Consider the following 247,636-nt stretch of genomic DNA (forward strand, 5'->3'; position numbering starts at 1 on the left):
CTTGGAACAATCTGCCAGAGAGTGTTTTGATGGCACTGAGTGTGAGCTCTTTCAAGACCACACTGGAGCAGGTTCAGGTATGTTCAAGAGCCAGTGCATGCCCAGTACTTGCCAACAGTGCATAACAGAGATATGACTGATCGCCCAAGTGGCTAACGAGCCAATCAGTGGTGAAGAGGATAAAAGTAAAAAAAAAAGTATACAGGTATTACAAATTACATACAGTATTGTATTTTTCCTTTATTATTGAAGATGTTATATTAATCATGATGAACCATAAACCGTAAGAAGCCAATCATATGAGAATATATAATATTGAATCAATAAATAAACGAAGCTGACGAATCCAGCAACACCCGATAAGCCCCAGCCTGCTTACATACTTAGTGTCTTGGTTCTCAGTAGGTTTATAGTAAATCTGATTAGACCACTGTACAGTACTCAGTGAGTAAGTGTTGTTTTTTTCATAAGATTTTCTTATTAGTCTTCCTTATTTCTTAAAACATGTACACTTAATTTTTTTTAGTGACCAGAGCACCTCAGAGTCCGAAAAAAGCGAATTCCGATATAGTACCTGTATTGAAGTCCGGTTTATTGTAATGAAACCATAAAATTTGTGGAATAATCATTTCAGTGGTCTAATTTGGCTTAGAAATAAAGAAAATATAATACCTGTATAAAACTATAAAATAAGAAAAATGAGTATCCTCACTTCCTGGTAGAGTGCATACTGTGTGTGAAGTGAACATATGTGTGGACTTGGTATGTTGCCAAGTTAGACTGTCACTATACTGTAGTTACATCCCCCTAGCCCTCCCCTTACCAGGCCAAGCTGTTAGCTGTGTTATTGTTACCGGGTATTTTTCACCTTGTAATTTCGGGTAGATGTAAGGACTTACTGTAACCAAATTTTTTTTTATGTTATACACACACACACAATCGTTTGTATAGAAAGTGAAACAAAATATCATATTGTTAAAAACATAAAGGAAATAATTTTTTTTTACATGTGTGGGAGTTAGTACACAGTGGGGGAGGGGGGTGCGGTGTGGGGGCTCTCATGTCCCGTGTGTAGTGAAACGATTGCCAATTGGCAATACAGTTTTTTTATTCCTCACATTTACTGGTACAGTAAGATAGTCACCCATTTGACTTAAGAGATGTGTGTGACTGCTGGCTGTTAATGCTGTGATGTTACATAGGGCGGAGGGGGAGTGCGGCTGGCCTCAGTTACAGCTCACTGCCTCAATACATATGTTCACTTCTGACACATTCACACCCATGGTTTTAAATTTTCTTATTTTTTAGTTTTAAATTATAGTTTCCTTAGTTCTATGCCACATTAGTATTGTTCTGATGCTCACTTGGAGCACAGAATCCTTAGTTTTTCTAAGTTCCCTCTCGAATTTTTCCTAGTGAGTCAAACATCACGAAACCGAATTTTAACCAATCGTTAAATAAGAAAGGCTGTTAAAAATTCTATATCGTAAAGTGAATGAATGTTAAACGAGGGATACCTGTACAAATGTAGACACTTGTGTTGTTGTTTTTTTCATCCACATTTATACTTTTCTTTTCACCCATCTATACACAACATGGTTTTCCTTCATTAACATATCTACATTGTACATACTGGATTGGGTTCTCTTAATAAGCTGCAGGAATGTTCTCACTGTTGTCATAATTTAAGCTGAATGCTTCAGCTTGGGAACCATACCAACCTGCAAAATTATTTTTCACATACAGTATTTTGATCATTGCTGTATTGTCTCTATGAAAGGTTAAGATATGGATAGAAAAAGAATTGACTTTGGCCAGCTAGTGTGAAGTGTAAAATATGTAATTTGTTAATGATTACCTGTGTAAGGGGCATGTAAATAATTATAATAAGCATGTGAATTCCCTGTATGATTATATTTGTCAGATAGTAAACTGTTTACAGAGATCTGAATATCCAAGAAAAATGGATTTGTAAAGGACTAACAAAAATTGGGATTGGTCATCCAAGCTTAACGATGTATATAATTGTATGTAATCATAATTTAATACTTATAATTTTGTACAGTAGCCTTTCCTACAAGTAAAGTCATAAGTTGCTGATGATGAATGTTAAATGTGTTGTAGTAAATCAAAAGTTTCTAGCATGCATCCATAAGCCAGGTACTTCTTGTAATACAGACTGTACTTGGGGATCAGTGTGTGTGAAGACCATAACCTGTAATTCAAGCAACTGTAGCACCTAATTCCCTGTATTTGAAGGTGATGGTGAAGGTAGGTTGAATGGTACTGTATACCTAAATGAGTTAACATAACAACTGTGGTTTATATTATGGTGGACAGTTTGAAAACCTTGATTCCCCAGTAAACATCCTGGATGACCAGATCTGCCTGATTGTCGTCCCCACTAGAACAAAGGATTTCAGAATTAACCCGTTAATTAACAATTATTTTTTATTTTATCATTTTCTTTCTCTTAATTCAGGTAAAAGGCCAGAGTGTTTGATAAAGAGTTATATCATACTCTTATACTTAAACTGATCATCAATATACCATTTAGCATTTTATCACAGCGTGATAGTTTTTTTCTCAGTACTGTACTGAAGAGTGAACTAGTGAATGAATTCACTCTTTGTAACTTCTGAGATATTATATGGCAGGGTACAAAATATCATTGAGTTGAAATGTGTGTACTGTACACTTGAACAGTAATAGAAAAAAAAATATGTTTTTATCTTTTGCAACAGTGTCCCCAAAACGATTTCTTTAATATGAGTGTTGGATGAAATTGTTAGTAAGTACCAAGATGCCCTATTTTTTAAAAGATTATGTATATTAATGTATTTTGGAATTTGAAATTTAATGATGTTCCTTGGTTTATAGCATTACCGGTGTGTAATAATTTATAAGCAAATGTGATAATTATTTTTAAGTTCTAGAAATATTGAGGCATAGATGTTTGAATATATAATAAAAGATAACCTCTTTTTGTTAAGAGATGAGATTTAATCTATGGTATAAATAGAATTATCATTGTCATTAAGTTCCAGAAGTGCATAACAGATATCATTATAATATTTAAGAGAATTGCATTGTCATATCATTAATATTAAGTATAACAGTAACTAGAGTTGACAGTGGTGTGTAATTATCAATAGTATCCTTAAAATTGAGATACAAGTACATACTGTGGAAATTTTTCCAAGTTTCCATAACAGAAATGTAAATACAGTACAGGTAGTTGTTAATGTTAACAAGTACAAGTACAGTATATAAGATTAAAACTATTACGTACTTGTTCTTTGGCAGTGATAGTCATAACATTATTGGACGGTTGTTTAGGCGAAAGGACGAATAAAGTCCTCTTGTGCGGATAAGTGGCATACCATTTTAAGCGGAGTGCTTAGTGTGTCCTAGTTGTTTTAAGAACACAACTTCAGTTCTGAGCATTTTAAGGATTTGGCAGTGTACTGATCCCATATCATCTTGTGAATAAAACAGAGTGTTCTTGATACTTTAATAAAATATGAAAAGAGTGTACAGAGTTGAATGGATGAAAATACAGTATTAAAACAAAAAAGGAGAATAAATACAGTATAAAGTGAAGGATTTAAATCTGAAAAGGATGTAGGAAGAGCAGAGGGGGAGTAGACTAAGGAGGGGGTAATCTGGTAATGGGTAGTTAGTTTGACTGATGTTCTAGGAATTTAATTTTATTTTTTATTTTTTTCTTGTGCTTTGTAGAGGTCATATCAGGTTTAAATAATCACACTCCTGGACTCCAAAACTCTCAAAGGGTTTCTTCCCATTTTGCTATCTAATATGACATGTACTGTATAGTATATCATCCAGTAATCTTTGATGTTCTGAGTACTTGGGGGGGGGGGGGAATCTTGTACTGGGTTGTTATAGATAATTACTGTACTAATGCATGACAGTTACTCTTGGTTATTTAAATTGTATAATTTGTGTTTGCCATTTGTGGAGTAAAAGTTTTATTAATTTTGAAGGATTATCCGTAGTGTATTTTGCATATTTTAAGTATACAGGTATATTGTTTGATCCCATCTGTGTATGTGTGTAATTTTTTTTGTGTGTTTATACAGCATTTACACAAAAATTCGTGAGGCATCTAGCTAGCCTATACAGTACAGTACCTGTACACTATGACACAGAAAATAGTTTATGACAGTATATCTGGAATTGCCATTAGTTCAGTATGTTATTATTGGTCAATGGTCCATTTTCCTGAAACTACTGTATATCCCACAGTACAGTTGGATGTGCATGTCCACCTTGCCTCGGCAGTTTCTCGGAGTAACAAGACAAAATTCTTACTCGTGATATTGTGTTTTTTGTAGATGTACACCTTCATATATATTTTTTTTATTCCTGTATTATCTTTCTGGCCATGCTTTTGGTGTTCCTTGTAAAGCCCAGTCTACCTAATCTTTTAAGATTTATGACAAGTAACTAAATTTATTCTCACACATAACTTACAGAGCAGATAGACATATATACACCATTTATCCAGTGTTTTCCACTATATGCCACTGGGGTCATTCTGGAATTTTCTCTTTAAACCAGTTGGGTTCTTGTGGAATTTTTCTATAATTTCTGTAAGTCTTGTTAAAAAGTAAACATTAGATACCCAATTCCATTTTCTAACTACCTTCTTCTATTTAGGTGATCAATACAGCATCTTGTCTTGCTGATTCTAAAAGGACTTAACAAGTATGAAATTGATACTTTCTAGGTATACCTTTTGGATATTTTTACCTTTAAGTTGAAAACCCACCTCCACTTCTATTAAGTACCAGTAGCTTTGAGCTATGCACTGGGGTGACTCATGAGTGTGTGCATACTTTTTCTTAAAGGCTTTTGGGATTGATACATAATACCTGGTGACAAAAATGTCAACCCCATTGTTTACAATACATTGTTTGTTGTGCCATAGAGAGGCATAAATGCAGGCATTTCTCAGCAACTGTGAGGATAACAGGCTGTAACATGAGAGCATGTGACTTTTTGATGTTTACCAACATACAAATGAACAGTTGACTGGCCCATGTACAACTGTATTGGTTAGAACTACTGTAATATATATGTAATGTGCCACCATTTTTAAAGACATTTTTTCCACCTTTGCGGTGGACTGATCCATCCATCTTTCTGTAATGATAATGTCTCCAGTCCTTAATGATCATTTGAGCTTTTACATGCAATTGCTTGACATTGATAAATGCATCTTCATATTTTTGATATGCTATCTCCAGCTATATGACAGGTTTCCTATGCAGAATTTCATCCAATGAAGCTTTTACACACTTGTAACTTGTGACGGTAGCAGGACAAAACGGCCGCAGTTGAAAACGGCCCAAACCAGAACGGTCCCACTCAGACTGTCAACATGGCTGCTATCATGCTCAGTTTTGGTTAGGTTAGGTTAGAGTTAGGCCGTTTTGGTCACACGATGGGGCCGTTTTGGTCACAGGGTGGGGCTGTTTAGGTTAGAGTGTGGCCGTTCTGGTTTGGGCTGTTTTCGACTGGGGTCATTTTGTCTCGAAACCCTTGTGACATGTTGATGTGCACCTCCAATCCATACCCCCAGTTCATTGTTTCCCCAAATATAGCACGATGGTCCATACTGAATATTGTTTATGTTGATAAAAAAGGACTGCCAAAAGCAAATGGATCTTGTGTCAAATTTTGTAATGTTCGAGATAACAAGTTTCCTTGGTACTGTACAGTGTACAATATACTGTACATGAAAAAGATAAAGTAATGTACAGCATAAAGAAATTTTAATCATCATAGTTATATTACTGTATATCATGTTGCTTATAGATGAACTCAAAAGACTGTTTTGGTTGCATAAAAATAGCTGTTTAACAATGAAATCTATCATAAATACTGAAGTTTTAGAGGCGTTTTAGATTTTTGCCTCAAGTGTTACCGATATCACACAAAATTTTGGTTTTATGATGATACTGATATATAAAGCTCAAATCTCTGTAGAATTATTTTTATTATTATTGTTCATAATATTATTCATCATTTTTATTTACTTGAGTAATTACATCCTATAATTTTATGAGCTTCCATTGCCTTGATAACTTAATTTCATACAATATTATTACTTATGGAAAGATTAAGGTGAAGATAAAACATTACAGGTATCCCCCGATTTACGATCATTCGTTTTATGATAATTTACTTTAATGTAAATAAGGTTTTAACACCATCTCGCAATTTACGTTAGGCAAAATCCACGTTCACTCTAGTTTTCGTTAGGCTAAAATCACTTATGTATAATGTAAACACTGGGAAGTGCATCTTTCCCTTCACTTGTCAAATCCAAGATGGTTGTTATGAGCAGAAACTGCTTCTTCATCTTCTGCGCAGTTCACCTACCTGTGCACCGCCTCATGGCCACCATGTGAATTACAGTCCTGCGCTTTGTTTCAACGTGATCACATTTGCCTTTGCTCATGCAGCAAATGTGATCGTTATTTATCGTTGTGTAACGTTATGATTGTTGTGATTGCCATTATTCATGAAAGGAAAACACCATCATTCAGATTTTGCTCTGTTTTGGTGACTGTGAAGTGACCAGTGTACAGTAATTCTGCAAATTTGAAAATGGCTAGCAAGCATCCTGCTGACGACTCTCCTGCCACTGGGAAAGTCAAGGCATCGAGGAAGACGATGTCACTGTAGACAAAATTAGACATTGTTAAATGGCAGGCTTGTTATTATTAATGTAGTAAGTGCTGTTTATTATTTTTTTATTTATTTAATTAGTATAAGATAGCTTTTTCGGTGACACATGTCTGTGTCGGACAGACGAGGAACGTATCCCATTGAAACCCATGTCAAAAGGCTCGCGATTTACGTTATGGTTTTCAGGAATGCAGCCCTGTCATAAATAGGAGGATACCTGTATGTACTACTGTATAATGTTGTAATATCTTCACTTATGTACATATAAAAAACACTGAGAATATATTAGAGACCAATTTTATTAAGGAACCGGGATGAAGTGTCAAGAGGATAAGGATTTTTTAGGTGAGAAGCAATTTACGGTTGTGCTCTTGTACAGGAGATGTAGAGAAGTATGAGGAAGTTCTTGGAAGGCAAGGATTAACATTGAGATGCTTTAGAAGTGTTGGAGAGAAAGAAGTATGTTTGAAATATTATTGAGAGTACAGTACAGTATTAGAATATAATGAATGTTAGATCATAGTAGAAACTCCAAAGATGAGGTAGAGTGAAAAGGTAGTTCCTTACATGATGCAAGTATATATAGAAGCATAAAAAAACTTGCATTAGTTGTAGGTTTGTACAGGCCAACTTGCGTACAGTATAGGAATTGGCACATTAAGTATGTAGATAAATGCAGTAGTCACTAGAGCAAATGAGAGAGAGATGTGTCACACTTTGCATGCTCTTCCATAAAAAGAGATCCATAACTTATAGATGCCAAGTAATTGATGGAACTTGCATAGTTCTTGCAACCTAAAGAATGCTATTCATGAATTCTTCTTTATTGCTCTTAATTAATTTAAAAAAGTAATTACAGATACAGTATATTGACAATTTCATTCAAAATAATTAATTGAAAATAATGTACAGTTAACCCTCACTTTACGCGGTTAATGTAACCCGGAGGGTCCCGCGTAAAGTGAGAAACGCGTAAAGTGAATAACATAACATATGGGATTAATTGAAATGGAGTCCGGGCCGATCCCCAAACTCCACTTTTTGACGACACACAACTATGTTGTAGTAAAAATATTATCTTAACTTTATGATGGTATGCACACACAATTAATAATTAAGAGAAATATCAATAATATTAGGTTTTTTAACACTTACATTAGTAGAAAAAATGGCTGGGCACACGGGGATGGGCGGTTGGTTCCGAGGCAGAGGGCAGATTATTGGCCCTCACCTGTGTCACTTGTATCAATTGTATCACTATCCACCACAGAGGCTTGCAGGGCCTCTTTGTCAAACTCCCCAAAGTCCATATAAGTCCATATCCTCACCATAATTATCACTATCACTGACTTGGGCCGGCTGTGGTGGGTGAAGAACTGGTAATGTTTTGATGACTGGGCGACCTTTTGCGCACCATGTTTGCGCAGCTTACACAACATGGCGGATGGCGGGAGGTTTGGATCCAAAAATGGCGCGGCTCGCCAGCCGCTCTCCGCGTAAAGGGGTACACGCACCGCGGAATGTGAGCATCCTGGGTTCCGGCAGGGCACCGTGCAAACGTGGAAACGCGGAATGTGGGACCGCGTAAAGTGAGAGTTAACTGTACCTATGTCCACATAGGATTAACAGTTTATTGATTAATTTTTGAAGCTTCAGTTTCCAAGATCATAATTATTATTCATTGTTTTATTGTACAGTATCTCATGGTACACTTTATATACTGGAGAGTAAGTGGTTAGTTTGGTATTTCATAATTAATGGCAAATTTAATCCTCATAATTCTGTGAACAGTCATTGCCCTGCTGGTGTGGTTCAGGTGTGTTTGTGCAAGTTTAGGAAGTATCCAAGTTTTTGTGTTTGTCACAACTTGGACTGCTCAATATATGCCTTTGTACTGAGATAGCTACTTTCTGGACTCGTCTCCTATGTCTGAGAACCAAATCAACCAGGCTTAGAGAAACACTGCTGTTAGCTTGCCATTCATAATATGGCTTGAGTTTTTCTATTGTGAGTCCTGCCAGCTGCCCACTGAACCACCTGTATGTATAAAAATGACTTTGTCCAAGCATGTGATATTTAGCTCTTTCATTTTATGTTACTTTCAGATTTCATTACATGTGTGACTTGATGTTACATATAAGATGTCCTTTGATATTAAACTGAACAATATAGGTGGTAATTTTATTTGGGTGGCATGTAAGAAGCTTGAATATCTAGAGGGTTTTGTTGTTTGAGATATACAGTAGTTGCTTGTAATTATTGAGGTGGATGAACTTCACTTATACAGTACAGTATAATGATTTGACAGACAGACAGACAGACAGAGTTGTATACTGTATTCATCTAAAAGTTTACCTACCAATTTTCTGATGTATAACAAGGTTATCACTAGAAATAAAAGAGTACCAAGTTGAATTGTGGTACACTGAAGGATAAGTCATATGAACATATAAAATCGGTGCATTCTACATGCAGGATGTAGAGGATGTGTGACAGGATCTTTCATGAATAGGGTTGCATATATTGATAATTGAAATAATTTTGTATGATATATATATTTGATTTTTTTTTTTTTTTTTTTTTAAATAACTCTAACGCCTTTTTTCATTTACTGATTCTATTCATCACACCTTTTTCTGACCTACCCATGACAAAAGTACCAAGAACAATGGAGGGATCCTACACTGGCCATTGGCATTCTTCCCTTGGCATGGACACTTCTAGTGTTTGGCTATTACCTAAATAAGATCTCTGTAACATTCCATTTCCTCCATGTTGTCTCCATTTAAGTTAATATTTTTATTCTCCATCTCCCTCTACTTATTTTTATTATTTTACATTTGTTTACATTTGCCATCACCTTTCTGTACAGGAGTACTGTACATACTCTTCCTAACTTATTCACTAACATTTGTAACAAAATCGGTGTCATTGGCATATAGAAGCTGATTCACCTCTCATTTACATCCTGTATCATTATTCACCAAATTTTACCTCGCTTATTTCCTCATCCATAACAGTACACATGCTTTAGTCACCCTATAAATATTCTAGACAGTATTCAGTACAGTATATATTTTTTTGTTAACCTTATACAGTACATTGTCAGAACTGTATTTCTCAAGTGGCTTTCATATTTATCTTTTGCTTTTTCTAAATTCATAAACATAAATGCCTCTAAAGATTTTTTCTCCGAGAAACTTTTAAATGACGTTAATGCAAAAATTTTGCATCCTCTTGTTTTTCTGAACTCACACTGCACTTCCTTTAATTTGTTTTTACTGCAAATTTTTTAATACAGTAATGTTAATGTTAATACAGGTATATTTATCAGTTTATGATAGGATTGCATTCCAGAAAACCTTTTCGTAAACTGAATAATCATAAGTTGAATTGTATTTATCCTCAAAAAAAAAACCTCTCCAACACATAATAAAATGACACTTTTCCTTGTATTTGAGTGTGGTAGAGATGGTCAAGGGTGGCAAGTTCAAGTCTCTACCAATCTTTGCTGGTCCATCACCACTCTTATAACACCTTATCACATCAAGCTTGACAGCACGACTCACAGACTTATGCGACCTCTTACGGGCAGCACAAGAGGAAACATCACTGGGGCATTTAGACGTGATTGTGTAGCACACGAAGTTGGAAACAACAGGGTATATGAAAAACACGAAGTCAGAGACAACATAGCAAGTGTAAACACATGCAGTGAGGCGGGACCGAGTCAGAGGCAGCACGCAGAGCCCTTTTGTGACGAGAATTCGCACCACGCCACCGCCCGCCAAATTCAAAACAGCTCTGCCGCTCCTCCCCCCAATCGTCGGATCAACAGGGTAATCAATGAAACTTGCCGGGTGTTTCTGCAATATGTAATCGCCGTTTAATGGGACATTGTTTTACCGGGTATAGCTGTATCTTCACCTTTTATACAAAACCTCTCACAGTATGCACTTTTTTATGTTTCTCACTCTCGCCGCCATGAACACTACCACTAAATTATCTCTTAGGGGCCCCTGATATCAGTAAAATTTTACAATAAAGAAAAACTTTATGAGCATGCACACCTGGGAGATGTTGACTGAACCAGAGCAAGAGAGAGAGGTACACTTGGGTGATGCATTGTTAAGATGTGGGATGGAGCTCATGAACTAGCAAGTGAGATTGTTATTTAGGCAGCCCCTTCCGGCAATGCCTAACCTGCTGCACCGTCAAAACAGATAATTAAATAGATACAATACGTGTTTAAATTATGAAAAAATATATGAAGTGGTGGGTGGGCAGACACGATTCTCATGCGAAAGACACTGAAGCTAGCGAGAGATGCTGGATGGTTAGACTCTATTCTAATATGAAAGTCACTTAAGCCAATGCCAGATATTGGGTGGGTTGGCTCGCACAAAAGCAAGCCAGACGTAAGGATGGATCAGGAGATCAATTGCGTATAAGCGGGGTCACTTACTCTAGATACACATACTATGAGACCTTAATATACATCTATTTTCTTTTCTAGTTCCAACTGGTCTGGGTACAGGGATGATCATGTAGAACTATAGATAATGAAAATACAAACTAAATGAGTAGCATCACTACAATCCTAACTAACCTATGGTAATATAGGCACCTATGGATGCAAATTTTACCATAAATGAACCAATTTCCAGTAAGTTATAGCTAAAAGTCATTCTCCTTTGGCAAAAATACCAGATATAGTATCTTTTATGGCTTATTCAGGGGGTTATTCCTATTTAGCATAGCATCATTTATATATAGAAAGAATAAACTCTATCAAGGATCATTGAAGTATTTCTTCGAAGGTATAAATATACTGTACATAAAGAAAGATTAATTATATAAAGGTGACAGGCTCAGATGCCCAGTTAAAAATGCACTCACTGCTTTCATCATACAAATGGATGATCCTGCATGAAGTTGACTTTGCTGTAATACAGGTATTGTAAGAGTACATGTCCAGGCAATTTTCTAAATGTAATTTACAGTAACTTTGTTGGTGTAACTCATTCTGGGGCAACCTACCACTTCATTTATTATTGTGTAGTATCTTGTGATGTACAGTAAACCCTCTCAATAGTGGACTTATCAATAGTGGATATTCTCATTAACAGAATCCTCCCAATAATGGACAAAGCTTGCAAGAATTAGTCCAGTATTGGGAGGGTTTACTGTACAGGTATTTGATATTACCCTTATTATTCACAAGAAAAATGCAAATTCAATTTGGTTATGAATAGCTATGTATGTAATCATATTCAGATTGCAAATACCAAGTTGTACATCCGTAAAAGGTTTAGCTGTCAGATAAGTAGCATTTTATTAAGTCGTTACAAATTATAAGTACAGTATACTGTACAATAATACAGTATATCACAGTACAGTATTAACATGCACTGCTGTCTGTCTATCTAAATCCAAAACCTTAGATCTCTTCACAGATGGGTAGCCAAACAGTCATGTAACCTACTCATTAGTAATTGTATGTTGAGGCCTTACTGGTACAATTTTCTAAAGTTTTTAACAATTGTAAAATTTTAAATTTTGATGAAGCTGAACTCGAAGAAATATAACACAATCGCAAGATAAGTTTTCTAGAGTGTTGAGAGGGTAGATTGCATGGTATAGAAAATAATGTGTTTGAGCTTAAAAGTGTTTATGGTGTTACAGTACTGTACAGTATATGATTTGGATCTTACTAAAGACTTTGGCAATTTCGTACATTAAGAAAATTCAAAAGTTGATTAAAGTTGATTCATATTTATGACTACTCCTTGAAGATTTTTTAAGCACAGTATTGAATGGAAGGGATTTCGATTTCATGGCTAATATGATGCAGCAACAATACTAAATCATCCAATTGAATTTATCAAGTTTGTGATAATGATGAACCATGTTAGTATTACAGTACAGATGTGGACATGAGGGAATAGAAAAGACTAAGTTTAATTACTTGACACATTTATTGCATACCTATCTGTTCATGCACTTTGCAGGTATCTTACATGAAAATTTAAATTTAGCAGAAATGAGCACTATGTTTACATTAAAAACTCCTTTCTGATATGTCAAATTGCATAAATATTGGATTGGATGTGATTGAGGGAGCTTTTTTACGATTTATTCGGATATAAAGTACTGTACAGTACAAGACTGCATGTGATGTACTTTTCATTATCAATTACATGTATATTAGAAACTGGGCAATATTTATACAGTATTCTACTGTATGGGCATGAAAATTCATTCTTGGCATTGGAAATTTTAATTTCTTCCAAAATTTTCCAAGTACAGTAGTACCCCGCTTAACGCGGTCAATTGAACCCACAGGGTACAGCGTTAAGTGAAAACCGCGTTAAGTGAACAACAGAACATATGGGATTAATTCCAATAGAGACTGGCCCGACCCCCAAACTCCACTTTTTGACGACACACAACTATGTTGTAGTAAAAATGTTATCTTAACTTTATGATGGTATGCACACACAATTAATAATTAAGAGAAATATCAATAATATTAGGTTTTTTAACACTTACATTAGTAGAAAAGATGGCTGGGCACACGGGGATGGGGGGTTGGTTCCGAGGCAGAGGGCAGATTATTGGCCCTCACCTGTATCACTTGTATCAATTGTAACACTATCCACCACAGAGGCTTGCAGGGCCTCTTTTTCAAACCCCTCAAAGTCCATATAAGTCCATATCCTCACTATAATTATCACTATCACTGACTTGGGCCGGCTGTGGTGGGTGGCGGGTGAAGAACTCGGTAATGTTTTGATGACTGGGCGACCTTGTGCGCATCGTGCCCGCGCCGCTTCCTGCGTATATGAGTAGATGAACCGCGTTAAGTGAAAGTTCGGTTCTGGCGAGGCACCGCGTATATGCGAAATCGCGTTAAGTGAAACCGCGTTAAGCGGGGTAATACTGTATTTTTCTCTATATTGTTTGAAACTGATTTTCTTTTCTTGTATCTTTATGAAATCAAAATACTTTTAGCTTTACTGTACTCTCAACATACTGTTCATACAGTATATACTGTATACAGGTATAGTACCTGTATAAACAAACAGTGTCCCAGGACTTTGTCAGTACTTCAGGATTTTATATATATACAGTAATACCCCGCTTAACGCGGTTTCGCTTAGTGCGATTTACCGTACACGCGGTGCCTCGCCAGAGCCGAACTTTCACTTAATGCTGGTTTTTTCCACGTATACGCGGCGAGTGTCCGGCTCGAGACGCTATTTTTAGATTCGCCCCACCCGCCTGCTCCCGCCTCCCTCCGCTTGGGCAAGCCGCGCTGTAAGGTTGCGCAGTGCATGTCTCTGTTGCGTTATCACTGACGTCATATGCCGTATCGGACTGTGATTGGCCTTGCATCCCTACCCCCCTCTGCTGCTAGCTGTAATTGGCTTAAAGTATTATGACGTGTCCACCCGGGGGAGGGAGGGAGGAAAGACGACGCTTCACCTAGCCGCGGCAGTTTCATCCCTCCAGGCCACTCAGTGTATACGTGAATCCATTGTTCTGTGAAATGGCTTCCGCCGGACCACCACCGCCACCAGAGAGAGACCTTTCCTTACCTGGACCCAGCCGCCCTAAGCCCAAGAAGACACGCCGTGGTCTAAGCTACGAAGTGAAGTACCAGATCATTCAAGATTTGGAGAAAGGAACACGGCAAGTTGATCTCGCGCGCCAGCATGACGTCAACGAATCTACGATTCGCACTATCAAGAAGGATGCAGCCAAGATCAAAGAGCACATGAAAATCACAAAGTCTGCAGGTGCTTCAACGATCAAGTATTGCCAGAACAGGGTGCTGGCAAAAGTGGAAAATTTGCTGGTGAGTTATTTGATTCGTCAGGCGCGACGCAACATGGCGGTGGACACGCGCTCAGTGCAGGAGTACGCACGTGAGCTATACGCAGCAGTGTCACGTAAGCTGGGAATTGCAGAGCCCAAACCCTTCAATGCTTCCTCTGGTTGGCTGCATAGGTTTAAGAAGAGGAACAAGATCACCAACATCAACATTGGTGGTGAGGAAGCGAGTGCTGACCGTGTGGCGGCTAGAGATTTTCCTCCGTTCTTACGTGAGATTATAGAGGAAGGACAGTACACCGACGACCAGGTGTTTAACATGGACGAATCTGGTCTTTTCTGGAAAAAGCTACCTTCCAAAACCTTCGTTGTAAAGAATGCCAGCAAGATTCGGGGCTGGAAGATGCAGAAGGAACGCATCACCGTCCTGTTTACCACCAATGCCTCCGGTACCTGTAAACCAAAGTTATCGGTGATTCACACAGCCCGCAAGCCACGCGCCTACAAGAATATGGACATGAACAAGCTTAATGTCCACTGGCTAACCGCACGTAAGGCGTGGATGTCCTCTTCTCTGTCCCTCTTCTGGTTTGACGACTGTTTTGTTCCCGACGTGAAGAAATTATGCGAGCAACAGAATGTTTCATTCAACATTTTGTTGCTCCTTGACAACGCACCTGGACACTCGCCCCTACTTATGGATCGTCACCCCAACGTAAAAGTGGTCTTCCTTCCTCCCAACACTACGTCATTAATCCAGCCCATGGTCCAGGAGTTGATCTGCAATGTGAAAGCTGCGTACTCTGCAAAGAAGTTCAAGCTCCTGAACGACTCTACCAACACCAAGGATGAGTTGCGTAAGCTGGGTGACACCAACAGCGAGAGTAAAAGCGACAAGGACAAGGAACAAGAGGTGGCGACTCAAGAAGTTCTCGTCAAACAATTTTGGAAGAAGTTTAACGTCAAACAAGCTGTAGACTTCTTGGTGGAGGCATGGGATCAGCTGTCTATTGCTACGATTCGTCACGCATGGAGACATGTGTTGCATGGCATACCAGGTGAGAGGAGGAGTGAACCTGTGACTGGTGAGGTTCAGACTGTTGCAGTAGCAGTGGATCTTGCCAGAGAAGCTGCGCTCAATATTACAGCTGAAGGCTTCTCCGAGACCACCAACAAAGACATCCCGGAGGTGATCAGAGATCCTGAAGTGACTGCCGACGAGATGTTGGAAGAAGATCACGTCAGTGAAGAGGAGGAAGAAGGTGCGTCATTCTCCGAAGAACACAGTTTAAGTCATAGTGATATTAAGGGTGCCATGGAGTGTGCAGAGAAAATGAAGTCCTTCCTTTCCCGCGACAATAACGATGACCGCTATGAAGTCTTCCATACCCGGCTGGTGCAGGCTATGGAGCCGTACATCAAGGTGTATCAAGACAACATAAACACCAGCCGTCAAAAAAGCATAACCGAGTTCTTCGCCCGCAACCCACCACAGCCAGCCCAAGCCAGTGATAGTGACAGAGGTAGAGACAGTGAAGATGACTTTGAGGGATTTGTCAGGGAGGCCATAACAAGTGTGGGTGACAGTGATGGCGACTCACCTGAGGGCCAGTAGCCTGCCCTCTGCCTCGGAACCAGCCTCCATCCCCGTACGCGGACCCATCTCTTCTACTAACGTAAGTGTTCAACATAACTTTTAGTTTTCCTAACTTAACCTTTATTTTTCCTAACCTAACCTCTTCTATATTACTTGTTTTTTCATACCATTATAAAGTTAAGATAAAATTTTTACTACAACATAGTTATGTGTCGTCAAAAAGTGGAGTTTGGGGGTCGGGCCAGTTTCTATTGGAATTAATCCCATATGTTCTGTTGTTCACTTAGCGCAGTTTTCACTTAACACGGTACCCTGTGGGTTTTATTGACCGCGTTAAGCGGACCACTCTGTGTATATATATATATATATATATATATATATATATATATATATATATATATATATATATATATATATATATATATATATATATATATATATATATATATATATATATATATATATCCTGAAAAAAATGAGGTACAGTATTGACAAAGTATATATTTTTTTCTCATTTCTTTTACAATTGGAGATACAGTACCAGTACTGTACAGTACTGTGTAATAGTCCAAGACTTCATGTTCCTAATTGTTGAACCGCAAAAACTGAGATGTTTGTATATTGGCAGCTTGACAGATAAAAAGTTTTGAGATGTTACTGCCAAGTCATGCTGCTGTGTTGTGTAGTCCAACTGTGAAACAAGGTAACTTCCAGAGTTGATGGTGATATTTTAAGACTTCTGACACTCAAGTAATCTGTATTAGTATTAGTTTGTTCTTGCTACTTTTATTTTATGTTGTATAATTGTTTAACAAGCTTTATTATTTTGGTCTTAACATTTAACCTTTTGCACAGTAAACCTTTAACATATCTACCAGACATGTGGCCCTTGGGATTCACGTCTACATATTTGTTTTGAAACTTTAAAATATTAATCCCTTTACTACAGTATTTAAATATTTAATTTTAATTTAGAAATAAAAGGTGTAGCACAATTATTTTCTTACCAGTACAGTACCTGCTGCATTTTTCTTTTTGTCTTGACATGAAATGTTGAAGTTCTATGATTTTCTTGTAATGTGGCCATATAGTGGCTGGTTAGATTTTTTTTTTTTTTTTGGTCGGCTACTTTATCAACTTTGTTAATGTTATAGGTTAACTTGTCTATAACAGTCTGCTAGTTTTGGAAATCTGTAGATACAGTATATAAATGACCATAATATATTGCCTTTGGTGTAAATATGTAACATTGTGTATTCTATATATTGTAAAAAAAAATGTAATATATGTAATTTATTAATAAACTATAAATAGCAGTTGCCTTTCATTTTAGTACTTTCATTTTAGTACTGTGTTTAACATTCATTTCATATATGTGCTCCAAAAATTTTCTTGAAACTGATTCACTGTAATTTTCAAAATTATTTTCTGTCAAATTCATGAGTACAGTACAGTACTGTACAGTACAATAAAACTCCAGCAGTAGGTAAAGAAGCATGTTAAAGCAGAAGATATTGCAGCAGGAAGAAATTAAGGATATTTTTTTTAAAGAAACAGTTAGAATCAAAGAAAACAGAGTGAGGAAATGGCTAAACAAATCAAGGAAGAGCAGAGAGGCCTTCCAGCAACAAAAACAGAAGCGTTTATTCTCCCAGAAAAAACAAGCCATGCAATTAAAACTAAGAATAAAATATTCTGTTTGTATATATCATGGAACATGCTTATTTTTCTAATTTTAGTAGTACATATGCTATTGAAACTCAAGTTGCTGGTGCATTAGAGATAAATACCTTTGGTAAGTATTAAATTTTGAATTCTCACAATGCAGTGCAAAAAAAAAAGCTTACCTTCAAGTGTATCTTCTTTCAATTATGATGTACAATTAAAAATATTACACAAATTCAAGTTTAGTAACAACTTAAATTCGTAAAATAATTATTAAGACTAAAAGCATGAAAAATATTGTTGCAATGAACATACAGTACATGTTTGATTTTGGGTACTGTGTATTTTAACTATTAGGAGCTCACGAAATTAGTAACTGAAAAATTAAGAAAACTATGGTAAAAACTTCCCGGGTATGTGTTTCCCCAGACCCCAGGTCATTTTTTTTCAAGGCTTTATCACATTGTAGTGGATTTCAACCCTACAAACGCTGTTTGTTGTAGCGTAGCCGACCCCACGAATTCCCCAGTGTATGCCTCGTGGTCTGGGTCAACCAGCGCCGCCATACATCACGGAGGTCAACTACTAAGCCACGCCTACCCCCCGCTATTTAAGACCTGACCTCGTGGTGATCTCTCTTTTTTCTACCTACACCAACCAGCCAGCAACACTTCCTCCTCCTCCGCCTGCCTGGCGGTCCTCGCTTCCGCCGGAGAGCATGGCGACCCACAAGCTGGTCCTCCTCTGAGCACCCTCACCAACCAGCTCTCCCTCTTCTTCTAGCTACAGCCGCCGCAAGCTACACCACCTCCTCCGCCGCAGCCTGGCGGCTCTCGCTCCCGCCGGTGAGCATGGCGACCCACAAGCTGGTCCTCCTCTGAGCATCCTCACCAACCAGCTCTCTCTACATCACGCTTGTAACCACGCTGCCACTTCCCAGCACCAAGCTGCATTGTACATCCAATACAACATGTATACAGAGAGCACATTGTGAGTTTCCTTTCTCCAACCCATCCTGAGTGTGAACCCAAACAACCCATACCCCACAAATGGTGACCCCCGGAGATTCGCACTCACACAGGATGGAGGAGAAACAAATCACGCTCCCAGTCTTCAAGCAACATGGAAGACTGGCTTATCCACACAGAGGCAGCTCTCATCGGCTTTACAGCTACTGTCTCTACACCGCAGGTTAGACACCCTAGAGCAGCTCTGCGACTCTAAGCAGACAGCCGTTCCTCTTCCTGCCCCAAGCACCACGTCCTACCGACCCCAGCACACACGTCCTGCCTCAGACGCCGCCCACGGCCCAGCAGTAGCCCCTGCCGCTCCTGATGCAGCCCCTGCTCCCGACGCGGCCCATGCGTCTGAGTGCGGACCCACACACCCCTTTTTTCTCCCTCAGGTACTCCCTGCTACTGTCCTGCACCCTGCTGCTGTCGTGGACCCAGCTGCTGTCACGAGCCCTCATCCGCTTCTGCTGATGCAGCCCCTGCTCCTGACCCAGGCGCATCTGACGACTCTGTACCTGCCGTGAGGGAAGCACAACATTCATCGCCTCCACAACCCTCTTTCTCCCTCTCTTCTCCCACAGATCTTGTGTCTAGACAGTTGCCTCCACTAGCGGCCGGCTCATCCACGCCATCGCCGTTATGTTTCACATGAGGCATGCACCGCCCGTTCTGCCTCACATGTGCTATGCAACCCTGCAGACAACAAGTCTCCTACACCGCCTGGAGGGAAGGAGGGAGTATTGTAGTGGATTTCTCCCCTACAAACGCTGTTTGTCGCTGCGTAGCCGACCCCACGAATTCCCCAGTGTATGCCTCGTTTGTCTGGGTCAACCAGTGCCGCCATATATCACGGAGGTCAACTACTAAGCCACGCCTACCCCCCGCTATTTAAGACCTGACCTCGTGGTGATCTCTCTTTTTTCTACCTACACCAACCAGCCAGCAACACCTCCTCCTCCTCCGCCTGCCTGGCAGTCCTCGCTCCCGCCGGAGAGCATGGCGACCCACAAGCTGGTCCTCCTCTGAGCATCCTCACCAACCACCTCTCTCTTCTTCTAGCTACAGCCGCAGCAAGCTACACCACCTCCTCCGCCGCTGCCTGGCGGCCCTCGCTCCTGCCGGCGAGCATGGCAACCCACAAGCTGGTCTTCCTCTGAGCACCCTCACCAACCAGCTCTCTCTACATCACGCTGCCACTTCCCAGCACCAAGCTGCATTGTATATCCAATACAACATGTATACAGAGAGCACATTGTGAGTTTCCTTTCTCCATCCCATCCTGAATGTGAACCCAAACAACCCATTCCCCACAACATCCCTGGGGCTTGGATCTAAATGTTTTGTGCTCAGTTGATTTCCGCTTTTATAAATAAAAGAAAAAAGTTGATTCCGCTTTTAAATATTATGATTCGCACTTGGGCTGTCATCTCCCTCGAATAAAACAAACATTTAAACATTTTTTCTAGTGCTCCTTAGTTCATTTACAGTAGTATTACCCAGAATATATTTAATTTAACTTGATAATCTTAAGTGCTTCTATTGTTTTGATTGGCGAATCTTAAGAAACCTTTGGAGGAACTCTGCCATAGAGTTCATTGTTCAATAAAAAAAAATTATGGTTGTCCACTTGTAAAAAATTACCGATTTTTCTATTCCTTCTTGGAAACAGTTGTATCTCTTCGAGAAAAATTAGTTAATTCGAAAATAAAATTAATTTCATAACTACGTAAACAAACATTCAATACAAACGTTTGGTAGTTGGATCGTCTGCGGAAATGCCAACGCCTGTTCTCTTGTTGCTATTCAATGATTTCATGAAGTAGCTGGTCCTCCTGTAAACAACATACCCTGCCGGTTACGTTTTGCCAGTGATGCTATGCAGGTAATTGCCCAATTCTGTGCTTGAAGAGAAAACGTATTGTTTGTGACATCAACAGCACCCAGGTTAGTAGCAGCACCCACTGACTCCCTTCTACTTTTGTCACCGACGCGTTTGTGGCGTTCATTTGATGTTGTTGCTTGATGGTAGCCTCTGTTGTGGTCAAGGAATATCCAATTGGATATTCCTTGGTTGTGGTGTTACTTGTGTTGTAATACGTTACTTAACCATATACAGTAGACTCCCACTTGACTGAGACTCGAATCTTGGAATGCAGGATTAGCTCTCAAACCAATCCACTATTGTGCAGGAAGAAGGTGGCACTTTTCATCATAAGTTACTGAGGTGAGAGCGGTGTTATTGTGGGGTTTCGTGATGTTGGTTCACACTCAGGATGGGTTGGAGAAAGAAAACTCACAATGAGCTCTCTGTATACATATTGTATTGGATGTACAGTGCAGCTTGGTGCTGGGAAGTGGCAGCGTGGAGTAGAGGGAGCTGGTTCGGGAGCGTGCTCAGAGGAGGTGTTGCTTGCTGCGTGGCTGTAGGTAGAAGAAGGGCAGGTCACGGCGAGGTGAGGTCTTATATAGCGAAGGTAGGCGTGGCTTGATAGTTGACCTCCGCTTTGTTAGGCGGCGCTAGAGGCCGACCTTAGACCACGAGGCGTTGGCTGGGGAATTCGAAAAGGGGGGCTAGTCAGCGACAAACGGCTAGTCAGCGACAAACGGCAGTTGTAGTTGTGGTTGTAGGGGAAATGTCCACTACAATACTACCCCTTCCCAGGCGGTGCAGGAGACTTGTTGTCGGCAGGGTTGCATCCCACATGTGAGACACAATGGGCGGGGTGTGGATGAGCCGGCAGCTACGGGAGACAACTTTGTCTAGAGACACGAGATCTGTGGGAGAAGCAGAGGGAGAAGGAGGGTTGTGGAGGCAAGGAATGTGGTGCTTCTCTCGCGGCAGGTACACAGTCCTCAGTAGCGCCTGGTGGGGTGTGTGGGTCCGCGTCAGGAGCAGGGGCCACGTCAGGAAGAGGGTCCATGACAGCAGCTGGGTGCAAGACAGGTGCAGTGGGTACCTGAGGAAGAAAAGAGGGTGCCCAGAAATGTTGTGGGCGAGGTGGTGCTGCAAGGGGTAATGGTGGGCAGACTGGCAGAGGAGGTGCGGGATGAATGTGTTCAGGGCGGTTGGAAGGCTGGCGTGGAGCAGTAGCCTTGAATGCAGAAACCTCCTGACGTAGTGTTTGTAGTAGGTCGTGACGGGCAGCAGGAGTGGTGAAGTAAGGCGTGTGATGTGCTGTTTGATGGTGGTGGAGGTTATGGCGCCTACTCGTCTCCATCGATGTCGCTTCGCTGTGTGGTTGCAGGGAGCCTCACAGCGTCCAGCGTTAGCACCAAAACGTTGATGGTACCAACAGGGGGTAGATACACTGTGCTGGGGGCTGGGGGCGGCGTCTGAGGCAGGACGGGTGTGTTGGGGTCGGTAGGACGTGGCGCTTGGGGCAGGAAGAGGAGCAGCTGCATGCTTGGAGGAGCAGAGCTGCTCTAGGGTGTCTAACCTGCGGTGTATGGCTGTAGCTGTAGAGCCGATGAGAGCTGCCTCCGTGTGGATAAGCCAGTCTTCAATGTAGTGATTGAAGACTGGGACAGTGATTAGTTTCTCCTCCATCCTGTGTGAGTGCGATTCTCCAGTGGTCACCATTTGTGGGGTTTCGTGATGTTGGTTCACACTCAGGATGGGTTGGAGAAAGAAAACTCACAATGAGCTCTCTGTATACATATTGTATTGGATGTACAGTGCAGCTTGGTGCTGGGAAGTGGCAGCGTGGAGTAGAGGGAGCTGGTTCGGGAGCGTGCTCAGAGGAGGTGTTGCTTGCTGCGTGGCTGTAGGTAGAAGAAGGGCAGGTCACGGCGAGGTGAGGTCTTATATAGCGAAGGTAGGCGTGGCTTGATAGTTGACCTCCGCTTTGTTAGGCGGCGCTAGAGGCCGACCTTAGACCACGAGGCGTTGGCTGGGGAATTCGAAAAGGGGTCGGCTAGTCAGCGACAAACGGCAGTTGTAGTTGTGGTTGTAGGGGAAATGTCCACTACATTATCCGCCGTGTAGCGTTCCCTTGTGAAAATATTTACTCATAGTAAACTGTGAAATACGTCATATTTCATTCAAACATCCTCCTGGTGACACTTGGCAACTGAAGTGGGAGATTGAATGGTGAAAATGACGTAAACTATACATTTTTTAATTCGCACGCTTTAAATGACAACGTTTCGCGTTTTATCGTTGTTTAGCCCACTGTCTGTCCTTCTAGAGCTCAGTTTTCCCATCTAGTATATAGTTATTATATAACTTTATCATATTTTCTTCATTATTATCTGAATCATCACCCACGTATACATATTATTCATTCCAACTGTAGGGCGAAGTGATTAATATATTTACTCTGGTGCAATGGCCAGCATCCTCGCCTTGCAAGCGAGCAGACCCGAGTTCGAACCTCGGGCAGGGTGAAACTATGGGCAAGTTTCTTTACGCCATTTTCCTCTGTCTACCCAGCAGTAATTGGGAACCTGGATGTTAATCGATTTGCGTATCGTATTCCCGGGTAATGGTTAACCAGTGCAGTTGGCGAGTTGTCCGGTCTTCTCGGACTATTCCTTGACACTGTGTCATGCAGCTCGTTAACTTAGGGTGTGGTTGTTGTGTTAACGACAGCTTCTTACACCTTAAACAAATTCACGCCTAGGAGGCCCTTGGGCCGGCCATCCTCGATTTCGAGGGGCTTCCATTATTTATAAATACAAAATATGTTAGAATTGGTGGCCAGGTAGGCTAAATACTATCTGAGAGAACGACCTTAATGTGTTTTGGCGACAGTAGGTCAAGGTCGCTGTTGAAGGTCAAAGAGCGGTACACAGCGTAACAAGGTCGCATTCAGGTACTGATGAAACAGATAGGCTGAGTGATAAAAAAGCTAATGAATTTTGTGATAGTGAATCAAAACACGATACTAGAACAGGGTCATAACCGCTAGAGAAAATTCATGTTCTTTTGAAGAAATAGGTCAAATGCCCAGTTTCTTATAACGAATACCTTCAATATTACAAAGTCATTGGTCGTTAACAGACTTTCCACTACGGGATATGAATGCAAAAATATTTTTTTAATTGCGTTTTCGTCATAAATAATTTAACAGCAATCACGTGATTACAGCTGTTAAACTGTTACCCACATTATGAGTTATTTAATGCATCAGAATGTATACATGACAGCTGTCTATACAACGAAGCTGAATCAAGCTTCTATTTCCGCGAGGGACAGTGTGACGTAGTGGCTACGTCAGTAGGCGGAGGATAACTGATCCCTGGCACTACGCACCTCTGCTGTTCATGCTTATTTCCACTAATTAATTACTATTTATCATGCAGTAACTAAGTTGTGCAACTGAAAGTGATGTTTATGGTGAAAATTCTTCAAATAGACATAAGATTAGCAGAGGCAGAGGTGTGTGGCACTAGGAGTCGTGCCTGGGAGGTGACGCACGCCACACAGAAATAACGTGAGCGTTGCTGGCAACGCGCCCCGCCTGCTGCCTCCCCTACTGGCTGCTGCTGGAGCACCCACCCACCTCTCCTTCACACTAGTCTCCACCACCACCACCATCCTCAAGAGAGCCGCCTCACGGACCCACGACGACGCCCTGCGAAGCACCCCACACCACCCACCAGCTTCAGTGCACCAGTAGCGTACCTGTGCCCGGGTAGTCCAACAGGAGGTCCCCGCCGACACCACACCTCCCTAACCAACAAAGTGAGTTCACCTTTACAGTATCTATTAACATCAGCTCAGTAACCAAGGTCACGTTCCATTATGAGAAACAACAAATCTGTCCAACTTTGAGACTTGTAAATAATAATATATAAAAAAAGGTCCGAGCAAACGTGATGCGCGGAGTTCCCAGGAAGAGGGTGTGTAAGCAAGTAGTGGTAGAGCGAATGTACATACACAGTGATAGTAAACAAAGTATCACTAAGAAAACGAGGCGACAGCGCCCGCGCGATGACCAAACAGCTGACCGGTGACACATCCATACAATGACGTTCCACCCTTGGTACCTCATACCTGCACTAATAACACGTTTACCTGTACATAACTTATTAATCAATTTAATCTACATATTGATAGCGGGAAATCATAAAAACAAAAGGCAGACATAGTGAAGAAGAAAATTCTATCTCATTAGACGCTTTTTCTTGAAAATTTAGAACTCATGTTTATTCAGTATACTTTCCCCCGAAGTTAACATGCCAGAGGGCAACTGACTAAATTCTAATACAACAAAAATGGGCTTTTAAATGATTCGCAGGGTATTTATTCCCTAAACTATATACTGTAAATCCGAAAATAACTGACTCGCTCAAGTTTCGACACAAAGATGCATTCTAAAAAATACGGAAGGTGACATTTCCCTTTAAACTGAAGATCTTACAACTCACCTGACTAACTCACTTCAACTCTGACAGCGTTTTAGACCACCATAGTTGAAACGGCACTAAGATGTTTTACTTATTATTATTATTATTATTATTATTATTATTATTATTATTATTATTATTATTACAAACTGCTGTGGTAAACATTGTCGAATGAAGCCAGACAAACTTAAATTCGGTTTCACCATAAATTTGACTTAACTTTCATCGTCGCCTTGTTAGGACACTCATGGGTAGCGTTACTGAAGACGTGGGACTGGTCCTGGTGTTACTTCTGTGGGGCCTTGGTAATGTAACGCAACCTTGGTTTGCATTTTGAGTTGTAACGAGAACTTTGACAAGAAGCGGTGACGCATATGGAGGAAGGTGACGTAGAATGGTAATGCAGGGGTAGCGACACAAGGGATGGTGATGCAAGGGTGGTGACAGGGCGATGACACGGGGTGATGATACGGGATGGCGACAGGGAGTGGTGACACAGCGGGTAGTTGCTGTTGCTGGCACCTATGACTGTCTTTGTAACTACTGCCTGTAATCTTACCGTTGTTGACGACCAATAGCAAGAGAGAAACAGGTGTGTAGAAACCTAATTATCAAAGAAGAGAGGTTGCTCGAGGCCATGCCATGTGTTATAAGTAACACCAACAGCTGGGGAAGGAATAGTAGAGGTAGCAGAAAAGTAATTGGCAACATCATGGAAAACCTCATGCAATGCTGTGTACCAGTACCCTGTTGCAGGTGTGGTGTGCATTACTTAGCATCACCACAACATGGTCCGCAAACACTCGTCCGTGACTTGGCTATTCCCTGGACAGCGGTGGGTCGCCAGCGTTTGTTTACCCTCGTGTCTCACCAGGTGCTGGGCGTGGTAGCCCCTCGGACTGTGTTGAGGCCTGGGCCCAAAAGAAAGGGTGGTTCCATTGTATTTTGCAGTACTTGCTAGTTCCTTTCTTGTGTCTTATTTTGCAGGTTATTATACAACGTTTTAATTCAACATTTTTGTCCTGTGATTACAATCATTTTTTTTATCGTCATTAATTACTTGAGTTTTCTTTCTGTGTTTTCCTCAGATGGGCGAAGAGGGTTTTTTTTTTAAGGCTTCTTCCTCTTGCGAATATCTTGATCTAATGTTCTGTCATATCATGATCAATGACTCGTTTAAAAAAAGTGGGATTTATGCATTGTTGGTCATTTTGTAGAGGTCAAAGGTCATGCCATTGTCTAATTTAAAAGGTTTGGGTTTATCCTTGTCGTATTTCAGCTAATATACATGGTAATTAGAAACTTATCTGGCACTGGCGTAGTCTCAGTGCTATTATATCCGGTATTTTTATGTCGTTGATGAAATGCCCTCTCGCTCCTCCAGTGAGGATGAAAATTCGGCGTCCATGCCTTGAAGAATGTGGGCCCCATTGGAAACCACAAACAATGGCAGCTATTTATATTTGGCGCAAATCTTACTCGTGTTTCGTCGATAAACAAATTTTTTTTACCAAAATATATAATGGATACAAGATACTTTCTATCTAATATTTAAGTTTTTATACACGATCTCACGCGACTTCAAATTTTCGACATTCTCGTTGAAGACATGAATGGTTGATGGAAGCCTTTCAAGTCTGGCAAACATTCTTTGGCATGGAGGTAAGCCACATGACAACACAGTGTGCGGATGTTGGTCAGGTTCCTAGAACAATACCGAGAGCTGACTGACATGATATGACAGGACCCCTGGTAGCAGATATGAGCAATATTCAGGAAATAAAGCTAATCTAGATCCTTGTTAACTGAAGGACAGTACGTTTCTAGAGGTGAGGTTTGCTTTCTTTTCCTTCCTTCCCTTTATTTCACTGTCATCTGAACAGAGAGAAATAATGATACTGTACTTCTTGAACATCGCACACTACCAGGAACTGCAGGTGTGCTCAAGCTGATTTATTTGTAAAGCGTATTAGGACAACAGTCGCTATCACCAACACACGTTTTCAAGACCTGGCTCACACACAACATACCACCTATGAATGCGCATCACAGAACGCTTAATACCGGGTTTAAGTAATGTACATCACAAGGCCTGTGTGTGAGCTAATCATGTAAGCATTATACACAAAATTATAATGGAACAAATGTTACATCCTCAGAAATTTGAGTACACATTTTCAATCAGCACTTCATAGTATTCGACAAATACATGAACATAATAAGAATTGACATTTTCAAGACTTCAAGAATTAAATAATTAAGGATTTTTATAACTTGAGTGAGAGTCTGATTAAACGAATTTTTTTAAAGTCGGGAATGAGTAAAGCGCGACCATTTCAGATCAAGGTCAAGCTATAGTGTTGTGTCGACGAGGTTGGTGGTGGCGGCGGCCCACTGCTGAACCTTGGACGGCATCCAACAGTATCAACAGTGCACAACCCTGCACTTACCTCAATATAAACCAGACATCTTTTATGATATCACAACATAATTTTTTGATCATCATGGTTTATATCTAGTGAAGAATTAGGGCTTTTTTCTGGTAACAGAGTCGACAGTCTGTATACTGTGGCTAATGGACAACACTAGGACGAAAGTGACGTTATGAATGCATTTTAGCAAATAAAATAATCTGTTTACATATCATGTTCGTCCAGACACAGAAAATGAGCTCACGAGTAGGATGTTTGTCCAGTCCCTAGCAACTTATACAGGGTGGCCTAATGGCGATCAGGGAGACGGAAGTGACGTCACGAGTGTATTCTGGCGGGAATAGTTTATTTACATTTCGATGATCATATCTGAGACCGGTAATGGCTATGGCTGCAGGGAATTATTCATATTAATTTATGTTGTGCATTATGTTCCACGAATTTAGGAGAATGAAAAATAGACATTCAAAACTGATTTGATCAATGCATGAATATAAAATCCCGACGATACAGAGTACTTTAGTTTAAAATTCGAATAATCTATTCAGTGTTCTATATTAAAAAAAAAATACTTGGCAAACACCTCTCCATCTGTAATAATGTTAGAGGTTACTCGGTCATGTTCATGAATCAATGGTGTGCGTATGTACGAGAGTGAGGGATAGGCAGTAAGTTTATGTGTAAAAGAGCGTTAATGTGTTTAAAGTGCTTGCGTGGGAACAGCGTCAGTGTGTGTCGCGACAGAATGGTGATATGTTGGTTGTTATCCTAAGGTTTATTCATCGTTTAATGTGAATTTTATAAAGCTTTTCTAACCATTTCATCACACTCTCTCACTGATGGAATGCCCGAGTGGCGTTACTGTCGTTCCTTACATACTGTATATACATACGGGAGAAATAAGATATCTCTTTCCTCTGCTTCAGGCAATATTCAATAAATTAACCAAGCTTATTTCACCTGAAGATTAACCACCTTAACGTTAACCGAACCTGTCATTGTCTATCTAGACAATCCTCCCGAGGTAGCATTTTGCGACCTTTTCCTTGTTAAAGTTATTTATGTACGGTACATTAAAGTTTTATAAACGAAAGTTTCACGCCTATACATCCAAATCAACGATAAAAGAGAAAATGAAAACTAACAAACGCATCAACTTTTTATCATATAACTTGAATCATCGTTGCTGTGAAAATAACGAATCAATTAACACTTGGCTGGGGGAGGAATGCAATTATTAAAACAAATCCCCTTCAGTAAGATTATTGTTATTGAACTACCGTAGTAGTCAGTACAAAGATATCCTGAAGTATAGCAAAATCTTATGATATAAGTTAAAAAATATAAACATATATATATATAGACGAATGGACGTATACAAATATCAGATAAGTATTTTTAATAATGCAGAGATACAGTTGAATGTCGTACAAGTTCAGATGATTTAGCAAAGAATCTAAACACTAATTATCAAAAGTTCATAAATCTATTTGTTTGAGTTGTTTTTACACAAAAAGGTAAAAGTTCCGTAGCTGGCAACAGTGAGTAATACGAATGTAAAATTTTATGTAAAAAAATGCCATTTATTGTTTTAAACTAATCTGACTTAAGATAACACAATATCCAATAACTGAGGCTACGTTAGGTTCGTCAGGTTTTGTTTTGTTGGAATGATTAAATGTTATCTATGTATTTTTTCATTGTGTCACAGGCTACGCAGATGTTGACTAGAAACATAGAAATCATATGGAAATCTTATGAAATATAACAAAATCACACCTTTACTCCTCGTAAATATAAGTGCGATTAAATTAATAATTATTACAATTTGAACGGTGAAACAAACAATCGTTAACACATTGTTTCAGACTTCACTTTTATTTTTCTACAAAACTTTTTTTTATTAGAGCGACATGAAGCTGCACTGTTCTTACTGTCTTAAGCCTCAAATAATGAGCAAAATGAGACCAAAATTGTCCACCAAACTAGCAACAGGCAAGTTCCAAATAATTACCATATACTATATATATATATATATATATATATATATATATATATATATATATATATATATATATATATATATATATATATATATATATATATTGTGTGTGTATGTGTAATCTCATTACCCTGGGGTGTGATATAGTTTCGCCAAGAGACTGGCTGATTGGTTCGGTATCCAGTGTCGGGACGTCATAATTGGTTGATCTTTGTCAGTGATTTGAGTAAAAATATTATATCCAAGGCAATAACACGGGATAAAATGCAATACAATGTTATAAAAATAACTTAATTAGCGGCTAGACATTTGAACACACCTGCAAATTGTGTGACTAGGGTAGGGAGAGTCCGAGGCTGTTATTGCGTGTGACAACTGTGACATAACCCACCCTGGCAGGCGGGCCCAAAGGCTTGTGGGTATTTCTGTTGATACCAGATGGAGGAGCTGCCGTGGTTTTACGTTTTTTACCTGTAAAGTTACTATGTTCAGTAGCTTCAGCTCTTGCCATTGCACTTGCTTACATAAGTGCATAGAGGATATGAATAAGTGCATAGAAGATATGAATCGGCAGCCGTACTATACCGCAGGCTCAACGCACCATGACATGCGGTCTCAGGTTTGTTTGCTGACCCGTCTTGTTAGTAGTGAGACTGTAGATGTTGTTTCCTGCCCCATCTTTAATCTCTTGTATTCTGGAGGACTTTATGGGTGACCACTTCTCCAACAATTAAAGTCTGAAGGAAAACCTGAAACGAATATTGAAAAAAAAAATGTTTGGGTTTGGTGTAGTTATAACAGGGGAGGTGGCGCTTCGTGGCAGATTTTATAAACATATATATTTGTTGGTTTAAGCCCTGGTGGAGAAGTTTACATGCCCGGCCTAGATTATATGGAGCCTCTGGGTACGAGACGACAGATGCAGCTCGTACTTTGGTGGATCACGTCATTTTGCTTTTATGCGCTTGGGCGGTCGGTCACATCTCTGTTACGCACTGTTGGCAAGTACTGGGCATGCATTGGCTCCTGAATGTATATGAACCTGCTTCAGTGTTGGTCAAGTCTGTTCTTGAAAGAGCTCACACTCGGTGCCGTCACAACACTAGGAGGTTGTTCCAAGAGTTCACAATTCTCACTCCGAAAAAGTTTGCTCTCACTGTTTTTTGGACTTGTGACTTCTTCAAACTTGAGCTGTGACCTCTTGTAGGGCGAGCGTTGTCACGTGTTACCCATCGTTCACAGTTCTCCCACTCACCAACTTAGAAGACCTACTGTATTATAAAAGTTTTAAACTTGAGGGAGAGTGTCCATACAATACACTGTACACTCGTATACGGTAGGAGGCTGTGTTCGTGAGGGAGAGAGAACATGTATGCGTTTACTGATTATTATCGTTAATTATCATGTGTTATAGTGTGTTAGCGGTTGTATGCCTCTGTGCATTTGTTTGTGTGTACATATTTATACCGCGAAATACTAACCGGGAAATGTATAGTTACGGGTATAACGTTAAACCGTAAAGTATGATAAAGAGGTGGAGAGTATTTGATAAATTTTAGAGCATTTTGCCTAAGGTGGGATGTATGGGTGAGGGATGGATCGTAGGGTTAAGGGGCGAGTATCTTCAAGGTTTAACGGGCAAGAGCTATATAAAATTTACGCTAAATATTCATAATTAATGAAGTCGGCTGGCAGGGCTCCAGAGCGCCACACAGCACCGTAGAAAACCTACTAGTTTTTCCCTTCTCATGCTGTAAATTAGAATATTTTGTAAAGATTCCTTTAATGTGTTAAAAATTATTGTTATTTATAAACAAATATTAGAAATTTCCAGTTTGAACCACGCAGTGGATGGTTGGATGCAACATTAGTTGCGGCATTTTTCCTACATAATGACGTCATAGTTGGCTGGTAATCTTCATTTTGAAATATTGATTACAGTATATAATTGCGCTTCTCTCTTTACAAGGGACCACTAACGTACTGTATGGCGTTCTGGTGATAAATTCAGGGTATGTGTAGGGTACAGTCGTAAATACGGTGGTCTGTCAAGATTAATGTCTCTTGTTGCATTATAAATCGTACGCGTATATGTTACTTAATTTATCATCGATTGAAGGTACTGTACAGTACGTACTGTGAAAACAGCTTGCCAATGCCCAAATACAAAAGGTGCTAAATAACTGCAGAGAATAATACACTGAAATTACTTACTTTATATTCCGCCGTCTTTCTGGGCTTTGGTAAGTACAGGAAGACGTGTACAGTATGTGTTCACCACCTGTCTTGTTCAGTGCCTTGGGTATGATAATCATTAAACAAATGTCTCAACACTGAAGGTCAAGAGAGAGAATTTTTACCACATGACTCACTATGGGAAATATTCTAGCCGAGTCCATGAAAATTGCCGATGACGTGTTTTGAGGTTGTATATATATATATATATATATATATATATATATATATATATATATATATATATATATATATATATATATATATATATATATATATATATATATATATATATATATATATAATTTTTTTTTTACTGTATATCCTGAATAATAACCAAATATTTACAGCAAGGAAATAAAACTTGAAATCCATTATTCTGTGTCATTCTTGAACCAATTTTCCTTTAGTTATTTAAATTTTAATCTCAATCATATTACTCTGTGTTTTTATCATGTTGTATTAATTCCTTTTCCCTTTTTCTACAGACGCTGGGATTGTAAACGATACAGACTCGATAAAGAAGGAACAAGAACATCAATAGTAATAAGGAATAGTGGACAGACGGAAGAGAAATAATGTTCCCTCACATGTACAAAGTCAGGTAAGTTTGTTGTGATGGTGAGGCGCAGTAGTGGTGGTGTTGTGGTCACATACTCACGTTATCTCACAGCTTTGGTTGTTGACATGATCATAGTTAACTGTGTAGGTCATGTTATTAGTAGTTTTGTTCGGGCGCAAGTCATCGTTTTTTTAACTGGTAGAATAATTTGTATTCGAAGTCATTTGTAATATATTTTTTTTTATGTCCACCGTAAATTTTTCAAACATAATTTCATATATATCGCCGGTAGAAATATATTATTCAAAATATTGTGTACTTCCTAAACATGTTTCTGGCGAACAATATTTAAGAGGCCTTGTAGGTGAAGCATCTAAATTTCTAAAATACATAGTTTCTAATAATTTGTGATTACGTGTGGTAGCAAAGGAAACACGAGCAGACGTTGGGAAATTTTTGCTCTTGACATGTGTTTCCACGATACAGTTTTCCTCAGAAACACTTGTCAAGAGTAGCAATTTCCCAGCGTTTGCTTGTTTCCGTTGCTACCACAGTCCCATCTGTCTGAATAAGTCATATTTAGTACAGAGTTGATAAGTTATCTACGAATCTAGGTATATACAAGGTTATCATTACGTAGTTTTAAGATATTCGAGAAGTTATAGAAGGGAACATGTAATTGCCTGTAATCCCACATTTAGTAATTTATAAACCAAGGCTAGAAAATAAATGTAGGCTATGACCATGATCTGCAGCAACCAAAACACTGCGAGTAACGATCTGAATGTTACCATAAGCATCCATTCTTGTATCTTAGACGTGGTTGAGCGCTACCCGCTTCACTGTCACACAACAATGCTTACTCAACTATCCTAGGCATCTCATACTAGCGCTAATAGTAATGCATTTAAATGGCATCTAAACGGTTTCTTTGTTGTGGCGTGTAATTCTCATAACAGCTTCCTGTATGTGTTTTGATTCATAATAACAATGGCTCTCAAATAACAGATACATGTTCGCTTGAGGTAGCCTGAGGGCTCGTTTACACGATCAGTTACCATGTATGGTGGTCGCGCACGCCTCGGGTCAGTGGCGAAGCATGGGGTCGGAGCAGGGTACTGACCACTGTTTAGTGGACGGTGTGTTTACACGGAACTGACACACCGTCGTTACCGGTCAGTGTGTGGTAGACTGCTGGGCAAGAGGTTCATGGCTCCCTACGAGTCGGACGGACGGCCGCACTGTTGTGTGTTTTGGCCGCTGGGATGTTACTGAAGAAAAAAACAAGAAAGCTGACTGTGTGAGTGAAAAACTGGTGAAGGACCAAATCGTGTGGTACTTATAACCAAATCTTTACTGAAATGCAGCGTAAGGACGTGTAACGATACATTCGCATGACCCCTGAAATGTACAACACACTCTTGGATAAAGTACGTCCACATATTTCCAGGACGGATACAAATATGAGGGACTCTTATTAGTTGTAGGGACCCACGTAGGTGGCCCGGCAACTATTAGGCTCCCACACGGAACTGCCCGGGAAAGGTTAGTGGTTCAGTGTTTCCGTCTACACGATCACTCCCCGGGCACGGCTTCGTTACTATGCTTCGAAAACATGCTCCGAGATTGATCGTGTAAACGAGCCCTAGGGGATGTATAGTAAACAAAAGGTAAGTTGATCCGCCAGTGTTAAGAACGAAACTAGGAAGCTCACTGTCACAGAGACTGACGAGATCAACCTTGTGTGTACAGTCTCACCCTAAAGTTCGTTAACTCTCGCAACCAGCTATTGCTGCACTGCCTGCTTCAGATGTATGAACTTGAGTCTGTTACTTCGAACCTTTAGATTCATTCGTATCGGTTTCATGTTCTGGTTGGTACTGAGACAGTTTCAAACATCTGAAGCAGGCAGTGCGGCAATAGCTGGCTTGGAGAGTTAACGAACTTTTGGGTGAGACTGTACAGTATAGCCCAAGATATCAGCTGTACATGCCACAGTAATAGGGTCGCCGAGATCTATCTTGAATGTTTACGTTTATGTGGTGCTGGATTACTGGAATTCCACTCTCCTCATGTGACCTCTTGGAGCGTAACTAGCCGGAATTGTCGCTTTACCGTTTGTTACAAGATATAGTAGAAATGCGGATTCTGCATGTACTGTAGTTTGGCGGTAACGAAATATTATACAATAAACCCAAAGCCTATGTTATTTATTTTTGTTGCAGGTGAAGCAGCTCACCCACTTCTACTTGCTCTGCCATTCATTTAATTATATTAATTTAGGGTCAGAAATAGTTACATATACACATAGAGGACATACTGAAATTATACAACCAGAGAGACAATACAGTATCTCTCTTAATATCTAATTGTTGAGGTACTAGTTTACGTAATAATCTGGAATACGTGCTAAGAAAAATTGTCGACGAAGCGTAGTAATACATTATAACATGAGCAACACCGGACTACGAGGAGTGATATTTGTAAATTTTATGTTAAAGACAACTAATTTAGAATATAATCTTAGACTTCAGTTGTTGAGGCGTTATCATACTTTATAACTTAACATCAGCCTACGTATTTCTTATATTCCTTGGGTATGCAGTTCTTCTCACAGATATGGGCTCGGAATCTCATACGTTTATCTTGAATGTTTGTTTACTTCGTTTCACACACAATAATGTGTCAATACCATCATTACCATAATCTTGAACCAGTATCTCAAGCGAACCAGTTAATCTTAGGATTCTAGTTATGGAAAAATTCTCCTACGAATCTGGAAGATTTTGTCAGCTGAAATACGAATACCATTTTACCACATTGACTGATATTTGTAATTCTTTTCATATCTTGACATAAACAGGAAGATTATCACCAGCGGGTCTGAGGAGTATCATGGGAACATGAGGAAGTCGTCTGTGTAAGGGCTGGGGCAGGTGGTGAGGTACCAGGAGTGTGTTGACGCTTGACAATGCCACACCTGCCAGCTGCTTACCTGGGCTCACTGTAAACCGCGAAGTCTATGTAGGTGAACGACTGTGTGTGTGTGCATGTATAAGTTAGGGATAGAGACATCTTGTCCTGGCCCCTCCCCCACAAACACACACACTGCCAAGCGCCCACTATCAACACACAGAGTAGAGCAGGACTCCCAACCTTCGTGGTCCTCACACTGTGTGTCTGTCTCTCCTGGACTCCTGAGTGATCTAGTTCTGACATATCGTACACACACACACTCAACCCGAGCGATCTACAGATAGTTATGACCTTTCTTCCACACTTTCTTTCCCTCTCTCCTGTACCGTTTGGACGCCCACGTAAATATTTGCCTAAATTTGATTACCACGAAGATAATTATTATGGTGGTAACCTAGTCTGAGAGGAGTGGTGGAGGCGCCGAGGGCATCACCCATACACTTAACACCTTACCCTTCGTTTAGAACTTTAGACCGCCACCGAAAGGTCCTTTTTTTGTGTGTGTGTCGATTGTTTAGAGATTACCCTCATAAGACTCCCTGGGTTATTATAGCAAGGTCGTGGAGTACGCCTTTATTACCTAATGCTCTCTGATATGCGGGGAAAGTCATGGGAAATTGAATGGTAGCATGGAGAGGCTGTGTACGGCTTACCATCCTAAACGAAACAAAAACTACCCTCTCGTCTTCTATTTAAATGTACAGTAGATTTAAAACACCAATTCGTGTACTGGAAATTCCATTGACGACAATCACAAAATATATGAAGTCGAAGACAGATTTAGGAATTAATTACAAATATAGTAATCCCTACATGAGAGAGTACTATACAGGTGGTGTAATAACCTAAATACGTTTAGAAATATCGGCTTGAAAGCTTACTTGAAGAAAAAAAACACACTAAACATATACTTCGTACCATATTACTTATGTTGTATTAGCTGCATTTAGTAGCTTTATAAAAAACTTAGCTGGGTGACTTACTGACCTACTAAGATGACTTTTAAGTTATTATGTCTTCTCTTTCGTTTGGCCCACGAGTTTAAGCAGTGACCATTGTTTTAGTGTCACCGGGATATACTGTATGAAACATTAAACGCAAGAGCAATTATTTCATACACTATACAACAACAATTAAAACAATAAAGAAGTAACATTTTTATGAGGTAAAAAATATTTACACCGTGTTTATTGAGGCAACGTCACTGGGTCGTGTGTAGGAGCGACCACTACTGATGTGTTGACGTTGATATATCTTGAATTTATCGGAAAATGGGGATTATTTACTGGGGTTTTTTTATCTAGCAGGGTGAGACGTATATTGTGAGACGTAGTAGAAGAATGCCCTACTCTCTATCCCTCCCCAGCAGGAAGACCCACAATAACGTGTGTCAGATCACTAAACAGCTGTAGCTATTAGGACACCCAATAGTGATATCTTGTTTAACTTCCTCTGTTTCTAATCTACCTTTTCTCTCCATCTTTCGCTTCTTCCTATCATTTATCATTTTCATTCTCTCCCCTCTTTCGTCTCCTCCCTCGCCTCCACCTTCAAGCACCTGTCTCACTCACTCCAGTAGAAGCATTACAGGTGAGCTCTGTCTCGTTACCTTCAACATCCCTGCCAAGAATATTTCAACACCCGCCCTTAAATACCTTCAAATTCTTTCAGAGATAGAAACATAGATAGATAAATAGTGATTATGTTTGATTAGATTAGGAAAGGTTAGGCTATGTTAGATTAGGTTAGATTAGATTGAGATAGATTAGAATGGGAAGGTTAAGTTAGATTAGAATAGATTAGGGCAGTTAATCACAAGGTGAAATAAGCTCTTGTGTCTAATCTTCAAATGATCTATATCCTGCCACCAGTACATACATCTACACAATTCCCAGTGTCATTGTATTTTTTCCCCACATATTAGTGCTTGACTTAATATGTAACTATCTACTTATTTCCATCACCCCATATATTCACTGCCACCAGTACATACCACTGCACATTTTACTATCGTCACCCCCTCGAGTTTACTGGCCCGGGGCTCGTAGACACCAGGAACTTACTTGCTAAATTTTATCTGGTCTTTAGGAAGTGGTAATTTTATGTCGAGTTATTCAGGTCGCACGTCAGGCGGACTTGTGTTCCTGTGTCTCTGACCGCATCAGCACTTAGGGTGGCCCAGGACAGTGGTGTCTTGTGTGCTACTGGTTATTAAATGTAAATTATGGATTGAGAGAAAGATATCTGTAATTTCTTGGACTTTTCAGATAGCATTGCATTGTTTCTTCTCCTTTGTCTTTAAGTTCACAGAATATAAACTACACGTGTAACTAAAACACATTACTGTTTATGATGTCTAAACTTGTTCAACCTGTTAACAGAGATGACTCACACTTACCCGATGTATAACAGCACTCCTTTAAGTTCATGAGCTCATGTTTAGTATCGTATAGATGGTGATCGAGTACACAGTTACTTAAAGTGTTACTCAGACGAAAAGGAACAAAATAGCTAAGGAGGAATAAATGATTGTTTTATCCTATCTAAGTCACACCTGTTCGCTCACTGTGTTTCTTGTTGCTCTCGGCTGTGTTGTTTACGTACTGGGGACCAACCTGGCACTTCATCAAACAAAAGGCTGATGACGTCTCGCCTCGACTGTTCGTTGCGTGTCGCGAATATATGTCCATAGTGAAGAAAGCAGCCAAGTTGAAATTTATCTGACGTTTTTACCAAGTGTGTGGGTGTGTGAGGTCTATAAATACCCTTGGTGAGTAAGAGGTTTCTGGTACACACGTTTTATTTATTGTGTTTTGTTTCGATGAGTTTTGCTGTTGTAAGTACAGTACTGCTTGTCTCTCTTTAATTTTTATTGTTGGACTTGTTTGTGTGTGAGATTTACAGTTGTATTTACAGTTGTTGATGCTTTGTGTTTTCATTTTTTTTATTAGTGTTAAATTTATTGTATGATTCAGTATTCCTACAACGTTTTCATATCGTATACATAGGTTTAACGGTACGGTATTTTTAGTGCAGTAAATGCATATAGTGGTCCTGTATAGTTCAACATATCCCGCGCTAACTACGTTCTTGTTCAATACAAATTATTTTATTGTCGAGTGGATAGAGTTCACGGCCTCCTATTCCAACAGTTGGTAGTTCGATTCCCGGATGGTGCCAGTCCACTCAGTATTTGAATAGTTTTAGCCTTTTTCATCGATGAGTCAACAATAATTATCCTTTCTTTTTCGGTGTACAGCTGCGTCAGTGTTACCTGCATTCCCACCAAACGTGCATTGTCAGGTGATATATTTAGCGCTCAGGTAACATACCACCATAGATTAATGGCGGGTATTTTTAGCGGAGACTGACTCAAGTTCAGGTTTATAAGACATTAGTTGGCCTATGAAGATATTCGTCTCGACATTCTAGTTAATCTCTAGTATACCGAGGAAACTCTGGATAGACGGTGTACATATCACTACAGTAAGCTTAACACTGATATTGAAAGATGGAGTTTTATTAACAAAAGAGAGAACATTGTTTTTTGTGCTTGTGGCAACATATTGGAAAGAATTGAATAATAAGCCAGAAAATAAATAATATACAATTGAGGAAATATTTAATTGACAAATTTTAAAAGTTGTTTATTGTAGAAACTAAGACCTTGAGTATAATGCCTCAAAACCCTTCTTAAATATTACCAAAGCTTGTTTTATAATCCACTTCTGTACCCTGACATTCGCTCACATGAATACCCAAGAGGGAATGTTATCGTCAGGTCTTTGGTATGTTGGTGTGGTTCCGCTGTGTCTTCTGATACAACATAAGCCTCCATAACTGGGTGAGCGCCAGGGACCGTCACTCTCGTATGACTCCTACATAAACAAGTTCTACTGACGTCATTACCATTCTGAGTACTTGCAAGAACTCTGTATGGCTGATAATTATTTTAGTTTTATGATTTCTTTATCGGAAATAAATCATAATGTTTCATACTGAATTATGTGTGATCATTGGCGTCGCGTTTTCTATGTTGGGTAACTTCGTGGTTACTGCCAGCTTATGGGATCATAGAAAACATCGTCATTAGCCAGGGGTGACTGATTATTTACGAAATAAAATACAGCATTTATATATATTGACTCGATAACAGCCTCCATCACCACCATTAACCTCTTAACTTCATCACCACCAACATTTTACCAACACTTCCACCAACCTCTCAACACCACCTCACCATCAACACCATCAACCTGCCAACACCACCTTACCATCAATACCAACAACCATACACTGTTTCTACCATCGCCCTTTCTCCAGCTTATCATCAGGGCCACCATAATCATCATCTATACTACCACCACCACCACCAGACGTGACCATCTGTGTATGTCATGGCAATTACAAGGCCACGTTCTTAAGTGTCCTGCGTGACGTCATCCCTTTGACAGAACTCTTGTGACATACCACCGGAAGTTGTTTGAGTATCATGATAGTTAGTCCAGCTGTTTCTTTATTATAGTTGTTAGCCCAGTAATTTGTGTCATGGTAGTTCAATCAATAGTTTGTGTCCAGGAATTTTTTACACCATGGTTAGACCAATTGTTTGTACATATATCATGGTAGTTATCTCGGTACTTTATATTGCTAAATGGGTCGTTGGCGTAATGTTGCAGCCCATCAACTCATTAATCTCTTATATTGACCATTAGTTTATAAAAAAAAAATCACAAAGAATTTAGTCATTGGCTATGGAACCCCCCTTAAAAAACATACACAAACACACACATCCCTCACAGTAAGTTGGATATCAAAGCTTTTTTATTTATATTTTTTTTTAGCGAGGTGACTTATGTCGTTTAATAGAGCCTGTTATATATAGCTTGTCTACATATAACGTGTAAAAAAAAAGGTTGTCAGGTATTTATAGCATGTTTACATAACTCGTGTAAATGGTAGCTAGTAGATATTTTTACCCCGTCGACTCAAATCGTTGATCACACCTTTTGCCATTCTTAGCGACGTGCGTAAAGGTGCCTATATTTAATAACACTTCATCACTTGTGCGTCACATGTATACATACCACGCCTTGGGTCTCTCTCTCTCTCTCTCTCTCTCTCTCTCTCTCTCTCTCTCTCTCTCTCTCTCTCTTACTACATATGGTTCTACCTTTTTCGCCTCTTCTTCACTACTTCCTTTAATCCCTTACTTCAATATTTACTCATTCCATCGCCTCCTCAGAGCTATTTCCATTCTTTCTATCTCTCCTTCTCTCTTTTCCACCCTTCTTCCCTAACCTCTTTCCCTCTTCGTCCATACTCTGTCTCTCACCTTCACTATATTTCTCACCCCTTTTTTTCACTTCTTAGTCTCTCCCTTTCCTTTACTATTTTCCTTCTTCCTCCCCACATTCTTTTTCCCATACTTTCTTTTTGTCCATCTTCCCACCCATCCTTTCATTTCCTCACAACATACTTTTCTTCCTCTCTTCCTCCTCGCAACGCCCACACGCCCTCCCCTCTCCCTGCCTATCATTACCTTCTCGACCATTCCGACGTGAAGTGTGTGACGTCGAGTTGGCCTCCCTCCAGCTCCCTCCCATTCACGCATTGTCCCGCTATGGGGGTCCTTCAGTTACCCCTACCCAGCAGTTTTCTTTTACAACATACTGTACTTATTGTTTAATGTATCAGTTATAACTTCACCGTTTTCCTTACAATTACAGTGTTTTCATCTTTAAGAAAGGGGTCATTACTCGAGCTGAGAATTATGAATGGTATATACGTAAATTACTCAGCATGGGTTTTGTTACGATATGAACAATAGTCATAATTCTACTTTTTTTTATTAACAACCGCATTTACAGTTCTCTACTTCAGGCTACAACATGGGTATCAACGAAGTCTTTAGAAAACCATGTCGTCTTTTTCTCTAGATGGTTTTAGGGGTTTACCTGTAATTGACAGAACTGTACATTGTAGTATACGAGTATACCTTAACTTTGTCAAGGCATCTGACTGTGTGTGTATTTTTTCATTGTTGATGTGTCTGATTTCACCTGTTATCAGCTCACTCGCCGTTCAGGTGGTTGTTGGACTAGTGTACTAATAGAATTTTTATGTTCATATAGACCTTTACTTGTTGAAGCGCAGTAATAAGACTAACATCAACGACAGTGTACCTGGTGAAACGCTGCAAATTTAACTGTACGGTTATGGAGTACCTGGCTTTGACTGGTGACTGCACGCTCGTCGACAATGTGTGGTGGTCAGTGATACGAAACTCTCATGTGTACCTGTAAGAATGGCGTTGAGCCCCCACCCACTGAACCTAATACTGTATTCAGTGTTTCTATATATATATATATATATATATATATAAATCGAACTTAAAGTAACGCTGCAGATGACTCCTTGTATAATGATGGACGATATAGGTTATGGGATCCCTTTGAGGGGCCGTGGTCACCTGTGTTTTATTAGGGTCCCCAGGATGATCCATCTCTGTAGGTTCCGTGACCTCCAGTTTCGGAGCTTCTTTACGTGGAGGACTACCAGCGCCGCTGCCGGTGTTTAGCAGTGAATGTGTCTATGGGAGGAGGGGGACAGTGAGATAAGGACAGTCAGCCATTTATTTATTTATTTAGTTATTTGTGAATACACTATTACCTTAATTAACCTTGTGGTACTACTTGACGACGTGGAGGACTATCAAGATCTGCGTAATAAGTTAAAAAAAATGTCGGTTGTGCATTGATTGATTAAATTATCGGAGTTTCCCCGTACCAGTTGCGACGTAGGTCGACTGTGAGAACTTAAAAAGGTGTTACCCACTGTGAGCTCACCAAAGATCACAGGTTTTTTCCGGATTCCATGATGATAAACTTGATGATTAGAATACAGGTACACAGACCTGATGCCTTCATCCAGTATACATAATAAAATAAATTAGGTACATGAACGGAGATAAATACATAATACAAATTATGGAGGAAGTTGTAGTATATAAGCCCGCACACTTCCTGAACGACCCCCGCGCTGCCAGGAAGGTGTGTAACAAGGACCAATAAGAGGGAGGGAGGCAGAGATGCTTGAGTGATGTGCGGGCCATGTATTATTAGCCGCTTGTGGCTATATCAACTCCGTGACCACTTCCTGGCTCCTGCCCTGCCAAGTTGGGTAGGGGGGGGAGGTAGCAGTGGGCGTGGAGGGAAGACAGTGGGTGTGGGGAGGACAGTAGTGGGTGTGGGGAGGACAGTAATGGATGTAGAGGGAAGGCAGTGGGCGTGGAGGGAAGATGGTGGGTGTCGGGAGGACAGTAGTGGGCGTAGAAGTACAGTATTGGGTGTGGGCGGAGAGTAGTGAGTGTGGGCGAAGAGTAGTGAGTGTGGGCGTAGGAGTGAGCGTAGGAGGAAGGTAATAGTCGTGGGCGGACAGTAAGTGACATCTATATACCTGTTATTATGTGCCGACAGTATTAGGGGCAATAAATGTCAGTTGAACATATAGTGTGGGAGGTGAGGTAGGTAGTGCGGGAGGGGATGGAGGTACTGTCTCACGTCCGGCTGCTAGGTTGTGAAAACTGGCCATAGTTGATCTCTGTTAAGTCAAATACGCTATAGGTGGGCTGTGTGTGTGTGTGTGTGTGTGTGTGTGTGTGTGTGTGGGAATTAATGTGAAACGTATCTTGATTAATTAAAGCTATCCACTAACATCCCCCATTGCTTTACACCTGAAGACACTTAACCTCTTACACTTCTCTGGCATCATAACAAGATCAAACACAGAACTACGGCACGTTTTATGTTTGTTTTCCTTGAGAAGATATTGCCGAGGAATTATTGTGCACGTGCCTCTGTGCTCTTATCACCAGTGGCCCACCATCCAAGAGACGAGAGAGAGAGCTATGGATGCAATTTGGCTGGATGTCAACACCCACGTTTATGAAGGCTTGGGGGGTGGGGGGGGTTTAAATCAGGTGTTTGATACGACGACAGGTGACTTGTTGCTGCTGCTGTTATTGGATCACTTTCTGTGTATGGTTCTGGTTGATCACTGGTAACTTATGCAATGTTGAAATTTTGAGATATTGCACGGAGGTACTGTCGAGTCCCGAGGCTGGAAGGACTAGACTAGGAACTATTTTGTTTGTACATTTCAGCTTAATTCTGCATAATGATTAATATGGCTTTTGGATACTACCATTACCATCATTATCCTCACCATCGTAATCATCATCATAATCATAATCTCTACTCCGATAATCTTGTACTTTTTACATATTTGAACTAATGATAAAAATATACGTCGCTCTTGTGTACAGGACTTACCGATGAGCGTAGAAAAGACCTGTCAGAGGCGGTCAGTGTTATGCATCTAAAATATTAAAAATCACTGTACTCAGGGGGTTAAGTTGCCCAGTATTACTACATAGAGCATCTTGATCTGTACCTCCAAAACTTACTTCTCAACTTTGTCATTTTCACGTCTGGCAGATTCATGAAACACATTAGTTATTTGACACGATAATGTGTTCATGATTAGATCTGTATGTTGCCTCATCTTTACCTCTCTGACGTCGACGGAACTGATTATATCACGTCTGTATCTTTACAATGGTACTAAAGATGTTTTCATTGCAGCTACAGTGTTAAAAGTGATACTATTAAGTTATTTCTGGTATATATGCCTTCGCCAGCCCTTTGATTGCTTCCTAAGCCGCCCCCCTCTCCGGGTCCTGACGAGTGTTGCCAGATGGGTCATACAGTATTAAATTATCACTCTTTACTCTAAATGTTGGTTACCCTGATGGCCGTCGCCGCACCGTAAACCGCGGAAGACATTACGGCATTCCAACCTGTTCTTCTGCTCACCTCTTGACGGGGGCACCAACGCCTTCTCCTTGGCACAGACATATGGGGGCGAGGTGCCACGAGCGGGCCAAGTGGCGCTCATTCAATCATCCGTAACACTGAGTGGGAGGAGAGGGAGGAGGAGGAGGGAAGCTTCAAGGCTCCCCCACTCGTCAGCAGGTGTGTGGGTGGTGGTGTGGGCCGTACACTACCACACCACCTGGTTATGGACACATGTCTAGTGATAATAAATTGAATCCAGCTCGTGTAGTCTGGTTAGTAAGATACCTGACCCCGGGGTTAATACACGGCCTTAAGCTTACTCGTACATAGGCTTCTAAAATTTGGTAGACCTCCGGTAATGTTTCACCTAACAGAGAATTACTTACGGTAAATTCTCGGTGCACTTTCGACTCCATATTGACCAGAGTATATTTTTCCTCCTTGGTTTCATTGAGTCAAAAGCATTGTTATATCGCCAGCCACGGTAGGAAAGTAAGATACCACTGTACCAAGACGATCCCTACCCACATGACAACCAGTTAGGATATACTCACTGACAGTCATCACTCCCCAGCACAGTTATGGTTATCGTTTATTTACTCTAATTATTATAACCTTTATTCCACAGGAGGACCAAATAACCTTTAGTAGCTCCTGATCTCATTCTTGGGTTAGAAATCGAACCAATGTTTCTATTTCCCTTGGTTGATCTACCGAACTACCATGACATAATACTTTTGCAGTAACTCGTAAGACTCAGCTCCACCAGTCTACATTACACACTCTACTCTACAACAGTTGCATTATATATAACTCCCTGTGAGTGTGTTCCCCGATGGTAACAATTTGGGCGAAGCTTATACATCATAACCAACAAGCCTCGTGACTGTGGTTATTAGCACTAGAGTGTGTGTGTACTGCCTGTAGTGCTTCACCAGTGTCATCTGTTGTTATGGGTAATTACAACGGACCCACACCGTCACAAACGTAATATTTTAACAGGATTCTCGGTGTTACTCATGAACCAAACTCCTGGACGATATGTTCAGGTGATCTCTAAACCTGAGAGTATTACATTATATAACACACGCCTACAAGTATTACGTAATACAAGTGTAGACGAACCTCCACGGCTGCCATAGTTATCAGCTTTATTGACGGTCAACACCCAGGAGCTGTGTGTACTGACAACCAGGATTATCAGTCCATGTCGGGATGGTGAGAAATAAGTAGAACATTTTAGAAAAACTTCTCCCACATTTATCCCACCATGACGTTATTATAATTGGGATACGTCAGGTATTGTTGTTTGTGTTTACATGCTGTCACGGGCTGTGTACAGCTGTAGTACTGAGGCATTTTTTTTCGGCGCAGGATAAACACACTCAGTGAGAAGAGCAGGACGATCAGGCACCACCTATGGTGATGCTTCTAGTAGTTCTCTCTCTCTCTCTCTCTCTCTCTCTCTCTCATATCTGAAGTGTGTTTGTTATTTGATATCTCAGTTATCCTCCTCAGTCTATTCGTCTACCAGTTCATCAATCGATCAACCGATCAATCTATCGTCTCATCAATCGGTCAATTTATTAATCCATCTGTCTGTCAGCGTATCACGTCCATGGTGGCCCCCGACCCCTCCTCCCACAGTTGATTCATCCACGACCGCCTCCTTCGGGTTCTCTTCGTTAATCTACTGAAGGACATTGATAGCAGGTTCAGCCTCTTTACCCAGGAGGAAAGATCTGTGTGTGTGTGTGTGTGTGTGTGTGTGTGTGTGTGTGTGTGTGTGTGTGTGTAAACAAGGGATTGGCGTGTGTCCTCCCTCACAGGTAAACAAGGTGGCCGTACCATCAAGACACACACACACACACTAGCGACGATCTTGTTAGGCCAAGTGGCGCCCCCTAGTACCGCCACCAACCCGAGGCCGACCTACACACAGACACAGTTCCATATCCCGTAGTTTTTTTTTTATTGTTGTTAGACTGGTGTAATGGTTGTTGTTACACTTACACTCCTAAAGACCCCTTAGTGTGTTGAAGCGCAGTGATAACTGGTGTAATGGTTGTTGTTACACTTACACTCCTAAAGACCCCTTAGTGGGAAGGCAGTGAGAAGCAGGAGGAAGAGGAAAGCAGGAGGAAAAGAGGAGTAAGATGGATGATGAGGAGGAGGAGGAGGAGGAGGAGGAGGAGGAGGGGGGCGCATGAGGAGAAGGAAGAAGAGGAACAGAAAAAGGAGAGGTGTACACGGAGGAGGGGGAGGAGAAAACAGAGGAAACATATGGACAGGGGGAGAAGAGAAGCTAGGAGGAGGAGGAGGTCAGGAGGAAGAAGAGGAAAGGAGAAAGAGGAAGAAGAAGAAGAAGGTCGACATAGACACATCACGGGGCTCACGTTGGCAACGCTGCCGCCAGTCCTCGCCCCCAGAAATACACCAACTGGGGAATCCCGCCACCTCCCAGCGCTGCCAACGTCCATACTCCTCCTCCTCCTTCACCCCTTCTCCTCCTCTCCCCCTACCTCACCCTTTCTCCTCTCCTCTCCCTCTTTCACCCCTTGCCTCTCACAACCCCTTTTCCTCCCTCTCACCTCTTCCCCTCTCCTCCCTCCTACCCCCATTCTCACCGCACCCCCCTGACCTCTCCTGGCAGGATGGGAAGTGGTAGGGGGGGGGGTTGCATTAGAGAATTACAGAGGTGTATTAATCCTCCACGTGTGTGCGTGTGTGTGTGCGTGCGCATCTTATTTGTGCGTTTGTGTGAGTATGTATCTGTGTACGCTTGTGTGTAGGTGTGTATGCATGCGTTTGTATTTGTGAGTGTTTCTGTATTCTAAAGTGTGCGTTTTTTATGCATGTATGTATGTATGTTTGTATGTTTGTATGAATGTATGTATGTATGTATGTATGTATGTATGTATGTATGTATGTATGGGGCGCAACAGTTAAATGGATACAGCATTTGTTTCATATTTTTAAGGATGTCTGGTCGCGCCCGGTCGACCCAGCTGTGGATGCGTACCTGAGTGCAGTTCGGGAAGTGAAGGCTTTAGTGTCTCCTGTACAGTACCGAGGCTTTTAGTAGGCCTATGGAACCCAGGTGTAGTGTGTGTGTGTGTGTGTGTGTGTGTGTGTGTGTGTGTGTGTGTGTGTGTGTGTGTGTGTGTGTGTGTGTGTTAATATATGCATGTGTAATTATGTATATATATTTGTAATCTTATGTACGCTGTAACAAAAACAAATTAACCATAATAAGACCAAATTCCTTTAACTCGATAACATATGCGGGTAGAGAAACACTTGAGGTTTATATGTACTTAAGTGTATGATAAAACCTTTTCATGTGTTTGAGTCACTTCACTGGTCCCCGAGGCTCTGCTATACTTACTTGTCGACCAGATATTATTTTTGTACTCTGTATAAATAGAATGTTACAGTTTGTGTGCCAATTTACCTTTGAAGTGTGAATGTGTGTAATAAGGTGTGGCTATTTTAACTTTGGTGTATGGGTGTATGTTTGGTTTGTTTGTATGTCAGGGTGTATGTATGTCTGTTTGTCAAGCTGTATGTCTGTCTGTTAGGGTGTATGTATGTATGTCAAGCTGTATGTCTGTCTGTTAAGCTGTATGTCTGTCTGTTAGGGTGTATGTCTGTCTGTTAAGCTGTATGTGTGTCTGGTAAGCTGTATGTCTGTCTGTTTATTAAGATGTGTGTCTTTTTGTCAGGGGTGAGGTGGTGAGGGAGGTGAGGGAGGTGAGGTGATGGAGAGGTGAGAGGTGAGGGATGAGGGAGGTGAGAGGTGAGGTGAGAGGTGAGGTGATGAGGGATGATGGAGATGAGGGAGGATGAGGAGGTGAGAGGTGGGGGGTGATGAGGGAGGTGGGGTGACAGAGGAGGCAGGTGAGGAGGAGGTGAGAGGTGAGGTGGATGAGGGAGGAGGAGGTGTGAGGGGCATGAGGCGTGGAGGTGAGGTGATGAGGAGGTGGGAGGTGAGGTGGGATGAGGGAGGTGAGAGGTGAGCTAGTGGCGTGGGAGGTGAGAGGTGAGGTGATGAGGGAGGTGAGAGGTGAGCTAGTAAGGGAGGTGAGAGGTGAGGTGATGATGGAGATGAGAGGTGAGGCAATGAGGGAGGTGAGAGGAGCTAGTAAGGGAGGAGAGGTAAATGAGGGAGGTGAGAGGTGAGCTAGTAAGGAGGTGAGAGGAGGTGGGATGAGGGAGGTGAGAGGTGAGCCAGTAAGGAGGCGAGAGGAGTAACAGAGGAGTGTGAGAGGTGAGCCTAGTAAGGGAGGTGAGAGGTGAGGTGATGAGGAGGTGAGAGGTGAGCTAGTAAGGAGGTGAGAGGTGAGGTGAGCTAGTAAGGGAGGTGAGAGGTGAGCTAGTAAGGGAGTATGAGGTGAGGATATGAGACAGAGGTGGAGGTAATGAGGGGAGGAGAGGTGAGCTAGTAAGGAGGAGGTGTAGAGGTGATGAGGAGGCAGAGGAGGATGAGGAGGTGAGAGGAGGATGAGGGAGTAGATGAGGTGGCTGAGGGGAGGCAGAGAGGTAAAGTGATGGAGGGAGGTGAGAGGAGGTAATGAGGAGGTGAGAGGAGGTAATGAGGGAGGAGAGGTGGGGGTGATGAGGAGATGAGAGGTGAGGTAATGAGGGAGGTGAGAGGTGAGGTGATGAGGGAGGTGAGAGGTGAGGTAATGAGGGAGGTGAGAGGTGAGGTAATGAGGGAGGTGAGAGGTGAGGTGATGAGGGAGGTGAGAGGTGAGGTAATGAGGGAGGTGAGAGGTGAGGAGATGATGGAAGCGAGAGGTGAGGTAATGAGGGAGGTGAGAGGTGAGGGGGAAGGCAGAACCTGTCTATCGTACTAATTATTATATTATTATTATTATCATTATCATCATCATCGTCATTTAAGTCTTAGCTAAATATTTCTTAACTAAACTAGTATAATAACACTTAAGTAAATATGTCTTATCAAAGCCTTTTAGATAAACTTGACAAGAAGTTAAGAACGTATCAGGTGGTTTATCTGGTCCTTTTAAATGAATGTAAAAAAATTGAGTCTTATCTTTGTCCTCTCTCTCTCTCTCTCTCTCTCTCTCTCTCTCTCTCTCTCTCTCTCTCTCTCTCTCTCTCTCTCTCTCTCTCTCTCTCTCTCTCTCTCTCTCTCTCTCTCTCTCTCTCTCTCTCTCTCTCGTTTATCCCGATGATGCTTTAATATCCTGTTTATGTTACCTGCCTCTGTTGGTATCTGTGTGTGTGTGTGTGTGTTTCAGCTCCCATCTGGCTGAATGCAAATATGACCTTTCACACGACCTTTGACCTAGCTTAGAAAGATAATTTGAACTCATCTGACTTTTAACCTTAGCATGGAAGATAATACCATTAACTTACGGCTGTCCAGGTCTTGTGTAAACAAACCGTTGTATTTACGTCATTGAGTGTCTGCTATAATGACTATGATATGTTGAAAATGTTAGCAGGTACTAGGAGAGAGGGGGAAGGATGGGAAGAAGAGAGAGAGGGGGGGAAGGATGGGGAAGAAGAAAGAGAGAGGGAAGGGATGGGGGAAGAAGAGAGAGAGAGGGAAGGATGGGGAAGAAGAGAGAGAGGGGGAAGGATGGGAAGAAGAGAGAGAGAGGAAGGATGGGAAGAAGTAGAGAGGGAAGGATGGGGAAGAAGAGAGAGAGAGGGGGAAGGGATGGGGAAGAAGAGAGAGAGAGGGGGCGACAGAAGAGAGAGGAGGGGAAGGATGTTGGGTGGAAGAACAGAGAGGGGGAAGGGGATTGGGGGGGGAAGAAGAGAGAGGAGAGAGAGAGAGAGAGAGAGAGAGAGAGAGAGAGAGAAGAGCCCTGGGGCTCTGGTATTCAGGACAACATAGATTACACCCTTCAGTAATACAAATTGTCGATATGTATAAAATCTCCCAGAATTTTCTCTTTTTCAACAAACATTTCGAATCCTCCATCTGGGTACCTGGCTGATCCATCACTGTGGATCTGTTGGTTTAAGATCAACAGTACTGCGCAGATTTTTGGTGTGTGTGTGTGTGTGTGTAAACCTTTGTATTCACGTTCTTCGTTCTTCACCCCTTCTGAGGCTCTCTCTCTCTCTCTCTCTCTCTCTCTCTCTCTCTCTCTCTCTAACACTCGGTATTATCCAGCATCATATACCTCTCATTCTTCACTCACTCAACTCTCATTTTCACCCTCTTGCACTCAGCATACTTCAATGTCATTCCTCATATTTATCCACACGCCACTCTCAGTCTTCATTCTCCTGCCCTCAGAACTCCCTGACGTGTCTGTTGTCACTCTCTTCACTCTCCTTCACTAAGCACGCTGGCTTCACGCCACTACTCAAACCCGACACTCGTGCATCAAGACAGTCTGACGTCACGCCTTCATGTTTACTCCCTGGCTGAGTGATTGTGTGTCAAGGTGAAACACGATATAAACTTCAAGAGTGTTCCGGGTGGGGGACTGATGGCGACACACATGGGCGAAGCTCAAGGTCTACCCTAGAGGGGGAAATGTAGAGAGCTAAGGACGACATGGGTAAAGCGAAGAGCTTATAGAGTGAGACAGAATAATTTAGAGGAGGGACTTGGTGTTCATCCAGCCGTTTTATTTAGTACGGTTACATCGTTGTTACATTCGCTGCCTGTGTGACGTGGTGAAAAAGATAAACTGCTATGCATGTCTACTGTAATCATGATGTGTCTGTTCCCATGAGAATTATTCCCCAATTTTGTTACGGGATGTTATGGAATCAAACGCTCCTCCACGTCCATCTTCTCAAAGCTTTCCAGGGACATTTATCTCCACAAGACCTCGAGTGAAGTTGATCATGCGCGTAATCTAACGTTCTGGGGTATTGCTGTATCGACTTTTATGCGAATACATACACGTATTTGCTATTTATAAACTGTTCATGAGGCGTTCATGACTCACACAAGACCACCAGGTGAGAGGTCATTACGATACACTTCCCAGGTAGCTGTTTGTTGTTATGGGATGTGGATAAAACAGTGTTGAAACATGACCATCAGGGCTGTACTGTACACTTTGATTATGTGTAGATTATAAACAAAACCTTGGCCAAACACTCCTGGCACAAGAGAAAATATTTACAGGAGTTACTGTTAGTTTTCTACCTTCGTAAACGTTTGCTCAAGTGTTGCAACCCTCGGATCCACCTTTCTACATATTTCTCTGTTTTTGTCTTGTGGCCGTGTACAGGAGGCGATCATAACAGGTGAATATCATTACAGGTGACAAACTACGCTGCCTTAATATGGGGTACATAGAGGTGGGAGGATGTTGTGGTGGGAGTTGCACATGGTAACACTGTGACTCACTTTCCTCACATTCCTTCTTAACCTGGCACACCTGCTGTCTCCTCCCTCCTACCCCCCCAGGCTCCTCACACCTCCACCCACACACATGTATCTACCTTCATCCTCACACCTGGCCTTTCCCCCTCCACCCTCATACCTGGCCCTCCCTTTCCTCCTCCTCCTACACACACACATACACACACACACACACTCACCCTCAGTGGCTGATGTACTTAGTTCAATTTAGCCTTACATAAATCACGATTGATTTATATACATAGTTAATTTATATAGTGATTACTTAATATTCTCAATTGATTTATATATTCTAAGTTAATTTTTATATTCACTCTCAACTTACATATTTTCTTTAAGAGATAGGTAGATTTTTTTATAGCTAAGATAAACAAACAATCATCCAAGAGTGTTTGAGTACCGTGGAAAAACAGGACTAACTAAGAGACAGGATTTAGGCAGGGTAAGAGAGTCAGGGCCCCTCATCCAGCTCTGGGGTCGAGGTCAGAGATGTGTGTTATCTCTTGTTGTTGCTCTCAATCACTAAGGTTTTGTCAAGCTTTTTTTTTCCGTCTTCTTCGTCAATCTGTGAAGGAAAGTTTATGTTGTGGTTATATCGGGGCCTCATAGGGATCTTTATATTGTTTTTGTACCCTTAATTATGATATTTTATCCTCAGTGTGAGCGAGGGGTGTCAGTGTGAGCGAGGGGTGTCAGTGTGAGTGAGGGAGTCAGTGTGAGTGAGGGAGTCAGTGTGAGCGAGGGGTGTCAGTGTGAGCGAGGCGGTGTCAGTGTGAGCGAGGCGGTGTCAGTGTGAGCGAGGCGGTGTCAGTGTGAGCGAGGTGTCAGTGTGAGCGAGGGGTGTCAGTGTGAGCGAGGGAGTCAGTGTGAGCGAGGAGTTAAAGAACCTCCCCCAAAAATGCATCGACTATAGATAAAATAAACATCTTCGTTAGAGAGCTCTTCACAGCAACAGCCACATCTTACACGATACATTAAGTTTACAGACGTCTTCACAGTTGTTTCTTGGGTGTTGGTTGTAGTTCTGTTCTGTGACATGTTTTAAATTATTGTGTTAATATGGTGTGTTTCACAGTGTACCACCTGAGGCCGTTTGTGTGACATCATGACCAGGTGTAGCGGAGGAAGGAACTGTCGGGAGAGGTGTGATCATACATAAATACGGCTGAACGTCTGTATGTATGTATGTATGTATGTATGTACGGTTGCCTGCACTTTGACCTGGTACAGTGGCTGGCACGTTTTGTCATATGTGGCAACTCTTTTGTTTGTTTACATCGTATTAAAACTCTCGGAATAGCCCTAAGAAACCTCACAATGGTAGCTAGACTAAGATTACTATAGATAAGCATTCCACAGGGTTGTTACATCTTTCTTAACCCACCAGCCACTGTACCAGGTATAAGTGCAGGCGACTGAACGTGTGTAGAGGAGTTATGCAAGAGTCAGGAGGTCTCACGCATCTTGAGGACTGACTCGGGTACAGCAGGTAATAGTGACCAAGAACTGTGTGTGTCATTTTCTCTGTTATGCCATACATTAACCAAAGCAGGATAGGTGTGTATTAGGTTAGGTTAGGTTAGGTTAGGTTAGGTTAAGTTAGAGTCTTGTGCTTTATCTGTCAGGTCCTGTTTCTTAGCTGTCTGGTCCTGTACTTTAGCTGTCATACCCTGACTTCTTACCAAAATATCTTCCATAAATTAGTCAAAATGTTAGTGGTAAGTGATAGCCTCTTACCCCTATCCTCCCCTCCTCTCTCGTCCCTTCCCCTCCCTTTCTTTCCCCCTTCTACTTCCTTCCTCTCTCCTCCCTTCCCCTCCTCTCCCCCCCACAACCCTCCCATCATCTCTCCCCGTTTCATTCGTCCCATCTTCTTCAGTGTTGCTTCGTATCCGAGAAGAGAAAGGAAGGAAAGTCTCTCGATCTGTCTTCCTCTTCTTCTTTATCTGTTGTTTGTCTGCCGCGTTATTCAGGACTCATACACACACACTCGTGATATCCCGAGTGAGTGCTGCCACCTCCTCGTCAGTGTGTACAGTACCCCGTGTGTCACAGCTATAGAAAAACTTTGGGAAGTTACCGGTGCCAAGAATACCTAACACCCCCACCCCCACCACCACCATTACCAACACCACCCCCATCACCATCATCAACTCCACTACCATCACCACCACTATCTCTACTACCATCCCTAGCACCACCACTACCCCTAGCACCACCACTACCCCTAGCACCACCACCACCTCTAGCACCACCACCACCCCTCATAACTGCCTCTCCTTCATCACCGCTACTCGTGCCGTGTCCAACCTTCACTTTACGGCCTGCGGGGTGATCTCTGTGCCTCCTCCCCACCGCCTTCCAGAGTAGATGAAGTTTATTTCGCCTTAAGTTTAAATCATAACAAACAGACGTATTGTTAGTAAGGTTTCACATTATCAAAAAGATTATAAACACTAATATATGTATACATTAATTATCAACAAATTCATTGTGTTTCGTGATATGATGAAACACTTTTGTTTATATTTTTCCCTTTGTGGTGTCGATGTTGTTTTATGAACTCGTTTCACCGTGAACCAGCGACTCGTGTGGTTATTTCCTGTTTATTCAAGAGTCATTACGGAATAATCAGGTCAGAGTTGATAATAACTTCCATGAGGCAAGTTTGATCTTATAATCATTGAGGTCAAGACGACAGATTTGAGGTCAGTGTTTAAGGAGATAATTGAGTCCAGGGATCTAACTCAGTCTTGTCTGTCGCTCACTCATACATTTAATGCGTGAGAGTGTTGCTACAAGACCAAGGTAGTAAGTCTTGCTAGGGCGAGGCGTGGGCCCACACAAACACTGGCAAGAGATCACCTGGCATCCACCTGCACAAGTAAACAAACAACTGTCTTTGTGGCCGTCACTTACACACACTTTCCCTCACACAAAGTAAATGCCATGAGTGTCGTCAAAGCCGTGGCACTCGTCTAATGATTCCTCTTACTGTAGATCAAACATAATCCACACCGCCTCCCCCTTCGTGAATCATTTCTCCGCCAAGTTTACCATGACGAAGAGATGAGGACGTCATGTGGACCTGAGGCAACACACGCTCAGATAATTCCTCGGGTAATAGCTGAAGGTGTCAAGATAATGACCGTAATATGGCAGCAAACAAACCATTACAGAGAGCAAGAGAGACTTGAGGTAGCTACCCCTCCCCCCCCCTTACTACCACCTCTCTATCACCCCTCTTATCACCCTCCATGTGGCTCATCTGACCCACATGTGGGGATGGAGGTCAGTAAGTTACTACTGGTGCCAGATATAGAGGCAAATGTAGGGGAAGCGGCTGTCATCTGGGGCACTTGTAGAGCGGCGCCACCGGGGTGAAGTATCGCAGTGGCACAGCCTCCTCTGGTTGATGTTATGTTGTGCCGACAGTACCAACTGGCCCTGTGTTGGTGATTCGGCAAGAAATTCACCGTGTACACCGGCCCTCTCGAGTATAATAGGCTTAGTTCAGCCTGGCCCAGTGGTAGGCTTGATGCTGTGAGCCGCTAGCAGGGGAGGGACGCCTCATTTACCGTCGCTAAATAACAGCTGGGATGACCCATTCCCCACATACTTACCGTGACAACATACGTCTGCGTCTCACCGTCTGTATGGTGCACCACGACCTGTTCTATATGAAGACTGTGACACACATTTCTAATGTTGATAATGAGCTTATATATATATATATATATATATATATATATATATATATATATATATATATATATATATATATATATATATATATATATATATATATATATATATATATATATATATATCTATGTTTGTCTTTGGTACCCCCAAAATGTTCTACACTACTGAGGGTATACACAAACACTTGTTATCTTGAAAATAGGTTCTTATTCTCGTACGGGAGATATACAGAGGAACTAATGAGACAGAGCACTTCCACACCATAAGGACTGGTGATCTCCACTCTTTGTATCCCTGCGTGCTGGCATGTACAGATGCCAGCATTTACAAGCTGAATACATAAATGTAAATATGATAATTATCATATGAATTATAATTCATATACATAACATGGTGCACAATAAATGGAAAAATTACATAGGATTAATACATGTTCTGTAATACTTTACTATACATAATTAATAGAGTAATATAAGAATACACAGGTTAAGGTACTACTTCGTGTCCATATTATACAATATATATTATACACATTCAGGTAGACAGAAAGATAATGGCACAAGTTATTGTTGGAGAGAATCCAGAAAGTTTAAGTCAAGCTTGAAGTAAACACTTCATATTTCAGCAGACTGGGAGTTAGGAGTCTACAGGATGAGATCGTCGAGTAATAAACTTGACTATCTTGACTCCACCATACTGATAAGAACAAGGTATGGTGTCCGTCTTCATGTACACTATAATTCGTCCCCAAAATTTTAATATCAGGTGACACAAGAAGGTACAAAGACCCAGTCACCTGAGACAACAACAATAAGATAACAACTATATACTATAATGGAGAGTTTTTATGGTCTCTCCCTCTAAACACAAACTTTTACCCCGAAAATATTTTAAAAACAAGTGGATTTTCTTGCGTGTCTGTATACCTCCTAACACGCGCCATCTTTTCCCTTTGATATGAAAGACAAGACAATTTTCTACGAGCCCATGTGTTTTCCCCCAAGCAAGACTGTTGTGATGAAGATGTTTCCCTGATGGTTGTCTCTCTGGCGGTAGTTACACAGTCCAGTACATTAACAATACCTGGTGGATGAGTTTGACTTACTGTGTTACCTAGTGGGCTGGTGACCTGTGGAGTGTAAGTGTGTATCCAGGTGACTCACTTACTTGACCACATTCCTTACGCTCTCCTCTTAATCTTTGTTTCTGAATCTCTTGAGTCAAACTGGTGGTGTTTTTACCGAGGGTGATATTTCTTAGAGTCAAGAGGATGTCGCTGTAGAGTTAACATTCGGTAGGAGGCGAGTGTCTAAACAGCCTCAGATATTTTGTAACCACGATAAGTCTGTGACCAACATCTGAGATAACCCTGCCACTCACCCCTGACCCAACCATATCATGACCGCCTTAATAAACTCTGTCTTTCCTACTACACCAGATCCCATTAAAAATACGGGATTTAGTTTTTTTTTTAAGATTTAACTATAGAAAAATATCAATTTAGTTCACGAATTTCACTTTTAAAGATTAGAGAATTTTAGCTTTCTGAAACAATGACCATTTTAACTCCCTTCACCTGAATCACTCAAAGCTATGAATCATTAGAGAGGATGAATACAACGATACCAGCAGCAGCAGATAAAGAACCAAAATACAATAAATCTAACGTTTATATACTTCCTTACCCCCTACATATAAACCCACTACCATCTCCACCCACTTCCTACATAACCTCTCTGAAATCAATGGTTTATTTTCATATCCTCGTCATTGCTGGTTGCCAAGGAAAGGCCACAGAAAGTATTAACCTTATATGACTTAAAGACGCCTTAACTCTCACTCATTTACTACAATAAGTTAAACATTACTGAGACTACATCTTATGACACCTGGAAATTATTAACTCAGGACAATAACCTAACGTAGTATTGGTCTAGATCAAGGTTATGTTTCCTTAACTCAAAGTGATATTGTTTTGTTTTTTTAATTCAAGGTTATGTATTTGTGAGAATCATGGGGATATATTTGTTTATTGAGTCCAGGTTGAGTTAATATTTTGCTCGAGGTAGGATTACAAGGTAAATATTATTACTTGGCCGAGGAAATCTAACGTGGTTCATTATACACTGTACGATTAATGGATGTATTTCCCAGCACACACACACACACTCAGTTCTCTAGGAAGCTTTTGATAAATTCGTGATATAAATGATAAGAAATTGGTATTTAAATGAAATTATATAAACTATTGAGATATTTTAAAGTATGAGCCCCAAAAATACTAGTTAGATAATATTTGTTGACGTAATGATAACAGGTGTGGTTTGTGTGATCATGGGAGTAGGTGTTGATTGGTTGTGTGATCATGGGAGTAGGTGTTGATTGGTTGTGTGATCATGGGAGTAGGTGTTGATTGGTGGTGTGATCATGGGAGTAGGTGTTGATTGGTTGTGTGATCATGGGAGTAGGTGTTGATTGGTTGTGTGATCATGGGAGTAGGTGTTGATTGGTTGTGTGATCTTGGGAGTAGGTGTTGATTGGTTGTGTGATCAGTGTGTTGATTGGTTGTGTGATCATGGGAGTAGGTGTTGATTGGTTGTGTGATCATGGGAGTAGGTGTTGATCATGGGAGTAGGTGTTGAGTGTGATCATGGGAGATTGGTTGTGTGATCATGGGAGTAGGTGTTGATTGGTTGTGTGATCATGTGTGATCAGTAGGTGTTGATTGGTGGTGTGATCAGGTGTTGATTGGTTGTGTGATCATGGGAGTAGGTGTTGATTGGTTGTGTGATCATGGGAGTAGGTGTTGATTGGTTGTGTGATCATGGGAGTAGGTTTTGATTGGTTGTGTGATCTTGGGAGTAGGTGTTGATTGGTTGTGTGATCATGGGAGTAGGTGTTGATTGGTTGTGTGATCATGGGAGTAGGTGTTGATTGGTTGTGTGATCATGGGAGTAGGTGTTGATTGGTAGTGTGATCTTCAACTCCTCATCTTCCTCTTTACCCTCTCCTCTCCCTTATCCCTTCTACTTTTCCCCCTTTTTCCTTTTACTACTACTACTACTTTTCCCCCATTTCCTCCTATTTCTCCTCCCCCCACCTCCTCTCCCCCATTCCTCCTCCCCCCACCTCCTCTTCCCCATTCCTCCTCTCCCCCATTCCTCCTCTTCCTTATCCTCCCTTTTCTCAACCACCTCTCCTCCCCTCCTCCTTGGCTCAGCACCACTAGGCAAAGTTTGAGGAATAGAGTAATGTGTTGACCTGGGTTCTTGTTTACTTCACCAAGATCGACGTATTAGAGACAGACATGGATGCAGTACGTACAATTACACTTGATATTGATACATTAGACAAACTTGTGGTATGTAATGGATTGTATGAGGGAGATTAATTGGTGCAGATGGATTGTAGTAATTAAAAGTGCATCTAAAATCACGGTAATTAAGGGTGATTGACACGAGTTGGTCATTGTCTTAAGGTTTAAATGATGCTGGTGATTGTTGGTTAGATGCTCCAAGCCAATCACTCTGAAGTTTGAGAAGTTGTGTATTTTTTGCAGTTATGACTTGGTGAAAGGTGCTTGATAACTCTGGCAATTTACTCGCCCAAAACATAAAACAAGCGAGAAAAACATGTTTATATCATCTCTAAACTCTTGATGACCAGTGCTTGAAGGCAGGAGAGAAAATAACTAAACATTGGGCCAGGGGTTCGGCACCAGGAAAGCAGATTGGCACTTAGAATACATTGTGCGGCTTCTTGTAGTCACACGCCCGAGACGACGAATGTTTGTGTCACTTATACTCTTCATCACTAGCCTGGGTGTTCCAAGTTGTGTCTAGAGGAATATTTGACCGATTATTCATCAGAAACTTATACTCGTAAAACTGTTTGTACTTTGCCGCCAAAAACAACATAATGTATATATGACGTCAGCTGGATGCTAGTGGGTGTATTTTGTGAGCGGGTCACCGGCATGAAGAGGAACACAACATAAACAAGATGACTTAGACCAGTTGGTGTTCAGGTGTTGCAACATAACGTGGCTGGATGATTCATTAGTGTGGTACGAACTCTGATACTGTGGGAATTGTAAGAAACATTTGTGTGTTCAGGTGGCTGCGTGGTCTGCCAGCCCCAAGTTAACTTGGCCCCCGTGCATAGTACAGGAACCCTCGTGTGTAATCCTTGGCTGAGGCGCGGAATTCCAAATCCAGCGAGAGATTCATCTACAGTACGGTATTGTAAAATTATCCTCAAAGTTCATATTGAAGATGGACGATGTAGATTGTCCATAAAGTGTGTCCAGCGCCAAGTGGTAGTTCAAACACACCGTGTTGTTGGTCAGCATGGTGGACACAATTAACCTGAGGATCGAGTTCCAAATCTATTTCTGCGTGGCTGTGGAGGGCATCCTGGCGCTGTGTTGTGGGCGGCGGCCGTGCTGGTGCTGGTGTCGACTGGTCACAGTCCCGTGCTGCCTCGCTCCCGGAGCCTCGCGCTGCTCTGCTCAGAGGGTACCTCTAGTCCTAGTGCCGTAACACCATACTTATGTGACAAGTCGTCATATTTTCTCTAATTTATTTGTGATACGGACAGTGTCTCAGCCTGATATTGCCTGATAATATATTGACCGTGAAGTGATGGAGTGGTGAGGAATGAGAACATGAGTTTAGAATAAATATGACCTGTTCTCATTATTGTGTCTCTCTTCAGATATACAGGTGACAGACCATCATCAGACAATAAAGCGTTGCATGGAAGGCAGCAGAAGTAACTCTCGTGTACTTATGTACCGATGTAGATCAAAGCTGTGCGAATATTCATCGTGTACGGATCTGAAATTCCACACAAGCACACGTTTGTCACAACCGAGTGTACCAGTGATAGTGTGAGCAGCGTGGAGGATCACTGCTAGCGTGTACAGTAAGGGTCACGCCGGAGAGAGAGAGAGAGAGAGAGCGAGCTTGGGGATCCGCGAACACAGGAACTTGTAGCCACTCAGCCAGCCAGTGAGACAGGTGACGTAAAGAATTCTCTCACACAGTCAACACGTGTCCATAGTAATGACCATCAGAGTTAAACCAGACCATCTCTTCCCTAAGCACTTCTCTAATATACAAATTATTTACTCGTGTCAGTTTCAGTGTCTTAAACTCTGCCAGGTGGTTTCTGATATTCAACAAGAAATTTGTTCACATGTCACACCTAATTCTCAAGCACCATTTAATCCTCCACACGTATGTTTGTTTTTCTTCGGGTTTAATAAATGTGAGACAACTGTGGCGAGTTTAGCAGATAATACATTATTATATAGACTGTTTATGTTGTGATATTGTTGCCTTCCAGTGATCTTCTCTCCCTGGGGGTGAGTCAGGCTTAGATGTAGGCACTGACCAAGTAGAGATGTAACCTGGCAACGTAGGGGCAGATAAAATCGCCTAGAGCAGGGGTTTTCAACCAGGGGGGAATTTCCCCCCTCAGGTTTTCAGGGGGGAGAGAGATGTAACCTGGCCAAGTAGAGAGATGTAACCTGGCCATTAGAGAGATGTAATGGCCACGTAGATTGGCCACTGTAACCTGTGTAGAGAGATGTAACCTGGTTGAGAACCACTGGCCTAAAGAGAGGGACACACACACACACACACACACACTAAGATGGAGACATTCGAGACAAGTAGAAGTAAACGGTCATACACACGAGGGAAAAAGTGACTGGCAAACTGACTGTCTAGAGAAAAGGAAATAAGGCTGATCAAGTATACCCGAGTTAGACTGTCTGATAAAGAGGTAGTAGACTGACATACTAAAGTAGACGGTAAAAGCAGGCTGTTCAACATGTAGGAGAAAGACTGACTCGGGTAGAGGAAAGTAGACTGGAGAGAGAGAGAGAGAGAGAGAGAGAGAGAGAGAGAGAGAGAGAGAGAGAGAGAGCACATTAAAGAAAGTTAACTAATCAAACAGACTGACCAGGTAAATATATATATCTAGACTGAAACAGGTAGATAATTAGACTGATGGTGGATAGATTATTTAGACTGTGTTAGGTAAAGGAAGATAGGCTAGAAGAGAAGAAAACTATAGGTAAGGAGGATGAACTAGACAAAATAGGATGGATAAAGGATGGCAGTAGAAATAACAGGTACAGGTGATGTTAAATTAGCAGACGTCGATATTTAGGATGACATGAGGAGCTATAGGAATGTAAGGATGAACTAGACAAAGAAAATAGAGTAAAGGAGGATAGTAAAATGAACTCGAAGACAGATGATGATAAACGAGTGTAAGATGAAACACAAGACTAAGAAGAACTTAAGGAAACGGAATAAATTATGAAGATAAGATGAAATTAAGAGAATGTTAGTGAAGTATCAACAGGATGAACTAGGATTATAGAATTAACAGGATAAAAAAAATAGGATGAACTAAGATGAAGGGATGAAGCATGATGGTAGTTGGAACCGGATCAGCAGGATAGATTAGAATCGTAGGATGGAGGATGAGGATAACTCACACTGTACCAAAAATAGAATCGTAGGGTGGAGGATAGAGCTAGCACACATCCTGTCATAGAAGGATACCAGATAGGCAGATTATTTCCCACTCAACAGATGAGTGTTTGTACTCAGATGGTACTGTACAGGAGGTGAGGGGGGTGTGAGTGCCCCAGCTGGCAGATGGCTCGTGGCACCTCAAGGAAGTCATTAAGGGTGCCAACTGTCTGTCTGCCAATTTGTGAGAAAATATGGCACAAGGCAGCACACACACACACACACACACACACACACACACACCCCTCTGTACTACTACCACTTACCACAACACTGCCAATAACAACAATCTTCCATTCTGCTTTATGAGATGCCAGGAGTCTTAAGTCCGAGATACAAGACATTACGAACACTCAGCCACACTCGGCAGAAGACATACGCCTCTATCTCTACAATGATGTTATAAAACTGACATTCATTTGTTTTTGTCTTTTTTTTTCGGCCTTAAATTGATTGTTATACTTCACACTGATGATAGACTGTTGAGTAAGACGCAGTAATTACAGCCTTTAGTACATAGTATATAAGGTTGCTTAGGAGTGAAAGGTCCCTCTGATTTTTACGATATAATCTCGGCTTTGATGACCACTGGAAAGAAAACGTTCGTGTCTATTGCCGGTTTGCACTTCATTATTCTTTACATAAGTCCCTTACAGTTTTAGCAAATGACTTGGATGTTTGTTTAGATTTAACGATGTGGTTGTGTGGGCTGGTATTAGAATATAGTGTTGCTACTTGTTGTAAATCGTCCATATTATAAACAAAAGCATTTTTCTGTATACAACGAGCATATCTTCTCTATACACGGCAGTTGACTCTTATGATAAGTAAAGATGGCAACAACTTAATATTTTCTGACTCAAGTAATAAAAGTGACAAAGAATTATTTACTGAATATTTATGGAGACAATGAACTCGTCCATTATAGGAGTACATGACACACACACACACACACACACACACACACAGTACAACCATCGGCTGCTTACTTCTTGTTTACTGAATGAGAGCATATGGGGCTACACACTACTCCCGCCCCTCCCTCCTTCTCCCCCCCCCCAGCTCAACACCACGGCATACCTCGACCTTCACATGTTGTTTGGTGTTACTATCAGGTCAGGTCCTCACCATACTACCAATATTGCCAGTATAGTGTTGTTACAGTGAGGTGTGTTGTTACAGTGAGATAGGGCCGTGTTGTTCTCCTTCCCCCGCCGTCTCCATCAGCTGTTTCGTGTGGCCCTCTGCCCTACTTACCTCACCACCACACTGTCGGGGTTCTGAATGTGTTAGTGTTGGTTCTTTATAGACGTCGCCCCATATTTCAATCATACACCGTCACCACAGTCACTCACCATCACCGTTACCATAATCAGTCACCATTTTCACACACCACCGCGACTAAAATCTGTTAATAGAGCCTCATAACCTGACAGGTCTCCCCTCTACTACTGGTTGACTGTCTCGTCCTCAGCACATAGTCCCAGACGAACTAAACATCAAAACAAAAGATGTGTTCCTCCCACACTTTTTCCCTCATCGCTCTTTAACGTGGCCGTATGTATCAAAATCGTCATCATTCATTATTATGGTTTATTGGTAGAAGATGGAGAATTCTTTTTAAATATTATATACACAGATTCGAACATAAGACTGCCAGTATATTATGCCAACAATATCAACAGGAATCACGTGTGTCGTTGCCGTCATTGGGTGTCTTGGTCCAGCTCGGTGACCATACTCCCCAACTCATCCAGGAAGTGTCACTAGTACGGGGAGCTCTGTATACCCTCACAACCACACCAGCGCTCTGGCAGAACTGGACCACAAAAGAAAAGGGAAACGTCTCCGGGGAAAATATAAACTCGTAAAACCTAAAGAGTCGTAACTCGTCAGGTAATGATATGGGCCAGCAGGTAGTGAAGGAGGAGAGGCGAGGCGTGCCAGGTAAGCCCGCAGACATCTGGCACTTGTAACCTCTACGTTAGTAGGTCATTTATCCTTCCCGGACGGTGCCAGTCCACGCTTTCCTCTGGGAGAGGATGGTCAGGCAGAGTAAATAGTGACGCTCAGGACTTAGAGTGGTGATTTGATTATCGACACACAACTCTTAAAAAGCTTTTACTGTATATTAAAGTAGAACTTGAATGCGGTATGAAAGCAAAGAGTGAAAACAGAACAATGAGTAAATGCGAACAGTGAAATACATTGAATATTAGTCTGACAATACATCTGTGAACTTAAAATAGTGACTGAACTAACACGAGTAGAGCTTGGCACTTCCTGAGTGAGGATCGTGAGAACAAGAATTTCCTTGAAGGTAAGCTGTCATAAACCTCTCGTGCTGAAATAAACCTTGTAAGTAAGATAACTAAATACTTAAACACATTTTTTAATGTTAAGGCGTAAACACGGTGGAGTTAGTCTGGTATTAGTGGGGAATCCCTTCGTGAAGATAAAAGACCGTGGTGTGTCTGGTCAATGGTGTCTCAAGAGGAAGTCGAACCTAAGATTACCCAGACTGGCAGAGTCACGACACTTGAGAGCCTTTGTGATAACTGTTGCAGGACGCCAGACAAGCCACTATGACGGTGGAAACTGTGTTCATCCCAGATCGTTTTGCCTATTATGTTCAATATAGTTTCTTTTTTCCGTGATTCATGTCAGATGCGCTACTCGTGTGGAACTTTACGCGGCGTCTCTTAAAGGATGGTTTTACACATTCATGCCGTTTTACTTTGAGATAAACACGAAAAAAAAAACCTATCATCTGGTGTAGCCTCACAATGAGTCTTTTATATTATTTTACCTAACAACTTTAGTGTTCGTCCATGGTTACAACACACACCACTAGTACAAGTAACAAATGCTTATCCCAGGTGAACGTGTTGACCAAGTAGTGCAGAACGAGAACACCCACCGATACATTTAACAAACCTAACCTAACCTAACCCCCTCTTCTCATTTCCTCTTCTCTCTTCTACCTCCTCCCCTCTCTTCTTCTCCCCTCGCTGTGTGTGTGTCTTCCCCCCACTCTTCCCCTCTCCCCACTTCCTCTCTCCTCCATTCCCTCCCTTTCACCTCCCTTCCCTTTCTCTCTCCTTCCCCCATCCTCTCTTCTTCCCTCCCACCCTCTATCCTATCTTCCTTTCCTTTCTCTTCCACCTTGGGATTTACATAGAGGAAATATAACTTTATTCCTCGCTTTAAAATCACAGAATAAAATTTTCCAAGCAAAACACTCCTTAAAATAATTGTATTCTCAAGCTGATTCACAGTTAAGCATCTCGGAATAGTTCCTCTCACGTTGGGACGAATATTATAGAGGAATCGAGAAGGTGTGTGGGCGTGGTGGTATTGGTCCCGTTCCACCAGCCAAGTTTGTTTGTCTTGTCAGGAGTCACATCTGTTTGGTATCAAGATCATAAGATACAGTACTGTACTTGTTGTAGGAAAGGAAAGTATTTGTTATTCTCGTTTTTGTGTGATTGGTTATTATTATAATAGATGTAAAAATATCAGATAGATTAAGTCATTTCATATAATAATCCGAAAATAAAATCACCACATTTTATTAAGTTCCCCTTGATGAGTCACATCCGTTCTCTGTGAACTGTGGCCCACTGGTGTTTTGATTTTCTTTTCTAAATATAAGTAAAGAGAACCCCAGTGGCTTTCCTCACCTCAGGTATATTAAAAAGAGAGAGCTTTCTTACTCTGGTGATAATCATTCTTACGGCGAAGCGAAGAATTATTTATGTGGAGAGCGAACGTTCACTCTTATTCCTAGTCCAATGTTTATGGCTAATGGCAAGACTATCTTCGTTTTAGGAAGAGTAATGGAAGAGGGTAATCAATGTTTCCTTCTGACTAATACTTATATTGTCATGTAAGTCATCTATCGTGTAAGAATCATGAGGACGTACACGAGATGTTATACACTCTACAGTCATCAATACCATGACGTTATATATGTATACATCATTGTTCGTCGCTGTAAACACCACAACGACTCTAGTTACAGCAGAATCACAAATACGTTCTTATCCTTGAGCTGGTGACATAACTGGTAAAGATACGAGAAACTAACAGCCGGCCTCTTACATACACATGACCTTACCTTCCTAGATACTGGCAGCTACCCATATAAACAGAACAAGAATTACCTTGAGCATAGTGTATCACTTTCTCAATTTAGTCCAATATTCTGACCATGGCGCTGGCTCTAACTAATGTATCAGATAATTATGTTAGAGAATTTTCCTGTTTTTCTTTATTACATTGACATTGATTTCAACACCGTGGTTTAGGCTTTGTGAGTTTATTTTTTGTAAACACACGGCTGTCTAATGAATAAGTCTCTGGTGTAATAACCCGCCGAGTAATGTTGAGAAAGTCTACGGGAAACACTCGCCGCGTTTTACTTACTAATTGTTCTGGTGTTTTGTTGTTGTTTTTTCTTTTACATTTAATTGTTGGTAAAATGTCTTAAATTTGTTCGAGAATGACTCACAAATATAATATGGTAGCAGAAGGTGTTGTTCTTTATTACTAGGATATAAACTAAATCTTTTCCTCTTTCGCCTTTCTAGTGTTAAGGAACATCACTTGTTAACAAAACACCTCAGGTACATGAGAGTTTCTTAAGTAAAAACATTACAATAACAACAAATACTAAATATAAAACAATAATGACATTGAATTCTTTCCTAAAACACCATCGCATTTTCTTACTCTACAACGATCAACGTGTCCGCCGTACAAGTAACTTTACATTGGACTTGACTCTCGCGTGGGCCACCAAACTGCCAGGAGCGTGGCAAGAGTCGCAGCCAAAAATCTCAGCATCTTAAAATGGTCTTTGGAGTCCCTTCCCCGAGCTGTGATCACCGCCACTGTTTACATGCTTGGCTCCCACAGTACTGAAGATCTCGGCCCCGTCCGTGAGAGACGTGCCGGAGCGCTATCATGTTTTGGCCGTTCTTGATCTTAGAGGAGGCGATGAACCTTACTTACTATCACGTACTTTCCTCATCACCGCATAAATGTTATCTTATAGCTACAATCACATATACGAGGGGACAAGAGTTCCACATTCAGCTGTATCATGTTGGTTAAAATATTAGGCGGCAAGACTAAACTGGTGGCAATTTTCCCTCGTCCTTGTAGAACTATGGTGGGCGGGACACATCTTCTGGGCAGTGTGTGTGGTGGGCGTTGCGTCAGGAGTTATATTCTACCCTTGGTTTAATGACACGTTCCATGAGGCAGGTGGTGTCGTGGGGCCCTCCCAGCCTTGGTAGTCGTCCAATACGCTGCACTGTTCCCTCCCTCCCTCTCTCTCTTCACTCCCAATTAGCAGCCCTTTGGCCCGCCTAGACCGTGTTGTGATTCATTCCCGGGTAATCAATTGTTCTTTTTTGCTACCTTAGTGTTTTTATTCAATTAAAGCTGGTGGTCAACAGAAGTGTGTAGCCTAAATGGTCGAGTTCTGGAATTGTTGAAGTCGACGTCCCATTGCTTTAACTTATATTTCATTAGAGTTTTCAGCCATACAGTAGACACTCGTACTTAATACATATTCACACACATGTCCTGTTACCCTACACACAGTTACAAGTATCACAGCAGTTATCAACGCGCTGGAGTGAGGCTGCCTGTAGAGGGTGACAAATCTCAAACTGTAGAATACTGTACTAAGTTATTATGGTTGGCGTCAGGGGTGGTGTTAATGGGAATGGCACCCGGCCATGTGGTGGCACTTGTGACATCGTAGATTATCGTCACCTCACACCCACATAGGTCAGGTGTGTTTACTCGAGTTGTGTTTGACTATAAACCACTCCATGTTTGATCCAGCAAGCGATTCCCAGCTCATATATGTTGTACAAATTAACGTTAGTCATATACCCATAACTTAGACGTGTGTGTTGTTGTGTTAGCGGCCAGACACACACTGTAACACACAAAGTCATCTCAAGGCTTTCCATCCGAAAAAAGTTAACTCAAATCATTTCCTCGATAGAGAAATTAAATCGTATTTGAAAAAAAAAATATATCAAAATCGTTCTATTTCGATATGTTAAGCCAATGATTTTGTCCCCTATTACATCCTAGCATAGAACATAAATTTAATATAGTTAAGAGGAAGTATGGCCATAAAAAAAACTAGACTGACAAATTAAATGAAATGGGCTGACAGTGAGGCGACAAGTACTGGAGATGTTATAAAATCTGCTGACGACGGTGTAGGGGGGACCAGCGTGTGTACCATGTTTACGATAACAGCTGACAATGGAGGACAGTGTTCATGGCCACTGGTTCCTTTACTGTGTGTGTGTGCGTGTGTGTGTGTGTCAGTCAACAACACTCAAGACTCTCGCTCCACCCACACACACGCCCCCTGTACACACAAGACTCACCTTAACCAACTCTCGTGTTTTCAGGGAGAAACAATGCCGTCGAAAAAGAAGCTGAAGTCCTATTTAAAGAAACTGAAAATGTAAATATGAAAGTGTTAATCTCTTGCATGGGTCCCCAGCCTGAGTCACCCCAGCTCGTTGTTGGACTCGCCAGTCTACTCCTTGATGTCTCTGTTTCTTAAAATCCAGTTTGATACATATATTGCATCCTCTTGTACACACCCAGACCAGAGTAGCCAAGACCCCCGTACGCTATATTTCCCTTCCTTAACTAGAGATATGAGAACGTACCCAACTGTCTTACTTAATCTAAAACATAAACTTAATGACCTCAACTACTCTGTGACTGTACTGTAATTATATCCGTTCTCTTATCCCAAGTTTAGGAAATTTACTTCTATTAGGTTTATTATGTTAAGCCAATATATTTTGTCTCCCTCACAGTGTTATGGTTCGTGTACACCTGTTAGTGTTGTGTTGCTGGCTGTTTATACCCATAATTTGCGTTTCTTGATACACTATTGCCAACACTAGTTTGCCACATACACTATTGCCAACACTAGTTTGCCACATACACTATTGCCAACACTAGTTTGCCACATACACTATTGCCAATGCTAAGTTTGCCACATACACTATTGCCAATGTCAGTTTACCATACATACGACTGACACCACTAGTTTATCACACACACACACACACACACTATTGCCATTACTAGTTTACCACATGAATTGTGTGCCAACATCAGTGTGCCACATACATACAATAATCACTGCCTCGGGAACATATTGTAGACAGAAACTGATCCTCTCGTTCTGTTGAGTCTTGACATGAATGTTCGGTGACGGTGTATTGTCCCCTGTGATGTGTCCAGTACAGTATATGCCATGCCCAGTGTGTCACATCCGTACGTTACGCCAGTACTGTGTGTCATGACCTGTTTGTTGAGATGAGTTGCGTCAGGTGTGCTGCACGGCGTGTCACCCACGTGCCCTGTGAGGCAGGTGCAGCTCACCATCATCGTGACTTGTGTGGTTTATTGTTCCTCAGTAAAGTTTTGTTATCAGGTCGCGGACATGTCGGTCAGGCCCTTCCAGGCAGCCCAGCCCTTAAGGTAATATACATGGATCATAATATACACTTCACGTATATGCTATGTATATATACTTATCCGAAGTAACTAATCCAAATGGTCTAATCCCGTGTAACCCACGACTGTGCATGATGTGTATAATTGTGTCGACTGTTGAGCATTGCAGATAACAATGTGATTTCTTTCCTTTGTTTGTTTACCGCCATGTTGATGACGTCATCTGCAGGTAGTTCACAGGTTTAGTGGCTCAATCCATCCCCTCACTGATTGGCTTTCACAATAAGCAACAACTGCCAGTCAGAGGTTTCACTGGTCTCCTTAGTTTTGTCACACTGTTGCGTCTCTCCCTGAGCGTTTACCCAGTACCCACCTTTGATTTAACTTGCAACTATGCAATTAAATTTTATGCTAAAAATGATCATTAAAATATAAACATAGATGCTACTTGTTATTCTCCATTCATAGCGACCAGCCTTCAGCTTAACACAATACACAGATCTGAGACAACAATGTTCTCATAAATTAGCTCTCTCTCAGTTTATCATTCATAGAAAACGGACGAAAACAAAGCACAATTAATGTAGAAATAAGTTAAGTTGTCACCCTAGGTCAACCAGTTCAGAAGTTGCAGGTTTTGTCCTATTTCCTTTTATGCCTTTCATTTATTTATTTTTTCTTCTTCTTGCAGGAGTTTACGTCCAGTATTCACCTTATAAAATTACCCAACAGCGTTGAATCCAAAACCTCTTAAGTACTCTGTCATTGTATTCCAAGGTTAAGCCAGTTTACCTATGGATTACCGACATCATATAAAAACGTTTAAGATATCTTGCTGTGTTAATTTGTAGTTCTCAAGGGGTTAAGATATCTTCCTCTATAGATTAAGTCATTGTACTCAAGGGGTTAAGTCATTGTACTCAAGGGGTTAAGTCATTGTGCTCAAGGGGTTAATACTGACCTCTAATAACTTGTTAACTGAATTGCATTTGCAGTGTGAAGAAATTTATTTTGTTTTCGTTGGTTTCTTTGGAGTGTCGTGACTTTCTCCCTTAGTTTATAACTATGAATTTACTGTTCTTTATTCACCATGTAATTAAAGGAGGCAGTGAGTGAGTGAGTGAGATGGCTGCTGGCCGTGGGAGTGTGGAAGAGGGTGTATCGAAGTTGAGTATACAGTATACAGTTAGTATGAAAGCTGTAGAGTTGGTTATTTCTCATGGTGTATTGTACACTACTTTAATACTGTGTCAGTTTTCTTGTATGATTGTGTGTATTTGACAGTAATGGGGGTGTTTTGTGTGTGTAACCAGTAGACACTCACCAGTAGGAGCAGGACGCCCTAGTGACCCAGATCTCTCCCTCAGGCCGCCTAAGGGCCAGGCGCGGCGGGAGTCAACAGGCTCAGGGTCAGCCAGCCCAGGGACGATGGCTGCTGACTGCGAGTGGCAGGGGGATGCTTGGAGGCGCCCTAGCCGGTGGTCGGGGCAGTGGGACCAAGGCACACTCTCCACGCCCACCACGCCTCAGTCTGTGCCGTCCACGCCTCCACCTATGCCTGCACCTCCACCGGAGCCACAGACCAACCTCATCAAGGTAAGACAGCAGTGAGCAGTTTAAGGTTGTAGTGATGCATTAGGTTATTGAACGCACGGTGTTAAGGGATGACCCAACACTGTTTATGGATGATAAATGTTTAAGTTTGCTAAAAGAATTGTGTGTACACGTATTTTCCATATTATTGTCGACTTATTGTATGTATACTGGAGTGTGTAGGTGTTTCCCGCATGGTTTGTAAGCTATGTGGTGGGCAGGTGTCTCAGAAGTACCTAAGTATAACTGTTGTGCTGCTAGTATGAGGTCACAGTATAGTGTCATGCATGTAATACGGTTATTTTGTGGAACTGGATGGAGTTAAACAACTGTGACCAAATAAATCAGTTTCATCCTAAGAATGTGATGAATGTGATTCAGGAGTTAAGTGTATACACAGAAACATTATTGTGTTGCATGGTTGTTGTTGATGTTATGTTTAAAGACGTGTTCTCATGGACCCAAGTGTCTGTGAGTGTCTTGCTTGAGTGTGCTGCAGCCGCCACCTGTTGTGGTGCGGCACAGAACAACTCTCATAGATTTGTTGTTTATCTGTTCTGTCACTGTGGGACATGATCCTCCCTTTCTCAGCACCTATCCCTCTCCTGTTCCAGAATCCTTCGGATATAATCAAGAAGGATGGCCCCAAGGTAAGAGAATGACACCCTCCTACATCACTGATCGAGAATAACTTACCGAGTATTTAAAGTTAACTCACGGATGATAGATTTTGTTTGTCCGCCACGTGCTGATGCTTATTTACACGTCGAGAGACTCTTGATGACAGCTTGCGTGGTGCTCCAGGATGGAGTCAACTAACACATGTAAAAACACATGCCTCAGCTAAATGATTTGCTGTGTTTTAATAACGTTAACTCTTACACACCCCAGCTGACACCTTTACCTTCTGAGGTTGGGCGAATATATCCAGACAAAGGCAATTAACACACAGTGCAAGCTGATGTGGCGTGGAGGGAGAATGCACCTCCCTATTGAGACGTCAGAGCTACACACACACACACACACACACATACATACATACATACACACACACACGGTGACTGACAATCAGGATGGGAGAAGAGTGTACGAGTGGAGGGTGACAGCGATACACACAGTCGTCACTACCACTGTCACGTGCTCGTCGCCTCTGTCATGTGCTGCTCTGGGCCACGACAAGTACCGCACACTGTTGTCTTGTCTGGAGGATAACAGTCTAACACAGTTGACATTTTGCAGTTGTTGTTAAATTTTGGGCTTATAACAGGATTTAAGTTGTTGCATTTAATTATTATTTAAAGGTAGAAGTTTATTTGTTGTCATTATGATTCTGCTTTTTATTGCCTTTTTACTCTGTTTATGTAAAGAGAACATCCAGCCAATTATAAATGTAGAGAAACGTTATTTCCAGCAATCATAACTGGTTCCACATTGTTTGCAAGAATTGTAATTGGCTTATGTTCTAAGTATATCATTTCCAGCGCTGACTCGCAGCTAACACCATTGTCAAGGTCTGAATTCTCATAGATTCATAAGTTAAGGTTCTTCTCTTGCCTGGGCCCAAGTAAACAACATCTTGTTTATGCTGTAACATAATAAGATATGCTGTCAAGTCTCCGCCAGGAAGGAAATTTTAACATATGAACCTTTCCGAATTCGAGCTAATCCTATGATTTGACCTTGACCTGCTTCAGCTTAACCTCGCTTGACCTTTTCCCAGGACACATCCAGCCCAGAGCCCTGGTGGGCCGCCGAGCAGCAAGACGGGGAGGAGCCTGCCGGGGTGAGTGACGTCACTGGCATAACATTAACACAACACGAAAGAGAAGCATCACTGTGACACTTTATGAGACTGAGACAGAAATATTGGTCTATAACAGCCAGGAAACACTGACAGTATAGGAGGGTGAGGGAATTCAGTTGTCACGCGAAGAAGTACTGTACTGACATACTGGGGGGCGGAATGAGTGTTAACCAACTGAACTCCACACATTGAACTTTAGAATTGCTAGAATTTTGACCTTTTATATATTACTGACAGTTTTAGGTAGGTAGTGAGACGTGTGTGATTTACTGAGGTACCTGTGTTATGCTAAGAGACAGTCCTCAAGCTGATGACCATAAGATTCAGGACTCATCTGTGTGTACGTCATTGGGCAGAGACGCTTACGTTTGTGTCTCTCATTGTATCTGTTTTGTGTGATAGTGGAAGGCGTTTCATAAGGTGTGTCAGCAGCATATACAACGTGAGGAACTGACATGAGAACCCGTGAGGAACCAGGAAGTAACAGTGGTGAGGGTAGGAGAGTTAACTGGCATCTTAGAATCTTCCATGACTAAGTTCAGTCTTCAAAACGTAACAGTAAGTCTATTATTTAACCTTATTTTTGTGTCTTTCAACTTTGCATATTTTTGGGGGTATGATTTTCCTTCTTTCTCTGCCTTTTTTTTCTTAGGATATATTTATATTTTTTATAATGTTCTTCAGCTCTCATTTATAAAATTCCGATAAGATTCGTTTCATGTTTTAGACTTTCTTCACTTGTTCCGTTATTAAGTGAACAGTACTACCAACGTCTTCCTGGAATTTGTCGTTTTAGTTAATATTTTCTTCGACGATAGTGCTTCTTACACACACACACACACACACACACCAGCGCTGGCTAACTAGCATGCCCTGAGTGGAAGGTCTCTGGTGGGGCCAACTAACACCCTGCAGAACGCTGCAGCCAGCACCCGAGCCCGTGAATGGAGGTGCAAGAGAAGTCACACCAGGAGAAGATGGAGGAGGATAAGAAGGAGAATAAGAAATAGAAAGATGAATAAAAAAAATTCTAAAAAATAAATTAAGATTAAGTGATAACGTATAAAGTGGGTGACTTCATTCTAGTTTTTGCATTACTCTCTCAGACACGTGTTAGTCCCATCCACAACGGTGTTTCAGGTGGTAATCTGAAGCTTAGACACCAATGTGAAAGATCCCATAAAGTGGAACACATTGTCATAGGTCAAGAAAGATCATTCAGAGTTGATTCTTGGTTACCCATACAAGGAAACACATATTTCAACATTATTCAGTAGTTACATCTATTAGTTGACAAAGGGGAATTCAAAACTGTCCACAAATAAATTAACATTGGAACAACAGTAACAGCCGTATTTGTGATGGAATGAGGCAGTTCACAGGTGTATTAGATTTAGCTGTAGCCATAATATAGTGGTTTTAAAGTGTCCAGTTGGAAGACCACACTGTAGAGCATGTGTTTACCTGTTCTTGCTGAGGAGTTAGTCATTGGTGTTAGTTTAGAGTCTACAGTCTCTACACTTACCAGCTTTTCTGATGTTTTGTAGTAATATATTGATTTGGTGAGGTCAGAGGAGCTCCTGAGGTTACTGATGCTGCTTTACAGTTAACAGTTATCAACAGAAAGTGGAAAAGAGGATAGAATATTTTTTAGCAAACACACACACACACACACACACACACACACACACACACACACACACACACACACCACTACAGTACTGCGGTAGATCAGGTGATAATGTATTATGTATACATATATATTTTTAAGAATGGTTTTAATTGATTGACAGTAATGTGTTAATTTTTTTTGGCAGTCAAATATCACGCTGATGATGAACCACAATAGAAACTCCAAAACATGCGTCATTATGTACAGTCTCCTTCACTAGTGCGTTTACAGGGGTTCCCCAAATCATTATCTTTGAGATATTTGTTTTAATTTTATTCCATAGTATGTTTAATAATGCGAGTTTCCTTCTGTCGAATGTAAACAAACACAGTGCTGCCACATTACACAGAACCTGATGAGTCCCTGTAAATGCACTAGTGAAGGAGACTGTTCCCTCCCCGTGGTGAAACTGAGTCAAGGAATGAGTCTCCGAACTGACTTACCCTGACTGTTTCATTTCATTTGGGTTCGATGCTGCTTCATTTGGGGCAGAAGCGAACTCTTAACCCCGGCTGCACATGTAAGACAAGTGGAGTGTGCTAAGTCATCCTAGGATTAATTTTTCTCAATGTAGAATTCTTTTATGATGGTATTGTATCAGCTGCACAGTCCAGGTGTCAATAAACCTCGAGTGAACTCCAAGATCTGACTTTATGATCGGTAAACAAGACCGTTGACAAATCTCACCTCAGTAGTCTTTAAAACTCCAACAAAGTTTATAATCTTAGGTTTATTTATGAACATCAGAAAAGCAACTTCCAACCTGAAATAAAATAATGTATCTTCAGGTTTATGTGTTACATAGCCACATAAGTTACAGACAACCACCTCACATCACTGACCTTAATATTCTTGCTGCACAACCTGGCAAATGTTGTCCCAGAAAACTTAGAGATTAGAACAAATCCAAATTAACATCTCCAGGTCCACGGGGGTGTTTAACAGTACAAAACTGTATTACTGGACAATCATCCAGTAATACAGATTTGTACTGTGTTACACTAATCTTCTCTTGCTGGTACAGTATATCCATCACCAGAGCCTTATCCCTCTAAAAATTTATATCATCATTTGTTTTTAGCGCATCGAATTAAAGCCACACACAAATGTCTGAAAAACACTGTTGTCTTTCAGAAAGAAAGTCCAACTCCGTGGCGGAAAGACGGTCAGTCTAGGGTAAGCACCCACCCCTCACCCTGACTGTTGTGTTGCTGTTACATTTCAGCCTCTCTGATGACTGCAGCCTCTTGTATACTCTCAACCATAGCTTGATCTGCCCTCTGTAACGTGACCAAGCCATGTATATTGGTCTGTCGCATGGTCTGTGGTCATCCTTGCCTTACTGGGTCAACCGCATGCATTTTTGGACAACTATTTCTCGCTTCATATTGATTGGATAACTAAATATTTTTCTATCTGTTTCTATTTTTATCTTGTCATGGTAAAGAATTTTGCATGACAAACACTTCCTTTACAGATCATAATGCCTCTCTCTACATACAGTACTCTTAGCTGATCCACTCGGACCTACCTTTTTCCAGGTTTTTCAATTTGCTCTTGAATGCTTGCGGCTTTCAGTATTATTCTATACATTCAACAAATGTCACTTTATCCTTGATGGACATTAATACACCTCTTGCCATTGTTTTGCAGACTGCTTTTTTTTCTTGTAAACGTCCGCCTCATCAATATATGACAGCTTGGCATGTTTTCCTCGACCCCTCCCCCCCTCCTTGAGAGACGACCAACAGCTGCTTTCACTGTGCACAGTGGTCCGCCACCTACATATCCACAGCTCTCAGGTGTTTCCAGACTAAACCATATTTTTTTTTATGACTTAGAGACTGATACGTAGCACATTGCAATTTTTATTATTATTGTTAGTTCAATGGAAGAGCAAAGCACAATTATTGGGTAATCCTTGCGTAGGAATATTCGATATTGACATCTGGCCTTCCCCTCCACAATAAGCATGCGTCGTGTTGTTACTGTCACTGGCTCATCTCTTTTCCTCAGTAGTCATATGTCTTGTACCCGTCGTTCTTAACCATGACAGGCAATGACAACCTCACGTCTCAACGCTTTGCATGTACTCCCTCATTCAAGTACCCTGTACTGGTCTTATCAAGCAAGTAAGTATCTCAAAACTTGATTATTTTTACAATAATATCTATAAATTAATGAACATGTATGCTAAATAACATATACTTTTCGTGTGGAATATTATAATTTTTTCCAAAATTATTTATCACTTCCGTTTTTCATGTTCCCTGTTATAACATCGTTATTACTAGATTCTGAGACAATCGGCTTCATCAGCCACAAAATTATAATCTGAACTAAAATTACTACAACTTTGTTCTCTCATGTGCCTCAGTATTAACCAGTTGTGTTATCTTTCCCATTTCTTATCATAACCTGTACGACGGCCTGTGATAACTGAGGTTGACAACTGATAATTCAAATTAACCTCACTTTACAGAATGAAAGTCCTGGTCCACCTCAACAACAACGTCACAGGTCAACACTTGTGAGTACCTGCCCTTGTTGTTCTTTAATGAGTATTTGTAGTCGTAGGTCATTACTGGCACTTGAAACATTGTAGAATATGACTTGGTAAGTTGATGAACTTACTGGTGATCAGCATCCTCAAGTAGTTAACAGGTAGAATAGCTGTTGTTACTGATATACAGTAGTAGTAGTGGATGTGCTGTAAAGGCTTGGTGTAGATGCTTCTAACTTATTTGTTATGCCTTTGTATTCTTAAGCTGCTACACTTACTGTAGGTTATGTATCTAAGCTACTGTGCCGAGTAGCAACCTTGTATATAAGCTACTGTGCCGAGTAGCATTTATATATGTAATTACGTGGCAACACTGCACGTGTTATGTGGCAACATTGCCTCGAGGCTGCCATATGGCAAGGCAGTCTCAGTCTGACTCTGTGGGCCGTGCATGGCACACGCTAGTCACCGCTTGTATTTCTCCTATCCGTTAATAAATGGACTTCAGTGTTACCCGGTGTTTCCCTACCCATTAATGCCTTCTTCAGGGAACACTTGAAACCTTCATGGCGCAGTGAGTAGGATCTGTGGACTTACAAGTGTGTGAACAATGGACAGTTAGCCGGCGATGTGCGACTGCCGGCGATGTGCGCGTCGACTCTTAGTGTGTTGTGTTGCGTTGTGTTTCGCCGCGACGTGCAGTGTTGCGCCGTCACAGTGCGTTTTAGTGATGGTGGCAGTTTTAGTGTCAGTGTATTCGTGTGTCTAGAGCTGAGAGTTGAGTATTGGCCTGTCTTTTGTGGTACCCACGGAGCACGCAGGCATACACCCTTCTCGTGTGACATCCGGGGAGACACTGACGTTCTTACCTCCGTGGCGGCCACCAGGATCTGCTCTCTGACACACACACACACTCACGGACAGAACAGTGGACTCTGTGTTATTTCTGCGCTGTTTATGTCATATATATGTGGTTAGAGCTGATGAGGCGCCACTTTATACACTAAACAGCGCAGTTCAAGCATACCAAGATGGACGGTAAGAAGGGACAATGTCAAGATAGGAGACACGACTCCCCACCACCTTCTCCTCTACCAGGCACAGATGGAGCTTCTGCGCCCACTGCCCCTCATCCTTCACCTACAGCGACGGACATTGCCACAATTCTGAGGTGGAGGGACGAGAGACGCAGAGAAATGGAACTTCAGAGGGAGGACATACGAAGAGAGGAGGAAAAGGCGCGCTTTGATGCAATATTGGCGACCCTGGCGCTAACCCACCCTCACTCACTTCGCCATGAAGGTTCCAAGTGTTCCCTGAAGAAGGCAGTGATGGGTAGGGAAACACCGGGTAACACTGAAGTCCATTTATTAACGGATAGGAGAAATACAAGTGGTGACTAGTGTGTGCCATGCACGGCCCACAGAGTCAGACTGAGACTGCCTTGCCATATGGCAGCCTCGAGGCAATGTTGCCACATAACACGTGCAGTGTTGCCACGTAATTACATATATAAATGCTACTCGGCACAGTAGCTTATATACAAGGTTGCTACTCGGCACAGTAGCTTAGATACATAACATACACTTATATTCATCTGTAGTTCTTCACTTAATACTAAAGAATCGTGCCGTAAGATTATCTGGTCGATCAGTTCAATACTGTTTGTAGGAATAGTCTCCCAATGAAGTAAAAATAAAAAAAGGAGCGTATTTTTGTGTTTTATCTTTATTCTTTTGCAATGGGTCGTTGTGCTCATTAAATGCTTTTATTATAATCTTTTTGTTGTTTTTGTAACAAGAACAATCCAAGTCACTTCAAACAGCTTTTTGAAACAATACCAAATTATGTCTTGTCAGCAGTCTTGCGGGCACTGTTCTTTTATTGCAGAATTAAGTACAAATTATCTCTGAAACTGAAAGGAATGTTTAATATCATAACTAAGGTTTCCGAGTTCTCTTTAGTAAAGACAATAACAAACGTAGTACCACATTTAGCAGAGCCCAGGGAATTCCTGGCACAGTGCTTCAAGCTGTATGTATTACCGGAAGGGGATATGACCTGATAGTAAACCTCAGCAGCCAATTTCTGCTGTATTACGTTCTCTTGAAGGATGACTACAACGTGACCCTCCACACGATGGCTAGTGTACATTATTCCAACTCTCAAAATATATATTACTGATTGTTGAATGTTCTAAGCTTGGACTCAGAGATTAAGGGTCACTTTTAAGGAGCTTCTTTGAATTCCCTGAATCTTGGATATAATGTTGGTCATCCATCAAGAACTGGACGATAAGTAATGCTTTTTGTAGCTGCCAGCTGATTTGCTACTAACTCTGACTCCACCGCACAGACGCCAGACCCCGATGACGACGAGGCCGCCTCACACTGCGACCAGGTAAATCGTTTCACCACAGCCCTCCCTTAACACACCTTCCTTCCTTATCATATTCCTTTCGTTGCCATTTTTTTCACTTTTGTACAAATAGATTCATTTATTTGTTAGAATTTCTTTTTATTTGTATATATAAGATCACATCTATGATTCATGCCCCAAATCCAGTTGAAAATTTTGTACATCATTCAGCTGTCACTTTATAAGTTCACAGTTAGCATAAAGCAAGAAATATATGATCCTTTAGAACTGTAAGACTTACATTTTTGGTGGTTTTGGGCCAAAAATTTGATTTTGCTGAAAATCACAGTATGGGTACTCCTGAGCTTGCTGATTATCAATACAGTATGTGGTCCACGATTCGATTGCAAAGTAATTAGTGGCCAAAATGGCCCTTGAAAGATTTCACTGACATTTTTCAGTGCTAATTACTCATCAATTATGGGTTTCCAAGGTGTGATTTAGGGTTTGTGTGTTATTCTGAAAGTACTTAATTAATTAAACCCCTTAAATTTAAATTCTGAGAAAAATGTATATTTTGGTCAAAAATTTTGTAAGGCGTAAGACAGGGGTGTCAAACTCATGGCCCGCTGGCCAAATGTGGCCCTTGGGATGGTCAGGTGTGGCCTGCGGGATGACGGTAAAATTTATCATCCCGTGAAATTATGAACAAAATAGATATAATCATGTTTATTTAGTAAAATGAATTTTACATACTTAAGATCAGACAAACCCAAATGAGGTATTCCTGGTAAGCCAGGTAAAGCAATGTGTGAAGCTGTTGGCCCTGAAGAGGGTAACTAAAATAAGAATTGGCCTTCGAAAAGTTTTGAGTTTGACACCACTGCTTTAGACACACACACACACACACACAGGTTCGGAAGTGGTACCATGTTGACTTTGACCCCAGCATGATCTCCATAAGGTAGAGGCGACACCAGTGAACCACAGAGTGAAGTGTTCCTCCAGGTGTTGGTCCCTTACCTCTGTTTCCTGTGACTCGGGTTGGTATACGTGGGCTTTACGCTATCCATTGGTTATCATGTTTTTACAGTAAAGAAAATAATAAAACTCGTCATTTTAATGTGAAAGGGATAGAGATCAATGGTATAATTAGCCAGAGTCATATTAACTTTTACTTAATGTTACAGACATGGACGCCCGCACCTCCCATGACCCCGGAACAAAGACAACAACAACAACAACTTCAACAACAACAGGTGAGCCATGGTGACAGTAAAATCAATTAGTTTGAAGTTTATTGTCCTATAAGAACTTTAGTATAAGTTACACTACAACTACAGTTATCACAAATATAAATCTTTTATTCAATACTTGTAAATGATATTGTAGAACAAAATGAATGTTAATAATGAATGACTTTCAGCACTGTACGTGTGAATTATCTTAAGGCTGCCACATCAGTCAACGGATCAGCCGTGCAGAAAAATTAATGAAATATAATTTCAGTTTGTACAGTACACCTAAAATGCTTTCACATTCACTCGTTTTAAAAGATCAATTATTTGAATAATGTTTTTTTTATTATCTAAGAATTTAAATAATTTGTTTTATTTCATGCTATATTTAGACCAAAAAATAGACAGTAATTACAGTGGATCAATTTAAAATTAAAATAGCGCAGTAAGAACACCGAAACTAATATGTATGCTGTACTGTATATATGGACCAATTACCTATTACCGCTGAAGGTCAAGGTGAGACAGAGAATGATGTACAGGTACAGGTATTTTCTTTAAGCTCAGATACTGTGTTCATATAACCATAGAGATCATATTGACAGACGGTTTAAAAGGTTGATGTAATTGAGCTTTTAAAATATACGAGTGTCCTTACATCTGTCTTACTATCATGATTACCTTTAAGGGAGACATAGATGAATTATTTATGAAGTATGCTAAATTTACATAAGATAAAACTATAGATATAACACTGTCTTAAATTACAGGGTTCGGGCATCCAGTCTTAGTAATGAAATTCTTTAAACATGCTTTTTTGATGTACAAAAATGGTCACTTTGTAATTACTGTATCAGTTTTTTAGTTCTTCATGGGTATGTGAAATGAAAAGCAACAATTTTAAGTGAAAAAGTAAGTTACTGTATAATATTGAATAATTCTGTGCATGATATAATGAATGATGATTATAAGTGTTTCATATAAAGTCAGTGATCAAAACTGCTGAACACACACACACACACACACACATATGGTCACTCTAAACATATAGTGGTTGGTGGTTTTTGTATTTTAGCAACAATTTCTAAATCTAAATAAGTTCAAAAGTCATTCAACCAAACCTATTCCAATGTACAAGATTTATGTGTTAGGCATTTCAAAATGCCCAGCCCGGATCTGCTAGTAAATCAACACCCACACTCACATACAGCCGCATTTTGAATGAATATAGTGACTGAGTAACATCCACCACACACCTCCGTCCGCTGACCTTCACACTCCGGTTCAGGAACATAAGAATTTTTACCAATAAACATTAAAAATCACCCGATTCCTTTAAACCATCAATAAACCTATAAATATTCCTCTAGGAAATTAATAACTTTACTATAAAAACCCTTTGTGTATATATTTTTCTCATAAGTACATCACCTTCCCACACCCTTAACTTCGCTCACTTTCACTTAGTCTCATTTTATGTAAGTTCAACACTGCTATAATTCACTCTTTTGTTTATTTTTTTACGTGCATTCCAGTGGCATGCTGACATATACTACACACACACACACACACATATATATATATATATATATATATATATATATATATATATATATATATATATATATATATATATATATATATATATATATATATATATATATATATATATGTATATAATAGCTGTATAATATATATTTTTGTCTTCATGAGGCATAACCACTTCACCCACAGTCAAACCAACAGTCACAGCCAACGATCAGAAAACTATCCAGGGAGGAAGGAAATCGTGACATGGAGCCCCCCATCAGGGATGATTCACATGGCAATATCCCCGATGACGCCACGAAGACCAATTTGGTTAAGAGACCTGGTCGAGAGAGGATCATCAAACTGGAGATCCCACAGCCAGGGGATAGAGAGGATCAAACCCCTAACAAGAGAGAAATAAGAGAGCAACCACGCAGGGAGAGAGTGAGGGAGCCGCCCCGGGAGACAGTGAGGGAACCGCCCCGGGAGAGAGTGAGGGAGCCGCCCCTCAAGAAGCAAAGCGTGGAGGAAGACCCGCTGGTGAAACAGGCGAATGAAGACATGCAGGAGAGACTCAGGCAGGTGGAGAAACAGAATCGCCTCGAGAGAGAAAGGAGGGAAGAACTGAGGAGTAAGAGGGATGAGTTGAGGAGGCAGGAACGAGAGAGAGAGAAGGAGAAGGAAGATGAACGGAAGCGACAGCAGGAAAGAGAAAAGGAGGAATTGAGAAGGAGACAGGAAGCGAGAGAAAAGGAGGAGCTGCAAAGGAAACAACAAGAGAAGGAAAGAGAAGAGATACGAAAACAACAACAAGAGAAAGAAAGGGAGGAACAGCGGAAACGACAGCAAGAAAAAGAGAAAGAGGAGTTACGTAAGAGACAGGAGGAGAGAGAAAGGGAATTACGAAAACGACAGCAAGAAAGAGAAAAAGAAGAATTCAAGAGGAAACAAGAAGAGAAAGAAAAGGAGTTAAGAATGAAAAAACAAGAGAGAGAAAAAGAGGAGATGCGAAAGAGACAACTAGAGAAAGAGAAGGAAGAACTGCGAAAGAAACAAGAGAAAGAGAAAGAAGAATTACGAAAACGACAACAAGAGAAGGAACAGGAAGAATTACGAAGACAGCAACAAGAGAGAGAAAAGAGAGAAGAGTTACAAAAGAAAGAACAAGAGAAGGAGAAACAGGATGAACTGCGCCGAAAAAAAGAAAGAGTGGAGCGAGAGGCAGCAGAGAGTAAGCGAGAAAGGGAGAGAAAAGAGGCTGGGGGGGTAGAGTCCAGGAAAACAAGCGTGGAGACAAACGACGCCCCACAAGACCGAGCTAATGTCTTTGGCGTCCAGCTTAGGTCGAGGAAGCAGTCCGACACGGCACCCAAGGCGCCTCCGAACGACAAGGAACCATCTAGCCCGACTGAAAAACTGAAGCTGAATGACTTAAGAAACAAGTGGGAATCCAAGATCCAGAATGAGAATGAACTGAAGGACAGGAGGAAAAGTCTGACGTTAAAACCGAAGCTGGAGAAAGAGGGCGACAAGGAGGACAATAAGCAAAAGGAGGAGCCACAGATTAAACAGAATAAGGATGACAAACCAGTTAAACATGTACGAATTGCCGACGACGAAAAACAAGCGTTACGAGAGAGAGAACCAAGGAAGAACAGCACACAGAAGCAACTGGAGGACCAACTACTGCAGGCCAAGATGATGCTACACCCGACAGAAATGAAAGAAAGAATTGATCTCGCAAAGAAAAAAGAAGAACTGAATAAAACAGAGACGAATAAGAAACAGCTAATAGGCCCCACCGACCAAGAGAAGAAGCTATTGCAGGAAAGGGAAAGATTGGGTAGTAAGGATAAGAAGCAGGAGGCCGCTACTCGAGTATGTATTGCCTGGGTGTGGCGCTACAATGACACGCCTCAACACGCTTTATAATGTTATAACGCCACAATGACGTACACCATAACAGGCTGAATGGCTTGGCTCGGTAGAAAGGGGCAAAAAACTAACGTCTCATTATTATTATTTATTTCATTATTTTACTTTTCGGTCATATGCAAGTTTGGTCTACCAGCTTTCTTTTTTGTTATATAATTACTGTGTACTCTTTATTTTCCTGACACAGATTTAAAACAAAACTTTAAATAATTTTAACAACATTAATAAGGAAATTGGTAATAACAAGCATCATAATGATTCAATAATAAGAATAACAGGCTAACTGAGGATTCTTAACTAGTTAATTTAAGTAATGTTTCAAAAGTTACTAATAGTAATGTGAGGTTTAGATGAAGGAGGGAGCACTGCTAGGCTGTTCTCTCACTCTCTTCGCCATCACCTCACAAGTAACCGCTGTTGAATAAAACACTCACAGGCTGTTGTCTCTTGTAGATGCGTGACTACTTGAGTGATAAAAAAATGAAAAGCCATGTAAGATTATGTAACTAATTGGTATAGTGTTGTGTACTATGTGAGGGCCTCTTTGGCCATTTGTATAATACATTTAATTTATTGTTATACGGTAATTTTACTTCAAGAGTTAATCGGAGGGGACTAGTACAGAGTTACCAACTTTAGGTGTCAGGATTGAAACTCTGCCCAGGCCTCCGTAACAGTATGAGAAGCTTGCAGAGGATGCCGGCCTGATGAAACTCAGTTGGCAATGCACACTAAGGACAGCTTTTTAGAGCACTAAATGTATTACGTACTGTATAGTGATTTTTAAAAATCTGAAATAAAAATAGTGTTGGAATAAAAGACAGGATGTTTCAGAATACATAAATTGTTGATGGCTAAAGTCTCGTTTGTTTTATTTTGCAGTACACCAACAAACCAGCGACTCCCGCCAAAGATGACCAGCGCAAGGTAGGTATTTCTGTTAATATAACAACTTCGCCTCGTAATGTACAAGGCATTGTTATAACATTTTGTATCGCAAATTACATGTCCAAATAAGTTGACTCATTTCTCTTCTTTGTGTTTTCAGTTTTTAATTATTGGTCTAGCCTTTTATTTCTTACATTTCACATCTTCTCTTTGACGTACAAGTATAATATCTGTTTTACTTATCGCTCTAACTACTGACTCGCATTCATGTAAGCAAGACTTTCCTAAATTGCTATTACTTTTGTTTTCTTAATCCTAACTATGATATTAACTAGCATCAGAGAGCCACACTTCGTCTTGGTGCCTGCAGCGTGTGACACTCTGATTCCCTTCTTACTCCACAGGACAACAGTAACACTCCCTCGGAACCCATGAACATGCCCGCTAGTCTAGCTGTTTCTCTCCTGCAGGAGGATAACACCTCCAGGGTCAGTACTAACTTGCAGCTTACCTTAGGCTCTCTTGTATTGAGTGTGGGGAAATAAAATTGCTTGGATATGGATAAAAAAAGAGGCTGGTTCATGCTAGCTTAGTAGAGTTACTCCCTCACATACACCACTTTGTCTCCAGGGTATAACATACAGTTCTACACTATCTTAGATATTCTGTTAAATATTGAGGTAATTTTTTGTAGTTTTCTTTATTCATTATTTCACTTACTATCTACCTTCAAATATTTTTTTAATAACTTGACACACTAATTAAATATTAATTAATGCGGAGGTTGACGGAATCGATGTTTTCCCCCACTAGTCATCATCCCCGATGGTTGAGGAACAGTGGGGGACACCACAGGAGCACTGGGTAAGTCATCCCCTTGGTGACTCCACTCTCCCTCCACCCACATGTTTTACCTCTACCCTGACCTCTACTACGTGTTCCAGTTAACTCTGTATCCATCATCCACATGGTCGAAGTCATTCCTGTAGCAGCCACCTGTAACCTAAGATCCAACCTTGTATTGCAGATGAGTCAGAACAACCTTATAAAGAGCTGTGTGGGGCAGTAGTTCCTGATGACCCTTACCACTTGTTACAGATTCTTCGTCCTTCACTGATCCTCCTCCGTGTACCTTTACCCTTGACAGCTTCACATCTCTCCTCGTGTTCCAGAGTTCATGTTGTTGTGATCATAACTACCTGAGGGATGTATATCTTGTAAACCTCATCATGTCAGTTTAAATCTTATCCTTTTCTTCCAGGGCAATACTGTACCATATGACCCAGTTTGTTTTCCCTCATGTAAAAAGTCGTTTCTTTTTCCAATGTCTGAATCTAAAACCCCCATTCCAGGTCACTCCCGATTATGTAATATTACTGCATGTTGCTCTAACACCCACTACACTTTTTCAGGGTCACTTAAAATATATCTGGCTGATGCATGGAAACTCTGTTGTATCCATGTGTTTCAGTCATCCCTGACACCTTCATTATCTGGCTTCTTATCAATGTTTCTCTTTTACTTTAACGAAAATTATGTCTTTACTTCTAATTCAGTATCTCTAAACCAGAGAACTTAATTTGAAGTACAGCTGTTATACTGCCACTTGTTCACACACTTTCCCTGGGTTAGTTAATAACTGCAATACTTCAGGAAAAACTCAAAATTCTTATGTCACTAGCCAATGACTTGTCTCCTGAAGTCATTCAGCCCAGTTTAAAGTTATTATGTCTCCGGGGATGTCGTGTACTGTATATATAAACAGAACTGAGGCCAGATTTTCATATGAACTCGGAACACTCGGCTGTGTGCGACAGTGTTTGCGCGTCCAATATGAACCAGCATTATTGTGACAACACTCCCTGGACCGTAGTTTACAGCAACCTAGACTATAGAGTATACCGTTTGTGCCATAGTTAGTGTTTGTGATAACACACAAAAGGTGTGGAACTAACACCTTTTATCATGCTCTTACTTATATAAATTAGCAGCTTAAAATCATTATAAGAATAGTTACAATATCGCAATTATTTGTGCAACAATGTAGTAACCTTCGCTTGTAGTGATAATGACCATGTGTAGTAAAGTCTTCCATAGATTTAGATGAACTACGTTATGAAATAATGTTGCTAATCTACTATCTGAAACTCGGGCGCGTGTAACAGTCTTAATACCACGCCAGTCTCTTTGAAATGAACTGATATAAACTATTAAAGCATTTAAGATTCGCTTCCAAGCTCTTGCACACTTGAAGAATTAAAGTTTGAGCTAAAGAGTTATTTTTTTCTTAGATTTAACCAGTCATAGTTCACACCAGTATCTTGTGCTGACAGTCAGCTGACGACGTCAACTGACATCTCTCCGATTCTCTTCTGATGTAACCAGATGCTTTTGAGGGCGAGGAAATATGTCTAGGTGAAGGGGTCCTCCTCCTTTCCTCCTTCACTACTCTTGATGCTGGCTCAGTCACGCTTCTTGTTTTCTATAGATGTACATATTACCAGTAGCATTATGGTACTTGTCACGGGGGGCGTCGTGCTGTGGCAGGGCGTCCAGATAGTGTAGGGAAGTCAACAAACATTCCAAGCATATAGCTACTGTAATTTCTTATAGATATCAAGTGCCCTCAAGCCTGGGCAAAAGATAATTCAGAAGGAGGAGGAGGAGGAAGATTCAGATGAAGACGAGTCTGAAGAAGAAACAGAGGATGAAGAATCAGATGAAGAAGAATCAGAAGAAGAAACCGATGAAGACGATGAAGACGATGAGGAGTCTGTAAGTGATCACCAACAACAATGGCCGATGATGCTGACGTGTGTTTCAGAGACGCTGCCATAGCTTCAGCTTGCCAATTACTCATTATTTATGATTTCATTCATTTTTTTTATAATTTCTCTTAAAAAGTTTTCCTTTGCTCATAATATATTAGAACAATAATGGAGACTTCGAGGCGATATGATATGACCCTCTAGTAACAACTCGTAGTTCTTGTTGCTTTGCGATCTTACTCACAAAACTTGTTCGTAAAATGCTTCTTTGGCGTAATTTTTGGGGCACATTTTATATACTTCTACTTAATTTTCGACTCCTTGCTAATACCTCCGATTATGGAGAGCAGGAGAGAAGGTTCTATAGCTGTATGGTTCAGGTAGACGTTGGTAGTTTCTTGTCGTCTGGTCTGGCGGAGTGACTCACAGGTCATTCTCACCTGTACTGTACATCTTCGTTATTGTGGTACTGTTCGTAACGACGTAATTTACTGCGACAACAATCTTCAGCATCTCTTCGTAGCGTTGTGACTGAAACGCCTTGTTGACTACATTGGCTACAAACTATTACAGTGTTCAGTGAGTGATCTGTTCATACTCTGCAAGTTTTCTTAGGATGCCGAGGGCGCTGTGTGCAGAAATAACAGTATCAGTCTTATATCGTCTGGGCTCTTTTATATACAATTTTGGTAACTGACCTTCCCCTCAAACTACATCCAGAGTACATCCGGAATGCACCCAGAGTACATCCTTAGTGCATCCAGAATACATCCAGTGTACATCAGTCAGAGAAACTTCAATTCTTGCAACAGTTTTATTTTTATACCTTCGATTCAGTTGACTTTTGAACCTTATAGCTGGTGAATTTTAACCTCCCTTTTTGGAGCTAACCCTTGACCCCCTGCTTTGTGGACCTAAACTATGACTCCCCCTGTGGAGCTGATCTTTGACCCCTCTTGTGGAGTTGACCTTTGACCCCCATGTGAAGCTGATCTTTGATCCTCTCTTGTCGAGTTGACCTTTGACCCCCCCTTGTGGAACTGACCTTTGACCCGTGTGAAGTTGGCGTTTGACACCAACTTGTGGAGCTGAACTTTGACCTCTGTAGGTGTAAACTTTGACCCCTGTGGAATTAGATTTTGACCCCTATTGTGGAAGTGACCTTTGACCCCTGTGGAGTTGACATTTGACCCTTGTGACAGTTTATTCCCACATTTGATCTCTGTGGTTTAAAGTTATCTAAATCTCTCTTTTAATATTTCACTTTAAACTCATGTTATACTGATGAATAGGATCTCTCTCTCTTACTCTACTCTACTCTTGTTTGGTCCACCATAATTGACTTAGGCTCAAGACCAACCACTACCTTTCTTACATTCAATCAATATATTATTTCTCTTTATATTATAACTTACAAGTTAACAAATATATAAGTTGGATTATTTTATAATCTATATTTTCAGTATTTAATTTATAACTACAGCTTTAATGCAATAACCTACTGGCACATGATGGTGAACCTGGGACTAAATTTCAATTCATATATAAAAAGAAATGAAAAATATCTTTTTTTTTTTTTTTTTTTTTTTTTTTTTTTTTTTAAAGAGTCCCAGATCCACCAGTCACAACACTTGGTCTTGTGATCGAGTGTAAGTCATGTTATTGAAGCTAACAGTGTTGTCGCTTGTGTACTAGTGTGTTCATCCCGCCAGGTACCTCAGGGAGAGTCGTCTGGAGTATTTACCATGGACGCTGACGACCACCAGGTGAGAAGTGCGTCCTTGTATCTGGCGAAGGATGTGAGAAGCTGCATGTGTGTGTGTGTGTGTGTGTAGTTTTTGGGTCTCAGAAATTTCTAACATATCATTTTCTCCAAACTTTTGGTAACATGAGAGATACATTTTTTTTTTGCTTAATCTTTTTTTAGCTATAATGTAGCTGACTAAATGAGTAAGTTGGATGTATTCTTACATCAACTAAGTACGTGTTGGGGAGGGGATGGGAAGGCTGATTTTGATGATGAACCTTTGAGAATCCGTGTTATAGGTTACTGGCTAGAGGAACGGGATATCTCTCTCACTCTTTCTTTATTGTCCTTCTCACCGTCATTAGTTTCTATCATTAGTTATTCTTCTTTTATTTCTGCATTATCTGAAACACCCAAGTCATCCACTTAGTGCCTATTACAAAGTATATTTTATCTCTACTTGTTATGGTGTTCTCTGCTGGTCAGGCTCCGCTTCCCAACTTTTGTCTCCAGGTTCTTGAATTTTCACTTTATCTATTTCCTCCTTTTTTTCCAGATTTTTTAACTTTGTGTCTTTTCCTCTGTTTTATTTAATTATCTTATCTCCTTCATATTATGCCGCCACAATAATTAACTCATCATAGTTCTCCTGTCGATTAGATCTCGCCTTCTCTGCCTCTTCTTCATTCTCCCCCTCTTCTTCTTCCTTTTCTTCATTCTCCGTCTCCTCATTCTCATATTCTTCCTCCTCCCTCTCTTCTTTCTCTTCTTCATCCTCCACTTCCTCCTCCTTGCCAAAGTCTACATCAGTCGAGAGAGAGAAGAAAGAAAGAAAGATAGTACAGTACAGTATTTACATTTCACCACAAAAAAATCATTTCAATTATCCAGTAATAATTTAGAACCTTAATGGAACTCATCAGTCTCTTAAAGAATATACATGTAAGTATTATACAAAAGGTGAAAAACCATACCTTACTATATGTACAGTTTGTTTATATGATAGAAGTAACTTAAGAATATTCGTGCTTGGCTCAGTAAACGTGACAGAAGTTCCTATTTCAGACATTAGTATATATATCTTTGGTAATGGTGCAGACGGATTACTGTAAAGCCTCTTAATTCACGAGAATACTGTGAAGTTTAGAAGACACACGTTGGACCCAAATGATCAAAGACTGAATACGTAATGTTTTCTCCCTTGGCTGGTGATGAGAAATCGTAAAATACATCACAATGGCGTAATCTCTCGAGGTAGATAAGATGTAAGTTTTGATCATCAAGGTTTTTGGTGATCACTTGAAGATTTGTCATCCCAGGTTATTTTTCTTTGATGTCTAAATACCCTAACACTAAACGAACATAATTTCATTCCTTCAGGTAAGTGCTCGGGTGTTTAATCATCATGTGAATTAAGTTTGGGTGCCTAATCGTCATGAAATCCATCTTTCAAAACAAAGTTAATGTATGATGGTCTTTGAGAATGCAAGGTCCTGAAGGTTAACTTTCTTCACTAAATGTGTTGATGTGTTGCAGGAGGAGGAGCCACCAGTCACGAAGGCCAAGACTCTCACCAAGACCAACACCCCGGTGAGTACAGGAGGGGGCTGCTGGCGGGCGGGTGGGGGGGGAGAAGGGAGGGAGGGAGAACGTGAAGAAAGAAGTAATGGTAGTAAAGGAAGAAAATAAAGGAAAGTTAGTATCGTTGGGAAGAAAATAAGAGGATAGTCAAAAGAAAGGGGGTAATGGAGGAAGAAATGAAAGTGTAAATGGTAAGATATGGAGGATGAGATCATGAGAAGGAAGCAAAAGAGGAACAGCTGGAAGATGAGCAACGGGAAGAGGAGTTTTTGGGGGAAGGATCACCAAGTAACAACGAGTCTTGACACAGTGACTCAAAACAGGATCAAGGAAGAGCAGAAATTCTCCTCTTCTCCCTCTTTCTTGCTTCCTCCTCAGTTTGTTCGCCATGGCTACATTCTGGTTACTGTCTTTTACCTTTTTCCACGTTAACCATTTCCTTCCAGGGGATGATGATGATCTCGTGTGTACCAGTGGATATTGTTGCCACTTCTGATATTCTCACAGTGGCTAGTTTTCTTCCATGCAGTATACTATTACTCTGTTTTCAGTCTATTAATTAACTTATTATTTATTTCATCATTTGATTTTTTCTAATAACGTATCAATGTTGAAAAGCTCACATCTCCTAATTGGCCGTAAGTTATGTTCCGTTTTTCTTTTGTTTATAGTTTAACGGCTACGAGGCAACTAAAGATTAGGTTAATTACATTTTGTAATAATCTCCAGCTTATAGTGGTCAATTATAACATCTTCCTCCGCATCCATTTGTTGTGATGTCTTACTATACTGTACCTGGTAATTATTAAAACTTGGTGAGACAGAAAGATTCTGTAGAAGTATGGAGGATATTGCAACCACAGGATGCCAAGACACTCATTGTAAGGAAAATTTTATTGTTAAAGATAATAATATCTACCATTATAAAGTAGATATACAGTAGAAGTTCCCTCATCAAAAAATAAGAAAAAATAAGATTTCCTACTGATAGAAAAATACAATCTAATATCAAAATCCTGTACAACTTTTGATGTGGTCTACAACACAGTACTGTATACCGTGTTGTAGGTTATAGAACATAAATCCTCTGTAACATGCAAGGGAAAATATAAAAGACACCAACGCAATTAAGTATGTAATTGTACTATGTCGTTAGGTATATGCTTATCAATCATGCACGGCGTGAAGTGTAGAGGTGTGTGGATGAGAGAATACTGCCAGTTGTGACTAAAGTCTAGACTATGTCCCAGGTTCGAAATATTCCCAATTTCCTTAATTTTGTGTGTTCTACACAGTTATCATGCTTCATTTAAACTAATTTAAATATATTTGTAAATTTCAAAATAATTAAATCGGTGTATATGATACAAAAGTATTAGTATTACATAAAAACCTGACCAAAAGTGTCTCGTGCGTCTTTTCTTTTTAACTAATAGATTTGTCCATATAAAGGCTCTTAGTAATGAAAGGGGTTTCTTGCAGCCTCAGAAGTCTAAGCTACAGAGTCTCTTGGGTGCAGACTTCCCCAGCACTGACCCACAGGTCACTGAGGCAGAAAACACTGCCACTCCACCCAAGTCCAAGCTACAGGAGCTTTTGAGCGCTGGTTTTCCTCCCTTTGTGGAAAAACCATCTGATCCTCAGACTTCCACCTCACTTGAGAAAAAGTCTGAAACACAAGAAAACGTCAATGTTGATTCCCCTGATGTGACTGGAAAGTCGGGGGAAACAGAGGAAACTACTTCGTCACCAAAATCATCATTCGTTCAAGAACTATTGAACGCTGGTTTTCCAGGCGCTGAAAAAGAACCAGGAGAGATGGAAAGTTCTGCCATCAACTTTGCGGAGCAGATGAATGATATTGTAAATTCCTTTGAGCCTCAGAATAACGAACAAACCTCAAATACCTTACATCACCTGCCAGAAGACCTACAGTTAGACCTGCATACAGTTGAAGAACAGCTGCCTCAGTCTCTGGAGGAAACAGCAACAGATCCACAAAGTACAGAGACTGTAGAAGTGACGGAGCCGCACCTTCAGGACTCTAACACTCAAGATATTTTATCCTGTGACCCAGAGACCCAAGTGACTAAGACCAACAATTATCCAAACTTCGAGTCCAAAATCATAGGAGAAGAAAAACTAAAAAATGAGTACGACCAGTATACACCGGCGGTAAGATGGCCACTGTGACGAGACCCTAGCAGCGGTGAATCTTAAGTGGAGGCTGTGTGGGTTCGTGACACTCGTATCTCGCGGGGGAAATATACCTTATAAGCTCTCACTTAAGACTTATCAATGCTGTATTTGTTGCTGCCTTAGCATGAAATTTTTCCTCGTCAGTTGAGTTCCAGAGATGGTAGGAAGATGCAGTCACCTGCTTGTTGTGTCACCAATTGCTTTATTCTTCTCTATTTGAGAAACTTGGATCCTTTGCTCTTAAGAGTGACAAAATTTTCATAGATCAAAATACGGGCATGTAAATACCTACATGTGAGTGTTTACCCCCAATAGTGCACCTTGCATGTCTATCCTGCATTTCAAAGGTCAAAATACTTTACATTATTAATTAAGGTGCCAGTTGTCTGTTTCCCAGCATGTTGTAGCTTCAACATGATGAAAGAAGTCCACTGTGTACTTCTCTTCTTCTGAGTGTTATGTCATGTTTAGCAAACTCTGGAGCACATCCTCACGCATGTCATCCACTTGCATGGAACATGTTTATGAAGCTGCCTAAAGAAATGTTTACACATTGACTATAGTGTACAAATATTTCTAAGCTGCCTGGATACAGCAAGGAGGGTATTGAAAGGTAATGTGGTACATGTATTCGTAACTTGCAGGTTTATGAAACAAATGTTGAAGACAAAGCTAACGATAACGACGAGGGTAACGAAGAAGATGACGAAGGAGAGAAGGCAGACCAGATCACGGCATTACCGGTATACATTCTCCCAGCCCTTCTCCCCCTCTCCCAACCCTCCACACCCTCTTCCAGCCCTCCACACCCTCTCCCAACCCTCATCACCCTCTCCCAGCCCTCCTCACCCTCTCCCAACCCTCTTCTTCTTCGAGCCCTTTTCCCACTCTCCTAACCCTCCTCACCCTCTCCCAGCCCTTCCCCCCTCTCACAGTCCGTCTCCCCCTCTCCCAGCCCTTCTACCTCCTCTGCCAGCCCTCCTACCTCCTCTGCCAGGCCTCCTACCTCCAACACCTACCTCAACAACAACAGCAACATTACGGCGCTACACTCTTCCGATGACTTCATACTCTTGAATACCTCTAAGACATTTCTCTAGAGTGTTTTCTCCTTCTCTCAGACCCAGTGAATGACGACTTTTTCCACAATACCCTAAACAAGGCTGCTTAACTTCCCTTGTACTGACAGTCCTATGGCAAAGAATAGAATATTTGGCTCTTAACATGTTAATTTAACAAGTGCATGTTTATCAACCTTTAGTTTCACTTAGCATATAACATAACGTTTCACTTGTTAGTTCCTTTGCATATACATTGCTTACAAAAAGTTTAGTTAAATTGATGTATAATGTATTAATAATTTAGCTTTGCTTTATAGTTTGTTGCTTGTGCTCACATTTAAGCTAATTAGCTGATTCTTTGTATAGTAATTTATTATTTAATTTATTTTCATATAGTTCTTGATTTTGTTTGCTTTATGGCTATTTGATATGGATGATTGTAGTGGATGATAGTGGTAGATACATGTGTTGTTGGTTGTGTTGCAGAGTGACAGTGTCTTGTACTGGTGGGAGCAGCCGGAAGAGGAGCCTGTCAACACCAAGGTGCTGGTTACTCCCACGTGTCTCCCACACACTCTCTCATGCCTTCCTCATACTCTTACACCCCCACCTGCCTTCCCCATATTCTCACACTCTTATTTGCCTCTCTAATGCTCCCACACTTCCACTTGCTTCCCTCATACTCCCACCTGTTTCCTCCACATTCCTTTCTCTTTTATACTCCTACACTCCCACTTGCCCCCCTCACACACACACACACTTTCTCTCTCTCTCTTACCTCCCTCACACTGTCACTCTCTAACAAGCCTCCCTCACACTCACATATACTCACCTTCCCTCATCGTTGCTGCTTCCCACAATATGATATAAAGAACTTCCTCTGTCAACAAGTATAAGTATATTAACATTCATCTGTTGTAGGTATTAGAGGCACAGCTAGAATTTGCCTAAAGGGAGGGGGTAGGGAAGAATTGGCAAAGGGAGCACAGACCAAATTCGTAACAATCCACCCCAATTATGCTGGACAACTTATAAGAAGAAAGTGTGAATAAAGTTTTACATTCCTCCATCCTTGTGACTACAGCAACACCAAGCTGAAATCACAATCTTAGTGCTTCACCTGTAAGAGTCTGATTCCTGAATGAATAATTAATTTGTCCTGTCAGTTTAATCTAAACATCAATATCCAACTTATTACATTGTTATATCATATTATTAATTTATCACATTCAAAATACGATATTTTTTTCCATTTTCAAAAGGAGGCAGAACCTCTGCCCCTTCCCCCACAGCCCACCTGACTGCACCACTGTCATATATCACTTAGATGTACAGTATAGTATTATAAATCTATCATCTAAAGACCAGTTTATTAACTGATTAGAACTACCATTAATAACAGTAATAATAATCCTATATGGAGTCATAATTTGTCTTACTTTAGCTTATTAACAAGGGAGTTATGCAGCATGCAATTTCATACATTAATGCACACACAAAACCAATACAATATCCTTCATCAAAAATGCTACTTAAGTTCGGTTGGGTTGAGTTAGGTTTGAATGGGTATGGTCAGGTTAGGCTGAGACTGGTTACGCATGTCAGGGAGGGCAAACTGTGATGGTCAATGTGACGCAATATATACCTTACTCGATCGAAGCCATACATTTTATGGAATTTTTATTTTACACACTGCGCAATAGGAAAAATACAAAACATGCAGAGCTTGTGAAATTTTCACATTAAGCTGAAGGTACATAATTTACAGGAGACGGAGCTGATGTGGTGGGAGCAGCCAGCAGCGGAGGAGACCACAGACAAGGTGCTGGTTCTCTCTTCTTCCTCACCTTTCCTGCCTCCACCATCTTAAATATAAACAACTTGTCAATATTGACCATATACCTGTACTGTGAATCGTATTCCAATATTTCTCGCTTCCAAACACGTAAAAATTATAATTAACAAAAATATATATAGTATATTGACTTTCAAATAAATGAGTTGACATAGTAGTATGTTTTATATGTTTCTAAAATGGTCATGAATGTACAACAACAAGTTTAACAAATTTATTGACAAAGCTTGGAGTACAGTTTGCCTATTCTGAGTAATTCAGTCAGGTCTTGACACTGAGGGTGGTATCACTCACTGCCATGCATGACAGAGGTTCATACATAAAGGAATAGATCTTATTCATTAGCAGTATATATCGGTCAGAGTAATGTGGGTGTTGTCACTGTTCACTGTCATGCAGGAGAGTGGTTCATATACATTGGACGTCATATTCTAATTGAAGACTAATCAGTGTGGGCTAGCAAATTTTGGATAAACAGCAAGAATGTCCTCAAGCACCCCTGATTCAATGTAGAAATTACAAAGTTCATGATACAATAAGCCAGGTGGCCTGAAGTCTTTGACAGTGTCACATTCAATAATATAGTGTTCAAGTGTATGCTTTAGAGGTTTATCACAAAGTTTACATGCTGAGTGTTCCCGTATGGGTACAGCGTTACTAACTTCCCAGATGTGTCTGTATCCTAGCCTAATTCTGGCCACAACTATATCACATTTTCTAGTTTTGTCCTTATGCTGGCCATACTGGTACTTGGGCACAAAATGTTTCATATTTACGTACAATCCTCGCCACTTATAAGCTACACAGACTGGCAGGATCGAATTCCTAACCGGCAACTTCACTGGGCCTATCCCTCCTCTACCCCCTAAACATACAAACCAGGTGATTAATCGGTGGTCAGCCAAGGTGTAAAGCCTGTGTGGCTTGTAAGTGGCATGGACTGTACAATACTCATATACCGTAGGTGTTTTGAGAGGTTTATGATGGTGTTACTTCCTCACCTTTCAGAAGGACTCGGGGCTTATGTGGTGGGAACAACCTGCAGAGGAGGAGACACAACCTAAGGTCTTTAGTGGATTTCTTTCCTATGTGGTCTCTACTGTAGTTCCATGGTTTCCTATTCACTTCTAGCTACATTCTTTCTCCATGGTCTCTAGATGTGTTCCCCTTCTTTGGTCTCCCCATGGTCTCTAGATGTGTTCCCCTTCTTTGGTCTCCCCATGGTCTCTAGATGTGTTCCCCTTCTTTGGTCTCCCCATGGTCTCTAGATGTGTACCCCTTCTTTGGTCTCTCTATGGTTTCTAGGCGTTTCCTACATCCATGGCCTTGTGCTCCCCATGGTCTCTATCTCTTGATATCTAAATCGTGTTCTTTTATTGACTGGTAGCCCTGTTCTCTACCTTTTGAGTCTTCCTTTGTTCTCTAACCATGTTCTTTCCCCCTTGTTCTCTAACCGTGTTGTTTTCCCTTATCTCTGTTTAATATTATCCAGTTCTTATCTTGCTAATGTCCTTGTTTTCCGGAATATTATCACAGCCAATTTTAACCTCTGCCTTTTTATTTTTTTGCTTCAATTATATTTTGTTTACCAGTTTCTTATGGTAATTATTTTGCTACAGTTTGCATATATTCACCTGTGATATTTTGCTTCATTTCTTAGTTTAAACTTCTTTATGTATGATAATGTTTTTGCTAAACATGTTGCAATAACGCTTTGCAATACACACAAACACTCACTCACTCAAATAGCACACGAAAAATCCAGCCACACTTAGAATGACAATTAAAACTTACAAAACACTATTACGAACACTTGAACCAACTCTGCACACATATTAATAATAATAATAAAATTAACAGCAGGTGTGAGCAGCTTTTTTTTCCTCCTCCTCACTTACAGGCCTCCAACAGTCCCCTGCCATGGTGGGAACAACCTGAACCTGAAGTCAATAGGGTGAGCTTCTGCTTCTACTGGAGTTGTCTTTGTCCTCTTAGGTTTAGCTTGCATCTTTATTTTTTTTTTATCTTCCTCTTAGACTCAGCTTAAATCTTCATTCTTGTCCACCTGTTAATCTCAGCTTTCATCTTTATCTTTTTCTTTCTCATATTTCTTCCTTCCTCTTTGTTACTCTGAATCCTCTTTATCGTTATTCATATTTCACTTATCACATCTTCATTTAGTCCCATTTCCTCTAATTATCCCCAGTGTTACTTTCCTTTACAAAACCATTATTAGTCAAACTGCTTTATTTATTTATATTTATTTTACCTTTTGAGTCTTTTATTTTCTTTAACCTTACCTCAGTGTTATGTTTTGATATACAGTGAATGTATTTCTCTGCACCTACTTAATTCTATATATTTTTGGGGGATTCATTTAGACTATTTCCAAACTTATTTCACTTTAAGATTAGCTACCCTAAAGCTAACAGTCTGAGAACGTTTATTGGAGAACTGTGGTCGCCAACCCTGAGATATGAGGGCGGTATTCTAACATAACCCAACATAATCTTTTTTTTTTTTTTTTACGGTCATTAACCCACTCAGGCACAGGTCATTTTTAATGACCCACATCAAGGCCTTGGGGGGCAAAAGTATAATAAAACAACAATAATAATAATAATGATGATGATGATGATAATAATAATAATAATAATAATAAATAACAATTATAACAATTAATAAAAATTATAAATAATAATAATGAGCCATAAATAAATTTAGAAAAAATGAAAAAATATCAAGTGTGAGAAATACTGTATGTATATTGTGTTGTCAAAGCAAGAGAAACAATTGAGACCCTGCAATTAAGTGTAAATGAGGCAGAAAGTCAGATCAGCAACCTGGGACTTGGTCACAATTTTCGTGATGCCATAAGGCAGCAGGGTCTACCATTAGACAACACATTATGCTTCCAATATCTTCCCAGGCGGTAGTACCTCCCTGTTTGATAGCTGCCTACTACCTATCTAACAGTAACCTAGGCTAGCCTTACGTAAGACAACGTAACCTTACCTTACCTACCCCCTCTCCATGTTGCATTAGGGTTAGTTTAATCATCAGGTGAAATAATCTGGGGATAATCTTCCAGATGACCCCTTTTTTGCTGTGGTGGGAACAACCTGAAGATAATAGGGTGAGAGTCTCCTGCTGGGTTGTGCTCGTCTCCTCCTCGGTCAAAAATAAAAACTTTGTAAACTGCTTTATATCACCGTTTCTTGTCTCTTCATAATCATGGAGTTGCCGCACCTCATAATGTTCTTGGATTTGTTCTTCTTGTTATATTGTTTTTACTGTCAATATAGCTGTTACCAGATGAAACTGATTCCAATTGCAATCCATCTCACAACCATCCTTTTTTGTTCTTTACATTGACTTATTATCGAACTTTTGTTTCAATTGCATCATGAAATACCATTTCTTCTTTTCTCTTTTTTTTTTTTATATATTTAGTTGCAATCCTTGATTAATGCCAGTGTTTCCTTTAACTGATCAGTTTTGTTATTATTATTATTTTTTTTTTATTTTTTTTTTTGCATTTTTAAAGAAATTTTTTTTCCTACCTTCTTCATTTATAGTATTTTAGTTTTTTTTTTCTTCATTTTCACCAGGCATGGAGTCCAGGCTCACCAATTTTCAAGAAAGATGTGATGGACCACATGGTAAGGTCCTCCATTAGTGTGTACTGTACTCTGTCTCACATTAGAATGCATTTTAGTGGAAGAATTCCGTGTTTATAATGCCTTGTCTCTTGCCACACACAACTGGAAGCCATGATATAGTTAAGATAAGATAAATAAATAGTACCAGAGCAACGACTTATTTTCTACAGTTGCCAGTATTGAGGAATGCATTGTAGTCTTAAAATTAGCAGTAGTATGTAGTAGTAGTCCAAGTGATAGATTTTTATAATAGCATTTGTTGAAAGATGAGCAGTTATCAACAGTGTGATGGATTTTGTTTTCAGGAAAAGGACACGGGTAATGAGGAGTGGTGGAAGAAATGGGACACGGTACGAGTGTAACTCAATTTTATTACTATTACCTGTGTATATTACCATTCTTTGTATACAAGAGTGTCTGTGTGGTGTTGTTTATATTGATTTTCTTCCCTATCAGTCTATACTTCTCGTCGTAACAAAGGTGTCTTCCCTGATTTCTTGTTCCTACAGAAGTGTACAGTAGTTCTCCATTATTTACTGACTCTAATGTCACTGTTTACTTTCATTCTTTCTTGTCTCTTGATTATTGTTTTGTATATTGTTTTTATTTGTTTACTTTAATTCATATATTAACAGCCATCTGTCAAGTTATAAATAAATAAATTGGTCTAGTCTATGTTGTTAGTGTTCAATGTCTTGCTCTACTTGGTGCCAATTATGTTTTTGTTTTTTCTATACTGTATTTGCCTTTTTCTTCCCATAATGATTAGTTTTTGAGATACACAACATAGTATCTTTGTATTGCTTTCTGTAGTTAGAAACTATTGGCACTCTAAATACTATGCTCTTTTTAACTTTTTTTTTCTGAAATTTTAGTCAAAATTAGGTTCAGTTCATTTGTAGAAGTAAGTTTGCTAAACCTTTCCATGCTCCATTTTTTGGAGTACACTTTGCTAAAATTTCTATTCTGTAACCACAAAGATCCTCCAACAGTGAAAATTATTTTGTGATGTTCCAGATGCTAATATATGGTTTTTACATTATTGTTTAGCGAGCAGATCCCACGCCCATCACGCTCTCCAGGGTGAGGAAGGTGAGAGAGCCAACACTTCCTCCTTTATATGTCTTCTTATAGTATGTCAATAACCAAGAATTTTATGGAATCCCAGTGTTATTATTTCTCAGATGTGATATACTAATTAAAAAATTACATGACCTGAAATAACTACAAATGACAATACATTGTTTGGAGTCTAATTGGGTAAGGTTATATCATGTGATGCTCCACACAGGCGGCGCACGTCACACCCTGGTGGGAGACGCCCCTTGAACTGGTAGGTGATGCTTGCTTTGGCTGGCACTACCTGGTTTCTCTCTCCATAGCGCGTTGTTCACCATTTTCTCTACCAAGCTCGTGATATGATTTTATCTTTCCCACATTCAACAGTTGTATCGCACGCATAATGGTTGTGAACACTTCCATCCTGTCGATTAAAATCAGCGTACTCTCTCTTCCACACCTGAACACCCATTCTGTTTCTAGCACGAACGTTTTGTGCTCTTGAAAACTATGTTTGAATTTCGATCGATTCCTTGCACGTTACCCCTAGTAATTTTTGTTTCAAAATTTGTAATGTTGCACCTCTCTTGGCCTTATACTTTACCTAGAATATTTGAATCAACATCTCGCCATCAAGTTCTCTAGTCCAGCTTTCCCTCTCTGTCACCTTCAAGTACTTCCCTTGATTATTGAATGATTTACCCATTGATGTACAGACCCCTTAGCATGCATCCCTAGTGGGGCCTGCAGGCAGTTCCTGAGGAGATACAAAATGGTGGTCGTGTGTGTGTGTGTGTGTGTACTGACTGTGTGTGTTAATTACAGAAGGTGAGCGCCCCATCACAGCCCCCACTGCCGCCTCCTCCTCCCCCTCCAAAAGTAAGGAGATGATGAGTGTTCTGGCATGTGTCACACTGCTCATGTTTTTTGCTGATAACCATAACTGCTTCCCACGGGCCATGATGACTCACACCTGCCTGGCTCACTATAACACTCTCCAGATTCGGTGTCCTTGTTAGAAAAAACTTAGTTACTTAGTGGTGTTGAAAATATATTGTATAAATTGTGAATCAACTAACTAAATTCTTTATCAACATTTTTTTTGCTTCAGTTCTCAGTAAATGAATTCCAGGATTCTTCAGTATTTATATTCCATTGATAACTGAATACAAAATAAAATCAGATTTGTAATATTTACATCAAATTGTAACTCTCATTATCAAAATTAGTTTCAAGGTGAAAATATTGGTGCTTTACTGTTCATTTTGAACATTTATAGCATGATTTTTTCTTCTGCTAAATTACTGTTTGTCATCATGAATTTTGAGGAAATCTTACTAACAATTATTAATTTAGTGTTTAAAATTTGCCAGCATTGCTTACTGTAGTGTTAGTTAGCTTGTATGCTGGTGCTCACTGGAATCCACTTGGCTTCATAAGTGTTTCATTAACTCATCTTGTTTTCATATAATATAAATTGAATATAACTTAGATTCCATAAATTAAAACAAAGTGGGTCAGATAATGCTAGAGCTCATCTAGCTGTGTCTTATAGCCCTTGTCTGATCTTAATGTCTTGTGTTCAAAGCATCTGTCATGATTTCTGAATCAAGTTATAACATAACCTCATAGTACTCATATGATCAAGTTCTTCCTCTTTCAATCTAACAATAACTCCTCCAGACTCTAGAGCTGTCTGTCCTTTATGTTAGCTTGAGGCCGATTTACTCTCTGCTGAACTTGTGGCTTGAGTTAAGAGTTAGTCAGCTGGAGGCATTGTGTTTGTTTACTTGCAGGATCCTCCCAGCACGACAGCCTGGTGGGAGGACGCACTCGTTGCCACACAGGTACTGATGCCTCCCTCTCACAGTGTCACACTCATCACCATCACCACGCTAGTGTTTCCCCTCCTTTATTTTTGAAGATGTAGCTTTTCTTTTTAACTTATGTCGCTGAGGCTCTTTGATTCATGAACAAAATATATGAATAGATATGATTTTAATAATTGATTGAATGATCTTTTCTTCAACTACTGTGATAGGATAATTAAAGAGATTATTGTTACATGTGTCTGTGCTTCTGAACAAATTTGGTTCCCATCATCACCTGTATGATTCATTCTCATTACTTCATTACTGTACTCCCTTTACCTTGCTATTTTTAGTTTACATATGTACACATACATACATACATACACACATACAGTATGCATACACATATATTCTAGAGAAAAAAAATTACTCCTCTCTTGCATTCACTCTCAGGGAGATGGCAAAGGACCACCACCACCACCACCTATGCCAGGGATCCCTGCCCCACCACCTATACCAGGAGCCCCTCCCCCACCACCCATGCCAAGGATGGGACCTAAGAAGGACATGTCAAATGCCAGGAAGCACATGTTAGAGCAGATCAAGAAGGCTGCCAGGACGCGACCAGATTGGAACACTCTTCTCAGGAACATTGAGGTGAGATGCTGTTACTTGCATCTTGTGGAGGAGTTTCCTGTACATGCTAAGTGTTGTTACACATGTCTCAGACTGTCAGTGAATTGGCCTTTAAGGAATTACTTAAATTTTATAACTTTTCATTATTCAGACTTTGATCACATTAGTACACAGATATTATTTACAGTCTATGTTGAGTGGCTGTTTTACAATTAGTACAGAAATCCAATACAAGTGTGATGTAGGTGAGCTTTATAATTTACAATGTCTAACATATTACATATTCTAAATGAAAGGTTCTAAATAAGAAATGTAATTCCTGAACTTTCAAAGGTACAGCTTAATTAAGGGGAACACAAGATAAGAGTACAAAGAATGTGCTGAACCTCATCAAAAGTGAACACACCCCCCAGGTTTCACAATGACCATGCTAGGCACCTACGAACAAAGCCATGATTTTCATCCTTATTTACTAATATGACTGCAAATGTCCCTGGTTCATGTGAAGATACGATGACAATAAAGTTGTTTGTTCCTTTAAGAGGCTAAAGAATTATAATAAATTTTCTGTAAAGAATAGCACACAAAATTTCTTCAAATTTCATCTTTTTCATGTCAACTTCCACATTTGTCTTGCACCACTATACTTTATCATTCCCTTCTCTCTCTTTTACACCCACACAATAGTGAGAAAAATAGATATGATAGAAAGAAAGATATAGATTGATATAATTCTCTGTATATTCTACCAGTACTCACCTGCCTCCTCCTTCACAGGGTGGCATCAAGCTCAAGCACTTATCACCCTTCGAGAAGATGGACAGATCCAATCCCATGTTGCCCTCTTCTAGGGGCAAAGGTGGCAAGGTTAGTGTTTCATGTGTTACTTAGACAAGGGTGGCAAGGTTAGTGTTTCTTTTGTTACTAGGACAAAGGTAGCAAGGTTCGTGTTACGAAGAGTAGAGGAGGAAGGTAAGAAAGTTAGGGGTGGCTTAACAAATGTCACACTGACCAGATGAAAACTGAATGAATGTACAGGTATGTTATGTTAATTTTTACCATGATCATCTGATTGCCATTGTCATCATTGAGTCACAAATGAGACTGAAAACATCCCAATCTTGGTCTGTGATACACATACAGTATAGGCTTAGTGTGTGACAAGTTTCAAGAAAATTTTAAGAAGATTTGAAGATCACCAATGTGTCATAGTAGGCATTGAGCACTTCAGATTAACTTTTGTTGACAAGTAATTAATTGAAAACTTTAATGGCTGTTATATTATGTAATTTCTGCCACTTAGTCTATGCTTTTCTTCATATCAAACCTCTAATGTGTGTTGTTGTACTAATTGAGCCTGAAACTCCATTTTGTTGTATACCTGTACATACCAGGTCCCCGTACGAAATGAAACTCTTCCCTCAGTTTGTGTATGAGTCGGAGAAGCCACTTGCACACAATGAGCTGCTGCGGGAGATTCATCGAGGCGTCAGACTCCGCAAGGCAAGAACCAACGACAGGAGCAGACCAGACTTCAAGGCTCTAGGTGAGTCAGTGAGAAAGAAGCAGTGTGAGTGTATGTGAGTGTGTATGACTGTATGTGTATGTGAGGGTGTTAGGTGAGTGTGGGTGTATATGTGTGAGAGATTATGTCAATCTTTCTAAGCAGTTATACAAATAATTTTAGGCCCCTATTTTCGTTTTCCAGTAACACAGGCATACATTAGGCAAAGATTATATTGTAGCCTCATGAAAGCAGTTTGCAAATGATGATCATCAAGATATGTTTGCTATCATTTATCAACAAACAGTATATATTGTGGAATTATGGGTTGAGAACTCACTTTTCTTGGTTATATGATAATCAGCGAATGTTTTAATTTCACCCCGTGTCAGGTATACGTAAGTTGCGCCGTCAAATCACGACAGAGGAGCATAAGAAGCAACAAGACCCCATTGAAAACATGCCATCTTCGTCTGATGAGGAGGAAGACATTGACAAAATGAGAGACGACCTTCAGGCCACTAAAGGACAGTTAGAAGATGAAATCAAGAAGCGGAAAAAGACAGAGAGAGAAACCAAGATATTAAAAATTGACATCGAGGGGCTTCAGGCAGAGGTGAAGAAGCTAAAAAGGCAACTCAAGGAAGCAGGAATAACTGATCCTAAACCAATGATGAACGGCGAAGCGGATGAAATTGTTCCCAAGTTAGAAAAATCAATGAGTAAATTACGTATGCGTGAAGATGACGTGTTAGACTTCACTGAACTTGACACACTGGAGACTGAAATCAATAACTTCAAGACACAAGTAGACTTCCAGAAGAAACAGGCCGATGACTATCTCAATAAATATGATGAAGTTATGCAGAAGCTGATAGTGTCAGAAAATTGTGCCGCAGAATGGGAGTTGCGTGGCAATTATTACGAGAAAAAGTATAAAGCACTGCAGAAAGAACAGGGCATCGAGTTGCCAGATATTGAGACAATGGGAACTCAAACAGACCCCATAGACTTCGTGGAGCCTCCGCCACCATCCCCGGCAGAAGATGAAGAAATGAGACCTTTCCCGATGCCTTCAAAGTCTGGGTCAAGGAGAAGTTTTGCCTCATCAGTCAATAGAATGCAAAGTTTCAAAGAAGAGGAAGAGGAGGAAGACGAGGAAGAAGAATCAGAGGAAGAGGAAGAAGATGAAGATGAATTGGATGATGAAGAGGTAGAAGGTGAGGATGAGGAAGCAGCAGCAGAAAGGAGAGCTGAAAATGCAGCAAAAAAACAAGAAAGAGAGCTGAAGCTGTGGATAAACAAACTTGATCATATAAAAGAAAAAGAAAAGAATGTACAAAACGAAAGACAAAATCAGAGAGAAAGAATAAAACAATATTTCCGAGACATGAAAGTTGAAAGACAAAATTATCTAAAAACAAAAGCAGAAGTTGATGAAATGGTTACAACACTCAAAGATGATGGAAGTGAAGATGAAAATGAAGATAGTGAAGAAGAGGAAGAAGAGGAGGAGGAGGAAGAAGAGGAACTGACAAAAGAAAACGATGAGGATGGTGGATGGTGGTTTGATGAACCAAATCAGAAACCTAAGAAACTGAAGAGGAGAAAGAAGAAGAAGGTCAATGCTGATGGTGAAGAAGAGGAAGATGAAGAAGATCTTGCTGACTTGTCTACTCTAGATGAACCCGTATGGAGTGATTCGGAACAGGAGGAAAGTGAATCGGATGACGAAGAAGGAGAATACGAGGACAGATTAAACAAACTTCAAGAACGAACAAAGGAACACGAACTTCACATGAATGCCATAAAAAAGAACAATTATATATTAAAGACGCAGGCAGAACAGTGTGATGAAATGTTAGCTAAGGAGAAGAGAAGACACAAGAGACTGGATGAACAACTACACATAATAATGTCTGAGATCTCTTAGCTATCCTCACCTGTGTGAATGATGTGTATTAGTGTTAGAAAGAAATGGTAAATAAGATTTCATTACTTTAGATTTATATTTAGGGGTACTGGGGGACATATGCTTAATTAGTCTCTAAAAGAATATTATGTACAAGCTTCTGCGAGAGTATGGCTGGTGAGAAGGATTTGTTTACCAGTATGTCAAGAGTATGCTCAGTAATACTTCATAGGGTGAATGATTATCATTCTGTTGAAATGTGTACATGGCATTTTTTTTCTCAACCTGAAGACTGGTAGCCATTTATTTACACGAGTCTTTGTAATGACCAATCAGATACTTAAGCTCTGCTTAATTCTGCTCTAGTCAATCCATGTGGAAACATTGCCAAGTGTAGACTAGTGCATTTTTTCTCAGCTTAAAAAAGATGCCCCACCCCCTTCTCAAGAATTACAGCTGACTGGCAGTTTCAAACCTGTGATGTATTTCTAAATGAGTTTATTCATAATCGTTGGGATGACCGTTTCTGATGAGAAAGATATTCAGCTAAATTATATAAAGATCATACATTCATTATTTCAAACATAAGTACTTGTACGTAGGAAGTTTATCAGAAGTATATATATGAATTAACTGTTAAACTCTCATAGCAAATTCACATTTTCGGAGGATGCATTATATATATACTAAGACAAATTACATATGAGTAATTCTCCATTATACAAAAACTCTCATTTTAAAAGATTAGAATTACAGTGGTCCCTCGGTTAACGAGCACAATCCATTCCAGCAGGTTGCTCGTTAACCGAAACCATTGTTTCAATGGGTTTTTGGGTAATTGGTTCCAGCTCACCGAAAATTGCCTAAATTCAACAAAAAAGGTAGAAAAGTACACTTACTTTGAGGTGTGTATGTAGAAGGCTCCTGGATGATGATGATGGGAATTATAATGGGAGTGGAGGAGAAGGGAGAAGAGAAGGCATTGGGGTGGAAGAGAAGTCACCCCATGGTGCTATTTCACCCATAAAATTTTAGTTCTCTTGGTGTAATTCAAGATTATTCTCTTTAAATCAACACTTCACTGCATAATATATTAACAATATGTAAAATAAATTTCAAAATGACCAATAATTTGCTTGGAAACACAGAAAAAAAGCTTTTAGTTGAAGAGAGTCTCAAGCAATATGTTACCTCCACTGAAAAGAGAGAGAGACTAACGCCTGTTTGTGTGTTAACAGGTTGGATGGCGCGCCAGAAACTAGTTTCTTTACCTTCAATTATGTTCAATAATTGTTAAAATGACTAAAAAAATTTAATATTAAACTTTTAAAATTATTGAATAGTATAAACTTCTTGATATTTACAGTCTGTTCTGCTATAACGCGATAGTTGTGTTCTTGTAAAACATCGTGTTATAGAAATTCGCGTAATAGAAATAACAAGGCTTATGGAGAAAATAGGGTTAGGTGCAGATTACTACTCGAAATTGAAAAAAAAATTAGTAGTTAGCCTAACACAAAGGTTAGCCAGTCTAAATAATTGTTACATTCATATTATGAAATCATACAGTAAATGTAACACTTTATCTTGAAAAAATATGAATAACTTGATGGGGGAGAAGGGTGATTTTGAGGTAGATCACATCGAGCTTCTCTTCAAGGGTTATAGCCTTTCTTTTACGATCATCACCGGGAATGCGATCACCAGAACGCTTCTTGGAGATATTCTTCTTTACCATATTCACAGTTAATACCACAAAATTGGAGGAATATTAAGTAAAAATTGCGTTACAGCAAACAAGCGTTCGCGTTATACAAATATCGTTCCTCTACTCATAATATCGCGTTAGAGCCAATTCGCGTTGTCAAAACACGCGTTATAGCAGAACTCGCTGTACTAAAATAGTAAGGAATTTAAGCCCTAAAACCAATTACTGTATTGGCGGACTAATACTACAGCTGGTGGACCGCCAAATGCAAGCGAAAACATGTTGAGGTCGGCTTGTAAAAAACTCGTTAATCGAGGGATTGCTCGTTAACCGAAGTTAAGAATCTTATGGAATGTAAATCGTTAACCGAAATCTCCTTAACTTAGGCGCTCGTTAACCGAGGGATCACTGTACATTGAAATATTTACAAGGCCGTCAGCAGAGGCGGGAAATATGACCGCCAATCCGCTGCAATTCTTGAGAAGGGGGCAGGGTATCTTTTCTCAGCTGAGAAAAAATGCACTTGAGTGTTAGAGGATAATGCCTGGCCTGCTGGCTCCAGGACACGCCGCTTCGTATCCTCAATACTTCTTGATAATATGATTATTAGATATTATTTCATATAGGATACTTACTGTTCCCTATTATCTACATTATTCTGCTCAATTCTTGTATCTTGTGAGTGCTTTGGTGGAAAAATATGATGAAAATTGAGTAATTGAAGTATGCAAGATTGTGACTCTTAACATTCTCATTGTAAATTATGTTGCTGCAATGCCATTGCCTGATGGGGAGAGCCTTGCCAGCGCTTCTGGGATGCTTGTGACAAGCCGTGATTTAAATAAGGTTTAATATGCATGAAATGTTAAAACTAAATTAGATTATAAATCTAATAAATATTATGAGAACAAGTAACCATTGGGGTTTCTCTTACACAACCTACAAACAGGTTAAATCACTTTTATCTTCAAAAACCACTTCCATGAGCTTAGGATTTAAAAAAAAAATTAGTTAAGGAAAACTTGCATAATCATGGCATTATATACAGTATATGAAAGTTTCTAGAACACTCCATGATGGAATTACTATAGTTGGCAATATTACAGTGGTAGATTATGTTCACACACTGAAGATAACCAACTGTCAACAAAACTGGATATTCAATCAACACCATAAATCAACCCACAGGTAAAGGTGAACCTTATACTTGAAGATTTCTCATATACAGTTGTACCCCACTTAACGCGGTCAATAAAACCCAGAGGGTACCGTGTTAAGTGAAAACAAAGTTAAGTGAACAACAGAACATATGGGATTAATTCCAATAGAAACCGGCCCGACCCCCAAACTCCACTTTTTGACGACACATAACTATGTTGTAGTAAAAATAACATCTTAATTTTATGATGGTACATGCACACAATTAATACTTAAGAGAAATAGAGAAATACAGTCACCAAGTTAATGTCCATTCAAATAATGGACTCAACTCCCTCCCCCTCTTCTCACACTACACTGGTGGCTCTTCCCTCTCTGAGAAATTTTTGGGGGAAAACCACTAAATTTTAATAAATAATACCTCAAACTAAAGTTAGGATAATATAATTGATATTGCTGGATTCCTTGTAAGACCAGGAATATTTTGAATACAAATGTCAAATATTTTGCACAAAAAATAATATATTTACTCAGAGTGAACATTATATCTAAAATTTGTATGTCTAATGCAAAATCTATGATGTTTATATTCAAAATGATCATCATATTGTAAGAATTCCAGCAATGTAAATTATATTCTGGCCGGGTAATTTGTATGAATTTTATGAGCTAAAACAGGCAGTCAGGCAGGGTGGCGGATGCGGCAAATCTAAAAATAGCTCTCGAGCCGGACACTCACAGCGTATACGTGGAAAAAACCCGCGTTAAGTGAAAGTTCAGCTCTGGCGAGGCACCGCGTATACGGTAAAACGCGCTAAGTGAAACCGCGTTAGGCGGGGTAATACTGTACAATGGCTGTCTGATTTATTATAAGTGTCATATTTATGAAGTACTTTGTCACCTGGTGAGACTCGGGAATAAGCCAAGACACAGTAGTAGCCCGAGATACTCTACTGAGAAGTGCCTGACTATGCCTAAACAGTGTGTAATATCCTACAATGGGAATTTTATTGTTAAAAACAACAGTATTTTGATGAATGACCACAACCTAACCTACCTACTGCATCGGGAAGAACTGGTCATAACGTTGGTTGAATAGACTGCCAAGTCTTACCTTATGCCCACGATGAGTTGTAGGTCCAGCATAAGTGAGATTAAGACCATAGAAGGGAAGGTGTAGGCCAAGATCAATGAGTGCAAGACACAGGTATTCTTAGCATAATTCTCACGAAGACAGAATCCACAGCAAATGTATGCTTCTTATTTCTCTGGTCCACAATATACTTTCCATTTATCAATAATTTCTTCTATATGTAAATTCCACTGCTGTAACAGCAATTGTAAAGTGCTAAATAAATAAAACATAAGTTTACCTTTTTTTTGGTACATTTATTTCAGATCAAGTATAATCTCAGCTCCCATGGTATGACCTGACTACATAAAGTACAATTTGATTCAATACATCAATTCCGAGCACTAAATGCAAATGCATCAAATATTATAAATAGCTGCCTTTTTAACCTAATGGCCCAAAGACCTGTTCTATAATAAACCAGGGAGATGAGAGTGAGAGAGAAGTCACTTAACCTGCTAGTGTGTGAGACATACAGACTCTTAAGCTACAGTGGTTAGAGAACACTAAAGACGCATGCCACAGTATGAAATGAGACTTTAAACAGATTGGACTTTTGTCAGCCATTTAGTTTCAAAAATGTAATTCTAAGGTTGGTGCTCCATGTTATGCAGAGCATATAAGCCTAAAAATTTTGTCTCAAAGTTTTTTAATGATAAAATCTTAAAATGCCAATAACTCCATACATACATGGGATGCGCCTTGACACTCGAAATACCTGGTAGCAGTTGCTACTCTTCGGCTTTTGCACACCTGACTTCCACAAAGAAGAAGCACTTACTTTCATTCACGATAAATGTCAATACTTACTAGTTCTAATTGTGACTCCATTTTACAGCCTAGCAAGTAAGTCCTACTATGATGATTTCTCCTTGGCGATGAGCAAATTAAGCAAACTGGAATATGTTAAGACATGGTCAATGGACTAAAACTGATGACAATTGTTAAAAATGAAACCAAAATCTTCCTTTGATAAAAAATCTGATCCCCTCAAAGGAAATAAAGCAATTAATAAACCCAAGCAAATTACTTTTGGGGTTTATAATGGCACTATAAAACAATTAGATGATAAAATGAACTGCTGTGGGAGATCCTGCGCCATGACGAGAAACTGGAACTACAGAAAAGTCACGTAGTATAAAATGATACAACTCTATGATACGACACAAAACCCTGCACCACTCATATGTACATGCTCAATATATATCTAAGGTATATGCTGTGAGTGGTAGGGTAAGTTAGCTCTTATGTACTGCTCCTATATAATTAAACAACAAACTATAGCATATATACCATAGAACAGAGTCTGGGGGACAAATAAGGAATGATGCAAGAATAATTAGCTCCTGATACATTATAAGTATCACAAAAAGGAATGGCGAATTGAAAACAATTAAGAAATGGCATTAGAGGTATGCAATTTTATGTATAGTTAGACGTCAAGTTGTCTTGTATCTGTGGCAGTCACTCAGAATGGTTTCTCCAATCTACAGTGCTCAGTCTCCTGTGACCTATCATTTCCAGCCTTGTGATCAACAACAACAAGGCTCCATTATTTGACTGTGTCAATGCCAAACTTTCTTACACCCAGTGCCAAGACTCAACTTACACGTAAAGTATGAGCAGAAGATTGTGTTAGGGAAACCTGTCTATATTTCCACAACAGCTTACTGAAGGCAAGCAGCGACACTTATATGTACGTACGGCAACACTTACATGTACGTACAGACATACGGAAAAAAGTACTATAATTGGATATCTGTGACCTCCACTGATAAAGGCTATTACCGTAAGAGGTAACAACCAATTTGAATTTTTTCAAACTTTTTCAAATTCCACGTAATATAGCCTTATACAATTACATTAGTGCACTAGATATTTACCTTCATAAATATGGAGTTGATGAGAGGTATAAAGTACAAGTTCATTCATGTTAAACTAAAAAATTCTTGCTGTACACATAAAACCAACTCTTTGTGACATCTGCAATTCAATAGAGCTTAATTTTTGTAGTGATGATCAATTATAAGACAAATAACCATATTTAAAATTAAATAATGGATCAAAAATATATTTATATATATATATATGTATATGTAAAAAAATCTTACAGATCTATAGATCTACCTTGGGCTTGATAAAACAAAAAGAATGTCTAAACGGCACCTTGACGACAGGGAAATGACAAAAATAAAATTTTGTCCTATCAATTAACGAGAAAAAAAGGTCAGCTGACTGCATAAAAATAATGTGTTGGAGACCACTCAAATCTTGGTGCTAAGTTTAAGAGCCTTCATCTCTCTTACCAAGCAACCAACCCGTTATAAGTAACTACATCAGGAACTCTGGGCTTCAGATGATGCACTGTGTCTGCTTCATTGTCATCTATACAACTCTGGTGCACTAAAGTCATTGGTGAATGTCTTTCTAATATGATTGACAATCCTAATTTACAGAAGCAAAGTTAATCAGCATCAATGGAGAATGTGTGTAAACTTGCACCTCAATATCACACCAGGGTATACACATGATACAATGCAAGTCATACTGAAAGGAACACATCCTATGCCCAGAATCACTAACTACGTTACAATATTTTATGATAATTTACAATTGCAGTGGCCAGTAAATTTTCAGAAGGTTAGTCTATGATAAAAGCATGATAAAACCTATGTAGTTTCCTATCATAACAAATTATTGTTTAATCTATGTATGTTGGACATGATACATTACCTACACTGAAGTATAACACCAATACTTCTCTTATCCATGACACAGCCAACTAGCATCTTTAAATTTTAACGTGTTGTTGTGCTGATCTTATGTCTAGTACCTACGTAAATCATAACACAAGCAAACAAAAATTAACGAGTTTTTGCTTTCCTGAAAGAACGAGATTCAAGTTTACTGATCATGGATAAGTGCAATATTGATGACTAAAAACCAATGACTTAAGGCTTGAGTTTCACATGACTTTCACAATTGTGCATCTCAGAATCAAGATTTGCCTACCCCTTGGAATGTAACAGTAAGATAAATCATAAAAGAACATTGCATTGTACAGTATATCATTTAAAAGTAGTAAAAATCTGGAGCTGAAGCATTTGAACTTCATATACAGATCTGAAATTCACATTAACCTACAATTATGATCTCCCTTTATTTGTTATAAATAAGTGGAAAAGGTCTTGCAAGATTTCGATAGTCTTGATAAAACCTATAATTACACATTGGAAACAATTTTCTTACACATTTTATTATTTGAATTGACAACTGGTGATTCTGAAATGACAATGCATACCATCAGCACCTGTGAGCCTCACTTGTTTGCTATCATTAACCCAATTTCTTCATTTACCATCTCTGAGAAAAGGACCCTTGAAGCAACCTAGTTTAGGGGTCACTTACAAGCTCTTTCTATAATTAATGCTTTCGGTCAACAGGTGTCTGACGTAGGGAAAACGGACGAATGGTTCCCCGCTTATTGATGTGGGATGTATTAAGTCCCCACGTTTGCTTGTTTATTTCTCTTCAAAGTATTTATAGGTGGGGTTTTCATACCCATTGACCTGCATGTTGGCTACGTGCCTTTCTTCTGGGGTGATAGCCTGGTCCACTTCCATGAACCCCTGAAAGATATATCAACAGTTAGATGATGATGACAATAATAATAATACAGTAATATCCCCGTTAGCCGGAACAATTGGTGCAGAGCACTTCCAGGAATGAGAGATTTCCGGTTACGAGACGACTCTCTCAAATCCGGAAAAATTCCCTCATGCCCGGAATTTTCTGGGTAATGGAAATATGTTCTCGGAAGTTCCAGAAATTGCCAATTACATCATCTCTTGAACCCGGAAAAATATCCCTCATTCCCGGAATTTTCCAAGCAATGGAAAAATTTTCACGGAATTTCAATTAAAATGCACCTAATTTACATCTTTCAAACCTAGATAAAAACTCCCCCATCCCCGGAATTTTCCTGAAAATGTGCTCCTCGGAAAATCGGGTCCAAAGCCGTAATTTTCCGGTAAATTCCGGCTTTGGGAACAATTTTCCGAGAAAATTCAACTCCGGCTATCGGAGAGTTCCAGGCTTGAGGGATTCCAGCTAACGGAGATAGTACTGTAATAATAAAAACAGGATGTGAAGAGGATCTGTGACATGCTGGAGAGAGAAATAAGAAATGATTAACTCAAGGATGTATTTCAGCAGATAAAAGGATGATAACATGAGGCTGCAAAATATATAGTATTAGTTGAAAGAATGATGAAGACAAAATAATATAGCTGGTGAAGGTATAAAAAGCACACATGGATACCTTGTCCTTTTGATTAGGTGACTGCAGGTGAGGGGGCAATGGAATGGTACTCATGAATTGTCTAGTAAGTTGTCCAATTAAGGCAAGGTTAATTTGAAGAGACAAACTGAAATTTTATGCCCTATTTTCAAGGGGATGATCTCCTCCCAGCTCAAACTCAAACAGCTCACAGAGACAGCTACAGTAATAGACAGTGATTTAAAATATCAGAGAGAACCTTACTAATAGCCTACTTGGATTGGCTGCCATCCCAGGGGAAGGTACACACACACCAGTCAATAAAGGCACAATAGCCCATCCCACCTAAAACCCAGGTGAAGATGTTTTTATTCCAGTAACTATCACTTCTTGTCTTATTTTTTCTGTAGGAATCAGTTTTCCTTCACCGAGTTCATATTCTAAGTTAGCGTGAAGAGGTTGGACAGTTTAGCATAACAGCTGCATCAGAAAAACAAATGGAGTAAAAAATATCAACTACAGTATGCCATTATATCTAAAAGTTAACGCATATTGCGGCCTATAAGTCTATAAACACACTATGCAGATCCCGTGTACTGATACAGTGTCATAATGTTGTCAGTACTCTCTTAAGCTTCAGACACAGTACTAACATCTGACCTAGTTTTTAATCTGATCCTTGCAAGGAGCACATCAACAGTTATACAGCTTCCACAGTACAGGGCATACACAAGAACTAGACTGTGAAACCAGCTATAGAATACAGCATTGTTTGTTTTAGATAATGGAACTTACTTGATTGTGAGGATTGGTGCTATTCCTGCGTCGGAGTACAACAATGCCCACTACCATGGCCATCATTAATGCAACACCTGCAAACGCCAAGGTGAAGTAGACACCACGGCTCTCACTGCCTGATGACTCGCGAGTCACACTGTAGCTCTAGAGAGGAAAAATGTGTACAAACAAGTCATTACATCTGAGGTACTACAAACAATACATTGTAATGTTTCATATAATACCTAATTTACTTACTCATTGTCAGAAAAGGCTCAAAAGTTAAAGATACAAGTGAAGAAAACTTCAAATTATGAAAAATAAATACAAAATCTAGAGTAATTGCATCACAATTAATTTCTCCTCTTCCCTATGTTACCTAAACACTTTACTTTATGATCTCCACCAAAACATATCCAAACAAACTGTTTTATTATTTCATTTAACCAGGCAGAACCACTAATAACTTTGAGAAAATAATGTGCAACCTGATTCTTTAGCAAAAATCCAAATATCATTGACTTACAGCTTGAGAGTGAGAAATTTGGTGGTGCTGAGCATGTGCAACCTGCACATCTTCAGGATGGTGAACCAGCACTGCTTCTGGCCGAGAGGATGCATTAGGAACTGGAGATGCTACCCTCATGCTTGCATCCACTGTTGGGGTCTCCAACTCAACAGGTTCCTGGCTGACAGATTCACTTTCCATTTCCTGATTCTGGCTTGGCTGTGTCATACTGCTCAACTCTGCCTGCTCTGGGTAGGTCTCTCCAGAGTCAGAGTAGTCCTGCAAATTAATTGTGGTTCCTTTTACTGTACTTTCACATAGTACTAACTTTTTTTGCAGGGATCAGAGTTATGGTAAAATAGATAGTCCACAAAAGACGTCTAAAAATCACAGTATCCTTGCAACATGTGAATATACATACCTCATCATCATCATCTGCATCTGCAGCATCATGAGAGTCATCATTATCATCATCATCAATACTGTCCTTATCTTCCTCCTCATCATCATCGCCATCATCATCAGCCTCATCAACATTGTCATCTGACAGGTGTTCCTCTTCACTCTTTACGTCTGAAGAACCACAACAATATCCAAGTTAGAGTAATGTAACAATTTCTTACTTTAGTATTTTATGGTCATTTTCTTGATGTTAAAGAATGAGTGAGAGAATAATAAGTTCCATTCTAAATTGCCTTATACACTATAATACTGTAATGAAAAAAGTAAATAAACAAATAAAATTTCTAAAGGGGCAGTCAGTCAGATTTTTTTTTTTTTTTATTTCCGTGGAAAAAAAATAAAAATTATGCATAAAATGTCAGTTCTGACAGATATACAATCTAATGGTTGGGAACTGTGGCCAAGAGAGATTCTACTGTTCATAATATTATAAAAATTGGATTTTATTATTGTTGATATCTATTTATTAAACTTGCATCTAAGGAAGTAGTGTGTGAAATATTCATTCATAAAGAGTATATTCTGACAATCCTCCAAAAGAAGATGCAATATATTTGTTGTTGCAGTTTCCTATTTTTATAAAGTTTGCTCTTTAAAATCTCCAAATCTTATTCAAACACACCCTTATAAAAACATACACTAACAATGTCATACAGTAATTCTGACACACTGGTATCCAACCCTAATTATGATATGATCACGACCTTGCCTGGAATGGTTCCATGGCATACAGTACTGTGTCAAGATGATGTTGACACCCCACATAACTGTGTAACCATTTCTTAAGTTACCTAAAGTTTTCTCCTTCTTCCATGTTTCCTTTTATACTTAATTGTTCATTTTCAGACATTTTCTGACCAGGATCATTCCTCCATTTACTGATCAATCTTTGAGTATATAACATCAGCTTCAAACTTATAACAACACTAACTTGCTCAGTATAAGTTCAAGATGTATTACAAAAAGTGTATGCATCTATGTACTTACGGATATACTGTATGTGTATGTAAATGTGTTTAGGAAAACTCCTAGTGCTGCTTTAGACTAAGACTGGTTATAAATTGATCAACTTTAATCAATATACTGTAGAAAAATTCATGTCCCTATTGTGAAACCAATGCCCTATTTCTGACTGCTTTTATCATGACAAATGATCAGTTGTTCATGACAGTGGAATAATAAGTGATAAGGTTCACAAAGAAAACACCTCAGTCCACAAATTCATGTGTTGAATAGTTATAAAACCCTCATACAGTATGGGAAGTTTCTAGGTTATTTTTGTATTATTGAACTTGAATTGAATTGTTGGTGAATGTATTTTTCTAGTTGGGAATGGAATAACACTGATATGACTCATCAAGCCTTTTAGGTTATACGTCCACTATCAAAAGTACACTTCAACTTCAGGGGACCAAACTGACTAAGAAGGAATAGTTACTAAAAACTATTAGCAATTTTATATAAAATCTTGAACAAAATCTCCAGACACTAACCACTTGTTAGAGGCTTTGGAGAACGAGTGGACAGCTCAAGGGGAGTTGAGTATTTGCTTCGAAGAGCTGCTGAGTATTCACGCATCAAATGTCCAATTTTAACATTCAGGTCTGGGTGTCTGAAAATATGTTATGCATGTAATCATCTGACAATCTAAGGTAAAATTTTTCATTATGATTTGACGTTACAAAAGAAAATAGCATAGATTCAGGAAATATAAGAAATATCAAGAACAGAGAATGCCACAACTTGTAATAACAATAGCTGCTTGTCCTTCCATAACCAAAATCTAAATACTATACAGTATATTTACCCCTTCACTACTGAACATCACTTTTAATATTCTATTTGGCTAATACCATACAATTTTATTCAGCGCAGAGATTCCTAGAACCCAAGGCGTTAAAAAAATTGATGTTAAAATAAGAGGGGAAATTAGTGAACGTGAAATTTATTTTCCAACAAAATTTCCCTGTGAATCAAATTTTGGGGGCTGCCACAGTAAGATAAAAGCTTTAACCTCAAATAAGCATAATAACTTGACATGCTGTACTCTGAACACCTGGCACACTGGCTGCTTAACCTAAAGTACTGTATAAGTCAAGTGGGTTTGGTATTACACATCAGACAGGATTATACAGCATCGGTACATCACTGCATTTTTTATCCAATATCATCTAACCTCGTGGGAGTTTTTTCTACAATATGTTGGTGGGTATAGAGTGATTACTGCTGGTTATTACTACAAATAACTAACTAACAAACAATGTCTCATTAATGGTAATCTAACCCTACTGTAGGTCCATTGCATTGTCAACCCATAGCTTAAACCACAATAACCAGCTTCAATTTCAATCTTTGGATTCATATTTCAAAATTCTGGCCTTCAATGTTAGACTTCACTTTGAATATCAAGTTTATTATTCTAGTGTCTTCCTTTTTGTTACACCAAAACCTGGCTTTTAAGTTTGCCATGCAAGCCATACCTACAGTACACAGCCTCACACACACTATTTTATTCAAACTATCTAATCTAATATTCCAAGTTCAACTTTTGTGCAAACTAATTATTTTTAAATAGCTCTAAATAAATTGACAATGAATGATTGATTGTGAGAAAGTAATGGGAATGAATTTTAATCACTTAATCATTCTTTTCCAGTAAGAAAGATAGCAGTTCATTAGTTTGATCCACTGAAGATCTGTCCCAGTTGTTCAAAATTAAATTGATCATTTAATTAAAATTTTATAACTTACATATTCTCAAATGCTCTAATATTCACTTTAATTCTGATAAAATGTTCCTAATTTCTAAAGACAAATTTCCCCCCTGCACATACCTTAAACTACATTTAAAATCTCCACGACTATAACGTTGATTTCTTTACCTCTGCATAACAGTTTCTTTACTCACCTGGCCAGCATGTTGAGAGACTGATTGACCATGCGCTCCAAGTCATTTAGGTGCTGCAGTGTAGAATCACGCTCGCGGTCTGCAGCCTCGTAGTCTGAGTTGAGCAAGTGTTTGTAGTGAGAGACAGTGTGATGGCGGTCCTTGTTAAGGGCGCGGAGCAACTTCTGTAGACACTTTTGTACCCGATGAGTCTAGAATAAGAAATAGCCAAGGACGAAATGAGAGAGTAGTTTTTTTTTTTTCATTATAAAATTACTGTACAGTATTCAGTAAATTACAAGTAAATTACTGTAAATATTCTGTAAGACATAAGTACTGTAAAGCATTTTTTTCACAAAATTACTGTACAGGGAGTCCCTGACTTTCAACGCCTGTCGGTACAAATGGGGTTAAACTTGAAATTTACAGTATTTTATTTACCTGATGACTTTACTTTCATTTACTGTACATGTATTTTGTCATCCTATTTCTTCTTTTGTCTTAAATTAAGTGATTTTAGATGTATGTAAGGACTTTGGCTATGATATACTGGTATTTAAACATTTTTTTTAAGTGTGATATGCATATAGCATGTGTTCCGACTTATATACAAATCCGACTTAAGGACGTCCTCAGGGACGAAACCCATTAGTAACCCAGGGACCCTTGTATTCCATAATTATAGTATAAGTGCTAATATTAGGAGTGCAGCTTGTGGATTTTTACAGTAATTTGGAAGGATGAGCTTTAATACATAATGCAAAAAAGGAGATTTCTGCTTATTTTTTTCTTTTTCTTGTCATCAAGTAGCATTTCTAATTCTTCATAATTCAGGTGGGACTTGTTAAAGTACATACTACAATAATTATGTCCTTACATTTGGCTGTTTTTCAGCAAGGGCACGAGTGTAGCAAGTCATGGCTTCCCGCTTCATCTCATTGATATGAGCTACAATCCTCTGCTGATGGAGTGCAGTAAGCTGGTGTCGCTCAGCTTCATTCTCGGCCTCTACTGCTTCAACAGTCTGCTGGAATCGCTGTGTCATGCGGTGTTTGAACTCCTCGGCACTATGGGGGTCTTTAACCCGGAGATCCTGATAGCGCTCCTCAAGGTCTGACCATTCCTTCATGATCTGTACAGGAGTAAGATACCAAGATAAGGTAAGTAAGATAGTGAACTTTTTTATAATACAGTATTGAAGGTGTGAAGGTGTGGAACAACTTACCCCCACACATCCGAGCAAAGACAACGCTCCCATCCTTTAAATCATCTCTAAAAAAATATCTATTGTCGAAGTATTAACATTTCTTGTAACACTTACTATATTTACGGTATCTGCTTTTATTGTACCATCAAATCCGTTTTATCGGAAATTATCATGTAAATAAATAAGTAATTACCATTGCAATAAATATAATTGCCAACTAGACATAATCCTGAAAGCTCTGTCCTCTTGTTCAACCTTATTACTGTACAACCCAGGTTGTACTGCTCCCCCATTACACTTATGTTTTTAAATTCCACTATAATTTATATATATATATATATATATATATATATATATATATATATATATATATATATATATATATATATATATATATATATATATATATATATATATATATATATATATATATATATATGTATATATGTATATGTATGTGTGTATGTATAAATAAATAAATAAATAAAAAATAAAATAATAAATAATAAAATAAATAAATACTGAAGTGATAACCGTGGTAACATTATGAGATGTACTTATTACTACCATGCTATTGTACTATTCCAGATGATACTAAATGTTACATAATACTTCCTTGAGATAAATGTATAGTATATAATTATCAGGTGCCTCAAAGAGAGCTCAGGTTCTCAACTGGCTCAGCCATGTTAATACTGTTATTATTATCCACTCTGTATCTGTATTTTTCTGGCTAAATAAAATGTTTCAATCGATCAATCTTAAATGTAACCCTAAGTTCTTATAAGAAAATTTTTTACAGCAAAACATTGATCAACATAATTTACAAACGTTCAGCTTCGTTTTCACAACAAACTGCAACATTCTAGCTAGAATACTTTCTGTGTTATCAATTTCTTAATGTTGCAAACTTTGATTGCATTTCCTGACAAAAACTGAGAATGGTGCTTGTGCTAATTTAGGAGTAATGATAAATAGGAATCTTACCACCAAGACAAAAATTTGTATTTTCTCAAAACAAGGCTAACAAAGTACTTGAGTTCATACAAAGGAATATTAGTTACAAGACTAGCGAGGTTATCCTAAAAAATCTTGCACTTATGAGACCTCACATGGATTATGCGGTTCAGTTCAGGTCACCGTACTACAATGGATATAGAATCCCTAGAAAGCATTCAAAGGAGGATGACAAGACTAATCCAAAGCATTAGGAACCTTGAGTACGGAGACACATTAAAGCTTCTTAATTTGCATTCCTTTGAGAGAGGTAGAGTGAGGGGTGATACGTTCAAGTTGTATAAATGGGAGTCAGGGTTAAACAAAGGTGATATAACAAAGGTAATCAAACTATCCAACCAGGAAAGAAACTTGTAACAATGGTTTTAAATTAGACAAATTTAGATTTAGGTGCAAGATAGATAAACACTGATTTGGAAATAGAGTACTGAATGACCAAACATCATCATTAACTCGAGCACATTGGGTAGCTTCAAATATAGGTTGGACGGATATATGAGTGATAATGGGGCTGCCTAGTATGGGCCAAAAGGCCCACTACAGTTTCCTTCATTTTTATGTTCTTATATAATATATATATACAAAAAAATTTAACCCGATGAAAGTGTAGAGTGAAAATTTTGAACTGGGTAACAACATCCAATTAGAAGAAAAAAAATCACCTGGATAACTGGAGTACAAAAAGCCAGGCATATAATACATCTTGTACAGTATTAAGTTTACATACTGGATGAATCTTCAAAACAAGCTCCTTCTTTTTTCTGTAGATTGTACTGTATGCAGTATTGAATTACAGTACTGTATGGTATAACTTTAGTACAGTACAGTATTCTATTTACCTGATTTTCATTCTCTATGTACTCAGTGGCTAGTCCTAACAACCCACAAGATTGATACTTTGGGAGACAAATGTCTTTCTCCTAAAGATGGTGCAGTACAATATCTACCAACTTCACAATTACACTCCAGCCCTGTCTGGTGGCCTTGCAAATGAACACGCCACCTCCACTCTAATTCATGAATCACCACCATTATATACACCAGTGTTTTCCTTATTTCCTCCATTATTTAATCATGCATAACTCTTTGTTATTTGGTGTGGGTAAGACACTAACCTTGGAAACTTTCTCGCGGTGGCGCTCCTCCAGCCTCTGTTCAGCTCGGCGGAAAGCATCGTGTTCCTCGTGAGGATCAAACCGACTGAAGTACTCATCTCGTGTACCAACCTCCTGTAACCAAAACAACTATTATTAAAATACAGTTTATTAAGATATTACAGCAGCCATGCACCTATACTGTACTGTAATCTTAGTACAATATCATAATTATTTTCCCTAATACAGTGACCCCTTTTTTAATTTCCCACTTTTTTTTACGTAGTTACTAAGTTAAAGTTAACCCCTTAACCAACACACACATAAATGTTTTGTTGTCCAAACAACTGGACTGGACTTATGAACTTGTTCCAAATAGAGGAGCACCTGTACCAATTAATCTGTAACATATATCGATGAGGCAAGTTCTAGGTCTAAAGGTACAATTATTTTCTGTTATACAGTAGTATCACTACTCCACTAACACTGCACAGCAAAACAGAATTCGTAATTGGAATTATGTATTTTGAAATATCCATTACAAATATACTAAAGTACTGTACAGTATTGCCAAACAGCAAATTCAAGTTCTTTGACACTCATTATCACTTAACTGTTCACCTCTCTCTCTCTCTCCAAATTTTAATTCTTCACATCTCTTATACAGTATCACCAAAGTACAGTACTGTACAATATATTTTACCCAGTGCCAGATCATATTGTTTAATCCAGTGTTTTCCAAACTGTGGGGCATGTAACGGTTGCTGGGGGCCACAGCCTTTTGGTACTGAAGGCTGTTCTGCAAGATGTCATCAGCATTGTTAACTAGCTATACAAAAATAATTCCATTTAATAAAAGGTACTTTGCAAAGTTGTGTGAAGATATGGGCAGGATACACCGCTCTGCCACATTATTGAGAGCTGTACTGGTTTTCAAATGCAACAGTACTGTACTTCAGGTGTTTGAACTAAGAAACTAAACTGGAATCTTCCTTAATGAAAATAATACTAACAGCAATGCACATATTTTGTTAAATACAATATTTCAATTAGAAATTTGCCTAAGGTATTTGGTGGGCCTTATGTAAAAAATGGAGCCATTTCATTAGATCAACAAATGGTCCTCAAACCAATAATCTGACCCACTAGTACAGCAAAGTTAATGGGTTTGTGAGAAAACTACAATTATGGAAAATAAATCTAGAAAATAATGTTTTAACATGTTTCCTACCATAGAAAAAAAAATCATAGAAAGGAAATGGAAGTCAATAATGAATTATTTACAGCAGTTTTTATTTTGTTATTTTATTTTAAAGATATAAGGGTCTCAAAACTTGAATGGATAAATAATCCATTTGCTGTAAAACAATGTCACACTGTCTATGGATTGACAACATCTGAACAAGAATAACTCATGTACAGTATGTCAGTAAGGATTTTTTAGAAACGGTACAGTACTGTAATGTATTTGATTCGGAAAATCTTTCTAAATATTTGCTGCACATCAAAAAGAATTACTGTACTGTATCCCATCTTATCAGAAAAGACGTGAACGTTCTTCTACATTTGTGACAACATACTTGTACAACACAAGATTTTCTGCTGCTGTTGTCATGAAGACAAAGAACCGCTCTTGTGTGATAATAGAAAACGAAATGCAAGTCATTATTTCATCAGTGACTCAGTGACACAAGCAGCTTTGTGCTGAAAAGCAAGCTCAGACATGGCAAATAAAAGTAGGAAATTAGTTTTACAATAAATTGTTTTATAAATAAAATAACTATATTCAACAATTCAAAGTTTTTGTTGATACTTATAAAATAAATTATAAATGGGTAAAGAATTAGTTTATTTTGCTGTTATCACTTACTAAAATAATTTTATTGTAGATGGGAAGATGGGGGCAATGGAATCTTTGATGAGTTAAGGGGTGCCACTATTTACATTTTGAAAAACAATGGTCTACTCCAGTCACTTTCAAAACTATCCTACACCAAAGTCTTTGTGCCATCCAATTAAGTCAATATTTAGACCACAACTAAACTGACTAATAATGCATATACGTACTATTATGTGCCTGGAACATGATTTACAACCACCAACAGTATTTTGATGATGATAAGCTTGCTGGAATGTGCATTTATCACCATTCTAATTTCTGTGACAACTGATTTGACTACCTTATGAACTCACAATTCAAAATTTCCTCTTAGTAACAAAATTCTTTTAAATTCCCCTAAACACAGTATACATTTGATGTAAGTTTATTATAAGTACAGCACAAAGTAGGTTTTAAAATTAAAGGACACATCATGGTTCAGTTGGTAATGCTTCAAGACTTCCATGGCTAGAAAGGCTTTGAAGGATGTTTTGTAAATGGTGTGCACAAAGCCAGTCAACACTGTCATGTCAAAGGATGAAACAATTAACCCTTTTTGCACATTTAATACTTACAAGTCAGTAAGGGACAGCATAGGGGCAGTGAGCTTTAATATTACCAGTACAGGTACTTAATATCACAAAGATAGTCTGAATAAAGCTAAGGTGGTTGGAATATCTGTAAAGCATACTACAACCCCTGTTCCTATTTCTGTACTGTACCTGAGAAGTTGTTGTGGTGGCCAGCTTTGGTGTGGGAGTGACTGAGATGGGCTGGTGAGCACGGCGGTCCATCTGAGGGAGAGCGACGGGTTCCTCTACTTCCATAGGCCGGGCCTTTCCATGACCCTTGTAGTTCTTTGGGCAGCACACAAATTCAACACCAGAGAAGACATCAATGCCACAAGGTAGGAGCATGGCAAAGGACTTGAGGGTCATTCTGCGAGTACCACATGCTCGGTCAGCAGTGCTATTCCAGCGATCAAACTCCCAACAGCGAGATTGGTTGTGGATGTGATCAAAGAGGCAACCTTCTGGTACCAGCAAAGCATCGGATTGGAAAGACCCTTCTGGAATAAAATGTCTTAAGGTCACTTAAAAAACATAGAAAATGAACCCTGAAGTCATAAAAAATAAAACACATCTGTACTTCTTTATGAAAGCCTTAAGTTGCTGCTAATGATTCTCTCTATAACTCATTTGTATTACACTGTACACTAAATCTTCAGTATGCTAGGAGGCAGCATGAATAAAACTGCACACAGCCTTCGAATGTTGTGATATTTGGCAACAGCTAGCCGTTGTTTACAAATCAAACATGTCGGTTTTCCAATCATTTCAACAAAAAGAGTACGTACAAGATTTTCCACTTTTTCTGTACCACACGACACTCATCATTAATTGTTCTTTTCTTTGATAACATGATTATGGGCTCAAAAGTAAAAACAATGGACACTGCATCCAACATTTGCAACGCTCCAACTGCCTTGAGCTACTAGGCAGGATTAGTACCCATGTGACTGCCCAAGCGAGAGCCCGCTACATCAGAGCTATCACGCCTAATACCAGTATGCAACACGCTTAGAACCACAATTTACCATTAAAACTATCTCTAATTGTACTTTCATTGGTGCTGCTGCACTGAGTATTTTAGTCTAGCAAACACCAGACGATTTTATTCAGCTGAAGGAAACCCCAACTAGTCAAAGGGCTAACAACCCATTTAGCAAGTCGTCACTCTAGCACCAGATACATACTGGACAGAGTTTCACAAAACATCCTACAAGCACTTGCCTTTGAACAGACTCAATAGAATAGATAAGGGGCAATAGACTAAACGAGTATTATCTGATAAAAATAGTCTTTACTTTTTACTTTAAGTGCTACTGTCTTAGGCTCTTAGCTGCCAGCGGGTGCAGCTGGAGCAGCCAGTGGGGAGTGGGCCGCATGTTTGACACCCCTGATCTAAACAGTACAGTACTGTAAATTTATTTATGCATATACAGTACTAATGTTCTCTATGTCCACATATACACAGTACTGTACTGTCTATTATGTAAAAATTTACACACGTTTGGTCAGGTTATATAAACCCATGTTGACATCTTCAATAAAGTTTTTTATAACTTTGTTGGAGAGCATGGCAACAATTTCTTACAATGACACATCTTTTATAATGAAATTTAAATTCCCTGGTCAAGTGAATTAAAAACTACCAAACAATGAGCTCTAAGGGTATAAACAATACTGTACATGCTATTGCCGGTAATTAATACAGAATGTCCGGGTCACGTACGTCTGACTTACGAACTTCTGCCGATACAAACAAGGTCCCATAAAGTTAAACTTTAAATATACAATACAGTATACTGTATGTCACACATCCAAACAAGTTTGCTTAATATATAACAATGATGTGCACTGCATAGAGTGACATCACAATGCAGGAGTCCAGTATCTCTCTTGTATCTACAGGTATTAACTATTTTTTCCTGTAAAAAAATCTAATTACATAGTCTATAAATAAATATTATGTAAATAATGTACTAACTGAACACATTAAGTATATATTGTCATGTAATCCTACTTTTCATGTACATACTGCTTATTGTGTACAGTACAGTATACTGCTCTTGAAGAGATATTCAACTCATTCGAGTCTTTGCACTGTGAGGTGCTCATGGAAACCATATGAATGTAGAAACCTTGGTAAGAATATTGATCTGATATGTGACTTATGCTGAGACACCCAAGACTTGGGCCAGAATACAGTTAAGATGACAAATGACTGCTTGTTTTCTACCTAAAACATTAAGACTTTGCTAACATTTTAATCAAACAATCAGACAAGGTTAAAAAATTACAAAAATAAAAAATTGTAGTTCAAATCTATAAGCTCCAGACACTCATAAGACTAGGGTTTCAACAAGAAGTCACCCATCTAATAATATTAGTTCACAGCCTAACAGTTTCCCCATTCTTTTCCCTCAAAAAATTAAAGGAACGCAAGTTTTTCATGAAGTCTTGGTCTGTTCCATGATGGCCAGACAGTAGTACAGTACTGTAGATGACAAGCATTCATGTAAAGTTTGATAAGGTTGTGGAATGTCCTAAATGCCATACCATCACCTGATGTTCTAGTTCCTAAAGATCTGGAATCACGATACCATATACATAATTACTGCAATGTATGTTAGGAAGTTCAGCTCCTCTAATATACAGTATGTATGTACAGTACAGTATGTATGTGTGTGTGTCTCATATTCCAAATCCATAGACGATGTTATCATCAACAGTGATGTTAATATTGTAAAATTAATAAAGTTAAATTACATCATGAACTTGAAGAAACATAGTTTGAGACCAAAACTAAATACAATTCTACAATATTAGAGGCTGTATCTGGCAGTTTAGATTGGCTGCCCTTTCATCCACCTTGGGAAGTAATTAAATTAAAGAGTAACTGCCACTCTTAACACAACAAACACAAGTTGAGTAACTCATAAGTCCACAGAATAACCCTGGAAGGCCAAACAATGTTGTAACTTAAAAAGCCAACTTGATTGTATTGAAAATGTTATAGGATTTATTTTATTAGACCTACTAAGTACAGTTCTAAAATACTGTACTTGTTTAGCAAGAAAGCTCTTTCAACCAATTGGAAACTCAATGATGCACAGGAACCCCAGTACAGTACGTATACAGTATTAAAATTGTAGAAACTGTTCCAATCATATCAGTCACGTCCACAGGAAACCAAGTGACTGACTTAGAAGGATGAGACAAGTAACTAACTCCATAGGCTAATCATTACTCGTAAAACATGATCCATTATTCAAATTACACCCAAGTTCCCATTCAATGTCAGGTAGACAAGGAGAAGAAGGCACTTGCCAACAAATCTACCCAAGCTAAGAATCAATAAAAGATGTGCGCTGGATCAATACAGTGATGAAACTCAGGAACTATGACTCACCCAGACAACGGTAAGGCTTGACCCAGGCTGCAGCTTTGCACTTAGCATGACCAACACGGCAGAAGTTGGGCACTTTGTAATAGTGCGATGACTCAACGATGTTGGTGATGTCACGATCTGGATAAACCTGCAACAAAAAAATACTAACATTAGAAAATTTTCAAAATAACATCTGGAAAGGTTTATACTATTTGATGAAGACTTGCTTATAAATACAGCATTGGCATCTGTAGCAGTATAACAACAACAATAATCTAACATTTTACTTAAGGGAGAGGAGGAGGAGAGCTGATGCTGATGATAATGGCAATGATAGTCATGTCCCGAGTGGTTCATTAAACTGCATGCGGCCATGTCAAGTAATTGAGACTCTACAGCATTGTGATGAGTTTTGAGTGGAATGAATTAACATGAATGTGTAGACGATCACACTTAGGTGAATAATTTAACATGCAACTACAGTACCTGCTATGTACAAGACAAAAATGACTAAAATTGGGGAAAGACAAAGCATATTTTATGGTAGTCACCTGACATGACAGACAGCCAACGGTAAACTAGTTGATTTTGACAGTAGCTGTTTAGGAGTGGTCATTATCCCAGCTCTACTTATATTAAATTCTATATAACATGAAAACTAATATCGGGGTACTAAATGACATAATAAGAAAGCTGTACTAATAAAACCGAGAATACACACGTTTCTGGTGTAGTAATTAACAGCAAGGCAAAAAAAAAACAGTGGCTTGAAGCCATAACCTACAACCAGTTTTAGACAATGATGGAGCGTCATGGTGCATTATGAGTAAAATAAGTGTCGGGACTTGGCCAGTCATAACGTGTGTGTGTGTGTGTGTGTGTGTGTGTGTGTGTCAAAATTATTGTCAAAGATGAACAGAACTTCCTGGAAAGTATAAAACCATCAATGTCCACCAACTGGCGAAGGAACTGAGGATTTTTCGAATTTAATTTTAACTTGATGTAGTGAATCTGAAAGACAGCTGCTTCAGAATGTTCAGTTTTTTCAGCGTATAGACTCTGGATGATCAAAGGCGACGGGAAAAAACGTCATAATTAATTTCACACCAAGACTCAACATCCACACACCAATTAAGGCTGTATCGTCTTCATGGTTTGATTGTATCACGCAAAAATTTTTGTGTTTAGCGTTAAAAGTCTTAAAATTAGTCTTCTATCGAATAAGAATGGCTGGGCAGCGATACTGTACAAGGAACAAATTGTGAATGGTATACCTGGATACAGTACACAATGAGCTCTCAGACTGCCTCTTGTTCAAATTTCAAGAAAAAACAAAATCTAGCCTAAACAGCTCTAATTTTTTATTGTTTTATGAGTGGATTATTACAAAGACTATTTAGGTTTGTGAAGATGGGAATTTAGGTTCCTGCTCTGAGGTCACATTCGGAGCGCTTGGGGTCGTATTCCCTTGCCTGAATTATGCGTAATGTATTAATAAATTATATTGTGTAAATAGTAGGTGTATAGTAGTCATTTTCAGTTTAACTGGTGAAAGAAATGAATGAAAAGTAAGTGTGTTATAATTATAATCTTCTTTCCATCATTTTATTAATTCACATTATTACCATATCCACGGTGTCCTCACGCACATGCAGCCGAGTTCGCTGACTTACAGTGGTTCTGAATTTTGTACACTAAAAGCACTGGCTGGAAGGGATGACGTTAACTAGAGTGTATGAGGTGTGTGGCTGGGCAGTGGCAATGTAACCAAGGACACCAAGGTCAGCCCACCACGCCTCTCTATCAGTGGTCGTAAAGCTGACATTTTATGGCCTATTCTCGCCTCGCTTATACCACCTACTGTTAACTACTGATAACTTTTACTACAGGTCTTATGATTTATATGACTACAGCTAACCTTTATAGAGATTTGTAGGACTATAAAATCTTAAGCCCTTGTATATGTCCAATGTAAACATGTCAATAACAACTAGTTTACTATTGAGCGGGCAATATCAATTAACATTTCATCAAGTGGGAAAGAAGCAGAAGCCATTATTACCACAAAGGATTTAAGAGACTTTTTTTTTAGATTGCTCCCCCCCCCCGAGGGGGCTAGTTTATTGGGCACCCCCTTACATCCTGTGCAAGGTGAAGCGCAGAAACGTTTACATTGCCCAACAGGGAAGTATGCGGAGTTCATGCTTGCCTTTATGACTCGTGCATTAAGGGAGTAAAAGCCTGAAGGGTAATGGGTTTTGTCAGCAAGTTACATAAGTGACAGAATGGTGAGTGTGTGGGGGGAAAATTCCCGGTACAATTTATCTGTTTATGGCAAAGCATGGCAAGTCCCTAATAATGTCAAGTGCCAGGCCATAGGCATTGACAATATGTCTGTAGAAGGGGACATGGGTCAAAGGTCAAACTGGTCCCAGCCTTTACTTTATGAACGTTACGAGGTTCATTAAACGACACCACGTCAACACCGGTCACCCATTAAACAAATATAGTGATAACCAAGAAATGTTACCCCCCTCAACCTTTACTCAGTGTCCACATATTGGCTACACCAAATTTCTCGGAACAGTTACATGGTTTTGAAATATTTGTGGAAATAATGGAACAGTAAATGTGACGCACTTGATTCGGAGTCATGATTTACCCCCGCCTCCCTCACCCATTTCATTTTCCGGGTGTTGAGCAAGTGAGAGTCCCGGCTGTTACGTCACGGCTCGTCGTCATGACAACCGTTTGTTTGGTCCACTGCGCCTCCCTCCCTCCTTCCTGCCTTCCTTTCCCCTCCCTCCTGGCTCCCACCATTCTGCCTCCGTGTCGCACTCCTCTCTCACTCGCCTCCTCCAGAACGTTAATCGACTTCTACCTCACACAAACCGACTCCCTCCTCATGTCGCTACTGGACTACTCAAATTAGACAAAACTGTACTCTTAATGAAAATATCCCGCCAATAATTACTGATCGGTTGTTTTATGAACATATGTGTCTGCCTCACGCTGTGTTCATCATGTAGACTCGGTCTTTACTCACGTTACAACCTGGGTCGGCCTCAGCAATAGCTCAGCAGTGCTCAGTTTTGGTCAGAACTGGACGGTCAAAATCACAGGTCATAAACCCACGCTAGGAAACACATGGGTTGGTCCCTGGCAGTATGGAGGGGATATTGATCTAATGTGTGACGTTTCATCTTTGTGTGTAATCTTATTCACTGTGTTTCATCTTTACTCAATAACTCGATTCTCTCTTCACTTCCTTCACAACACTCACTATACCGGACTTTCAACACCTCACCATCACTGTTTCCGAGTGCCTCATCGCCCGGGTTGGGTCACTGTTTCACTGACCCAGCCTGGGTGACCATTAGTGGCCCCGGAACAGCCCGAGAAATAAGACACGTGTATGACAGACCCGAAGTTGCCTGTCGCGGACCCAACCAACAAACAAAGATTGACACCATTAGTTTTTTGGGATAATAGTGATCATTATTGTGTGTTTACCTGTACTTGTTCTCGGAGCAAGCTAACTACTGTGTTAGCAACAAGAGATGCCCTAGCGATAAAAAAAAATGTCCTCTACCAATGCCATCCCCCCTCTCCCACCCCCCCTGCCTACTACTACATTACGCTCTCCCATTACCTAAATTTGCCCACAAAAGCCTCAATCAAATGTGATTTACCAGCCAGTGCAACACCCACCATTCACCTCCCCTCTGTCCCCACACACACACACACACATCCTCACCACTCAACCCTTGCAGCTATATCCCATCATAAACACCCACACCACTCACACCCCTCCCATTTACACCCCTCACCACTCAAACACCCTCCCATTTACACCCACACCACTCAAAACACCCTCCCATTTACACCACACCCTCCCATTTACACACCACTCAAAACACCCTCCCATTTACACCCACACCACACACCACACCTCCCCCCCCTCCCCACACACACAGGCTAACAGTTGAAACTTCCTAAATCTCTCCCTAATGTTTGGACACACTGGATGACCCATTCTGAAGGCCCCCCAACTCGTCGTCACTCACACACACCAATTTTCTCCACGGGGCAAAAATTCTGCTTAACAGTTTAATACGGAGAAAAAAAAATAAAAGAGGTTAGGTTAGGGTTTAAGGTATGGTTGAGGCGTCAGGCTGTTAAGTTAGGTCAGGTTAGGTTGTAAAGCATGGTCTAACTCTTAAACTACAGGCGTTAAGTTGGTTGAGCTCATCTTAAGACAGGTTTAGGGGTGAGGTACAGGGGATCAAGTTGGGTCAAATTCAGTACTACTAAACCAGACGAGGTTAGGTTAGGTTTTACTTGAGATGTAGTAAAGTGACTGCGACCATCAACAATCACTTCCTATATAATAAATGCTAAAAGACCCACCGCTGGGCTACCTCTGTCCCGTTCCTTCTCAGTTCACATCAACTCACATTACTTTACCCCCCCCCCCCAAACACGCAGTCTTTGGTGGACACAATATCTCAAGTTACACAAGTTTTCACTGATCTCTCTCTCCCATACACACACACACGCAGTATAATAGCTCTGTGTGTGTGTGTGTGTGTGTGTGTTTTATATTAATAATAATATGATACTTAACTGATTCATTGTTATTTTTATTAGGCCTACTATTACCGTAAATAAATAGCCCCATTAACACCCAGACATTGTCATACGGATTCGGAAAATCCTCCAAGTTTATCCCATTTAAAATTATATACAGCTTATAATACACCCATTCATATCAAGAAAAAAAACTAAACTAATAACAACAACCAATTTCTGGGTCCATTAAGTGTAGTTACTCAGGCGTTATGGGACGGCGCATAATTAGTTTAACGCCGCTAATGCCTTTACGATACCAGGATAAATAATACCAAGTTTCAAAACAATTCCCATCCTATTAAGGTGAATGAACGCCCACACACCAGGTCTGGGGGCGGCGTACACACACACACACACACACACACACACACACACACACACACACACACACACACACACACACACACACACACACACACACACACACACACACACACACGGCTTTTGTTAAACCACCAATGTATGTAATAAGTCATTTATGTCCAATGTATATTTTCAGCCTTCGGGCTGCAGAACTTTTTCAATAAACCGTTAATTATTATTATTATTATTATTATTATTATTATTATACACACACACACGACCGTGAACGTGTAGAAATATAATATAAAGGCGAACAAAATTAATGATTCTGAACGCACGGTACATGCGAACGTAGCTACAGGTTTCTCAAGTGGGACAACAGGCTATAGAAAACGCAAAAGCCTTAACTTAAAACCACCTCACCCAGGCTGGCGGGGGGGGGGGTAGGGAGATGAGAGGGAGGGAGGTGAGAGGGAGGGAGGTGAGAGGGAGGGAGGGTAGAGGAAGAGGAGGGCAGCACAAAAACCAGTGACTTTCTCTTTGGTGCCCAGAGGAGTGAAGACGATGACGTAACCATCTGTTAAATTCGACGATAATTCCCACTAACAGAGACGAATTAGAGATATTTAATGAAGGTGTGAGACGACAATAACAGGACGTAAACCTAACATGATGGTGGTACTTCGTTATCAGGTAAGATGGAACGTGGCGTCATTTTATGGTTAGTGGCGTGGCCGACACATCTGGTTAAGTGAGTATACGAGGCCGCTGCACCACCAGACACAGCTAACCACGCAGTTTTTATTTTTTTCTTCAACAACACGACAATAACAAATATTCGTACGGTATTGGAATGTTGTGTGTGTGTGGGGAAGTGTGTGTGTGGGGGTGTGTGTGTGTGGGGGGAGTGTGTGTGTGGGGGTGTGTGTGTGTGTTTGGGGGAGTGTGTGTTTGTTTAGGGGGGTTGGACCAGACGAGACCTTGGCATAATCCGGGCGAGAACCTGACGAGGACGACTGCCGCAGTAGACTGTGTGATCCCTAACGAGTATCTCCGGTATAACCTGTCACACGCGGCTACACCATCTACCTAACACAACCTCTCTCTCTCTCTCTCAGGAAGGAAGGAAGGAAAGCGATACGAAAACAGTAATCAACTAAAAAGAAAGGACAAAAGATCAAAAATATATATATATGAAGGGAGGGAGAGAGGGAGGAGAGGAAGGAGAGAGAGAGAGAGAGGCGAGGAGGAAAGCTTTCAGTGAACCCTGGTAATCTCGTCTTAACCATTTCATTTCTTGGGAGCTGCTGATGAGAGACAGTTCCCAGAGATTTACTACAACAATTCCACAATAATCCCTTCACCAATGTGTGTATTACAGTAGTGACGCAGTGTGGCTGAGGGAGGAGTGCAGGGTGTGGTGCGGTGTGACTGGAGGGAGGGGGGTGGTGCGGAGGGTGTAGAGGTGGTGTGGTGGTGAAATATATAAAGCGGGTTGGGTGGAGGGTGCGCAAAAACAATAGCAACGACATACACACGCCGAAGTAAATATGGTTGTGTTAAGATCTTTATTGTAGTTACAGACAGGAGGACACTTTGGTATATTACTGATTAATGGATTCGTTCATTTACTACAGCGAGGAAAGTTTTGGGGGATCTGCGGAGGACAATATTATCACGTCCTTAGGCCTAATAAAGGAGGACACCCCCCCCCCTCCCTCCGGCCATCATCCTCCTAACTCCAGGTCTCTCTCTCTCTCTCTCTCTCTCTCTCTCTCTCTCTCGCCATTAGTTACCGCCTTGACGAAAAGATCCACACAATGTATAAATTAAGTTTAGAGAAGATCCACACAAATGTTAATAGGGGGAAAATATCCACAAAGCCTACCGTTCATTTGAGGTTTGAACATCCACACAACGAAGTTAACACACAACACACCGTCACGTAATTATGAAACACACCTGCCCAATCGTTCACTGACTCCATGGTATTAAGAAACTGTTCACCTTTGCTCTACACGTTTTCCTATAGTGAGGGAACTCTTCTTCTTCTTCTGCTCATTATCCAACTAGTCTACAGTAGTATATCAAAGGTCAATACAAATCGGAACGTGTGAAGATTATTGCCCCTATTCCCAAAAAACTTATTGTATCTGACGATTAATATACCCTAAAGCTATCTGAGGGAAGTTAAGGTTAAGTTAGGTCAGGTTAGGTTGTCCAAGTGGGAAGTAATCCATGATCACGTAACCACCACCCCCCCAAAAAAAAAATCAATCAGGCTGTTTCACGGTATTTTTTACCTTAAACGTGACCTATCTTGACCGAAATTGAATGGGTTTCAAATTGCCCGTTATTCTACCAACTGAACTAACCTACTCGGCTAGTTGAAGAGCTTGTAGTGAGGGCTACTAATTCTAACCTTGACATAATTCCTCCTTCGCCCCCTCCCCACCTCTGCAAAAAATACCTCCCCTTGGTCATTTTTTCAACTCCATCTCCCAAGTTTCATAAAAATACAAAAAAAAAATCAACTAAATAAACTAATAAAAAAGGAACTGGAATTAAATATTACCTAAACAGGCTAAAAATTAAATCAATAGCACGATATGAGTTCCCAGCGCCTCATTCTCCCTCCTAATTGAGCTCTAAATATAAACCCAGCACACCCTTCCACGTCGTGATCAATGAAGCGAGGTTAGAAAAATGCACCAATTGCGAGGATGGAAGCGGAAACAAGAGGGCCAAGACAACGAGGAGAACACGAAGGAAGAAGGAGAACACGAAGGAAGGAGGGGACAGGGAGGAAGAGGTTAAGTTAAAGTCCTTTTCCCAGAAACAGGCTCCCTTCCAATACTGAGGTCTCTCTCTCGACCCGTGACATTTGGGTAGGCATATCTCTCTTCCCTCTTCCCCGCCGTCAGCAGCCCACTCCACAATCTATTATTAATATCACCATGATACCAGGTAAATATACTCCCCGTGCATAGGAGCAAATTTACTCTCAGCATATCCGGGAGTGATCAAAGACAACATTACCTGATCAGATGGAGGAAAATGTTGCTAGTGGAGCAGTCTTCTTCCTTCTGCAGGTGTGTGTGCCTTGTTTTTATGTCACACTATTTAATGAAACGTTTGAACGGGAAGTAGGAATGACATACCAGGGAAACATTTGTCCATAAGAATGAGATTAAGACACAAACGTTTGACCATAAGACATAATATATGTAAAACTATTACAAATATAAAATGAGAAGCACAAGCGTCATGATTCGGGTGGTAGAGGAGCTTTCCCTTCCCCAGCGTATGCACTTCCACATTTACTGTAAGAGCCAAATGACCACTGTTCCAAATTATTTCCCGTGATTGTTCCTAATGGTCATCCAGCCAACATGTCTTCATTAAGCTAACGACCTAATCCCCAGGTAAACACTCACCAGCTGATCGATTATGTCGAACAAAAAACAACTTGGATTACGCTGTCGAAACAAAATTTCCTAAACATAAGCACACGCAAGAACATAAGAATGAAGAAACTGCAGTAGGGTTATTGGCCCGCGTGAGGCAGCTCCTGTTTACACCCAACCATTATCACTCTTATCAGCTGCCCAACCTATATTTGAAACTTGCCAACGAGTTTGAGTTAATGATGGTGTCTGGTAACTTGCTCCACCCATCGCCACAGACTCGGAAGATACCAAGATATTACTGTAATGACTGGGGGTCCCCTCGTGTCTCCAGCACAGGGTAGCAAAAATAACCTCACTCTGTTTATTTCGTCTACGATCGAACAAAATACAAACGTGTAAAAAAAATTTTAATATGTAAAGTGAATATTATTAGGTATAAGTGAGTGTGGGAGGAGGCCGCGTGTTATGTAACTAATCAAGTTTTCAATCAGGCTTGTGGTTCTCGACACGGTGACAACATCCTTCAGCCTCCCCCTCCCTCCCCCGGCTTACTTGGGCCATATTACAGAGCCTCCCTAGCGAGATATTGATGTAGCTGCGAGGTTCAGCTTCTGCCAGACACAACTTCTCAATGGGTAATCTGGTCTCTCTCCACGCATCCTCATTCACAAACACGATCTTCCTCTTGAAATTAAAAGATTCCCATCACAACGTGCATCTTTCGACCGTAACCCACGGTCCTCTTCTGCAGAAGGGAGCCTCTGGACGAGTGCCCTAGGCCCCATATAGCCTCCATACAGAAATGGCGACTGGTCCTCCCAGAGCGATTCCCAGAAAACACTCCACAGACATCGTAGGTCTTCATACATTCGAAACTTTCTCTTTACCACCGCACTCTGAGGGCACACACACACCACCTGACACCTCCCCCGAGACACAAATATCCCAGACACACACATGCAGAAACTCTCCAGTAAAAGAATGCCTGCCCACACACATACAAATATCATTCCCAGCGTCTACCTAACACTTCTCTCTCACACCAACTCACTTCCCCTCCCGGCACACATTTAGTACCTCCCCCGAGACACACGACCCTCCAGGCTCACACCTGCCCACTAAGACAGCTCTCCTACTCCTTCCCTCCAGCACCAAACTGCAAACACCAAGATATTGGCTCCAAGGACTCGTACACCTGTACCCACCCCACACACATCCCACTCCTGCATATAAAACCTAGAAGAGTGCGACAATCTTACTAATGGGCCGTTGTTGAAGTGAATATACTGTTGTCATGGGTTGCGTTAGGCTTACCCACGCAACCAACTCCAAAGTTTGTTTTACTAGAGATAAGGCACCCGGCGAGGCATAACTGGGACATATATTTTCCATTAGTGGTATGTTAGCCAGCCTTTAGGGGGGCAGTGAGACAGTGTTGTAATGTTCATCGCTTCACACCCAAAAACCTAATTTTAAGTAGTATCCCATTGGCCATGGGTTAACCAAGAGCGGGACACCACACACAGTCCTCCACCGCCACTCCGTCCTGAGGACCGTCGTCGACACGAGATTAAGTGTGTTAACCTAGGTTTGTTATCCCCGTGGAAATATCACGTGTGGAAGCCTGGTTGCAACAAAAGCAATCCAGGCTGGCAGTAAATGTATCACTTGAAGAATTAAGGCTCTGTTAAGTCATACCCAAAGTAGAGTAATCACATGTGTCCCCAAGTTGAAAATTCTCTTTTAGAAGATTAATTTTATTACAGCGTGAACGTGAGTGACTCATATATCCATGCAAATTGTAAATCATTGTATGGAAGCTTGACAAATAAATGTATAAGTGCAATTTATCTGCCCGTATCTGTGATCCTATTTTATCATTACTAAAGGTAATGACATTGGTTATGACAAAGTATAACCAATAACTTAGATGGATGTTGGAAATTAATGGAATTCATTAAATCATCACTTATCAAGTGTAAATCATGGAATGTCGAGTGGTGGAGTGAACTTCTACGTAGATACACCATAATCTCCTGTAAGTACCAGAGTGAAGGTATCGAACTCTACGTTAAGAAATATAAGAAACACAACATATTATAATCTTTATATAATATAATCCACTCTGACTACCACCGATATACCAAATCCATGACAACTGTAGTGTGTTTAAAGCAGCCCTCAATACACAGGATGAGGAGAGGGAGGCACCTGTTCACTCGGTACACATCAACCTTGGACACCTTAATGGGATCACCTCAAGATTAAGCACCCCACCTTATTTCACCCGATGATTTAACACCCTAACACGGTCAGATCAAGTTAAGTTAGGTTAACTGGGTTAGGTTGGGTTACGCCTGTTCTCATAATCGTGTACTTCGTATTCAAAGTCCTGCAGCTAAAGGTAGGTTGGGCGACTATGGGACCGCCTGAAAAAATATCCACCCCAGCTTATTTCACCTAAAGATTAATCACCCTAACCTAATCTCCCCCCCCCCCCAATAATAATAATGTAAAGGTGGTTAATCTTTACGTGATATAAACTGAGGTGGATATTCTTCAGGAGGTCCCGACTGAGTTTTCCCGGGTATCGAACTGCTATGGTTATATTGGTTGTTGTTGCCACAGAGCCAACATAGCCACCACAGGGAAGGAGGGTAGCAGTTGTGTGTGGGTGTTATAGGCCACCGTTCAGCAGCAGTATGGTCGGTGGTGGTATTTGTGTTTGGTGAGCACGAGAGGTCGGGGGCTTGGACAAGTATAATGTTTGAGGAGCCACTGCAGTAAACACCAGTTGTTGACTGTTTACTTGGTCCCCTCCCCACAGCCTCTCTCTCTCTCTCTCTCTCTCTCTCTCTCTCTCTCTCTCTCTCTCTCTCTCTCACACACACAACTCAGCCACTTTCTACACAAACCGCCCCTCACCTTTCCTTGTCTCGGCATATCAAACTAATAATTTCCCTTGCTCTTAACACCTCACAATTACTCCGCTGTTCACCGTTGCCTCGAGTCTCTTATAACTGGATATTCAGGTGAGCCTACCAGCCTCAAAAGCCTTCCAGGGATATTAATATTCATCACATTTAGGGAATCAAAATATGACCGATATATAAGTAGAAGTCAAGAAATTTCAATTCTTGTAAACCAATCAACGACGCAAACCCAAACCTAACTCCAAGTGACCAATCAGGGAGTGGCTTGGATCTCGGATGGGCTGTGTTGCTCCTCCCACCAGCCGACCCCAAAGAAGACGCCTCCACGACTCTAGTCCTTGATGACAGGTTATATAACGCTCAATATTGAATCACGTCCTTTACCAAGATAGGTTTCACACGCCCACAACTGATTCCCGTGGGGTAGGCAGCCTCGTCCTCCCCGGCACATCACTAAACAAACTTCCACACGTGCGGCAAGACGATACACACTGACATACTTACGACAACTAGCTACACGAGTACATCCACTGAGGTAATTAGTGCACAAACGTAAAGTAAAAATGACTTCCTTGAATTCGTTTTAGTCACACTTTTCTTTTTAATCTGATACTGATGTGAAAATTATTGTACAGTACTACCTTCAATTTGTGCCTAAAACCTGAACTGACATGAATCTTTCTCCATAAACTTTCAGATAATCCGAAATTTGGCAAGTATCATAAATTGATCCCAAAAAGCATTTAAGGCAAACTTACATAATCAACATAACTAGAAAAATGGGGCTTCAAAAACGTTACCTGAGCCAAACGTTATTTACTTGATATTGACCGAAAATACAGGGAAACTAGAGTACTGTATAATACAACTTTAATCTGCTGAAGGGGTCGTGGGTTACAGTCGAAATACAGTGCCCTTTATTATCTCCTCCAGTGTTATTTGTTATCATTTTGCGTCTGTAATTCCAATCCATATAATGACACTGTCCGCACACGCTAACCTAATCTGAACTGACCTAACCTGACCTAACCTAATCCCTCAAGTCGCATAAGTCACCAAAGTGAAATAACCTAACCTTCGGGTCAACCACATCCTCATTATCTGGTGCAGCTGTTCCAAGTAGACACAGGTGACGGCCTCCGTACCTACCTGGGATTATATTTACCAAGTGTGTCACCAGGAGAAAATGTGTGTGTGTGTGTGTGTGTGTTAGGATGATGATCACAACCTTCCTCACTTGTCACGTTCTATGACAGTGCCTTCCCTGCCAGCCTGCCCTTCAGCCACAACGCTCGTGGTGGAGGGAGGGACTCGACCTAGCTCAGCTCAGCCAGTGTGGGCGTGTTTATCTATGACAAGGGTGACAATCTCTCCCCCACCCCAACATGGCTCACTACCCACATATAGAAGCCATCACCGTGCAGCCACACTTTCTTTCTAGTGTGTGTGTGTGTGTGTGTGTGTGTGTGTGTGTGTGTGTGTGTGTGTGTGTGTGTGTGCTCTGAGTCATCCGGGAGTACCACGAGTTATTCAAGGTGACAAGTCATTTAATTCTAATATATACAAATAAAATGAAATATTATTCAGAATAAAAACTAAAAATAAAGTGAGTAACGAAACACACAGAGTACAGTATCAGTATACGAGTAACAAATACAATTGCATGACTAGAATCAAACAATAACATTAAACGAGTCAAATAAATCAAATCTATTGAAATCAAGTAAACAAACAACTGGCCAATTCCCAAAACAACCTCAGCTCTGACACGTTCCTGACACAATTAGGGAGGAGAACGAGAGGGGAGGAGGAGGAAGAGAACACACACACACACACACACACACACACACACACACACACAAAGATCTAAAAAAAATGCATGGTCTGAAAAATGGTAGATGAAATTTAATGTGAAAAAATGTAAAGTACTTAGTCTAAGAGATGTAAACAGAGAAACCAGATATCAAATGAACAACGATGTTATAGAGAAATCCAACTGAGAAAAATTTAGGAGTAATGGTAAGTAGGAATCTTAAACCAAGTCAACAATGCGCATTTGCTCGAAACAGGGCTAACAAAGTACTTGGGCTCATACAAAGGAGTGTTAGTTACAAGACTAGCAAGGTTATCCTAAAACTATATCTTGCGCTTGTAAGACCTCACTTGGATTGAGCAGTTCAGTTCTGGTCACCGTACTACAGAATGGATATAGAATCCCTAGAAAGAATTCAGAGGAGAATGACAAGACTAATCCCAGGCATTAAGAACCTTGAGTACAGAGACAGGTTAAAGCATCTTAATTTGCACTTCCTCGAAAGAAGTAGAATGAGGAGCGATATGATCGAGGTGAATAAATGGAAGTCGGGGCTAAAAAAGTGACATTACAAAGGTACTCAAACTATCCAACGAGGAGCGAACTCGTAGCAATGGTTATAAATTAGACAAATTTAGATCTAGGAGCGAGATACTGTCGGTAAACACTGGTTTGGAAATAGAGTAGTGGATGAGTGGAACAAGTTACCGAACGTCATCATTAACTCGAATATGCTGGATGTTTTTAATTTAGGAGGAGGAGGAAAAGAAGACGAGAGAGGAGGAAGATGAGAAGGAAGGGGGCGGTCACTGCTTCCCTTCTCTAGAGATACTGTAAGATGAGACCATCAGTTCAACTTCTGGTGAGTGCTACTGTGATCACCTAAACCTTAACCTAACCTAACACACCAGTTAGCTTAATCTTCAGGTGTAAATCCGAATAATCAATCCCATGAGCATTTCAGAATGTGGACCCCAAGCCACTACACGTTTACCAGTCGTCTATATTAGTGCCAGAACTAATAAATCTGCATCGAATGTGTGGAACAGAATCAGCGGCGTTCAGCTGTGAATGCCGGAAAGGGGAGAGCGTCACGATATAAACACCACGATATGATGCCACTCGCTACTGAACAAACTCATTACCATCAGAATAATGGACAAACGTATATTAGCGCCCCGACAATGTGAGTAATTAGCCCCCGTGTGTGTGTGTGTGTGTGTGTGTGTGTGTGTGTGTGTGTGTGTGTGTACATAATACTGTACAGGTTTACATTTATATACGTACTACATCCCGACACATACAGGACACTCCAGTTCAACTATTTAGGCTCGGCTGACATTTAAACTGTGTACTTAACCTTTCCTGTCCTCATCATACACACGCTCGACCAAGTGTCCACACACACACACACACACACACACACACACACACACACACACACACGGGGGTAGATGTGAAGGTTTACATTCTACTCATCTGGCACAAGAAATAATGCTCTGATATACATTGGAAAAAAATATACGAGCACACATTTACACGGCAAACGTAATTTCCAACCCACATTGGTAGGGTCAAGCGGCAGTGGAAATAGCTCCTACGATAAGTTGTGTGTGTGGTGGAAATGAGTTTGGTCTGACCTTACTGTGAGGTGGGTGGTGTACTGTGAGTCAATGTGTGTGTGTGTGTGTGTATAAACAATACATTTCACAGAACACCAAAATGACTCGATGTATAATTATGTGCATCGTTGTAGGCATTGTACTGAAAGCGTGGAGGAATGTACAGGGTGTCACACCATAAAACTTATCAACCTCATTTATTAACCTCAAGACATAAACGGTGGACACTGGTGGAAGTCGAGTATTATAAGACAAAAATAAAACAATTCTGACGAAGGATTTTGACAACCTACCGAGACAATAGGAGTCGGTGTTCATTCTGAAATTCACCATCGCCCCCCATTCCCAAGTCAAGATAGCTCATTGAGTGACTGTACATTGTTATAGTATTCTGAATTACTCTTCTTGGCTGTTATGAACCAGTTCCTTGATAAACTTTATTTAGTATTAGAAACATTATAAGGAGATCGAATTCCACAGCCATGAATGAGTATAAAGAAATTAAAAAAGTGAGGCAATTCACAGGAGGCTGACAACAGTGGCGGGTGAAGGCGTTTGCGTCACACCATGTCCAGGAGGGAGGGGAGGCAACCCTTTATAAATACCTTCCCCCCCAAAACCCGCCATGGTAACACACTAAAACCATCTTCACAAGCACTAAAAAGGTTTCCCCATTCCGGTTAAAACGTTCATTTTTACCAGCACCGTGCACCGTGTTCCGCCAGTGTAGCTTCAATAATGAACTGCCATTGGTCGCCAGGGCTTCAATTAAAAAGAAGAAGAAAAAAAAGTCCACTATTGACGCCATCATTCCCACACAACCACCAAACTCCTAAATAATAAGGGACTCGGTGATGTGAGCTCGTCAAACTTTATACCACTGCTTCATCAGTGTTCAATACTCTCTCTCTCTCTCTCGTTAACAACGGTCATCATCAACATGGATGTTTGAAAAGCGTAGTCTTGGTGTTTTGTCGTGGGGGAAGAGACACAAGGGACCGACCAGGTGGTGGGGTGGTGCCAGTGTTCGGTGTTATACTGTATATATGTTTCTGGCGGGACGCACCGGGGAACAATGATCAGTTTGGTTTGGATTTAATATGACGCTTTAGGTTACTTAGGGATAATTGGGAAATATTGCCTTTAACACCGGACCATTGTTACCGAAGAGAACATTCATATTATATTGGGATGCCCTTATGATCCTAAACGTCCCTACCACCGCCACCACAGCCCATCACAATATGGATGAGGGTGGTGGGGGAGTGAGGTGTGTGTCAGGTACTGGCGAGAGGAAGGAGGATGCACTTCTCGGGCTTCACCACACACACAGACTACCCCTCTCATTATTATCCAGTAACAAACCCCTGATGGTTGGCCAACTGTCTGTTGATATTCTCGTTAATTGCCGTCCATCACAACCAACCTGATGTGAAGGAAGAAGAGGAAGAGATTGAGGAGGAGGAGTAACTAAGGAGGGGTGAGCTGGGAGACGTGTGTGTGGATGCAGCTCAGTCGCTTCGTCAACATGAAGCTCATTACAGCCCGGGCAAACACTCATCCCTGATACACAAGGAGACGTCTAAACAAGAGGCAGTACACATGCGTCAACAAGCAGACATCCACGCAAAATTCGGTACACAAACGTCTGAACAAAACCTCGATAAACGTAAGAAAAAAAAATACAAGAGTCAACGAGTAAAGGCAGCTCCCGGCCTGCTGCCATAATTCACTTCACCTTAGTATGGTCTTTCTGCCCTCCGCTCCAAGTGTTATATATGATGACACCGGATCGGTCAGACCAACTCAATATACCACCAGTAGTTTTTAAACAGTTCGAGGCTCTTTAATAAATATCTAGCACCACCCTACAATCTGAGTGAAATAACTAAAGCTCAGAAGAAAAAAATATTTTTTAGTAAAACACAGTTGACCCCATATAATACAAACAGCGTTAAAAACCATTGATATTATTCAAGGAGGTATATAAAGCCACCGATACGATTTACATAACACGTGGCAGGGACGGGCAACGGGCTGGGGAGAACAGTTGCAAATCAATATGGTTCTTTGAATACGCAGTGGAGGAGGCATGGCTAAGTATCATTACTACCAATACAGCAATCACCTTATGTCAGGGTCAGCAACACTAGGATCAAGTTGTCAAACCATCAACAGCATCATAATAACACAATCACAGTGTGCTGAGGAGGTGACCTTTGTCTTGAGGGTGCGAGGACCGGAGGCAGTGTGTGTGTGTCGGGGGGCAGGGGAGCACGAGGTGAGGAGGGGATTGCAGGTAACGGTGGTGCAGAGGTGGGGGGGCCAGCATGTGGTATTGGCCAGGGGGGGGTGAAGAAAGACTGCAGGTAGGGTGGGGCAGGTGGGTGAGGAGTTGGGGAGAAGATTGCAAGCATTGACAACAAGCAGCGAGAGAAAAGGGGGGTAGTTGGAAGGGGGAGACTGGAGGCAAGGGAAAGGGGTAGGGAGTCGAAAGAGGACGTCAGAGAGAGAGAGAGAGAGAGAAACCCTGGGGAACGGAGTCAGGTGAATGACCAGGTAGAGGGTGATGAAGCATTCTACCACACCCACCACCCACAACACAACCTCCTCACTACCACACCCAGCACAACCCTTACCACCTCCCACAACACTCACTGATCATACACACCAAACACATTCAGTAATTCAACCCACACCAAACGACCCCTGACATGAACTTGACCTTCGACCTTTCTGGACTCAACATTATCTTCCTATTACTGTATACATCTCGCGATACCAAAAGCATGCGTGTATTATAGAGGAGATGGACCTTCAGGCACGCCAGGCAGTGTCCAATTACTACACATTAACCTCTCAGTAACGTGTAAGCTCTTATGACCCCACAACAAAGGAGAAGAGTTCCAAACATCACTCTGTCAACAAAACTACCGGCGATGACTTTTCAAAATTATTTTCTGAAACTTTCCATATTTTCAAAACCTCGCGAGAATTTATTTTACTATTCTTATTTCCTGGATAAAAACTTGAAATGCGGTTGCCGGTAAATGCCATCAGCAACGACACTAGGAAATTTATCAACAGAAACAAGACCAAGCCAGAAATACACTGTCTGTTATCAATCGACGCCGTAAGGTCGTAAATCTTACAGTATCGAGTCATAAGTCCCAACAATAGACGAAGTGTTATCAACTGAGACCCAACTCTACCTACTGTATAACTTGTCAATGACTCACGGAGGAAACCACATTCCAATCAACCTTGGGAGCCGAGTCAAACAACAGCCTGGATCAAACACGTCACCCGAAAACATTTAGTCGCACACCCAGCAGCTGGACTAGACAAAGTTCAAGAGTTGACACCGGAGAGACGCTACGTGAACGCTATTTCTCCAAAAGTCAATTCATGGAAAACTCTTAAAAATATACCTGGCCAACTAGCAACGCCACCAGTACCAGACCCATAGAGCATCCCTAGGGTGAGTCCTCTGGCCCTCCCGTAAAACAACCAACCCCACCTCACCCCACCCCACCAACCTCCTCTTACCCGCCACAGCCTCAACTTTAAAGTTAACCAAAACAAACACTGGTGACGACAACACAACTTGGAACACGGGGGTGGGTGGGGGAGGGGGGGGGTGTTCTTTACATGTTTTTCCTTCCACATAACCTTGACAAGAGGATTTTCAAGGTACCAGTGCCTAACACTTTAAACCCTGAGTTGGGGGCTCTCTCTCTCTCTCTCTCTCTCTCTCTCTCTCTCTCTCTCCCCTCCCCCTTCTCTTTACCCACACTTTAAAATTCAGACAAACTCCAATACTGTCTTAAAGAGAACACAACCCGACGCTCGGCTGTGTGCGTGACATTGTCCACGAACACCTACCATCACCCTGCCCAGTTCAGTTACCACACCGCCCCACACCCCAGATAACTAGTTGCTCTTCCTGTTACACCACCCACACCGAGGTAACTGTTCTTCCTCTTACAACAATAACTGTATCACTCAAAAAATATCTATGTAAGCTTCACACACACACACACAGAGAGAGAGACTCGAGGAACTGGTTGGGTTGGAAGGAAGGAAGGGATGAGCTGGGACAATGATGGCGGCCCATCATCAGACCCTTATGAGGGTCGGGTAGTGAAGGGATAGGAGGAGGAGGATGGGGGGGGGGGAGGGAGATGGGAATGAGAAGGTGAGAGGAAGGAGGGGACAGGGTCGAAGGTTAAGAGAGAAACACACCTAAGTGAGCTGCTGCGAGGCTTCACCTAATTGGCACCCCACCTCTCTTCTTTCCATTCCTTTCCACCTCTTTTCTCCACATATCTCTCTCTCTCTCACCGTCAGCAGCACCCACGGGGCCCGAGAAACACGGCACATATTTTAGAGGTTTTTAATTTGCTTTTGTCTCCTCTATAACCCTTGGGCGTTCCTACATTAAACGAAACCAACTAAAGGGGAGACCGACACGGCACGTCCCCTTTAAGCCTCCCCCTTTGGATCCTAAAGAAAAATGTGTGTGTGTGTGTGTGTGTGTGATCCTCGCGTCTCACACACACACACTCCAGGGCAAGTCTCTTACCTTCAGTCCACACCCACTACCGGTACAGGCCTTGTACCAGGTGAATTATACCAGGACTCGCGTGTGGGAGACAGGTGTAACACAAGGGGGTACTCACCAGGTAGGCCAATCTGACAGGTGTACTACTCAGATGCCTTCAGGTGTTTTCATCAGCCCACAATCAACACAACACCTCTACCAACTCCTATATTTGACCCCAATAACCTCTCCCTCCTAGCGTCATTACGGTCAGGCTACCTGGAACTTGGACATAATGAAAGACTTTATCGCTACCTATTTTTCAGGTGATACGAGAACAGGTAATTTGGTATCGATTCCGGGGATCCCCCCCCCCCAAGTCATTCTGTGACCAGACTATGCGGTGGGAAGGGGGGGAGGGGGGGGAGGCAACCTGATCAATGAGACTGTTTCCTGCAGCCTGCACACCAACATGACCACCTCAACCTGGCTAATCAGGACATACCTCTCTCTAGATAACGTTCACTGGCCTCTCAATACAAGGACCAGTGGAGGTATCGAAGACTAGGAAAAGTGCCAAGGATTAGTGAGAGCGTCAAGAACTAGAGGAAAACAAGGGCTAGGATAAATATAAAGGATTAGGGGTAAGAGTCAAGGACCAAGGGAGGTGTCGAGTACCAGGGGGAGGCTTCAAGGAGTTGGGGTAAAGCCGAGGACCACTACAGGAGGCTGGCTGGTCAGTGGGAGAAAGGGTGGTTCGTTGGCTACCGCTCCGGCCAACCAGTCACTCACTGATCTGATTATCTCATCGTCCGCTGGCCCGTTAAAGTGCCAATAATTGGTCACTGGACGCTGTCATTAGTAATTTAACTCGATTTGATGCTTTGCTGACTTGTAATTTGTGCAAGAGGTTGGTTCCGTAAGTGGCAATTCCAAGATATGAAATACACAAATTACAACTGCAATTTCACTCGCGTTCTCGTCGTTAGCGATGTCAAGTTTACAGAGTTCAGTTACGATGGTAGGAGGACCGACCGCTGTTGGCTGTGGTCGGCGGCTCAGTGCAGTGTCCGGGCGTCTGGTTAAACTCGTGGTTCACTGTGGGTTTATCTGTGAAGACTTCCTGCATTATTCACTGAAGGATCTCAAGGACCAGCTACTGTGCTTTCACCCTGCGCTGTGAAAAACACACACACACACACACACACACACGAAGGCACAAAAATATACACACAAACAAGCAAGCAGACGCGCGCACTCAGTGGAGAGGGCCTCAATAAGGAAGGTGGTGGCACGGAGTATATACCCATTAACAAAACAACCCGTGACCTTTCTATTAATCTATATTGTTTTTCATTCTCGCTCACACTATCGCCCCTAGACCAGCATGTTTACACTTCCCATAACGCGTATACCTGTGTGTTGCTTGGATTAAACTGATGGTGACCGGAGCCACGGCCCAAATGACACAACTTTAGACCGTTTCCCCGGCACTTCAGGTATTAACAGGTATTAACACGCGCTTCCCACCACATTCAGAATGCCAACGCCTGGATTAAATGCGGAAGTTATAAAGAGAGAGAGATAAGAAGTAGAAGTACAAAGTTAGTTAGTTTACCTCCCGGCCACTCTCTATAAAGGCAGCAATCATAAAACCACAATGCATACACGACCCCAAGATTGAGGAACAAAGATGAGGGAGACAGTAACGGAGGTTTAAATTGACCCATTTTTTTTAAGTAAATTCGAAAACAAACGGCAAAATATCTTGTCTAGACACTAGTTCTCTCCCTGAATGATCAGTATAATGATGGAGGGTGTGAGGCACAGTACAAACAGTGGCCTCCGAGTCTAGACAAGTGTACACCCTTGATAGCGTGTTGAGGACGCCTCGATCCACACCAGGTGACCCGCTCATTACATATTCCCGTTCCTCCTCACGCCCGCCCGCACTACTACACTGATGAATCTTACACGAACCCCCAACCAACCAACCTAACTAAATAACTAACTAACTAACTAACTAACTAACCAACCAACCAACCTAACCAACTTACTAACTAACCAACCAACCAACCACCAAAATTACTCTCAAGTCTACCAGATCCACTTGTCTCTCCCTCACACTCTACTGAAACACTAGCATATCAAATACTATATAACTCTCTCAGACTCCAATACGAAAAGAGAGATAATGTCACTATCCTGATTAACTATTCTCGAACACAAAAACACACACATAATAAAACCGACAGAGGGGTACAGCTCGGGAGGTAAATAACAACGTGAAATGCGCCGGAATATTAGACCTGCAGTGTTTGCCCAAAGCAACCCAGACCATTGGCAAGCACAGCTGAAAAAGTGTAGCATTAGTGGGCGTGCTTGCCTGTGTGGGAGCAGTTAACCCCTGCAGCCGTGGCCAGGCTTCCCCCCGCAGTCAATACCTGGGCGCCGCCGTCAACCCCCGCCCCGCCGCCGGCTGACCCGCACCCACCTCCTCATCCAGTGTCTGGAGGCGGCGACACTAACACCTAATACTTACTCATGTTTACCTGATAAACTCCGCCGGAGGAAGGGGGAGGGGGGGGGGTTCATGATAAGAGTGATGCACACGGCTCCAGACCCAGCGTGGAGCACACCATAACTGAGACGACTACCCACTCAACTCCATTCCACTTCACCTCACAAAACTCCATTCAACCTCACAACTCCATTTTACCTCCACTGTATCTCGCCTCACCTCACGCCACGTCAAGCACACCTCAGGGTGCAGCAGCCCAACTCTCCACACACACACACGAGAATCGATAAGTTAACCCCAGACACGCTATCCAACCTCAGCACTCCAAACACGGGGTGACCTCGCTCTGGCAAACAATACCCCCCCCCACACACAATGTTTGCATACTACGAGTCTACCAGTCTGCTGCCCCCCCCCCCCGTAAAATGTATTACAACTCGACAAGCTAAACCTCAACTGTTGGGTGCCAAGTGTTAGCGACTCCCTGAAGCAAAACAAGTGTGGCTGGTGCTTGACCACGTAATTATCCTGTCATCCGTAAGTGGCCGTCGACACAAGCCACAGCTGGAGTAACAGGGGAGTGGCTGGCTCTCCGTCTTACGAATACTTATAATAACACTGATGCGATTCCCATCCGTAGTCCAACGTACGCTGCCTAAGACGTAGTGTTGCCAGTCTGGAGTCATAACAAAGCACACCGACTTTGTTGTTGTATGTTTATGAGCGGCCAACAACAATACCCAATGCAGCCGCCGCAACATCCACCACACAGCCGCCATAACCACCCCTCGCCTACCAACTCACCAACTTCAAAATAGCAGTCTTGCTTAACCTGATATTTGTCACATAAAATACATTTGTCTGTCTGGTGTTCTTCCACTAATTTTATATGTGCCAAAAATGTTAAATTAAATGGAGGTAAAGGCCCTTGTGCTGACGTGGACATCATAGTCACTGGATAACTTCAATAGTATCAAGAGGTAAAAAAAACAAAACAACGATTACATTCTTTTGTATCATTTACTAGCTGATGAACTTCACATTTAATACTATAAATATATATACAATCATTATAATCCGAAATCGGAATCGTGTTTACAGAACAAACAGTGGAGCGAGCCGGTGTGGGGGCGCCGTGATTCACGAAATTGTCCTCTAGCGTCGTTAATCATGAGAAAACTACGAGAAAAAAAATATACTTGGCTCAGATGTCACGTCGATGTCGCTGACCTGTATTTCTGCCTTTAATTACATGGAATACACTAGGAATGTGTTCTAGAAAAGCCCACCTTTCTTATCTACGTAGTTTGGTTTGTAGCATAATCTGTGGCCGGGGAAGATAGCGTCACGTTTTGGCTGTTACTGGTGGCAGCCGGCGAGGGTGTCTCTCGAGGGAGGCGCACGACATAACAATCAATGATGAGTGACATTTAATCATGATGGTGACCTCCTTACTGCACGTCGCCTCCTCCAGACGGTGCATTCCACCCCTAGTGTTTTTATCCTGCAGTCCTCCTATGATTCGTTACAATAATCACCAGGAGGCGCGAAAGAAATTTCAGCGTGAGGCGACGTGCCCGGTTGGTAGAGCCCCCCCCCCTCTCTCCCTCTCAAAAAACAAATAAAAACAAACCAACAACAAACATACTATTCTGATTTCAGTCACTTAACCCTTTGATCGTCCTGCTAACTACTTGAATACAAAGATACCGTGACCCCTTCAATAAGATGACCTAACCCCCCTTCAGTACATACAAGTGGGACCCACAGGCCTGACGGTGCGGATACAGTTTTCGGTCATTCATATCTCAAATTGTGCAATCAGGTACCCATTAACAACCGAGTCGACTATGGGTGCCCCAGAATCGAATTAGCTCCCCTCACTATTTTGTCATTATTATTTTTATTATTGACACAAATCTCCACCACAAGTTTCATCATAATGCTTTTTACACGTCCAGAAACTGTTAGTGATCTTATGAAAATGGCACCGGCAGTCAAGCGTTTACAATAGGTGTTTTTATTTCCTCCTCCTCCTCCTCCTCCCCCCACCGTGCACCCAGAGCTCCTCATGGTCCATTGAACAAGACAGACACAAAACGTTCTAGATTATTGAATTTCCGGATCATGTGAAGATTAGACCCCCACGGCTAATGTTCACCTTGAGATTAAACACCCACACGATAATCTAACCAAACACCACCAAACTCAACCTAACACCTAAACGCTAACCAAACACAACCCAACCCCTAACCTAACCAACCGAGGCTAAACCAACACCAAATGCTAATCTAACTAAAACAACCTAACACTAACCAACTTAACCAGACATTATTTAATCCTCAGAAGAAATAGCCGGGGGGAGGGGGGCAGTTAATCTTCACGTGATCCAAATATCGAATAAATTGGGGTCAGAGCAGTGGGTGACGTGACTCCCTAACTGAACACCCTGATGTTGGTGTAACTCAATGCTCCTTCCTAAGCTGGGCGTCTCGTGTTTAAGACATGATTTAACATGCTCTTCCAGCTAATGGGATTACAGGTAGCTTCTTGTGACGTCAACATTCTGTAGCTAGAGTCAGGTACACAATAATACAATTAACTTCAAGGAAAACAACATTACAGGTAACCTCAGGTAAACAGCATTACAGATAACTTCATGTGAACAATTTTAAAAGAGTACGAAGCCAACCCCCAGAACACAATGAATCAACCCCAATGAGTACGATATGCATTACAGGAGGATCTAAATAAACTGCAGGGGTGGTCTGAAAAATGGCAATTGAAATTCAACACCAGCAAGTGCAGCGTACTTATTATTGGAAGAACAAATACTGTCAGTGTATACAGCCTTAACAACATCAACCTAGAGAAGTCGACTTGTGAAAGAGACCTAGGGGTACTTGTAAGCCCGGACCTACGGCCTAGAAAACGGTGCGTTAATGTTCGAAATAAGGCAAACAGAGTATTGGGTTTTATATCTAGAAGTGTAAGTAATAAGAGTGCAGAGGTCTTATTGCAACTATATCTTGCGCTAGTTAGGCCGCACCTCGATTATGCGGTTCAGTTCTGGTGCCCTTATTATAGAATGGATATCAATTCAAGAGTCGGTGCAGCGAAGAATGACGAAAATGATTCCGGGACTTAGAAACCTTCCATATCAAGATAGGTTAAAGACTCTAAACTTGCATTCCCTAGAAAGAAGAAGAGTGCGGGGGAGGTATGATAGAAGTATTGAAGTGGGACTCAGGATAGGACTCAGAACAACGGATTCAAGTTGGATAAGTTTAGGTTTAGGAGGGAGATAGGAAGGAACTGGTTTACAAATAGGGTGGTGGACGAGTGGAACAAGCTTAGCAACTTTGTAGTAAGTGCTGGAACGCTGGAAAGTTTCAAAGGGAGGCTGGATAGATTCATGGATGATAGAGAGTGGTAGTAACTCTCGACAGGAGCTGCCATGCACAGGCCAACTGGCCTATTGCAGACTCCTTATTTTCTTATGTTCTTATATCTTAACCTCTTGAGTACGACATATATTTTTTTTAGTACAAGTGATGTCTTAACCCCTTGACTTATTCCACCCACAAGATGACATTTTATTTAAGAGGCGAGGCTAGGCTAGGTTAGGTTAATCATCAGGCGAGATAAGCTAATCTTCACACGATTCCAATGGTCATTGTGTCACGGCCGCCGGAAATACTTTCGAGTCACACCGGGAAATTGACAATCACCTGAGCTAACACGAATCTCTCTCTCTCAGGTAGGGACCACAATCAAGCCTGCGGTATAATAGTGTCCCATCCTGCAACCAAGCAACGGCAAACTATACACCACGACACGCAAACATACACACATGTGCACATACGGAACACACACACACAAGCCCCCATTTTTATACACATATGCACAAGTTTAATAATAGTTTATGGACAATATGGAACTTCGCTTGAGTGCTATTGGATATTCACTCTCACTCTCTCTTTCCGCCAGAGCAGCTGAAAACGTGTATTCTGGTGAATCTTATTCACAGGAAGAAATTCCCATCTCAGGACTTTTTTGAAGACAGAAAAAATTAAGTTGAAGCTGTGCCGGCGCCCGCTGAGAAATATAAAGCGAAAACTTCCAGAGAAAAATTTCCTTCGAGATCTTTTCCACAAGAAAACTGTCAGTGACGTAAAATTTCTTGTTCATTTCCCTACACCCCACACCACCCCGCCGTCACCTACAACCATACCAGACAATGGGACATGTACAGTGTGTGTGTGTGAGCAAATACCAGACAGGGAGAATAAATCCATATCACGTGGATGTTGGCAGCGTTGACGGACAGTGCAATAATAAACATGTTATGAATAAAGAGCCAACTACCCTTTTTTGGGGGGAGGGCGGGGGGTGCGGCTGGGGTCACACACATAGTCAGGATGCCACAGAAAAACCCACAAAATTGCCTTACAGATAAAAGCGTGAATGCCTGTACAGTATTTACAACAGCAGCGGCGGCGGGTTTTCATTTGTAAAATAACGATGTGGTTTGATATATATATATATATATATATATATATATATATATATATATATATATATATATATATATATATATATATATATATATATATATAATATTGTCTATAATTATGAACAGTACTCTAAGACAGAAAAATAGATTATATAATTAAACCAAAATAAATGTAGTCAAATGCCACGCAGGAAACACATGGGACAAAAGTAAAATAGGACTCTCTCTCTCTCTCTCTCTCTCTGGGTTGAATAAAGTTCCACCTGATTATTCAACTATGTGCTCGGGTAGATTACAGGATATTAAAGCAAATACAAAGGGAGTTGCCGTGTATGTATGCATGCATGCATGTATAGGTATGTACAGTATGTCAACACAACTTATGAGACACATTCATATAAAAGAAAATTTAAATTCCAATGAAACTATAACCCCCACAGACAGACACAACAAAAAACACACATTAGTGGCTGAGTAAGTCTAGCCAGAGTGTACAGGTACAAATAATCCCCCCTCCCCCACACACATGTTCCTCGTGCCTGGAGCCCCTAGGGAATACAATCCTGGTATAATTACTCTCCTCCACTGCAATACTACGCCTGCAATACTGCACCTGCAACACGCTCATGCTGCATACTGCATCCCTTACTCTCTCTAGGGTGGGTGTAACGGAGAGGCAACGTGACACACTAGCTGGTCAGGCAGAGGTTCATGTGCTGGAGTATATGTATCGACCTTCACCCTAGCCACCTCTCACGGCCTGAAACGTCCCATTGCCCTCCTGTCGCCACGCCAGGAAGGCCACCGATCCTAGATATTGAATCAGGGAGATACCTAGCTCTTGAGAAGGGAGAGGGAGGCTGAGGCTGAGGCTGAGGGAGGCAGGCACGCGCGCGCGCACACACACACACACACACACCAGCTGTCAGTGGTAGCGGGTAATCAAGTAGGCAAATACCCGTGCTTCCAGCCGTTCACACGACCCCATGAGTAATTCCTAAGTTAAACACTCCTCTCCGACTGATAACCTCAACCTACTGTGCGGCGGCCTCACCTGTATCGTTAATTATATACCGCACACATGTACGCTACTAGTACTATTACTACTAATAATAAAATGTCGTTGTACTTATAATAATACCGGTAGTAAAGGCTTAAGTTATTCCAGTACCCCCAACGACCCTAAGCCTCCCCCCCCCCTCCCCCGATTTAAGTGTCTCGAGAGGTCGTGTACTCAGGTCGGCCAGAGAGGAAGGCAACATCTGCACAGTGACGTCAACCAGGCCAGACCTGCGCCCTCCCGCCCGCACACTAAAGCTTCACGTTACCCCATTGTTACAACCACCTCCACACTTTTCAGTTTTTTTCGTTTCCTTTTCAGTCTTTTTATCTGGTAATCTAACCCATAATTCTCTTACGCAGAATGAGGTAAAACAGCAAATAAGAATAAACAACTCACCGCCAGTTGGTTAATTATGCCAGGATAATTTTTATATACTTATTTACAGTTAACACACAACCACTAGTATTATTGTGATCATCATGACATCTGGCAACTTACATATCTTTACACACACACACACACACACACACTTGACGTCATCAGGTACATTAACTCCAGATCGTTTCAATTTAGAACCAAGAGTTTTTAAACATTACTTTCCTTCTTTAAGAGATTTATTGTATATTGCATTAGACACTTCTAGCCAGGCTGAGGGCGGGTTACGTGACGTCACCTGTCTACAGACCTTGGTCCGACTGAACTGAAGGCTTGCCCACACACGATTCGGTTCTGCCAGATGGCCGGACCACAATTCTCGTGGGGGCACCGTAGCGAGAGGACACCCGTGACCACTCCGCTCGCTCCCAAAGACATTGAAATAATATAACTGAGTATTACAGATGATGATGCATGGTGTTGGAAAAGGTGAAGTGACGCTACATTGAGAAATGGTCTGAAGACTGGTTACTGAAGAGACAAATGTTATCATACCAGCCTGTTGCCAGACCTAAGATTGGAGAGTGGTGATTGGTCCAACCATCTTCGAATTGACCAAGAAACATACTTGAAGTCGATGTCAGTGGTAGAGCTCCTAATCAACCAATAGTATACCTGCATACAGGAATCAATAGAACCTCATGAAAGACTAACAGCTACTGTACACTAAGATTCCTTGCAAGCATCGAGTAAGATCATACCTAAAACCCGCAGAACAATTTGAACTTCACTACGGAAGGAGTAATTGACGGCCACAACTAAAACAAGACCAGCGCGCCAGCCCTCTCCCCCCCCCCCCTTCACCACACACACACACACTGGACTGTACAACCCAAATTTTGCAGTAAAAATGACAGGCCGAACTGTGCGTGCATAGGGTACTTCAGGGGCATTAGACTGTCTTTCATTTACAAAGGCAGGCCACCAACTTCACTGGCATAAGTCATCACTACTAATAACACATCACCAGTAACATCACTATAATTATTAACATCACTACAAAAGTATCACCTGTAAAACATCTTCCAAGGGGGGGGGGGGCAATAATCCCACCCCACAGCACAGACTAAAACGAAGTAATTGTTTGAATGGTACTGTTAAAATCCTGACTCATCAACTGGTGGTGTCAAGAACTCATCAACAGGGAGGGACATGACTATTAGCTACCGTCAGGGGTAGAGTTAAGAGGTGTGGGGAGGCTGCCCTGCGCCGCACCACTCCAGATGCAACACACAAATGTCTTTATTAATATGCAGATTACCCCTCCTTTCGACGCTCACCGGGTGCTGGTCTAGGCTAACGTCGGGTCATTATTAAATTAAACATATTATTAGTGTGTGTGTGTGAGTTTGTGAGTGTGTGTGTGTGAGTGTGTGTGTGTGTGTGTGAGTGTGAGTGTGTGTGTGTGTGTGTGTGTGGGGCACGGAGTAAGGATAAAAACAAATTCTTTTCGCGTACATGTACAGTATGTCCGAATGAGCATTTATTAAAAAAGAAAGTGGATATATTAAATGTGTAATACTTTGTAAGGTGAGCACTAAACGTTGGGTCTTTTTAAAAATGTGCGAGGCTTGTGAAGTATATCACATATACAGTACATTGTATTTAACAAGTTTACGAAAAATATATCTGCTAATGGTCCCAGAAATGAACAATAACTTTCATGTAACAAAACACGGAGAAATGGTAACATGTGGGTGTAAACTATTAGATCAACACAAACTGTATTTCTTGGTTAGCGAACAACACTTTAATAACAGAGAATTTAACAGTTCGTGATGATGGATATACTAGCTGACCAGCTGGTGATGAAGTGAAGCTCTCCTTACAACCCAGTTAAAATGATTACACAACTCCAGCAGAGAAGAAAATAATAACTTATTCAGAACATCGGAGCTGCTACACCGTCAGGCAATTCTAGGGGGAACCTGACACTACCAGCACAAGGTTCACCTCCTGCCCTGCCCTGCCCTGCCCTGCCCCCTACCTCCTGGTTCTCCCGCCTCACGGCTGACATTTCCTGTGTCAGGATGGTACACCTGTTGCCACCTCTACCACCACACTGATAAGACTGCCGGCACTCGCCCCCCCCCCACCTCTTGCCATCTTTCCCTCCCTTGCTCCTAACCCACCTACCTCTCCCACGTCTTCTCCTACCCTTCCCACCTCTTCTTGTGCCCTTTCTTGCTCCTATCATCTCTACCTCTCCCGCCTTCCTTTACTCCCTATCCACTCCCTACATCCCCTTGTTCCTTCCCTCCCACTCACCTTGTCCTTCCATACTCCCATTCCTGCCCCCCCCTATTCTTTCTTGTTCCCACCCCTTTACTCCTACTACCCTTTGATCTAACTCTTCTCCTGCCCTCCCTCTCTCCCCTTCTGCTGTGCCCTTCGTGAGAGTTAGTCCCAGAAATGTCAAAGTTAAGCAAGTGGAGGAGAGAGATAGAGGGGGAGAAGAGAGATGAAGGGAAGAGAAGATGGGAGAGGAGAGAGATATGGAAGGAGAGAGGAGAAAGATGGCGGGTGAAGATGAGAGATGGTAGAGGGAGGATTGGGGGGGGTGTTGAACTGGGTCAGCAGCGGCCAATCAAGTACACTGGAGAGGAAATTAACCGGGTGCGCCGCCCCTCACTGAGGCTGGATGGCGGGGCCGGCGCGGTGGACAACTGCGACAGGGAGAGAGAGGAGGAGAGGGATGGCGGATCCCACCGAGGTGAGGGAAGGGTGCCGGGGGCGACAGGTGATGCAACACGAGCGAGCACCTCCCGCCAGTGCAACACGGAGGCTGCCACGCTCATGCAACAGGTAGATGAAACGACCGCCTGTCATCATGCACACCCGCGCTCTTTATCACCCCTTTCTGCCACTCTTCCTCCCTCACCTCTCATTCTTTTTCACCTCTTAATTTTTCTCTTCCCTTTCTTCACCTTTCTCCCCTCCACTAAAACTTCCCCTTTCATTTAAAAGTTTGCGTCCTCGTACGTGACCCCGGGGACGACTTATGACTTGATATCAGACGAGTGGGTGGGTGGGTGGGTGGGTGGGGGGGGACGAGCCGTGATACGGGGGGAGGGGTTGCCGGTCGCCGAACCCAACTTAAATTTCCACCCCGCCAGTTGCTGCTTCTCAACTTTTCTCTTTTATATCACAGGATGTGTGTCGCTTCACTCACTCTCTCGTCAAAGATTTGGACACCAGCCGCAGCAGGAAGAAGAGGAGGAGGAGCAGAAGGGGTGACAGCGGTGGAGCCATCGATCCAGGGTAGCGAACATCAACTCAGTCGACCGCCAAACTGTAGTTGACCACTGACGACGGCCACCCCCTAAATCCTAATACAGCTTGACACAGCCAACTGCGACGCCTTTTAACTCTTTCGCCACCTTTATCACACCTAATTTCCATACTCATAAATGTCCCACATGAATTAATTATCAATGCCTCAATGCTAAAACGGGAGACGAATGTTGCCTATCCCTGAGACGCGTTGGACGAGGACGGCCAACACGAACCAGCAGCAGTTTGTGGAGGCGAACACTAGTAGTCATAACACTGGACGCTACAGCTCACCTCAGTCCAATACTCTCCCACCCACTGACTATTCTCTGGTCAACAATAAAATAAAAACTTGCAAAAAGAGTTAAAACAATAGCTGCATTACCATGAAGTGTGTGTGTGTGTGTGTGTGTAAGTTATACTGAGAAGACCAAGAGCAGTGTGGGTACAAATATGACCAGGGAGGAGGTGGTGGTGGGTCATGTAACGAACGAACGAACGAACGAGAGAGAGAGAGAGAGAGAGAGAGAGAGACCCCACAACAACTGGATCACCACGCGCGTCTAACATTACCGGAGTTAAGTTGACTCATTATGTACTGGCCCAACCTCACCCCCCCAATCCGCCTCCTCATCTCTTCCCGTGTCCCGTCCATCACTGCTTACAACCCTGCAGCCCCCAAGTGTTCACATTCACAGCTAATCACAACCAAATCCAAACAAAACAAATCACAACTACGTACAAACAAAAATAATCCCAACCACGAACAATTGGTAACTATCCTGTATGAGTCGGGGGTTTTAAGACGATTTCAATTCTTACCATCAACATCTGCCATTTCCCGCATGTATTGTATTAGTCCAATTTTGAGATGATTTCACCGCTTTATCATCAACATTCGCGCCATTTCCCGACGGCAAATCTACATAATTCACCCCAGAAACGACAGTACAGGCGCCAGTAATGCCCACAATGTAACATTATGGCCACTATGGCACAGTAGTTTCCACAGCGTAACCATATCACAAATGGGGATGCCTCACGCCGTTTGCAACGCTCGGTGGGGGGTACACGGCTAACTCGATTTTAACGAGGTGGGGTGGGGGTGGAGTGGAGGTGGGGTGGGGGTGGAGGGGAGGTGGAGTGGAGGTGGGGTGGTGGAGGGGGTGGGGGGGTGAGGGAGGGGGGGGGGGGGGGGGGGGGGGGGGGGGGGAGTGGAGGTGAAAGGGAGGGGGGGCTCTGTACCTGATGCTGGCCTTCACTACTCTGTCACCCCAACAACAACAAAAACAAAGGAAAAAGACTGTAACCTCCCTCCCTGTAACCTAGTTCCTATTCATGAGAATCGGATCATAACACAAGATTCATAACTCTCTCTCTACCCTCACCCCCCCTTCAAGCACCACACACACCCCTCGCACCACCATCACCACCACGTCCCCCCACACCACCACCACCACGTCCCCTCACACACCACCACGTCCCCCACACCACCACCACGTCCCTCACCACCACCACGTCCCCCACACCACCACCACCACGTCCCCCACACCACCACCACCACGTCCCCTCACACCACCACGTCCCCCCCACACCACCACCACGTCCCCACACACACCACGTCCCCCACACCACCACCACGTCCCCACCACCACCATCCCCCCACCACCACCACCACGTCCCCACACACCACCACCACCACGTCCCTCACACACCACCACGTCCCCCACACCACCACACACACCACCACCACGTCCCCACACCACCACCACGTCCCCCACCACCACGTCCTCACACCACTACCTCCCCATTTTACATGTTAATTCTAATCTCATAACCCCACACGGCCCTGATAACACTACAGCGGGTGAAGGGAGGGGGGGGGAAGTGTATACAAGATGTTGCGAAAAAGACAAAAAACAAAAAAGCAAACAAGGCAAAATTGTGGTGACGAGAGAGAGAGAGAGAGAGAGAGAGAGAGAGAGCAAAAAAACAAAAAACAAAAAAAGATAAAACCGCGAAGAGACAAAAACAGAGGAGAGATAAAATAGTGAAAAGGGTGAGAGAATGAACAGTAGAAAAATAGCAAAACACAGTAGACAGACAGACACTAAACACGGCGAGGGTTAAAAAAAATTAAAAAATGGAACGAGAAAATTACAATAAAATAAAGACGATTCAGATCCGAGAATAAGATACGAGGGAACCAGGTCACACGATCAATGGGAAACTGGGAAGGAGGGAAGGAGGGGGGGATTAATGAAGAGGAAAATAAGATAAATAGCATGGAAAAGAAGGGAGGAAAGAGAGGGACGATAGAAGAGGGTTGTGGAGTGAGGGAGCATGACGGAGGGGGAGGAGGAGGAGAGGAAAGAGGAGGATAAAGGGGGAACAGGAGAGGAAGGAAAGAGAGCAATGAGAGTGAATGAAGTGGAACGAGGGAAAAACGGGAGGGAGGAAGGAGGGAAGGGAAAGGGGAGGAAGGAGGGAGGGGAAGAAAAGCGTGGGACGACAAAAGAGAAATAGGGAGGGATAGGAATAGAGCAAGCAAAGGTTGGAAGAAGGAAGAGGAAGACAAAGGGAGGTGGGGATTGGCAAACCAGTATGGAGCAGAGGAGGTTTAGCGGGCAGCTGCTGATGTGAACAGAGGGAGTTTGGCTAGGCAATAGGGATCTCTCACACACACACACACACACACAACACACACACACACACACACACACACACACGAGGAAGATTGTGATCGGATTTGAACAATGCCGCGAGGAAGCATCTGTAACACTTTGGAAGCGCTTTGTTTGCACCAGCCCACCTGAGAACACGCCCAGCCAGGTGTCTTGGTGCAGGAGGAGGAGGTCAACTAAAGCAACTCGTCCTTACTCTAATGACGAACACGACCTCACACACATTAAACCCAGCTCTCACAGACGAACCTGAACGTATGAGGGAGGGATATTATGCATACGAGGATACTTAATGATTAGCTCTACCAAGGCATGTATAATGAAGGTCACAGGAGAGAGGGAGAGAGAGAGAGATTGATTTGGAAGGCCAGCGTAATGTTTTTTTAGTGACATTTCAACCCCGGGAGGTAAGTAGACGCGACGAGTGACAATATCACCACATACACCAAGACAATAACGATACCACAACACACAAATCATTTTATCAGGCGAAACGGAAGTGTGTGTGTGTGTATGTGTGTGTGTGTGTGTGTTTTTCCCCTTCAGTACGATGCCGACCACATGAGTATAATGACTTTCCCAATGATGATGACTTGAGCTCTAGAATAACTTAACTCATGAAGATACATTTACCCTTTGACTACGATTACTTAATCCATTGAGTATGATGCCTTAACCATTTCAATACGATGACCTCCCTCCTCGAGTATGATAATGATGATATACCCAAGGAGAGTTAATTGATCCTACAAAAAAGTTATCAAAAACACGTTCTACGCTCCGGTAAGAACCTGTAGGACGGACGGACGGACGGACGGACGGACGGACGGACAGACACACACACACACACACCATCCATTTCGTGACCCACCGATACGTCCATCTAACCAGTCACTCAAAAATCCATCCATCCACCCACTCACCCAACAGTCCATCCACTCATCCATCACTGGTAGACAACACTATCGTAGAGGCATGAGACCTGTCAAGTGTTGTAGCCACGCTGACACCTGACACCATCCTACCCACGCACGGCTTTGACCACCGAGGAGTAACCCAGGGAAAGAGAGAAAGAGAGAGAGAGAGAGAGAGAGAGAGAGAGAGAGAGAGAGAGAGACCCCATCACAATAATCACCATAAAATATCGTAAACAACACGAAGAAGCAGGAATACCTTACCGCCACACAATCACCCCCCCCCACACCCACACCAAAACTCCCCAAAATACACAACACAAACCACAATAACACCCACACAATAGCTAGATGCATTCGACACTACACACCTGAACAAGCTTGAAAACACGCCCAGGTAGCTAACTCACCCCTTCCTCTACATTAACCAGCGTGAACTCTCTCTCTCTCTCTCTCTCTCTCTCTCTCTCAGGTAACCAGACAATTACCACCCCACTGGGACAACTATACACACACAGACATCACCATCCATCCCACGGGCCACTGATTCCTTACACACACACACACACACACACACACACACACACACACACACATCAATATGAGAAGAAAAAAAGATATCAAAGTTGGATTTACGTCATACAGGTGATTAGGATAACGAGGAGGATATTCTTTTGACGTTCCAATTTACATACCATTATGCCTTATTAGGGATTATGTAAGGTGAGGAAGAGCTCGTTGAATCAATATCATCACCACAGTATAAAAAAAAATTAAGGCGCCTGGTTAATATATTGTAAAATCTTTGATATAAATAGATGTGGCATCGTGTGAGACTTGTGTAGACACTTTTATATATGAATGTGTGTCAAAGAAGATGTTGTGTACACCTGTATGACTAAATGTAACACCTGTAATACCACATACACAGGTACACTGAACTGCAGGTTAATGACGCCCCAACACCCTGATGTGTCGGTTCCTTCTCTCTTTTTTTTTTACAAAGACTATATGTAGGTTAATCTGGCTTCAAAGAGAGAGAGATATATATATATATATATATCACAGTTTCTCTCACGATTGAGCCTTTATCCTGTGTCAACTATGTATTCGACCCACCACTTCCCCTTGTATTGAAATTTAAATGGTTTATTTAATCTGGGGGAAAAAAAAAGCTCCACAAAGTAAACAACATTGAGGCAGAGTTAGGAAGAACTATATCTGTCCCCGCCACCACACACGAACAATCTTCCCCGTGGACTATACCCTATCCATCCCCCCTCCATCGTAATGTCTATCCATCCGTACCTAACACTAGATTTAACGTTCCTTCACAGTTAACTAACTCCCCCCACTGGACACACACACACACACGCGCGAACCATTTACCCCGGCAACAACAACACTCTATAGCCTCTCTACCCGCGACAGGAACAGCCAGTGAGCATTCCCTGGACCTCACCCCACCCGCGCCGCCGCCGCCCCCACTCCTGCTGCTGCTTCTCCATCTGGTGGGTGAACAGCAGGTGATGGGGGGCGCGGGAGACAGGATAATGATCGTCGGGGCGCTCACATTCCCAACACTGCGGATGACGACAGCAACGGTAACACTGAGAGGAGGGAAAGCGGAAGACGAAGAGGAGGGTCGTACACATCCATATAGACGCGGTGGAATCTGGAGACCCTAGTACCCCTGTCAACACAGACAAGACAACACCTGGGAGGGAATGAGAAGACGAGAAAGGAGGAGAAGTAGGAGGACGAGACAAAGAGGAAGTGGAGAAAAGAAGGAAATACAGTGACAGCTTAAAGACGGGGAATGGTATGGGAAGGAAACAGCCGGCAGGGAGGGAAGGAGGGAGGGACGGGCCCTGGGTATTTGGTCAGGGCCGGGATCCCATTACACAGCCTGTTTTGCGTAATGGTACACCTTCATCCCCCCCCACACACACCCTCGTTCATTATCTGTCTGTTCTACGTCAAGGTGGTCGACTTAATGGGTGCTAAAGTGTCCGCAAACCCCGAGAAAGAGTCGTGTAAGACCCGCTCTGTTTACATTGTGCCTCAGACTCAAAAGGGGTCGTTCAGCAGTGGTTTCAAAGGCAGCCTGGAAGTGGGTCCATCCACCGAAGGGCCAAACACGATTACGGGAACTATTTAATTACCACCAGCAACGCCATCTAGGTATATGAAAAAAGCCATACCTATGAAATATGTCGAGTTTAAAATATTAATTAAAATATTTATGCACACACACACACACACGAGCTTGTATCTAAAATCTCTTAAATCAACGTATGTAAAAATTTGTCCCAAAACACGCTTAAAAGATTCTCTAATTAGCTACAGTGGAGGCATGGAAGTTTTCAAAGATGTTTTTAAAACTTGTAAGACGTAGAAAGTTTACAAAATAGAGCAGAGAAAATGGCAAAACGTTCTATCATGTTAACAAGAAATATACACTATGTTCCCAGGAGCACTCGGGTACGTCAATAATAATAATAATAATAATAATAATAATAATAATAATAATAATAATAACAATAATAATAATATTATTATTATTATTAATATCACTAGTTCATTTTATATCTGAAACATTCTGGTTAAATATATGGTTTCAATTTCAATATGCGGCAACTTGTCACGTGCCATTTCTGTTACTTCCTGGTATGACTAACCTACAGTAATATACAACAACAACAACAACAAGAGAGACGCCCAGAGCGACATGTGATCTTCCACAGTATCTGGCACCCACCGGAGTACTCAAAACACAACCAACCCCAGTATCCTAAAAGGTGGACCCTCACCCTGGTGTTGCAATAGCAGACACAACCAAACAACCCATTCAACTGTCGTTCTACACGCTAAAGTGACCCATCTTGAACAGCAGTGGATAGTTGACTTGGTGAAGATTTCCTCTCCCCTCCCCTCTCACTCCACTTACCCATCAAGGGAAACATAAACCAGCCTTCCTTCTCCCCCACGACCAACCCAAGCGGTAACCCACACCGTGCCTCGCCTATAACCACATCGTCAACACACACCCCTGGGCACACTAGGGGGATACACGCCATTAGTGTGTTTACAGTCACTTGAAGTGTTGACCTGTAAATAAACTCCAGCTGGAAGTCCACCTCATCCACCACGTCAACTTACATCCACTATACCAACAAATTCAACATGCACTTTACTGCCCCCCAACACAGACACACACACAGAGGCGGGCACGCGCACACACTCGTATGGTTTAGGCACTCATAAATAGAGGAAGCAGAGGCCGTGTTCAACAATATACCGCTTCCCATAAATTCCTTAGCTAATACTAGAGGCCGGCACAAATAACTTAATACAGCGCCTCACAGTTCAGAGGATTATGGCCTGAACTAGAGAGAGATGAATACACAGACAGACAAATATTTATTTATTATGACACAGGTTCACACTACTTCAGTCTGTAACGTAAACAGTGTACGGAGGCAACAATGGCAAACAGTAATAATTCGACCCAGTCAACGAACATATTTATATCAGGTAAACATTCACGATGATACACTTGGTCAATATATTATTATTACCAATACAATGATTATATACGGTATTATTAGTGTCACAGCTAAAGGGAATACTGTTAATTACACCCCAGGTTGACACCCAATGAACAAAGAGCTCCAGCCAGGGCACCATGACTGCTATACACCGCCATGCGTTCCTCAGACCGACCAACAACGTTATCATGATTCCCAGGAGACAGGATTACCTACAATGCCGGTGAAAAGGTGAGAGAGGGAGGGAAGGTCGCATGTGAGGACGGACTCTCACTCCGGCGCAAGATGTTATCACGCCCTTACTCTCCCTCTCCCCGGGACAGATGACGCCGCTGGGGGTGACAAGTCTCATATATTGCCGTGGGAGGAAGAATAGGGAGCCGGCAATAACCTCCTCTATTGTGCTCAATTCTGCCTGCTTCACACCCGTCCTCAATCTCGACTCCCTTGGTCTAGATGAGGCGTGAAATTCTCTGATTAAGCCCCCCCCCCCACCCGAACCCGTCCTATACCCTGCCATTCGTCATTCTTTACAGCAGTGGTGGAAACAACAAGCGGTGGTGTGTCTTGCCTGAAATGTAAACACCGGTTCCCAACACACACACACCGCATCACTGACTTAACAAACCCAGTTAAAAATACACTCCCGGGACAGGATACGCCTACACCACTTGCTACACACACTTCCCAACGCTGGAAACATGGACTAGGATTTAGAAACTTGTTTATTCACTCAAAACATGAAAGAAATATATTGACAAAAGGGGAAAATCCTAAATCCTTGAATGGACACAGAAAAAAAAATTACCAGACGAACTTTGCTTTACTAGAAACGGAACTGAGGGGGAAAAATACGCAGAGAAAATATCAAAGAGATTATTCTATATTTTCTACTCTAGTCAACATGTTCCTCTAATATAGGCTAAGTCAGGAAAACGCATCTAAGTGGACCCAATCTAAGCTACACCACGTCAAACCTGCACTGAGATCTGTTAACTTGGGGTCGTGGCGAAGACGACACCACGTATATAGAGCTGGACACTACCATCTGTGACCCCTCAACATCCAGCCTAACATTCCCGCACTCCATCACTTGGCAACCACAACAAACGCACTTCAACTCGAGTATATCCGTGTTATTAGCAAGATTATTTTTACCTTCGCATATCAGAGAAAGAGAGAGATAGAGGGGTAACGATAGTCAACTATAATGACGGATAAACATACAGCAATGGTCCAAAATCTTAACCGTAAAGGGCAGATAAACGGCCCTCGTATCAACACTGAATGATTGCCACACAACCACCAGCACGAGGCACCAAAAATATCTGGCCCTGACCTGAGGTTCTTCCGGGCAGTAACTATACAAACAACTCATCCTTTAACCCGGGAAACTGACTCCGGCTCCCACAACCATATATTTCGCGTGGTGGGTCGACACTGTACACAGGGAGTTGTCGCACACCTGTTTACACATGGCTGGACACTGTTTACACTGTCGGCTCCTGCGTGGGGATAGGTGCTGGTTTTCTCACCCTCGCTCAACACACACACATATATATATCCTGCACGTGGGATTATATCTTTATGCTTCACACTACACACACACACGCGCGCTCACTATCCATGACACATTACACTTGAATCTATTATCAAACATTACCTGGAACTGACGACAAATTATCGGTACTAAAGAACAGATAATAGAAATATATTGATACCAAGACTATTTACAAACCATGTCAATATAAGTAGCAGGAAGTGTGGTGCCAAGGAGACCTCTCAAATGGTCATACAGCTCTCTCTCTCTCTCTCTCTCTCTCTAGCCAAGATCTTTGTACGAGAGCACGTGTTAATATTTTGCTGTGAACAACTGAGGGTGTATAACGGAGATATAAATAAAATATCAAACATGAGATAGAATGAAGGGGAATTATATCAATATAAGAAATCATGAAAAATGACATTTAGTAAAGATTGACTACAGGAGGACCAACACACGTGACTCTCCTTCCAGACCCGCCACCACACGGCCGGACGTACTACGCCTAATTAAGCTAATTACCTAATTAATATGCAAGAGGGGCCACTCAAAAACTAATCAGATCTATTTCTCATCATGAAGACCCTTAATATTAAGTCACACCATAATTGGTCACGATTCAGGACGCCACCGGAACAAAATAAATTGTCCACGCATTTCCACCACCTAGTATTATTGGTAAGATGGTAAGTGTTCTACTAAACACTCCAATAACGATTACATAAAGGACAAGAGAGAGGAGTGGGTGACGTACGGTATACCTGGAAGACAGCCACAAGATATGGTTTATTTCCCAGACGCTAATGACTGGCTAACAAACCCAAAGAAAAAGCTCTCTCTTGTTCTACACTTTCACGTTAAAATAAGATTAAATCCATTAAGTTTATGGAGAGCTAAGGAGCCGCAGCCATGGATGTACGGAAGGACATAATTTGAAAATGTTGGGTGGGAGGCTTGGAGAGCAGCTGCCACCTGGTTGTCACAGAGGCAGAGTTAAGACGACAGATTCCAACGCCTAAGCAAAGCACAGTTGAGGAGCAGCGTGCGCCCCTCCACACAAAGAACCAAGCGACGTCCTCTCACACGACCTTCACAGCCAAGTGTAAGTTTGTCTGGCGGCCAGATTACACCAACCACCGGGTCCGCCCCTCCCTTACGTCATCTGGTCGGCACATGGCCCTCCCCGTAAGACGACCAACCTCACACTCAATATTTACTCGCCAGAAACATGAAGGTAGAGACACCAAACACAAAACAACTTGACTCAATTTACGATCCATTATATCAAAAGAAATAAAAACAGCTTCGCAAAAACTCCTCCGTTTAATGATACACGAATCGAGAAGAAAAAGCCCGGAGAACAATTTTACACATACGTACTTCACACCGAGTGATCTCGTCACAAAATGCAATACAATACCGGTTGTATATTTCACCCAACACCCTCCGTCCTAGGAGTTTAGAATTGTTTATAATTACAATCCTCTCACGTCATAATAATACATAAAACAAAAATCGCGACCTCCGGAAACATAACATAAACGCTGTGGTCATAATTTTTTCTAGTGTATTCTCAGGCCCAGGACGTTCCCCCTCATGGTAGTCATCGTCAAGCAAACACCGCCATCATCGGTCGGTCTCTCTGACGGACGGACACACGTCGTTGACCTTAAGGGGACGCGAATAGCAACAGTCTGGTGGATCAATAGCCATACAAGGAAGTTCTGGCTCCAGTAAAGAAGAACTGCCGCAAGCCACACAACGTACACCACCCCGACCACTCTCACTACACTCTCCCACCACTGCCCCGCCCCGCCCCGCCCCGCCACTCACTCCCTCACCACTGCCCTGCCCCGCCTCTCACTCCTCTCCCACCACTGCCCCGCTCCTGCCCGCCACTCACTCCTCACCACTGCCTGCCCGCCTCTCACCTCTCCACCACTGTCCCGCTCTCCTCCTCTCCCACCACTGCCCTGACCTCTCCCTCACTCTCCCGCCACTGCCCTGCCCTCTCCCTCACTCTCCCACCACTGCCCCACCCCTGCCTCTCTCCTCCTCTCCCCCACTGCCCCCGCCCTCTCCCCCACCCTGCCCCGCCTCTCCACCTCTCCCACCACTGCCCTGACCTCTCCCTCCTCTCCCACCACTGCCCCCTGCCTCTCCATCACTCTCCCACCACTGCCCCGCCCTCTCCACTCCTCCCACCACTCCTGACTCCTCACCACTCACTGACCTCTCTCCTCACTCTCCCACCACTGCCCCTGCCTCACTCCTCTCCCACCCTGCCCTCCCTGACCTCTCCCTCACTCTCCACTGCCCCGCCCCTTCCATCACTCCCCACCACCTCCCTCCCCTCTCCTCCTCTCCCACCACTGCCCTGACCTCTCCCCACCTCCCACCACACTGCCCTGACCTCTCCTCCTCCCACCACTGCCCCACCCCTCTCCTCACTCTCCCCACCCCCTGCCCTCTCCTCTCCCACCACTGCCCCTCTCCTCACCCCCCCCACTGCCTCGCCTTCTCCCACCACCCCATTTAGCTACCGGGGCATGAAACCTTCAACGACTAACAATCCTCCACCGCATGACATTCAAGCTCTACAACCTTCACTCCGTGCCATCTTCCACCCCTTACGACCTCCACGCTGTACGACCTTCCCGCTGTACGACTACCCACTCTACGTGTCCATAAATAATACCAATAATAATAATAATAATAATCATAATTATTATTATTACTATTTTCTTATAAAAATCTGCCATCAACCTGTGACATTTTATGTCGACCCCTCTGGTCTGTGACCACACACGCGTTTGTTATGATCAATTTCGGGGATTCCGTCAATAAAGTCGTCGTCACCATTGTCACCCCCCCCCCAATGACCTCTGTATACAGCCTGGTGACGTTCTGTAAGCCCCCCCTGCCCCCTCTTTCCCCACGTGACCTTCAAGGATGCTGAGTGGAATATTCTGGTCAGGTCATCAGCCGGAAAAACAAGCAGCGAAGAGGGAGGGGAGGAGGAGGAGGAGGAGGAGGAGGAGGAGGAGGAGGAGGAGGAGGAGGAGGAGGAGGAGGAGGAGGAGGAGGAGGAGAGGAGGAGGGAGGAGGAGGAGGAGGAGGGAGGAGGAGGAGGGGAGGAGGGAGGAGGAGGAGGAGGAGGAGGGGAGGAGGAGGAGGGGAGGAGGAGGAGGAGGGAGGAGGAGGAGGAGGAGGAGGAAGGAGGGAGGAGGAGGAGGAGGAGGAGGAGGAGGAGGAGGGAGGAGGAGGAGGGGGAGGGAGGAGGGAGGGGAGGAGGAGGGAGGAGGGGGAGGAGGGGGGGAGGAGGAGGAGGAGGAGGATATATTAAAGTGTGGAGGATTTGCTTATCATTCTTAATCTTCGTTCGTCTTCCGGGGGAAAATTGGCTCGCTGGTCTGGGGAGGAGGGAGGTAGAGGAGGAGGGAGGTGGAGAGGAGAGGGAGGTAGAGGAGGGAGAGGGGGAGGAGGGAGGAGGAGGGGAGGTGGAGGAGGGAGGGAGGTGGGGAGGGGAGGGAGGGGGGAGGAGGGAGGTGGGGGAGGAGGGGTGGGGAGGAGGAGGGAGGAGGAGGAGGGAGGGGGGGAGGAGGGAGGTGAGGAGGAGGGAGGTGGGAGGTGGGGGAAGGAAGGAGGTGAGGGAGGAGGAGGTGGGGAGGAGGAGGAGGGAGGAGGTGGAGGAGGAGGGGAGGTGGAGGAGGAGGGAGGGAGGAGGAGGAGGAGGAGGAGGTGGAGGAGGAGGGAGGTGGAGGGAGGGAGGAGGAGGAGGAGGAGGGAGGTAGAGGAGGAGGGAGGTGAGGAGGTGGGGAGGGAGGGAGGTGGGAGGAGGTGGGGGAGGAGGGAGGTGGGGAGGAGGGAGGTGGGGAGGAGGGGAGGTGGGGGAGGAGGGAGGTGGGGGGGAAAAGGGCAGGCAAATGATAACAGGAGGGGAGGGGAGAGAAGAAGAGAAGGGAGGAAAGGGAGACAGAAAGGGGGGCAAGCAGAGGGAGAAAAGGAGAGCGGAGACTAGCAGGAAGGGAAGGGGAGATCTATCACAAGCCTGAGGTGAGATGATGCTAATTGAAATTCTTCCTCCCCCCCAAACTTTAATATCCTTTTGGCCGTCTTCCCCCCCTTCCCCCTCCTCCTCCCTTCCTCCTCTCATCTCCCTTCTTCATCCTCCCTCTCCCTCCTCCTTCATCCTCTCCCCCTCTCTCCCATCTCCCCCTCCTCTCCCGCTTTCATCCTCCCTCCCCTCTCCTTCATCCTCCTCCCACTCTGTCTACCCTCTTCGTCTTCGTCAATTTTCAGTTATTTTTGTATCCCTCTATTTAATTTCTGCATTTTGTAAATCATATCCACCAGGCTTTAATTACAATCAAAACCGTTTTATCGGAAATTATCATGTAAGTAGATAAGTAATTACCATTGCAATAAACATAATTGCCAACTAGACATAACCCTGATAGCTCTGTCCTCTTGTTCAACCTTATTACTGTACAACCCAGGTTGTACTGCTCCCCCATTATACTTATGTTTTTCAATTCCACTGTGATTTATGTACAGTATATATAAATGAAAAAATAATAATAAACTTAAAAATAAATAAATAAATAAATATTGAAGTGATAACCGTGGTAACATTATGAGATGTTCTTATTACCACCATGCTATTGTACTATTCCAGATTTTACTAAATGTTACATAATACTTCCTTGAGATAAATGTATAGTATATATCAGGTGCCTAAAAGAGAGCTAAGGTTCTCAACTGGCTCACCAATGTTAATATTGTTATTATTATCCACTTTGTATCTGTTTTTCTGGCTAAATAAACTGTTTCAATTCAATTCAATATCCAACTGGCTTTCATTACTTTCTATATCCACCTGGCTCTTGGTAAATACGGTACTTTCCTTAATTCAGAAGTTATTTTTTCTTTTAAGATTTACTTTTTTTTCCAACTAACTAGCTAACTGACTGACTAAAACCATCTGTTATATACCTGTTGATATGAACACCGTAGTAACAAGCTGCTTGCTGTCATTAGTAAGCCATTTGTGACCTGATAAAATACACACCTGGCACCTATACTTGACTCACCTTACCTAGGAATTGGAAGTGTTGTTTCTCCTGATCTCTCTCTCTCTCACTCACTCACTCACTCAAATTTAACAAGTTATTTTTATATTTTTGTTTTGTTTATTTTTTTTTACTACCCCCTTGACATTAATCCCCGCCAGAATTTAAAGACCCGCTGTCTCTATTTTAATCAAGGTTCTCCTCTCCTCTCCTCCCCCCCCACTCGCCATCGACCTCAGAGATAATAGGGTCGTATCTTAAGAGAACGCCATTACAGGGAAAGAAAAAACGGGAAGAAGTTAAGGCCCTTCTGTTCGTCTTGTGTAAGGTTAGGTTAAGTTTCCAATATCGTCGCACTCACCCGTGACTCTGGGGATGGAATGGAACGACAGGTTTTGCCGAGTGCTCGTGTTGGCGTTGTTTTCATAAGCAGTCTGTACACTAACGAGGCTTCTCCTGCTTGTTTACAATTACTCTAATAATAGTTTGCCTCCCCTAAGAACACATGGTTACTATTTAAAGAACAGTATATAATCGTGTAACAAACAATATATGTGTAACTTAATACATACGAATGAAGGAAACTGCAACAAGCCAAGTGACCCATATAAGGCAATCCTGTTTACACCCAACCCTTATCCAACGTATTTGAAGCTTCCTAATGCGTTCGAGTTAAAGATGACGAAAACCAAAACGGCGTCGTGGAAACAGCTCTTTGAACTATAATCTACCTCAGTTTACGGTGAATAAACCAAGGTAAGAATCTCACTGGGCGTCACAGCTGCCACCTCACTGTTGTACGCTGGTCGACGACATACACCTCCCCCCCACCCCACTCACTACCTTCTGGCTAAAAGTTCCAGGGAGGTCCAGTAACATGTCGGAAGTTCAGGAAGTTCCAGGAGCAGTATCAAGGAGGAATAAGGAGCTAGAATGAAGATGCCTTAAGGAGGAAGAGGAGAGCAAGGTTGAGACACTATATCTTGAATGATAACCTAACAGAATGACGAAACCTCCAAGACCAGGAGGAGGAGGAACTTACCTGCTTGCAGTAGCGGAGGATGTCGACCTTGTCCTTCAGACATGTGACCTTGGAGTTGGCGTCGGTAACCCATCGTCCGGTCTTAGTCATGTATTGGGCATGGTACTGGTGGTTGTGGCCCGCGCACACCATGGCGACTTGGGGCTCGAAACGGGGCCCCGTCTCGCCTGCCGAAACGCCACTCTGTAACACAAGACAAAGTATACATTAGTTACTACTAGAGACAACCCACACCTGCACCATGCTGAACACAAGAATAAACACAAAGGTATTCTCAAAACAATCCGATTAGAATACATCAACACGTATAAGACAATAAATAAATGACCAGCCAACACTGAGGTTCCGGCATGTCTTCCTCCTAACACTCACAATATACACAAGTTCTCGATTGAGGAAAAGACGAGAGGGCTAGAGAGGTGCTCCGGGAAACGAAAGGTTGGTACCGTAATCTACGAGTAAACACTATGGAAGCCATATTAGAAAACACGCCGAAAGAGCGGAGGTTTTTCTTTCACCCCGGTGTACTGTACTGTCCTGCAGACTCTTTGAACGACGCACTACACAGAGTCTCTCACACCAACCAACACCACCGCAGCTGTTGCTGCTTACATTACTCACTCATTTGCATGCATCATGTACCTACGTCCCCCAGGTGTGTTCACCGGAGTGTAGGGCCACACGCTATGTGTACCACAACACGTGCGCCCTCTGTCTCTCTCCGATTATTTAACAAGTCTTCTCACATACGCTAACACACACACATACGCTAACTCTCTCTCTTTCCAATTATCTAGTAAGTCCACTCACATACGTTATCTCTCTTTCTCTCTCCCCAAACCAACTCACACACAAAAACACAAACACCTCCCTCCTCCTCCCCCACCACACAGCTTTTGATTAAAACCTCGTGCGTCACCTCGCTATGCAAGTCAAAACACATGCATATTTATTTACGCAAATTGGGTACCACATGAAAGGTGGTGAGAGGGGGTGAACCACACTCGTGGAACACTGGGTAGGGCGAGCCACACCAGCAGCATCTTACTCAGAAGTGATTCACTCACTCACTCTCCCACCCATGTACTCATTCACTCATCACCCATTCAACTCACACACACACACGATCAGTTATTCACTCACCCATTTACTCTCTCCCTCCTTCCCCCGTCTCTTCCCACCCAGACACTTTTCAATGAACTCGACACCGAAAAATACAGCCAGGATTTACCCTCTCGTTGTGCCCTGACTACATGTGCCGCGTGGCGATATTTACAGAAGAGTAAATAAGGAAGAGAACTTGCACAGTATCCCCGGGGAATAATAGCTGTGGGATATACTTGACACTATCTCTCCACACGGCTCCAGATATCTCATAACGCGCGTCGGCAAAATAACCAACTAACTTATTCCGCCTGAATAAACTTTTTTAAGTTCGGTCAAAGTGATTCTCTCAAGTCCTGTTGAAAAATTTACCACTCATCTTCCTCCTCCTCCTCCATCTACCGCCTCACACCCCTTTCCTCCATCATCCAACACTCCCTCCCTTTACCACCCCTGGCCAACATTCCCTCCCTCCCTTTACCACCCCAGGCCAACACTCCCTTTACCACCTAACACCCTGTCACTCCACCATCTCCCAACCAACCAACCCCCCACCATCTCCCCAGGTGTGGCTCACCATCATAACAATCCCCGCAGAGAACATGATAGATCACAATTTGGAGAGTTAGGCTGAGTTATGTGGGGGGGGGGGTAACTTTTTGGCGGCACCGTCCCCTAACTTGTGGCCCACACGCCCAACTTCCCATGCTGCCAAGCCTTCTGAATCTCTCAACTAATCCTCTTTTCCGCTCTTCCACAGCTTCTGCCTCACCCCCTCCTCCCCACCTTCACCACCCCGGGCCTCACTACCCACTCCTTTGTGACACTTCCACCACACCTCCCCCGTGTCCCATTCACAGCTCAGAGTGCCGCGCCACCAAGAGCTCCGCCTAATACGCAGAGCTGTAACACAGAGCCAAGGCAATATACTCCTCTGCCTCACTGCTGTCTTCCCGCCTCTGATCCTTCACTATGGCAGACGTTTGTTGGCTTTAATATACCTACAGTAGGATGATAACAATGTCCGGTGTTGCCTCTGATTATTTAACAATACACCGACATCCACCACTGCTTACTTATTAACGTGGGTTACCGGTAATACAGTCGCCTCAGACAAGCCAGGGGTATATCATCAATCCCGGGGTGAATTAATCACTAGCTGGTAGCGCTCCACACGTGTTTACACGGAAGCTTTATCAAATCGAGTGTTCAGCTCGTTCACCTCACTATCTAATCTCTTACGCCAAAGTTGTTTCAAATATTGTTATAATCATCTAATAAATACACCATATAGCAGTCAGTGACATTCTAAACCAAGCTTAAATATCTTCTCTGAGAGACCCACCTCTACTGTCCCCACACACCAACCATATATACGTCTTGTTCACTTTCCACAAATTCTCTTCTCTCTCGTCTTTTCCCTCCCCTCTCTCTTGCGACACCAGGTATGGCGAGCTAAGACGTCACCAAACACAACTTTCCAGTATTTCTTGCCACTACATTTTTCATAACCTCGCCAGCTGCGGCAATATCTGACCGGCTCCCCATCAAGGCTACTTGCAGGGCAGCTGCGGCCAGGGGATGCCGGAAAGAGGCAGGAGGGGAGAGAGATGGAGTGAAGGAGACGGGGAGAATGAGGTAAATGGCCAATGAGAAGGAGAGGTAGAAGATGGAAAGAGGAAATGTGTGCTGGGGAAAAAGTTTGGAAAATGGTTGTGTGAGTGGTGGAAGATGACTGGGAGGGGGGGGGGGGTGATGAGAGAAGAGAAGGAGGGAGGCAGGATGGAGGGAGGAAAGGAGGCAGGATGAGGAAGGGAAGGATGGAGTAAAAGTAGGGCTGAGCCTTGGTAATGAAGACTCCGGGCACCGCTAAGGCCACCACCTTCCAGCAACATATTGGCCCTCTAGTGTCAATAAGCGTCTCGCACCACCACCACCACCAAAACTTACCCAAAATAGATATGACCTCTACCTATCTACCGCTAAATGTCCTCCCGTCACTACCTGGCCTCTACACCCCACCGTTTAACCTCCCTCTCTCTCTCTCTCTCTTTAAGAATGCATGGTTTATTTAATTAATTCATCATTTTTACTCGTTCAAATAAGAGTGCAATGAAAGAAACACTACATCTGTGGGGGAGGAGCAGAGCCGTGGTACTACTGTGAGTGAAGCAGCTGTAAAGGGCATTGAGCAGAGGAGGCAGGTGTTACACGCGTACACCTGCCGGCAGTAACCATACCCACCGTCACCACCTGTCCAGCAGCTGCCCTCCTCTCAAGGTATCCAAGTGCGTGAAACATGCTCCTGGTTCACTCAGCTCATGTATACATACTGTACAGGTAGTTGTTCCAGCCGAGAATATAATATATATTCATAGTGAGGCTGAGCATCAAGATGTCGCCAACACTCCGGCATCAACTCTCCCACCATCATAAATACTTGATGCTACAGTACACACACACGTCCTTCAAACTTATTCAAAAGAAATATTGTGTGTAGCCACTCTGCGTTATATGCTGGCACACTTTTCAAGATCCTACACTAAATAAAAGTTTATAAAAGAAACTGAGGCTGAATTTTCTAACCAAGCGGTGTGTGAAGGTATTTCCACTGCCCCCAAAAGAGTCCATCAAATTACAGTTTCAAACTGGTCGTAAAGACTTACTTCCACATTTTACGAAAAAGAGGAAGACTTTTTCGTAACCACAAGCTGTCGGCAGGCGGGCAATAAAAGAGGCTACTTCCACAGTCAAGCAAAGTCCAACAAACTGCAGCTTTCACACTAGTATTAAGTTCTTCTTTGCCGGTGTAAGCTCTGACCCAGAGATTGAAGCATTCCCACACAACCGCCACCAGCACAGAGACCCCCCCAAGCTGCTTCTGGAGACCAATATCAAACGCTTTCTGACTTGTGTTCATCCCTTGTTCTCTCTCCCTCTCCTCCCTCTTCTTAAACTGTACAAATTGCATAAAATACGTTATAAAACTACCTAAAAAAATGGGACACAGACAAGCTGTAAATGGTTGAGGAACATGTTTTAAAGTCAGGTAAATTTCGCGTCAGTTACTGCGAGTGGGAAAATTATTACCCATAAAAACGGACCGACTGTGGCAGGGAGTGGGCGGTTGGGCGGAGGAGCGGGCGGGAGTGTGGATGGGGTGGCTGTGAGAGAAGTGGAGACCAAACAGTGAAGGCTGTAGTAAGGGGATTGACCTGGTTAAATTGAGAAGCATTAAAACTCAAGGTCATCATATCCCCCCCCCCTCTCTCTCTCTCTCTCTCTCGTATGTGGGTGAATATGAAGAGGCGACAACGTCAATACACTCAACCTTAGAGTAGAGTGGAGTGAGAGTGTGAGAAGGAGGAGAGGGGGAGGGTGGAGGAGGAGGAGAGGGGGAGGGGTGGAGATGGAGAGAGAGAGAGAGAGAGGAGAGGGTGGAGATGTATGGAGGAGGGAGGAAGGATGGAGATGGAAGGGGAGGAGGGAGGGAAGAGTGAGGAGGGGTATAGGGGAGGGGTGGAGAAGGGGAACATGAAGGGTAAGCGAACAAGGGAGAAGGTGGACAGGGGGAGGGAACAAGGGAGATGAGGTACAGTGGGAGGGAACAAGGGAGAAGAGAAACAGCGAAAGGGAACAAGGGAGAAGAGGTACAGTGGGAGGGAACAAGGGAAGAGAGAGACAGCGGGAGGGAACAAGGGAAGAGAGAGACAGCGGGAGGGAACAAGGGAGATGAGGTACAGTGGGAGGGAACAAGGGAGAGTGGAAGGCGCAGACGGTCACGAACGAGAGACCACACCCCGTCCTGGTCATAAGAACACCTGGGAAAAACCTACAACAGGAAGAACATAAACCAACACGAGATAAAAACAACCAGGACTTAACCGCTTCATCCATCCGCCCTCAACCCCAGTCCAAACCCACTCCAGACGGAAGCAGCAACAACCACACACCAAGATACAGAAGAGAACTGACAGAAAAGACCCCCCAACACACACTAAAACGGACAGAAAAACGAACATCCACGACCTAGTAACCTCAACAACTCTAAAACCAAAGTACTTCTCTCCTTTTCTCTCTCTCTCTTTCTTTCTTTCCTGTTTTCTTAACGAGGGAAGGAGGGAGGGAGGGAAGGTCGGTCGGTCGCCAGTCAGCCAGGTATACCCCGTGTACCCAGGTTTATTAAGATCACGGGGCAAGATAGCTCACCTCTCCATCCCTCACAAACATCCAACTCAGTCGCCACTCCAACCCCACTCACCGCCCTCTCAAACCTTGTGTACTCTCTGCATTACGCACACTACCGCCACACACAAAGACGAAGAGCCAGCATTTTTTTTTCTCTTTTTTTTGAGGGGGGGGCAGGAGTGAGGGGGCAGGAGTGAGGAGTGACGGAGGGGGAGGAAGGAGTGGGGGAGGTTCTTCAATATACAAGATTCATAAACCTACTCTAGGATTCTCAAGAGATTACATCAAATTCTTTCCACCTCCCCCCCCCTCTCTTCTCCTCCCCGAGTGCTGATAGTAATGTGACACCGCCGGCAATAACACAACGAATTTCCTCCACAATTAATGAGAAGGAAAAAAACAAAAACACACGAGGGACAATTAAGAGTCTCAGGTTAGTTCTGAAGACACAAGGGGACGACACCTAAACACCTGCTCACTTCTTTTTGCATACTCCTAACCTAACCTTTACCCACCCACGAGCCGGAAGATTTACCAAGAGACGGCCGTTCTTGTTCTCCAAACTCTACGAGGGGGACAGGACAGGTGTGTTGGTATCATGGGGTAGGTGTTGACGTCACTCCCTGTCCTGTGTTTGATTTTTGTGCCTCTTTCTCTTACTGTGTGTGAAGTCCAGCAGGCCTTCAGAGCGAGTTAGCTGGACCGTAGATGTTTGGGATAGTCGCAGGAAATGTGAACGACCGTGCGTGTGTGTGTGTGAATAAAACAGCACACACACACACACACACACACACACACTCATGTCTCTAGTTTAGTGACTGGCCATCATTAGCAGACCATTTTTCATTAATAATAATGTTTACAGTAATTCGTTTTAACATGATAAAAAAAATGATGTTTGCTGAGTTGACAGTTTAGGAAAATTAGTGCGGCGGGTAAATGTAGATGAGGAATATTAATTACAGCGCCATGGAGTCACAGCCAGCAGCCATCACGTAAAAACTCCCAACACAGTTCGTTAGGGAACTTGACCTAGTTAAATGATTTAGTCCTTCATTATACACATTCAAAAATATTTCAATACTAATAATTAAATATATATATATATTTTTTAACACGCATCGCTAAAGAATAACTAGTACAGTATTCACACTAATACTGGCCACCAACGTTTGTGTGGTTGATATTTGTATTATTACTGAAACAACATAACAAAAATGTACCTCCCACTACAAGCCGATTATAAATGATCTTCCCGATTTTAAACATTATGAAAAAAAATAAATAAAAGCTACATTTTCCCCTGAGGTCACGTAAATTTTGTTTTTTCTCCATCAATGCCAGCAGCAACTTTCGACATTTTGTAGGAGAGAATACCTGAGGCTGCCAGAAAAGTTCAGGATTGATGTTACATAATATATGGAGCTGAACAATATACCGCACTTATGTCTGCCGAGCTTATGTTCAACTTATATAGCGTGACAATAAAAGGTTCTTAGTTTATTTATATATAATAAATATTTCAAACGGAGCAGATCACGTGTGAACATTTGGTATTTAAACCAGACACACCAAGGACTGAAGACCAGCTGCTCGTATCAACAATTTCAACCTGTAAGACAATCACGGCGAACCTTGAGCTGCTTTACGCAATATGGTGGGTCACAACACTCAAGATGATGTGTCCCGGTTGATGGGTTACCCCCGACCGTCCCATCAGTTGACTTCAGGACGCTCATCTCCCCTATTCTCAGAACGACTTTTCCCACCCCGCCTCCTACTCCTCATTCCTTCCTCCATCATCCACTCGTCCCTTTCTTCTCCAATTACCTGCCCCCCTCCATCCCTACCCCCTTCCTCTCCACCATCCCATGAGGACGACCAATACCACCTTTTACAAACCACAATAACAAGATATTACGTCAGGGAAGGTCTCCTGCCACCCGTCACAATAACGAGAACCAGTTTGCCACGGCCACACAATGGCTTATCGAACCACTAGTAACATCGCCTCCTACACGCTCACTTCATCACGGACAACTACCCACCCCCCCCACCCTTCCACTTATACCCACCCACAAACAACTACAAACACACACACACACACAGCCCATCGCCTCCACAACGTCAAACGCCATCCAAAATGAAAATGACAAACGCGGAGTGTTTGTGTTCACCCATTAAAGACCTCGCCTTCAGGAAACACAACACGACTTCTGCTGTACAAGTGAAGCCATTGAGCTGGGATTACAGTATTTGTTATTGAGGAGGGAACGAGTGATGGAAAGTGGGAGAGGAGAAGTGAATGGAAGAAACGCAAGAATAAACAAAATATAGGAGACTAAACCAGGAGAATTGTGTCAAGAGTAGAAGAACACGCAAGAAATGATAGAATCTATTAATTACTTTTTAACATACGAGTAAAAAAAATAAATAAAGAGAGATTAAATAAAATCTAATTACGGAGCTAAAAAGTATAGAAAGCCCAGATAGAGAGAGACGCAGAGCAGCAACATCCAACAGTGATATAAACTTGGTGTGAAAACTCCAACGCCCCCAACAGGAAAGGCCAACACCAAAAATGAAAGAGGTTACAGCACCATTCTGCCAAAAGGTCAACACCGGTAGAGAACAGGTCAACGCACTCGTGAAGGTTAAACAAGAGGTCAAGGCCGCAATGATGGAAAGCACAGCAACCCATAAAAAGGTCAAGTGGTCAATGTTTCGCCATGAAGGTAAATACAGTCATGAGCCTCACGTAAACAAGTTCATCGCTGCAATCGGCCATGAGGACACACACACACACACGTCCCTAAGAGCCACAACAGGAGCCCATATTGAACCTCTATAGCTTGATGATAACACTTTATTCATCTCTTCATTATTTATCAATCTTGTTTTTTTTTCCTATAGCTTTTTTTTCCATAATAAATGTTAAAAATCACTCGGAATATCAACACACAGACCGGGCAAGTTAAGTGATATATATATTATAAATTGTCCTCATCATCATTCATCAAAAACTAAAGAAACTTCTATAAACTACAATATCAATTACCTAAGAACACCTCACCTTTAAACCAGTAATAAAATAAAAAAATAAATAAAAAAAATCCACCTCACGATTAATGGCCATTCTTTAACGAGTAAAAGTTTGGCTGATTAGTCAGTGTACTCGTCCCTCAGAGAAAAGATGAGACCCATTCTGAGAAGTTGAGTTACATGACCACTGAGACAGGGAGGGGAGCATAGGCTGAGACAAGGAGGGGAGCATAGGCTGAGACAAGTAGGGGAGCATAGGCTGAGACAAGTAGGGGAGCATAGGCTGAGACAAGGAGGGGAGCATAGGCTGAGACAAGGAGGGGAGCATAGGCTGAGACAAGGGAGGAGCATAGGCTGAGACAAGGAGGGGAGCATAGGCTGAGACAAGGGAGGAGCATAGGCTGAGACAAGGAGGGGAGCATAGGCTGAGACAAGGAGGGGAGCATAGGCTGAGACAAGGAGGGGCATAGATTGAGACAAGGAACCATCACATACCGAGACATCATGTACGTCGTATGTATAGTAACCTGGACACACACACACACACACACACACATACATACATACACTGTTAAAACATGTCTGGCTGACAGGAGGTGGACACGGGTTAATCTGACGTCCGATGGATATACACTCAACCTGACAGTCAGTGGAGACGGGACAATCTGACGTCTGACTGTTGGTGTAGACAGGACAATCTGCCAGTCTTCCTATCACACCCACACCTTTAATGAGAACAATCTTCCACTACGCTAAAGATGACCTTAAGTCCGTTCTCTGGTTGCTCGATAAAGGTCAAACAAGGTCAATGACTCCCGAGACTCAATGCCACCGCTAACAGTAATAATAATGACCCCTCGCCCACTAACTCCGCCTACTTCCCTCTTGAACGCTGTAATGATTCCGTGCTTCGTCTGACGTAGGATGTAAAGGGGGTGTCCAAGAAACTAACCCCAAAACTGTATGGGACAAATCCAGAAGAAACATTCGTATTACATCTCATTAAAACTGAAGTGAAAACAGCAGATGTCCGCCACAACAGCATCTATGTATCAAAAGCACCAATTCACTATCCGTGGCCGTCACAATCAACACACGACCTCCTACACAGCACTCCAGGTAAGTACCCCTGACGTCAACAACTTCCCATAAAGGGACCAACACCCAATTACGAGGTCCAAGTACCATACGAGAGGTCAGCGCCGCCACATTAAGCGATAATGCAACTCAATTACGAGGTGAAGGCCACGTTAAGGTCAACATCACATTAAGAGGTCAATATTGTATTAATAGATCGATATACAACAAAGTGATAACCCACAATGAGAGTAAACAACCCCATAAAGAAGAGTCGGTGAGGAGGGGAGGGGGGTCATTCGACGATGTTCAGAAGAGGTGAACTCTTCATCAGGAAAAGATCGCCGCCGCCCACCATGAAGAATAAATCAACGACCCCGTGAAAGAGAAATCAAAGCGCCATTCATCGTAGAGATGGAGGGAGGCCGACACCAAACGAAATAAAAAAAAAAAGTCGAGGCTCCACACCAAGAGATGAACTCACCTCACCAGAGAGCTGTACGCCCCCGGGGAGGGTCAAAAGCCAAGCCACGACCCGCGTTGAGAGAGCGAGGGAAGTGTAGTGAGGCGGGCTTATGTAAAAGGGCGATATCCGTAAACCCTGGGCTGGGTCAGTCGGCAGAGATAACAAGAGGCAGGAAAGAGAGTTTGGATGAGTGCCACGCTGAGTATATGACAAGAGAGCAGTGATGCCACCAGCTGTGAGTAGAGGCGGCGGCAGCAGCAGCAGCAGAGGCAGATGCAGTAGTTAACATCAAAGAGACGGAAGGAGGTATGGCGAACAAGAATGTCACACCTAGTTCACGATAAAAAAAGGGAAAGAGCGCTATAACCAGCAGTAGCGGCATCAGCAGAGGCAGTAGGAGCAAGAGGTGTGGGGGAGGGGGTTGACTGGCTCACCAACCACCAGGGAGACACAAAGGGCTACAAAGTGAGAGGGATTCTGGCGGCGCAGTGTAAGAACCTAGAGTGGCTGAGGAAGTCGCGGAGCCTTAAGAGTAGGGAGGGGGAGGTGGAATTGGAAGAGATTAGGAAGTAAGGAAGGGAGGAGGAGGAGGAGGAGGAGGAGGGTGCTTGAAGGAAGAGGATGAGGGATCTCCACTTGACCCTTGGGAGGTGGTGATAGGTGGTGGTTCCTCTTAGCTCCACTCCACGACCTTAGACCATAAAGCCGCTGCCACCGACCCCCTCCCCCTCCCTAAAGTCTATACTACTTGTACCTCACCACGACCAGTAGACCCCCTCACTCGCCCTGTGCACGACACCCACAGAAGGTGACATAACTGACAAAACCCATAAACATCTGACCTACACAATACACCCACACAATCTCTTAACCTACACACTGTATTAACCGGAAAGGCCGCAAAAGGGCACTTGGACAGTAATTCCTCGCTGCTACACACTACACCCACGAGCTGACTAGACCCGATACATCACACCTACACCCCCACCTGACATGTACATACACCCATACCTACGTGACATAATTTGTGCATTACGATCCCAAACAGAATGGTTAGACTTGACATGTTATTTCCAGATGTGTATTTTGGGACGGTCCTACCTAATATAAGTTTAGAAAAGTCGTTGATGTGCCCAGCAACTGCGATTGTGTTTAATATATACATATGTCGGAGCACTTGACATGTTAGCAGACACGTACATATGTAGACACAAGTACGTACACACGTTAGTACACAGACACGTAGACATTTCAAAGACATTTATAATAAAATCAAATGGACCAATTTAAAAGTCACTTTGTTCACGTAATGAATAGGAGCCGGAGATAAATTGATCAAATCATGGTTACAATTGGACTAAATTGGCAGTAAGTGGGCAGCGTCCCCAAAGGTTTGCGAATATTAAAACAAAAAAAAAGAGAGAATATTTCGGCGTGAAGCAACACTCGTAAACACGGCCCGACACGGCAGGGAGGCTGTCAATACACAATAAACTACCCTGACTACAGAAGGTCGTTACGTTGGACAGTTTTAGTTAGATATGGTTAGTTTGTAGAGGAACAACGAGTGTATGTATAGTCAAAGTTAATTCACGATAAAAATACAGGGCGTCCCCCCAAAAGGAAACACACCTAACACGGTCTCCATGAACGCTGCCTTACAGATTTCAGTGGAGATGGCGTGAATTATGTATTACAAAAGCAACAATGTCCTCACCTTTTTTTGGGGGGGGACACACACACACACACACACACACACACACACACACACACACACACACACACACACACCTACAAGTTAAGATAATGTTGCTGTTGTCATACAAATATTCACGGCGATCTTCACTAAAATGTGCAAGACAGGGTGTACTGTATATATTTTCCTGAGACAACCTGTACACCCACCGCCTCACAATAACACAAACCACATTCTACTGACGGTGATCAATTGAAAAAAAAAATAACGTGGCAGTGGGTGATCAGTTCTCACCCGTTTCTCATTAGCATGTTATAAATGTTTTTAACGAACCAATCCTATTAACAGCGAGGATGATGATGATTAAAAGTTAATTAGTATAGACCAACAAACTCCAGCTCCAGGGGCTACACGGCAAGTCTCACACACGTACACAGGTGGAGCCTTACTGTTACCTCCTACTGCTACTTCAATCTGTTTACTAGAAAGGGACTCAGTAAGCACACCCACTTAAAAAAGAGTTTGCTTTAATCTTCCTCACTCTCTCTCTCTCTGGCGTTCATGCTAAAACACATATTACAGTCGGTATTGGTGCGTGGTGGAGGCGGAGGTGGGTGGTGGAGGAGTGTGGTGGGCGGTTGGAAATAGCTAGTGTGTACAATATGAACTAGTGGTGGCGGGGTGTGGTGGAGAGCCATTACCATTTGAAGCCTACACCATTTGACCCATGGTGCTGCTACAACCACTGCCACAGCCTCCCTCACACGGCGGGAACAGCAGACGCGCTTCACACCACCAGCCTCGAATTCTGTGCATGATGCACTCCGCCTATGAAAGATATACGAGCACAACAAGCTAAACGCACACAACGTAACGTATCTGCTGCTCAGATTTGTACACCCAAAATGTCATGAAGTTAACACAGTAAAGTTAGACTTGCCAAAGGCTGTCCAATTTATTCTGGGTAACAAATGTGAACGTGTTCATCACCAGGAGAGATAAGTTATGTCTCTCTCCCCCCCCTACTCCGGCTATGTTGAAAATGTGTTAACAGAATAAAAACAAGAGCCCAAAAATATCTGTTGTACTTTGTTTTAACCATAAATCAATACGCTGGGGGCTCAAACACCTCCCCATACCGATATAATTTACACAGCTCGCTGACACAAACAGGGAATAATACGTTCCACTTACCAAACACAGTCTCGGCCACACCACCTTGACCTTTGACTTAATCTCCCGAATCTGGCCTTGACCAGTATAGTGGTATGGGAACTGAAGGACTCAACACCAGTGAATTAAACGTCTTTATATCAGCAGCGGTTCCATGGATTCCTGGCTAACACCATAGACGTCAAGCAGGTCACGAGGGTAACACAGGTGAAGTAAGAAATGTTGAACAATTAATCCAGCAGCAGACACTAGCATAGTAGAGTGATGGAGGTGAAGCCCACACTAACTGGTGGTGGTTGTAAGCAGACCAGTATTGATGAGAGAGGCTTGAGGGGGATGTACCTCACTGAGGACCTCCATCAGGTACACGCTGGACATTCTCCAACCAATTGTCAAAACTTCCGCCGTCGATTCTTTTTACTAACTCTTGGATATGCAAAAGCAATTTGTCTCGGTTGAATTCGAGTGTAAATTCACTGTATCGCAGCCACAGAGAGTCACTCAAATAACACTCTCTCATCTCCAGCTTTAGGGAGAACATCAACCATAAATCTGTGAGAGGCCAGATCCCAGGGTGACGTAGACAAAGGTGCTCCCCCACGTCCAGGCGGATGAACTGACGTCATCAGGACCGCAGCCACACGTGGGAGGCGCCACCAATGGTTAAATAATGAAGCGCCCCCCACTAACCAGCCCAACCTACTGCTGCTGCTGGTCCTCAAGGCCCACCTACACTTACCTATTGGCGATTCACAGATCCAACAGCCTTGGATAATACAAAGATATTCCCTACTACTGAGGCTGAGATAGTAAGCTGTGCCTACTGCTGCTAAAACCGCCCACCCATCATCCGTTCACACACACACACACACACACACACACACACACAACTAAAGCATCTACGTCGCACGCCCCTAACAAAAGCCAGCGGCGGGAGGTTAAATTAAAATGTTCATCGACTCGACGAATAATGGTGCAGGCGAGTCAATGGACACCAAAAGAAGTAGGAGGGACTTACCTTCCAGTTAACACAATGCTAAACGAGATACACCGGTACAACAGACACCCACATTTGCACCTGTCTTTATGGACAAGTGAACAGACGCAAACGAACGACCTGGATGGATAACCTCGCACAGACACACACACACACACACAGATCAATGACAATACTCTCTCTCTCTCTCTCACCTACACTAAAGGGCCTGGCGAGAAATGTATTGCGTGATGATAGCTTCAACAATCACTGAGGAGGAAAGTATAGGTTGTGTACTACAACTGTTTACACCTTGATTATCATAGACCCCCCCCCCCGATCCCTTTATTTCCACACTACCTCCACAACCCCTGTACCTTCACACTACCCCTGTACCTTCACACTACCCCCAACCTACCACACTACTCCCCAACCCACCACACTACTCCCCAACCTACCACACTACTCCCCAACCTACCACACTACTCCCCAACCTACCACACTACTCCCCAACGTACCACACTACGCTACTCCCCAGCCTACCACTGCTACTTACACTACTCCCCAACCCCACACACTACTCCCCAACCTACCACACTACTCCCCAACCTACCACACCTACCCCCAACCTACCACACTACTCCCCACCTTGTATCTTCACTATAAGATCCTTTCACTTATTATCTTCAGAGTCACACACATACACCCTCCTCCCACTACCCCCAACCTCCTCCTCCATCTAGCACCCTCCCCCCACTACCCCCAACCTCCTCCTCCATCTAGCACCCTCCCCCCACTACCCCCTCCTCTCTGCATCTTAATTACCAAGGAACTGACGTCTCTCTTGCATAACACATTACCCGCGAGGATGACGACCACCAACACCAAGGAAATAAAATATGAGGAGGCGAATTACGACGACGGCGACGACGAAGAAGGAGCAGGAGTACAAGGGGATAGGGGGAGGTGGCAAGAGGAGAGGAAGGATAGGTGACAAGAAGAGGAGGAGTATACATTAATAATACATACTAATAATAACAGTATAATTACATTTTAGGCATTACATCAAAAATAGGTAACCTAAGTTTATTTCACCTGATGATTAACCACCCTTACGCCTCCTAATGGGTTAGGTTGGGGGGTTTTAATCACCAGGTGAAATAGGGGATGCCTAATCTTCAATGTGATTCCATTTTTGATAGATGGTGGTACAGTACAGGATTGTCAATGACAGCTACTCTGTTTCTTTAACCCAGATAGACAGACAGGTAAAGACAGATACCGAGATGGAGAAAAATAAACATAGGAGATAGTCACAATACTATCCCGCTATACTATCCCTGGCACCTGCACGACCCCAGCGAACTTAAAAGTGCGCTGCGCAGTTCAATGGAATGCCAGGAGGTGCGAAGTGAAAACGATCACTGTTCATTTCACACACACACACACACACACACACACACACACACACACACACACTCCCCTGGCGGAGAGTGTGACTGTGTGAGACTCTTGGTAAAGGTGACCAAGTTGTTCGAGAGGCTGGCCAAGGTCGCGAGAGACATCCTGATGAAGGTGCCAAAGTTAGTAATGGAGCGAAAGGTGGAGGAGGTGTTGGTGGTACATGAGTTTGTGATGAAGGAGGGAGAGGAGGGGAAAAGGGTAAAGGAAAAGATATATGAAAGGAGGGTAGGAAAAGGAAAGAAGGAAAAGAAAAAAGGGGGAGGTGAAAAAGAAGGAGGAGGAAGGTATAGTAAAGTAATTTACTCCTGATGAGAAACTAGAAATGGCGAGGTGTGTAACTTTACTAACGAAGGAGGAAGTTGGTGAAGGAGGAGGAGGAAGTCCTTATTATAGAAATCTAATAATAGTGTAAATTGATATACGATGTACAAGGGAGGTGGGGAGAGGGTAACTAGGGTTGGAGGGGGTAACAAGCTCCTGCTGGTGGTTAGGGTGGAAGGAGTTACGTGAGTGGGAGGTAACACACACACACACACACACACACACACACACACACACACACACACACCTTAACGTAACCAATATTTTTGCCTCACAGTTTAATAGCAGGAGGGTTAGTTAGTCCATTGTCCCGCCATATTATTTACCCCCGCCTTAACCTCTCCCTATAACCCTCCTCAACTTGGCACCTGTCTTATCCATCATGATAAAGCTCCTCCTCCATGATCCTCTCCAGTGAACTAGATCTTCCTCTCCACTCCCTCGACTTTATCCTCGATTTCTCCCTTCGTTTTCCTTTCTTTATCACCCCTCCTTCACTCTTCCTCCACTATTACCTCCTCCTGTTCCTCTTCTTCCTCCAGCCCACAAGCAAGTTCGTGAGACGTGGGTGTGTGTGGGTGTGTGTGGGTGGGTACCTCTAGCCAGCCCTATACCTGTCAATAACCACTGGCAGACTGGGGCCATTACTGTCGACTCAACACCACCACTAACAACCAGAGCCTTTACAAACAACCTGCACGGTGCTGCCTTCTCCTCCCTCCCACCTCACCTCACCTCACTAACAAGCCGCCCGGGGAAAACATCATCTATTTTCTATATCTTATTATCCCCGTAACTCCCCCTCCTCATCCCTAAAAATATCAGCCCTCGTGTCCAACAGTCACCCTCCCCACCACCACCTTAAAAGACCCAAAGACCCGTGAAAAGAACCCGTAGACCCCAGGAAGCCTACGACAGGTAAATTGCCAAGATGGGAGAAACTACTACTACTGTCTACTACATCAGTTTATCAAAAGACCGTCCTGCATATAACCTATCAGGGACGGAGGACAGACCAACTGTAAGCTCATCACATTATTATTCCATAGTTATCAATACACCAAGAAATATATGAGAGAGAGAGAGAGAGAGAGACTTCCACCATCTACTAATACCTATCTGGCCGAGAGCGTCATGTATGCCAACGTTTTATCATTACCATATTCTATATTGTTCCTTTCGGGTTCCTGTATAGCGTAAGGCATCTTTTTACCTGGAGCGGGGTACACCTGCACGTTCCCATGATACTCACGCCTGTCCTCTTAAGAAAACACTGCCCATCACACACACACACACACACACACATCTACAACGCCTTTATTCTCCCCAAACTAACGTATGCGTCACCAGCCTGGTCGTCTTCTCTCAACTCCACCCAACAACGTCAGCTAGAGAAGGTACAGAAAAGGGCCTGCAGAATCATGCTCGGCGCAGAATACTCCGGCTACACCAACGCTCTCTCCACCCTGGAAATGCCATCCCTCAGTGACCTCCACCACCAAGCACTGGAAAGGTTTGGCCGTGGACTACTGCACCACCCTCGCCATCGCCTGCCACCTGCAGCCCCCCACCCAACTCGCGCAGTCCGCCACTACAACAAAATTCAGCCCATAAGAGCCCGCACCGATAGATATAAGAACAGCACCATCCCATCTATTGTTAAAATAATAAACAACTCCTGATTTATGTACTGCAGCCCTGTAAATGTATTCAATGCCTGTAAATGTATTCAATGCATATTATATCATTATGTCTAAATCAAATGTAAGTCTGTATATTTTCAGCCACCGGCTGCAACTCTATTAATAAACCGTTTATTATTATTATTATTATTATTATTACACACACACACACACACACACACTACTTCAAGCTAGACAGGAGGAGCTTCTTCCACCACCATCAACTTCAATAAAAAATTATATTTACAAGTTTTCTAAGTAATTGCTTATTTAACAACTTTTACAAAATCACTTTCTCTTTTAACTAGTTTAAAACCAATTTCTCGTTTAACAAAAGTTTCAGGCCCCAAATTCTCGTTTAAAAGTTTAAGACAAATTACTCATTTAGGCCGAGTGTCAACCAACGATACGACCATGAATATTCACCAGCATCTGTACCCTGACTACTGAAACACTGTGGGGAGGGAGAATCTCTTAGATCTAGGCAATGATTAGTGTGTGTGTGTGTGTGTGTGGAAAAACATGATAACGATGCGGAAGAGAATTTAAAAAAAGGGGGGAAAGGTGAACCGAGGAAAGGGAAAAAAAACATTAAATAAAAAAAGTTGATACAGGTAGTAGTATTTTTTTGCAGGGTAAACCCCAACCTGGGAGAGAGATATTTAACCTCGCCTCTCTAAATTTTTCCACTGTAACTAACACACACACTAAAGTCAGAGGTCCATATACAACACACAGTAACTATTACTCACATGGACCCAAAATAAATGACTTCCTATAATAAGCAATTAACAGATTATAACAACAACAATTTCAGAAAGCATCGCCATTGGGCATCGGTACAAATGGTGGCGGTATGGCCTGCAATGCACTCAACAGCTTTCACTTCCTAAATGAGCTTCAAACACGGTGAGCACTAGTGATAGCTGCACGGTGCTCATCAAGGTGTGTGACCTCAACACTACATGGTCAATAATGGTCTTTGTGATTATTGACCGGATCTTATTTGGCTGGCAATACTCCTTCCCTCTGCCTCTGTGTGTGTTTGCCCTAGACACACCAGGAAAACAAACACCCAATAACGCATGTGCTCCAGGACTCATTAATCAACCCCCCCGACAAACAACAGCGACACCGACAAAATTTGAAATATTATCCCCATCACCGTAGACTATACCCGCTCTCCATGAATAACCGACGTCTGTCTGTCAGCTGGGCACTCAAAAATAACCTTGTCTGTCAGCTAGGCACCCAAGTCACCCTATCTGTCAGCTGGGCACCCCAAGTCTCACCTGTCTCCAGCTGGGCACCAGAATCATCCTATCTGTCAGCTGGGCACCAAGTCACCCTATCTGTCAGCTGGGCACCCAGGTCACCCCTATCTGTCAGCTGAACCCAAGTCATGCCCTATCTGTGTTCAGGCACCCAAGTCACCCTATCATCCCAGCTGGGCACCCCTAGAGTCACCCTATCTGTCAGCTGGGCACCCAGGTCACCCTGTCTGTTAGCTGGGCACCCAAGTCTGCCCCTATATCTGTCAGCTGGGCCACCCAGGTCACCCCTATCTGTCTGACTGGGCACCCAAGTCACCCTATCTGTCAGCTGGGCACCCAGGAGTCACCCTGTCTGTCAGCTGGGCACCTAAGTCACCCTGTCCTCAGCTGGGCACCCAAAAAGTAACAGGTGATATACTTCTACAAACACTGACCCCATCTGGCTGTCTTAAAAAAAAACTCCCTCAGCTGATCTCGCTGTCAACACACACAGGTACTCAAAACACCTACTGCACACCTACACAAACCAATGCCAAAATACCTACAGCCTCCCTCCCTACCTCTCTCTCCTCCTGTCGGAAAAAAAAAAATAAACTATATTAAAATTTTACCTGTGGCAGTGGAAGTAAGCCAATTTAGCAGGCAGATTACTCGGCCGGAGACGGGTAAACTTGTGCTGCAGAGAAAACTTTATATATATAACGTTCCCTCCCTCCCTCCCTTCCCCTCCCTTGCCTTATTGACGGTGTATCGCTGCCTCCACACACCCACACCACCAGGTCTCTCGCTCGCGTCGCCACCGCCATGAAGGAGGTGGGATAGGAGGAGAGGAGGAAAAACTGGAGAAGGGAAAACGAATGAGTGGATGAATGAGCAAGAAGGGAGGGAGGGAGGGAGGGAGGGAGGGAGGGAGGAAAAGTGATGATAGAGAGTGAAAAATGGAGGACGAAGGTAAAATTGAGTGGGATAAAAAAAGATGTAGAGGAATGGGAGAAAAACTAGGATGAACAAAAGAGAGAGAGAGAGAGAGAGATCCAAGCTATGCGAGACTAGCATGCTAATCATACTTCAGTTGATCAGCACCGTCGTCAAGGTGAGTCGAGACATTGGTTATCTATTTCCAGAGGTTCACACAATCTGTATAGGCTTCTTCCTCTTCTTCCGCCCACCTCACCACCAACACATCGTCTTCCACCTGACCTACTTTCCGGTACACGACACTAACATCCAGGTAAAAAAAAAATAATAATAATGACTACAAAAATAATAATAATAATAAAATAAATAACTACAAAAGACCGGACATAAAGTACAGTAGAGATTACAATATATCGTAACAAAAGAGCAAGAATAATATTATGACTTTTCCGGGTTTTTTTTTTTTTTTGTGGACGGCCATTTCCAGTTAAGTTACCTTAGCTCTTAACACCTCTTTCTACCTACCTCCTTCCCTCCGTACCCCCCTTCCCCACCTACCTATCCATTTCCTTCCCTCCCTATCTACCTCCCTCCTTCCCTACCTATCCCTCTCTCTCCGGTTTTCATTTTAGTATCTTCACTGTGACCGCTCTCCTCTTCCTCCCTCTTTTCTACTCTCCTTTTAGTTTTATGTTCCTCCTCCTCCTCCTCTTCTATGACCCTTTCTTTTCCTCATTTGTTTTAGCCTGCCTCCTCCTCCATCTCTGTGTTTAGCCTCCTATTCTTCTTCTCCCTCAGTTTTATGCTCCCTTGTCTGTTCTACTATCTCACCTCTTCCTCCTCCTTTGTTCTTTACCCACTCGTCGTCGTCCTCCTCCTCCTACCCCTCCTCCTCTTCCGGGCCTTGTTCCTTCCTTCCTTCCTTCCTTCCTTCTTCATCCAGTTCACTTCTTGAAAATTTAACCTACTTACTATTCTTGAGGAAGTGCGGTGGCCGAGTGGATAACATCGCTCGCTTCCTGTCCTAAGGGTCACTGGTTTGCTCCCAAGGGCTAGTTGAGGAGTGTAGTGCGCCAAAAGATTTCAGTGTGTACAGTGTGATATATCCGCACTGCCCTTTAACACACCTTCAGGACTGTCGGACACATGTTTTCTAATTTTACTACTACGCCCTCATCATCCCCCCCCCCTCCTCTCTTCCTCTTTTCTTATCCACAACTTGACCCACTTCCTCTTGTCTTCCATGACCCCTACTACCTCCTCCTCCTTGGGATAAGTAGAGGGAACAAATCAGCTCTAGTCACAATAGTCAACTAGGAACTTGAACATTCACACCGTCCTCACTACTTATGTAAGAATGAGACCATGGAAGACTTCCTCAAACAATTAGGGAGAGGGAGTGGAGAGAATGGAGGGAAAGAGGGGTGAGGAGTGGAGAGAGGTGGTGAAGAGAACTGGAGAGAGAGAGAGAGAGAGAGAGAGAGAGAGAGAGAGAGAGAGAGAGAGAGAGAGAGAGATAATCGTCAATTAAATTAGTAGCGGTATCTATAGAAGTGAATGAACGAGTGTGAGTGAGTGGTGGGAGGAAAGAGGGAATTTCAACAAATCAATGAGTGGGAGTGAAAGGGATTATATCAATTAATTAATATACGGATGGGGGATGGGGGGGGGATACGCCAATTAATTAACGTAGGAGTGTGAGGGAGGAAATGAGGGAACGAGATGTTTTGTTTATCAATAGGTAGATAATGAGGCGAGGCATTTTGTCTATGAAGGAGAGAAAGAAAGATTTTATCACTGAGAGTAAGGAATTTTGTATGAATGAGAGAGAGAGAGATTTGTATTTGAGTTAGAGTAAGTAAGGGATTTTGTAAATTAGGAAGAGTGAGGGATTTTGTAACTGCGTGAGTGAGTGAGAGGGATTTTGTAACTGCGTGAGTGAGTGAAGGATTTTGTACTTGAATGAGAGCAAGGGATTCTGTCCATCCGTGAGTGAGTGAGATTTTGTGATCCATTAGCTTGAGTACGTGAGAGACGGGCTTTACCAATTAATAATGTTGAGAGAGAGAGAGAGAGAGAGAGAGAGAGAGAGGGGGGAGGGGATGAACAGGACAGGTTAAGGAAAGGGGAATTATGGTGGTGGTAGAAAGCAAAATAAAAAAAAAATAAAAACAATAGTAAAGCCGTGTCCAGAGATAAAACTTGACTGCTAGGTTGGGTTAGGTTAGGTTAGGTTGGGCTAGTGTAAGTTATAGTTTGATTAGATTAGCTTAGGGTAGTTAATTTACAGGTGATAGGGTGTCTAATATTCAGGTGATCCAGTCCTTCTACGGGCCGACGTCAAGATAAACAACAAGGTTATACATTAATCCAGATAAACAGGAGGAGCACACAGACAAGGTAAACAGGCTAAAACTTATCGCATATGATCCACAAGACAGGTTTTACTAGTAACTTGAGATATTATACTGGTAACTTGGGGGGGGTTACTAGTAGCTTGAGAGGTCATACTAGTAACTGGGGAGGTTATACTAGTAACTTGGGAGGTTATACTAGTATCTTGGGATATTGTACTAGTAACTTGGGACGTCATACTAGTAACTTGGGAGGTTATACTAGTAACTTGGCAGGTCACACTAGTAACTTGCTGGGCCGTATATGAAGCCATTTAACATGAATGAAACTTGCCCCCACACACACCCATTAAATAAAGCACCTCGTAAACACCCACAAGAAAGAGTCGGTGCAAGCAATGGCAGACACCACCAGGATGTTCTCGAGGTGGAGGCAAAGAGCGAACGAAACCTTGAGAACTGGGAGGAAGAGGATGGGAGAGGAAAGGTGATAGGAATGAGTGATATAGAAAGAGGGAGAGAGGAACGATAAAAACAAACAAATAGAGGGAATAATAAAAGTAGGGATGGAGGAGGAAGAGAAGGATGAAAAGGAGGAGAGGGAGGAGGAGGAAAAGTAAGAAGAGAAGGAGGATGACATCAATTAAAACGTACAATAATAAAAAAAAAGACTCCACGAAACACTGGCAACTGGCGTCCAAGGTGTGATGCCCACAAGCCTCCCAGGTACACGCCGCCGGCCAGCAGGTGTGTACCTCCACCTCACAAGACGGCAACACCAAAACCTTTAACACGGGTACGACAATAACACAGTGATGATGATGATGGTGACACACACACACACACACACACACACACACACACAGTTTCTCGTTCCTCTGGCGTGGGGTTACCTAGGGGTCTCGTCACTCCTCGTCAAGACCAAGGTTATTTCGCCAGCCCACACTCACACCTGCTAGAAAAGGTTATCCGTCCCTTACAGTTAAGTAATGGAGGTACCGGTAAATAATTAAACAAATGAGTTATTTACCAATACTCTGGAGAAAATTATGAAAAAAATCTCCTTTATTAATCTTCTTCATAACTATATTTACTCTTCTACTCTGAGAACAATATATTACAATTAACCAAGACATCAGCCAATGACATCAAACAACAAAACAATCGTGAAAATAGCGCTCTCTCTCTCTCTCAAAACCAAGACAAAATGCAAACTAGATCCTTGATAAAGCACGAATATATATATATATATATATATATATATATATATATATATATATATATATATATATATATATATATATACACACACACACACACACACACACAGTATATCCTCATCACACCGCTCCACCTGGCAGAGTAACTGAACACTCTCGGAGAATCTTGACTAACGTTAATGTTTTCCCCGGGATGAGAACCAAACACGCCCTCACCACATCCAGCGAGAGTGTGTGCGCGCGTGTGTGTGATCCATCTTTGATCCACAACAGAGGCACCACAAACCCAACCTCAACCCCCCCCCTCCTCCTCAGACCCAATAACCCCCACCTCTTGATTTCTTACAAGTCAAGTGACCCAAGACGAGGCCAAAATCGCCCTCAAGAAATAAGCCCGCCAGCATGTTGACTATTTAGAGATTGTTCTGGTCTATAGGTTGAACAGAGGCGAAATTAAATGCACGTTCCGTAGAGAAAAACATAAAAATGAATAGTAGTAACAAAATAATAATAAAATATAATAACAATAAATAGTAAATAAAGAAACTTTCCTCCTTTGATCGATAGAGAAACAAAAGTCGTCGAGCACCACCAGGTAGTGACCTGAGAGAGAGAGAGAGAGAGAGAGAAATATATATATATATATATATATATATATATATATATATATATATATATATATATATATATATATATATATATATATATATATATATATATATATATATATATATATGTGTGTGTGTGTGTGTGTGTGCACGTCTTAACAGCTAGTCTTCCCTCCTCCCACCTCGTGCACCACCGACCCCTCACTGCGCTGCCACAAGTTTCCAATCTCCTGAATGTAGACTCCAATATCCTTTTATATTGGTGGTGGCGCCCTCTGGGGATGGGTGGAGGGTTGGAGGGGGTGGGTGTGGTGGGAGGGAGGTAATGACAGCAGGGGGTGATGGAGGTTAAGCGTTATAACACCACCAGTCACCCCCACCACTACCGCCAGGCAATGTTGAAAAAAATAATTTTTATCATGTAAACATCCCCACAAATTATTTGTACATATACAAGTATTTCTTATCAAAAAACAAATGTATCTCTTCGGTTGAGTCATTTCGAGCCTGTATTACAGATTTAACATTTGTATCTAAACACAGGACTTGTATACAAATGCTATATGTCCAATATTGTCGTTCTGGGAGTCTCGTTTACAAGTCTAAGAGGTAAACAAAAGGGCCTCACTGTTCATCTTGTAATCAGGAGGTTTTCAGCCTGTTTGTGTGTATATCATCAAAGAGTTTTACTTTTCTTACCGAGACAAGGATGAAATCGAGTCTTTTTTTTTTGTACCTTCCTTCAATAAAACGACTCGGGGTGGAGAAGAAGACGAGCTTTACCGTCATGGAGGAGTCGTAGGTTGTGTGGCAATGTGGCGGAAAAAACACCTACTTCACTCTACAGTCCTCTCGTCCTCCTCCCCCTGGCGTCGACTTCATCATCATTCATCCACCAACTTCTCTTCAACATCCACGAACGAACGCCAGCCAAGAATCATGTCTTGAGGTGGCTGTCTGTCTTACAACTCCCGAGAAATCTGCTCCTGACTATTGCAGCACTTTTACCTGAGGCTTTTCTGAGAAAGTGAAGGCCATAACTTGGTCGGACAGGACACGAGGCGGCCAAGGTTCTCCACTGAAAACAGGCGCTGGCACATCAAACAAAATAGTTCTAGTTCTGAGGACTTGGGTAAATTTTTTTAAAAGCTACTTACTTGCCCAACCGAGCAAATAGTACTGAAATTTAAACCGTCCTGCTAGATAAAGGTAAGTCCTTTCATCCCCATCCTGTAATATTTGAAATAAAAGACAAAAAAAAAAATTTTATGATCTCCCTTTACCACAATCATATATATATATATATATATATATATATATATATAAATATATATATATATATATATATATATATATATATATATATATATATATATATATATATATATTTTTTTTTTTTTTTTTTTTTTTTTTTCTTTCTTCCTAAAAAATTGACTTCCTCAGGCTGACGTATTTATATACATAAGTACCCTATTCTTACAGGTACGTCACTCGTAAATACAAGCAGATGTGTTCGTATTTCAAGACTTGATTTATGAAAGGCAAAATTACGAGTTTTAGCGGTATACTGTAGTGCTAGAAGTCATATACCAGTGAATATATTAAATGAATACACGTGATACATACCCACAGCTATAAATGTATTGACATGTTTTTCTAAGGCAACTGTGGAGGGGGAGGGATGATAATACCAGGAATACGCCCACCAGGTTGTTGTTATGGTCTGTAATACCTGAGAACTTCCTCATATAACAGCATGATCATAAAGCAACAGTTTTCGAAGCTGGTCCTTTTTTTCTTCATCCTGTTATAATTGTTTTCTCTGAATACTTTCTTCCTCTTCTCCTGAGGTACTGTAGTGCCCCGTGTATCACATAGCTCTGGGCACAAAAGGTAGACGTCATTAACTGCTATGTAATAATAATTCTTGTGGGAAAACTTCACTCTCATATACAAGCGGTGGAAAGCTGGGTGCTCTTACAATGTCAGTAAAAACTTTAGCCAAACCGACGATAAAAGAACTCCTCCTTTAAGCGGTGTGCCAACATGGACCCCCTTTACACCACACAATATCTAACTTCAACTTACGCACGCGTGAACAAGAATCAAGTACGTACACTGCATAGAGACGCCCAATTGCACTTACTCAAACTCTCTGGCAAAAATGCTTGGCCAATTCTGCCCCCTACCTACACACACACATTTACGATTTTACAATACAACCGTTACAAAACGGGGAGGCAAGAAAAGGAGAAAGAAAAAAGGAAAGGAAGAGGAGGAGAACGTCGATATTGTAGTCAGAGTCCATCACCAGCAAGGTCTATAGACCATGATCACCAGGCGTGTAGGGAAGGAAGGGAGAGAGGGGTCACCTTGTTGCGACGCTAGTGGGTCTCCCTCACAACACAAACAAATGGGGGTAATATCTCCCACCCGCTACCCACATTGCTAGCAACAGCTGTGGCACTGCAACCAACCTCCAACAACCCCCGCGGCGCCTTTACCTCAAATTCTTACCACGACCACTTCACCACTACCATAGATCTTTTAACTCTATTCTACCATGACCACACGACCACGGCACTCTGGCTAAATTCTTGACACACCCATTTTCCAGTTCGCGCACTACTACCATCTTGTTATCACTGGGGATCGTCCGTAGATGTTGCACGTGTGGATGGAGGATCACTCACACAAACACACCTGAAACTACCTTCGCCATCGTCACAACACGCCCACAACAAGCTGACAAAAGAGGCAATGAAGGTGGAGGAAATGGTGGGTGGTGGCGGTAAAAGAGAGCATGGAAGAAGAGTGTGTGTGTGTGTGTGTGTGTGATGGAGGTGGTAAATGAGGATGGGGAAGGTAATTAGTAATGGCGGGGAGGGGAAAAAAAGCAAATGAGAGAGCGAAGCAAGAGGAAAAATAGTTCAGGACGAGGCACAGAATTATAACTATTGCTCAGCAGTCCATAAACACACACACACACACACACTTAAATATGACTCGCCATACACCTATTACCCCCCTCTTAAATATCCCTCAGCAACTCTTCAATACACACTCCCTAAATAATACAACTTCATTAAACAAGGATGGAGGAGACTCAGCCCTGAATCCGCTCTGTGCATTAATGCCGCCAGCACACCAGCCAAGCCTGATTAAAATCATATAACGGAGGATTTTTTTTTCCTCCATAAATAATTAGTAAAGGCATGACGGACCATGTTTTCTCTCTCTCTCTCTCTCTCTCTCTCTCTCTCATGCCATCGTCGGGGTGGACTGTTAACATTAAAACTCTTATTGTCTTTTGATATCTAGTCAATCTGTGGCCGTAATAACACACCGCATATGATCGAATTGCCAATCTCCTCTAATCAGAATATACATGAACTCTCCCTCCCTCCCTTAATAGCGAATCCATCAGTATTTATAATTTTCGGCGGAATCACACAGGAATGGCTGTCGAGGTTAATGAAAATGTGTAAAAATAAAATCCATCAGGATATTGTGTCAATATTCTCTCTCAGCCAATTAAAATGCAGGAAACATGTTGAATAATGTGGACAATCAAATCATCTTCGAAATTTAAGGTTTGATGATGAATTAAAACCCAAAACATAAATGGAACAAATGCTATATACTCGTATATTGTATCCCGCTCGTAACCTTCACATAAAAACAAAGAAGACTTTACTGCACAATCAATGTTAGTCAACCTGAGTACAGCAGCCCGGACAACACACACACACATGTACCCCCACCTGGCCTTAGGGCTCTCACCCGTGTTTTCATGTCAGCATAACCCAACCTCGTTTGATCCGCACACTGGTATGGACGGGGGAAAAGAGGATCGGAGAACACACACACACACACACACACACACACACACACACTCTGACAGTACCAAAGAGTAACACTAGTAATGGTGCCCAGCTGTCGACTCCCAAGCCTATTATCAGCATTTTTCCCGATACGACCCCAGCGATTTTATGCACCCCACCCCTGGAAACACAAACACTGTCCTGGTATTTTGTTTCGCTTTTATTGGGCATACAGAGGGAGGGTGTAGAGGTGGAGTGCCCGGCTCACTTTGATCTTTAACACATATAATAGAGGACCACGGCTTTGTGTGTGTGTGTGTGTGTGTGTGTGTGTGTGTGTGTGTGTCCGCCCGTCCGCTCACCCTTCCGCCACCCACACACACACACAAATTCCCTGACTGGCTAAGCAACTGCCCTTCTAACACGTCATAGCCCCCTCCTCACCGATTCTAACACGTCATAGCCTCCTCACTGATTATAACACGTCAGCCCCTCCCACACAACACCAACCCCCACAAACCAAGCCTCCCCACTATTCAACACGTCATAGCCCTCCTCACCGATTCTAACACGTCATAGCCCTCCTCACTGATTCTAACACGTCATAGCCCCTCCTCACTGATTCCAACACGTCATCTAACACGTCATAGCCCCCTCCTCACTGATTCTAACACGTCATAGCCCTCCTCACTGATTATAACACGTCATAGCCCTCCTCACTGATTCTAACACGTCATAGCCCTCCCTCACTGACACTAACACGTCATAACCTCCTCACTGATTCTAACACGTCATAACCTCCTCACTGATTATAACACGTCATAGCCCCCTCACTGATTCTAACACGTCATAGCCCCCCCTCACTGATTCTAACACGTCATAGCCCCTCCTCACTGATTATAACACGTCATAGCCCTCCCTCACTGACACTAACACGTCATAGCCCCTCCCTCACTGACACTAACACGTCATAGCCCCTCCCTCACTGATTCTAACACGTCAAAGCTCATCCCCACACCACCTCATCAGCTTCAGTCATACCCTGATTCCTGAGTCTACCACGCCATAGACCAGACAGGCACGTTCCGGGTACACACACCGAGTCCCTATTTCGTCATCACATAAATTCATGCACGAGTCACCCTCCCCCCCCACACACACACCTTGATCTGTTTTACCACGCCATCCCTCCTCTTTTCCCTCCACACCAAGTTCATCCACCCCCCTTCCCTGGCGGATATGCGACAGATTACCACCATTTCACACAGGCGACGTCACTCACCTACCCTACATAACATGCATATTCTGACACGGGGAGGGGGGACTGGGAGAGGCACTGGACGTATTCACGAGGCCAGGTCAGAGCAGGGGAGGGAGGAGGAGATTTAATTAAGGTCGCGTGGCCACAACAACGGTAAATATATCGGATCTTCTGCCCACCACCACACAATATTTTCCCAAGTCAAATTCCTTTACAGTCATACATCAACTACAGTATATACGCCACGGCTTCAAACCCTCCCTTTAGTTTTTGCCAAGACCATTTTAACAGTAAAGACCTCGGGGACCCACCCAAAAAAAAAATCGATTGTCATGTTAAAATCAGACAGGATTATCATAGAACTGTTCACTATCTACGTACAACGCATAGTGATTCATTTAAAAGTTCTTATTAATGAAAAAAAAAAAACCAGCACAGCACAGTCAGTAAGCGCGTCTTGGCTCTATCTATAAACTGCGGATTTTTCCTTAGTACAGTACAGTGAGGAGCAAATTATGGGACTGATTTATTAGGATATTTTATAGTCTTAAATAATACTGTATTACATGTTCATCCCTTCACTAAATTATTGCCCCTGATGATGTATGTTTCCTGACGACACACACACTAGGCTTAAGAGTGCGTGCGTGCGTGTACATGCGTGTGCGTGTGTGTGTGTTCTCCTGACAATAATATGAAGGTTGCATCTGAGCCTCAGTCGTAACACTAATCCAACTCTAACTAACCTAACCTAACGTGATTTTATCTAACTTAACCTAACCTAACTTAATCCTACCCTAACTAATAGAAATGGGAACATATTAGGAGTGGCCCCTGTCATAATGATTAGGTTGGTTAGACACACACAAACACACACACACACACACACACACACACACACACACACACACACACACACACACGAGTCAGGAGATAGAGGACTTGAGTCCTTGGGTCACACAGTCTGCATTATGGGGAGGGTGGGGGAGTGAGGGGATGAGAGGGGTGATTCGAGGAGGAGGAGGAGAAATAGGAAGAACAACAGCACCACGCAGAAGAAAGGATGAAGTTGAGAATGAGAATAAGGAAAACAGAAGAAGCCGAAGGAAGAACATCAGCACGACGTAGATGAGGAGGAGGAGGAGGAGGAAGAGAAGGAAGAAGAGAAGAAAGAGGAGGAGAAGGAGGAATAGGAAGAGGAAGAGAAGAAAGGAGAGGAAGAGGAGGAAGAGATAGCAGCAGCAAGTCCGTATTAACTAACACGCCACAATAGTAACATAAATCCCACCGTAATTACATACCAACTCACCTCTAATCAACGACTAATTGCCAGTCACTCGCCCCCCCCCCCCCCCCCCCCTCTCTCTCTCTGCCAATTACTTACACTCTCAATTACCCGACATCCCACCGCCATCACCACCTGTACACACTACCTCGTCAATTACTTCCCCCCCAAGTCACTGCATTAAGCCAAAATTGTCTCATCTTTTCACCGTTAAAAAATCACAGCTTGGTGGGTTCTAATTACCGCCATCTATACTCTAATCTCTTGTAATTAATGTGTCACTCCAATCACCTTGTTCGTATTCGTCAAATCGTAGTTTAAACCCTTTCATCGCTCTAGTCTACGGCACGATAGTAGTGTGGTACTGTAGAGTAACCCCCAAGACACGATTGTGGGTGGTTATTCGAGGGTAATTTTTTAACCCTTATATGCATGGTTAGATTAGGTTGGGTTAGGTTAAACTAAGGCATGGATAGGTAAGGTAACTGACACAGGCTGCAGCAGTAACTAAGGTAAACCCCACAGGCTACAGCAGTAACTAAGGTAAACCCCACAGGCACAGCAGACCAAGGTAAACCCCACAGGCCACATCAGTAACTAAGGTAAACCCCACAGGCTACAGCAGTAACTAAGGTAAACCACACAGGCTACAGCAGTAAGGTAAACCCCAGGCTACAGCAGTAACTAAGGTAAACCACACAGGCTACAGCAGTAAAGGTAAACCCCACAGGCTACAGCAGTAACTAAGGCAAACCCCACAGGCTACAGCAGTAACTAAGGTAAACCACACAGGCTACAGCAGTAACTAAGGTAAACCACACAGGCTACAGCAGTAACTAAGGTAAACCCCACAGGCCACAGCAGTAACTAAGGTAAACCCCACAGGCTACAGCAGTAACTAAGGTAAATCACACAGGCTACAGCAGTAAGGTAAACCCCACAGGCTACAGCAGTAACTAAGGTAAACCACACAGGCTACAGCAGTAAGGTAACCCCACAGGCTACAGCAGTAACTAAGGTAAACCACACAGGCTACAGCAGTAACTAAAACCACACAGGCTACACCAGTAATGAAGGTAAACCACACAGGCTACAGCAGTAACTAAGGTAAACCACAGCTACAGGCACAAGGTAAACCACACAGGCTACAGCAGTAACTAGGTAAACCAGACAGACACAGCAGTAACTAAAAACCCCACAGGCTACAGCAGTAACAAGGTAAACCCCACAGACTACAGCAGTAACTAGGTAAACCCCACAGGCTACAGCAGTAACTAAGGTAAACCACACAGGCTACAGCAGCAACTAAGGTAAACCACACAGGCCACAGCAGTAACTAAGGTAAACCACAGGCTACAGCAGTAACTAAGGTAAACCAGACAGACTACAGCAGAACCAAGGAAACCCCACAGGCCAGCAGTAACTAAGGTAAACCACACAGGCTACAAGCAGTATCAGGTAAACCACACAGGCCACAGCAGTAACTAAGGTAAACCCCACAGGCTACAGCAGTAACTAAGGTAAACCCCACAGGCTACAGCAGTAACTAAGAACCCCACAGGCTACAGCAGTAACAAGGTAAACCCCACAGGCTACAGCAGACTAAGGTAACCCACAGGCTACAGCAGAACTAAGGTAAACCACATACAGCAGTATTAAGGTAAACCCCACAGGCTACAGCAGTAACTAAGGTAAACCAGACAGACTACAGCAGAACTAAGGTAAACCCCACAGGCTACAGCAATAACTAAGGTGTCATTTCCACTACCCAGTACACAAGAAGTCGCTATAATATCACACACACACACACACGACTAACGAAGGCGGCAGAGCACAGCACGTCCTTTACCCACGACTCTCGAGACCAAACTCAGGTCCACTCGAGGTTCCTGAGATAGGGACGGACGGTGGATATGGTCAGCTGAGAGAAGGAGAAAGAGACGAAGAGGAGGGGAAGGGAGGGGAGGGAAAGGAGGGGGGAGGGAAGGGAGGGGGAGGGAAAGGAGGGGAGGGAAGGGAGGGGGAGGGAAGGGAGGGGGGGAGGGAAGGAGGAAGGGGAGGGGGGAGGAAGGGAGGGGGGAGGGAAGGGGAGGGGGGAGGGAAGGGAGGGGGAGGAAGAGGCGAGAAGGAGAGGAGGGGAGGATAAGGCAAGGACATAAGAAGGAAAGACTAGAAAGGAAGGGGAGAGGGGAAAGGACGGAAGGAAAGTTAGGAGGAGGAAAATGAGGGGAAGGAAGGAAGGAAAGTGAAGGAGGAGGAAAGGTGCGAGAAAGCAAAGGGTAAGAGAAGAAATTATTAAAAAAGTGACGGTGAATAAAGAAGTGGTGAAGCAAGGAGGTGAAGGAGTAAAGAAGAGGAATAAGAGAGGAGGAAGAGTGGAGTAAACGATGAGAAAGAGTGGAGTAAAAGAGGAGTAAGGGGGAAATGAAGACGTGTAGATAAGAGGGAAGAATGGAGGGGGATTATCTTGGCACTCTTCTTGAACAACTCAGAGTTCCTCCCTCCTCCCCTGGTTCCTTTCCAGCCGTTCTCCTCTCTCAACTCCTCCTCCTTCCTCCCCAACCTTCCTTCCCTCTCCTTCCTTCATTTCCAAGGCGTGATAATGAAACTGGACAGAAGGGTAGGCGAGGGTGAGAGAGAAGGAGAACATCATTGAAGGGGAGAGGAAGGAAGGCCGGGGAGAGGAAGGAAGGCCGAGGAGAGGAAGGAAGGCCGGGGGAGAGAGGAGGGAAGGAGGGGAGAGAGGAGGGAAGGAGGAGAGGAGGGAAGGAGGGAGAGAGGAGGGAAGGGGGGAGAGAGAGGGGAGGAGAGGAGAGGTGGAGAGGAGGGGGGAGAGGGGAAATAGGGAAGATGTGGGAGGGAAAGGAATGGAGGAGAGTGAAAGAAGAGGGATAGGGAGGGAGGGATAGGGAGGGAAGGAAGCGAGGAGTTAACGGTGGAGGGAAGGAAGGAGGGGGGTCGCCAATGGAGGCAAAGTAAGTGTAAGGGGTTGAAGAGGGAAGATGAGGAGAGGTCGGCGGTGGATGGTGGAAGAGGAAGGAGGGAGGAGGGAAGGGAGAGATTTACGATGGAGCAGCGGGAGGAGAAGTCGACGGTGGGGAGCTGGCTTAGAGAGGGGGAGAAAGGGTCGCTCGTGGAGGGAGAGAGGGGTTGTCGGTGGGGGGGGGGAGGGAGGGAGGGAGGAGGAGGAGAGGGAGTGGTCTGTGGAGGAGGGAGGGCCCAGGGTCGGGGTATCGACCACTCTGCACCACTCCATACTGACTGAGGAACCTCCGGCTGGGCCAAGCACACGCCCTCCTCTAATCACCAACCACTGGCGGGCGACGAGACCACCGCCTAGGGCTTATGACTCCCAGCTTATACCCACACCATCACAGCCATGCCAGACTACCACACCAATGCCACCACTGCACACCTCCATGCCACAATGCCGCCGCCCACACACCCCACATCAATGCCCTACCACCATCACCCCGCAAACCACACCAATGCCACACCACACCACCACATCCATGCAATGCCGCCACCACCACACACACACACACACACACCCACCAATACCACACCTACACACGCCAAACTACCACATGCCCACTACCACCCACACACACACCCTAATCAGCGCCACACCCTAAATCTCACCTTTCCGCCTCGTCACACTAAATCATCATCACCACTTAACAATTCCATCTTGTTCCTGACCTGCCTCAACATACCACTTGACAACGGACGCATTTCTTTAAGCTGTTCGCGATAATGTTAACCTCTGAGGATGACATTAACGCCCTCGTCATGGGCGGCCGTCCACACAGTGAAAAGGTAAACCTGGTGATTTAATATTATTCCGTCAGCAGATAAAAGGCAGATTTATTTATGCTAATTAATGGAAATCAATCTTTAAAAAAAAATAAATACAAATGCGAATTCAACAATTACAAAGGTTCCCGTTGGAGGTGAGGAGTTGAAATATAATAAAACCATCAGAACCCAGACAAGAGTCAAGGCCAAAATCTACACACGATGAAGAAATAAAACCGAAGCACAAACAGAGCAGGTATGGCGGCCCTATAAACAAACGCAAGAGAGGACGTCCGCCGAGTACCATTTCAAAGGACAGGTTCTCCCCCCCTTCTAGTCTTATTGGTCACACCGGAGGGAGGGAGGGAGGGGAGGGAGGACGAAACACTGCCTCGCCCCTCACAGCTCTCAGCACACCACTACGGACGTTTTTCACTGACGATTTTTTTTTTGTTACCGCACCTTAAGATTAGCCACCCCAGTTTCTTTCACTGACAATTAAACACAAAATTCTACCTGGGGTTGGGTTAGGTTAGGGATATATGCTGGGTGGAGGTTAATCCTCGGTCGATATATTAACATCCTCAACACACAGACACACGCAATTAAAAAGTCTTCCTATTTTACCAAGTTCAGTTCTGATGGAGCGACGAAGCTGTTCCCCATTCGGTCTTGTACAGCTGGGAATTTTCGTTTTCATTATTTGTGTGATGTATTTGGTCTGGAACTGTGTGGTTGGTACTAGGTGGAGGGTGATACAGTGGGGTGATGGTACTAGGTGGTGGAGGGAGTGATGGTACTAGGTGGTGGAGTACTGGTACTGGGTGGTGGAGGTGATGGTACTAGGTGGTGGAGGGTGATGGTACTAGGTGGTGGAGGGTGATGGTACTAGGTGGTGGAGGGGTGATGGTACTAGGTGGTGGAGGGGATGGTACTAGGTAGTGGAGGGTGATGGTACTAGGTGGTGGAGGTGATGGTACTAGGTAGTGGAGGGTGATGGTACTAGGTGGTGGAGGGTGATGGTACTAGGTGGTGAGAGGGTGATGGTACTAGGTGGTGGAGGTTGATGATACTAGGTGGTGGAGGCGGTAATAGGCGCTGCGTCACCTGTTCAACCTGGGCGGTATGAGTGACAGGTAAATACATGACCTCATCTACTTTAGGTTAACGCCGCTACATCCCCGTAGTGCTCTAATGGCGGCGGCGGGGAAACACACACACACACACACACACACACACACACACACACACACACACACACACACGGGTTCTGTTTAAATATCCAGCCGCAGGTGCGTCAATTTTAAAGTCACTCGTCTGATTTGCCGAAGCTTCCAGAGGTTAACATACAGTACTCGTTTCTTTCTTTCCTTTCCGCGGGTTAAAATACCTCTACTCCAGTGTTCAGCCAATCCTCTTCAACCCAAACATCTGGTAGTGAGGATGGATGAACTGTTTCAGGGTTTACACGGTGTATATACGGTCGGGGTTTTGCCGCCCGTCAAATTCTAACAAAACAAGCCATCCACATCCCGTTATGATGATGATGATGATGATGATGATGATGATGACGATGATGATGATGATGATGATGATGATGATGATGATGATAATAATAATAATAATAATAATAATAATAATAATAATAATAACAGTAATAATAATAATATTAGTGAATTCTTATCAAAGGCCCTCAATAATCTCCTAAGTTAATTTGGAGACAAACTCGGATAAAGTTACGTACTTGAGTAACCTGAAACATTTATACACTAGTCTACGCTCCGGGGACAACACTAGGTACACACTTAACGTGGAAGAAGGAACCCGTTTCTAGATCCTACGCCAAGTGAGCGGAGTATAATTAATTAGCCAGCTGCAGGGTAATAGCGCCAATACGTACTGTAGTGTGGTAGTGCATTGGTCCCCTTGTGGGAATGAGCCCAACAATTTGTGGAGGAGTCATAGTCTGTAATGGCTGTCAGACGGGGAGGAGTCATAGTCTGTAATAGCTGTCAGACGGGGAGGAGCCATAGTCTGTAATAGCTGTCAGACGGGGAGGAGCCAAAGTCTATAATAGCTGTCAGACGGGGAGGAGCCATAGTCTGTAATGGCTGTCAGACGGGGAGGAGCCATAGTCTGTAATAGCTGTCAGACGGGGAGGAGCCATAGTCTGTAATAGCTGTCAGACGGGGAGGAGCCAAAGTCTATAATAGCTGTCAGACGGGGAGGAGCCATAGTCTGTAATGGCTGTCAGACGGGGAGGAGCCATAGTCTGTAATAGCTGTCAGACGGGGAGGAGCCATAGTCTGTAATAGCTGTCAGACGGTTAGGAGCCATAGTCTACAGCTGCCAGACGGAGTGGAGCCACAGCCTTCAGCAGTCAGACGGAGAGGAGAAACGAGGAGCAGTTCCAGAAAGTAATGGCCAGAAAAGAGACAACCCCCGTCAGTATGAAAAGTGGTGGCGCAGCATGAGTGAGTGTGAGTGTGTGCGTCCGTGCGTGCGTGAGTGAGTGAGTGAGTGAGTGTGAGTGAGTGAGTGAGAGTGTGTGTGTGTGTGTGTGTGTGTGTGTGTTTAGTCTACCATCCAGGAGGCCGCTAATAAATATGGCTGCTCTCACAGACGATGTAGGATAAGACCAGAGAAAATCATTACGTTACACTCGTATAATACAGTAGTGCTGCCGCCTCAACACGAGCACTAAAGTCGCAGTCTTAAGGTTTACAACTACACGTACGTCCTTGACCTTTAAATGACAACGACCTGACAGATGCTCAAAGGTCACCATCTTAAGCTAACCTAACCTAAGCTAAGCTAACCAAACCAGACCAGACCTACCCTTCCCTTTACTAGCTTAATCTAACCTAACCTCCCTGCCTAACCTAACCTTTCTGTAAATCGTTCTCAAAATCCTTTAATTGGCTCAAAAGTTATGGAACGGACACAATGCATGCATGACAGACAGACAGACAGACAGACAAAGAGACAAGCCCAGACAAAGTGTGGCACCTCAATGCTCCTCTCCCTTCAAGAACCATTAAAAAATCAATCAATCAAAAATTAAAAAAAAAATCACGATCAGATAAAACCTCAGAGAGAGAGAGAGAGAGAGAGAGAGTGTGTGTGTGTGTCTGTGTGTGTGTTTGGGTACCACTAACTCGCACAAATCAAGTCAGAAAATGGACCCAATTGTTGTTATTATTATTCACAAGAGGTAAAGCACACAATCTAATCTGGTTATCTCTCATCTGAATATAAATAAGCATTGTAGTTGTCTTTTTTTTTTGGAGGGGGGAGGGAGAGATTCATATCAGCTGCTACATTAACGAGAGAGGAAAGACAGAAGTATTAACAATGGACAGTAGCATTAACGAAGGACAATAGTATTAACAACGGACAGAAGCATTAACAACGGACAGTAACGGAGTCGAGATACACTCCCCCGTCGATCCACATTACCAATACATAAAAAAAGGTTATTTTTACATGATACACAATACAGAACGGGGGTTCTTCCTCAACTGAAGTCTAATGTACAGCACTGTGGTAGTCCCTCCGATAATGCGGCATCCCTTTAAACACTTACAGGGACGGTGGAGGGACACAGCAACTGCCTATATAGTATATCCATCGGTATAAAACTTGGCATTGCTCCAGGATGTCGTGGCCTGCAGGATATCATATTTTATATATCCTGTTTCAGAGTCCCCAAGCATTGCGATCCTGCGTGGGATTATTATTTACCGCATTGCATTCTCAACCTCGCCTCTCGCCCTGCCTCTGAGGTCCTGCCTGCAGCTGTTCCACACAACCTTTACGATTTTTTAGTTTTGTTTTGTTTTAAGGTGAATGTTCGTAACCTTCAAATCTCACTTTAGAAATATTATTAAACTATGAAGATAAAAGATATGGGTTTTAGTCTCTACAGTACGTTTTCACCTGCGGGGAGCCGATGGTCGTTGAGATAATGACTGAAGCTAATTTAAAAACTGAAAGAATTTTGAAAATTTGTTGGAGTACAAATCTTGATACATAAAAACCCAGATTACCTGAAGATTCGCACCTCTCATTTTATTTCACCTTAAGATTAACTCACCCTAACGCTACCTGGGTGTGGTTGGATCAAGTTAAGTGTTAGGTTGGTTAATCTTCAGATCAAATAAGATAGGGTGGAGAAGGGGGCGAATCTTTAGGTGATCCCCAATATCACGCATCAATTGCCATGGTGCAGTGGGTGACCTCTGTTGCCTGGTACACTACATGGCAACTCCTGACTAATCTATCGCACCATATCAACAGACTACGACAATGGGGTGAGGACTCAATCACCTGAAAATTGTCCTGGGTGGAAAACTAACACGAATACAACCACTACAGGCAGGCTAGGCGACACACACACACATATTAGATGTGTTTACTGCCAAGATCAAAGATGGTATGGAGGTCCAGCCTTCCCAAGCTATTAGGAATAATGGGGAATACGTGCCTGCTCCCTCACTCACTCCCACCGACGGCGGCGTGAGGACCACAAGGGTGGCGGCTACATCTACAAGCTCAGGGGGCGGCTAGGACACTCCCTCACTTGGGTCAACTGGAGAGGTGTCCCCCATCCTTCTCGAGCCCGCCCCACACCTTACCCCTATTCCATCACTCACCGACTCTACCCATCCCATCCTTCCCCGCCCCTCGCTCTCATCCCATCCTTCCCCCCCCTCCCCCCCTATCCAATCCAGCCCCGCCGCACCTCTCCTTCCCGAACCATCCCCCTTCCAGTCCGCTCTGCCCCACCCCTCTCTGTCCGTCCACTCCGCTCCGCCCCTCCGTCCCGCTGTTGGTGAAGACGCCGGCTGCGACACTGGGAGACACCACGTCGCCCACGGCTCTTACTTTCACTAGAAGATGCCCGCAATACTACTGTACTGTCCCGCGTATCCCACCACCATTCATCTGTATGTACATAACTCTCTCTCTCTCTCGTCACTTGTCCAAGAGAGAAATAAAGGTAGTACAAATAAAGGTAGTACAGTCACCTTAAACACACAGGTAAAGCACTTTATGACCCCCACCTTATGTCATCTGCTAGTTAAAACACCCTAAAGTTAGCTGGGGTAGTTAAAGCTGGGGAGAGGGGGGGGGCTAACCTGAAGGTGACCCCTCCTCCCCTTTTCTTCTACAAACAATCATATCTCCACTTGTCCGGGGCAGTCAAGAACACGAGGGAAACTCGCTTGCCTAAACAAGTTATGTCACTCATAAGTATGAGTTGGACGAGTGGATTTTTCCAACTCTTGACTGAAGCTAACTATTGTTCCTCCCACACACACACTGTATCTCTCTCACCCAACTACATCTTCTATCTCTTTAACTCACCTACACGGATACACCCACATTCACCCCCCCCCCTATACATAACATAAATCCACTAGCTCCCTTAACCTACCTACAGTACACCCACCGCCCCTTCAATCCACCATTCCCGCCTACAGAGAGAGAGAGAGTAAAGGTTGAATGCTGGTGTTGGTAGTGGTGGTGAGAGGAACTAGTGCGTCGATAAGGGAGGAAACGGGCAGATCAATAATCCAGACCCAGCACCCCCTCCCTCACCAAGCGGCCAGACCAGTGCCTCCCTGTCTCCTCCCCTCCACACATTTAACTTATCTTCCCCACAACACATCTCATTACCTTGCCACTGCCATCTAACATGTCTTTATGGCTCCCCGACTCGCAAGAGCCTCGTTGTGGTAACGTGTACGTATCTTGCCGGCATCTCGTTATGCCATGACGTCCCCCCCGACACCTCGTTTTATACATGTCTCTCCAGGTTCAATGTGTGACCCTCGTCCTGCTACGACTATCTCGCTTATGACTCTGTCTTGTTCTAGCCCCACGCCACATCTCAACATCTTATCCTTGAACCATAACTCAACACCTTGTTCCAGTGCACATCTCCCCAACATCCAGTTCTGGCGTTACTTCTTGTCAACGTCATTTTCTAGTTCCAGTTCGATATCTCAACAACCTCTCGTGACAGCAGTCATCTCCCCAGCACCTCTTTATGATTCCACTACATCTAATTATGTCACCAAACACCTAATTTTGTATTAAGCCAATCATCTCGCTCTGGCTCGCAGTTCCTCATCAAAATATCACTCGGGTGACACATCTTACCGGCTACTATCACATATCTTCCTACAGGGTCGCAGAACAATGCCTACACACTTGCATTACAGGTGTTCATGGATATCCTGTGAATATTTGTATTTACAACAGCAACATTGTCCTCACTTGCTGGTGTGCGAGGTCTCCCATGAGGAAAACGTTGCTCTTATAATAAAAACATTCACGCGACCTCCACGAAAATTTGTAAGGCAGTGTGTATACAATTTTTGAGACCTTATAGCATCACGGCTGAGCATCTCATCTGGGCTAGACACGTCCCCAGCTCACTAAAGTACCCACCAGTCTCCCTATCATCATCATGTAACGTTTACTGTGAACCTCCGAGTGGGTTATGCTCCCCCACCAGGGTTGGCCGGAGAGAGACCCAAGTATTAAAACCCTCATTCAACCAGAGGCTCAAAAACAACACTCTTAATTGTTTTTCTCTCCAACTGAGGATAACAACAAAAAAACAAAACAAAGTAACGTAGCTCCCGTCATTTTAGAAGCTCTGTTTACTAGTTTCCAGAGTTAAGGGAAAATGGGAACGAATGGATGTTTTAGTAGGCCTACTTGGGAGTTTTGTGCCAGCCCGAAAATCTCCCCGTTTCTTCCTTAACACAAACCATTCCAACTTAAGGCAAGGAGAGTAGAGGGGCGGTGCGGGAAACATATACACACACAGTACAGTATACAGATAAGCTTATACTCGCTCGTAGATCTGCACGTACACTATAAGAGAAAAGATGACCAGCGGTGTGCGGCAACACGTCTAGATAAGCGTATATATAATCCCGGAGAACCAACCAACCAGCATGAAGATTACAATCCCCCGAAACAAATGGGCGAGTGGGAATGGTGGTGTCCAGCACCGAGGGGGGGAAGCCCATTCCTGGGAACGTGTGTGACTCACTGGCGTCTGGGGAGGGAGGAGGAGTGGTGGGGTGACGGGGGGTGACGGCGACAAGTTCTGACGGGTTCTGGCTGGTAAATGTGGCTCTTGGTGTGTGTGTGTGTGTGTGTGTGTGTGTGTGTGTGTGTGTGTGTAGCTGATGGGGCTCTAGTATACTGCTGGTGGGTAATTGTGTTACGTAGAGGTAGTGCTGGGCTGTTGTTAAGGTTCAGGCACTGGTAGTTGACAAAAGATTACACAGGTAACAAAAAGATGAAGAAAGAAAGAAATTAAGAAAGAATGAAAGAAAGAACGAAAGAAAGAACGAACGAACGAAAGAACGAACGAACGAACGAACGAACGAACGAACGAAAGAAAGAAAGAAAGAAAGAAAGAAAGAAAGAAAGAAAGAAAGAAAGAAAAAGAGAGAGAGAAGTCAGGTGTATGATAAGACAGTTAAACGAAACAGGACCATACAAGAAGATTAAAACAAGACAAATGTATGAGAGATATGAGTAACAGGTGTGAGTGCGTAGGAGAAGTCAGTCATACAAGTGAGACGAGGAACAACTGATAATACTCCGAACTCTGTATACGAAAAAAATAAAAATAATAATAATAAATTGTGTTTCCCGTTAAAGATCTATGATTGTATCTGGCTGGTGCACTCAAATCAAGATGGTGTCGATAATAGTGTTCCGAGACTCTACGATCCTCTCATCACCTCTTGAGAATCAGGTTTATTGATCATGAATGAGAGATTCTTATACCAACGTAATCCCCCCCCCCTCCCCTCCAACTCCTCCTCTAGTGACGGTAACTGGCTGTTGTTATCCCCGATGAGTCACGAAATATCCCCCGGTCAGTAACATCGACTTTATCTTGCTGTTACTGTATAATCCCAGGACAATTTCAAACGCTATTTCGGCCGCTATCTCCGAGTCTGTGTGTAAGTGAGGCAGTTAAATGACTCACTCACTTAGGGGGGAACAATTTCAAGTAGAATCTTTTCACTCTGCAGGTAATAAACAAAACAAGCATGAGAGGTCCTTCAGCCAAGACAATCATCTGAGACGCCAATTAAGTCGACCAGTAATCTGCTAGCCCATCACACTACAACTCGAGTATTTAATTAGTGGGACACTTCCAATTACTGGTGACCCTGAAGCCGAGGTGCTGCTGGCTCATGACCTGAAGGGGGGAAGTGGCACTAAGTGACGCTCTAACTGCTCCACAACCTGGCTGACTTACATCCCTCTTACCAGCACACACAGATGCCCTCTTGAGCTATAATACGTATTGCTTGATACCTCAAACTACCATACATACACGACCCGAAAGTAGAACACATAGTGGGTCCCATAGGCATGAAAGCCAGTTAGGGACAGTGTGGATACAACACACTGAAGACTAAACCATCAGTACATATGGAGGCAGCGTGGCCGGTACTGCACTCCACCACATTCACTTCCCCAAATTGTAAACTTAGGTACCCATTTATTGCTAGGTGAACTGAGTGTACCCGCGAATCGAACCATCAACCTCTGAATCCGTAGACGCGCTGCATCCACTCGACCGCTGTACACCAGAACAAGTTAAATGACATTCTAAAATCAGATACAAAACGACCTCTAAAGCTACTCTGATACGTAAACGACCCTATAAACCACGAGAGCCTACGTAAACGACACCTTTTTTATGGTAGCTAGCGTAAACGACCTATGAAACTATGATAAGCAAACGACCTCTGAACCCGATACGGTAAAGACAACCTCCCTAACTAAACGTGAACACGACCTCTCAAACTCTGGTGCGTGAGTCCTCTGATAATATAAATACAGAAACGCTGAAACGCCACCACTGTAAAGGCTGGTCCCGTAGGCCTTAAGACCCATTAAGGGGGGTTACACAGACAGACACAGGGCATACTATACACAGTACCCCTATTTTACGGGACACAATAGGGGATGTGACCGTTAATGAACTCGAGAACCTTCACAACTTTAAAACAAGGTGAATGAACGATCGTGGAATTTACATCCTTGGCGACGCAACAGCTTAGGTCATAATGTCGCCGAATTAAAAAAAAAGGGGGGGGGGGGCTAGCTAAACCAATTCAGAGTTGGGTGATATGGGAACAACCCGAGCCCAAAGCAGAAACTGTTCTTTTAACTGGAGGCGATAATCGTATCCACCACAGCCATTAAAATATCACAAATACTCAAGTTGCTATGAATATATAATGCGTATAATGATGAGTGTTCAAATATTCCGCAAAAAAAAATATTAATTATAAAAATCGGTCCACAGCAGCTGGCACCTGTTGACTGATACACACACACAATATACGTGATTTACAATGGTCCGGGGTCCTTTCCTGAACGTTGATTTGCAGACACCACCATGTTATAGGCTGTTGAAGAAGAGGAGGCGGGGAGGAGAAGAAGAAGTAGAAGAGGGAGAGGAAAAAAGCTCAGAGGAAAAGGCGATGGTGTAATAAAGAGATGGGAGGAGGAAGAATAATAATAATATGAGGAAGTTGGAAGAGGAGGACGAGGTGGGTGGGTGGGTGGGTGGGTGGGTGGTAGGAGTGGTGGTGGTGGTGGGAATCAGTGGCCACCGGTAGTCGTGTTCAACAACTAACCTCAGGTGCTGAACAAACACCAGAGATTATACACGGGTACAGGGTGGCTCGCCTCCCACTGTCTTGGCTATTGCTGTGATGGGCACTACAGGAAGGATGGTTGGTTTGGTGTTGTGATGGAGGAAGGGAGGGAGGGGGGGGATGGGAGAGGCGAGGCAAGACAAGCAGGCACTCAGGAGGCCAGGAGTACGGAATGGGCGAGGCCGTGGGAGGAGTACGAAGATATATCTGGAGAATCGGGAGGACGAGGAGGGAGGGAGAGAGAGAGGAAGGAAAGGAAAGTGGGGGGAGGGAGAGAAGACGGGAAGGAACAGGGGGAAAGAGGACATACGTCGGGAGGTTGGAGGGAGGGAAGGAAGTGGAAGGGAAAAGACAGCGGGTGAAGAGAAAGAAAGAAGATGGGTAAGGAGGGACAAGGAAGACATGAAGCGGGAAGGGAGGGCGGGGGGGGGTAGGTGTGACGGGAGGGAAGATGGCACCCAATCAAGAACTGACACCGAAAAGAAAAGACAAAAGTTACGTTCTTAATTGGGGTTGAAGACTCGGCTTGCAGAGTGGGCGTCACACACCATGGGCTCTAGACATGACTGAACGACACCAGTGGGCTCGTAGGTGGGAGGATGACACTGTGAGCTCGTGGGTGGGAGGATGACACTGTGGGCTCGTGGGTGGGAGGATGACACTGTGGGCTCGTGGGTGGGAGGATGACACTGTGGGCTCGTGGGTGACATTGCGGGAGTAAAAGTGGGGCAGCAGATAATGTAGGTATTATTGAGTGATTTGACATCATTGGCGCGCGCCAGAGAGAGAGAGAGAGAGAGAGAGAGAGAGAGAGAGACAGAGTGTGTGTGTGAGTGTGTGTGGCGAGGCTTAACAGTTGTCGTCCTACTTGCGTACGCTGTAAGGTGCTCCCCACCCAACTGATGAATCATCCACTCTCAATTCACTGTTGATGAGCGACGAGAACCACGTATTAGTGGAGTGGGAGAGAGAGGGGGGTGAAAGGAAGATGAAAGGAGGTATATTGTGAGTAACGAAAGGAAAACAAACGAGAGAGAGAGAGAGAGAGAGGGGGGGGGAGGCGAAGAAAGCAAAGACAGCAACCACGATTAAAAATAAAATCAACATGAAACGATAGAATACAGAACGAGAGGATCTGGATAACGTCTGGAAGAGAGACAAATGTCAGATAGTAAAAAGAGCGTCAGTCAGTAATGGTGGCGATGACATGGTAGTGAGGACAGACAGGTGACGGGGAGAGGGGGGGTGGTGGTGGTGCAGTAGACGATTTCTTAAGACAGAGCTGTTATGTGGGAGGACGACACGATACATACGGTACGTGTTGTAGAGCCAATACTATCAAGGAATATGAAAGGGAATGACAGAGGAAAAGTAACTAAAAATGAATAAATAAATACAAAAAACAAGATAAGGTATAAGTACTACTAGATCACTGAGACTGCAGAAGTAACAACGCCTCTGCTCCAGCCACAACACACTAACAGTATAGTAAAAACACTACTGTACAGTATCATAGTTCAGTTGTAGAACAGCAACGGTACAACAGCAGCAACAATACAGAAACATAAACTAATCAACAGCCGGAGAAAAACCACCACAACTGCAGTGACAACAGTAAACACACTGTGACTCCACCATCCTCACAGCAGCAATAACAATGATGGAGCCACAATAATACTTCAAATTACATGAGTGGAAGCAGGAGAAGTTAGTGTAGTAGCAGCAGAAGCGAAACCACCAGCAACAGCAGCAGCGCCCCAGGCCACCCCTGACGATCAATAACACCAGGCGGTGACTCAGGGCGCGGCGCTGGTATAACAGGACTACACTGCCACCTCCCACAAACACGCCCCACACCCACACACACACATTGTACACACGCACGCACACACATTTATAGGCAAACACATATTACACAAGCAACACTATGGCAGCCAGTCTGAGAGGGTATCTATTGGTCCCTCTCCTACTGTATACACTTGACTCCTTGATAGTGGGATAGTTGTGTACACGTGTCCACACTGAAGACTCAGGGCACGGCCATCCCCCATACCACCCACACACACACCAGGACACGTCCAGGTTCATCCCCCTCCCACACAAACACAAGGACACGGCCAGGTCCACACCCTCACACACACTTGAGCCCACCACTCACTCTTTCCCACTTCATCTTAAACGGCCCTGACTACTGTGACACGCCCAACGTGCCAGTGCTGTACCTGCAGTGACCAGACCACAGCGTCCACCACCACCATTAACTGTGCGGGTCTTACCTCTTATCATGCTTGACTGAAATAACCGTGTGTCTAAGTAGCCCGCCGGCCCACACACTCAACTGTCACGTACGTATCTGACCCACTCAACACAATGGAAGGGGACAGGGGAGGTGGTACACTTAACCATCCCGAGGCCCAGAGAAGGGGAGGGGGTCGAGGAAGAGAGACAAATATAGAGAATGACAGAGAGAGCGTTATCCAGGATAACACCAACATATAACATAAGATAAAATACTACATAAAGTATAAATATCGGAAGCGGATAACTGGCGAGGGAAAAAGAATTAACACCCGCAAAGCTGTTGACGTAGCCAAAGATCTTACTCTGGAGGGTTTGTTTCATGCTGTGTCTCGTTGATATAAACAGGCGGAGCGAGGGGGGGGGGGTTAAAACAAACAACCCTACTGGACCGAATTCCATGTGAGAATGTACAGTATATGACACTCCGATAGATAACACGATCTATCTCAAGTTACCGACCAAAGTAACAGCAACTACTGGGATATTTATATACAGTACTGTTTACCCCTATCAACGACGTTACTGCCCTCAATTACAACTATATCTACTGCCGCCACTGTCACCATTACCGACACATCATCACTGCCACCACCACCTTATCACCAATACCACCATCACCTCATCATCACTACCATCCTCACATCATCACTACCATAGCAGCCGTCAGCGCCATAAATGTTATCACGGGCGCGGGTTGTCCAAGAGAATTACCTGCAGTGGAAATCAATCAATGGTTAATGAGAATCAGCTGGCCAGGGTTACCCGCCGGGAACAAGCAGGCGCAGCGGAGTATACCTGTACAGTACCACCCCTTCCACTAGCGCCTCAAGCTGTGAGAGTCAGTTTACTCAGAGCGAAACTAATGTCGCATCCCCCCCCTCCCCATCATCTGGAGCACATCGTCAATAAATAACTGTTCATCCAGAAATTTGGAACACCCACGACACTGACACTCCTTTTTTTGGCTGAACTATTAGGCCAGTGAGCAAACAATAGCGGCCTTACACACCCACACCAACAGCTACCATTGGCAAGAGAAGCCAGTCGGGCTGGCACCACGAGAATCACATCCCATCGCGGCCAGACATCCGTCCTAATGTACTTGCGCCACTTACTTGGCTACTCAACAATTTTACTTCACTGCACTGTGGTCGGCTGAATGTTTCTGAAGCTCCTCATCCCCCAGCACAGCTCTACACACAGCGCCTCACTATATCACCGTCTACTGCACTCCTGTCGTCTCATAAATCAACCTAACTCTACTCCCACGAAAAACTTAACATTGTTTCCTATTGCCCTTCAACAATTAGAGTAGAGTTGAATAATCCCGAGAAGAAAAGTTTAAAAGGTTTCCATTTCCCCGAGGGTGGTGCGTGGAGTACCGGACGAGGAGCGCGGTGCCTCAATATATCTGGCTCAACTTTGCTCTAAGGGCCAACTCGTGTTTTATGGACATTTATGCGCAAGTGCCAGTTTTCCTGGGGATTGAAACTCTCCTTCGTATTTTCCAGTTTTGGTGCATCATACACAATTTTCTCAGAACACATGAGACATAGGCGAAATCCCTCTATATCGTGGCGAGTTACCCACTAACGAGACCGACCCAACACTGATGCCACCACAGTCTTTACATGGGCAGCTGAAGAGTCTCACGTGCAACGGATATTGGATTTCCATCTACTGCAGAAGCTACATCTTGATCAGGCCGCCTCGTGGACGCCGCTCGCAGGCTCTATGACGCATCTACTGGACGCAGCCGACTACTGCAACAACACATTGTACACACACCCACACCCACCCCGAACCTGCACAAACCTCATTTTCCACAAGTCTGAGGCAATTATTGTAAGGCCAGTCAAGATAACTTTAGAGGAAGTTAAGAAGTACATAACACAGTGGGTGGACAGCAGTGGGTTGGTATATACTGTGCCATACCTCGAGGTCAACCAGGCTTACTTGTGTGGCCGCCCGGCGGAGCTTACACAAAGAGGCGGACTGACCACACACGCCTTTCCTCAACGCTCTATTGTTGCTCTTTTTCTCACACTTTCCTCTTACGGTCGAGGGGGAGGTCAGGGGGGGGTCATGAGGAGGAGTGGCAGGCCGGGCGTGGCAGGAACGTGACCATGGGACTAGGATTGGGGGATGGATGAGAGAGGGTGGGGGGTGGGAGACGAATATCTGCTTGGTGATGTAGCGCCATTATGGTGTGGGCTGTAAGTGACCGTTTAGTGGAGTATTTTTGAGAAGACATGCACGTAATGATCTATATGTACAGCATTAGTTACGGGCGTAGGAATTCCAGACAGCATATAATCTATAAGATCATATGTAAGAAGATGTATACAGTAACTCAGCCAAACATACTAAATGAGTTTTGCCATTTGGTGACAGAAGCTTTGATGACGTCAGACGGCATCGTCTATAAACGTGTCTGCTTGGTATTTACAGTGTACAGTATTCTAACAAACAGGGCTCTGGCAAAATTCCTCATCGAGATCATGCCTTGTAGGAGACACTTCATAGTTGATTCAAGAGACCTAAGAGGGTCGAGTTCCTATGTTTAGTTACAGTGATACATAAGACTTCATCCCCCCTTGAGTCGCCGTCCGCCACATGGTATTACAGCTGTGTGGCGCTGACGACCAGTACTGCCTCGTCTGGCTTGGTAGCGGGTAAGGAAGTAATTATGAAGCCACCTCTTGTGAGCAGAATGTTTACTGCCATGTCGATACGATGATGGCCGGATAATAGTACATAATCTTATTATATAAACTAGTATGCAAGTAAATCACTGTAGGAGTGACTCTTACTTACCCACCGTATACAAAAGCTCCCCCTTATCATCTACAACTACTACACATGTAACTTTCATGCCATATCGTCAATCAACAAATGCGAAAAATTACACAATTTAAACAGAGAGAGAGAGAGAGATATAGTGTGTGTGTGTGTGTGTGTGTGTGTGTGTGTGTGTGTGTGTGTGTGCGTGCGTGCGTGCGCGCGCGCGCTTGCGAGCGACTCCACCACGAACAGTGTGTAACGCCACCAACTAAATAAAAACATCAATGGGTTTCACACGTAAACCATTGTTCTGTCCTCAGAATACATTACAAATACAACAACAGGAGGGAACAAAGATGGTGGCTACTGGTGGTGCAATAAAACACACGCCGCAATATGCACTAGAAGCGTTTAAGAGACAACCAACAGTTAATTTATTCATCCATTTGTCCTGGAAGAAACACGTGGCCACCGATACCGCAAGATGTCTATAAAATGGGAGGAGGGTGGTGTCAGGGGTGAGGGTGAAGAGAGAATATTGTTCCTAAGAGCTATACAAACGCTCTAAAAACTGTGACATTACCACAGTAGATGCTGCAAGTCTCACCTGTGTTGCCCTGTACGGTACATCGTATAGCAGTGGTTTCCTGTTCTAACTTATAATTTTCTCACAGGTAATGCCACCAAAGACCACTTAACGCACAGGATTTCAGGAAGGCATCGTGTACAGTACGTTAGGTAAACAAACTGAACACTGTATTTCAACTTTAGTGTGGCATTGACCGTCCCCTTAGTACTCTGTGTCTTCTTTGAGTTTTTTTTTTAATAAGCCCGAACACTTCTTGACCTCACCACTTCCAGAGCCTTTGCACCCCCCCCCTCTCGTGTTACCCCAAGTACTCTTAGGACGCGTCAGTAGCTGCGTCCTTGAGGCTAGCGGGTGACGCATCTAGCAGTATTCTACACACACTTCCAACAACAGTAAAACGTGAAATATGTTGCGTAAAGTCAGTGTTTGATGGTGTTACGGTACTGTACCTTGTGGTATGTTAAGAGTACAGTTGATGTTATAGACACCCTTTATAATAATGATAATAATAATGTGCCCTCCTCTTTGGTTATACTACAAGGAACTCGTAAAAATCTTTACTGCAGACCTTGAGTGTGGCACTGTTATCCTCCTAACTACGAGGCCACACCATCAGCCAAGGCAGCATGGACAATATTTCACAACTGCAGCGATAAAGAAAGGTCGATGCCAACACACCCACCCTCGCGTCGCATCGGAGCCGTCAACCCTCAACAAAACAAAACCCACACCAGCCATTTTACTTTAATAAAAAAAATAATAATTCCCTAAAAACTTAACACATCGTTTATATCTGTACAAATCCAGAATCATTCCGAGAAAAAAAACACTCTTTAAACCAACGCCTAGGGCACCCCGTACAGGCCTAGGCACCATCATTCCTGCCACCACTCCTACCACCGCCCGGGACCCTTGCTGCTGGTGCCACTTGGCCGCCAACACGCTCCACGAGACGCACGCTAGATCAATACCTGCTTAATGAAGAGTAAATACATGATTTACTACACCGCCACTACCAACCACGTCTTAAGCTATCCCCCCACCCCCTCCCGCCCGCCCCAATAATGGCTTCACCATCAAGCCTTCCCGCCTTCATTTCCTTCCTTCATTTTTCTTGAATGTCTTTCTTCTTTCGACACAGGTGTTTATTTATTACTATATCGTACAGGGAAGTGGTGGGTGAATGAGGTGTTGTAGATCTGCCACGGGGATTTGTTCTAGTCTTAGTCCGACCATCACCCAGCAACCTGTCCAATTCTCCTGCGTCCCTCCCCCCCTCCCCTCCCAAGCCAATCTCGCCATATACTCTCCCAATCCCTTTCAACCCCGTCACATACTCCCCAACCTCACACACACTCCCCCACCCTCACCCTCCCCCATCTCCCCACACTCCCCCACCTCGCCACCACTCCCCCCTCTCCCCCACCTCGCCACACACACACCTCCCCCACTCCCCACCTCACACACTCTCCCCCACCTCGCCACACTCTCCCCACCTCACCACACTCCCCCACCTCACACACTCCCCCATCCACCCCTCAAGAACACGCTTCAACTCTTCCTAAACAGATGCACGAGGCTCTTCAAAAGATGAGGATATACTTGGTAATTCACTTCCCCCCGAGCAGTATTCCTACTAAATGATTTCCATAAAGACCGGAAAATCGATAAAAGCAAACTTAAAAAATAAATAAAAGTGTTTCTCATTAAAGTGGCCAATTCCTCCGCAGAGCCGCAGGAAAGAAAGTCAAGGGTTTTAACTCTGGATAATAATGATGCCAAATACTGACTTTTTACGAACGCGTCCAGGACCACGTAATAAATGTCAACAGACCAGCTGAGCTTAAAAGTCACCGCCGATTGTTCGAGTCAAGGAAGTTGAACACACACAAACGAACGAAAACCGATGCCCGACATGTACAAGTATATAATATATATCTCTCAGAAAATGTACCTAATGGAGTCTGCACATGATGAAAATAATCGTATGCTCACTTTTACCGTTTTTCTGAATATATAAAAATTTTTCGTGTAATTCCGGTAAACCGTTATATACAGAGCACATACAACGAGGGAGTGACATCAATATGTACTCCTCTAAATGACAAGAAGTTAAGTGATCTGGAACATACACACAAACACACGTGTGGGAGATTGTTTTTCATGGGTGTGAGTGAACGTTGGTCAACCAGTCAGTTTAACCAAACCGGAGGAGTAGTGCTTTGAGTCATTAGTCACAGGCTGCGTCACCTGACCAAGATATACATTAAGTAAATTATAGTAATAACAAATCTTATATAATCCACAATGAAGGTCAACTAACACAGATGAGATAATTACATTACCTTACCTAACCTGAACACAAGAAAAAATTAAGTAATTTTATTTAAGGCAGAATATCAGCGTTTCCGTATGGGGTGTGTTAACCACTCAGGTTCAGTTTCACTTCCTCGTTCTCAAACTCCATTTAAAGCGGGGGGGGGGGTGTCCCGTAATGTGGCAGCATTCAACTGTGGCACGCCAGAGAAGAATAAGCTTTCAGGTATAATGCCAGTGCTGGCCGACCCGAGGCCCCCCAAACCCATTGTGACCCGATGCTTTTGTTGCCCAGGTTAAAGTAACATTCCCGGAGGATGCATCAAGCACAGCTACTTAAGGCCACCAGCGATAAAAAAATATATATAAAACGAGCGGGCGGTTCTCATACTAACTGAGCTTATCAACGAGTCAGAGTGGCGCCCCCTGGGTACATCCTCTACTGCACCAATTACGGCCAAGTGGCTACTTTTTCACCGCTGGGTCAACACAGGCAGTAAAAGCTTGACTGCGGGGAGGAAGCTGCCCTCAACCTCTCACCCCGCCCTCCTGGTGCGCCAGTCAGTCGCCCCCCCCCCCGGACCAATAATACCGACTCAAACTATCACACTTACATCATCACACTCTAAATTACCACATTACCCATCCATCACACCTACATCATCACACTCTCCCAATGTACAAGTACAAGTAGATTAAGATCCAGAGACAACCCTTGGGACACACAGGCCAGGCTTCACAAACACAGTATATATATTCTCTTGAGTCTACACGAGTTCAAAAACCAGACACCCACCCAGTCACTTTTGTGAGGTGTGGTGAGGGGAACGCTAGCATGGATTTACTTTAACCTGAGTTAGCTATCGTGGGGATCAGAGCCGAGGGGTGAAGGGTGGGAGGGGGTGCCAGCTACCAAGGCCAGAGGCGTGCCCAGCTTCCCTGATGGACGATAGCCTACCATCTTCACACAAGGGGGCTTCTCCAGTGATTTATAGTGCCTCTTTTTTTATCTTGTCGCTTCTCCTCCTCCTCCAAAATTAAGACCATGACCTGGTTCTTGACAATATTATTCATAAATAAGTGTTGGTATTATCCGTATTATTAAATTTTTGCGTTCAATGTTGAAAACGAAATTAAGAAACACTATATTATAATGTCATGATTATTTGCTACATAAACTGTTCCAAACCACCAACATTGTTTCGCTTAAAGCATTATTTTTCGACCCGTATATTCAAAAGATTATTATTGCTTTGGGGTCTCCTTCCAAGTGTCATAAATCATAGTATATAGATACATCCATGAAGCTCTTCCATTAATCCCCTCTATAATCTCCACAGTATTAAGGGATTAACCACATTAAAGTTCACACCAGACCAACACACACTAATCCCTACCCCTGTTAACCATACACTTTTCTCTGGTATCAAACTGCGTATCACTGTTCTTGCCACAGATCCATGCCCCCAGTTTTCTCAGCCACCTTAAACTATCCAATAATCCACCCGCCAGTAAATAAATCCCCCTATTACCCTCTCGAGGCCAGGACGATCCTCCATTCATTACGGCGGAACCAGCGACCATATCTCAGGCGGGCTGGCTCTAAGCTGGGACCCAGTCCACGCTAATGGGAACTCATGAGCACCAGCACGAGAGCCAGTCTCCTCCCCCAACCCTCACACCAATTCTCCTACTCTGGGAAACTTCGCAAAAACCGAAGCTTTGGACTCTTCTCGGATGTTCTAGTCATTTACTCAAAATATTTGTTTTCCTGATAATTCTCTTCAAAGCAAAATATAACAGGTTGGCGTAGGCCAAGTGTTGGCCCACGTCCAGGGAGTTCTCAGCCTCTGCAGGGCTGCGGGAAACAGCAGCAGTTTTCAGGTATATGGCTGGTTACTCCTTCAACATCTCACGAGCCACTGGGGAGATAACCAGATTATCTGAGGTGATCAATGACCCGTTTACCAGTATCTGGCATAACTGGGGGTAAAATGTGTGAGGCTGCCAGTGTGCACGTATTGAGAAGCTATACCAGTGTCCTGGGAACCATCTATAAAACTCTAACAACCTGCCGATAACTATTGATTCCACACACAAAGTTACGGCACCTCCACCTTCCTCACAAGAAAGAGAAAGGATATGTAGTAGGAAGGATCGGCCTTAGAGTAACAAAGGTTTAAATATACCGCCTCTACTCCAGACCGAGAGGTATGATCCAGCCCAGTCTCAACACTTTCCTCATTCAGTTAACAGTCAAGGGTAGTTATTAACTACATCACATATTCCAGTTTTCTGCTCTGGAGTCATAATCTATCAAATTCAATAAACAAGATTGAGGAATCATTTACCCAAGTTTTATATATATATATATATATATATATATATATATATATATATATATATATATATATATATATATATATATATATATATATATATATATATATATATATACACTGCACGCATGGCCTTTAGACACATAAGTAATTAGCGTAACAGCGTCCACCAAGTAAAAAGTATTGACTTAGCGTCTAGATACCTACATGTGCATGGTCAAGCTCCCTATATTTTCCTCTTGAGACGTGCACATCCGCCCTCGCACCCACTCACCAGATTAAAGTCCTTATCCATTCATCTCCCAAAATTCAATAGAACTCGTCACTGCCTCTCCAAAGCTCAATGTTTAACCTTTTCGGTAACTTTGAGACTCGCTCGACTTTCCGAATAAATTAGACTCCATTAAGCATCTTCCTATTCCCCTGCCAAGTTCTCATTTTCCCGAAAAAACTTTCTTCAGAACCTAATTGACTTTCAGGTAAAAAAAGATCGCGGTTGCCAGACTTCGGCGTAAATTCGCATACCCTGTACAGTACACATTTTAGCTACATGATTGTGCACACCAATAAAGTTAATACTACGAGTACACTGCCCTGTGAATAGGCTGTTGCCGCCTTTACATATGAATTAAGCACAGGTAATGCATTGCCATAACAAATTTCACGCTTTCCAGAACATTTCAACAAATAAAAAAGAATGGTTGGCTAGTCGACGAACAATTTTACTTAAATCGAAGAAAATCGGTTTAATTACCTAAATGATAAAGCAAAAATACACGAAAAACTCCACGAAGTAATTTACCTTTACCCGATAATGTAACGCCTATTGTGGAAATGTTGTGATCTTAATTAAGGAGAAACGCTTAACATTAGCAACATACGTCATTAAAGTGTGAGGCTCCTGACTCATTACACTGAATGTACTTATATCCCATCTCACTAATCCCTACCACTAACCTCCACCATCCCCATTTCTACTTCGTAGTTAACATCACCCTCCCCCAGCTTCCCTCCCAATTCCCATCCCCATATTCCCCACCACCCTTCACCCCCACGAGATATAATGCTTCATTAGCAAGAGTCTTCTGATGCGGTGATTACGCTTATTAAAAACTGCCGCCTTGGCTCAAGAAAGCTAATTACCTGCAGCGCCAACCAAAAAATCCCTCCATAAAATACATCGAGCCAAGGATAGAGAAGACTCGGAACGTCCGTAATCCTTAATTGCAAGTTTTCAACATAAAGTCCGAAGAGAACCAAAGCTACTGGTTAATGCTACTTGATTGCACAAAAGGAAGTGATGTATGGAAATAGTTCGTCCAGCCAACCTAGACAACCCACAATATCTCAAGAGACTAAAATCAACAATCCCAAACAATAAAACGTAAAAGGTCCTCTAAGTAAATTCCCGACGTCTCATACTCTGTGGTTCCCGGGAAAAGAAGGCGTAGTAAGAGTATTGTGGTGACCTGGAGCGCACATCCCTCAAGAGCTACAACTTCACATGTCAGGGGCGCAACATAGCGTGTGTGCAACCCCCAGCAGCCGCACGCCGCCAAAAATACGGACTGCCACAACTCGGCCAGAAGCCACCAGGCGAATAACAAAGGTTTTACTGGCCTTGCTCTGACTAGTGAAATTTTTAACGCCCTGGACAACTCGAGGTTTCATGTTTATAAAGGATAAACAAAGCGAAAATATGCAAATTAAAATATCAGGCTGGGTAAAAACCAAAACTGAGTTAACGCCGTTGCCACTGTTATTTGCTCCAATTTGCATCTTAAGTGTAAACAAAGGGATTTTTCCACGCAGGCGGTGTGGCTGACGCTTGGCCTGGACATCATCAAACGTTCCAACATCAGCAAAGGTTTCGTGATGCGACAGATGCAACGGGATTTAAAAAAATGAAATAAAATATCTCAATAGAGCAACCAAGACGTAACACGGCACCATTTTCCAGGAATAACCCTGGCACCTGCCTTATCTAGGCGAGGAAGCATGAGCCAGACTCTTTAATCGAACAATACATCCTTGCATAAACGGGATTAGCCCCGAGTTTCATTCGCAGCGAAGGCATTACAAAGAAAGCCAGCGAAACATTCACACAGTAACTCTTAAAACATGTAACAAATCTGTGCAGCGTGGATGATCTAAATAATTTACAGCTTACAAGTCTTGTCAGTCCTGGCTTGTCGAAAACCACCGAAGACTAATTCGTGCTAGCAATTTCCTCAGTTAAAGTTCACTTATTGTTAAAAGAAATATCTAGCTTCTTGTTTCTTATAATAAAAACTGCTGCCTCGGAGACAGATACAATACATGGTTCTTTCAAGTTGGGTATTTTTAGCTTCAAGTTTCATTTAGACCGTATCGGATGTACCGGTATCAGAAAACCATTACACAATCACTATGGCTACTGCTCCTTCCAAAGAAAATTATACGGAGAGAATATTTAATTTCCTTGGCCTCACTAATGAGAAATTATAATCTGTTAATCTAGGAGACTCAAATGTTTGTTATTTCATAAATTTCGGTGAAACAACGTATGAGCATTACAATGTCATTAACACTTCATGTGAAATACTGATAATTTGCCACACGTTTAAACATACAATTATGCCTCCTACTTGCGTTATGATGCCCCGACAACAATTTACTTCCAACAATGTACAGCGGTGTAACTAAGGGGGTTGCGAGGGGTGGGTGAGACAACATTAGCAGTTCAAGCCCCTTCAATAACAGTGACACACCCACGGGGACTAGCAAGATGGAAGATTACAAACCTACATACCGTACAATCACGCATAGGACTACATTCTACCTTGAGCTACTGATGACCCCCCACTTCCTTGTTCAGCTACACCTGTTCCCATTCCAATACATGCGTATTTTTTTAGAAAACTCTTTGTGCAGAATCCTAATAACGATGACTACAAAATCATAATAAACTGGATAATACTCTGGGGGTTCCACCCAACGTCGTACCACACGGCTTCTCAACTGAGCTCTTAAAAAGTAAACGCATTAACACCATTTCATTATTCCCTCACTGCTGGTAATTTCTCCTCGGCGATAACGACTTCCTCCTAGTGACGAACTTGTGTTATTAAATAATAATAATAATGTTTTGTAGTAATAAAAATGCACATTTGTAACATTATTGAAATCTAAGTTTTACAGGGTGAGTACTGTACAGGTACATAAAACGTTCCTAAATAATATAGGTAATCAATGCTTGATGTCTCCAGCCAAGATCTGGGAATGTATAAATTAGTCAATATCTTCCAAGTGATAAAAAACACAAAATCTAAAATTTCATAAAACTTGGAAGGAAAGGCGCTGTTAGACTGCTGCTAGAATCTAGATGAAAGTTTCCTGAGTTACCTCTCTAACAGATATTGTTTTCGGTAGTTTTGTTGGCGCCATGGCACCCTGGGATGGTGTTAGATATGTGTCGCTAAATTTTTCTCGGTCCCGTTCACAAAACAAGCTCGCCCTCTTGTCTTTTGTTTGGCTTTCCAAGTGAAGAGGTTATTCGCCGTCACTATTGAGCTGTCACATCCACATTCTAAGTCTCGAAACATTTCTATCAACTTTTATACCCACCAAACCTTGCTTATAACTGATCTCTTAAAATATTATAAAGAATAGGAGGAGTAATCTGGACCTGTGTTGTCCACCAGGAAACAGTAAACATGAGCGACACAGCTACATCTCAAAATAAATTAAAGGTGACACTTCTCTTCATGAGGGCCCCGCTCTCACAGCTTGAAATCCTAAAATACTGTATACTCTTTATTACAAGCATCGCTTGTCCACTTGACTGAGGTGGACAACGTTCAAGCACCAACTATCGTACGCTGGCCCCTAGATAATGCTTATCTTCAAGGCAAATACATAAAGATGTGTGCGCCCGACGTTCCTTTAAATACATTCAGCAATAATATCAGAAAAGGATATATTAAGCGCTGCTCTCAAGAGCTCGTTCCTTGATCTTATCAACTTTCAAATAAGCCTAACTGCATAAAGAAGGATAAAACCACAATTATATTACCCCTGTAGTAATGCAGTGTATATATATATATATATATATATATATAGTTAGTAGTTCTCAAATTGAACTAAAGATGTCTGGTGCGATAGCTATGTCCGTCCTATCCTTGGGCACAATCATATTCTACCCAACCCCAGTATTGACGTCATCATTTTACTTAACATACTGTAGCTACAGTATTAGGTATTCACTTGTCACACCACATCCCACCTCATTGGCCAACTGAAATTGAATCGTGAACGACTGTCTTATCCTGAATACTCACAGGCTGTCTTACACCGGGCAGTAAATGAGTGCCTCCTCCAACACAATCAAGCCAAGTCTTCGTTAACACACCATCTCCTTTCAAATGCTTATTAGCTGTCTCATTCACAATGCTCATTCCAACTCCCACTGATTGCACATACCATACCTTACACGAAACTGTTCAAGATCTGCCCAAACATTAATAAACCCGTTTTCATTAAATACTGGGAAAATAATCCTTCCCAGTGAAACCTACTGCTTTTGAAGCTCCAGAAAGCGAGGAAGTTACTACTTAAATATGCCTTTTGAAACTAGCTACTCGAGCCCGCCTGGCTAACAAACCTAGTTTAAACTTTGATAACCTCACACAACAGGTAACCTACTTGAGACAATGAGCACCTCAAAGATAACCACACAATTCATATATAATATAAAACTGCTGAAGGAAATAAGAAAGGAATACATGTACAGTATTATATAGTGCAGTACAGTACTGCATTACCCCCTTTCAAGCTTTCTCCATAGATACACAATTCTATATATCCTGATCTATGATAATGTATACCTAAACCGGGCTTGGATGAAACTCGACACAACTACAGTACAGTATACTACAATTATTCGTATCGTCAAGTAAACCAGTCCGGTACCACAGTACAACTGTCCAACACAGTAACAGTAATGCTTTACACTATTGTACTGTACATTCTTCTCTGCATTACTAATTATATTATACACAAACCAGATTGGCCTAAGGCAGTGTTACAATTGCTGCAATAAAACCATAAAATACATTTCTGACCTGTCCCCTCCCCCCCCCCCAAAATACGATTTTTATAAAAAAATAAAATGAGCGTTTTTTCCTTTGCATCACTAGTCCGAATTTGCCCAAAATATCACAAACAATATTTCTCTTACTCTTTTCCTGTAACAATTTAACTACATACTCAATACTGTACTTGACCTTTTGAACCTTAAAACAACTACAGTACAGTACAAGTACTATATGAGCTTGTGTGAATAGTTTCTACGGACAAGTGAGACAAACCTCAATACCTGTACTATGGATAACAACTCTTGACTACTAAATATTCTATAAGAATCATCAACCTGGTTATTAGAATGGGTATACAGTACTGGGATATATCCCGAGTCTGATAGCGGGATACACTAAGAATGTGGTGCTGGAAATAGAAAATACAGTACTGTATAATAATCTACAGTGTACTAAAATATCTTCAGAAGCATTCCGTATACTATACAATACTTTGCAAACTTGTTGTGTTCAGTTGTTGCTGAAGAAAGTTGAGTAGACTGTAAAAAAATATATCTTAATACAAGTAATCTACAGTCAACTAAACTATCTTCAGCAACTGCCAAGCATAACAAATTTGCTAAGTACCCCCCCCCCCCGTATATACAGTACAGCATAGGGCAGACAACATCCAAAGCGACCAGCCTTCTGATAATGAGGTTGAGGTTTGTCCCCCAAGGCAACATGAGCATCCGAGTTATTATTCCCTGTAGAGACATGGAAGCGACGACCAGGGCCGACGCATCACCTCCCAACAGGCTATTATGACTCGCATCCCGCCCACCGCAATCACCCATTATCCCATCTTGTTGCGAATACACGCCTCCTAGTCATTATCTTAGCAGTCGCAATAGTGTAGATGGGCTTAGCGAAAACCATATGGGCCTGGCAAATTATAGGTGCATCAAATAGGCAACCAATACACAAACTTTCCAATACAGTACAGTACTGTACATTAAAAGACACCTTCATACATAAATGAAATTTTTATTTGCGATTCAGAGCGACTCTTTTTCCTTTTGCACTTTATGAGTTCATTCCGAGTCTGTTTATAATACCATCACTGACTGACCATTGAGACATACAATGGCTTTAATCCTTACAGCTTGAGAAAATTGTGAGTCATGCCATAAAGTTGGATATAATAAAACGCATTAATGCCATACCCTGGTCTTAATAAATTTTTTAGAAAAATTTATTTAGTTTGTATGAGAGCATCTAATATGAACAGCAGACTGAGGTGGGAGTCCAGTACACATGTAGTACTGTACAGTACAGTACTTTCAAAAAGCATCCAATACCAAAACAGATTCGGGACTACCCAAACCTTCTAATGTGCAAAACTTCAACTTCCATGGCTCACTTGGGAGGTTAAGCGATACTTATAAGACTGACTGAATGACCCTTTAAAAGCTATCAGATTTGGACTAACTGCTAAATAAATCTGTTTTTATTGAAAAGCTGAATGTTTTAAAACCACTTGGTATGCACTGAAAACTCTATTGGATGTCGGTATTTGTGATACTTGCATGATATCGACCAACACTGTAAAGGCAAGTTCTTAGCATGATACAGAACTAAGCCTCACAGTACTGTTTCTCAGCACCAATTAACTAAACATAACTTTTATTGTGCTAAAACAGAACAAGGTATATTTCATGATAACCAGAGGCAATGATAAGATTTCAATTATGGAAAGGATTTCCCAGTGCAAGATCACAATTTAACTGGTGAGGCTTTATGTTCGAACTGGGAATTGAAAGGGATTCATTGCATTCCCGTAAAGGAGATTTTCCAAATTTAGCGAAACATTCCTCCCACTCATTTGAAACAGCGATGCTGTCTATTTTACTGGAACAATTTTCTCTCCCTCCATGACTTTTGTCTCATATATTCACTTTACAGTGCCAAAGTTCAGGACGTAAGGTGCTGATACCATCACAACCATAATTCACTAGTATTACTATAAAACTTCATTTCTCATCAGCGCTGAGCAAGGTTTATAGTTTTATTTCAACTCAAACAACAATACAGAAGCATGCATTTGGAAACAACAGCAGAGGTAAGAGTTCTGGTAAAAATAATGATACAGTAGTTGCCACAAGATAACAATCACCTTTCAACTCGTTACATGTCAATTACAAAAACACAAGTCTATTTCATCACTACAGTAGATACAGTACATAGTAAAATAAAATGCACCTGCAGTTGAAAAGAAGGACAACATTAAACATTATCAAAGTACAGTACTGTAATGAAGAAAACCAGTGACCATGGACTGGTCATGACTACCTGGTACTTCATAACTGACGAGATTGACAGCAGGTAGTCAGAAAGATAGCGTAAATGTGTTACCCAAGTGCGAAATGACATTTCCTGAATTTTTTGCAAATTCACCCGAGTTGAAACCTAGTTTCTCCATCTCTCCTATTTTGCAATATGTACACTATATGACATTGTGTGCACTCACAAAACCCTGTGGACCCATTGTTAACAGAACTCATGTTCCAAACTTTATACGGTACAGTGTTAAATTTTGTGTGTGTAGAGTATGCAGAACATACAGGTATAAGTCAATTCTAATCAGTAAAAAACAAATGGGGAAAAAAGAAATTGTTAGTGGAAAAAAAACATAGCAATTTCTATTTTTCTAGCCTTCAACTTTTCCACACACACTGCTGACTGCCAGCAGGACACAAAATAAGCCAGAGGAAAATGTTCCTCATTTAAAAAATTATGATAAAAATGTGAGTAGCAGTCCTATCTAACTTGCTAAGTGTGCGATTCAGTTCCTGGAACTTTCACACCTCACTGAGGAATGTGTACTACAACAGTTTAATGCTGATTTAAACACCATAAATGTGAATATTGTACAATACAATACAGGGTAGTAGCTATCTAACATTGCGTCTACCTGGTAATACTCTCGCAAGACACAGACACCATTAGCAGGGTGTAATATAAAAGAATAATAAAAAACTAAAAAAACTCCCATACACAGGAGTATAGTGGTATGTACATAGTTCATTTAAATCAAGTTGGTTTTACAATAAGTCTCACATAACAATGATTTGTTTTGCCAGGACATTAAACCAATCAAAATTTCCCTTTAAAAGATACACTAAGAACCATGGCTTTATTTCTATTAGCTAAAGCTACTAAATGCAGTATACTGTACTACACTACAGCATATTACATTATTGGAAATTCAACCATTGAATATCGTACCGTACATAACATGATCACCTTTTCCTCTCCTGCCCAACATGAACTCTCACAGCTTACATAACCTAGTACAGTATAGTAAAGCACTTATATTGACACTTCTGTTATTGCACAGCTCAATCAAGCCTCAAGAGAATGGCAAAAATTAATTCTAATACCAAAAGCTACAAATAAGTTCAGAATCTCTGCTAAAAGATGTATAAAGTTATAAACTAATACAGCATGTTAGCAATATTTTTCTGTGATTGCAAATGTTTAATGACCAGCCATGACCGATAAGTTGCATGTTGACAATGAAACACCTGCAATTATAATAGAGTATCTTCAATACAGGTATTTTACTTTCATTCTTAATACAGTACTGTACTGTACATATTCTGTTCATCCAAACGATGTAAATATTCAGGATTACTCCATTGGATTCAGGTTTTACATGCAACATTAAAATGCCTTTTAATGAAAATCCTGATGAAAACAAATATTTTGTAAATCTACATTCCTTCTCTACATACAGTAACCAAAAAATGTAAGGACACACAAAAATATTAATAAGCTTAAATACAAACATTTTGAATGCAGTTAAACTTAAATTCAGAAAATGAGCACAGTAGAAGTCCCATTAAACAGGTGTTCTTTGAAAAGAGAACTGGCTGTTTAAACTACAGTACGTACAATATACAGGCAGTCCCCGACTTACAACAGGGATACGTTCCTGGACCCTGATCTTAAGTCAATTTGTTCATAAGTTAGAAGTGTCAATTCCATACTTTAGGTAGGTTAAAGCACAACACTGTCCATACAAAACAACAATACTATCCCATACCTAGCATATAATTTAAATACTGTATATAAAGTGAAGTTAACCAATATAGAATAATAAAAATATAAAAAATGGGATTTAAACTACAGTATAATAATAAAACTGTACAGTATACAGTACTGCAATAATAATTGTTCTTGACTGACAAAGCCATGAGATTCTTATTTCCAGTGCTGTACTGTATTGTAGAGTCCTTATGCCAACAGCATCTGCTGTTTTTAGGGCCAGGCGGTCACCCACCCAAGTACTAACTAGACCCAACATTGCTTAACTTCGCTGATCGGACAAGAATCTGTGTTTGCAACGTGGTACTGCATGGTGCATATTGATAACAGTTTAGGAACCACAGTCAACTTCAATAAAAGGCAGACCAATGTGACAATGTGAAATACGTTACAAATTTAGTTTAACTTTACTTTTTCATCCGTAACCTCACCTAACCACCAAATATTTAGATATGGTGACATAAAACAGGTAATGAGCGATTACTAGAATGTACATCACACACACACATACACCTAAGTACTGTACATGCAAAATCTTAAATATGGTCTCACGTCAAACCACAATTTTTTTTAAATGTACAGTCCCTTTCACTAGCGCGTTTACCGGGGCTCGTCATATTTGTTTTAATTTTATTCTATATTATGTTTACTATTGCGAGTTTCCTTTTGTCAAATGTAAACAAACATAGTGCTGCCACACTGCACAAAACCTGATGAGCCCCTGTCAACACACAAGTGAAGGAGACTGTACCTACCAATTACAATTAGTCTAGCTTTTCTAGCACATCCTAGAAGAAAGCTTAAAAGGCCTTGAACAAGTGCAAGACATATATTGTACAAGCAATACAATGTCTTTCTAATACTGTACAGTACCAGGTACCACAACTTATTAAAGCTATCACAAATGAAGCTCTATAGGCAATGGTAAAAAATTCGATAGCAACAAAATACACCATTGCATTCATTATTTCTAAACATGTTGCCTGTGTTGCTCAAAGTAACTTCTGTAACAACTTTTCACAATCATATTCCAGCAGCAATGAGGAGCTTCTTGTTTTAAATCAACATGGTGTGGGCAGGATTTGGAAAGCAAAGGATAACTATGGTCTTTCATGAATAAAAAGTGTCACACAATAAAATATTTGAAACAAGATAAATAAAGTTTTAAGAAGTAATGGTACAGAATAGTTTTGTTCAACAATTACCACCAGTACAGGAACTAATTTTGACAAGCTCTATCCCTGGGTACCTCTCAAATACAATAATGAGCTAGCCTTGGAGATGAGATCATATCAGGTTTGGGCTGCTCTGGTACAAAAGATGAGTAATATTGTACTGTACCAAACTTGAAAATGGATCTTGCCATACAGATTCTGATACTGTTATGCTTTAGGTAAAAATGTGCTGTTATTAGGAAGGAAGGTTAAGCTGACAAAATTAAAACCCAAATACAAATAAGAAGAAAAGGGGCAGTGTAGCTACCTGAACAAACAGCAAAGTGTGGTACAGTAATGTAAAATGACAGATTGCAAGATGTTGCCAAGTGTAAATGCAATGTATAATGTACTGTATATGCAGTCCATCACATGGCCTTAACCAAGCTGGAAAAACCCGACATTAGGGGTACATCCTTGGGCCACGCTGTTAAATTCTGCTACCTGGGTGACATGATCAGTGCTGAAGCTAGCTTAGTAGTGGCTAAAAGTTTATGGAGATGTTGCCTTTATTGATGGCAAGAGTACCTTCTCTTCCTGTGAAAGGAAAGATATAGACAACTGGCCTGAAAAGTGTAATGTTGTTTGGTAGTGAAACATGGGCAGTCAAAGATGATGACAAACATAAGCTTGAGTGAGCGGAAATGAGAATGGTGAGACAGATGTAAAATGTGACGTTGAAGGATACTAAACACTGTTCAATTCAAGAGGGTTGCTGGTCATTGAGAGTATTGACAGGGTTTTGCATAGAGGGAGGTTGAGATGGTTTGAGAATGTAGTGAGAATGGAGATCAACTCGGTCAACAGATGCACAAGTCTGAATATGGTCAGGAGGAGAGTTAGGGTAAGCCAAGAAAAACATGGGGAGAGGTTGTAAGAAGTTACCTGACAAAAGGGACAACAAGAGATCATGCAGGAAGGACAGCTGCTTTCACATGGATAAAAAGGCAGTAAAACAGGGATGATGACAACAGTGGGTCAGTTCATTCTCCTGATATTTTCAGATACAAGTTCTTTCTTACTCTAGCTAATCTTTCATTGTCCAGTATTAATACAAGAGGAAACCAGATAACCCAAAGAAAACATGTAATGTTTGATAGGATTGCACTGGTTGACACTCTTCCACATAAGACAAAAAGGTTTGAACCCACAACCACAGTGGTGAGAGGCAAGCATTCTGACACTGGTGCCATTTTATTTTATGTTTGGTGAATAGTACTGTATCCCTGTATCTAGAATGAACCACCAGATTTAATAATTGCTTAAATACACAATTTAAATCTGGGGGGGAAGTAAGAAAATAAAGGATCGAATCTGCAAAGGCAACAGCAGGTAAGCCATGGCCTCCACACTTTTGTTACTTGAGCCAATTGGCAAAATTCACTCGTGAACTACCAGGTACAGTATGTCTAATTTTATCAGAAACAAATCAACAAATTCTGCCAAAATGAGTGTATGTATAATGCTAAAAAGTTCATCCCAACAGAAATAAACACAGTTCAGTGATGTTCCGGTCATGTCTTAGTTCAAGGCAGATGGTTCACCCCACAAATTTTTCAGAGGCGGTTTATCATTATTCATAGTTTAAAAATCTGAAACCTCCTAAAGCATGCAATGACTTTATCCTTTTCCAAAACCATTGCCTAAAATAAGTAAAATACTGTACAGTATGTCCAATATTGGCAAAACAAACCACTGAACACTGATTTCCACTAAAATCAAGTATAGTTCAGAGGTGTTATAGGGTGTGTAGAAAATGGCACCTGGGGAGGAGTCACTATGCATTGGAAGGTTCCAGAATTCAGGGGAAAAAAATCAAGATTCTAAACCAACTACAGTACTGTATTAAGGAGTCATTAAAATAAGACATAACTGTTTCTTTTCACTTGCCAAAAGCAGCAGTATACTCGCCATTTAAAAAAAAATAATAAATTCCGAGTCATCTTTTCCATCTTTCGACAATCTGATTCAGATTCAATATTCAAGGCAGTAAAAGAAGTGGCTTAATTGAATTTCTGAAGAATTTAATTATAATTGAATCATACCAGTAAGCTTGTTTTAATTCATAAAATGCACATACAATGGATAAGAAAGGATTAATTTATGACAATAAATTTTTGAGAGGCCACAATCATTTCTTCCCAATGAATTTGTATTCTATGAGATAATTAAAACAGATAAAATAAAAATCCAATTCCAATATATCACAGTGGTAGTTTTACCGGAATTCCAGAGTTACTGAGTTTATTTCAGTCGTTTATAGAACATTTATTAATAAAATGTAGCATACTTGCAGTTAAAGAGATCCACAGTAAAAGCTACAAGAAAATTACTTTTGATTTACATAGCAATTGATCAAGATTGTCATGGCCTTAAATATATCACTGGATTATGTCTGATGTTAACAGGAAACAACCACTACAGTGACTAACCAAACAAAGTACACTACTGTATAGCAGTAGCTATTCAATGATCCATTCCTTCTAAAATCATATCAAGTTCAGTGATGATTTTTGTCAATTTTCAGAAGGCACTGAGGTAACAGCCTACTTGACATTTCATGAATAAATAAATAAATAACAAAAATCAGCAATTTGAATACCAGATATGATACCAAAAAGAAATGTACATTCAAGTAACAAATGTTCTATAAACATAATCCCAAAAACTACCCCTTTAAAAGTGATCATCTTGTTAAGTATTAGCATTAACATTTACCAATTCCATTATTAAAAACAATTAAAACCAATATATAAATTTCTGAATACTGCATTAAATATGTTTATAATAACTTCTGCAGCTATACCTTGTTGAGTTTCTGATTATCAGTAACTGTTCTAGTTCACTCCAAACTAAATGTATCACTACTGTTTATGAACCCATGGTGGAAACAATGAAACACATGCCGTTGTTAGGCTAACCTGGAATGGGCTCTCTTTTGTCAGCAGATGTGTGTTCAGTACAGGAAAATTCTGTTGTTGATGTCTACTACACACGATGACAGATAGTGGTGCACCCAGCTAAGGTTGACACTAATGAGGTGATACACCATCCTTTCCAACACAACACTTTTAATCTAGATGCCACTTCCACTGTTCACATTCATAATTGCCTGGGTTTAATATGTTAATGAAAGTCTTGACTGTGAAAGAGCAGTCTCTGACATACCGCATGATCACAGAGCTACAGTAGTAATTTGGTCATTAACTGACCATGACCTCACCAAAGTTCATGTTACAGCTAATGTGGAGGTCAATATATGTTTACAAAAATAAACTAACTGATGATCATTCCATCTTTCATTCAAGGGATACCAAATATGAAGATTATTGATATTGGGTTTAATGCCAATTTTATGAATAAATTGTACTGTACATCTGATGTTACACGTAATATATGAATACTGTAGATTTCAATTTATTCAAGTATGATAAGTGCGAGTTCCCAACTTAATAATTACCCAGAAATCCTGCAAAATACCCACCTTCTATAAAATAGCAGAGTAGAGTGGTTACAGTCTCCTTTTTCTATTTTTGATCAAACTTACCTACTACTTTCACTCTTAAACCTATTGTCAATATTCGTAAAGCAATGAAGACTCATATCCCACTGAAATAATTAGAAAAATCACTTTCCTCTCTTCTCCGCTGTAATGATGAACCCTTCGTTTCAACATAGTTATTGATTATTTTACTTGTGTCCACCCTCCTGACCTTTAATATTTCATGTAGCGAGGTACTATATAATAAACAAATGAATCAGTCCAAAATTATCCAGTGTTTGTTTACATATTTGACAAATATTACTAAAAAGTGAATATATGTAAACAAATCTACATTCCTAACTCAAGTTTTCACATAATATATCACACAATCACACCCTAAATTTGTTTCAAGAGATCAAGCATCATTATTAACCTTGGTCATCGCATTTCCTGCTTGATGTTTGAAACTTAGTTTGTTTCACTTCAGCAGGTAAATCTCTAAATATCCCGGCTAACCAAAGACCGGTCAACATACAGTACACCTCTTCTTTTTAACTCATTCCCTCCCTCTACGTAGATCATAAGAGTTCAAGTGTGTTCAAAGAGAAGAGAATAAAGGAGTGAGTGATGGGCATGGCATGGCATTCCACCACCCCCACCAGGTGGTTTAAGTTACCAGATAATGTTTTGCTGGGAATTTCGTTCCTCTCGGTGCAATGTACGCTAATAATTCTGACATGAAACTATATGCGATGACTTATGTTCCATCCAATACCATGATTCGTATACAAGTTCCAACATGCGGGCACTCTACTTCAAGAAACAATATTATCAAAATAAGTGTCGGGGAATCGATGAGAACGCCATCGCCGCTGCCCTGCCCAGAAATCTCAGGGACATTTCGCCCAAATGTTAATAACACACACAATAACAAAGAACATACACACAAAACAAACAATTTACTCACCTCGACATATCCGGCAGCGTATGACGATGCCCACAGCAAACTATGAAGTACAGAATAAAACACAAATAATGTCATTTTGCCCAAATTGCTTAGGTGCTCACCCTCCAACGAGTCACAATGCACTGACTGCTGAAACTCGTCTCCCTAGGTTACTGGAACCTTGTTTATCCGCAGCGCTGCTCTCGTACGCATGTCACAAAGATATCGTTTTCTTTTAAAAGTTTAAGCATACCCCTTATCAAATAGCCTTAAAAGTCTTTGATTTTTAAACAATTTTACCTTATTAATTAACAATAATAAAATAAATGTTATTGTATTTTTCACTACCTTTGAGTGACGATATTACTCGGCTTATTGGAAACTATTTTCATCTAAATTCAACTTCCATGGCTCCAAACAACGACTTGTTTTTTTGGCATTTAGCAATACCTTATAACTATTACATTCAAAGAAGAAGCTTATAGGTAAATCATATTACCGTATTCTAGAATACAAGCGCCGCTGAACTTTGCAAACTAATATTACTCCTTCGATATTAAAGCTAATTAACATATACTGTATATGAATTGATACACGTACCTGATGTATGTTTTTTTTAATACGAAGATAATATATCTATATATTGAGATTTCATAATCTTAATATACGATAAAAAACAAGATTTATTTCGTTTTGCAACAAGCGTTAGACTTTTCTCCGTTATTATCGTACATCTGCCGCAAGTGGGTGTTGGCTTACTGCTCCTGCGCGGTCAATACAGACTTCAGAAAGGCGCTATAGTTATTGATTGTCTCTTTTAGCTGTCTTGCAGTCAGTTCTTGAGAGATGGAGATAGATTCGGTAGAATATACTAAATTTGGTATATAAATGAGTACACCATAAGTTTAAAAGCTGTACTGAATCTTAATATATAAATATGAGTATGGAGAAAACACCTGTGATGCTCAAATAACTGCGTTTCTTGGTTATGGAATGGATTTGATCTGTTATGACACCAGTACACTATACAAAACTTGAATCTCTTTCAAGACATTGGTTTACACATTGTTCATTAATTCGTGACACAGTTCTTCTAATATAATTTTTCCTATCAAGTCCTGCCATTATCCCAATTATAATACGAACTAGATAAAATATTCTAGAAGGATTTTTTTTATTAACTCATAGTCTTCTCTTTTAAATTTCGAGCTTGTTATATTGTCTTTGCTTGTTGTCTTTAAAGTAAGATAGAAATATGTTCTCATGACTTGTTGCTATTGTTCTTTTCCGTACTTTTCGACATCATCGGAACATTTTTTTTTCTTCAAAATGTAATGTTTATTTATTACCAGAGAACATTGTTTTATTCTTCTTATTTTTTAGTTTCAATACAATTATTTTTTCTTAAAAGATGTATTGTTCTGTATAACGTTTTTCATTCATCAGATCTCATAATTTTCCTCTTTTGTTTATTTATTTTACCGGTACTTTTCCCAAACAGTTTGTGTTCCTTGTATAAATATGCGTATACTCTTATATTCTAATCTACTTTTGTTTGTTTTATCCATCAGAATGGCCAATGAGGCGAGGAAATCCCACGTTGGCCCTGATGTGGGTCAGTGAGCTATGCCCGGCTGGGCTAATGCCCGTTAAAAAACAAAAACAAAAAAACTCCTCGCTCAATATTAGTTACTAGAATAAATTATGTATACGATTTAAAGAGATTAATTATATTCAATTTGTCTTTAAATTGGTAAAGTGTACGTAAGTAATTAAGTGTAGTCTCAGAGGTAATAATGTTCTTTTTTTCTTTTCGTGTTTTAATTAAATTATTGAAGTATACACACTCTCATTGAGGAAGAGTCATCGTAAGAATATTTTGAGACTATATGAACAAAGGATATCGGGTCTTTTTACCGAAAGACAATACGAAAAATTTGCTGGAGGGAGAATTATGCTTTTATTTATTTTTATCGTCCAACAGTCAAAAAGGTCTATTTTCTGATTATCAAGTATTTCATAGTGAGAATGTTGCTCTACTGAAAAAAATATTGATTGTTTTCTAAACAAAGATAAAAATCCTTCCTATTATAGTGTGAACGATTTACTGTGTAAGGGTGGATTTCAGGTTTGCTCCTTCAGTGATGAGTCAAGTGCCAATTTCCCCGCGTGTTAAGTTTAGTTTAGTTCAGTTTAAGTGATAAAGGTCAAATTAGGTGAACTTGGTAATTTCTAACAGCCTATCACAGTTATAAATTTTTCCTATAGTGAATCAATGAGTTTTTCGGTCATTCACTTAAAACGTCATTTAGAGAGCTATTGATGCAGCTGGAAAGAAAATGATACACCTTTAATATTAAATGAATAATTACCAATACAGCAACCTCATCTAACGATAAAAAATTAATTATTGAATTAGGAATGGAAAATGTAATTACTATTATCATGATGAATTTTGTTCTCGTGTTTACGAGTATAATGAAAGAAGTAGAAAACATTTTACATGATCATTTAAGATTTAAAGGTTACACAGACACGTGTGTATGTGTGAGATTGCCCATCAGGTGCACCGTCCCTTCAGGTGTGTCGTCCCATCAGGTGCACCGTCCCTTTAGGTGTGTCGTCCCATCAGGTGCACTGTCCCATCAGATGTGTCTTTCCATCAGGTGCACCGCCCCATCAGATGTGTCGTCCAATCAGATGCGTCGTCCAATCAATTGTGTTGTTCCAATAGGTGTATTGTCCCATCAGATGTGTCGTTCCATCAGGTGCCTCATGAACACTCTGTAGTGTATTGACCCCCCCCCCTCCCTCCCAGATAGACGCCTCGAGAGGGCGAAAAAAAAATCCAGGAAACATCTGCTGGAAACTAGTAATTCTGTGATATTCCCGGGAAATTCTGGAGTTGTGTTGTGTCCCTGGGTGAGTCACATTCACTGAAAATTACTGCAATATTTCCCCGATCTCACAAAAGCCAATGTTTCACAGTCTCTCTTTCCATCTTCCTATCAATACAGTATATATATATATATATATATATATATATATATATATATATATATATATATATATATATATATATATATATATATATATATATATATATATATATATAAATAACTATATATATATATATATATATATATATATATATATATATATATATATATATATATATATATTTATTTATTTATTTATTTATTTATATATAAGTGTGTAAATTTTCTTTATTTACTAATTTGTTTGATTGATTATCATTCATAGCTGAGTTTGTGTTCTTGTATAACGATGACAACTAACTCATCTTTCTCTACCTCTCCTCGCCCCGTCTTTCCTTCCTCTCCGCCCAAGACACAAACATATTTGTTCCATCCGTGGATGCAGCCAGATAGGATCTTAGCCAATATTTCAAGCGGGATTGCGGATCTGATTTCGCGGAGGCATAATCATATCGTCTCCCAGGCATGGAATAGACGACCGGATCCTCTACCAGGACCCGGATTCTCAAAGCTGCGTACTTTGAATTTTCTTCGTAACAAATTATGTAAGAATGCATGATGTATTTGACCTGAGGATTTAAGCTAAAGCACATAAGTAAAGTGCAAAATATTATTAGAGTTATAACTAAGACCCCCATCCTAACTAGACACGTTCAATTAATGCCACATAAGAATCAAGATCAACGTAGAGAATCACTGTGAATCCGGATCCACGGCCAGAAAGAGGAACCTGCACCCAGATTCTCAAAACTTTTCCAACTCAAATTTTAGCTTCTCATTTTTTGTTGCTGTTGTTTAATGAACCAGTCAAAGGAGTTTTCACTTTTTACCACCTAACTGAAGATGTGATAACGCGCCTAACTGGTGCACTTAAGGGAAGACACACAGTTGGCAGTTGTATTAGTGTCAAAAGTGTACCGAGACTACCACAAGTCCACAACTTTTCTTCATTATAAGAGTTGAGAGTGGAAGTGAAATAGTTATCAGTATTTTAATTGTTTCGCAGCAACCAATTAATCAATCAATTAATCAAAGTGCCATTCTCATGTCTAAGCTTTGGCCGTTTTTACTAATCCTTTCAGATTTTGCAGCTTTTCGAAGACCCAGCTTTTAATTTCATTCACTTAATTAAATCTATGCCTTTCCCTCTTACACTCAGTTTTATCCATGATTATCTCGGCCATCATTCCCTCATCCCTAATTATACGGTTAAATATATACTGTTCTTATTTCCAGTATTTATATCGGTGTTACTGTCGATATTAATACTTTGGTACAACTTATCTTAGGGACTGTCCTGTAGCGTCACATATCAGAGGCTACATAACCTACTGTACTTCTGGTGTTTGCTGAAAGTATTCACGTTTCTAACCCATACAAATGTACTGACCATACAACAGTACTGACCATACAACAGTACT

At 42.1% G+C, this 247,636-nt stretch overlaps 2 protein-coding genes across 51 annotated transcripts; one reads left to right on the plus strand and one right to left on the minus strand.

The window, feature by feature from the left end:
- The first annotated feature begins 24,259 nt into the window (after nucleotides 1–24,259).
- Nucleotides 24,260–107,568, plus strand: LOC121879115 (FK506-binding protein 5-like). Of its 50 annotated transcripts, none has more exons than XM_042385658.1 (31): nucleotides 59,751–59,835; nucleotides 60,035–60,339; nucleotides 68,316–68,371; nucleotides 70,752–70,980; nucleotides 71,592–71,627; nucleotides 72,698–72,760; nucleotides 75,588–75,629; nucleotides 76,936–76,983; nucleotides 79,312–79,356; nucleotides 80,505–80,573; nucleotides 84,900–84,944; nucleotides 85,310–85,393; nucleotides 85,719–85,769; nucleotides 87,519–87,680; nucleotides 89,386–89,439; nucleotides 90,957–91,010; nucleotides 92,484–93,176; nucleotides 93,845–93,943; nucleotides 94,748–94,804; nucleotides 96,030–96,083; nucleotides 97,125–97,181; nucleotides 98,017–98,070; nucleotides 99,728–99,778; nucleotides 100,084–100,128; nucleotides 100,829–100,870; nucleotides 101,070–101,111; nucleotides 102,634–102,684; nucleotides 103,102–103,305; nucleotides 104,062–104,151; nucleotides 104,710–104,830; nucleotides 105,181–107,568. In XM_042385658.1, exons 3-31 carry the CDS (start codon nucleotides 68,325–68,327, stop codon nucleotides 106,719–106,721), a joined length of 4,230 nt encoding a protein of 1,409 aa, XP_042241592.1. In that variant the 5' UTR covers nucleotides 59,751–59,835; nucleotides 60,035–60,339; nucleotides 68,316–68,324; the 3' UTR covers nucleotides 106,722–107,568. The 50 variants fall into 50 exon arrangements, with proteins under 50 accessions (XP_042241596.1, XP_042241593.1, XP_042241592.1 ...); XM_042385661.1 differs by lacking the exon at nucleotides 68,316–68,371 and adding an exon at nucleotides 69,362–69,408; XM_042385662.1 differs by lacking the exons at nucleotides 59,751–59,835; nucleotides 60,035–60,339; nucleotides 68,316–68,371 and adding exons at nucleotides 24,260–24,517; nucleotides 32,340–32,455.
- Nucleotides 107,569–110,934: 3,366 nt separating this feature from the next.
- Nucleotides 110,935–243,378, minus strand: LOC121879119 (amyloid-beta-like protein). The gene is made up of 12 exons (XM_042385692.1): nucleotides 243,238–243,378; nucleotides 174,633–174,815; nucleotides 128,784–128,910; nucleotides 125,531–125,877; nucleotides 122,951–123,064; nucleotides 120,489–120,743; nucleotides 119,633–119,823; nucleotides 118,218–118,336; nucleotides 116,684–116,835; nucleotides 116,281–116,541; nucleotides 115,773–115,919; nucleotides 110,935–114,327 (listed from the first exon to the last, which is right to left on the minus strand). Exons 1-12 carry the CDS (start codon nucleotides 243,310–243,312, stop codon nucleotides 114,220–114,222), a joined length of 2,079 nt encoding a protein of 692 aa, XP_042241626.1. The 5' UTR covers nucleotides 243,313–243,378; the 3' UTR covers nucleotides 110,935–114,219.
- Between the last annotated feature and the right edge of the window lie 4,258 nt (nucleotides 243,379–247,636).

The sequence above is a fragment of the Homarus americanus genome, unplaced genomic scaffold (genome assembly GCF_018991925.1).
Source record: "Homarus americanus isolate GMGI-L3 unplaced genomic scaffold, GMGI_Hamer_2.0 scaffold4060, whole genome shotgun sequence".
Lineage (NCBI taxonomy): Eukaryota > Metazoa > Arthropoda > Malacostraca > Decapoda > Nephropidae > Homarus > Homarus americanus.

What these genes read in the sequence shown, in the direction of transcription:
- LOC121879115 (XM_042385640.1), top strand. Translation starts at nt 83,058, where the DNA reads ATGAAAAAACAAGAGAGAGAAAAAGAGGAGATGCGAAAGAGACAACTA. An exon ending in GGGAGACGCCCCTTGAACTG is followed by an intron (nt 101,112 to 102,633) that starts GTAGGTGATGCT and finishes GTTTACTTGCAG; the next exon opens with GATCCTCCCAGCACGACAGC. An exon ending in CTAGGGGCAAAGGTGGCAAG is followed by an intron (nt 104,152 to 104,709) that starts GTTAGTGTTTCA and finishes CTCTTCCCTCAG; the next exon opens with TTTGTGTATGAGTCGGAGAA.
- LOC121879119 (XM_042385692.1), bottom strand. Translation starts at nt 243,312, where the DNA reads ATGACATTATTTGTGTTTTATTCTGTACTTCATAGTTTGCTGTGGGCA. An exon ending in TCTCTCAACATGCTGGCCAG is followed by an intron (nt 118,337 to 119,632) that starts GTGAGTAAAGAA and finishes ACATATTTTCAG; the next exon opens with ACACCCAGACCTGAATGTTA. An exon ending in TCCAAAGCCTCTAACAAGTG is followed by an intron (nt 116,836 to 118,217) that starts GTTAGTGTCTGG and finishes GTGGTTCTTCAG; the next exon opens with ACGTAAAGAGTGAAGAGGAA.